This window comes from Phacochoerus africanus, chromosome 10 (assembly GCF_016906955.1).
Source record: "Phacochoerus africanus isolate WHEZ1 chromosome 10, ROS_Pafr_v1, whole genome shotgun sequence".
Classification (NCBI taxonomy): domain Eukaryota; kingdom Metazoa; phylum Chordata; class Mammalia; order Artiodactyla; family Suidae; genus Phacochoerus; species Phacochoerus africanus.
Genome location: NC_062553.1, coordinates 131,288,987 through 131,540,499, shown reverse-complemented (window position 1 = coordinate 131,540,499; position 251,513 = coordinate 131,288,987). Strand labels below are relative to the sequence as shown.

Genomic DNA, 251,513 nt, shown 5'->3' with positions numbered 1-251,513 from the left:
CTGCACACGTGGCATATGGAGGTTCCCAGGCTAGGGGTCTAATTGCAGCTACAGCTGCCGGCCTATACCACAGCCACAGCAACAAAGGATCCAAGCCACGTCTGTGACCTACACCACAGCTCACAGTGACGATGGATCCTTAATCCACTGAGTAAGGCCAGGGATGGAACCCAAAACCTCATGGTTCCTAGTCGGATTCGTTTCAGCTGAGCCAGGAAGGGAACTCCTCTTCAAAGATTTTTATATTTTTCTTAAGCTAGTTTTTTTAGAATTTTTCCATTACATCTACAAAACCATGACCTTTTTTTTTTTTTGGCTGAGAAATGTTGAACCTCCCAGGCCAGGGATTAAACCTGTGCAGCAGTTGTGGCCTGCACTACAGCTGCAGCAATGCCAGATCCTTAACCCCACTATGCCACAAGGGACTTCGCAAAGCCATATCTTTTTGAAGCCAAAGACCAGTTCTCTTTCCACTACATTGTGTAGTCTTTAGCTATTTGTCTTTGTTAAAAAATATCTTTGTTCTGGGAGTTCCTGTCGTGGGTCAGTGGTTAACGAATCTGACCAGGAACTCTGAGGTTTCGGGTTCAATCCCTGGCCTTGCTCAGTGGGTTAAGGATCCGGCATTGCCATGAGCTGTGATGTAGGTCATAGACGTGGCTCGGATCCCGTGTTGCTGTGGCTCTGGCGTAGGCTGGCAGCTACAGCTCCGATTCGACCCCTAGCCTGGGAACCTCCATATGCCATGGGAGCGGCCCTAGAAAAGGCAAAAATACAAAAAAAAACCACTTTGTTCTTTGTTTCTGAAGCAAACGAATTAAAGGCAACTAATTCTCATTTATTGTATTGTCCATGAGTCTATTGACATTGTTAGCCAAACTTTTTTTTTCTTGGCCGCACACATGGCATGTGGAAGTTTCTGGGCTAAGGATCAAACCCCCACCACAGCAGTGACCCAAGCTGTTGCCGGGAAGAGGTCAGATCCTTAACCCACTGTGCCACAAGAAAACTCCTAGCCAAACCTTTTTTTAATCCAAATATCTTAATTCTTTCTTTTTGGATAATTTGTATTTGGCAATTTCAAACTAACACAACTGTTCTGGGCACGTAACTCTCTTTCTAAAGCCTTCCTTCTTCATTTCTACTCTTTCACGGAATCCTCTTTTGTTTCCATTTTAATTCAATTCAGCAAGCACTTACTGAGTTTTGGGATATGCCTGTGGCTGTCCAAAGTGGCAAATGTAGAAATATTAACATTTGGAAGAAGCAAACAGTATAACAGGTGAAACATATTTGCAAAATGTCAAACGCTGAACACTGCGGAAATTACTATGGATGAGAGAGATGGTCACGGAGGCTCAAGGAAAGGAGCAGTCAGAGTTCCCGTCATGGCACAGCGGAAACGAATCCGACTAGGAACCGTGAAGTTGCGGTTTCCATCCCTGGCTTTGCTCAGTGGGTTAAATATCCGGTGTTGCTGTGAGCTGTGGTGTAGGTCGAAGATGTGGCTTGGATTATACGTTGCTGTGGCTGTGGTGTAGGCTGGTGGTTACAGCTCCCTTTCCACCCCTAGCCTGGGAATCTCCATATGCCTCAGGTGCAGCCCTAAAAGCCAAAAAAAAAAAAAAAAAATTAAAGAAATGAAGGAGCAGTCACCTCACCCTCGGCGGGTTAGGAAAGGTTGCAGGCAAGTGTAAGTAGGCATTCCTCACACTAATGTACAGGAAGAGAAGGGAGAGCATTCAGTTCATGGCACGGGTGTGCAAGGACATGGGGGTCTGACACGCATGTTCCGGGATCTGTGTAAGCTTCCAAGGGGGGGAGATGAGAGATGCGACTGAAGGGGTGGACTGAGGTCAAGTCTTGTAGGGCTTTCTATGCTTAGACTAACACATGAAATCACCCTGTGGGAGAGCAAGAGTGTTGATATATTCTAAAGAGTAGGATAACACGGTTGAATCCTTCATCCATTCCCATGGCGTATTACCACACGCCTCCCTTGTGACAATTATTATGATAGGTCTTGGGTCTAGAGGAGTCATGTGACATGGGAGCAGAAGTTAAGAGCACTGATTTTGGAATCAAATTTCCAGAGTTTGAATCCTGGCTCCATTGTTCCTAGCTTCATGACCTTGGACAAGTTACTTAATAACCTCTCTGCACCCCATTTTCCTCAACTGTAAAGTACAGAAAAGAATATAATTTAACTTTTAGAACTGGTATGAGGGTAAAACTATTAATATACACCAACACTTATAAGAGTTTGCTCTCATTATTATTGTCATAATTTTGAGTAAAACTATTCACTATCTGTCCTTGGGAATCTTACACATACACACCAATAAGGATAGTAGAAAATGAAGTAATAACCCATATAAATATATAACTACAAATTTGTTCCTCTAAAACGCAGTGAAAAAGTCAAAGGGGTGCTTTGGCAGAGAATAACAGAGAGGTGGGAGGGATACCTCCTTTATTTAGGGTGGCCAGAGCAGATAATGCTAAATCTGAAGTCTGAAGACTCTGCCAGACTCTCTTGTCTCTAGACATTTACCCTTGTCTGTAACTTTATTTCCTACCTTTCTGAGAGGGTCTTAGTCCATTCAGGATGCTATAGTAGAATACCACAGACTGGGTGGCTTATAAATAGAGAGAAACTATTTCTTACAGTTCTGGAGGCTGGGGAGTCTAAATCCAGGCACCAGCAGATTCCATGTTGGAAGGGGCCTGGCTTGCTGGATCACAGACGGCCATCTTCTCCTGTATCCTTACATGGCAGCGGGGGTCAGGCAGCTCTCTGGGATCTCTTGAATAAGGACACCGTTCATTACCTAACACCATTGCCTTGAAGGTTAGGATTTCAATATAGGAATTTTCAGAGAACACAAACATTGAGTCTACAGCATTCAACTCCTGCCCCCAACCAAATTTATGTCCTTCTCACATGCAAAACACCCCCCCCATCCATTACATTCCAACCCCCCCCAAATTTTAACTTATTTCAGCATGAACTCCAAAGTCTAAAATCCAAAGTCTCATTTATATATCATCTAAAGCAGACATGGGTGAGACTCAAGGTATAATTCATCCTTAGGCAGGTTGTTTTCCAGCTGTGAGCCTGTGAAACTGGCATGTTATGTGCTTCAAAAATACAGTGGCAGGAAAGACATAGCCCACTCCACAGGGCATAGGATAGACAGTGCCATTCGAGAAGGGAGAAGAAACAGGAGAGAAGAAAGAACAGTTTCCAGCTAAGTCTAAAACCTAACGAATCAAGCAACATCAAACATTCTTCAAGGTTCAAGAACACTCCTCATTAGCTAGACGCTCTCTCTTCCAGGCTATAGTTCTACCTCTGCATCTTTCCCTGGCTGGGGCTGGGTCGAGGTGGCTTCGCAGGTCTGGAGTCAGTGGAGTGCCCCACCCCTGCTCCATTGGATGTTGCCCTGGCAAGAGCTCTCAGGGGTGGCCCTGCCCTTCAATATCTGGGTGGAGGCAGCCATGACCCTGGGCTCTTGTACTCTGCATGCAGATCGGAAAAAAGTGCTGCACTGAGGCTGCCAAAGTTTTCTACTTGTGCCCTTTGGAAGGGCAGCCACCTGGCCACCGGGGTGGCCACAAAACGTGGCACTGAAGTGCAGGGAGTGGAACCTAAACTGTCAGGCAGTGCTGTGCAGGGCGTGCCAAGGTTCTGCAGGGTTGGGAGGCTCCTCTTTTGAAATTGCTCTGCCTTCAGAGCCTTTGTACTTGGGTCTAGGGGGCGTGGGACAGCCTCACATCTCTGAATTGCCCTTAGGGTCATTCTTCTGTTTTCTTGGAAAACAGCTTCTATCCAGGTGGCTGAGCTATACTAATCCCCTTAATAAATAATCACTTGGGCACACCCTTGACACTCTACCCCAACCCTGCTTTCTCATTTTTCACAATACACAAAGCCTGAGAATTTTCCAAATCTTAATATTCTACTTTTTGATAAAAAATTCCATCCATGAATCATTTCGCTCTTTCTGCATTTTACTGGCCAGTGAAGGTAATCAACACACAATCTATAACAGGAATAGAAAAGAATCTCAGTTGTGCCAAACTGAGAACTACAACCCCTAAGACAACCTCGCAGATAACTCTGAGGAACTTCTCTGGAGAAGCATGGTTTTCAGCACAGTTTTCATATCTTGTCAGAACAAAGCACATCAAACAAGTCAGAGATACTTTCCTTCAGGATTTCAAAAAAAACCCAGATCAGGAAATACACAGTGAGTTAGTATGGCCTTAGCACCTGGGAAGGGAGTTTTATGTAGAAGGAGTCCCAGCACTGGCATCCCAGAAAGGGAGGCATTTCATCTTTATTTTTGAATATAGGTATTCTTTTTTTTTTTTTCCTTTTTTAGGGCCAAACTTGAGGCATATGCAAGTTCCCAGGCTAGGGGTAGAATCCAAGCTACAGCTGCCAGTCACAGCCAAAGCAACGCAGGATCTGAGCCGCATTTGTGACCTACACCATAGCTCACGGCAACACCAGATCTTTAACCCACTGAGTGAGGCCAGGAATTGAACCCACATCCTGCTTGTCAGGTTTGTTAACTGCTGAGTCACAATGGGAACTCCAATTTTTTTTTGTCTTTTGTCTTTTTGTTGTTGTTGTTGTTGTTGTTGTTGTTGCTATTTCTTGGGCCGCTCCCGTGGCATATGGAGGTTCCCAGGTTAGGGGTCTAATCGGAGCTGTAGCCACCGGCCTACGCCAGAGCCACAGCAACGCGGGATCCGAGCCGAGTCTGCAACCTACACCACAGCTCACGGCAACGCCGGATCGTTAACCCACTGAGCAAGGGCAGGGACCGAACCCGCAACCTCATGGTTCCTAGTCGGATTCGTTAACCACTGCGCCACGACGGGAACTCCAACTCCAATTTTTTTTAAAGCTCATAAGACTAAAGATTGAATCAAAGAAAAGAGGATCAAATAGGTATGAGGGTTAATAATTACCAAGCATAGTTCAGCCACAGTAGCAGAAAGTTTCAGAAAACTGTCATCTATAAATCAACGACCAGTAAGAACACACTCTATGGGGAAATTATCTAAGTTTGTGCTCTGAATAAAGTATTCCAACAAATTCATGAGTGGGATTATAGAGATATTAAATCAGATATGTGTTAAACCAGTTTGTCCAGATATATAAGATTTTTTCCTGTCTCATAAATGAGTCTAGAATTTGAGCCTGGATATCTTATCTAAGAAATTCAGTATTTATAATGTTCAAACTACACTATTTTTTTTCCCAGTGTGCATTGGCTCGATGTGGGATCTCACTTCCCAGACCAGGAATTGACTCCAGGCCACAACAGTGAAAGCACTGAATCTTAACTACTAGACTACCAGGGAACTCCCAAAACTATACAATTTTTAACCTGGGATTTGAAAGAGATTGGTGTCTACGCTGTGCACTGGAACTTAAAGGTGTTTCCATCTAATCTGTGCACTGTTTCCTGTTATTCAGTGACTTGAGTAAACCTTGAACCAAGAAAAGGAGATATAGAATCTTTTCCATAATCTCTGCCTTCATTTCATGATGAGTGGTTTTCTTCTTCAGGCTCCTGTGGCTAGTCATTGTAACTTGATTCATTTTGTATGAAAATACTCCCTTGTGGAGAGACGAAGGAGTAAACGGAAGAGAGGAGAGCATGCAGGGTTATTTGTCCTTGACTTGTGACCCTAGAAATGAGAGGGAATTTACCTCACTCCGTTCTTCTTTTCTCGCATTATTTCATTGCAGGCAAAAGCACTCAACACTCCTCCATTTTTGTTGCCTTTACTGTCTGTAGCCTTCCAAGCCACAAAGTGGTTTGTATTCTTTTTTTTTTTTTTGCTTTTTGCTATTTCTTGGGCCGCTCCCACGGCATATGGAGGTTCCCAGGCTAGGAGTCGAATCAGAGCTGTAGCCACCAGCCTAAGCCAGAGCCACAGCAACGCAGGATCCGAGCCGCGTCTGCAACCTACACCACAGCTCACGGCCATGCCAGATCCTTAACCCGCTGAGCAAGGGCAGGGACCAAACCCACAACCTCATGGTTCCTAGTCAGATTCGTTAACCACTGCGCCACGACGGGAACTCCCTGGTTTGTATTCTTGATTTTCCTTGGAACTTTACAAAGCTGCCAGAACCTTCTGTCTCACGATTTTTCCTGTGTGAATTTTAAGTCTATGTTCCATGTCTTAAATCTACCTGCTGGTGATAACCTTTGAGAGTCACTGATATGTCATAGACCTTGACACCATGCCTCCCAAGAACTGCCAAATATACCACTATGGTGCAACAGTTAAAAAAAAGTTTTAAACCAGCTATAATGAAAAAAAAATCATTTTATGTATGTGTGTGTATACATATATATATATACATAAAAGTTCTATGTGGGAGACTAATGTGCAGATAAGAGACTAGAATAAGGCCAAACAATGACAGGTTGGTCTTTTCCTGGATCCCCTGTCCCCTCCTTTGCTAGGGTTGCACTCACAATCTTGATATCCCAGTAACTGCGATGCGTCCCAGCCTCGGCTTGGAGCCTCCATATTCTCAGTGCCAGCCCAGCCATCTGAATGCAGCTCTTACAGAAACTATTTGACTGGCGCCCTTCAATCAGCTGACTCTGGCACGTGCAGATGACCCAACTCAGTTTCTCCCTCCTCTCCTTACCTGCTTTGAGTCCATGCCCCTTCCCTGTAATCATCCTCCTGCGTCTCACTCCCTCCGCTGGACTCACCTGATGAAGATTCAGTCCTGTTCAGCCCTGCTTTCTTCTGCTCTGTGCTTGCCCCAAGAAGCTGAGCATTCCTGAAAATAAACACACAAACTCAACTGCGCACACTGAATTCGACAACACAAGTTCAGACGGGTGTCAAGGGCTCCCTGAAAAGAAATTTCCCTTGATGTCTCTTCTTCCACTCTGAAAGTGGCCGTGTCACATGTTCGTTCTCTTCAAACTGCCTGTACTCCCTTTCCTATGCTCACTCTTGAACGTTGACATTGTCTCAAGTGACAAAAAACAGCAGCAATTGCAAGAAAGGCCCTCATCATCCAACGGCCAAATCGACCAAATTCTCTGCACCTGATGTCAGGCTCGCAGCCTCTTCTTCTGTTTCTAGGAATGAAGCGTTCCTGCTCCTCCTTCCCCACTGGAAGCTCAATCCTATGGCCTCCTGCTCTTCCCGCCCGCCCGTCTGGGCCTTTGAAGAACTTTTGCAGTTATTCCCTCTTCATGGCAAGCAGTTCTCTGTCCTGGAAGGCAAGGTCTCCGGAGCCCTAGGGGTCAGTTCTGTGACACTCTCATTGAATCATTTTCTAGACATCAGAGAAGAAAAACTTTTTGTCTGCTCTCTTAGGTTTAGTGATTGGGATTCTCAAATTAAACAGATAAAAACCAGGTTAGCAAGAAAAATGTATTTAGTCACACAGGCATGAGTTCATGTAAAACTGTGACTCACGGAAGTGTTTAGAATTTGGGGCTTATATATCTTTTAATAGGTGAAGGGGAGGGAGGGAAGGACACCTATGAGAACATGGATGATGTATAAGAAAGATTAGTGGGCCCTCAAGAGAAAAGATGGAAGATAGGATAGTTTTCAGATGTCCGCGACACTCTTCCCTGGTTGCCAAACTCCAAAATCTCCTGGAGAGAGGATTAATGGTAACTGAATTCTAGGGAGGTTCTTGCTTCCCAAATAGATATGGGAGTTCAGGAAAAAAAGCCTATTCTCAAGCACCTTCAGTATAAAATAATTTTAATACTATAGTGGCATATTTTGGACCCTTTCACAGTCCTGTGCGGAATCATTCTCACTGGCAAACAAACAACACTCCATCTCCGATCTTTTTTTTTTTTTTTTGGCCACACCCGAGGCATGCAGAAGTTCTTGGGCCAGGGTTGGAACCTGGGTTACAGCAGTGACCTGAGTTACAGCAGTAATAACTGCTGTGGGGTCCTTAACCCTCTGAGTCATCAGGGAACTCCCTCTATCTCCTACCTCTTTTTTTTTTTTTTTGCTTTTGAGGGCCACACCTGTGGCATGTGGTAGTTCCTAAGCTAGGGGTCGAATCAGAGCTGCAGCTGCTGGCCTGCACCACAGTCACAGCAACACCAGGTCCAAGCCGTGTCTGCAACCTACACCACAGCTCATGGCAACACCAGGTCCTTAACCCACTGAGCGGGGCAGGGATCAAACCTGCATCTTCACGGATACCAGTTGGGTTCACTTCTGCTGAGCCACAACGGGAACTCCCTATCTCCTACCTTAATAACAAATTCTGCCTTCATTATACCCCTTTCCACCTACAACTCCATCTCTCAACTCTTTTTCACAATAGCTAGACTGATATTTTAAAAATGAAGATCAAGTGCTGTCATCTCCTGGTTAACTCACTGGAGGCTTCTCATTCCACTTAGAATATAATCTAGGGAGTTCCCCAGTCGATCAGCAGGTTAAGGACCTGGTGTTGTCATTACTGTGGTACACGTTCCATCCCTGGCCCAGGCACTTCCACATGCCATGGGCATGCCCTGCCCCCCAAAAAAGAATACAATCTAAACTCCTTGCTCTTGTCAGCAAAGTTCTACATGATGTGGTCTCTGCTCACCTCTCTGCTCACATTTAATTCCTCTCTCATTATCACAACTACCTTCTATAGAAACTAAACACAGAACCCAATTTCTTTGAGAATTATATGAACAGTAGACGTAACTGACATCCCTTTAGGACAAATATATAAGAAGACACAAGGAACCAACCAAAGATTTATTAATCTTACAGATTTTGGAAGGTCATTTGAAAGTTGTACCTTGAGTATATTCAGTGCTGTTTCAATGGCATGAATAGAGTTTATATAACCTTCTTGGGTCACCTGGTCCCTTGGTTGTCCATTGTCAGCTACTTGGTACTTACAAGGGCCAAGTAATACACCAGGAGCTGATTTTCAAATGGCAAGGAACTCTTTGCCATGGAAGGCACAGTCTTGCTCCAGGGCCCTTGGGGTTTTGCTGTGTGAACTCCACAGTTTCCTTATCCGCCATGGCTAAATCCTACCCAATGGACTTACAAGACAAGCAGGCAAGCTTGCAGAACAGCCTGGACCTAATTTAGAGCACTTTTTATTCTGACAACCCTCAAAACTGGCAGCATTCTGAGTTAATCAAGAAATGTACTGAAGGAGTATTTTTTTTCTTTTTAAGGCCACACCTGAGGCATATGGAAGTCCCAGGCCAGGGGTCAAACTGAAGCTGCAGCTGCCAGCCTACACCATAGGCACAGCAACGCCAGATCTGAGCCATGGCTTCGACCTACACCACAGCTCACCGCAAGGTCATATCCTTAACTCACTGAGCAGGATCAGGGATCAAACCTGTGTCCTCATGGATACTAGTCAGGTTTGTTACTGCTGAGCTACAACAGGAACTCCTGAAGGGGTATTTTCAAGTTGCATTTGTATATATGCAACCTGCTAAGCTTAAAGAAGCCACAAAGCATTGTCCCTCTTTCTTAGTGGTAAAGGGTATTAAAAAAAAAAGCATAACATTTACCTAGAATTTCATCACCACCTAGATTCAACAATTAATGTTTATTGTGTCACAACTTTTAAGCCATTTGTCCATTTATCTTTACATTCCAAAAATACACAGACATAAGAGCAGCACAAAATTACGCTCAGTATTTAAAGGTAAAATTTTAATGTTAAAAATTAAAATTATAATAAAACATAAAAATTATATGCCCACGTACTACTCGAATGTGTATTCTTCAAAGTGTGTATTCTACAATTCTATCAGTAATTTGTCTATTTTCCTAAATAAGCCAGTGTATGTGAACAGGAGGGCACTCGTGAGTGCCATCTTCCCCATACAGACTCTCCTGGAGTGAGAGGGGAGAGGGACAATGGCCAGAGTCCGGCCTCATGAATGAACCCAAGTCTCTGCTTCAGTCCACCTTTAACGAGGACAGGAGAAACTTACTGGCATGAAGAGGAATCATGCCTAGTGTTTCCTTCAGAGGGAAGAGTATTGGGGCCCTTCTCCAGAACTGGACAGATCTGGGCTCAGGGGAAGACCACACCCTGGAGTTTCCCACCCTGCTTTAGGAACACTGGCTTATTCTTCAAATACTCCTAGGTTTTATTTCCCCCTCTTTGGCCACACCCATGCTATATGGAAGTTCCTGGGCCAGGGGTCAAATCCAAGCCTTAGCTGTGACTTAAACGCTCTATCCTTCACCTGCTGTACCACATCAGGAACTCCTGTTCCTAAATTTTTCTTTTTTCTATTATTTTTTTCTTTTGTAGGGCTGCACCCATGGCATATGGAGGTTCTCAGGCTAGGGGCTGAATCTGAACTATAGCTGCCGGTCTACGCCACAGCCACAACAATGTAGGATTCGAGCTGAGTCTGCGACCTACACCACAGCTCATGGCAACATTAGATCCTTAACCCACTGAGCAGAGCCAGGGGTCAAACACACAACCTCATGGTTACTAGTTGGATTCTGCGCCGTGACAGGAACTCCCGCGTTCCAGGCTCTCAAACTCCATACATGGAGTTTGACTGTCCACGCCCTAATACGGCACTCTAACTCATTCTTCTTTGAACACTAATATTTGCTTTGCACATTAAGTTTCCTGGCGATTTTAGCTACAAAGAAACAAAAGGTATTCTAGCTCTCTCACATGATTTAAATGCTCTGCACATAAACTCAATGACCACTTCAGTGGTTGGGGACTGACTATTGAAACCTCCTTTGAGACTTGCAAGAAACTTGACCATCGAGGAGATTTATATTTTAAAAGTGCACTTTGGGAGCTTGGGGTTAGTAGATGAAAACGGTTGCCTTTGGAGTGGATGGGCAGGGAGATCTCGCTGTATGGCCCAGGGAACTATATATCTAATCACTTGTCATGGGACATGATGGAGGATAACGTGAGAAAAAGAATGTATATATATGTATGACTGGGTCACTTTGCTGTACAGCAGAAATTGACAGAACATTGTAAATCAATCATAATAATTTTAAAATTAAAAAATAAAAAATAACTTCTTTAGGGGTTCCTATTGTGGTGCAGCAGAAACGAATCTGACTAGGAACCATGAGGTTGCAGGTTTGATCCCTGGCCTTGCTCAGTGGGTTAAGGATCCGGCGTTGCTGTGAGCTGTGTGTAGGCTTAGACCCCTAGCCTGGGAACCTCCATATGCCGTGGGTATGGGCCTAAAAAGAAAAAAAAATTTTTTTGTTTAAAGTGAAGATTAAAAAAAAAAACTAAAGTGGACAGATTCCAAAAGGGGAAGAGGGGTTGCTTCAAGAGGGAAAAATGAAACTTCTTTTCATTCGCGATTTCCTCATTTAAGTAGTATTTGCCCAGTGGTAAAGGTCAAGTGGCTGAATCCAAGGACTAGCAGTCAGCCAAACCCCTTTCGCAACCTAGAGGTAAACATGGAGGAGTAGACTGTGTTCAAATCACTTTTCTGTACCAGAAAGAACATTCTTTTCTTTTTTTTTGTCTTTTTGCCATTTCTTGGGCCGCTCCCGCGGCATATGGAGGTTCCCAGGCTATGGGTTGAATTGGAGCTGTAGCCGCCGGCCCACACCACAGCCACAGCAACTCGGGATCCGAGCCACGTCTGCGACCTACACCACAGCTCACAGCAATGCTGGATTGGATCGTTAACCCACTGAGCAAGGGCAGGGATCGAACCCGCAACCTCATGGTTCTTAGTCGGAGTCATTAACCACTGCGCCACGACGGGAATGCCCAGAAAGAACATTCTTTAAGAATACTACTGTATTTAGGAATGCAGCTTTCTTGTGTGCATAGCTCTGATTACTTAACACGCCCACTCTAAAAAGTTGTACATTTTGCTTTCGTACCAGTATTCTGTGTTGAACTTTTTTCTCTCCACCTCTGTTAATTTTAGGTGAAAGTGATCTGTCTTTGTTGATAATGTTAAGACTCAGGGTAGGCTGCCCCAACGTGTGTCTCGGTGCACACTGATTATTTTGAGCTAAAGTTACTCAAGAAGCGGCCAATGCAAGAGGGACATTCTGACCCTCTGTTCTGCCTCCCTGAAAGCAGGAAATAAATCTCCCATGTGAAAGTTGCAGTCCCTGCATCTGGAGGTAGAGAGATACTTTTATCACCAGAGATAGGGAATTTAGGCCAAGAAGCCTCTATAAACAAACTTTGTACTTCTTTAATTTACTAACCCAAGCCCGAACACTGTTTAGATTTTTCAGTAATTGAGAACCCCAAACATGTTTCTATGTCCTATCAATTATTCACAATTTACTGCTTCTCTGCCTGAAAAAAAGTAAAAGCTGTCTGCTTTGGCTACTACTTAGGTCTCATTTGCATATGCATGAATTAAAAATTGGTTCTTTTTCTCCTGTTAATCTTCCTTGTTTCAATTTTACTATTATTCTAGCCACAAGAACTCAAGATGTGTAGAGAGGAAAATTTCCCACTCTCTGACAATAAATTCATGTTAACTTTTATTTTTTTGGCCATGCCCATGTCATAAAGAGGTTCCACAACCAGGGACTGAACCCAAGCCACAGCAGTGACACCAGCTCCTTAGTCCACTGAGCTACTAGGGAACTCTGATGTTAACTCTTAAAAACAAACAAACAAGCAAGCGAGGTATTGCATTCAACACAGAAGATGCCCTACTGGAACTACTAAGAACTGGAAAACATATAAACTGTAATAGGAGAAGTGAAAGGTGGGACGATTGGGACAGGAACACATACTTATGAAGTGTCTGTTAAATCCAGAGAGTTCATGTATTCCTTGCGGCAGTGCTACTGGGTGTAGTAGTTTTGACTTGACATAAACCCATGTTTCTAAGTTCTTTCTTTAGCTATAAATATTGATGAAAGGTTATTTATGGAAGCTTATGGAACTCAGCAAAAGGAAAAAAATTACTGACTTAAAATGCGGAAACAAAATGCTTGCTTTTCCACCAGCTGTTAATCAGCCAACTCTGTTTCTCCTACATAGTAACTCCATTAGAATATCCGTGAGGAATTCCCGTTGTGGCGTAGTGGTTAACAACTCTGACGTGGAACCATGAGGTTTCAGGTTCGATCCCTGGCCTTGCTTGGTGGGTTAAGGATCTGGTGTTGCCATGAACTGCGGTGTAGGTTATAGACGCGGCTTGGATGTGGCGTTGCTGGGGCTCTGGTGTAGGCCAGTGGCTCTGATTCAACCCCTAGCCTGGGAACCTCCATATGCCTTGGGAGCTGCCCTAGAAAAGGCAAAAAGACAAAAAGACAAAAAAAAAATCCATGAAAAGTTTGGAAAATACTTGTTCTCTTGTGGTGCAGTGGATTAGGAAGCTGGTGTTGTCATTGTGGCAGCTTGGATCACTGCTGGGTGTGGGTTCGATCCCTGGCCTGGGAACTTCCACATGCCGCAGCCAAGAACAAACAATTTTTTGGTGGAGGCGGGGGTGGGGTGGGGAAGAGGAAGTACTTATTCTCAACTGCACCAGAGCATTCTTTGAAATCTTTTTCATATACCACATAGTAACACTGGAAAAGATCATCCTTGAATAACTTTCTTGCCTAACAAAAAGCCAAGAGTTATCAAGACCTTCTTTTTTTAAATACATGTTCTGTTAGAGGATAATGTGTCAGGCTTTTTGAATGTCCTTGATCATGTTCACTTCCATTCTAGAATGCTGATTGCATTGAAACATTTGACTCTTTCTCCAACAGTCTAAGTGTGATTCCTGGTTTCTGCTTTGCTGATGCAAGCTTTATCACAGATTTATTTATTGTTCAGCTACAGATGGACTGTGACCGGTGAAGTCAGTTATTGATGGACTATTGCTTAAAGGGTGGCTTAGGAAGACTCTACAGAAACCAGTGCAGGGGTTCCACTGTAGTAACTGTCTCTTTGGGTTTGTTTTTTTTTGTTTGTTTTGCCTTTTCCAGGGCCTCTCCCTTGGCATATGGAGGTTTCCAGGCTAGGGGTCCAATCTGAGCTGTAGCCACCGGCCTATGCCACAGTCACAGCAACGCAGGATCTGAGCCCTGTCGTGTCTGCAACCTACACCACAGCTCACAGCAACGCCGGATCGTTAACCCACTGAGCAAGGCCAGGGATCGAACCCACAACCTCATGGTTCCTAGTCGGAGTTGTTAACCACTGCGCCACAACGGGAACTCCCTCTGTCTCTTTGAGCAGCACTGTAATTGCACTAGTAGGCTCCCTAAGGCAGAGAGGAGACAGGGACAACATTTACTGAGCACTTACCCGTGCCTGACATCTGCCGGCTGGACCGCATAGGGGTTTTTTCCTTTTACTCCATCTTATGGCTAATTGGCTCCTAGTCTTTTTCCGGATCTTATCTCAAGTGTTACTTCTTAAAAGTGGAGCTTTCCCAGACTTGACAAAATCTTTAATTTTCAGAGCACCATGAACCTCCCTTCATTACACTGGTCATAGCTGCAACCTGACATTTATTTGCATGATGACATTTTTGACATTTTACCAATATCTATCTCCCAAACCTGCCTGTACATTCATGAGAACAGTGCTCCTGAATGGTTTTCCCCATTATTTTATCCATAGTAGCCACCACTGTCCTCATACACATCAGGTGTGTAATAAATATTTATTGATCAAATGCATGGCTAAGAATTTCAGCTTATAGTCATACAGACCTAAATTTGAATCCTGGTATATTAGGTTGAATAATGTCCCCCAAGGACATCAGGTCCTGAACCCTGGAACCTGTAAATGTTATCTAATATGGAAAGGGGTCTTTGCAGATGCAATTAAGGATACTGAGACGATGGAATTAACCTAAATTATACAGGTCAGCACTAAACGAAATCACGTGTCCTTATAATATAGAGTCAAAGACGGAATTGACAGACACAGCAAAGAGAAGGCAGTGTGACCATTTGGAAGACTGCAAAGTGCTGTGACCATGAGCCATGGACTGCCAGCAACCATCAGAAACCAGAAGAGGCAAAGAATGGGTTGTCCCCAAGAGCCTCCAGGAGTGTGCTGCTGCCAACAACTGATTTTGGCACAGTGAAACTGAACTAGGACTTCTGATCTTCTCCTGTTTTACACTACTAGATCTCTGGGGACCGGTTATAGCATCTCTGGGAAACAAATACACCTGACTTTACAAATTATTAGATAGGCTATGTGATCTTGGACAAGTATTTTGCTTTCTTATGTCTGAATCATCATCTCTAAAGTAGGGACAATCTCCATCGACAGATGATTGGATTCGGAAGATGTGGTATATATACACAATGGAATACTACTCAGCCATAAAAAAGAATGACATAATGCCATTTGCAGCAACATGGATGGAGCTAGAGACTCTCATACTGAGTGAAATGAGCCAGAAAGACAAAGACAAATACCATATGATATCACATAACTGGAATCTAATATCCAGCACAAATGAACATCTCCTCAGAAAAGGAAATCATGGACTTGGAGAAGAGACTTGTGGCTGCCTGATGGGAGGGGGAGGGAGTGGGAGGGGTCGGGAGCTTGGGCTTATCAGACACAACTTAGAATAGATTTACAAGGAGATCCTGCTGAACAGCATTCAGAACTTTGTCTAGATACTCATGTTGCAACAGAAGAAAGGGTGGGGGAAAAATGTAATTGTAATGTATACATGTAAGGATAACCTGACCCCCTTGCTGTACAGTGGGAAAAAAAAAAAGAAATTAAAAAAAATAAATAAAATAAAGTAGGGACAATCACATGAGCCCTCTTGGGATACTGCCAGGAAGGGGTGTGGTAACATGTGTAACGGGCATAGCAAACAGTCAGTAGGTACCATATTTTAAATGCTCGACAAGAATAATTATTACCATTTTTGTTAGACATTTAGCAAACGTTCTCTTTTTTAATTCTCATAACTCTATGATGTTGAATACCCTATCTCCTCATTTTGTAGGTAACGAAACAGGCATAGAGAAGTTAAATAATATGCCCATATTACACGGCCAAAGTAAAAAACATTATGAGGATAATACTTGGGAAATATTGTACAAAATTAATTTTTTTCCTCCTGTTAATCTTTCTTAACAAATCAGCCAAAAAAACCCTAAAAAGGTAGAGGAAAAAATTTTCCTTCCCTACATTGACAGTAGTATACCTAGTATCTAGGGCAGTGCCTAGTAAATAGTAAGGAATCAGTTAACATTTATTGTATTATGAAATGAATGGGAAAAGGGGGAAACAGTTGGAATTCTTAATTATTTTTATTTTTAGCCTAACTATCAACTGCAGTAATTACATATACTGCTTTCCTATTTAAAAATATTTATTTCTCATGATCTTTTGCCTGTCTCACCAAACATTATGACTTAAAATGTTGGTATCTGGTTTCTAAATAAAAAAAATAAAATAAAAAGAAAAGCCCTCACTTTCTTAAGTTTGGATGACACCAATTTAATTTGAGATGTGTGCAGGGTGTGGAGAAAAGGGAACTCTCCTACACTGTTGGTGGGAATGCAAATCGGTGCAACCACTATGGAGAACAGCATGGAGGTTCCTCAAAAAAATACAGAACTACCACATTGTTGGAGGCATGACTATGCGAGGTGACAAAGAATGGAAAGAAAAGACTGGCACCAGAGAGTGGCTGTGGAGGTCAGTCTATACTTTACAACGTCTTGTGACTCTCTCATGACCCTTGAGGCAAAAGGAATGAGAACATCAAAGAATCACATCTTGAAAACAAGATTGCTGAAGCACTGGTGTTGCTGATGGAAAACCATCAGCTCTGATGTCCTCAGGACTGGAGCCTTGAGGGATTTATGGGAGAGGCCATAGATGGCTTGAAGCAAACAACAAATTACGGCCTGGGAGAGCTAAAACATTTATGATTACTTTATATGCTTAGAAATGACGTCCTAGCATATCTTGCTTCCAATAAGTTTGAAGTAAAATACTGATGTATCCCCTGCACGTACAAGGAAGTAGAAAATAGTAAATAAAAACCGTGAGTTGGCTCAGACAGTTGCTATTGCCTCTCGAAGGCTATAACCCCCTGATCCCCACTTTATTTCTGTGTCTCTTTCTTCTTACTTCTATGGCACCGCTGACTTTGGGATCAGGGTTGATGAGCAGGCCATGTCACCATATGATCCAACAATCCTACTCCTGGACACATATATGGAGAAAACCATAATTTGAAAAGATACATGCACCCCAGTGTTCACTGCAACACTATAACAGCCGACACATGGAAGCAAACTAAATGTCCATTTATAGAGGAATAGATGAAGATGTGGTACATATGTACAATAGAATATTACTCAGCCATAAAAAGAACAAAATAACACCATCTGCAGCAACATGGATAGACCTAGAGATGATCATACCAAGTGAAATAAGCCAGACAAAGACAAATGTATGATATCACTTATATGCGGAATCTAATAAAAATGATACAAAAGACCTTACTTACAAAACAGAAGCAGACTCAAAGATTTCACAATCAAACGTATGGTTACCAAAGGGGAAATATGGTGGTGGAGGATAAATTAGGGGGCTGGAATTAACACATACACACTATCACACAGATAAGTAAGAAGGACTTAGTGTATAACCTAGGAAATCTACTCAATACTCTGTAATAACCTATATGGGAAAAGAATATGAAAAAGAAGGGATGTATGTGTAACTGATTCACTTTGCTGTACACCTGAAATGAACATGAGATTATAAGTCAATTATATTCCAATAAGCAATACTGAAGAAAAAAATTGAGATGTGGGTTGACAGTCAGTAATATAAAGCAGTAAATATTTAAGATGGCTTTACCGTTCTGCCCAAGAGTGGGGTGCAGCACTAACGCACTACACTCTTGTGGACCTGGGAGTACTTGTTCCTGAGGGAGGAACCCAGGAGACACGGCTGTCTGAGTCAAATGTGGTACAGGCCCAGTGCCAAGGAGTTGGTTTTGTCCGCATCCTTGTGCGGCTAGGTCCACTCCAACCTCCCCTTAAGGAATGCAATGTTAGGAAACTGGCAGTTAATGAACTTCCTATGAGGTCTTTTCTGTTTCTCCTATTCTTTGGTCAGAGGTTTTGTGGCTCATCTTCTCCTTAATGACTAATTTGTCAGCTGAACTACTTTGCATAAGGTGAATCTTTTTAAGAGAGCCTGCCTAATACATTTCCACTGTTAAAAAAAAAGGAACGGGTCCAAAGTGGAGTCACTTATGCTAAGCCCCAGGTAAGCAGATCAAAACATTTTGGCTTGTATGGCCTCACTGTGTATTGGGCACATTGACTTGTGCTAACATTCTCCCAGAGGAAGGTGACATTGCCTGAATTCATCTTCTTTTCTTTTTGACTTCCTTGTTCCACTTTTCCTGTCTTTATTATTACCTTTTTTTCTTTTTATGGCCACAGCTGCAGCATATGGACGTTCCCAGGCTAGGGGTCAAATTGGAGCTGCATCTATGGCCTATGCAACAGCCAGGGCAACACCGGATTCTTAACACATGAGAGAGGCCAGGGATCAAATCTGCATCCTCACAGAGACAGCTCTGGGTTCTCAACCCACTGAGCCACAACAGGAACTGCCTTTCTGCCTTTGAAAACCTTCCCTTTGTACAGCTCCTTAGAGATGGGATGCTGCCTGATTTACACATCATTTAATACAGCCAATCAGATCTTCAAAACTCACTCAGTTAAGGGCCATATCCGTGGTATATGAAGTTCCCAGGCTAGGGATCAAATTGGAGCTGTAGTTGCCAGCCTACACCACAGCCACAGCAATGCAGGATCCAAGCCATGTCTGCAACCTACACGCAGTTCATGGCAACGCCAGATCATTAACCCCTGAGTGAGGCCAGGGATTGAACCTGCATCCTACTAGTCAGATTTGTTGCCACTGAGCCACAATGGGAACTCCTGAATTTTTCTAAAATACCAGTTGAAGCAGAGGTGTCTTAACATTAATGGCTGTCAACAGTATTAAGAGCAAAGTTTATCTGACTTTAGGAAGCCAAGTCCAGATATTTCATTTTTTAAAAGGCAAGCACATTTTGGAGTTCCTGTCGTGGCTCAGTGGTTAACAAATCTGACTAGGAACCATGAGGTTGTGAGTTTGATCCCTGGCCTTGCTCAGTGGGTTAAAGATCCGGTGTTGCCGTGAGCTGTGGTGTAGGTCGCAGACACGGCTGGGATCTGTCGTTGCTGTGGCTGTGGCGTAGGCCAGCAGCTGTAGCTCCAATTCGACTCCTAGCCTGGGAACCTCCATATGCAGCCAGTGCAGCCCTAGAAAAGGCAAAAAGATTAAAAAAAAAAAAAAGGCAAACGCATTTTAATAACAGTACTTTGCTGCTTGGGTGAACTGTTAAACAAACCTGTACAATAAAGTGACAAGGATATTTTTTGTTCAGTAATACTACAGTATGAAATGAGCTACACTTCCCTAAAACAGAAAGGAAGTGGGCTGGAGTGTGCTGAGGGGAAGGCACTACAGAGGGGTACGTGATCCATGTGACCAGGCCATCTGGATTTGTTAACTGGCAATCGTTAGAGGAGAAACACAAACTTCTATCTTTGTGAAGGGAGGCAGTAGTGCAGGTGGAAGAAAGGCACCCTCTGAAGTTAGGTCCTCATCCTCCCACAAGGACTAGGAGCTAGCAGTTATCTCCCTCAATATTTGCATTTTAAAGAGAGGGGCTCTCAGGTTCTTAAGGAAACAGTTCTGGGTGTGGTAGACTTATATCCACAAAGGTCAAAGATTTTATAAATGCAAGCTTTCTGAAAAAAACAAAAACAAAAGCTGCTCCATGAGAGGGGTCTAGGGTCTGTCTGCTGATCCAGTTTTGCTGGAACGAACAGTAAATTCTTCTGGCAGTGTTGAGCTTTTCTAGACAGGTATTATAAAGGGCTGGGGATGGTGCTGGGATCATCCTAGGGACAAGGCCTTAAGCTGCTAGAAGCCATAATGGGGTGGTGAAATAAAATTTATATTTTAGGGCAGGACAAGAAAAAAATTCAACATAAAAATTTCTGTTTGTCTGGGCCCCCCACCCCACCAGCAATGTGCAGTGTGCGTCTGCATTACACATTAAGGAGAACGTCTCAAAGATGGGAGTGCCTACTCAACTGTAAAGATCAATTTTTTTTTCTTCTGTTTTTCTGACGCTAGTAACTTCTTAAAAAAAACATGGGGGGGGTGGTCATAGGGACTCCACGCTCACTTATCAAGTGCTTACCTGGACTATGTATCCTTGGTGAACTTTATGTAAAGTATCAGTATGTCATTTTGATGTATAATCCTTTGACTCAAAAATGTACATGACCATGCCTTTGACTTCTAACAGAACAGTCCTCAGAGCTTTCTGAGGCTCTGCTTCCTGTGTTACAATCCGGAACTTGGCTCAAATAAAATCCCCCTTTTTCTTCTTGATAGTTAACTGAATTTTCTTGGGCAAGTTTGGTCGAGTCTTAATGCAGAGGTTCAGATGGGTCCTTCACATGCCAAGAGCTTTACAGTCTTCAGAACAGTTATTAAAGTTTGATAAATCTACCTTTTAAGATGCTCAAAAGTTTTATGTCTGTGTCAACAGTGGATTGTGTATTTAATGGTTAAATACGTGCACATTAATAAGATAATGACTATCGAACATGAAAAACATTATCAGCTGTTTTGGACACTCCTGATTTCCAGTGTCCAGTTTGCAGTGTGAATAATTCCTTCCTATCTCGGGGGTGGCCCTCTGTTCCTCCTGCAGGATATGTGCCTATTTCACAGCTGGCTTCCTCTTCGGAGGTTTGCCAGGGCCACACAGGTAAGGCCTTTTGAAATGTACCCACTGCAGTGAACAACCTGGTAAACAGGGAAGAGAAAAGCCTCACATACGGGACTGCAAGTCTCTTGCCTACTTTCTCTCCCTGTCATCACTTATAATAAATTCAGCTACGACTAAGACAAGCGGGATTCACGTCTAGGCCAGCTGCCTGGAACCCGGTCCGGCCTAAAAACCAGGGCCTCGTTGGAGGTTTACAGACACACTTCTCTCAATGCCCTTACTTTCTTCCCCCTTCCAGCTCCTCGTCTTCTTTCACTTTCCCCTTTCTCTCCCGCTTTCTCCGCCGCCGACGGGCCCCTCAGGACGCCGGAGCCCAACCCGCACGTCCAGAAGGCTCGCGTTACCAAGCCAGCCGTGTCTTTGCTTTGCGGCGGGGTCGTAAAGTGCCGTCACGCACCGCGGCCCCAGGAGCCGTTTCCCCGTGGTGGGGGCTGGGCGCAAGGGCGGCGCTTGAGGGTCTTGCGAGTCCGCCCTTCCGGTAGGGCTTCCGGGCCCTGGGTGTGGATGAGACGTAGCCACGCCCTCTCCAGAACGGGAAGGCGGCCGGGTCCTAGTGCCCGCTGGACACGGAGGGCCTGGGCTCGGGACTGAGGGGCGGGCGGAGGCTGCGGCCCAACGAAGAGCGGATCTCGCTCCGCGCTTTTTCCCGCGGGCCGCTGATGGCCGGACGCGTCCTGGGGAAGACGTTAGCCACCGTGTCTCTCTCTGTGGCCTTGGCCTCTGTGACTCTCAAGTCCTTGGGCTGTTGCAGCATCTCGACGTGCAGGTATTCGCTCTTAAGGTGCTGGCTCCTTCTTCCGAGCCCGTGGGTTGTGGGCGGGAACCAACGCTTGGTGGGGTGGTTTCAGTAGGCTTCGCCTGCGTCAGGGGTTTTTATGGCCGTATATACATTTTTAAATTTTTTAATTAATTAATTAATTTATTTATTTAGTCGTGGTGGCAGCATGTGGAAGTTCCCAGGCCAGGGATGGAACCCGAAATGACGGCTGGGACCTGAGCAGGGCGAGATCCTTAACTGTTAGACCACCAGCAAACTCCATCCACACATTTTTTAAAAGGCTCTAAAATGTCTTACCTGCCTTTTGAGAAAAACAAGCAGTGATATCTTTTCTTATGCTACAAGAAATTTGCCGTCCTCCATGAGTCACTAACACTATTTTCTCCAGAAAATTTAAATAGCTCTGGTTTGGGTGTGGTGGTGTCCCGTGGCTTTTTTTTTTTTTCCCCCAGTTAATTCTTAAAGTATTATTAAAATTAGTACATTTATGTAGTTTAAAAACGTGAACAGTATAAACGCTGTAAAGTGAAAAATATGAGTCATTTTTCTACATTTCAGTGTAGATAATAGATTTATTATATACTTCTTTAAAAATTTGCTTTAAAATTTAAAATTTGCTTTTAAAAAATTTGCTTTAAATCTAGGGATTTGTGGTATCCCACACTGCCTCCTCCTTTTATTCCTCTCTCCTTTTGGTTTCTAAACATGATGCCCTAGGTACCATGCCCATGCTAGGCACAGAGTAATAAACAGGTTTTATGAGGCTGCCTCTAGGAGTGTGTGTACTTAATTTTTTTTTGCTTGGCACAGCAGTTTTACTTTCGCACAAGGAAGTTTTCTTCTACCCCCCCCCTTCCCGCCCCCCCTTCCCCAGCAGGCCATTCTTTTGTCCTGTCCTTTTTTCCCTGAAACTCCAGTGTAGCTTTTGGATTTTCTGGATGGAGCCGCTGTTGCTCTTTCTCTCTAATTTTCCATTGGTTTGTCTTTTGCTATGATGCTCTTAGTGATTTTCTTCAAATTTATCTTCTAGGTTATTCATTTAGACTTCAGTCCTGGGCAGTTAGTCATCTCTTCTTCTGAATTGTAAATTTTGACAAGAACTTCTTTTCCCTAACTGCTCTCTTTAATAGCATCCTTTTCTTGTTTTATGGCTGTAAGAAGTCTTTTGAATCTATAAAAATGATAATGAGCATAAAAATTCATCTTCTCTTTCCTGAATTGCCTGTTTTGCGTCAGTGGTTCTGTTTCTTTTTGGTAGTTTTTCCTTCTGTTTTTTCTCAAACCTCTGGTGGATGCCAGTTATTGATATTTTGATAATTAATGGGCATATTCTCTCTAAACAGGAAGACTGAGTGAGTGTGGACTCCATGTACCAGTGGACATAGACAGGAAGGTTTCAGGTGAGCAGGTAGGTAGCAGGTGACAGGCTAAGAACCTCCCCCTTCCCCTTGCATTCGGGGCTGTATACCAGTGGGGCGCCTTCTCTGTTGAGCATGGCTGCTTTCACTTTACTTCCTCAGTGAATCGTAGAGGTGTCAAACCTGGGTTCCTGCTGTTTTCTCTAATACCAGGGTTCACAATAGAGACCGTGGTCCTTCCTTAGTCCGCTAACAACTTTTGCCGAATTTTTGTTTGGAGGGTGGGAGGGGAAGGGAGAAGAACTGATTTCCATGGTTACCGTCCTGCCGCCCACTCCGGACATTTGGGCCCACCTCCTTCAAGCTTGAAACCTCTTCCGCCTCCTCTTGTGGGAAGGGCATCCTCCCTCACCCCTTTGTGCATATTCTCAAATCTAATTGGTTCTGCTTTGCTTTTTTAGGTCAATATGATTCTGCCTACTTTTTATATTCCTGAAGTTAGTTAAACTCTCTCAGTCACTGGCAGTGTCCTAGTCTCTTCTGCTACAGATTTTGTTGCCTTCTTATACAACTTTATTTCTTTTCAGTGGGGTTTGGGAAGGGAAGCGATAAACATGTAAGCCCTCTGGAAGTCACTGATGTGATTTTTGATAGGTACCACTGGAACAGTGTAAAACTGCTTGGCAGTTTTTTTTTTTTTTTTATAATGCTGGGAACCCTAGGTGAAGTGAGGTATCTAAAACCAGTCTTAATGGCATGGAAGAAAAAGCCCAAAGTTAAGCCTGTAACAAGTCTGTATTGAGTATCTGGTATCTTAGGTGGCAAGCACCCTGGAAGAGACAAATTTATCATCCAGAATTTTACCACATTTTAATAATTTGGGCAAAACCAGGAAGTTACAGTTTTGCAGTGGGTTTTATGGTTTGACTAGAAAGTTGCAAATGCCTATTTTTTAGAAAAAAAAATGGTCAGAATATAAAAATATACTAGATTTTCCAAAACCTATCAGCAACATGTGTGGAAAATGGCATATATTTTATTTCTATGAATACATATAAACATATGTGTAAGCTAAAAATGAAGTCAGAGTAGTAGAGCATAATTGTAAGAGCCTGGGATTTGGACCCAGCTTGCCTAGGACTGGATCCTGATTCTGCTGTCAGTTGTGTGACCTTGGTAAACTTTAACCCCTGGGCCTTAGTGGTCTTTTTTTTCTTTTTTTTCTGAAATAAGGATGATAATACGTAACCTTAGAGTTGTGAGGAGCAAATGAGTTAATACATTACAGCACAAAACAGTACCTTGCATGTAGCATGCAATATTTACATTTAGCTATCTTGGGTATTATTATAAATTTATTTATTTCAAAGTAGCATATCAGATTGCATTTCTTCAAATTTGTTTTAGCAACTGGTTTTTGTTTTGTGAACTGGCAGTGGCATTTTATTAATGACCAATTCCCACTTGCTTGGTTAAATATATTTTTTGTACCTATTCAGCAATGCAATAAAAGAACCGAGGCTGGGTTTCCCGTATGGCCCAGCAGATTAAGTATCCCATGTTGTCACTGCAGTGGCTTGGATCACTGCTGTGACATAGGTTGGATCCCCGGCTTAGGAGCTTCTGCATGCTGCAGGTGCTGCCAAAAAAAAAAAAAAAAAAAAATGGAGTTCCTATTGTGCTCGGCAGGTTAAGAACCCAACGTAGTGTCCATGAGGATGCAGGTTTGCTGCCTGGCCTCACTCAGTAGGTTAAGGATCTGGTGTCATCACAAGCTGCAGTGTAGGTCATTGTGTATTCTTGCCTTTGTTATAGGTTAATTGCCCACATCAGTGTGGCATCATTTCTGGGTTCTCTTTTCTGTTCCATTTATCTTTTGTTGTTTCTAGTCTCTATTTCATTTATTTCTGCTCTGATCTTTATTATTTCTTTCCTGCTACTAACTTTGGGTTTTGTTTGTTCTTCATTTTCTGTAGTTCCTTTAGGTGTAAAGTTAGGTTGTTTATTTGAGATTTTCTTATTTCTTGAGGTAGGCTTCTATCACTGTGAACTCCCCTCTTAGAATGTGGGTCCCTTAATTGTTCTGAAGTTGAGTGAAAGTAAAGTTGTTTATTTTTAATTGTTTTTCTTTTTAGGGCCACACTTTTAGTATATGAAATTTCCTGGGCTAGGGGTCAAATTGGACCTGCGGCTGCCAGCCTACATTACAGCCACAGGAACACCAGATCTGAGCTGTGTCTGGGACCTACACCACAGCTCATGTCAACACTGCATCCTTAACCCACTGAGCGAGGCCAGGGATTGAACCCGCAACCTCATGCTTCCTGAGTCGGATTTGTTTCTGTTGAGCCACGGCAAGAGCTCCTGTTCATACATACAGTCTTCTGATGAGTCCTGTGATCACCTTTATAATCATTACCTTCAACTCTCTTTTGGATTGGTTACTTGTCTCCACTTCACTTAATTCTTCTTCTGGGGTTTTGTTCCTTCATTTGGAATATATTCCTCGGTCATCTCATTCTGTCTAATTTATTGTTTTTACTTCTATGTATTTGATAGGTAGGTTCCATTTCCTGACCTTGGAGAAGTGCCTTTTCTATGCATCCTAGTAGCGTGCTACTGTCTGGTCACTAGAGCTGTATGCTCCACGGGTGCCACCTATACAGACTGTGTGGTCCTTCTTTTGTGGCAGGCTGACTGCTGTGGGCAGTGTGATACATGTGACTGGCCTCCATCAATTAGTTGCCAGGCTTTGCCTTGTGCAGAAGCTGCCTGGGCACTGGTGGGCAGGGCTGGGTCACAGGGTAGCTGGGGAATCCCAGGACTAGTGTTGGCCCACTGGTAGGTGGACCTGGGTTCTGGGTTGGGTGATTGTGGGTCTAGTGTTCTGGCTAGTGTTGGTCTCCTGATGGATGGAGTTGGTGCCAAGGGATCCCAGGGCTGGCACCTGCCCCCTGGTGTGTGGGGCCAGATCTTGGGCCTTCTGGTGGACAGGATTGATTCGCCAGCAGCTGTGGCCTCAGCCTTAAGACTGTTGGCCTGCTGGTGGACCCAGCTATCTGTTTGGCCCGTGACCTCCCAGTGTTGTTGCTGAGAGGCTTTTGGTGGGTCCAGGTCCAGCTGCTGATAAGCTAGAGGGAAGTTCGAGTGATGCTTGCGAGCACCAATGTCCTTGTGGTGGAATGAGCTCCCCAAAGTGGTTGCCCCCGGTATCTATGCCCCAAGGGTGAGTCCCAGCTGCCTCCTGCCTCTCTAAGATGCTGTCCAGGATGAGCAGGTGGGTCTGACCCAGGCTTCTTTCAAATTACTGTTTCTGCCCTGAGTCCCAGAGTGGGTGAGAGTGGAGCTCTCCTGAAAATAAGCCACACTGGCCTTTACACCCAAGTGTTCTGTAGGCTCACCTCAGTGTAGGACCCCCGAGCTGGGGAGCCATGGTGGCGCTTGAACACCTCACTCTTTGGGGAGAACCTCTGCGGTTGTAATTATCCTCCTGTTTGTGGGTTGCCCACCCAGGGTCCGGGTCTTCACTGTACCACGTCTCTATGCCTCTTCCCCGACCTACTGTGGTTCCTTTGTCTTTAGTTGGAGGTTGTCTCTGTTAGTCTTCGGGTCTTTCGCGTCAGTGGTTGCTCTGTAGATGGCTGTAATCTTCATGTGCCTGTGGGAGGAGAGAAGCTCAGGGTCTTCCTGCTCTGCCATCTTGGTCACACCCCTACTTTCATAATTTTAAATTAAAAATTTTTTTATCTTTGGCCACCCCAAGGCATATGGAATTCCTGGGCCAGGGATTAAACCTGCATCCTGGCATTACAGAGACACTGCTAATCCCGTTGTGCCACAGTGGGAACCCATTGCCCCAGTGTTCAGAACTCCGAGATTTAGCACTATTTTAAAAACTTTTTATTTGAAAATAGTTTCTCATAGTTATTGGATCTCTGTCCTAATATGCATTAAATTTGAATTTTCTGATTCTTAAGTCTTTGAAATTGAAAAGTATATTTTGGGGTCTTTGAGTTAGGTTAATTTAATTAATTTTTTTGTACTTTTTTTTTTTCCTTCCAGAAACTCGTTTTTATCCTGTGGGTTTCATCTTTGCTCCAACACGATGTCTGGCTCTAATGGCACCAAAGAGAATTCCCACAACAAGGCTAGGACATCTCCTTACCCAGGCTCAAAAGTTCACCGCAGCCAGGTTCCTAATGAGAAGGTAGGCTGGCTTGTCGAGTGGCAAGATTATAATCCTGTGGAATACACTGCAGTCTCTGTCTTGGCTGGACCTAGATGGGCAGATCCTCAGATCAGGTGAGCAAATTAGCCAGCGTTAGCTGGGTGTACGACTTTTGGAGAAGATAATGGTTGTATTTGTGAATTGTCATTTGGCAGCTGAAAAATTTTTTATCTAGGGCTTGATTTGATTATAACTCATTTTCCGCATTGGTTTGAATTCTTGCCAGTTCATGTTAGTTTATTCTTTGGGGGGTTTTATGATGATCCTTCCGAATAGGTAAATCTATTTTGTTGTGGAGTTTTTAATCTTATGACATGACAAGTCGTGGTTTCTGTTTTCATTTGCTCTGTTGGGGTTACCACCAATACCTTTTGTTAATATTTTCCAAAATATCTAGACTTGTATTTGAAGTAGAAAATATTTTCAAAAAGCTTTTTCCAGATTACTAAGAACAGGATGATGATAAAATTATGCTAGTGTGAAAAAAAAAATAGGAAAGGGATAAAGGAGAGAGGAAAGAGGAAAACAAAAAACTCAAACAAAAATGCTTTAATTAAATGCATTGAAGTGCTATGTTAGTTCACGTTTTTATATTTATGTTCCTTTTGATATACATAATGATAGAGTTCTAAAATGTGCTATGAACTAGGCCCCGTACTAAATGTTTTATAAGCATTATTTTATTTTATTCTATTCTGGAAGGCAGACAGGGTTGTGATTTCTATTTCGTAGAAAAACAGAGAAAATGGAAGCACAGAAAGTTTGTCCTTTGTGTATGGTCGTGAAGCTAGTAGAGGGTGTAGCTTGGACTTGAACTCAATCTGACTTCAGAAATCTTGCTTTTAACTACTCTGTTAAACTCCAGTCCTGTTTATGGAACATTTTATCAGTTTGATTTAATGATCTGTTAATTGTAAATGATAGTCCTCTCAAGACATTATTTTGTCAGTTAAATAAAACATTTTGCTGGTTGGATTCATCCAGTGTTTGTTGATTAGACTGTTAAACTTTACCAAGTCACTTAGTACTGTGGCTTGAGTTTGACCCACAGTTTCCTTATTTAATCCAAAGATATGTTTGTGAAAGTACCTGGATTATTAATTAATCATGAAGCTAACTTGTGGAGCAATAATTACCTTTAACTGAGTTCCATTTCCCTCATTTTACATATTTACACATGTATCGCACATACACATTATGCACAAATTAAAATTAATGATGTTGGCAGGGGTGCTGTACAGTATAAATAGAGGAGGCTCGAGTACATTTTCTTACTGTTCAGTTTATTTTAAAGTTAAGTTTGTATCACTATGTAAGTAAACCTTTATTACTGATGTGCTTCCACCATAACTAGATTCATATGTTTTTTAATGATAAATTTCTGGACTCTCAAGAGCATCGTAACTCTGGTTTTATAACATCATGATTGTTACCATGTAATTTTTATTTGTGTGTTTGATGGAAGAGTGATTACAAGTCTTGAGAGAATAGATCATTCAAATGGGAAATTATTTCCAAAGTAGCACAAATATTTCTATGCTCACTTGTTGGAATTAAGCAAGAAAAAAAGGAAACTCATGTCAGAACTGCCTATGAACTATCCACTGTCAGTGCTGTTATGTCAGTGATTTCATAATACCGAGGAAAGTAGTTTGTTTATATATTTTTAAAAATGTTTTTATTGTGGTATGACATAAATGCAGTAAAGTGCACATTTCTTAAGTGTGCACGTGTAGCTTAGTAAGATTTTATACTTATACAACTCTGTAACCCAGAGCTATATATATTCAGATCCAGATCTAGAACATGTCTAGCATATTATATCTCTTTTTTTAGGGCCGCACCCATGGTATATGGAAGTTCCCAGGCTAGGGGTCTAACTGCAGCTGTTGCCGCTAGCCTACGCCAGAGCCACAGCAACGCCAGATCTGAACCGCGTCTGCGACCCACACCACAGCTCACGGCAAGGCCGGATGCTTAACCCACTGACCGAGGCCGGGGATCAAACCTCCATCCTCATGGTTCCTAGTTAGATTCGTTTCTGTGCCACAACGGGAACTCCATATTATATCTATTTTAATCTATATCATGATCATTATTAAGTTTGTGGGTGAATTCATGTTTTGTGGATTTACTTTGATAAAAATATTAACCAGTATACATTTGAAGAAATTAAAATTACTTTGAGACAGTAGAATTGACGAAATATCAGAAGGAATCTTATTTTTAGAACAGTGTAGGAACGAGTAATTTCTATATTGTGCCCACAGACAGTTCTCTTTACTACCATGTAGACATTTTTTGTAGCATGCGGGAGGAGCTCCAGTTATCTCTGCCATTAGTCTTTTCCCGGAGAGGTTATAACACACATCTTTGTCTTATAAGGTGTTTTGGTTAAACACTTTTTTTTTTTTCCCGGAAACTATTTTGAAGGATTAAGATGGATTTGTAAATGAAAACTAAATTTGTACCTAAAAATTAATTTCAAAGATACTGCCTATTATAAATAACTGGCATTTATTAAGCTGTTGATAGTATTGGGTCATTATTTCTTATTTTGCATTGATGTTCTCATTACAGTGAAAGCAACTTTTCTCCCAAGTTTAATGAAAAAGATGGACATATTGAGAGAAAGAGCCAAAATGGCCTATATGAGGTTGAAAATGGAAGACCTCGGTAGGTACTGGGAATGGAATATCTTATAGTAGTGGGTCTTTTAAAAGGTAGAAAATAACTGTTGATGAATATTTAATTAACAATCAAGGTAAAAAGAAAAAAGGGAATTTTATTTGAACCAAACTGAGGATTGTAACTTGGGAGACAGACTCTCAGAAAGCTCTATGAACTGTTCCACCTGTTAAAAGTGTATTTATAGACATTTTTGAGACAAAAGATTGTACATCAGAATGACATATTGATATTTTACATAAAGTTCACCAAAGATACTTAGTCCAGGTAAGCCCGTACAAAGCAAGCAGCAGGTCACCGTGACCCCTTTCAGAGTTGGGAAAGAACGCTATCCCTTAAAGAATTATATTGCTAGTATCAGAATAATGGGGAAAAAATTAATCCTTACATTTGAGCAGGCAGTCCTGTCTTTGAGGAGGTTTGGTTAATGTGTAATGTAGATGCAGTTTGCTCATTAGAGAGGATGGGAGGAGACCCAGATGGACACAGAGAGAAAATATTAAAATTTTTAATATTGTATTATTTATAATATTTAATTTAATTTCAATTTTCTTGTCCTGCCTTAAAACATAAGTTTTATATCATCAATATAATTAACATGTATTGTGTGCTTATATATGCAAGGCATTGTATGAAAGAATTTATGCATGTGATCTAATAAAATCATCACAATAATCCTGTGGGTGGATATTTTTTGTTCCATTTCCAGAAAAGGGAAGAGAATGTAAGCAGTTTACATACAATGAGTGAGGGGTGGGGACACGATTTGAATGCATCTTCTTGTAACTCCACTGTTGACCCTTGAATAGCACAGGGCTTGAACTGTACAGATTCACTTATTTTTTTTTTTTATTACTCAGTGTATTACTTTTATAGTTGTACAATGATCATCACAATCCAATTTTATAGGATTTCCATCCCACAACCCCAGCGTATCCTGCCGCACCCTGAACTGTCTCCTTTGGAAACCATAAGTTTTTCAAAGTCCGTGAGTCAGTATCTGTACTGTAAAGAAGTTCATTGTGTCCTTTTTTCAGGCTCCACATGTCAGTGAAAGCATTTGATGTTGACCTCTCATTGTCTGACTGACTTCACTTAGCATAATCATTTCTAGGTCTATCCATGTTGCTAAAAATGCCAGTATTTCCTTCCTTTTAATGGCCGAGTAATATTCCATTGTGTGTATGTACCACATCTTCTGGATCCACTCCTCTGTTGATGGACATTTAGGTTGTTTCCACATCTTGGCTACTGCAAATAGTGCTGCAATGAACATTGGAGTGCTTGTGTCTTTTCGAGTCATGGTCTTCTCTGAATAGATGCCCAGGAGTGGGATTGCTGGATCAAACGGTACTATTTTTAGTTTTCTGAGGTGTCTCCATACTGTTTTCCACAGTGGTTGCACCAATTTACAATCCCACCAACAGTGTACTAGGGTTCCTTTTTCTCCACACCCTCTCCAGCACTGACTGTTTGTAGACTTTTGATGATGGCCATTCTGGCTGCTGTAAGCTGGTATCTCATAGTGGTTTTGATGTGCATTTCTCTGATAATGAGTGGTGTTGAACATCTTTTCATGTGTTTTTTTGGCCATCCATATGTCTTCTTTGGAGAATCGTCTATTTAGATTTTTTTGTTGGGGTTGTTTGTTTTTCTGGTATTGAGCTGTAGGAGATGTTTATAAATTTCAGAGATTAATCCCTTGTCAGTGATTCATTTGCAAAGACGTTCTCCCATTCTGTGGGTTGTCTTTTTGTTTTGTTTAAGGTTTCCTTTGCTGTCCAGAAACTTTTAAGTTTAATTAAGTCCCATTTGTTTATTTTTACTATCTTTACTCTAAGAGGTGGATCTGAGAAGACGTTGCTGTCGTTTATGTCAGAGAGTGTTTGGCCTATGTTTTCCTCTAAGAGTTTTATAGTGTCTGGTTTTATGTCTAGGTCTTTAATCCATTTGGAGTTTATTTTTGTGTATGGGGTTAGGGAGTGTTCTAATTTCATTCTTTTCCATGTGGCTGTCCAGTTTTCCCAGCACTACTTTTTGAAGTGGCTGTCTTTTCTCCATTGTATATTCTTGCCTCCTTTGTTATAGATGAGTTGGCTGTAGGTGCGTGGGTTTAATTCTGGGCTTTCTATCCTGTTCCACTGATCTATGTGTCTGTCTTTGTGCCAGTACCATACGGTTTTGGCAGAATCGTCTATTTAGATTTTGGAGAATCGTCTATTTAGATTCTGCATTGTAGTATAGTCTGAAGTCAGGGAGCCAGATTCCCCCAGCTCCATTTTTCTTTTTCAGGATGGTTTTGGCTATTCTGGGTCTATTGTGCATCCAAACAAACTTTAAAATATTTTGTTTGAGTTCTGTGAAAAATGTCCTTGGTAATTTGATAGGGATTGCATTGAATCTGTAGATTGCCTTGGGTGGTACAGTCATTTTGATAATATTGCCTCTTCCAATCCAAGAGCATGGGATGTCTTTCCATCTATTTGTGTCATCTTTGATTTCTTTCATCAGTGTCTTGTAGTTTTCAGAGTACAGGTCTTTTGACTCTTTAGGTAGGTTTACTCCTAGGTATTTGATTCTTTGGGGTGTGATGGTAAACAGTACTGCTTCCCTGATTTCTCTTTCTGATCTTTCATTGTTAGTGTATAGAAATGACATCGATTTCTGTGTATTAATTTTGTATCCTGCGACTTTGCCAAATTCATGGATGAGCTCTAACAGTTTTCTGGTAGAGTCTTTAGGGTTCTCTAGGTATAGTATCATGTCATCTGCAAAGAGGGATAGTTTTACTTCTTCCTTTCCCGTTTGGATTCCTTTTATTTCTTTTACTTCTCTGATTGCCATGGCTAGGGCTTCCAAGACTATGCTGAAGAGTAGTGGCGAGAGGGGCATCCTTGTCTTGTTCCTGATCTCAGTGGGAATTCTTTCAGCTTTTCGCCATTGAGAATGATGTTATCTGTGGGTTTGTCATATATGGCCTTTATTATGTTGAGGTAGGTTCCCTCTATGCCCACTTTCTGAAGGTTTTTTTTTTTTTTGCCGTTTCTGGGGCCGCTCATGTGGCATATGTAGGTTCCCAGGCTGGGGGTCGAATCGGAGCTGTAGCCGCTGGTGTACGCCAGAGCCACAGCAACATGGGATCCGAGCCGCGTCTGCAACCTACACCACAGCTCACGGCAACGCCCAATCCTTAACCCACTGAGCAAGGGCAGGGACCGAACCGGCAACCTCAAGGTTCCTAGTCAGATTCGTTAACCACTGAGTCACTACAGGAACTCCTTTCGGAAGGGTTTTTATCAGAAATGGGTGTTGGATTTTGTCAGAGGCTTTTTCTGCATCTATGGAGAGGATCATATGGTTTTTATTCTTCAGTTTATTAATGTGGTGTATCACACTGATTTGTAGATATTGAAGAATCCTTTCATCCCTGGGATAAATCCCACTTGATCATGATGTACAATCCTTGTAATTTATTGTTGGATGCAGTTTGCTAGTATTTTGTTGAGGATTTTTGCATCTATGTTCACCAGTGAAATTGGCCTGTAGTTTTCTTTTTTGTTGGTATCTTTGTCTGGTCTGGGTATCAGGGTGACGGTGGCCTCATAGAATGAGTTTGGGAGTGTCCCTTCCTCTGCGATTTTTTGGAATAGTTTCAGAAGGATAGGAGTTAGCTCTTCTCTAAATGTTCAGACACACTTATGCATAGATTTTTTTCAGTAGTAACTATCACAGCACTATACCGTTCCAGTTTGGTCACATCCCTGGATATGGAACCGTGGATACAGAGTGCTGACTGTGAGTTTAAATGGGAGTGTTGTTCAAGGGTCAGTTCTAATTAAATCAACTAACAGAGAAGGAAGGGGTTGAACCTTCTATTTCAGTAGTAATTTATAAAATGAAATAATACCTTAGAGTAAGAATTTATCCAAATATGTAAGAGTACAAACAAAAACAACCAAACAATTTAACATCAAATTTCTTATCATACCTTTAAAAAGGATTTTTCTGTACAACTCTGAAGTTTTCCATTTTCCTTATGAAGGCATTATAAAAGGAAAAATGTAAAAATTAGCATGCCTCAAATAAAGCAAGAGAAGAATCAGAGATTTGGAAATCAGGCTTTTCTCCTAGTAAAAATGTTGCAGTTTGTATTCTTAGTTCTTCTAGAACAAAAGCATTGCTGTGTTCCTCTCACCTCCTACCTGGTCTTTAAGTTTTACTGGCATTCTTTCTTTGCTCCTAACTTACCTTTCTGTGTTATTGAATCTTATCAAGTCAAACTCTCCTTGCATTTAACTTATCCCTTAGATTCTTTTCTAGGTAAAATGTGTTAAAAGATAGGTACACATATAAAAGAATAGTCAGCAAAGGTAAGATAGCTGATTTTTTAGTCAAGATTCTCTTACTAATGGAAACCAACTCTGGATTGTCTGAGTAAAAAGTGAACTTTTCTCTAGGCTATAGGGTTATCTCCAGGAGCCCAAAGCAGAGATGCAGCTAATTTTAGGGGAGGGTGGAATGGAAATCCATTAGGACTGTCTCTCAGCCTCACATCTGTTTTTCTTTGTACGTTGCCTTCATTTTTCTTTTCTGCAAACAACTCTCTCTGCTGCTCAGGTAATAGGATAATCCATATGTCTTTTCCGCAACTTCCAGTTTATAAGTTATAGGCTTGGTCATCTGTAAAAACTAACATTTTCTCTCTTAATATTGGCTTTGATTATTTGTATTCAGGGCTGTCTGGTTACATGGAACAAAACATAGTTGCTGTCTACTCTGCGCCTCCTCCTGAATCTGAAAAGTTGAATTAGTGTCATCTGGTCAGGTGTCATGTCTTATTTTCCTGTTTTTATTTGCACGTCTTGCTGAAATGTTTCTAAGTCTAGTATAAAACAATATAAAAATTCATTCAACTGTAGTGACAGTCACAGGAAAGACCAGAATAAAAAGAGATGGTCGAAAGGGAGAATTTGACAAGTTGTTTATTTACTTTCACATACTGGGAGGACCAAAAATATAATATTAAATATAGGATTGTAGATTAGGGCATTTCATTTTCTGTAATGAACTTGAACGTTTAAGGAATATTGACTTAAGAGATAATGATTCATGTAGTCATTATCTCTAAGTCCTGCAGGCATGAGTGTTGCTGTGTTTATCTGACAGACTTTTTAACACTGGGTTGTGGCATTAGGTTAAGTAGTAGGCTGGCATTTTTATAAAATTTTTTAAATTGAATTTTGGTATATTTGAAATCTTGAAATATTAAATACTTCTACCTCATTATATGCTACGTAATATTTATTACTGATAGTAACAATCTAGACCCCACTGTGAAAAAAATGGATTTTAAAGTGTAACCCAGACCATTTGAATGGGTCAGGTTGTAGGGGAATGGAGTAGGAAAGAGGATGAGAAGAGAGTGAAGAGAAGTTTGGCTATCATGAGTGATAAAGCATCACTGTTGTAGAGATAGATGCAGTTAGGTACAAGGCATTTCATCCTTTCAGACTTGAGAGTCCAGTAAGGCTCTAGTTTGAATTCTGAAGTGTAGGTGAAAACCGAAGTTCTTATATTGTAGAACAACTTTGGAAATGAGATCCTCTTCCTGATTCAAGCCCAAAGCTTAAGAAATACACGAAAGACAAGTTAAACAACTCTCTAAGGAAGTATCTATTTTCAGTGACAAATATGTCATGGTGCTACTGGGTGCGTATGGAGATGCATTTTCCTTCAGTTACTCTTACTGCTTATTTTGGGCCAAATCAAGTTGGGTTAAAAAGGATGAGAACATTCAGTTGATTTTCATGTTTGTTTTTTTCTTTACAGAAATCCTGCAGGACGAACAGGACTGGTCGGTCGGGGGCTTTTGGGGCGATGGGGCCCCAATCATGCTGCAGATCCCATCATAACAAGGTAAGAACTAAAAACATATTTTAGTGGCAAGGAGTTAAGTAATTGGAAAAATATAGACTTTAACCATGTTTTTACATATACATGATATACATACAGATGTATGTATGTATATGTATGTGTTTATATATACAGTCATCCCACGGTATCCTGGGTCAACCCCTGTGCTCCAAGCAGATACCAAATTCTGTGGATGCTCAGGTCTTTTATATTGGGTAGTGTAGTTGGCCCTCCTTATCCATGGATTGTGCACCTGCGGGTATAGAGAGCTGACTGCATTTACACGTATATATGTGTGTATATATGTATACACACACACACACATGTGTATAAACTTTCATATGTATACATATGAAGTCTATAGTTTAAAGGGACTTTATGTAAAATTATAGTAATGCGACATAAGTATAAAGCTGTAGTTTATGTTGTGTGAATAGGTTAGGCATTATCTAAACAAAGTTAATTCACCAGATATTTATTGAGCATCTCTGTGTTCTCAAAATTGAGTAAGTGCTTTCAAGCATATAAAAAAGTATAGCAGTCCCAAATTTCAGTTTCCTTTTATTGAGGAGCCGTATTTTCATTTGCAAGATAGAAAATACGAACTAAGAAAACATGTCAAAGTAATATGAGTGGTATAGGATGCTTCAGAAAAGTGGAGAACTGGATGTGGGACACGATGATGCTTAAACCAGGGCACCCAAGGAAGGCATTATAAAGGAGGTAGACTGGAGCTGCACTTGAAGCTTGGATAGGGGGACAAGAGGAAGCCGAGGAACAAGGCTGGTAGTAATATTATTTGAGTATTGAGGGATGATGAAAAGACCATCTTGGTTGAGGTAGAAGACTCTTGTAGGAGAATAGTGGGTGATAAATTAGACAAAATTAATGTTTACACATTTCTCTTGTGGAAAATATTAAATGCCAGAGCTGAGGAGTATGAAGTGGAGCCACTGAAGATTCCAGAAGAGGGAAAAGGCATTCTCTTCCTGAGGCAGTTCTATCTGATAAGTCAAATCATATTCAGAAGGTTTCTTGGTGAGCATGAGTCACAGTAAAGGAGATGGGGGATCTGATAGTTAGATGGACTTAGCTGTCTCCATTGGAATTATCTTCCTAACACATCTGAACTATTCCATCATCTCTGTCATCCTTTCATTTATTTTTTGTTTTTAAGATTTCTTCACTGAACACCTCCCTCCTCACACATAATCGTCATTTTCCTTCTTTAAATAATGCAGATCCCCTTAATATTCTTTTTTAGTTTTGGTATTTTGAGAGCCTTCCTTTCTTCCAGGAGATTTTGTTTTTCTCTCATCTGGGGTATAGTTTAACTCTAGGAAAGCTTATTTTTAAGTTATTAAAAGAAGCACTGATATTCTCCCCGTCTTATTCTCTTGCTTGCCCTTTCACTTCTCCTGCCAAGAGGGATCATAACCCCACACCCCATCTCTTTATCTTACATCCATCCATTCACCCAACCGCCACCTACCTGCCTGCCTATCTACCTGCCTACCTACCTACTTCTATCCATTTATAATTCCTTCAGAAGCTTTATGGTTTAAATGAGATGAGTATGAGTATAATATATGAGTATGTTAACTCTTAGGAATGAGAATAATTAAACAATGTAAGTAAATATTAATGGTGGTATCACTTTCTCTTGATTTTGGTGGGGCTATCTAAAACAGGAAGATGTGAAACATTCGAAGCAGGCACGCTAGTAAGGGGACAGGAAACAGAAAAGGGAAGCCAGAGACTTGAAAGTTATTTTCTAATTAACTTCTCTTGGAGCTCCTGTCATGGCTCAGCGGTTAACGAGTGTGACTAGCATCCATGAGGACACAGGTTTGATCCCTGGCCTTGCTCAGTGGGTTAAAGATCTGGCATTGCTGTGAGCTGTGGTGTGGGTCACAGACGCGGCTCAGATCCCACATTGATGTGGCTGTGGTGTAGGCCGGCGGATACAGCTCTGATTCAACCCTTAGCCTGGGAATCTCCATATGCCATGGGTGTGGCCCTAAAAAAGCAAAACAAACAAACAAAAACAAACAAACAAACTTTATAGTAGACCAAATAGCAGCTGGGAGTAAAACATGGTGATTATATGTCAAGTTGGTTTGAAATGGTAGACTTTTTGAGCTTAACTCTCTTGTTATATAAATGAGAAAACTGAAGGCTTAAATATGGTCCACGGGAAAAAAAAAAAAAAAATCGGACTTCCCGTCGTGGCGCAGTGGTTAACAAATCCGACTAGGAACCCTGAGGTTGCGGGTTCGGTCCCTGCCCTTGCTCAGTGGGTTAACGATCCGGCGTTGCCGTGAGCTGTGGTGTAGGTTGCAGACGCGGCTCGGATCCCGCGTTGCTGTGGCTCTGGCGTAGGCTGGTGGCTACAGCTCCGATTCGACCCCTAGCCTGGGAACCTCCATATGCCGAGGGAGCGGCCCAAGAAATAGCAAAAAAAAAAAAAAAAAATTAAATATGGTCCACGGCTGTAAAAGAACCTGCAAGTGGCAGGGGCCAGCTTTCAACTGTAATCTTAGGTTGATGTTCTTTGCTATCTCAGTAATACTTGTATTAACTGATGAGTCCTTCCAAATAGATGAGGGTCAGGGGAAATGGAAGGAAGAGAAGAATGAAGGATGTTGAAGACAATGAATTGTTAAAAGTATTGCTTTAGACACTCTGCTAACGGCTGTTAATTAGTTTTTACATTTGTTAAAAATACTGCTTTAGATTAAATGAATTGTTAAAAGTATTGCTTTAGACACTCTGCTAGTTGCTATTGATTGGTTTTTGCATTTGTTAAAAATACTGCTTTAGATTAAATGAATTGTTAAAAGTGTTGCTTTAGACGCTCTGCTAGTTGCTATTGATTGGTTTTTGCATTTGTTTCTCACAAAAACTCCTCAAAGTAGGTATTAATGTATCTATTCTGTCGATCTGAAAGTGGAGCCTTACCGAGGTTGACCTGGCCTATATCTTGTAGATCTGAAATTTGAAAGAGGGGTATTTGGCTCCCAATATTGTACTTTCTCTTTTATACCATTCTTTCACTGAGTAATCATAAGAATCACACAGGCACGTTTAGAGCAAAAATTCTATCCCCTTTTCTCCCAAGTACTTCATGATGCAGAATACGTTGAATTGAGCAGAATTTCACAAGCTTTCTTGTTCAGAATCTCCAGGGAAAGTGTTGAATTTTTAGATTCCCAGCTACCTCTCCTAGAGATTTCCCACGTGTAGTGGGAAGTTACCTGAAGTTCCTTTAGGTCTTTTCAAGTCAAAATGAGATGGGAAGTGCCAACATATTATTGTGAATAGAGTCACATCAAAAGGTAATGCCAATATAATTTTCTTTCCAGTTTTGGTTAAAAACAGGAAGGTATGGACCATGGGAAGTGGGAATATTAATAGCACATAGGAATATCATAGGCTTAATAAATGTTTATGTGGTTCATTAATTAAAATGATACATTATGTCATATCAAAAAATTTTGTTTTCAATATGATAATGTCTTTGGTACTAATATAAACATAACAGGAAACTACTCTGCTTAAAAATTTTAAATGAGTCCCTTAAGGATGAAATCTGAGGGTGTAAGCATGATGCGCAAGCTTCATCGTCTGTCTGGTCCTGTCTTCTTAGCCAGCAGCGTGTCTCTCTATTCTGTTTCTCTTCCCAGTGCTCTAGCCATGACTGGCTCTCTGCTTGGCTCAACAGCTAGGGCTCTGTGTTAGTCTTTGCTTTCCCACCTCCTGGCATGTGAGATTTACTAGGTGCTAGTAAATGTTTGCGAGTGAACAGAACCATTGTTTGCTGGCTTACTTCACCTCTTAATTAGTTTTTCATTTGTTTGATTTAAGTAAAATAGTATAGTGATTAAGAGCACAGATTCTGGAACCAGATTGCCTGAGTTCAAATCTTGGTTTACACATTTTTACACTGGAAGCTTGGACAAGTGATCTTCTTTGTGCCCGATTTTCCACACCTGTTAAATAAAGACAGTAATACAACTACTGCATAGGGTGGCCTTCAGGCTTATGTGGGTAAATACATTAAAACACTACAGTATCGGGTCCATAATAAGTGCAATGTAAGTGACTTTTAAAAAGTAAAGGTGGAGTTCCCTCCTGGCTCAGTGGGTTAAGGATCCAATGTCGTCACTGCTGTGGCTCTGTTCCCTGGCCTGGGAACTTCTCCATGCCATGGGTGGGGCCAAAAAAGGGAAAGTAAAGGTAAAATTTGTCCTCTGTTCATTCTGTCTCTGCCTCAGTTCTGTCCTCATCGTCTTGTACCTGGATCATGGTAAGAATCTTCTAGCTGGTTTTCTTGCATCCTGTCTTGCTTCCCTCCAAACCAACTTCCAAACTTTTATCAAAGTGAGTGAACTTTCTAAAATCCAAATTGCTTATGGCTTTGCTCTGCTGTGAGTATTCTCTGGCTCAAAGCAGATGAATGTGATGAATTCTTTGCCTGCTTCTCCAGCCTCATCACCCATCTGGCCCTCGCAGATGCCTATGTTGCCACACCCCATGTGTACTTTCAGTTTCTTTCCTTTCCTTTCCCCTCCCTTCCTTCCTTCCTCCCTCCCTTCCTTCCTTCCTTCCTTCCTTCCTTCCTTCCTTCCTTCCTTCCTTCCTTCCTTCCTTCCTTCCTTCCTTTCTCTGCTTCATGGCGCTTGGAGTTCCTTGGCCAAGGATCATATCTGAGCTGCAGTTGCAGCAATACCAGATCCTTAACTCACTGGGCTGGACTGGGAATCGAACATGAATCCCAGCCTCTGATCCAGTTGCACCACAGTAGGAACTCCTTATAGTTTCTTGAGTACATTATTTTGTCTCTTTGTTTCCTCTCTCTGGCATCCTCAAAAACAGATGTTGTCTTCTTATACTAATTATTCTTTCATTTCTATTTACTGTACTCATCAAACTGTCACTCTTGTAGATTATTCAGTTACATGTCTAGCTCCACTGCTAGACCATGAGCCCTTTTGGGGGGAATTATGGGTTAGATACAGGATGCAGCCACAATATAAAGAAATTTGCACACTCATATCTAAACTAGTATATTTTCTTGAGTCTCATGCACAGTGATGATTAGATTATAGGCTTTCTTTTTTGGTTTATATACAAAGTTTGAAATCTTTATCTTTGCCTATGGGACTATGAGAACTATTCCTTTTTTAAATTTATTTATTTATTTATTTTTAATTTCACCTGAGGCTTGTTCTTGGCCTGTGGTCTATGAAATCATTGGGAAGAGGCATCACAGGTGTTGTTCTGTTCCTGTAATCCCACCTGTTATATTTTTTTCTCTTTTTCTTTTTTTCTTTTTAGAGCTGCACCTGCAGCATATGGAAAATTCCCAGGCTAGAGTTTGAATGGAACTGCAGCTGCTGGCCTGCACCACAGCCACAGCAACACCAGATCTGAGTTGCTTCTGCACCCTATATACCTCAGCTTGTGGCAACAAAGGATCTTTGGCCCACTGAGTGAAGTCGGGGAAGAAACTGACATCCTCATGGATACTAGCTGGATTCTTAACCTGCTGAGCCACAGTGGGAACTCCATAACTTTTCTTTTCTTTTTTTTTTTTGTCTTTTTGCCTTTTGAGGGCCTCTCCTGCGGCATATGGAGGTTCCTAGGCTAGCGGTCGAATCGGAGCTGCAGCCACTGGCCTACACCACAGCCACAACAACGCGGGATCCGAGCCGCATCTGCAAACTACACCACAGCTCATGGCAACGCCGGATCCTTAACCCACTCAGCAAGGCCAGGGATCGAACCCTCAACCTCATGGTTCCTAGTTGGATTCGTTAACCACTGAGCCACGATGGAACTCCCATAACTTTTCTTAAAATTGATCTGGAGGAGATGGATGTGGTGGGTGTAGGAGGGGAGATTTATCAGTATCTCTGGGAAGGAGGCTGTGGCTAGAAGAACCACATTCAGAAATTAACATTGCCTTGATGCTTTGAAAAAAGGTGCAGTTGAATTTGAAATACAAGGTTAAAGGACAGAGTAAGATTTCTTTTATAAAAAGAGGGGATGAAGATTGAGGAGCAGGTCTTTTGGGACCAACTGAACCTGTGTCATATAATCTGCTTTTCTGAAAACATAGGGTGAACTATTTAAAAGTGAATATTGCAGATCTTTTTCACTGTTTATAATTCTTTAAAAGGATCCTTGGATCAAAAAAAAAAAAAAACCTTAATGATCCTTTAAATTCTGTTCTTTAAATTTTTTGATAAATTTTGCTTTAAATAGTGAAAACTATACTTTGGATTTTTTATTTTGGAGACTATAATATTCTTTATGAAAGTAGACATTTGTCGTGGTTTGTAACAGTGCTAAATAAAGAATATGTTTAAAACTGTTTTTATACAACTAGCTGATTCAAGACAAATTTATATATATCCTGTTATAAAGAAACGTACATCATTATAACTTTGTCTTAAGCTTGAGATAGAACATTGGTCTTTGTTCTAAATGAGTTATACTCTTACAATCCTGTTTGTAGGTGGAAAAGGGACAGAAGTGGAAATAAAATCACCCACCCCGTTTCTGGGAAAAACATCTTACAGTTTGTTGCAATAAAAAGAAAAGACTGTGGAGAATGGGCAATCCCAGGGGTAAGCACTAAAATTAAATCAAATAAATATTTGTTAAGTTCTTTTTAGTTTCTTTGTTTACTACAAGGGTATTGTACGTGAATCTTCTCTACTCCACCTAGTCTCCAGTCCTCCCTGCTTCAGTCAGTGATTCTTCCGTCATTTTTTCACTGCAGTGGTGTGTCATTATCCGTGACAGATGTAGGGTAATCAACAGAACTGTTAGAATCCGAGTCCAATTCTAAAACCCTTGGGAAAGAATGTGGACTTTGGCGTTAGACCTAGGCTTGTATTTTGGCCTTTCCACTTTGAGCCAAGTGATACGGAATTCAGGCCTTTGTTTTTAAAAATAACCATGTCTGTTTCATAGGATTAGTAGAGATAGCGTATCAATAAAGCACCTGGTATAGTAGATATTCATTAATGTTGGGTCTCATCTTGGAACCTAACCTCTACTCCAAGTCCAAGGTTAAGATTTTTAGTATTTTTTGCTGAATTCTGATAACTTTAGACATAATAAAAAAAGATATTTTTTATTATTACTTACTGTTCCTTGTAGTTTTTTAAGTTTCCATAATATTGTCAGGAAGAGTATACTCTGAGTTCATGTCAGTAGTATATTTCAAGTGGCTTTTAAAATGTGTGTGCGTTCAGTAGAAGGTTTTCTATTTTCTGCCACATTGTGAAATGGAGATAGTTTGATGACAAGAAGACTGCTGACACATAGTGCTATCTGCAAGAATGATTTTTTTCTTTGTAAGGTAAAATGGAATGTAAATAAAGATTGCAGCTGTCTGTGATAAAAGCTTAGGCTAATTGTTACGAGCCAAATTGTCACACTTCACTCATACCGAGCGAAGAATGCAATAATGATATCATCCTTGAATATTTTTATTGTCATTTGAATTGCCATTAGACATAATATTAGGGAACTGTTGTCATAATATCATTTTGAGCATCATCCATCTACTCAAAATATTTTGAGCATCTGCCTTTTGTTGGTTAATATTTTGGACTTTAAGGATACAGCAAGAGCAACATAAGCATGGTTGTCTGCTTGGTGCTTATACACTAGTGAGGGAGGCAGATAATACAAGATGAATAAGTTAGTCTGTGTTAGAAGGTGCTAAGTATTAAGAAAAAACTAAAGCAGGGAAGAAGTGTGTGCGAGCTTGCAATTTTAGATAGGGTGGTGAGAGGAGATCCGAGAAGCTGGCATTTTGGTGAAGATCTGAAGGGGTGAACAAGTGAACCATGTGGATGTCTGGGGAAAGCATCTTGGACAGAAGGAATAGCAGGTTCAAAGGCCTTAAGGCTGCCTGCTCATCCTGGGAACATTGAGGAGGTGAGCGTGGCTGAAATTGAATGATCAGTGGGGAAAATATCAGCTTGCTGTATTCTTTCTTGCCTCCATAGCTTGAGTTTGGAAATTACCAGGAAAGGAGTCTGATTGGCTTAGTTTACCAGATGCTAACCTTAGACCAATTACTGTGGTTGAATATGTGAGATATCCTGCTGGGCTATTTCCACTAGAAACAAATGACTTATCACAGGAGGTTGTGGTCAGAACAATAGGTGTCCACTGCATCATTCAGTAAATATTTATTGATTGAACTAAAGTTTATTACTTTTTTTTTTTAACAAAAAAAATGACGCTTAGGGGATGGTGGATCCAGGAGAGAAAATTAGTGCCACGTTGAAAAGAGAATTTGTTGAGGAAGCTCTCAACTCATTACAGAAGTCCAGTGCTGAGAAGAGAGAATTAGAGAAACAGTTGCACAAACTCTTCAGCCAGGAACATCTAGTGGTAAGAAATGGTGGTTCCTAGGAAGGATTTAGTCCTGGGGATTAATGAAACTCTTAGTTTTCCTTTTGACTGAGTGTGAGCTACTGTGATGCTGAGCTCTTCCATTTAACAGAAAATCTTTCTTTGCATGAATTTAGCTTTTTCGAAAGGACCTTTATATTTTAAATTATGTTATTCAGAGTTTTTTTTTTTGGTCTTTTTGCTATTTCTTTGGGCCGCTCCCCCTGGCCTATGCCAGAGCCACAGCAACGCGGGATCCGAGCCGCTTCTGCAACCTACACCATAGCTCACGGCAACGCCGGGCCGGATTGTTAACCCACTGAGCAAGGGCAGGGACTGAACCCGCAACCTCATGGTTCCTAGTCGGATTCGTTAACCACTGCGCCACGACGGGAACTCCTTTTTTTTGTTTTTTTGTTTTTTTTTTGTTTTTGTGTTATTCAGAGTTTTTATGGCTTATAATCATTTAAATCTCATGTCTGTTTTGTCTACATACCCTTTTTGATTAAAATAAAATCACTTTATAAAGTGTGATACACTAATAATGACAAGGATAGGTTTTTCTTTTTTGTTGGTTTTTTTCAAATTGCTTTGTTTTCTTTCTATAATTAGGATTTCTTAGTTGTTTATCTGTGTTGTCTAGGTTTGGGGTAGCATTTGTGTTAGACGGCTAGATCCAAATCTTTTCATGTATTAACAGCTTAAATATTAGTCTTTACTAACCTTACTTATGGATCCTTGTTTAACTAGAAGAATCTCTCTTTGTGTATCTAAAACTATAATCGCAGAAATTATTAAAATGGAAAAATTCTTAAATTATAAAGTTTTGAAAGAAGTTATATGGCCGAAGTATGACTGCTCTCAAATTCTGAAATTAGAGTCTCGGGTGTTGAGGGTTTTGTGAATTTTAAAGCTGTCCCTAAATGTTTTTGAGAATACTATTTCCTGGGAAATTTAAAACAAGCATATGGAATGCTCCTTTAAAGGTTCTATAATATTTATATTTCTTTTTGTGTGTGGTAAAAAACATATAACGTATAATTTTCCATCTTAACCATTTTTAAGTATATAGTTATGATAATTAAATGTGCACTATTTTGTAGCAGGATATTTCTTTTTTAGTTTTTGGTCTTTTCTGGGGCTGCATGCACGACATATGGAGGTTCTCAGGCTAGGGGTCTAATCGGAGCTATAGCAGCCGGCCTACGCCAGAGCCACAGCAATGCGGGATCCGAGCCACAGCTCATGGCAATGCTGGATCCTTAACCTATTGAGCAAGGCCAAGGATCGAACCCGAAACCTCATGGTTCCTAGTCGGATTCGTTAACCACTGAGACACGATGGGAACTCCCAGCAGGATATTTCTGACTCTAATGAAGGTATCATGCTCTGCTCTACCCATTCCTACTTCACCCTATAATTTTTTTTGTCTACCTTCTTTTAAAAATAGATATATAAGGGATATGTTGATGATCCTCGAAACACTGATAACGCATGGATGGAGACAGAGGCCGTGAACTACCACGATGAAACAGGTAATTTTACTTAGGTTGATTAAGTTACCTGAATTAGAGGGTCAGTTTAAATCAAGCAGCCTACTAGGGCACAATTAAATCTGGACTATTTTAGCATTTTAAGTCAATCAGTTACTGATTATAGGATTATATTTGTATGAAACCAGATTGTTGATATTAAAGGAATATATAGAAGAAAGCTCTAAAAGTATAGCCTGTAACTGATTTCATTTAATCCATGGGTAGCATGTAAAATTGAGGCATATATATATATATATATAGCTTTTAAGGGTCATACCTTCAATATGGAAGTTCCCAGGCTTCAGGTCGAATTGGAGCTGAGGCTCCCAGCCTCCTCCACAGCCACAGCAATGCCACCTATCCAACCCATTGAGTGAGGCCAGGGGTCAAACCCACATCCTCATGGATGCTAGTCGGATTTGTTTCTGTTGTGCCACCGTGGGAACTCCGAGGTTATATTTATAGACTAAAATTGTGTGCCCTAAAGTCGTTAAACTGTTTGTATAGTATGAGTCAATTTGTATAAAACAAAAGCAACTGAAGATTTAGGTAGGAAGTATGGCTATGATAAAGGAAATGGGATTTTTATTTGTTTTAGTGTTTAAAATAATTTTATGATTAGCATGCATTATTAAAATATAAAACAGTACCAAAAAATCTGAAATACTGAAAAAGTTTAAAATGAATGCTTTTTCTGGTCCATTGATTTAAACATTTTAGGAGGTGGGTGGTAATCAAAACTGTTATAAAAAGGAGGAGAAATCTGCTATCTTAAAAATTAATTATACTCTCCAGCTTATACATTGAGTGGCTGGCTTCTCTAGAAACATATTTTATTGCTAAATTGGATGACATTTTAAATGAGGGTACCATATCAGAGAACTGAATGTTCCACTCATGGCTCCTTTCTGAGTTGTGTAACCTTTTGCAAATCAGTTTGTTTTTGTTTGTTTGTTTTGTTTTTGTTTCTTTTTAGGGCCACACCTGCGGCATATGGAAGTTCCCAGGCTAGGGGTTCTATTGGAGCTGCAGCTGCCGGCCACAGCCACAGCAACGGGGGATCCGAGCTTCGTCTCTACCTACACCACAGCTCACAGCATCACTGGAACCTTAGCCCACTGAGCACAGCCAGGGATTGAATCTGAATCCTCATGGATACTCGTCCTGTTTCTTAACCACTGAGCCACGACAGGAACTCCCACTTGTTCTGCTGGACTCTGTTTTTTCCTTATAACATGGGCTGGAACTAGAAGATCTGTCACTTTTACATTCTTGCTGAACTTGGGGAAATGCCAAGCACTGATTCCATTACTTCTATAGAACAACTCTAACCACAGTGTTAGAATTCATTCATTCTTTCTTTCTTTCTTTTTTTTCTTTTCTTTTTTTTTTTTTGCCTTTTCTAGGGCCGCTCCCTCGGCATATGGAGGTTCCCAGGCTAGGGGTCTAATCGGAGCTGTAGCCGCTGGCCTACACCACTGCCACAGCAACGCAGGATCTGAGCCGAGTCTGTGACCTACACCACAGCTCATGGTAACGCCGGATCCTTAACCCACTGAGCAAGGCCAGGAATCGAACCCGCAACCTCATGGTTCCTAGTCAGATTCGTTAACCACTGCGCCACGACGGGAACTCCTAGAATTCATTCTTGTATTGAGGATGTAGAAGAAATATTCAAAAGGAGAAATATGCAAATATAATTTAGAAGCAGATCTTTACAACTTAAGTACTGATGAATTTGTTAGGTATTTATATTTGGAATTACAAAACAGTGAGCCTCTAGAAGTTGGTTACATAGTGTCTGAGTTGTTCAACTTAGTTTTCACCCTTTCTTTCTTTCTTTTTTTGAAAATTTTTTGTCTTTTCCAGGGCCACACCCAGAGCATATAGAGGTTCCCAGGCTAGGGGTCCAATCGGAGCTACAGCTGCTGGCCTATGCAGCAGCCACAGCCATGCAGGATCCGAGCCACATCTGCGACCTACACCACAGCCACAGCAATGCTGGATCCTTAACCCACTGAGTGAGGCCAGCCATCGAACCCACAACCTCAGGGTTCCTAGTCGGATTCGTTAACCACTGAGCCACAATGGGAACTCCTGTTTTCACCCTTTCATTCTCTCTCTTAACTTAAAAAAAAATTACGGTCTGATAATTCCAGTTCTCTGCTATATCTGAGTCTGATTTGGTTGCTTGGTTGTCTCTTCCGTTACTATGAGGATATACAAAGAGCTCTTGTTTTAGCCTTGGGATTCAGAATCCTTTGTGCTAAAGTATTCAATTGATTCTTCTAACAATCAGCTTTATTATTTTATTATTATAAAGGCTACCGTTATAAAGATAAAGGATATATGTGTTATAGTGAGTTATTGAGAAAATCAGTGACATAAAGCTGAAAAAATTTAAAGGACTAGTTATTTCATTTCCCAAAGATGACCACTGTTACATTGATTTGTCTTCTTCCAGACTTTGTATAGCTGTTTTTAAAATAAAAAATAGGCTCACACTGTACATTCTGTTTCTTGAATTTTCACATAAAAGTATATTATGGACATATTTCTACATCAGTATTTATAAAAGTGCTTCATTTTTGGCAGTTCCCTTTGTGGCACAGTGGAAATGAATCCAACTAGGGACCATGAGGTTGTGGGTTCGATCTGGCATTGCCATGAGCTGTGGTGTAGGTTGCAGATGTGGGTCGGATCCTGCATTGCTGTGGCTGTGGTGTAGGCCAGCAGCTGTAGCTCCAACTGGACCCCTAGCCTGGGAACCTGTGTATGCCGAAGTGCTTCACTTTGAATGACCATATGGGAGTCTTTTCTGTAGCTATCTTATCGTTTATTTAATCTATGCCCTTTAGGCAGAAAGTTTGGTTATGTCCATTTTTTTCATTTTGGTTATGAATAATGTTGCCTTGAATACTTCAGTAAGCTTGTCTTTTTATTTCCTTAGGATAAATCCTTTGAAGTAGAATTGTATCCTCAGTACCTAGGACAGAGTCTGATGCATAAGAGGCACTCTGATATTTGTTGAATGAATGCTCATCAAAGAACATTTGCTTTTTAAAAGCTCTTGATAAATGTTGCCAAATTGTCTTACAGAAATATACCAGTTACATTGCCAACAGTGGTTGAAAGCACTTATTTTTAGTTTTGATAATTAGAAATATTTGAATAAATATATTTATATATATTTATAAATATAGCTATAAATATTTTATTTTATGGCTTCTGGTTTAGTGTCATACCTGGAAAAGTCCATTTACCGTATGACTATAAAGTAAGTCATCAGTAATTGTTTTCTTTCATTTTTTTAACATTTAAATCTCTAATTCCTCTGGAATTTTGATGTGAGTTCTTGTGTTTATTTAATGTGAACTCTTTTTTTCTAAGGATAGTATTTATTTATTTATCTTTTTTTAGCCACACCTGTAAAAAGTTTACAGGCTAGGGGTCGAATTGGAGCTGCAGCTGCTGGCCTACACCACAGCCACAGCCACAGCAGTGCCAGATCTAAACTGCATCAGTGACCTATGCTGCAGCTGGTAGGCAATGCCGGATCCTTAACCCATTGAATGAGGTCAGGGATCAAATCCGCATCCTCACAAACACTATTTTGGGTTCTTAACCTACTGAGCCACAATGGGAACTCCTACTTTTACTTTTTAAAGAGAAAAGCTTTCTTACTGGTACCTCTACTTAAAATTTAGGCACTTGGTTAAAATTTGAGCCTTTGGGAAATTTGAATAGCCTAGGTTTTAATTCACTTGGCCACCTAATATAATGATAATTTAAGATTATTTTTTAGTAAGAAAACAAATTACTTCTTGATGACTTTTTTTCCTTTGGTAACCAGGTGAGATAATGGAGAACCTTACCCTAGAAGCTGGAGATGATGCTGGAAAAGTGAAATGGATGGATATCAGTGATAAACTCAAGCTTTATGCTAGTCACTCTCAATTCATCAAACTTGTGACTGAGAAACGAGATGCGCACTGGAGTGAGAACCCCGAAACTGACTGCCAAGAGTTATAGTTCGCAAATCTCCATGTAAATCAAAGGCCAGCAAAAGAGCACGTACTGAAAAGAAGGCAGTATCACAGAACTCATATATAAGTAGGTCCCTTGGAAATTATTTTACTCACTTTCAAACTGATTTGCATTTGGAGGGTTTTGCATCAGAATAAAATTAGTAAATATGATGAAATAGAACACATAATTTTCTGCTTTCCAGCCAGAAGAGCTATAAACCATCATATTTTGTATGTATTTTATTTAAGCATGGCTTAAATCAAATTTGAAGAACGGATGCTCTTTGCAGAATCAGAATCTGAATAAAGATAAATTTTTGTTCAGCCATAACTTCTGCTTTCCATCTAGTTCTTATTTGTCAGGTTTTTTTTTCCCCATTGATCTTTGAGTCCTGAAGGAGGTTCCTGTCACATCAAGCTTCTTTTGGAGGCACACCAACCACCATTTATCTTTAAATTATTTGCTCACATTTTGCTTTATATGATCTTGTTGAAGCTGATTTCAAAAATGGAAGCCTTATTTATTCTTGACTTTAGAGTCAGTTTTAGGAGGAAATTTCGGTCACTCTTCTAGTCAATAAAGATCAAGCTCAATGATCAAGAGCACCTGTTCTCATTTCCAAAAATTCTGAGTTAAAAAAATACGTCCGGGAAATCAGTAATTTAAATTGGTATATGCATTTCACTGTACTGTAACCGTATGTGCCATAAATGAATTAAAAATAGAATGGTCAGAAAGGAACTGAAATCAGACAGACAGTCGTTGAGAGTTAACGTGTCGTTTGTTAGGAAGGGATTGTTAAGGGCTGACATGGGTTTTTGAGAGACTCACTGTTAACATTGTAATTCCCGGAGGAGAGGAAAGGCGTTCTTGGAAGCAGGGAAGAGGGAGGAAAATAACACGGCCTCTTCTCAGGGGACATGTGTGTCACATTCTGGCCAAGACATCTATTGGGACAGTCCCATGACACTAACGCCTGAGGTAGGGACTGTTATAATTCCATCTTCATTCCAGTTGGACCACACATGGAGCCTCTGAAGGAAAGGAGGTTTAAGGGATAAAGACATGGTTGCTTTCTTTTCATATATGTGAAAAAGGTATTAGACTTATTCTGTAGCTAGAGGACAGAACTAGGGCTAAGGTAGATCAATCAAAAGCTTTTTGATTTTTTTTTTTTTTTTTTTTGATTTGGTTTCAAAACTCCTTTGGTAGTAAACTTGAACTGAACTGACAGGAGGCTTTTTTCCCCATCAGTGTGGCTATAAGTTTTGCTGAGAAACGTTATAATGTTTGATTTTAGGATACTGCCTCACACCCCTCTGGAAGAGCTATAAGGTTTATTAATTTTCTGAAATCCACACAGATCCTGGCCTTTGGGCGTAAAACAAGGGATTTGTGCTTGACAAGGATGATCGGCTCAGTGGGTGAGGGGTAAGGTGACCTTGACCCAGCATGGAAGAGTCTGAGTCTACTTTTACTGTTTGGCAGGAAGGGTGCTTCTTCCTAACACTGAGTACAGTTCTCTAAAATTGAAACTGCTTACAAAAGCTTTTGAGAAAGTTTAAGCAATTGCCCAAAGAATGGCATTTACTCATGTTTTAATAGTTTTGACACATCTACACTGACATGAGTAAAGATATTAGGTTATATTAAAGTTTTATTTAAAGAATGACTAAAGCACATGATCTATAGATAATAGATTTTTTTTGTGGCATTTTGTAGTTTTCATTGGAACATTTACAAAGTATGCAAAATGATCAAACTGCTACACACTAGAGATGGGTAGAAGTGGATAATCTTCTAACTGTAAGTACCAGCACCATCTATAATAGAGAAAAACCAGGTTAAAATTTTAGTTTAAGACATTTCTGGAGGAACATCTGTTGCCACATCGCTTGGTGATATTGCCTTCATGTTTACTTTTCTTATATTTTAGATATAAGGAACATTTTTATTTTTTAAGAGACATTTAGTAAGATAAATAATGATAGCAACCATTTTTCGACTGTCTGTGTTGTGTGACTTAAGCCTCACAACAGTCCTGTGAAGTTAGGTGGTATGATTTCCATTTCACAGATGAAAATGATATTTAGGAAGGTTGCCCCAAGGCTCACTCAGTAACAGAGCTTGGATTTGAAGCTTGGTCTTCCTAGTTCCAGAACCAATTCTCTGTCTGTCGTATTCCCTACAAAGGTTATGAAGCTTTTATGATTTGTTACTTTAAGTTTGTGGTTTGGAAGGATATATATTACTTAAGCAGTCTTATCCATAGCAAGACATTTATGGCTTATGACTTGACTTTTAAGGGCCACATCTGATTTGGCTAGCATTGCTGAATTTGTTTGCCTAATTTTGGCCCAGAGATAGTTTATTGATAAGATAGATCTTAACCTAAGAATGAGTGGCTGCAATTAGTGTTTGTCTTGCCAGCAGGTGTTTTTGAGATTTGAAAGCATTTCAAACTTAAATAGAAGCAAATGGCTAAATGTAGCTAAAGAGGGCATCTAAAATTTATAACTGCTTTTAGAGGCTAAATGCTACTCTGTGTTACAGTATAAGGTCTTATCATGGTTGCTATTGTTTTTTAAAATATTTGTGGGAGTTCCCTTCGTGGCACAGTGGTTAACGAATCCAACTAGGAACCATGAGGTTGCGGGTTCCATCCCTGCCCTTGCTCAGTGGGTTAACCATCCGGCGTTGCTGTGAGCTGTGGTGTAGGTTGCAGATGCGGCTCGGATCCCTCGTTGCTGTGGCTCTGGCGTAGGCTGGTGGCTACAGCTCCGATTGGACCCCTAGCCTGGGAACCTCCACATGCCGCGGGAGTGGCCCAAGAAATGGCAGAAAGACAAAAAAAAAATTGTGAAGTTTTAATAAAGTGATTTTAAAATATCCTTTGAAGAAAGCACTTGTAATTAATTTGGTTTTGTTTACACCTGCTTTAATCATTATTAACTTAGTATGGGCACGATCAGGCTATTAAACTCTTAGGGTAAAAGCACTAAAAACACATAATAATGCTTAAAAGATATTTGGAGATTTTACTAACCGTATATAACTTTTGACATAGTAGTAAGAGAATTATTTCTGCCAAAATGAACAATACAGACTGTAGTTACTATATGAAGGTATTTTTGCCATAATTTTTTCTTTGCCTCCACCCATGTCGCCCATCTTAATGGTTATTTAATGTTGTTGGGTTAGTATTGGTACAGTCATGTGTGTTAAGAGATAGAAAATAATGTGGTTCTGTTACAGCTAAATACTGATAAATTGAACCATCAACTGTCTTCTCTGCAACATAGAGTTTCATTTCTCCCATTTCACCTTTAATGGCCTGATAGGAGCATGTAAAGTGACAAACACTAAATAAGCACTTTGGGGCAATGATACTTGTTAGAAGGGAAACTTGGGTGAAATCCAATTTCTTTCTCAAAATTAAGATTGAGAACATTTTGATTCGTCAGCTTCTCTCAGGTAGGTTAAAAATAAATGCATACTGTATGTAACTTTAATTGCCATTACTTCAGGTATTGAAAAAAGGAATTTACCTTTTTGGTTTGTGTGTCTCTCACATATATTTTAAATGAAAGCAAACTTGGATGAGAATCAAAGTAGAATTCTCAGGGTTTGTAGCCTTGCCATCAAAAGAGCTCATGCTTCTGTCTTAAGGAGATTTTTTAACCTAATACAGTTACTTATGGGAACTGAAGTTTTGTCAAATACTATGGGCAGTGTGAAAAGAATTCATTTTTAAACCTGCAGAAATTCTGATATACAAATCTTAGAGGAAATTAAGTTTATACCTCATGAGCTTTAATTTGGGTAGATCAACTGGGTTCCATTCTGGCATGTTTTTATGGTTCAGAAGGATTATTCTTACCTTTTCTGAGATTAAATATCACTTTTATCAATATAATCATAGAAAAAAGTCTTACCCCAAAGAAGCCCTAAAAATAAAAATATTAATAAGATATTATCTTCAGTCCATTAAGTAGATTTATAGTTTATAATAGCTTAAAAATTAACATGGACTTTCCCCAAGTTGGTTCAAAACAGAAATGATTAACTATGAAAGAAGAAAAAAATCAATGATAGTGACATCAGTGGGTTTACTCTTTAGCTTAGTTTTTGTGTGTGTGTGTCTTTTTTGTCCTTTTTAGGGCCGCACCCGCGCATATGGAGGTTCCCAGGCCAGGGGTCCAATCGGAGCTGTTGCTGCCAGCCTACGCCACAGCCACAGCAACGCCAGATCCGAGCTGCGTCTGCGACCTACACCACAGCTCATGGCAACGCCAGATCCTTAACCCACTGAGCGAGGCCAGGGATTGAACCCGCAGTCTCACGGTTCCTAGTCGGGTTTTGTTTCCGCTGCGCCATGACGGGAATGCCAGCTTATTTTTAACTTAGTACATACATTAGCTAAAATATTTTCAATATGAAAACCTTTGTTTTTATTGAAAAAGCAATTCCACTTTACTGCTTAGTATCTTATTTGCATGACTTTAAAATGAATATGAAATATCTAGATTTAAATTCCCTTAATACACAGGAGTATTTTCTTGTAACTGCCTGTGACGGTACTCACTATGCCTGAAATATAAAAAAATTAATGTGAATGGTTAAGAAACTCGCTGCGTACGCTTCCACCCAAGTGCTGTCTTTCATAAATTTTGCGAATTCCCTGTTTGAATGATACTTGAACCAAAATTTTAGGACAGCTCTGATTTTGTTTCGAGGGTTTGCTTGCATAAGCAGTTTCACTGGAAAAGTATTGCTTTGTAGCTTCCATGTGGTCCTATTTTTAGAGGCGGGCAGCTTGTTCAGAATATTGACCACTGTCAAAAAGATGGATCCCTCTATTTTTCGAGCAGAGTCCATCCCAGCGTATGTGCAAGAATAGGTAAGCTAAAACTCTCACTGGTCTTAGGCAAGGACATTGCCCCAAGATGGCATTTGTTCTCTTCGGATACCTTTTCCTATTTCCCGACTTGCTTTATTTTATTTCTAAATGAATTGGACTAATAGAGATGGTCATTTTTACCATGAACTAGCTCATCTTGTGATAGGGTATTGAATGTAATATTTTTATAAGCTTCATCGATTAACAAGGCAGATGTATTTACCGCTATAAGACCATTAAGTGTCAGGACCTGGAATAAAGGAAACACAATCAAATAATCAAAGAGCTGTAATTCAGCATTTTATCTATCTTTTCTATTTTATACACTTTATATTAGTTTGATTAATAAAAAGCATGCTTTTTAGAATTTTCAGCATTTATAAAATTAGGTCAGTAAGATTGACATTCACTAATACCTACCCCTTGGTACCCATCCCCTCTTCAAACCTACTATCACTGGAAACATGTAATCTACATTTTTCTTTGGTGGACTCCAAACACAGGAGCTTCTTGAAAAGATCTTTAAACTTACACGTACAGGATTGGAAAAAAGACTGTATTTGGACATCACTTCTTTTTATTTTATTTTATTTTATTGTCTTTTGTCTTTTTAGGGCCGCACCCGAGGCATATGGAGGTTCCCAGCTAGGGGTCCAGTCAGAGCTGTAGCTGCCGGCCTACGCCAGAGCCACAGCAATGCCAGATCCAAGCCTAGTCTGTGACCTACACCACAGCTCATGGCAACACCGGATCCTTAACCCACTGAGCAAGGCCAGGGATCGAACCCAAAACCTCATGGTTCCTAGTCGGATTTGTTAACCACTGCGCCATGATGGGAACTCCGGGTATCACTTCTTTATGAAAAAACTTTAATAATATCACAATCAAGGAAAGTTTCAGGTTTTAGGTAGTTCAGTTTTCAAGGATAAGTGACATTTGTACATTAAGTGATTCAAATAAGACAAAATAATTGTTCTCAAAGGAAGATAATAATTACTTTTGGTATCAAATTCCTTTCCAAATCTAAAGAATTTTCAAGTTTTTGTCTTGTATTCATTTAAATACTTTCTTACAGGAAACTTTATAATTACCTGATTTGGATTATTGGGAGTTGGAAAAGGAATAGGAATTGTAATCTACAAAAAAGGGGAAAAAGGTGAACTGTGAATAATAAGCTTTTTTTCTCATTTATTCATGCACTCAGCCATCCATTCACCCATCCATCCAGTATTTATTGAGCAATTATGTGTTCTCAGGGACTCCACTTTCTAGTTGGTGGAGATGAGATTCCAGTGGATTTCAAATAATTTTTTTCTAAGATGTATTTTTCTTATTTTGCTTAGTCAATCGTAAAGTGCAACAGTCTCATGTGTGTTGATAGTTCTTGCAAATCCGTCAGTTTCTCTGTAGTAGCTCATTCTTTTGCCTGATTTTTAGTACCATTCTGCCATCTGGTGGAAAGAGGAGAGAGCTTCTGTTTCAAATACTAGTGATTTTTTAAATTGCCGCATAGATTTACATAATTTGAAACATAAAGATGTTAATAGTGATTCTTAAATTCTACTTATAAACCAAGGCTCCAGGATTTTGCATTAATGTAAAACAAGTCTTACTGGATTTCAGCCGGAAAAAAAAAAAAGGGAACCACCTAGCCCTGACTCAGCCAAAATGTTAGGAAGTAATTATAAATGCAAGAGCGTAGAAATTTAGTGTCTAAGGGTCAGTTAGTCCATGTGAAAACATTAAAGAGAAAGACAGTTCCACTTTTGGTGGCAATTTCCAAAAGCCTACTTAAGGTTGAGAAATAAGTAGTTCAAAACTAAATATAAGCAAAGGGAAAGTGTTTGTTACATTTAGATAATAGAAATAATGCAAAATTGTGTTAACGTTTTTAAAATATTTAGGTGATAGACAAGAAGTTAAACAAGAGGATTTCTTTTTTTTAAATTTTTTGTCTTTTTGCCATTTCTTGGGCCACTCCTGCAGCATATGGAGGTTCCCGGGCTAGGGGTTGAATCGGAGCTGCAGCTGCCAGCCTACTACGCCAGAGCCACAGCAACGCAGGATCCGAGCCGCGTCTGCGACCTACACCACAGCTCATGGCAACGCCGGAACCTTGACCCACTGAGCAAGGGCAGGGATCGAACCCTCAACCTCATGGTTCCTAGTCGGATTCGTTAACCACTGCGCCACGACAGGAACTCCAAGAGGCTATTTTAAAATGTTTATGAACCTTTCAAAACACCACTGCCTAAATACTGTTTATTTAACATGTCCCAACCTGTGTTGCAGCCTGATTGCCCTGTCCTTCTCAGCCCTTGTTGTTCCCTCCGCCTGGAGTGCTCCCCCCGCACTACCTGGCTGGGACACCCTTCCTCTGTGAGTGAAGTCTTTGACACACAGCCCGAGTCAGCAGGTTTTGTATTTGCCTCTAGAAGCACTTATCAAATCACATCGTTTTTTCTTTTGTGAATCTCTCTTCCGCATCAGATTCCTAAACGTATTCATACGCTTTGGATTTCCAGCAGTCACAATAGATCCCATTACATAGTCGATACTCAGTGAATATTAACCAAATGAATTCTGTCTGTACTAATAAAGGCAACTCTATTATGTATTTAGCATTGTTCTGGCCTTCATTTTAAAGATTTATAAGAATCCAGATATTAGGAGAGATTGGAAAGAGTACAAGAAGAGCAAAATAATTATTTTGTTTGACCTGAGAAAAGTTACAGAAAGCTGGGGGGAGAAAAACATTTTAGAGAAAAGAAAGCAGCAAGGTGATTTAGAAAAAGGAGAACAGGTATTCTAGAAAAAGGTTATTCCCTATGTGAAGAATAATTAAGCTCACCATAGTTGACATAATTTAGTGTAAACCCCTTTTTGATAGCAAGCATAGAGAGATAGTGAAAGAAGTCCCTGAAGCTTTGGGAGGGAGTTTGCTATAGCTGCTTGTCACACTCCACCACAGCTATGCAGGAGGGGAGTGTGAACAGCTGGTGCCTGGTGGCCTCGCAAAGCCTCATATTTCTGTGTCCAAATTCGGAAAATGCTGTGACCATCATCCAACCAATAAATACTCTTTGCAGGTTGCGATTCCCCCAACCCGTGCTTACCAGAGGCAGTTGTGGAGGTGGGGGAAATGGGATCTGAGGAAAAAATAGTGGTCCTTGTGGTGGGTGAAAGTTAAATCTCTGTAACGAGAAACATGATATCAGTTATTCCAAACACTTGAAAACTTTAAAAATGATGACCACGTCATTTGAAAATACAACCAGAAGTTTACCTGACCCTGGAATGTCCTCCAGATCGTTCGAGCTTGTAAAACAATAACAGCAACAAGCTAAATAAAGCAACATGTGACAATAAATTACTCATTTCAAAGACATTTTACTCTCATGAGAGTAGTTGACAAGCCGTTATTGAGCGTTATGCTCATCCCTGATACAGCTTTCCCTCTGAACTAGAAAGCAGTTGAGTCTAATAGGGGAAAGTTGTATTAATTTTGTCCAGTGATTTAGAATTTGTACTTTTTACTTTTAAACTTATTTCCAAAGAATGTTTTTCTTTACATTTCTTAAGATTAATCACATATTGCATGCCTCTTTATCTTTGAATCAACAGTGTTCTCAATTTAGTTCAAAGTGGAGAGAGTATGGAAGTGTAAATTTAAATTTCGTGTATCCCCAAATACAAATTTTGAAAGCTCCCTCCCTTCTTTGAGATCTCCTTTGTTACAGAATGTACAGGGGATGGGGGTTCCTGCTGGCTAGGTACCCTAACATTTCAGACTATAATAAACACACATTGGAGGCGTAGAGCCCATTGCATAGATGAGGAAGCATGGCTGTAGTCAACATGAGGCATTTTGGGGAAGGGAATTGTAAATGAAACTCAGTTGGAACTGCTTAATTAAGACCTACGTGACTATGGAATACTTTCTCTATATTGCTAAGTTTGCTTGAATGCTTCCTATGTTCCATTAGATGCATTTTTATCATCCCTGCATAACTCTGAGGTAGTTCTTAGGACTCCTTTTACAGGCTGGGAAGCCGTGGGTTAGTTTCTTTCTCAGGGTCATGCAGATTGCAAATGGCACCGGGGGCTGGGATTTGTGTGGAAAAACTCTTCTGAGGAAGAATGGTGAATTCCTGGTTCTGCAACTCTCCTGGAATGAAGAGGTAGAGGAAATGCTTTCTAGCCCGGAAACACTGTGTCTCCAGACTGGAAAGGGAGTGGAAAGCTGAGGAGGAGTACTCACGGGGATGGGTAGGGCAGTGGCAGTGATCACAGGGCCAGCCAGGATGAGAAATTTCATTCTGAAGGAGCAGTCTGGAATTGAAGGGTTAGGAGATCATTTTTTTTTTTTTCCCCTATCCCATTATAAATAGACTTTTTAGTTGCAGGTGTTACAATTGTGGTCAGCCTGAATCCTGCCTCTAGAGCCAGGTTTTGTAAGCCTCCAACAGTGCTTTAAAAACTGCCTTTAGACAGGACATGCATTTTTTGTCTCATAACAAAGAATAGTAAGCATACGCTTACTATTCTTCCTTGTAATCTCACAGTTCAACCTATACTGTTTGGTCCCTGAGGTTATTTGAATTTGTGATCTCTACTCTCAAATCTTCAGACACCAAGGTCATAGCAACTTAGAATAAAAGATGTATGTACCACCACTGGCTTAAATGAGAGCTAGTATGTGGTATATGAATAAATCCATCGTGAGCGCCTACCCCCAAGAGATTTACCAGGTCTTCATATGGTCTGGACGCTGTTACTGACAATTAAGGTTTCTCAAAAAGGAAATGATACGGAAAAAATCTTGAAAGGCATCATGGATTGGTAGAGAATAAACACAATATGAATAAATTCAATAAAACAAATCAGTGTGGTCTTGACTGGCCTGCCGATTCTGAATGCAAACCTTTTTTAATGGTCCTTAATGACATTTAATTCAAATTAACTTACCTTAGTTTCAAACCAAGTCGCTGTACTCTGGAATTGAATTTTGGAGGAAAAAAAAATTTCATCATATTCCTATTAAGACTTGTCCTCAGCACCTGAAGCAAGTTATTTATATTTCCAACTCTTTTATACATATGTATTTGAGACTCGGCTCTGCTTTATCTTTGTGCTGTTTTACTTTGCCTAAATTTAGGCAGCTTATCTCCCTCCCTCCCCCTTCTTTTTCGTGTTTCTCCTTTGCATTCCTTTGCATTTTTTTCCCTTCTAGATTCAAACCCTTGAATTTTTTTCTTCCTTTGATAGGTGGACCTATTAGAAATCATTAAATTATCCAAAAACAACATTTTTACCTAATACAATTGATTCAGTCTAAATTACACTGTCTTTTCAATTACCTTTGCTTCAAATGGTCCTTGGGCAACAAATTCAAAGAGCAGTGTGATCTAGAATCTCTATGCCCACCTAGTATTTAAGCCGTATTACTAATGCCTTTGTGGTCATGGGCAATATGAGTCACAAAATTCAAAGCTAAATTGAATAATTATTCTAGACTAGGAACTCCAACTTCTTAAATATCTCAATTACACAGAGATAGGCTTAAAGACTGACTTCTGAGGAAATAACTTCATCTCCTTGGTTGGAGTTAGAGTCATGTCTGTATTGCAAACAACTCACCATTAAAAATTGTGACCACTAAGAATATTTAAGTGCTTTTACAGTATTTCAACAAGGGCAACTCTATATATGGGAGCCTTAAGTAATAGAAAAATTTAAGGTGCTAAAACTTTCTATTATTAAACAATATTTTTATTTCAAAATGAAAATTGTTTTCAAGTAAAAAATTTTTAGTGAATATTTAGGTAATGTCCCTAGCATTAAAGTCATCTTTCACTATTCCAAAACGTTTAAAATATTAAAAATATTAAAAATAGTCAAAGGTCTAATTAATGCCTCCAAATTCGATTTCACTGTTTTGAACAAATGTGCAACTAGGAACTTGGTTTCTACCCAGTCAGGACCTCTCATTACTTTTCTTTGCAGGTACACATAAGAATATTCTGAATTGTGGGATAATTCCTAAAATTATTTCTGTAGTTGGAAGGAATTATAAATAATGCTTAATTGCACTTTGATTAATCAAATTGAACATAATTATTTAGACATGACCTCGTGTGATGCTGTCTGGTTAAGAACAATTGACTCATTGAGCTAAGAAAAGAAATAAAAAATATAATTTTAAAATGAATCAGAGATTATTCTGATAAAAAACGAACTTCCAGGAGTTCCTGCTGTGGTTCAGTGGGTTAAGAGTCTGGCTGTGGTGGCTCAGGTTGCTACAGAGGTATGGGTTTGATCCCTGGCCCAGTGCAGTGGGTTAAAGGATCCAGCGTTACTGCAGCTGTGGCTCAGATTCAATCCCTGGCCTGGGAACTTCCATAAAAAACAAACAAACAGGAGTTCCCGTCGTGGCGCGGTGGTTAACGAATCCGACTAGGAACCATGAGGTTGCGGGTTCGATCCCTGCCCTTGCTCGGTGGGTTAACAATCCAGCGTTGCCGTGAGCTGTGGTGTGAGTTGCAGACGTGGCTCGGATCCCGAGTTGCTGTGGCTCTGGCGTAGGCCGGTGGCTACAGCTCCGATTCAACCCCTAGCCTGGGAACCTCCATATGCCGCGGGAGCGGCCCAAGAAATAGCAACAACAACAACAACAACAAAAAAGACAAAAAGACAAAAATAAACAAATAAACAAACAAAAAAAACTTCTGTAAGTGTCCTTCAGATAAAATTGCTGGGGGCAGTGACTATAAAACTCTGAACAAATTTTTGATTATTTGAATAAAGATAATCAAAGTGGTTTAAATATGTGAAACACCATTTTATTTTCTTTTAAATACTGTAAGTAGAATAAACTGGGTGACAGTTTCTGTTTTTGCCTTGCTTTAAACCTTGAAAAGCTTAATTTTGGTGTCTTTTATATTTTTGCCATCTAGTTTTTACTATATTAAAAAATTTCGAAGACACATTTTCTTGCTATCAACTTATGCTAGTGCTGTTCATCTCTGACTGCATTGGACAGGGCTCTCCACTGTCATCTGTACAGTCTCTTTATTTTGACATGAAATATGTAGAGATTTTGCTGGGCCTCCTCTCCCCAGACGCACATGTACACCTGCACAAAAACTAAAATTAGTTGTATCAAGCAGTGCAAAATCATCCATATTTTAAATTGAATTTGATGAAGAGCACTTGAATTCAGTTTTTTTCTGTTTAAACTTACATCGTGACAAAACACTTTCAAGAGCTGAATACTTGTTTCCCAGAGGAACTATCTCCCCCAACCACATTCACACTTTTTTTTTTTTTTTTTAAGCGGTAAAGTCTAGAAAGTGTGATTATAATTTTATGTGAACTATGAACCCTGGGTTGGTCTTTCACATGTAATTGTTTAAGTAAATGACTGCAAACAGGCTTGAATAAACATTTAGATTTTTATAGATTTTATTAGAATATTAAGATATTGAAAACACATCAGCAACAAGGAACATTATTTCACTTTTTTGAAGTGCACATGATATTATGGACAAAATGAATGTTTTTTTTTTTGAGTGTTATAATCTAAGTATTTTGTGAATGGGTGCAGGGAGTGAAGAGTTAAACTGTTCACAGTGTATAATATTTTGCAAATACTGACTTTACTTAATTTAAACGTTTTATTTCCAAAGTTAATGTTAAATGCCTGGTGTACATACTGTTATCAAGCAGTTACTCTCATTGTCTTCTTAGACATGCAAGCATTTTGCTAAATATAAATCTATAAGTATCACGTTGCATATGCTTGAGAAGTGATCAAAACAGGAGGATGCAGAAAAGTTTGAGTTCTTTCAAATCTTAATTCAAAACAGGAGATTTTCATCTATGTCTTCTGTAAAAAACAAAAACAAAACACCCTTTTAGAAAGTAGCCAGAATAGTAATATAAACCAACGATTTAGAACTGGGAGGTCAGAGAAGCCATCGGTAAGGCTGTGAGATGGTGGTTTTCAGTTCTGGTAGGGCATCAACATGGCCCATGACGTTTTAAAAATATGTGTATCCTTGGACCTCACTCCCGGCCTCCTGAATGAGCATCTCCAGCGGTGGCCAATGGCATGCATACATTTAGAAAGCTCTGCAGGTAGTTCGAGAACCACTGGTAGTAGTGGCTGAGGGGAGACCCAGCCAAGAAATGCCAAGTATACCACTCTATAAGGGTTGCCAAAATATAATAGAAATCAATAGAAATATAGTGCCAGTTATATCAAATTTCCAATCAAGGAATTTTAAAAGAACTTGCTGCCACACTTATGGAAGAAGACAGCGTCCTCTGGGGAATATAAGGCCACCCCTTACCAGTGTGGCCCACTGTACTCATTAATTGAACAGATACCTAAAGCAGACTAATTGGAAGCATGCTACCCTGTCTGGAACACCAGGTAATTTTCCTGCTCAATGTAAGTCTTCGTCTTATATTTCTTTTGAGTACTGGCTTCATTTGTCAAATAGGGTACTAGGCTCATTACCTATAAAGGCACTGATATTTGCACTCATTCTATGTCTTCTTTCTGATGTTCTGTTGACTATGAGGCTAATTCTTGGTTTGTGCCTAGGATCTAATCTGACCTTTTCAGAATTCTCCCCCTATGTTCCTCTTTTTTTTTTTTTTTTCTCTCACATCCACAGTCTTTCCTTTTTTACTGGGCCTTTCCCATTCATGTTTAAATACGCGGCATATCCAGTCTTGAGAACAGTGCCTGGCACTATCTAGACCACCAGAATGACTGACTGAGTGAGTGAATGCGTGAGAGCTCAAGCCTCTTTCACCCTGAGAAATTCTTCCCTCAAGTCCGTATTCCTCTCTAGCTCGTCGCTGCCTTCAAACACCCTCAACACCTTCTTTCTCAAGGTCTGGCTTTCATCTCTACCATTCCACCAAAACTGCTCTTACCAAGGCCATCTGGGGTATCCTTACTCCTGCGTCCAAAGGATATTCTTAGTCTTGTATCTTCCTTGGCATCTCAGCAGCATTGAGCTCTGTGCTTTGTTCCTGCTCTTGAAACATCTCCTTAGACATGGCACCATCCTGTTTTCTTTTTCCTTCCAGGAGCTTTTTCATTCTCCTTCCTGAACTCCTTCTTCCATTGTCGAGATGCTGTTTCTTGGTGTTCAACCCAAGACCCTTTTCCATGTAACTCAGCACATTTTCCTCAGGGAATTAATTCTCGTTCCCTGGTATCAATTACTTTTTGTTTGCTTATACTCGCCAAATATGTACTTAAATTCCCAAACTCTGTCTTGAAAAGCACATCCAGATATTCAACTATCAGCTGAACTTTATCACCTAAGTACTTCAAAATTCAATGTGTCACAAATGGAACTGATCATGTCCCCCCAAACCTGCTTCTGTTCTTGTGTTTTCTGTCTCAGTGGAAGGTCCCTCTCTTTACCTGCCTGGCCTGAGCTGGGCACCTAGGCCTTGTACTTCTGTTCCTCTCAGTCTCTGAAGTGTCTGCTGTCTGCCTCCTCACGCTTCCTATCAAACATTGTCTTATTATTTCTGTATGCTATACATCTTGAAGATGTTTATATTCTTGAATATATCTTGAATATGTTGACTGGGGGCGGGGGGCTCACCCACAGCATGCAGAAATTCCCAGGTCAGCGATTGAACCTGTGTCATAGCAGTAACCAGAGCCACAGCAGTGACAATGCTGGATCTTCAACCCACTGAGCCACGAGGGAACCCCTGTTGATATTTTTTAATATATACTTTAATGCTTTTCTTTCCCCTACTATAACCACCCTAACTCAAGTTCATATCACCTCTTGCCTGGATTTACTATAACTGTTCTCTGACTTATCCACAACGTAACCAAAAGAATCTTTCTTAAATATGCAGCAAAGCGGAAACCAATCCGACTAGAAACCATGAGGTTGCAGGTTCCATCCCTGGCCTTGCTCAGTGGGTTAAGGATCTGACATTGCCATGAGCTGTGGTGTAGGTCGCAGATGAGGCTCTGGTCCTGCATTGCTGTGGCTGTGGTGTAGGCCGGCAGCTGTAGCTCCAATTTGACCCCTAGCCTGGGATCCTCCATATGCCATGGGTGCGGCCCTAAGAAACAAACAAACAAACAAACAAAAAAATCTAGTGAAATCACTCCCTTGCTTAAAACACTTTGATGGACCTCCAAGACTCAGAGGATAATATCTTTAACTGGCTAGGTAGGACCTGCATGATGTGACTGGTTTCCCTTTTCATCTCACTTGGAAGGTTTTCCTAAAGATCAGCGTGGCTCTATGTCAATACATTGTGTGTCATAGGCATTAAATAAATGACTCCTTAATTGAATCCCATTTTTACACACAAGGAAAATGAGACTTGCTGAGGATCCGTCCTCACTCACTGGTTAATGGTGGAGCTGGAATATTTTAGCACATCTAGTTTAGAGCAAAGGAAGTTAAAAATTCAGGACAACCCTGGCTAAAATTTATCTTGTCCTGTGGGTTTCTCAGTCCTAAGGGAGTAAAGGGTATACTGACAAAAAGACTTTTTTTTTTTAGTTTTTCCTAGCAGCATCCCAAAGCAGTAACTTGTTTACATGTTCTGACTGCATATTTGATACTGCTTTACTGGCTTACTGTGTGATAATTCTTTCCCTTCTTCAAAATAGCGCAATCATGGCCAAACCACAGTGAACAAACAAGATCATTAGGAGCTTTGCTAGTCGCTGAACTTTAAGCCCTTCCTGCCCCTCCCAGACAACCACCCAGGACAGAGCCCCAGTGAGCCCACATGCTGGGGTTTCAAACTGCCAGAAGTTTCAAAGGGGACAGGAAAGTGTGACTGGTTTCCTTAAATCACCTCTGTTTAAATTTGCCTTTGGGCCACTCCTTTAAAATCACCCACCGTGTATGGGGAGCAGAGATAAATATGTCCTGCCCCAGGTAAGTTCTTCTCTTGATAATGGTTGAGGGCAGGGGCCGGGCAGCTGTTCTTAGGTACATGTTGTCTTTTTAACAGGAATTGGGAAAAACAGTGTTAGCCATTCTTAGGGAGGTATTTGAATTTGTAAGTACTGTGCTTATAGAATAGATGTTGGAAAGGAAATTGGCATTATTTGCACGAGGCTGGGTCTTAATATCCTGTTAATTTCCTATCGATGTTAATGGGGTGTAAAGCTCATGGGCTGCCAGCCTCCACCACGGTCCCCAGTGATCCCCGCCTCCTGTGGTCCCCTTCCTCACTGTGGCAGCGTTAGACTGTGTGACCAAGAGAATATGGCAGAAGTATGTAATTCCGAGATGCGATTCCAAAGGCCAGTACTGCTTCGGTCTTGGATTCTTTCTAAGTCTCTCCCTAATCACTGGCTTGGAGGAAACCAGATGCTATGTTATGAGCAGCCCCGTAGAAAGGACCGCGTGCTGAGGAACTGAAGCCCCCTGCCATAGCCATGTAGGTGAGCTTAGAGCAGATCTAAAGCAGATCCATCCAGGTAAGCTAATCCCAGACTCCTCAGAAACCGAGAGAGATTTTAAGCTTCGAAGCTTTAGGGCAACTTGTTGTGCAGGAATAGCAGCTAATGCGCAGAACTAGGTGCTTACAAACATATTCTTTACTCGTTACAGTTGTGCCTGTCTCACAAAATAATAGTGTAGCAGAAAAGAACCTTTTCTGCTTATCAGTAAATAACTAATCTCCACACTCCACCTCTTTATTTCCAATTTCAAGGCATCATACCCATGTGTAAAGAATATATATATTTGTATTTTCTAGGGCCGCACCCTCGGCATATGGAGCTTCCCACGCTAGGGGTCGAATCGGAGCTGTAGCCGCCGGCCTACGATAGAGCAACAGCAAGGCCAGATCCGAGCCGCGTCTGCGACCTACACCACAGCTCACAGCAATGCTGGATCCTTAACCCACTGAGCGAGGCCAGGGATGGAACCTGCAACCACATGGTTCCTAGTCGGATTTGTTAACCACCGAGCCACGATGGGAACTCCAAGAATATTTTTCAAGTCCACACCAGTTACCTCTTTTGGGGGAAATCCGGACCTCTGATGAACTTGCTTTTCTTTATTTCTTAGCTGCATGTTCACCCTACATGTATGTGTGCCACGAACATATATATCACATTTCTGCTTTAGAGACGTGATGTTCACCGTCGATTTACATTCTGCAAACAGTCGCGATTGCTCTTTTGGGAACATCTTTCAAATCTCAATTATTAAAAACTTGCTTGCACATCACAACTGTAACTTAGAAGTAGAGGAAGACATAACCTAGCAAAACGAATGTCTAAGTTTAAATTCCTCCACTGTGGGAAGGATTTAAATTTCTTTTCTTTCTTTCTTTCTTTCTTTTTTTTTTTGGTCACTGAAGATGCAGGAATAGGTCACTTTTAGATTAAAGAAATAACATCTGGGCACAACTGATGAAAATCTTTAGTGTGTTGGTAATAAATTCTTAGATTCTTCTGGCATCTCCCATTTTTAGAATCAGGCTTGCTGTTCTACTCTTCACATATGATTTTTTAAAGTTTGGCCCAATACTCAGGTTAAGGAAGGGTAGTCTTCTGAGATGGCTTAGCGCTCTGGATTCACATCACTTTTTTAGGGCTTGGCCAACTTCTGAGACCTCAGTGCAGTTCCATCTCTTAAATATGCACCCTCGCTGCCCTTTGAAAACTGAGAATTACGAAGGAAGTCAGAACCTTGCAGTGACAGTGGCTCTGCCTGAGACACTGCCACCTTGTGGTCTCTAGGTTCCAGTTAGAACCCACAGCAGGACCCCTCTATGAGGGCTGCAGGGCTTAGGGCTTATCCAGACAAGAGGACACCCCTCTCCCTAGGCTGATGACGAATTTACCTTCTTTAATTTCAAAGCAGCGGCCCCACTCCTTCAGGGTGATGTGCTTATCCTTGTTGGGGTCACACTCTCCAAAGAAGCGTGTTATGCAGTGTTCCATGGGCACCAGCGATGCTCGCAAAGGAGCGAGCTCAGAGTGGGTCAGGACTCTGCAATGAGATAAATGGCAGCCTGTTAACTGAGTAGCTCATTTAAGAAAAGTTGGCTCTTAGGATCACCAAGGGCATTTTTCTTCCACAAGGTCGCGAGGATGACAAATCTGTAGTACATTCCTGAGAAGCTGCAAATGAAATAAACTGCTTATGGGGGGGAAGGCAGACGCTTTGGGGATGTCAGTTCACACAAGGCTTCCTTCTTCACTAGGAAGCCCTGCGCTCTGGATTTATGAGGGTACACCCAAGCAATCGTGTGTGCACAACCTGGCTCTTCCCACCGGCCGTCCGTACTGCTTCCAGATGTAGGTGTTTGACCCAAGTGGGGCCAATCAGATTATCCTGGGAATTTAGGATCAAGAACGAGAAAAAGTTTGAGTTCCCATTGTGGCTCAGCAGATAACGGACCTGACTAGCATCCATGAGGATGCGGGTTCGATCCCTGACCTTGCTCAGTGAGTTAAGGATCTCTATTACCGTGAGCAGTGGTATAGGTTGCAGGCTCGGCTCAGATCCACGTGGCTGTGGCTGTGGCTGTGGCATAGGCCGGCACCTGCAGCTCTGATTTGACCCCTGGCCTGGGAAAGTTGAAAGAGTCTCTCCAGGCTAAGGAGGGGGGAGGCGAGGGCTGGATCTTAACATGTAAACTTAGGAGCTGGGATGTGGCCATGTTCTGTTATTTTCAAAGCGGCTTTCTGTTAAGACTGCTAACCAGATTTGTTTGGCACTTCTGCGATCTAAAATGGAACTGGGGGTGTTCCCTTGTGGTGCCGTGGGTTAAGGTCCGATGCTGTCACCGTGGGGGTCACTGCTTTGGGACGGGTTGGATCCCTAGCCTGGGATCTTCCGTGTGCCATGCATGTGGCCAAAAAAAAAAAAAAAAAATAGAACTGGGAAATTTCCTGAATCTGTTTAGAATTCTCTTAGTATAGATAGCCCTTATATCGGGGAGGTGCCCCGGTCATGGGAAAATAAAAGGCTTTTACCTGTCCCGCGGATGTTGGTCAAGCTCACTAAACTGCCAGTGCACGGGATACACATACATGTGGTAGTTTTTCTTAAAGTCCCTTAAGAGAAGGTCGATGGAATGGTCCCCAGCCAAGAGTCTCTTTTCATCCAGGTAAATTTTCTTGACCTGCGATCAGGAAGGGAGAACATCATCAGAGAATCAGACAAGTGAAATGGAATTCTCACTCGCTAAACTTCTCGGGGATAGGAACTCAACGTGACAGAGGAAACCCAGTGCAGAACGTCATTGGAGAACCCATTACGCGCCTTCTCATCAACGCTACAGCCTTTCTTCTTTCTTGTTTTTTTCCTTAAGTTGAGAATTATGTTTGTTTTTTATTTTTTTCAGTTGTGCCTGTGGCATATGAAAGTCTCTGGGCCAGAGATCGAACCCACGCTACAGCAGCAACCACAGAGAGAACGCTGAGCCTTTCTTATTACACAGAATAACAGCAGACATTAAAAAAAATAACTGTGGTTTTCAGAAGAAATTTGTCTTTTTTGATCTTTTAACCGAGTAATGTTCACCACATTTCTTCAAACTGTGAGAAGGTTTTAATGGAAAGGGCTGAACTGACCTAGACAAAATCGTTCATTCGTTAGTGAGGTGTCCAGCTCTTCCCCCCTGGTGTACTCTGTTCTTGATCCCCCCCGTATTTCCACCCCATGCCTGCTGAGTCTTGGGTTGGCCCCCTCATTGAAATCTCCTTGTTTGGTATCTCATGCTCTCGAGCCTGTCTGTGACGATGTGTTGTGAGAGAGAGAGGCTAGAAATTATTTAGGGGCAATGCATGTATGTACATATAAAACTCTCAGCTGGTGCCGTTGCCCATTATTTCACTGAGTCATTGGAAGCAATCAGAACAGAACTTCTACCCGTTCCCATGAACACAGCTACCAACATCCCTCCTTGTCACTGTGGGTGAACTTCCTATGCTCCTCATCTAAGTCCAGCCCCTCCCTGGCGCTCAGAAGCTCACCCCTTCTCATCTACTCAAGAATACGCTGTGACAGTTGGGCACCTTTCCTTCTTTGCTGGGTTATTTCCAGAAGCATACAAACATCCTCTACCATCTCCTGATGGTAGATAGGGCTCTTTTTTTTTGGTCTCTTTACAGCCTCACCCTTGGCATATGGAGGTTCCCAGGCTAGGGGTTTAATCGGAACTATAGCCACAGGCACAGCAACATGGCATCAAAGCTGGGTCTGTGACCTACACCACAGCTCACGGCAGTGCCAGATCCTTAACCTATGAGCGAGGCCAGGGATTGAACCTGCATCCTCATGGATACTAGTAAGATTGCTTTCCACTGAGCCACGATGGGAACTGCAAGAGGACACTTGAACTCACATTCCTCTCTCTCTCTGCCACCCCATTTCACTTTTCCCACACCCTTCCTCCTATTTTCTTTTGAAGGCCGTCCACGCAGGATGTTCTCCTGCTCGGCAGAAACAGCTCCTGTCAAGGTCAGCTATGACTGCCACGTGCCAAATCAGGGGCCAACTCTCAGTCCTTAACCTATAAACAGCATTTGACACAATTAATGCACAACCTCCTTTTATTTTTTTCTTTATGGCATGTTTCATCCCACCTGACTTAACTTATATGTGTATTTGCATAAATATTTTCTTGCATATATTTATATATTTGTGTGCATGTCCATATTTGCATAAATATTTATGTTACTGTATATCATCTCTTTGTGTAGGATGTAAGATTACAAAGGCAGAGATTTTTGTTTGGTTCATGGCTGTGTTTCCAACATGTAAATCCATTCCGGGTACTGCGGATATACTCAATAACTCCCTGGTGAATGAGTTTTCTTTGGGCGCTTTTAGGATCAATCTTCTGCACTTTTAAATTTTAATGTATTACTGACATCGTTAGTAGTGGGTTTCCCTTATACCACACATCTCTGTCTGGCCTATGAAAGAAAAAGAGATGTTTTGATTTAAATAATATGTCTGGGCCTGAACATGTAAATGCTGAACGGAGGTTTACTTTACTCCACAGATCTTGGCCTAGGTATGAGTTCAAGAGCCCTTGCTCAGGCCACCGCGTTTTGTGTAGGAATGAGGTTTGTTTCCCAAACCTTGTGGCCTGAACGATGACCACTGCTATATGTTAACCAAGTGTGGTTGCTGATATGCAGTGGAAGGCAGCCCTTGCCCCTGGCCCCAGCCCCTGACACCTTTTCCAGGCCCGTAGACAGATGCCCAGGCAGCTGAGCCATGGTTAACTTACTTTATTTCTCTGCTTCTCATTTAGATATCCAGCATGTTCAGGGTTAGGCTCATAAAGCTGCATGAGGATATTCTTGAGCCAGTCTCTCATCCTTAGAGGAAACTGGGTCACTTCAAAGTCCGTACAAGCAGGAATAGCTGTTCCAAGCAGAAAATAAATTGATCTTGACTTTTGGTTCTTACTCCTGCCCTAAGGATTGTCCTCATAACAGGATGCTTAATGACTTCCAGTGACTGGCAGTTTCCTCGCTGCCCCTCCATCACAGCAGTGGTCCTTAATCCTGGTGACACAGCAGAATTGCCAGGAGTGTTTTAAAAGCATCCCAAAGATGCCAGCTTCTGTTCAAAGAAATTCTGATTTGATTGGAGATGAGAATCCAATCAGGATGTTTTAAAAACCTCCACAGGTAATTCTCATGTGTGGCCAGGGCTGAGAACCACTGCTCCAGAATCAGAGAGTTGGAATTACGAGGTAGAGGTCGCAAGAGCTGTTTCTTAGGGGAAAAGAGAAAAAGGCAGAAGTTAGCTTATACTGTGGTAACAATGTTAAATCTCTGTGGCTTAAAGGAAAAAAAGTTTACTTCTTTTTTTCAGGCTCATTGAGATATAATTGACATACCACACTCTAAGTGTAAGGTGTGCAGCAAAATGACTTGACACACATCTATCGTGTAATGATTGCTGCATTCATCACCTCATAGTTATCCAATTTTTTATTTCCTCGTGGTAAGAACTTTCATGATCTACTTTCTCAGCACCTGTGAAATACAGGAGAGCTCTGCTCATCGCTGTCTCTCGGGGCTCCGGATGGTGGAGACTTCACCCTCTCAACACCATCTCAAGACGAGATGAAGGGTGAAGAGCCACGCACCAGCTCTTATATGCTTCTGCCCAGAACTCACATGATGATTTTTGCTCAGATTTCATTGGACAGAGCGACTCCTATGGCTGCATCTAACATCAAGGGGGCTGAGAAGCTGAATCCTCTCGTGTGTCCAGAAGGAGAGGAGAGGTGAGTGAGCACCGCTAATGTGGAAAATCACTTAGCAACCAGGAGATCCAGACAGAATTGAGAGTAGCCTGGGGAAGCAAGAACCTTTTAAAAAAATTCTGGAACAATAGGTTGTCATTAAAACTTATTGGCAGTTGCTTAACTGGGAAGAGGACAACTAATTTAACAAAACTCCAGTGACTCATCTCAATTATTGAATGGATAGCATAGTGGTTCTGAACCCTGGCTGCACATTAGAATTGTCTAGGTTACTTGAAAAACAAATGAAGAAACAATGCCAAGTTTCCAACTAATTAAGGTTCTAATCCAATTAAATCAGAATCTCCTGTAGTTAAAGTCTGTAGTTAAAATCTTCCCAGTTATTTTAACGTGCAGTTTGGATTCAGAGCTACGTTAGTTTTGGAGTTCCCATTGTGGCGCAGTAGAAATAAATCCGACTAGGAACCACGAGGATGCAGGTTCAATCCATGGCCTCACTCAGTGGGTTAAGGATCCAGCGTTGCCATGAGCTATGGTGTAGGTTGCAGACACAGCTTGGATCCCGAGTTGCTGTGGCTGTGGCTGTGGCTGTGGCTGTGGCTGTGGCTGTGGCTGTGGCTGGCAGCTGCTGCTCCTATTAGACCCCTAGCCTGGGAACCTCCATATGCTGCAGGTTCAGCCCTAAAAAAAAAGCAAAAGAAGAGAAGTATGTTAGTTTCTGTTGTCGTTGTTGTTGTTGTTTGCATGTATGTGAGTATGAATATGTATAATTCAGTTTCACCCCAAACCCTCTCAGCAGTGGTGGTTGGCAGTAGTGATGGACTCTTACATTTGCAGGCTCCAAAGTAATCCAGCTGCAGTTGGTGCCCCTTTTTCGTCCCCTCCAGTCTGCACTTGGTAGCAAAGAGATGACAGGAGCTGGCATAGGTCTGATTGTCAGTGCCACAAACCTAGGAAAGGCAAGCATGGGAAAAAGCTCCACTTTACAAATGTTCAGTGGAAAAACACTCTGCTCATTAAAGGCTGTCTAACAAGCTGCTGTGCCAAAGATGTAGGACTTCCCATGTGGCTCACACTAAAGATGAGGTCAGGTGGATGAGCCTATTAAAATCCCAACTGTCCCATGTAGCACAAGAAAATCAACTAAATTATACCAATGGTGATGACAACTTAGCTCTAGAAAAACTCAAAATAAAAACGGCAGATGTTCCAAGGAGAGAATGAGTTTTAAGATAAATTCTACATCAATGCCATGATTATCTTTTCAGGGCACAGTTGAAATTATTTCATTTCTTGGCATTTGTCTCTATTGACTATTACTTAAATATTAGTGATAACATGGCACTTACTTATTTCATTTTATTAATTTTTTTTTTGTCTTTTTAAGTCCACACTTGCGGCATATGGAAGTTCCTAGGCTAGGGGTCGAATCAGAGCTGTAGCTGCCAGCCTATGCCACAGTCATAGCAACGCCTTAACCCACTGAGCGAGGCCAGGGATGGAACCTGCGTCCTCCCGGATACTAGTGGGGTTCGTTACCATTGAGCCAGGATAGTAACTCCCCTCGCATTTACTTTTTTAAACAAAAGATTGCAATCGCAAATTACTTTCATTCGAATCACTGTTTGATATCCCTTAAAGACCATCTTGTGAAAACTTACTTGGTCAAGGAGTTTTGTAGGAGGACATGTCACTGTGTCTTGGCAAACACAGTGGGGTTTTCCCTGTTGATCAGCCTTGCAGATGTGTCCTCTTTTACACTGGAAGCTCATGCAAGAATCTAATAGAAAAGTTTAGACGGGAATCATGGGAAGAGCCAAGTTGAGTACATAAATTCGTCCAGACAGTTCCATTCTCATGAATAAGAGAAAGCTTGGGAAATATTAGAAGCCTTTTTAATGAATGTGTTCATTTCCAGGTGGGACCCTCTGACCCCAGACTCTTTTACACAATAGGCCGAGGTTCTGTGCAGTTTGGATTGAGGATTTAAAAAGAACAAACGACTCTTGTTGATCTGCCTGCAGGGCCATAGCCTAATGTCTGTAGCGCAGTTCTGTACAAGTTGGTCAAAAGTTAAATAAGCCATGAGAATTTTATTGGCTGAAATGCAAAATTTTGTGGTTGGGGCATGTGAATGAGAATTAGGTCTCAATTAAATATGAGATCTAAAGTCTAAGATATGGATTTGAAAGTAAATAAGGCAGAATTCCTTCTTCCTCTTCTTTGGAGCAAAAGGATTTAGAGGAAAAGAATTCTAACTTTTGCAACCAGACTCCCAGTTTGTAAACACAATTAGCATAGTTGTATATGAAATGTGCACAGGAGAATGTCAACAATTTCTGTGGGAGCATTTCCTTGGAGGAGTGGGGAGAGGAAGAGTTCTGTGCAGTATTCACAAATGCAGGGATGAGGATAGCTCGACCTGGCCCGTTCTGTCTCTTCCCTGATACTGTCGCAGACAGCCTGCTTAGCCCATACTCACCAACACTGTGCACCCTCGTGGTGCCTTCAGTTGAATTGTCATCTTCATTTGGTGAGCCCTCTGCTTTCTTGGCCTTTGTAATAACAAGAGCAGAAGTTGAAGTCTATTTTAGAAGAAAGTCATTACATAATTTATATTTCCACTGTGCGTAGCTTCTCAGATCTTTTCATACCCCCGTCATTTCAGATCTCAGATACCAGCCCCAATCATGGAAACACATGGTAACACTTTGAGAACAGGAGCCATTTTTATCTTTATCAATTGGATTCAGTGCCGTATCTCTGCAATAAAAGTTGCAGCTAACATCAGACGTCAAGTTGAGACCTCCCCTTTAGTTTGGGAAAATAGAAATGCAGTAGTACCACGTGATTCTGTAGTTAACACGTGATCACATCAGTAATCTCTATGAAGCAACTGGGAAAGATGTCTTACCAGGTTTTTAAAATGTAAGAAGACTCCTACTTTTAAAAAATTTTTTATTTATTTTATTTTATTGTTATTATTTTTTTACTTTTTGCCATTTCTAGGGCCGCTCCCGCGGCATATGGAGGTTCCCAGGCCAGGGGTCTAATCGGAGCTGTAGCCAACAGCCTATGCCAGAGCCACAGCAACACAGGATCCAAGCCACGTCCGTGACCTACACCACAGCTCACAGCCACACCAGATCCTTAACCCGCTGAACAAGGCCAGGGACCGAACCCACAACCTCACGGTTCCTAGTCAGATTTGTTAACCATTGAGCCACGACGGGAACTCCAGAAGGCTCCTACTTTAGAGTGGCAGCAGAGTTTTCAGGAATTGAAATTACTGTTCACCTTGCACAGCAAAAGTTAAGAGCTCCTGGTGGGTGGCTGTCAGGGTTTGCATGAAAGCTCCAGTTGATTAAACAACCAAACAACAATATGCTTCTTTCCTTCCACTACCCACTGCTGTTTTCGGATTATCATTTTGGTGTGTGTTTGCTTAATAAAATTGTAGCTAAAGTCTTTGTTCTTTGCTTTTATAGCTAAATCACAAACATTGCTGGATCTCCTATAACATTCAAGGCAATTTGATAAACATTGGTGATTCAACTTGACTATGATCTGGCATCTGCTCTTAAGGCATGAGAGCAGCAGTTGTCATGTCTCCCATCCCTCATGTCTGTCAGAATTTACCATTCCAGGTGGTGCCAGGGACTTTCGGCTGCCAGTTCTGCATGTGCCTGGAAAACCATGACGGTCTATCTGGCCTACTCACAGGACAGACTGGTAGTGCTAGGGAATGAACTCCTCTCCTCATAATTCTCAGCTTGTGTAAAAGCCACAGCTCCCTCACCTTCCAATAATTTAGAGGAATGTGCTTTACATGCCTTTAACAATGTACCCTTGATTAGCTTCCTTTCCTTCCCTGTGTCACTTCTCCACTCCTTTTTGTTCCCTGAACTTCCCAAACAAACTGCACTAAAATCCGGGACCTACTTCTAGGGCACCTCAAATAAATCAGGCATTTTCAGCCTGATGATGGAGATGCAGAGAAAAATAAATACTTATAATATATTTCAGTAATGTAGTAATAAACAGAAGAGATGGCAAGAGCACAGAGAAAGGTCATGGCTATTTTTTAATTAACCACCTTATCGGAGAAGCATCATTGCAAATCATCTCACCCCTTGGTTTTCTGCAGCTTCGCTGGTATCTACATTCTCACTCTCATGTGCTTTTTCTCTTTGCTCCTCATATTTGATGTGGTAGTAACTGGATGGAGCTCTTTCACGCTCCAGAAAAGCCTCACTTGGGTTGAAGGAGGCCTCACTTGCGTTGTGTTCATCATCACCATCGCCGTCACCATCGGCCCCGTGATTTCTGGGCATGATGTTATCATCATCAGTAGGCGCCACCAGCAAAGGCTTAGAAAGGGTCTTTTCATCCATCTCCTCATGGTTGCTGATAACTTCAAGGCCAGGCTTTCCTTCTGGGCTCTGCCATTCTCTTTCTTGATTGGGCTTAGTGATTTTTGAGGCAGTTTCCTCTTCCGTTTCTGCATTGGCATTTTCCTCTTCTCGTCCTTGATTACCCTGCTCAAATTCATCTTTCTGCATTGTGCTTGCTTGAGTTGGCTGGTAAGACTCTTCCAAGATGTCATCTGATCGGGTACTGTCTTCTTCCTGCTTGCTGTTAGACTGCTCCTGGAGCACTTCTCTCTCCTCTTCTTGGTTGTCATTGAGGGTATCGACTTCATGTGGCTCTTTTTCCCCTTCCTCTTTTCCAGTTGGAATATCTGGATCCTGCTCTTGGTTTCCTTGGTCACGTAGATCTGGGCTATGTTTACTGCTCCTGTTCAACTGAGGATGTGAGTCTTGGTTTTCCTCTGCTTTTGTGATACTTTCTCGTTGGTTAGAATCTACAATGGAACTGTCATCATGACCAAGGGAATCAATGTTCTCTGGGAATTTTTCCTTTTGAGGTTCAGTCATATCTTCTTTTAGGTCCAATGTACCTTCAGTTGGCATATACTCGGAGTTCTCAATTAAGTCTCTTTCACTTTTCTCTTGCTCCTGTGATCCCAGGTTTTGGCTGTAACTCTGGTCCTGGTCTGCTGACTCTTCATGGTCTTCCTCCTTTGACTTTAGTACTGAAGATTTTTCAGCCTGAAAAGGAAAGAGTTTATTCTTGAAACAAGTGATAATGTCGTGTCTACCTCATATTTACAGTGCATCAGCCAATGTTGACTATTCGTTATTCTTTGTCTTCACATAATGTCTGTAAACTTACCTATGATATTCTTGACACCCAATAGCTGCAAGTTTAACCTGAATTTGAATTTTGTGAAATAAAACAATGATGTAGCACTTCAACCCAAGGAGTAAAACCCATCAATTCTCATAATTCTTTTAGCGATTGGAGGCGGTCGATGTGATCACCATCCTAAGAAAATTAACCTTAGAGTCAGCAAGATAGTCTCTTTGACCATATGCTTTAAAATTAAGACCTCTGGAGACTTAACAATTATGTGAGTACAACTGTGTTACTCTTACCTTATGATGGGGATGCTCTTCTAGGGACACTGCTGGTTCCTTTTCATTTTCTGCATCTTCAACCCTTCCAGTGGGGGTTGCAGTCTGCTCCGCTGTTACCAACGTTTCAGCCTGCTGGAAGGAACTTAAGGAAGCAGCAGTTGGGTTGGAATGACCAGATGGGAACCTGGCTTGTGTCTGAAAAAAATGAAAAACTCATTTGTGCTATTCATATCTAGATGCTACTATTTAAAATTTCTACTTACTCTTTTCTTATCATTATTAGGGTAATATGCTTCATTCATAACATCAGTTGAAAGGTATTTTCTAGAATTTTTAAAGATAGAAGCAAGCAAATATTTGGGATATAATCTTAAGTGAAAACAAAATCCTAACCATGATTAAGAAAAAGTTATAGGCAGAGACTGGGGAAAATAGGGCAAAAATTATTTGAGTAATAGTAACCTTTGATTTTTGGAATTGCTTTCTGTGTTTTTCAAACTTTACTGAGTATTCATTCTTTATAATTTTGAAAAATGTTGTTTAGCATAAAGTTGAAGTTAACCATAAGCTACGGCACTGTACATTTTCTTAAGTTTTAAATACTCACTGACCATTAGCCCAACAAGTTATAAGCCTTTTCTTCAATGTTGGTGTACTTTTCTAACGCTGTCAGTCTTATATCCATCAAGAAGTCATATAGTAAAATAATTGAATCTAGAACTAGTGCAAAAACTGTGTGAAACAGGACACCAGGTCTAGTAGGGGAAAAACAGCTATGGAGTATTATTTCCACTAGAGGAATGGCTCTATCTCTGTCAAGATTGGGGACGTAGATGCAGAGCTGGACAGTGATGCATGATGGAGAAGCTGAACAACTGGACTTAAGAGATACGAGACCCCCTTTCAAGTCTTGATTTTGCTACTTATTCTCTGTTGGTGGTTTTACAAATTGTTCATCTCTACTCTCCTCTCTCAAGATGGAGTGAGCAGAAATATCATGATGAGGCTATTGAAAACATTTTGCGAATTTTAAGAGGTGATCCAAGTGAAAAACACAACTAGTAATAATATCAAACAGCAGTAATAAGATGAACAATCTGATATCTTAAGGAGGTATTCATCACAAATCTTTATGAGAGAGATACTATGGACACTCAGGTGTTAGACAGGTCCCGGTCTAAGTATAAAATTCAGATTCTATTTGGATTGACACTCTGCTCCATTAGCGGGTCTTGTAGTGCTGTCTGTATAATATAAAGAACGGCATGGAGTACGGATTTATTTTAGATGTGTTTTTTTCTCTTGCTTCTTATTAGCTTTTCAACTAAAAGGAATAAAATAATATTTGAAAAAATTTCCAAAGAAGCCTTTTTTTTTTTTGCTTTTTAGGGCCACACCTGTGGCATATGGAAGTTCCCACCAGGCTAGGGGTTGAATTGGAGCTGTGGATACTGGCCTACGCCACAGCCCCTGCAGGGCCAGATACGAGATGCGTCTGCAACTGCAGCCCATGGCAATGCCAGATCCTTAACCCACTGAGTGAGGCCAGAGATAGAACCCACATCCTCATGGATACTAGTCAGATTCGTTTCCACTGAGCCAGGACGGGAACTCCCCAAAGAAGCCATTTTTAAGAGGAATGTGGAGAAAGAATGGTGACCAGTTTGGCAAGTTGCCGTCCGGGGCCTGAGGGAGAACAATTGTGGAGGAGATTTTCTGCTTATTCGTGGAGACTGCTCTCGGTGCCTTTTTTCCTCCACTCCCCTCAGCAAAAAGCTGGAGGAAATGCACAGGAACCACGGCAGCTTATTCTTCAGAAAATTTCAGAAGGTGGCCTTCAGTGTCCACGTATACATTTGTAACAACATACCCTCTGGAAGGCTCTTAACCACACAGAATCCACTTAGGCCTGGAGAATTTAGACAGAGGGGACAACCACACAAGCTTTTTAATAGGTAAATCCTTTGAGAAGATACTTAGCTTTTTAGCATTTGCCTGGGTCTGTATGAAAACAAATTGTCCTGAAGGGGAAGCATCTGGAATGTGTCTATATGTAGGCGTGTCATTCAAACATTTGGTTCAAAGACACTTTTGATGCCTGTTTACAGAGTGGCAACAGCTGCAGAGGCAAACCACATTTTCAGAAGAAAACAGTGATTCTGTGGGAACTTCCCTCTGTGCTGAACGTAATTTATTCCCCTGTTGTAATTTCAGAGAACAGTATTTGGTTCCAGCTGGAGCAGCTCCTCACTACTTAGGCACGATTCTCAGAGGTGGTCATAAATTCTGTTTTCTAAGAACAACTCGTTCTGGGTGGCATGTTGTTATTTCTGCGGACCCCTCTGTCAGCCGGAAGCTAGCCACTAGCTATTGCCCAAGCAAGGAGAGACTCTTAGATGCAGTGGAGAGGGAAGGAGAGAGGGACAAGAGGTAAATCAAGAAGGGAAAAGAGGTCTATTTTAAGGAGGTGGATTTCCCCCGCCTTTGGTGAAAAGGAAAAGTTGGCGCCAATCCTTTCATGTGATTAAGGATGATATGGATGGAGCATGGTGGAGGGTAGTGTGAGAAAAAGAATGTATATATGTGTGTGTGACTGGGTCACCTTGCTATACAGTAGAAAATTGACAGAACACTGTACACCAGCTATCTTGGGACACATTAAAATCATTTTTAAAAAAGGATGACATGGATCGTTTAGGAGATACCCAAATGATCATCAAGCCATGGCTCCGTTAAACAACCAATCAAATTAGGCAGCTTCCAGGTATTTTGAGGCTGCTGACATTGTCTCAAAGGATCCAATTCGTGTGTAGCTGATTTACTGCTGTGTGAGTGGTGGGGCTGGTATATCTGACTGTGGAGAAAAGAGTGTTCCAGTCCTGTCTGCTTTGCGGGTTTGCTCGGGCAGACCCCCGAGGAGAAGTTGGAGTCCATACCATTTCCTGCCCTTCACCTCTTGGCTTCTGCTTTTATTATAGACTTGGAATTTCTCAACCAATATGCATTAATCTTAAAGAAAATGCTGCTGGAGAGTGTGGGTATTTGCTCCAAGATTTCTTATACTAATTTCTTAGATTTCTCATATAAGTGTGATAAGCTTCCATAGGAGAACTTATTTTTTCCTTTTCTCTTTGGTATTTGGGCATCCCAGGCTAATAAATTGTTAGTTAACAGCCGCATATTTAAATGTATCTTGTTGAACCTGATGGTTCTTAAAGAAGGAAAAAATTTATTTCATTTTTTTTCTAGTCATTCCCTGCTTGGGAAAAAAAATAATACGATTGAAATAAAAAAGAGAATTTCAAACCATTATATAAAAACTTAAAAAATTTTTTTTTATTTTAGTCTGTGCCCACAGCATGCTAAAATTCCCAGGCCAGGAACTAAACCCCTGCTACAGCAGCAACCCAAGCTGGAGCAGTGACAATGCCAGATCCTTAGCCTGCTGAGCCACCAAGGAATTCCCATAACATTCTCATCTAAATGATGGATTTAATCTAAACTAAATGTCAGGAGGGGGAGATGTAACAGCAGAAGAAAGGATGTTTACCGGGACTGCAGCTGCCGTTCCCAAAATGTACAGGAAAAAAAGCAGAGTCTTCATCTTTCTAGCCCTGTAAACCAAGAAGATAGTTAGCAGTGGTAGGTAAATATGTTTCCTTGTGAAAGTTAAAAGATACTCTTCTTAGCAAGTATTGAACTTGATACCGTCCTTTATATTTAAAGGCAGTTTTTGGAGTTCCCGTCGTGGCTCAGTGGTTAACGAATCCGACTAGGAACCATGAGGTTGCGGGTTTGATCCCTGGCCTTGCTTGGTGGGTTAAGGATCCGGTGTTGCCGTGAGCTGTGGTGTAGGTTGCAGATGCGGCCCGGATCCTGCGTTGCTGTGGCTCTGGTGGAGGCCAGCAGCTACAGCTCTGATTCAACCCCTAGCCTGGGAATCTCCATATGCCACAGGAGCGTCCCAAGAAATGGCAAAAAGACAAAAAAAATAAAAATAAAAAAAAAATAAACAAATAAAAATAAAGGCAGCTTTTGCCTTTGTGGACTCACATGTCTGGAAAGACAGATTAATGACAGTTTTTACCTAGCCGTGAGAATGACTCCTTGAGTTTTTGGCCCAGCTGTGTTTGACAGAACCTGTGTTGGGTGATGACTGTGCTTCCTTGGATAAAGGCTGTATGCAGATCTTGGGTCCGGAGATACGAGAATATTCATGGTGAAAATAAACGTCACACAGTGATGTAACATAGTGTGTCAGATTTGGATAAAACAGACCCTGCCTCTTCAGTGTTGGGGAAACTCACACATTCAGTTCGGATTTTTAGGACGGAGACATCGCACTGTCCTCCGGGGACCATCCACATTCACCTAATTTAGAGTCTCACTTTGGCAAATCTGTGCGTTGGCGGCCGCCTGCAGGTGGGTTGGCTTTTGCAGGCACCGTGTGTTTTAAACTAGCATTTTAAACTTGGGAGCTTTCATGTTAAACTCAAGATTTGCAGTTTTTCTTGAACCATTGATCTTCTCAGCAACAGTAGATCTTCGTGGCAAAAACCCTTGGCTGGATCTGTGAGGGATGCTGGCAATTGTACTTGGTTTGTATCATTTTTCTTAGTTGCCTTGCATTTGAGTTTTAGTTGGCTCCAAATTAACTTTTTGAGTTTAGAGATGAGCCATGTGAGGCTCAGAGATGCTAAGTAAATTGGTATCCACATGAACCCTCTGAAAATAATGGACTGTCTACACTTTCTTGCAGAGGATCTCTCAGTCTGCTAGTCTGAACCCTGACTGGGGTTGGGTGTAGTTTTTATTCTTTTCTTTTTCTTTTTACATCCACACCTGTGGCATATGGAAGTTACCAGGTGAGGGGTCGAATTGGAGCTGTAGCTGCCAGCCTACACCACAGCCACAGCAACGTGGGATCTGAGCCACATCTGGGACCTACATCACAGCTCTTGGCAACGCCGGATCCCCGACCCACTGAGCGAGGCCAGGGATCGAACCTGAGCCCCCATGGATGCTAGTCGGATTTATTTCCACTGCACCACAGTGGGAACTCCCCGGTTGTTTGTTTCTAAATAAAGAGTTCCAAACATTGTAAGGTTTAAAGTTTTCTGTACTTGGCAAAATACATTTTTTCTGTGTTGCTTGTCATAGAAGGTTGGCTGTGTTATTTGATAGAGAAAAATCCCTTTAATTAGTGCTTTTTGCAGTCTAAACAAGGAAATTCACTGAAATTAAATATCCTTTGACTCAATGTTTAAATAAAAATGTATAGTGCACCACACCCCTCCTCCATGAAAACTCTTCCCCTTGCAGTTATGTTAAAGCAAAAAAACAAACAAAAAAACAGGGTGCACTGAAAAAAACCAAACTGTCAGGAGACCTAGATCCTGGCTCCAGCACTGTCCCTAACTGTCCAGGAGACCTTAGGTAGGTCAATTACCTTTTCTTAGATAGTTTTCTTAGGTCATGAACAGTGAAGAGGGCGACCTATGCAATCCTCCAGCCTTAATAGTTCATGGTCCTAAAATGGGAAATAATTCTATGAATCTCAGACCCACTAAGTGCTGCTACCCTTAAATTACTAAACTCACTAAAAATACATATTTTATGATTTTATTGTATCAAAAATAAAATATTTTGATATGATATTTAGTGCTTCAAGTAAATAAATAGACTCAATTTTCTATCTCTATTATTGATGGTAATTTAAAATATTTTATTCTCTTAGTAAATGCTGACTGTAAAGAGTCATTAATGTCTTCTGGAATTTAACATTCATTCACTCATTCCATCAGTATTTAATCGGTGTATGGAACTCTAGTCATTTCTATTTTAGATAAGCATATTTTTACTATTCTACTGTAAAAGAAAAACCTGTTAAAATATAAAGTAGTACTTAGTGGAGGGCTTTTTTATCTTGGCACTGTTAATATTTTGGGCTGGATAGTTCTTAGTTGTGGGGACTGTCCTTTGTATTTTAAGATATTTAACAGCATCTTTCTATCCACTAGATATCAGTAGCAAACCCCCATCCCCCACCAGTGATGACATCCAAAAATGTCTCCAGACATTGCCCAGTGACCCTGGCGGGAAATTCATCCTGACTGAGAACTACGGGCTTAGTAGAAGGAGCATGGTGCTTTGGGATTAGAAACACCTGTATTTGAACTTGAACTGACACTTGCCCTTCTTGTGATCTTTGGCAAGTTGCTTAACCCTCTGAACCTCAGATTCCCCATCTGAAAATGCGGATAACATTTTGTGATGGTTAATTTTATGTGACAGCTTGACTGGGCCGTGGGATGCCCAGGTATCTGTTATATCCAGATGCAGCTGCGAGGGTGTTTCCAAAAGAGATGAGCATTTGAATCAGTAGACTGCGTGCATAAAGCTGATTGCCCTTCCAGTGTGGGTGGGCTTCATCCAGTCTGGGGAAGGCCTGTATAGAATAAACCGGTAGAATAAGGGAGAATTTGCTCTCTCAGCCTCACTCTTTGAACTGGGACATTGGTCTTCTCCTGACTTAAGACTGGATACACCACCAGTGCTCCTGGTGCTCAGGCCTTCAGACTAGGACCACAGAGTTACATGAGATCACCATGGTACTGGGTCTCCAGCTCGAAGACGGCGAATCATGGGACTTTATCAGTGTTATAATTGCTGGAGCTAATTTCTTATATCAATCAAGTTTTCTCTATATAAACATCCCCCCCCCCACCTTGGAGAACCCAATTCAACAGCTAATTCAGTTTGGTGAAGATTAGAAGAAACAGTATTTGTAAAAATGCCTGATACCTAGGAGGTGCTCAATGCATTTTTCCTCTTTTTTCATTTTCCATAAAAGTCAAATTGTGATTCTCGGATCAACAACTTAGAGCCTCAGAAAATAATATAATTTAAGTTTTGCTGTGAGGTCAGAAATAATTTTCCATGGGAACATTTAACGTCTCTTTTGGAATTCCCTCATGGGTTCACCGGGTTAAGGATCCTGTGTTGTCACTATTGTGGCTCTGGTTACAGATGTGGTATGGGTTCAGCCCCTGGACTGGGAACTTCCACATGCCACAGGCACAGCCAAAAGAAAAAAAAAAAACCAGTCTCTTTTGCCTGCCCATTTACCAAAGCTCCCTTTAATTCCAGAGGTCTTTCCTACATGCGTCACATATAACAATGGGATTAGGTTGAGACACTCAGCACAAGTCTTATAAATGGTAGCGGCAAAAGGGGAAGCAAGTCTCATCAAAAGCATTGTGTGTTTTAAGACTAATTTTCTTCTGATTTTAGCCTTTACAGCAATATGTATAGCTAATTAAATTGGGGGAAACATTGCCCTTTAATTTGATCACAGGATCTCACAAATTCCCTCCGCTTTCTTAAATCTAATGCAGCTGAAGGAGTCAAGAAGAAAGATGTGTCCAGTTGGCCAGAGCTTGCATCCCTGATGTACTCCTTTCTTCATTTATTGAGCTCTTACTAGTCACTGCCTAAACACAGGGCCACATTCTTCCTGTCTGAAGAGTTAGAAAGAAGGAGGTCACATAAATTGACGATTTTACATCAAGGGTAATGGGAATGAGTGCACTGGCAATCCAGATAGGAAGCTTTTGCAATGAGGTGGCTGATATCGCTAACCTTTACTGAGTCCTAAGTGCTTCAGTTATAGGCACTCTTCTGAGGGTTTGGATATACTAACTCTTTGAATCTTCTGAACAATTCTCCAAGGTAGCCCTTTATTTCCATCGCGTTATTAGTAAGGAGACGAAAGCGATGCGTTCAACAGAAACAGACTCACAGACTCTGAAAACAAGCTTTGGCTACCAAAGGGGACAGATGGGTGTGGAGGGTGGGAGGGATGGACGAGGGGTCTGGGATTGGCTTATGTACACTGAGGTCAATGGCATGACGGCCAGTGGGACCTGCTGTATAGAACTCCCCCCAGTATTCTTTGATAATCTATGTGGGAAAAGAATCTGAAAGAGAATGGGTGTGTGTCTATGTACAACTGAATCACTTGTGATGCAGCAGGAATTATCACAACATAGTAAGTCAACATACTTCACTAAAGCTTTAAAAAAATGAAAAAAAAAATTAGTGTGTTTAAGGTCACTCAGCTAAGCGGCAGAACTGATATTGGAGAGCTGGCTGTTTGGTTTTATGTCCGTGTCTTAACTACTATGCTCTACCTCCCTGTAGAGGAAAGGCTTTCCGAGGAGGGAGTCCTAGACCCGAGGTTTGAAAAGCGCTCAGTACTAGTTAGCTGATGAAAGATGCCGGGCAGTCGAGAGGGTGAAGCAGCATAGGTGACGGTCACGGCACATGTTTGAGTTCCTAGGGTGTTCGTGGGTGAAGTAGAGGGAGCTAAAGCTCAAGACAAGGCAATTCTTTGTGCATTAAACTAAGCGTTTTAAGTTACAGCTGAAAAGCCATGAGGACTCCATGACTGATTTTAAGTAGGGGAGTGATAGAACCAGATTTGAATGTTTGAAAGCGTCCTTGGGACTGCTTTGGGGAGGACAAAGGAGTAGAAGAAGATTTACTAGGAGGAAATTGTAATATCAAGATGGGAAGTAGTCAGACCCTCAAATTTTGCCTTTGGTCCTGAGAATGGAAAAGAGAGGGATCGTGCCAGCTGGTGCTGGCTCATAAGAACGAATTGTTGAATTTTCAGGGATTTTGTGAGCTGGTGATGAAACAAAGCCATCATTAAAAATTAAATTGTATGCACATAATTAAATTAGCTGTATTGAAAACAAAAGACATAAATGCTCAAAACTCACCACTTTATACTTATTTTACTACATTTATTGTTACTCTCTTGAGGTTATTTTTGCCTGTTGTATCTGTAGATGGAACTACTGTATAATGTGTGGTAATTCTCTTCCCAGTTCTGTCCAGCGATGTCACGGTAGTAGCTTGAAATCAGCTGTGGTGGGAGGGTTACACCGTGGAAGTCATCAAATGTTACCAATCCTCCTCTCTCCCACAAAAGCTGGTTTGTAAGCATTTGCCGGTGTACCCACTGGGCAGCTCTGAGAAATAGTTAAAGGCAAAACAGGCAAGACTTCATGACACATCGTATATTGTGCGAAGAAGAGAAGGAAGAGTCTTGGGCTGTCACTTTTTTTTTTTTGTCTTTTCTAGGGCCGCACTCGTGGCATATGGAGGTTCCCAGGCTAGGGGTCGAATCGGAGCTGTAGCTGCTGGCCGACGCCACAGCCACAGCAACGCAGGATCTGAGCTGAGTCTGCAACCTATACCACAGCTCACGGCAACACCGGATCCTTAACCCACTGAGCAAGGCCAGGGATCGAACCCGCAACCTCATGGTTCCTAGTCGGATTCACTAACCACTGAGCCACGATAGGAATTCTGGGCTATCACATTTCTAATTTGGGGAACTGAGTAAATGTTGGTGTTAATACTAAGATTAGAGAATCTGGTCCTAGAAGAAAGATGATGAGTTAGTTTTGGACTTGTTGAATTTGAGTAGAGATGTGTTTAGATAAATGAGTCTGGAGGTAGCATAGAGTTTTGGGGCTGAAGATATAGTTTGAATGCTTTTGGCATAAAAAGATATACAGTGAATAGAACAGAGGGTGCGATCCAGAACTCTGTGAGTGAATACCATTAGTTGCCATTAGAGGGATGGGGAGAACTAAAGAGAGACAGGATGCGAGAAAGGAGAGTCATATAAGGAAAAGAAAACGTTACGTGTTACAGCGAGGTCAGCATAAAGAAGGCCAGGGCTTAGCCACTGCCTTTGGAAGTGCAGAGGTTATTGGAGCATTGAGGGAGAGTAGTTTGGGTGCAGGAGTGTTAGTGGGGGCCAGTCTGTAGTGACCGGGGTGTAGACAGACAGTGATGGAGGGAAGACAGGGAGTGCAGACCTCTCTCAGGCTGGTTGGCTGTGAAAGAAAGGGGCAGGTGCAGTCACGGGAGGTTTTGATCTGTATCCTCATGTGGTCATCCAAGTATTTTCTGTGCGGAGGGGGAAGCACAAGTAGTGAAGGCGAAGACGGGGGAAACCAGGAGACGTGGTAAACAGCGAGGGCCCCCAGTGAACCTCTCATGGCCTGTGACTTTGCCTCTTGGCTTTGTGACTAGTTCTGGCCAATGGGACCTTAGCAAGTATGATCCCAGCCGAGGCCTGGGAAGCATTTGCACAGTGGGATTTGTCCTCCTGGGGAAAGCCTCTGCCAGACTGTAAAAAACCTTGGGCTAGAGGCTATTCCAGACCGTGGACTGACAGGCAGCCACGAGAAGAGAATCCTGGAGAATGAGAGACCACGTGGGATGGTTCAGCCCCAGCTGAGTGCCCAGCTTGCTGTGTCCTCACGAGTCACTCCAGACAAGAGCAACAGAAGAATGACCCATCTAAGGTCAGTTCAGGTTGCAGAATCATGTGCAAATAAAGGTGACTTTTTTGTTTTGTTTCTGGTTGCACCTGTGGCACGTGGAAGTTCCCGGGCTGCGATTGAATCTGCACCCCAGCAGCTACCCTAGCATAGCAGGGACCCCAGCCACAGCGGTGACAATGCTAGGCCTCTAACCTGCTGAGCCACAGAGGAACTCCCAAGATGGTTCGTTTTAAGTCATTTAATTTTGGCTTGGATTGTTACACAGTAATAGATAACTGAAATGGAGGAAAACGGAGAAGTTGCTGGAGTCAGTGGGAAGGCAGTATTGCACCGTGATAAAGACATAGATTGTGGAACAGGACTTCCTGAGCTCCAGTACATAATTTGCATAATATTGGATAAATTATTCAGCTCATTTCTTTATCTGTAAAGTGAGAATGGAGGTTAAATGAGATAATAGAGTCCCAGTAAGCCCTTGATAAATATTCGCTGGTCTAATATAAGCACGGGTGGAAGGTTTAACTTTGCAGAGAAGAAGGGGTTCTTTGTTCTTCCACACGAAAGGGAGGAACGCTTATCTGTCAGGGTGCGTTGAGGCAAGGGCGCTAGAATTATCAATTCATTAATTGGATTTCATTATATTTTCTGCACATTTATACAGGATTTCAAATCCTATAACATATTTTCTTGTATACCATCTCATTTTATACACTAAGGAAAAGAGGGTAGATAACATTTAACTCTAAAGAGAAGCTCAAGGAGTCTACAGTATTTGGCTAAATGTGCCGGGCTTAAGAGGTGATCCTGGACCAGAAGGCTGTGCTGTGGACTCAGAATCCAGGGCTTTCACCTGGTCTCGCAGAACAGGCTGCAGATTAGAAATCAGAAGTCTGGCTTTGGCCCCTGGCTCCGCCCAGTACTAAATGCTGCTTTGAGCAAATTACTTAATCTCTCCAAACTTCATCTGTAGAATGGGAATAACAAATCCAGGGTCAAAGGGAGCCACTCAGGCAAGGAAGTTCTTCACAAACTCTGAAATAACATATGCGTGTAAAGGATTATTATTTCCATTGCTCTGCCTGGTGCCTGTCATCAGTAGTGTCATGAGAGCCACTTAGGGCTTATATTTGGTGTGGTATGAGGGAAATGAATCTTTAGTGTTCCTTACTTTTTCTCCGTGTCTTCTTCCCCTTGGTGATTTTAAACTGCCCGAGAGTCCTAGTTCCAGAATATTTTTACGTTAGTTCACACAATAAAACAAACTCACTTGTTCTATATTCCACACATCTAAATTCTAGTTTTCTGCCTGCATCTAATCCATAGATAGGAGATAAGAAAATTCCTGAGTTAGTGCCTTTCTAGTCTTAGGTAAGAGAAATCTTCACATTGGCTTTAACCCAAAGGAGCTGAGAACCCAAGAATGCTGAGAATTTGGGCCTATCGGTGGAAAAGACATATTAAGATAGGATAAGTATAGGCACATCGTATGAACTTAGGTGGCCAGTTCTGCAGGCTTTTTGGGAGTCAACCCCAATATTTTCTGCATGGTCCCTGATTATTATTGTGTCTTTGGCTGGACCTAATTTTTAGGGGTCTAATGTTATTTTCCATCCTGAAATCAAAAATAAAACATAAAGACAGAATACGGTTACCTCATTTAGAAGGGTCCTAGGAGGAAACCACCTCAAGTTTTCCACTGCAAAGCAGATGCCTGTGTTGTATGTGTAAAGATAGGGCTTTGTGGAACCACCCAGTGTCTCGAATGCAGGAGGCCCCACGTTCCTCTGCTGTGTCCCACTCAGTCCTTCGGACCCATCACTGGGCGTTTTTGTCTCACCGAGCGAGTTGTATTTGCCACACATTGATCAAAAATAATTCCGTGGCCTTTCACTTCTTATTTTAAGAATGAAACAAATGTGCTAATTTGTGTAATAAGACAGAGTGGAGAACTCTCCTGGAGAATGAGAGGTTTTTGAAAATAACTGTGAAAATGAAGACTGCAGGAGGCTTAATTAGCGGATGCTTGCAAAGTGCTTTGAAAATGAAACCCATGATGTTCTTGCTAAGAATGATGAACACCATTTATTCTTGGATAAGTAAGAAGTCATGTATTTGGAGACATTCAAAATTTGGTGTGCACTCTCTATAAGATGCAGATTATTTTTGCAGGAAGAACAAATAAAACTATGTGAAACATGCAGAAGTGAGACATTTTTGAATATAGAATTATTATTCTCAAAGACTTAAATATTCAGTATTGATGTGCAAGTAGGTAAATATTATTTTGCCCAAATGTACAAACTTATTCCAAGGCAGCAGCATAGCTAAAGACAGGTGGTGTGTATAGAACTGGAAGTTCTAACTCCAGACTGGCACTGCTTTTCACCAGCCAAGAGACTTTGGTCAAGTCAGTGGTTTCTTCATCTACAAAACAGGAAAACAATATTAGCTTTCCTGTTTTATCTTCTAGGGTTGTTTTGAGATTCAAATGTGATCAGATAGTCATTTGACAATTTTACTAACTATAGAAATGAAATGAAAGATATCATTTCTTTGAAACATTCATCAGGCAAAAAAGGCTTCGTAACCCTAATAAATAATAATTCACAGAGACTTTTTTTTTCTCCTTTTTTTTGCTGCCCTGCAGCCTGTAGAGTTCCCGGGCCAGGAATCAGATCTGAGCTATAGCTGCAACTTAAGCCGCAGAAATGCTGGATCCTTAACCCACTCTTGCCAGGCCAGGATTGAACCTTCGTCCCAGGGCTCTCAAGATGTTGCCCATCCCATTGCACCAGAGCAGGAACTCCTCACAGAGACTTTTACTTAGAGTTCTTAAGTTAGTTTTCTCTTTCCTTTGCCCCTCTGTTCCTTCTCCTGGGTCTAGAGAGAGGTGGAGGGGAACTTTGAATGGAGCTTTCTCCTTCTCCTAGGAACAAGTTGTCTCATTACCGGACTTTCAGGAGCAGCTTATCTGGAATTTGAAAAGATGACTTCTAGACGCCATTGTATAGGTATATCCTTTCTGAGGAAGCCCAGGATTTGGAAATTTCAAGTGCCTGGAGTTCCTCCACTGGCTGGCCCATATACCATCAAAATGGATATCCAGATGAGACATTTGATACAGCAAAAACAGGTCTTCCATGAAGAACTAACTAAACCTCCATGAAGTCAACTCTATTCTAACTTACGTGAGTGGTTGTCTTGAGGGAATTTCTAACATTTTTCTTTTTTTTTTTTTTTAAGGGCCACACCTGTGGCATATGGAGGTTCCCAGGCTAGGGGTCCAATCAGAGCTGTAGCTGCCGGCCTCACCACAGCCACAGCAACACCAGATCTCAGCTGCATCTGGGACCTACACCACAGTTCATGGCAACGCTGATCCTTAACCCACTGAGCGAGGCCAGGGATCGAACCCGCATCCTCCTGGATATGAGTCGGGTTTATTTCTGCTTTGCCATATTGGGAACTCCCACGTTTTTCATTTAATATGTGTAAACAGTGTGATATAGAAAAGATGGCTCTAACTTCTTCCACTGAGAGGTGAAGTCAAAGTCTCTTCCCCTCAAATCTGGACTGGCCTTAGTGACGAACTTGACCAGATGATGGAGGTGGGAAGTGATGTGCTGTGACTTTGGAGGTTAGCTCATAAGAAGCATTGGGAGTTTGACCTTGATCCCTTGGAGCACTTGTTTTGGGAGTTCCAAGCCACTTTTTAAGAGACTGTATTGCCACAGAAGTCCCTGTTCAGTGGTTCCTGCTGATTCCCAGCTTTCCACCTGTCCTGGCAAAGGCACCATATATGTGAGTGGAGCCACCTGGGACCCTTCCGAGGGGCTCACCTGCCAGCCCAGCACCTCTGAGTGACCCGTCCAAACACCTGACCCACAAAAATCTTGAGACATTATGAAGTAATTGTTGATTAAAGCCACAATTTATAAGCAGCAATGAAGAATAAAAATGAACATTAAAGATCTTGAGTGAAATATTCGTTAGAAGTAGAATCACACGTGTTCATCAAGGTATTATTTTGCTGAAAAAGTAGGTTTTTATCATTGGCTGTTTAACGTCATAGATAATGCAATGGCTTATACTTTTTGAGATTTTACTATATGTCAGGCACTGTGGCAAGTGTATCACCCATGTGTTCCCACCTGTCACCTCACCCCCCCTCTGTGCCACTGAACCCAGTCACAAGCGAGGGTCATGGAAGCCAAAGGATGCAGGAATTTCCAAAGGGCTGGCGTGGACATTCTCCAGCTCAGGAGAAATGAGTACATTCTCCCTGTTCTCTGGTGTGTAATTGAGGGATGGCTTTAACTATATTTAGAGGATGCCCACAGGCTCACCTTTGGCAAGACTGTGCAATAGCCTTGTTTCCACACCTCCTCATCATTCCTTTTAGGGGTCCTCATCTTACTGTGTCACCCACCACTTACCAATCTCGTGGGTCTCATTTCACCCACGAGAAAAGGCAGAGCTCTGTCCTTTTCCTGAGGCTTTTGCCAGCCCTTCAAGAAAGTCTCCACCACTCCCTGCCCTGTGGTGTGGGGGAAAAATGACTTTGGCCATATTTATTTTTCTTTGCTCATATCATATTGTGATATCTGCCATTTAAGTGCCTCTTTCTCAGTGAATGCTGGATTTTTCATATTTACATTTATTTATTTCATATACTGTTGAGTATAACCAGAGGCGGATGTACCACAAAGCTAAGAAGTGTACGTTTTAGGGATCCTTACTTGTATAGGCCCCTTACAAAGCCCTATGCCTGATTTTGATTTTTTCTGTTTTTAAAAAAAGAAAGCTTTACACGCTTGTAAACTTCTGGTTCGCAAGTTCTGAATCCCCTCCTGAGTATGGCTCATCTGAAGGTCTGAGGTCTCTGTCATGTTGTAGGACTTAATAATATCTGAATGATTCGTTTCATGGTATTACTAGCACGACAGTTCACCTTTTGAAGCCTACCGATGATCAGATACGTCTGTCCTGGCCCTTTGTCTGCTTCTGGCTTGTCTCTCTAGCCCAGAATTTATTTTATTCTCAACCTCCTTGGAATTTCTTTTCTCTGAATGCCAGGTTCTTAGCTTTCTTCTCCTCTGACTGCTCTTATTTGAACTTCCCTTATTAGTTAAACTCTACCAGCCACTAGACCCACTTTGGGTTCAATGGAAATTGTCTCTCTTCTTTTGTTAATAGAGTAAGTCGGTTATTAAGTTCAGTTAGTTGGGAGAGGAATTTCAAGTGCTTTCAGCTCTGTGAATGTACCAAGAATTATTCACTGGGTTCTCTTCCAGGAGTAAGAAAAGCAGCAAAACGTACCTAAGAACAGTTCCAAGTAGCCTCATGCTCATGGTGTTGGGAGACAATGGTGGGCTTTGATGCATAATTTTTGTGTGAACTGCTAAAGAAAGCACTCTCACCAAGTAGCAGTCCCCTCAGGATTCAGTGCATGGTCGGGTTTCTCATATGCCTGGATGAAGGCTGACACACTGAATCAAGAAAACTACCGCTTGCCCCAGTGGTGCAATGTTACACATTCCCTGACTTCTGTGAAAGAAAGATTCAATAAAGCCTAATGGATTTCTTGGCTGGGGTTGGAGGAGGTCTTTGAAACTAGGGTGAAAAGCCTAGGTTTATATATGCCTTCAGAGGGGAAGCTCAAGAAGATGTATTCTGGCAGCGAGACGACACAGCTGTCTACAGCTGGGCCTTCTGCCTTTCCCACGTTGGGAAGAGATTTTTCCCCTCTGCATATCCATTTACGTCCTCAGATCCACTCCACACCCACTCTCCAGCCTTCTCCAGGCCTGGCGGCCCCAGGGCCTGTGTGACTTGCATCGTTGGTTCTTTTGCCTGATGGTTTCTCTTGGGGGTCTGCCAGTGGGGTGCCCCTGGGGGAGAGATTTGGGGAAGGAAGAGAGTCACATCAGGGTATGTGTCTTCTCAGGGCCCTCTCTGTGACTGTGTTCCACTCCTGATGGTCACAGCCCCTGTCAGTGTCTTTTCCAGCATTTTCTATCTGGGATCAAAAAGTCCTTCTTTCCTTGGCACATACAAGCGTAGCTCTTACTAGTCTATTCTCACAATCCCTTGGAACTTCTCCGGGCTCTGCCCACACCTTGGTAAATTATCCATTAATGCCACTCTCCTCAAATCCCCAAATTCGATGTTCCTGCCTGGATCTGTCATTTCCCTGCTAGGATCATACAGTCCTTGATTGAAAATTTAAGACTCCTGGGTTTTCATGTAATTCAGATCCCCTGCCAACAAAAGTCTCCCCCTCTCCAGTGTTGCCCTGTTTCAAGTCTTTCTGTAGTTGCTGTGGGAACCCACTCAGAACCCCAGAGTTGTTATAAAGGTTATTTTAAGATAAAGACATTGGAGATTCAACAGATGAAGAAGGAAGCCTTCTTGGAGCTTCCCTTGTCTGACTAACAGCAAAAACTTCTGAGAAATGAGAACTGCCATAAATTTCCTCTTTAGGGTGGCTTCTACTCCCAGGAGAGAGACCTGCTGTAAACCTCCCGTAAAATCCTCTCCAAGGGAATTTTATGACCTTGAAAAAGACAGAAGAACCACTTATACCTTTATAGGCAGACATCACAAACTCTCATCTCCAGTTTGTTCTAAAATCCCATTTATTTTCCCCGAAGAAATCTTTTTCTACGGAAGCTGTTTCTCCCCCTTCCCTTTCTCCTCCTGAGCTAGGTTTATAGGCCTTTAACAACTTAAGGAGCCAACTACTTTTGTTGGCTTCTGTACGCATATGAATACACCTTTTTCGCCTTTGAATCTGTCTTTTGTCAGTTTAATTTGCAAGCCCCATTACTGAACAAAAGAGGGTGGAGGAAGAAATTTTCCTTCCTAACACTGCCTTAGCACATGCACGTATTTCTTTTTAAATGGAATGTAGCCGCCCTCACTTTGGACCGAAACAAAAGCTACAAGGTATTAAAATGTGACTAGCACTCAATAAAGGTTATTTCACATGGGGTTTGAAGTTGTTATTGAATTAACTCTGGGAGTGTTTTGTGTCAGGCTTTGGCGTTTTTCACTTTACTCTCCCCTTTCTCTTTTCATGCAGTCTCAGGAATGTTGTGACACCAGGATTAATCTGGAGACTTGGGAAGTAAATTGTCTCTCTGTTCTTTTCCCTTCCACTGCAGTCCTTTCACCACACCAAAGGAAACCCAACTCATTACTTAGTCTGATTGACCATTTTAAACATTGTTCTAAAAATACTGTTTTTGAATGGTTAGTCCCAGAAGGTACAGAAACTTGCCTAATCAAGAGTAGCCTAATTAGCCACATTAAAACGAAATTGTATTTTGGATGAATAATACTGTACAAGGGACCGCGTTGTTGATTCTTTTTGGACAATGACTATGTGGGGTCTCATGGCACTACAGTGTACACAGCACATTGACTCTGGGCCATGGCTCTCTGGAGGGATTAACCCTGTTAACAAGATTCCGTGAGGCATGAGGTGAGTCAGCCACCTCCAGCTATAACCATAACCTCAGCCCTTACGGCGGCCACCATGTAAAACACAGGAGTTGGGAAAAATCAAACAACAAAGAACCAAATGTAGAGTAAGCATGGGCTGGGTTTTTGTGTGTTACCCTTTGGGAAAGAAAAGACGTGAATCCTATTCAGATCTCAGGCTATAGGAATTTGCAATATTCCTATCAGAGTATCTTTCAAATTATAAGAAAACATTTGCTTTTGAAATCAGTCACTTCAAACTGTTTTCATATCACAAGAAGACATCAGTCAGGTGTTTTAATAGGGAGCTGATGCTGGTCTTCCACCCCCGCACCGTACATACCTAGATGCTATTGAACGCAGGACCACCAAAAGCTTTAAGCTCCTGGTTTAAAGCAAAAGATTCTAGTAGTTTCCTCTGCCTATACTTTAGGAAACTACTGAAACGTTTTCCTAGAAAGAGCTTAATCTACCCCTCCCTCTGAGGTCCTCAAAGCTTATCATTATATGTGCGAGAACTGGGGAGCAGGGAAGAAAAAGGAAAGGGCAGGTGACACTTGGAGCTCAGCATTTTGTTTTGTTTCAGTGTTTTGTTTCTTCTGAATTTCAACAGAATGCTGTGTTGATTTAGAGTTAGTTCAAAGTTGTTTAGTCTCCAAGAAAAGATTGGGAAATTCGCTGAACAAATGGCTTGATAGTTAAAAAATGATTCCAGTGTGCTAAGACAGCATGAAGATCTGACCAATTGTGGCATCTTAAAACCAGTTTTCTTTGACCCATTATCAAGATCGGTTCTTCTGACTTTCGTAGATTTCAGGCTACCTTCCCATTGGGTCCCTCTATCATACTATTAAAATGATCGGGTAACTCAAGTCAAATTGAGTAAGGTAAAAATTCATTACTTTTGGAGTTATTTGAGGGTCACTTTGAATGGTGGATTCTTATCCTTGTTTATTTACTTTTATTAACTCTATGGGCATAGCACTGTAATTGAATTTATGGTGAATTTTATCCTATTTAAACAAACAAACAAACAAAAGCATATACCTGTCCTTACTCCATTCATATGCAATTAAAAACTTACTGGTTGCCTGGATGCTCCTTCTAAAACCTGTGCCCATTTGGAGGGAAATGCTGCAAATCTGGGTCTTGCACATATTTAGTGTTCTGCGGTGATGATGTTGCAGTGATAGAGATTTCATTAGAATGTGGTTTGTAATTTTATCGTTTTAACAATTGTGGACTTTCTCCAGGTATTTGTAAAATATTTATTTCCATAAATGACTGTTTGGAGAACTGTCTCCATTAATCTCAGTTAGGTTTTAGGGATTTGGGGTGACCCTTCTTCAGGTAGCACTGCAGTTTCTCATTTCCCTCAAGGGAATGGGTTGGCCGAAAGGGTGGCACAAGGCATTGAAGATGCCAGGAAAAGATTATAAGAGGATACTAGCTTAAATAACTCACTGCATTTTTTTTCTTATTTAACATGACATTTCAAGTTCAAAAAGAAAAGTCATCTTGCTGAATCAAAAGTGTGTATGTGGAAGATTTTGCTTTACTCAAGCAATGGATCCTTGAGAAAATCTCCAGAAGTTCCTGGCATTGGATATAAAAATATTTTTCCTTCTTATGGGCATAGGGTAGTTACAGTATGCCCATTTTTCCTAAGCAAAGCAGGTCAAGGTCACTGCAACCTTTCTTCATAGATGCCTAAGAAAGGAAGCAGAACACAAGACACATCCCAGAGTCTGAAACCACTTTGTTTAGTTTCTTTTTGTATCAAAAGGATTGGCTTTCACTGCTGGAGAGGTTGTAATTGGATTTCACCATGAAAGGGGGTTGTAATTAGATTTCTCAGCAGGTCTACCAGTTTTGTCCCTGGAAAAAAAACAGGGAAAAGGCCTTGAATATTCTTTCCTCTAGCTGGAAAGGTAGCCCAGCCAAACCTGCAGAGATTGGTTTGAAAGGCATGGGCAAAATGGGCCATGCGTATGTCAGCCAACCCCCACCCCCCCACCTCTGATGGACCAGTGAGTGCGTTGTCCTTCAGGTCGAGGGTGAATAGCCGGGCCTGTGACAGCTAAAGATGGCTTGATATTTGGTAGGAAACATAGGACATTCCTCTGAATGAAACCCTCTGCCTCTTGGTTTCATTGTCTCTTGGTGCCCTGAAATTTCGATCTCCTAGAGAAGGGGAGGCACCTAGAACATCATTCTCCATCTAGACTCAGGAGTGAACTTAACACAAACAATATATTTTCGGTCCTGTGGTTCGTTTTGAGTTCTTATTTGTATTGGTTCCATGCCAGATTCTATAATATTTTCCAGAAGTTTAAATTGGAATAAGATTAGGTCAGAGAAGGTGTGTGTATTTGATTTCTTTTCAGTTCTTAGAGGTTTTTTGTTTGTTTGTTTGTTGGCCATGCCTGTGGTATGCAGAAAGTCTCAGGCTAGGGATTAAACCCATGCCACAGCAGTAACGATACTGGATCCTTATCTGCTAGACCACCAGGGAACTTCCAGTGCTTACAGTTTTTTAAAAGAACACTATGTAATTAATTTAGAAAGATTAATTTAAATTTACATTGAAAATGTAGATTTTATTTTTGAAGTTCTGCCTCCTGCCTTGTCACGTAAATCTACACCATCTGCGTGCACTGGGCATTCCTTGTCTCCCTATAGCCCTCCTCTTTTTCCATCTTCCTGCTCTTTTGTTTCCTCCTATGTGTTAACAAGCTGTCGGACCACTGAACTAGAGTGGGAACACGGCAGTCCGTTTCTTTAAAGAGAGGAACAGGCTTGGAGTCTACTGTTTTCCAGCTCTCTCTCTCTCTCTTTTTTTTTTTCTATTTTTTTAAATTGTTATTTCCCCAATACAGCTTTTTTTGCTACTGTACAGCATGGTGACCCAGTTACATGTACATGTACACGTTCTTTTTCCTCCCATCATCAGGCTCCATCATAAGAGACTAGACGTCGTTCTCAGTGCGACACAGCAGAATCTCATTGCTAATCCATTCCGCCTCGTCTATTGGCTATGTCAGTGACTCTTAGGAAATTTTAGTGCTGGGAGTTACTGATTTCAAGTTTTTTTCAATCGAATGTCCCTCATGTTGCTGATCTCTCCCCTCCTTGCCACCCCCAGTCACTGGCTCCTTCATCGACAGCCTCAGCCAAACTTACGTCCTCTTCCTTCTCTTTGAGATCAAGAAAACTTCCTTTAGCATTGTTGGTTTTCAAGGCAGATGATGCCTACTTGTTCTGTTCATCTTACCTTGTCTAAAGTCAGAACTGAGGAGGATTTAATGTACACCCTAGGAGAAGGAGAGGTTTGCACTGACTTTTTTTACTTTCCTTTTCTTCTGACTATTAGCATCTTATTCCCTGGAGTACGTACATCCATGCTTCCAAATAAGGCCAGGTATCTTTCGTTGAGTTTGTTTATATCAGGAGGAAGATATAGGCTGCTATTTTTAGTAAGCATTGTAACTACGGAAAAATTTCCCTTCAGGGAAGTGTTGTGAACAAAATGATTATTATAGGCTCTTCATAATCAGGCTCAAACAGCACTCTCCCTCTCGCCACCCTGACTTTACATGGTAGCCAGAGGCTTTGTTATCAAAGAGCAAATCCCTTGCTCATATTTTGGCTCTCAAGTGCACGTTGTTACCTGATCCGGAGTTAACACTGATGTTTTAGGGTTTTTAAAGTATCAATGAGTCTCTGGGGAGAGCTCTGCAGCTTGGCATTAAAGTCGTCTGAAGGATTAAGAAAATGCCTTTCTATTTTGAGCTCTCTGCTGAGTCACCATTTGACGTGAAGTTGTTCCAGCCCTGTGAGTGGACACGATATCCTAAGACTCAAAGAGGCAGACTTCACTGGAGCTCTGACCTTCAACTGCCTGTCATCCTGCCTAACTGCACACCGCTAGGCTAGGGGTAGACATGGTTCATCAAAACTTTGAGTCTAACCAGAATTCAACAGAGACGTTAAAGATGCACATTAAACGTGAATGGGGGGGGGGGGGATAAATACATTTAGTGCTCAGGGAAGAGGGCGTCGTGGGGAATTGCTTAGGCTTCACATCTCTCCCTGCTCTCTTCCTCGAAGGGGCCACGATCCCTTCTGCTGCAGGTTTGCACAAGGTGTTCACACCCTCAGAGTTCTCTTGCCAGCACCCACTTGTCCCAGCCATCCCCCCCCACCCCAGCACACACACCTTCCACAGGCTTAGCCTCTGTCTAGCCTTCGGACCAAGGAAAGTCATCACTGACCTTGAACGGAAGTCAGGCTCCTTACATGCTCTCTTAGTACAAAGGTGCTTTGCCTTAACACTTACTTCAGCATATGACTATAAACACTACGTGCTCAATAGAATGTAAACTTTTTTACCACCCCAAATCATGCTATAAAAATGAGAGATTGGTTTTATATTCTAGTACTTCTGAGGTCTCTGGCTCAATTACTTCATTTTGAATACTGAAGTACCATTTCAGGGAAATAGCAATTTCTCAAGCAATGCCTATTTTTGTTCTTACGAAGGTCACCTTGACAGTGAAAAAGCAGTACAGATATTTAAAGTAGATTTAGTCATTTTTCTTGAGGTATGACTTCATTGTTGCCAACTGGAATTACATACTTGTAGAAAACCACACTTGACAGACTCAAGTGGTTTTAAAATAAGTCCTTTAAAGAGCCATATAGCAGGTAATTAATATGTAGAGGTCATCACCATAGCATGAGAATTTATGCTTGGAGCTCAAATTTGCAGCACCAGCAGATTTCTGAGAGGTGCCTTATAACAACTCGCAGAGGATTGATGAGGCATTACTCTCTACTAGGTAATCACAGAGTGGAGCCAGTGAACACAGACAATGATCTTAAAGATGCACAGCGAGAGTTCTCACAAAATTGTTTCATGAAATATGAGACTGGAAAAAAATTCCTTTTATAAGTATTAAATATTTAAAGTGCAATGAGATTTAAAATATGTACTCCTAGCAATAGAGTAAGTGTCCTAAGCATACATTACAATGTATCCTCCATCTGTGCATTTACGTCGCCCAAAGACTTTGGCTGAGGATCTTTCCATTAGAAAAATGAAGATGGATTTGTATTCAGGTTACCTTATGTTTGAGCAAATGCATTTTTTATTAATGTGATGATTTGATTAATAACTGTCTCCCTAGCTACACAGTGTTAGCGCCTCGAGGGCACAGCCCCCCTCTACTTTTGGTCTTGTTTCGTCTCGTCCCTGGCATTTCACACAGGGTAGAACTGAATACATTAGTTGTTTGAGGCATAAGATAAAAATATTACTTATTTACATAATTGCATGACCTGGACAACACTGGAGAAACTAAAACAGAAACTTGGATAAAAAGCATTTTAATGAAAGATAAGATGTTTTGATACCTTTCACCCTTCTGTTAATAAGATAAGAAGAATCTTTTTCTCTCTTTGTAAATGTAAAAACCCTTCATTAATTCTCTTTAGAAATTCAATGGCTCACATTTAGAAATGATAAAAATATTTAGAGTCCTATACTCATTACAGTGTACTCACGGAGAGATTCCAAGGTCAAAAAAGCCATTCTTAGCAGCATTAGACCTAATGAGAAAAGTATTAAAAGAACTACTACTTCTTGAGCACTTCCATCCATTGTTTCAGTTAATTGCACAATTATATGAATTAGCTGTTATCCCCATTTGAGAGGGAGGGTAAAGGAAGGCTTGGTGAGCTTAACAGCCAGCCTTTACAAGTGGTCACTACTGTAATAAGAGGCTTACAGATGGTATCTCATTCCATTTCCATGACAATTTTACCATTGTTTTTACCTCTGTTTTACATATGAGAAGATGAAGCAAAGAGTGGATAAGATAAGAAATTAGAGAGTATGAGTGCCAGAGAAGTCCACGCAGCCTGCTCCTGAATCTCCCTGACTCATAACTGCTTGGATAAGCATGTCATGAAGATGGGCGGAGGCAGTGGGAACTTGGAAAATAGACTTATAGTGAGTGGGGTTTGCAGCATGTGCTAGAAAGTGAGGCCTCTTCTCCTCCTTTGCCTGCCCGGTTGTTTTTCCCCTGCACTCCACCGTAAACTGGTCACTGTTTGTGCCTTTCTTGTTCGTTTTCTTAACACCTATTCAAGGACTCTATTTAAAGGAAACGTTTGGCTACTGCCATTGGTGTACAGAAGTTGGTTGCATAATAGGAAGGAAACAAGCCAGGACTGGAGACTTCATTTCTAAAGAAGGATTTTTAAAGGAGACTAAGAGTTATTTCACTGAGAGGGCGGCAAAACTCGAGTCTCTCTATACCCTTTCATTGCTATGACGACAGGCTGCTCCTGCTACATGTAGCCAGAAAAAGCAGCTGACATTTCAATGCTAGGAACATAGGGGAGAGGTTTACAAAAACAAAAAAACAAAAAAAAAACCCTTTCGTTGGAATTTCAGTTCAAGAGGGAAAAAAATACCCCCTAACGTGAGTCAAAACCCCTATTCTTGCTTTTAGAAAAGATAAGAAAGGAGAAATCTTGGGGGCCTTCTCCCCTGTCCAAGTGGGCCAATCAAACAGAACTGAGCGCAAAGCAGCATTTTGCCTCCCTCCTCTTAATGGCAATCTGAAACAGAAAATGAGCTTTAGTTTCGGTTGACTTGGCCATTAAGAAGCAACTAATTGATGAAGCAGGACTTGGTAATAAATAACTTCATGTTGAGCCTTCCCCCACCTCAGAGAAGGACAGTAGTGTCAGATTTGTTTTTCCACTTCTTTGGGTAAAAAAGAAAATTCAAAGCTTTTTTCTTTCTTTCTTTCTTTTTTTTTTTTTTTTGGTCTTTTTGTCTTTTCTAGGGCCACTCCTGTGGCATATGGAGGTTCCCAGGCTTGGGGTCTAATCAGACCTGTAGCCGCTGGCCTGCGCCAGAGCCACAGCAACAAGGGATCCGAGCCACGTCTGCGACCTACACCACAGCTCACAGCAACGCCAGATCCTTAACCCACTGAGCAAGGCCAGGGATCGAACCCAAAACCTCATGGTTCCTAGTTGGATTCGTTAACCACTTTGCCACGACCGGAACTCTGCTTTTTTCCTTCTTGACCCCCCAGTTTTCCTGCCAGAAAAATTATTCCAAAGGCGTAATCAAACACTTCCTCACTGTGTCTAATATTCTGCTGGTACGCCTGACATTTAAGAAACATTTAATTCCTACAACGACTCCATTATGGGTATGCTTATCATCACTTGCTTAAGAGATGGGTAAACTGAGTCCTGCAGGTGTGAAGTGACTGCCAAGCTCACACAGCCGGTAAGAGATGGAGTCAGGACTCAAACTCAGGCGTGTTAGATGCCGAAATCCATGCTTGATGCACTCTTCTGGGCTGACTCTGAGGCAAAGACCTGGCATTGGTGTTTTATTATACAGCAAAGTGTGTAAGTGCAAGGAAGAAACCTTGAGGGAAATCCTAGAGTAAATTCCTCTTCTATGGAGTTACATTTGGGAAAAATAGACAGATTAGTGTTTTAAAATAAGCTCTGATCATTAGATTGGTTCATGTGTATCAGACAGAGCTGTTTTCTTCACTTATCGTAACAAATCTCCATGATAGCAACTAGTTTTATAATCCGTCCCCATTTCTGCAAATGAAGGGACTGAGGCTCAAAGAGTCATTTGTCTCAAGTCACAGAGCCTGGAAACACCCAGATATAAACCAGATCTTTATGTTTCTAGAGCACATGATCTTATTCACTTTATTACATCATCTCCCTGCAGTCAGTCAAGACCACACACTCTGTTCCCCCAAATTCTGCTCATCTTTTGATGCCCGGGACAAAAACCAGACTGACCTCAGGTTGCACTACCATTGCAAGCTCAACTTTTGAGGGAAGAGGCTTGGTGGGCCCTGAATGAATCAGACCCTGGCCTAATTTGGCATCTCCTGGGCAGCCAGGCCTACTGGGGAATTCTGGATTTATGGGCCCCTTTCTCCTTGACTGAAGGTTGTTCTGGAATGACATATGAGGGAAAAGGGCATCTGAAGTCTGAAAAACAGTCACTTATGTTCTTGGTGAAAAAAGATTCCCAACACGTTCTGGACATTGTGCTAAACTTAACTAAAATAGCAGTGTTTGTGTACTGTTACATATCAACCGAACAAAAATAACAAGCAGTCAAGAGGAAATGAAATGAAGAATGTTTTGGTGTTGTCCAGAAATATCACTATTCATTTCATTTCTGTCATCACTATTTATTATTTTTACTTAGTTGATCAGTGAAACTGCACCACAGGCTATTGGGAACTAAATCTCAAATGACCTGGAAAGGAAACCCCAGTCCTCAAATTGCTAAATGGCTGGGCAAACATTCCCTGAAAGAAAAAAGGCAGGATTCATTAAAAACATACACATATTCTTTTCCAAAACGTGGAAAGCAGCATTGCCGGACTGGATGATAAAGACTACTGTGCTTTGCTGGCTCTTTTGAATGGACAGAAGTATAAACTTAAATCTTTCCTGAGAGGGATGTCCTTTTCAAAAAAGCAGTCAGGAGTTCCCGTCATGGCGCAGTGGTTAACGAATCCGACTAGGAACCATGAGGTTGCGGGTTCGGTCCCTGCCCTTGCTCAGTGGGTTAACGATCCGGCGTTGCCGTGAGCTGTGGTGTAGGCTGCAGACGCGGCTCGGATCCCGCGTTGCTGTGGTTCTGGCGTGGGCCGGTGGCTACAGCTCCGATTCGACCCCTAGCCTGGGAACCTTCAAGTGCCGAGGGAGCGGCCCAAGAAATAGCAAAAAAAGACAAAAAAAAAAGCAGTCAGAGTTAACAACAGTCATAACCATCAAGCTGTAGCTGAATAAGCTGTGAACTGAAAAAAAGCTGGTATCCATGAGAAAGAAGAGAATTAAAAAAGAAAAGGTTTCTGCTGAGTTAGACCAAGTGGACATTTCTATTCAGTGTACTTAGGCCCTGCACCAGAGGAGAGCTGAGCTATAACGCCAAGGTGACACATTTCAGATTAAAGGCAGGTCAAAAGAGATGCCCTCTGTGCACTACCTCTTGGTTATAGTATCCACAGCATCCATCTGCAGTTGAAAGCCTGGTTTTCTCCTCCGGGGTGACCTTGAATACCTGGGAGGAGTGACGGAGCCTGACTTGCATTATTGGTTTATTTTAGAAGAGAGAGCCAGAACAAAAACGCCTTGCAGTATAGGATTTATCATCATGTTTTAGCTCTTTGATTCCCACTTTTTTCCTTCCTAAATAAGAAGGCATCACTAGGAGTTAGAAATTTTGTGTATGTGTGTGCATCCTAAAAACGATAGGAGTCAAGAGACAATGAGTCATAAAACTATAAAAGGGAATCAGAAAAAAAATAGTCACAATAACTAAAAAATAATCAAAGAAAAATATAGTATATTAGGGATTTTCTTACCTTTCAGAAAAGCAAAATATTCCATTTTTACGTTCCTCTTAGGTATAGACTGGGACAGTGGTGATGATTGAATAATTCAGATAATTTAAACATGAAAAACTCTCAAATTACTTTGATTAAAAAGTTTTTTTAAAAACTGCTTTCCTTATGATGTCTTTAATATATTTGGCAAAGAATTTCTGCAAAACACATTTCAGGATCTCAGCCTTCACCAAGATCTGAATGCTAGTCTGGCCAACAGCAATTCAACATTTGCATTCCTAGTTTACACTAAACCCACCATTTATTCCTACTTACTATTTAATCTTGGATAAGAAAGTGTTAAAATTCTCTAGTAAGTTGATTTTCTGTAAATCAGGCAAAAGGGTTTTTTGTTGGTAAAGAAGATGGCTTTGTATCAGGCAAAAATATTAGACATCTTTAGCAGATCATGCAAACCGGTTAACAAATGCAATTAGATAATACAGTAAACATATTAAAATTACCTTCAGGTAGGTGGCTGGACCCAGAGCCTTGGCAGGAATTTGAAGTTGAATCTTCTCTTTGCACACAGCTAGAAAATAAAAGTTTGACAAATACCCAATACTCTATATATCTCTTTCCTCGTTAGCTCTGCTTCTTTGCCCAGAAACACATTCAGGTCTATTGGAGTTGAAATTCTGCTGCTCTGTCAACTAGTCAGGGTCTGAGGTGACAGATGAATTTGGAGGTTGGCCCTGGGACGTATTTCAGGCTGTCATCGTTTTTGTTGCAGATTCCTGCAGTTCTCCAGCGGGCTAGCCTCTTACTCCGAGGCGAGGGCGTGATGAGCTTTCCAGGCTGTGCAGACCCACAGGGAAAGAGCTCCTTCTGCCCGAGAGAATGGGGTTAACAGTTCTCTTCTCAGGCGCTTGTTCTCAGAGGCTTATAACTTGGCCAGAATATAAGGCTTGGCTCCTTATGCCTTTTTTTTTTTTTTTTCCTCCTCCTTTTTCAAACAACTCTAAAAGGTTTTACAAGCTGGATCCTTTTTTTTGAGGGGGGGGAGGATTTTTATTTTAAGACTTTGAAAAGAAACTCCATGCTGTGGTTTCTTCCTGAAGGAAACTGAGGGGTGGGGGTTAAGGAAGGGGAACAGAATAATTGCATTTTTATATTGCTTAGGTAAAAGCTGTTCTCAGGGGTAGGTCTGGATTTAGTAACGGCAGGGTACCTCAGATACCGTAGCCTTCAGAAGTTTTCCTGTATACGAAGCATCACTCCTTCACTTGCGTGATCACTTGCATGCCGCTCAGAAATGTTGCTCTTCATAGACTCTTCTTCCCCCCAGAACACTCCCTACCACAACCCCCTGTGCAATGATCGGTCTGTAAGAAGTCTTCCCATGAAATAGACTTGGTGTTCTGCTTATTTATATGTGCATCCAATCTCTTCCACTGCTATTTCTACATTTATTGCACACGTATTAAGTGTCACATGGACGGACTTTTTTTTTTTTTTGATGCATTCATTTCAGTTGATATTTGCAAGTCTACATGAAGTATTACACCCATCTGATGAGGGTGTGGTTTAGTGGGACCGTCTCCATGTTTGAGGCCACACGGCTTGGGTTTGCGTCTTGGTTCCTAATTGTATGTGACCTGGGACAAGTTATGTAATGTCTCTAAGCTCCTGAATCCTTATCTATGAGACGAGGACGCAACTGAGGGGGGGCTAGTAGTGTTTGTCTCAGGCGGTGTTCTGCCTTTTAAGCAGGTAGACACCTCCTACCATCCAGCAGACACTCAAGGTGAGCTCTTAGGATTTTCATGAGGAAAGCAGAGAGAGCTTGGTACGGCTGAGCGACTTTTCCAGGGTCTTGTAGGATTCCAACCCAGCTACCCTGGCTGATTGCTGCACTGTCGCTCAACCTCTAGGCTATAACATCTCCTTCCGAGTGAGCTGTGAGCTCCTTAAGGGTGAGGAAGGCTCTTTCTCTGTTCTCCACGTGCCTAACACAGTGCTTTGTATACTGTAAAAGCTCCGTTAAGGTTAGGTAGTTATAATTTAACTTAGATTTTTCTACATTTTTTTTTTTTGCCAAAGGCAGGTCAAAAGCAAAGCGATATTAAAAATAAAGAAAAACCCCACCTATAGTTCTAGGCAAATATGCCCTCAGATGACTGTGCCCAAGCACCTTAGAAACACTTGCCCTGTTTATTTTTCAGGACACCACAAGAGAAAGGTAATAAGAATTATCTCAGTTTTGCAGTTGGGGAAATTTGGGAGCAGAGGAAACTGGGCAGTTTGCCTAGGAACTGAAAACAAGTCACTGTGCAGCTGGGAACTGTCTCAACATCTTTAGAATCAGGATTGCTTGTTCCAAACTGCCTTTCCAGGCGCAGGGTGAAATGACGTGATGTCCATTTGCCTCAGACAATGGGATGTTTTTCCTTAGCCAAGGTCTGGGGTGTGAGCAGTCTCCTCAGAGGAAGGATCAAAGGGGTGGGCTGTGTTTGATTTTGCTTCTCCTCTTTCTCTGTGCACAGCTGGGTCTGAGAAGTGTGGGAGACACAGGCACCGTTTCTCCAGGGGCTCCCAGGGGCCCCAGGTGTGGTGTGGCTGTTGCAGGGTAGGTAGGACAAGCACTTCTGAAGCTCTTGCCTGAGGCTGGCTAAAGGAAATTTGCTTCGGGACCCAAAGTGTTAACTTCTTCTTCTAACAACATTCCCCATTTATTTGCCATAGCTTTATAATATTCATTTCAGGTAATTACATGAATTCCATGAGTACGAAGAGAAAATCTTAGCTAGAAAGCTATGGAAAAAAGGTTTGACCAACAAAAATATCTTTTCTAATACTGAAGTTGATACTTTATGTTTTTACAAAATTATCATAGTAGAATTTCTTACAGACGTCTACGTTAACATAAAAAGGTTGGTTAGAATAAACTGGATTTATCGCTCAAATGTACCCTGAAAATTCATTTATAAGTGGCAAAGCCTGAGAATTTTGACTCTCAGTTATACAGGATGTTTGCTCTAGGTCTCACTGAGCTCTAACTCGATTTAAAAGACCACTGTATTTATTATAACTAGATAACAAAGAAAAGTGTGTGTGTGTTTTAATAAAAAGACCTTGAATCCACAATGTCTTTTAAGTATGGCTTTATTTTGGGAATGTTTATGGGCAGATATCCAAACTCTTACTGTTTCTGAAGCTGCCATTTCTAAGATAGTTTACAGCTCATGGATCTGAGGAAAATAAAACTGCAACAATACTTGCCTACCAGATGGAGCTGTTGAACAGATTTAGAAACTCATCCAGTGTCTAAATGTGATGGGAGAACGCTGATAAATAAGGAGATGATTACGCTCCTGCGTATAAACCGACCCGCGCAACCTCAGCACTGGTCAGAAGCTAACATCAAAGTTGAGGGTTTTTTTGTTTTTTTGTTTTTTTTCCCAACTTTAGTGCTAGGATGTCCTTTGAGAAACTGATGTAAGTTCCTACAGTTTATCCATAAACATCCCCTCCCCTAGGGGCTCCATGAAGTTGAGAACCTCTGACTCAGGTGAAGGACCAGTGAACACATTCATCAGTCCTCAAGCACTGAATGAGCCTTTTTGCAGCACATGGCACAAGTCCCCGGGTGACCGGAGAGAAATGTCATAGCTCCTGCCCCGTAAGAGTGTAAGAAACAAGACATGCCCTCCTGGTCAGAAGGGGGCGTGATTCTCTTGGAGAAGTGAAGAGCCCCAGGTAGGAAGTGAGTACGGATGAAGGATGCTGCAGTGACAGCAGAGTACCCACAATTATGTGGGTCAGGACCTGCCTATAGGGCTCTTCTCCTTGCTCACGCCATGTATTAGATTTCTAGGGCTACCATCACACAGTGCCACAGACTGGGTGGCTTGCATAACAGAAATTTATTGTCGCATAGTTCTGGAGGCTGGAAGTCCCAAGACCAAGGTGCTGTCTGGGTTGGTTTCTCCTAAGGCTTTTCTCCTTAGCTTGCAGATGGCCATCTCCTCACTGCGTCCTCACCTGGCCTTTTTTCTGTGCTCTTACACCACTGGTGTCTCTTCTGCTGCTTAAAAGGACGCTAGACCTATTGGATTAGGGCCCCGCCCTTGTGACCTCATTTAACCTTAGTTACCTCTTCAAAGGCTCTATCTCCAAATCCAGTCACATTGGGGGTTGGGGCTTCGACATGTGAATTCTGGGGGTGGGGTGGGGAACAGCACTCAGCCCGTAACACCCCCTATATCTTTCAGACTTCGACATTTACTTCTCTGTGGGCCTTACCTCCGGGAACCACGCTCATTTCTCTGTTCTGGCTTAGGTACTGACCTCTTTCTATGCAACTCCCCCATTCTCTGCACTATCATCATATCGTGGCCCTGAACCCTTTTATATCTCAGCGTGGTCTTAGTGATCTTTCTTTCCGACCATGGATTCTTGAGGGAGTTTGCTTTAACCATCCTCCACCAGCCCAGCTCTTTAAGGGCTTAATCATACCCTCTATTAGGGCTTAAGCAGAGGCTTGACTCACAGAAGTAATTAATGAGTTGCAAATATGCATAATATTTTGGTAAATATAATGTGGTGACTATGATTAACTGCTTTTTTTTTCCCTCATTATAAGTTTCAAAGCAATAGAAATGGAAAACAAAAGGAGAAAGATTGGTTAGGGCTAGATGAATTTTGTACATCAGGCTAAGAAGTTTAGCTTTCATTTATTAGGTTAAAGGGAGCTCTGGAAGTTTAGGAAGAGTAGGAAGGAAATAATATAAATATTTTATCTCTCAGGGTAGATTATGCTGCAGTAACAAAGAACCCCAACATACCAGGGACTTACAATGAAGCTCTCTTTTTCATTCATTCTCTGTGTTTAATTGTTGTCTACTGTAGTTCTGCTATACATTGTCTTCACTCCGGGATCCAGGCTGACCAACATGTTCTCTCGGCAGAGGAAAAAGAAATATGGCAAACTCTGCTTAGTTCTTAAAAGCTTCTGCCTGGGTGTGATGCACGTCTCTTCTGCCCACATTTCATTGGTCAGAGCAGGTCATGTGGCCACAATGGAGCTCAACAGGGTAAGTACAGTTCTTCAGAGAAGAGAAAACCATAGGCAAGAGAACCAGAAAATAGATTCTAATAGGAAGGGAAGCATAGGACAGCCTGTGGGAAAAGGAAGGGGAGACAATAAAAGGGGCAGAAGCAAAGTTTAAAAATGTGGATGATAAAAAAGATAAGGGGACAGAAGAGAGAGGAAATAGGGTAAAAATAAGAGATAGCTCTATAGAAGATACAAATAAATAATGGAGAAAAATGACAACAGAAATATAAGGAGTTATGGATAAGCAACCAGGTCCTACACGGGGGGCTATATTCAATATCCTGTGATAAACTAGAATGGAAGAGAATATAGAAAAGACTGTTATAAGCATGTGGAAGTGAGTCACTTTGCTGTACAGCCAAAACTAACATAAGGTAATCAACTAGTTCATTAAGAAAGAAGGGAGGAAGGAAAGGAGGGAAGGAAGGAAGAAAGAAAGAACGAAAGAAAGGAAGAGAAAAGAAGGAAAGGAAGGAAGCAGATACGGAGTTAGGTTGGAGTAATACCAACCGAATGGTTCTCCACAGTTATAAAAGTTATGTATTAGTCTCCTAGGGCTGTCAAACAAATTGCCACAGACTGGGTGGCTCAAAACAGCACAGCTTTATTTTCTCAAAGTTCTGGAGGCTGAGAGTCTGAAGTCAAGGTGTCAGCAGGCATAGGCTCCTTAAGAAGGCTTTAGGGAAGAATCCTTCCTTGCTTCCTCCTAGCTTCCGGCGGCTTCCCAGGAATTCTTGACATGCCTTGATTTGTAGTAGCATCACATCAAATTCGGTATCTGTCATCACATGACCTTCTTCCCCCGTGTGCCTCCTCTGGGTTTCTGTGTGTCCTCTCCTCTTCTTGTGAGGTCTCTGGTTATTGAATGTAAGGTGTGCTCTAATCCAGTATGATCTCATCTTAACTTGGTTGTATCTGCAAAGACTGCGTGCCAACTGAAAATTTAAATGGAGCAAGCTCTTTAATCAAATCTCTTGAAAATCCAGGGCATAAGCAGCCTTGTTTGTTTGCACACCCGTGTCACGGAGTGTCATGAAAAGCATAGCGGACTTTGGTGTATGGGTGACCCCAGAGCACCCAGAGCTACTCTGGCACCTCGGTGGTCCCGGCCGCAGGCAGCAGCGCGCAGTGCAGACCCTTGGGGTGGTGGCAATAGGGGTGTTGACTGACAGGGACAGTGCTCAGCAGAGGCACAGTACCCGATGAGGTTGGTGGCATTTGCCGTAACAGCAGAGGTGGTGGTGTCTCGCAAACGCAGTGGGACTCAACAGGAGGGGGCAATGGTTAGCGAGTGGTGGTCCAGTCACGAGCGTCAGAGCAGGGCCAACCTCTTGTAGCTTCCCAGGCGGTGGCCACTCCGGACGAGCCATGGTAAGAGACTATGAAATTGCAAACATGTGATCGTAGGGAGTCTTGAAACGCGTGAGAAGTCTTGGAGGATGTCAGGAAAAAACAGATGGAGTACGGCTTTGACGTGGAGGGCGGAATTTAGAGAGCCAAGTTGGAAGTCCAAGAATGAGGAAAGAAACAGGAGATTTTAATGCGTATTTTTTTCTTCTGTAATCGCTTAAGCTTACTTTCAGTTTAGTAAAATCTATAGCTGTTTTTTTTAATGCTGCCTGGTTCATGATGATATTTCTGCACCTGTGTGTGAGCAGACTTTCCATTTTGTAGTTAAGTGTTCTGTTTCTTTGTTTGGCTTCCTGAATTCCTCCATCACAATAGCAAGAAATCTTTTCTATTTTTGTTCTCTGAGAAGTTTTTTTCAAAAAAAATTTTTAATTGTAGCTGATTTACAGTGTTCCTTCACCAGCTTCTGCTACACAGCAAAGTGACCCAGCCACACACACGCATTCTCTTTTTTTTTCATTTTCCATCATGTTCTAATCAAGAGACACAGTTCCCTGTGCTTATAGCAGGATCCCATCACCCATAGCTTCTAAATGTAATAGTCTATGAGTTCCCATCTTGGTTCAGTGGTTAACGAATCCGACTAGGAACCATGAGGTTGCGGGTTTGATCCCTGGTCTTGCTCAGTGGGTTAAGGATCCCGTGTTGCCATCAGCTGTGGTGTAGGTCGCAGACGCCGCTCGGATCCCTCGTTGCTGTGGCTGTGGTGTAGGCCAGAGGCTACAGCTCCATTAGACTCTTAGCCTGGGAACCTCCATGTGCCGAGTGCATGCGGCCCTAGAAAAAAAAAGGCAAAAAGACAATAAATAAATAAATAAATAAATAAATAAATAAATAAATAACATGATCTGCATCTACTAACCCCTGAGAAGTTTTAATCACCAATGGAAGATTCCAAAAGAACCTAGTCAGATGGTATTTGACTGTGAACATGGACAGTCAGATTCATTACTAAGGTAAGATGCATGTCTAAATCTCAGTCCAAAAAGTTACCTGTGGACACATACATCCAGTGCTTTGGTTCAGAATTGGCAAATTCTTTTTTTTTTTTTTTTGTCCTTTTTTAGGGCCGTACCTGTGGCACATGGAGGTTCCCAGGCTAGGGGTCTAAACGGAGCTGTAGCTGCTGGCCTACACCACAGCCACAGCAACATCAGATCCGAGACACGTCTGTGACCTACACCACAGCTCACGGCAATGCCGGATCCTCAACCCACCGAGCGAGGCCAGGGACCAAACCCGCAACCTCATGGTTCCTAGTCGGATTCGTTTCCGCTGCGCCACGAATGGGAATTCCCCAGAATTTGGTAAATTCTAAATAATAGGACAGTGGGAGTTGAAATCCAATGCCTGCCACTATCTTCAGGAGCCAAATTATCAAAGGCCATCAAAAAGGCCTGATAGGATATCACTAATCACTGATGCATTTGAATATTACAGGAAACAAATTCTACTACTGCTCAATCTGAATGACACCAATCTAGCCCTTAGAGGATGCAGCACATGTTCAAAATCCTTCTTTCTGGATGAAGCAGAAAAGCAATGAGTCAGACAGGCCAGAATTCAAGTCCCAGCTCCGATGCTTCCTAGCTGTGTGACCTTGAGCAAGTTATTTAATCTCTCTGGGTCTTCAAGTCCTCATCTGACAGATGAGAATGATAATAATACCTACCTCAATGGGTAATTTCAAGGAAAATAGATGATATTTACATAACACTTTGACCAGTGCACGATTGATTGGATTAAGGCTCAATAAATAATAAAAATAATAAACAATAATAATAATAACAATAAAGGTTATGGTGATGATGATGAAAAAAGCCACCAATAAGGAAGCCAGATGTTGCCGGAGATTGCCATGGAGCTTCCTGAAATAGGAATTAGACTGCCTCCTCTTTCCACATAAACTGCTAATAAGCCCTGAGAGGAATGATGTGTTTCAGGCAGAGGGATGCTGTAAACACAGTTCAAGCATCCCTCTGCAAACATAGCAGTTTTAGTTAAGCTCTGCAAACACAGCAGCTGCTCACATCAGTCCCTGGAGTGGCCTGTCGTCTTTTGGCAGACAGAACCTTCCTGAGCCTGGGGAAATGTGGGCCGGCTGCGCACCAGTCCTGTGGGCTACATAGCTGCTCTCCTTCTGACCTCACCTGGGACAGACACAGCCCAATCCATCAAATCCCTCAGTGTTTGGATCTCTTGTCCAAGTGAGGTGCAGCTGGACTTCTTTATATTTCTGTGCACTTGCCTTGCAGGATGTGTCTTATTTACCAGGATCGAAGTGTATGTGCCGGCCTTCTCACGAGTGAGGTCATTTTGCTGTTACTAGCCAAAAGCCACCCTCCTCTAAATCTGTCTGATGTTTTTTTGGCTGTAGAGCTAAGTTCCCAGAACAAGAGGTTTCAGACTAAGAAGTACTGTTTGTGTGGTGAAGCAGTCCTATTCTGGAAATGGGTTCCAGGGGTTGTTTTCTTCTTAGTCTGGCAGAAGCAAGGACACTTGTATTTTTGTCAATATTTCAGTTGTGGTAGAGCCCTGGGTTGGTTACAGAGGTTTCACGTGGGCTGGTTGTACACATGAGTGTTGGTGGTGCTACAACGGAGGCTCCGTCTCTAGCAAATGTTGAGAGCCCAGTTAGAACCGGTTGGAGTCTACACAGGCATTCATTGGATGGCAACTCAAGTGGAGACACAACAGATGATTTGAACAATACCTGTTGCCTCTAATCTAGTATTTCTCAAAATTTTCTTTTCATGATCACTCTCCTAAGGGCCCTTTGAATGTCTTTATTCCTGCGTGTTCCCCCACCACCCATGAGGTTGTAGTACCATAGCTACGCTGTATATCCATCGAGGTACTTTCTCTATAGCTGGGTTTTATATACAAAAGGAATAGGATTTTTGCCTCTGCCAAGAATCAGTTTTGCCCCGTTGACTAATGAGCCTCACCAATTGACCAAAGCACTTCTCGTGCTTAACGAGATACAATTTACTGTAGCCTCATCCACTGACTAATTTAGAGTTGGAGAAATTGAGTTATTTATGTCTTCCTATTGAACTCTATGTAATATATCTGACAGCATTCATTACTCCAACAACTTAGTTTTTTGGCTGTACCCACAGCTGTGGAAGTTCCTGGGCCAGGAACTGAGCCCAAGCCACAGCAGCAACCTGAGCCACAGCAATAGCATTGCCAGATCCTTAACTACTAGGCCTCCAGGGAACTCCTCAGACAACTTTTGTAAAGGAACAAGGCAGAAAACTTGCTGAAAGCATTGTAGTTATTTTCTGAGGAAATGGAGTCAGATTTTTCATAATTATGGCCCCCCCCCCCCCCCCCCCCCCCGTTTTGTTAGCTCTTCTCAGGTTGTTTGTTAAGAGGTATTTGAGATTCAGCCAAAGAGGCAGGACAAGTATCTCCAGCGTTGGCCCTCTTCTTCATTCCCGGGATCACGTCATGACGGCAGTTCCTGGTCACCTCACAGCCAACTGTTTCTCCCCCCGACTCGCCTTTGCAAATACGATTGCCTGAAGGGCCAGGGAGGTCACACAAGTTAGTAAAGAAGGTCAGAAGTAGGAAAGCAACACGCTCAGACAGTGCTGATTGGCAGCTGACCTTGGGCCTTGTGTGGGGAAGACAAGAGTGGGCTTGGGACTTGGGAACTGGAAGGTGCTGTCCATCCACAGGGGGCCACTGCCGCTCCACTCTTGCCTCCTTGTGGCCCCGGGGAAGTGACTGCTCTGCGTTGCTAGAGCCTGTCACCGTTTCAAAGGGAAGCCAGTCATCTGAAGCTTTATGGCCTGATTAAATGTTGACCAACATTCTTTTGGCCACATAAAATAGGTCTGTAAGCTGGATTGAGCCCCTGAACACTGACTTCTGACCTGAGTGCCAAATACTTCTTCCCTCCCCAGTGCAATCCACCTTGAACTGTATTTAAACAAATTGAATCCTCTCAAAGTGCTAACTCACACTGGGTCACTCTCCCGCTTAGCTTCTCACTGGCTGCCCGGCCACTTCTGATCGCATGAGCCAGGCCTGCCACCGTCTGCCACCGTGTGTATTGTCTTCCATTCACTGAAATGAACAACAGCATCTTCTCTTTTCCTCGCTTTGTAATTTTCTGCCTCTATGTTTTTGCTTAGGTAGCTTCCTCTACCTGGAACCTTCATGCTTAAATCCTACCAACCTTTCAAAGTCCAAATTAGACGCTTCCTTTCAGGGAGCTGTCTCTGCTCCCTCTGATAGGAAGGTATTCTTTCACTGAGCTTCCGAAGTGTATTTTTAAAAAGAATTTTGGATCATCATAGTAAAAGACAGGTGAGGTAAAAGTTACCATCTGAACCTTTTTCAGCTGTACAGTGATATTAAATACATGTATCATGTTGCGCAGCTCTGACCACCGTCCATCTCCGTAACTCTCCATTGTGTAAAACTGAAACTCTATGTCCCTGAAACACAACCCCCACCCTCTCTCATCCCTCGCAGGCCCGGGACCACCCTTCCACTTCCTGCCTCGACAGCTTTGACTACTCTAAGTAACTCGTGTGAGTGGAATTACACAGTATTTTTTTTTTCTTTTATGACTGACACATCACTTAGCATCGTGTCCTCAAGTTTCATCCATGTCAGAGCATATGTCAGAATTTCCTTCCTTTTTAAGGCTGATAATATTAATAATATTCTCTTGTATATATCGATATAGATATAGATACAGACACACACCCACACACACCACATTTTGCACATCTATGCATCTGTCAGTGGACGCTTATGTTGTTTCTACATTTTTATTATTGGAAATAATGCTGCTGTGAAGACGGGTATACAGATATCTCTTCGAGACCTTGCTTTCAATTCTCTTGGTAATATACTCGAAGTGGAATTGCTGGATGATACGGAAATTCTATTTTAATCTTTTCGAGGAATGGCCATTCTGTTTTCCACAGTTGCTATGCCATTTTAGATTCCCAAGAGTGACACACAGGGTTCCAATTTTCCCACATCCCTGTAAACATTTGTTATTTTCTTTTTTGATAATAGCCGTCCTAATGGTGTGAAGTGAATGGCATATTATTTTTGATTAGATGCTTCGAACCTCTGATGCAGAGTAAGTGATCTGCCTACATGTGTCCTGCACTGGGAGGGCTTGGTTCAGGGGCGGCCCGTTACTGTCCCCTGCACTCCCCAGTTCTGACTTCGTCCTGTGTCACAGGGGAATAGGATATTAATTTAATTTTTTTCTTTGGACTGTATCACTTTTTGTCATGTAATATAATTACATGTATACATGTCCCCATCTCCCCTACTGGGTAATATTTTAGGGCAGGGATAACTTTTTCATACAACCTTGATTCCCTGCAGTGGCTAATCCTCAATAAACATTTGTAATTCAAGCATTTGTGACTCTATTCATTGCTTCATCCGCTAGATCATGCCTTCCCACACTCCCCCAAATTCCACATCTACTGAGGTGCTACCTGAAGGGGACTAAATTGAGAAAAAGCAACTATAATTAAGAGAGGTAATGCGCAAGGAAAGATCCGACCTCTCATGTATTTGCATCAAACTCTCCCCCAGCTTTAGCGCAAATGTTGAGCTTTTAAGACATTCTTCAACATGGACCACTAAAGATTTACTACAAAGGCTACTGACCTCTGTTTTAAGTTACTGTGAAACAAGGGTGTTTAAAAAAATTTTTTTTTAAATTGATCTAGAATATGACGGGAGAAGGAGTGATTCTAAGGTTAGCTGAGTGGCATAAAGGAATCGGACCTCTCATTTGCCTTACTTACTACACTCCTGTGGTAAACTCGAAAGCCGGTCGACTTGGAAGTGGCCACAAGAGGGGAGTATGAACCAGGGTCACCCTTTCAAATGAGCCGAACCGATGAATCGTCCTCCAGCTGGATGCGGGCTCATCCTGCCAGCAGTCTGCTGGGTGATGGTGCTCCTTCCAGCGGACCGTCAAAGAGTGAGCGTGGCTTTGCCCTTTGTATGCTCACCGAGAAAATAACCTTCAGCTCTCAGCCGTCCAGTCGTACCTCAATCTCGGTTGGAAGAAATACTTGCAGGAGGAGGGCCTGCAGGACAGGCAGTCCCTCTCCCTCAATTTCACTAACCTTTGCATTAGCTGGAACCCTGGGCAAACCATTCAGGAAGCACCTTGTGCTGCCTCCTTTCGAATTATTTATATTAAACTGGGATTTGGCATGTTGCCATAGGCCTGCCTCGAATTGTACTTTAAGAGACAGTCATTTAAAACCATTATTATATCAACGCAAAGGTATGGTACACAGTACCTGTTTTTGAGGACTTAGGGAAGAACATTTGCTTAAAACTCAGAACACAGGAAAAGCTGTGCTTTGCCTGGAAACCCTGTTAGCTTTTACTCAGTCACTTTGTAGATGCTCTAACAGAGCATGCGTCTTGCTTTCCTTTGACTGGTGGGAAGCCTCTTCTATTCAGCAGATAGCTATGATGGCTCGTTCTGGCTCTGATGGGAGCACAAGCAGAGGGCTTCCGCCCTTGCGAGGCCTGCAGTTTAGTGGAGGAGACAGATACTCAGGTGAATGTGTAAACGGCAAATGAAGGGTGCTGAGAAGGACAGGGGGCTTCATGGCATGCAGTGCATGATGGGAGGACTGGCCTTAAAGGGAAGAGGTGCCCTTTGGACCCCAGACTGAGTAGGAGTGACCTGAGGGGCAGGCTGGGTCCCTGGCATTCCTGACCAGAGGGGGGCAGCACTGCACATCCTGGCAGCTGGGAAATGAATTTCGGGAGGGCGGAAGGATAGGTACAGGTCGGGGAAGGGAAGGGGCAAGGCTTGAGAGGACACAAGGTTTGGGCAACCTTACCCAGGCTTTAGTGTCACCCTCTCTCTCTGGTCTGTGTTATCTTTTGATAATTAACATACTTTTGTGGAACAAGATGGAGAATAAATTAAAAGTTATCATTCCTTTGCTTGCATTATGTGACAGACTGCCGCCAGCAGACATTACCTGGAAAATGATTTCACACATGTATCACCTCCACCACAGTTCACTCGCGACCGCTGGACCTCACTCACAGCCACAGGCGTGCAGGCCCACTCAGGGTGAGCCAGTGGACTTGAGAACACCATTTGGCTTTGCTCTGATGGCATCCAGAGGCTCATGGTATTCTTCCTTTGCAACCCATCAGGATCAAGAATTAGAGAGTTCGTCCTAGAAGATAGGTTTATATACAATTTAGAAATAATAGGAGTTCCTGTCGTGGCGCAGTGGTTAACGAATCCGACTAGGAACCATGAGGTTGTGGGTTCGGTCCCTGCCCTTGCTCAGTGGGTTAACGATCAGGTGTTGCCCTGAGCTGTGGTGTAGGTTGCAGACGCGGCTCGGATCCCGCGTTGCTGTGGCTCTGGCATGGGCCGGTGGCTATAGCTCCGATTGGACCCCTAGCCTGGAAACCTCCATGTGCCGCAAGAGCAGCCCAAGAAATAGCAAAAAGAGAAAAAAAAAAAAGAAAAAAAGAAATAATAGCCCTGCCTTCTGGTTCTGTAAAGTATTACTGTCAGTTGCCTCTTAGAAACACACAGGAATAAACAAGCCAAATGAATAAAAGGCATTATGTTGTTGTTGTTGTTCCTTTTGTTGCAAGAGTCTTTACTGTGCAGAAACAGTTTTGAATTCACTATCAGGTTTAATTATTTACAAGAAAATAGTAAGTTTGCATTGCAATTTAAAAAAGAAATGAAGGTTAAAATTTTGCAGCAGACTTTGTTATGTTTTTGACAAGCTTGGCACTTTTTATTTTTCGCTTCTATTTTTTATTGTTGGAAAATGCTTTAAAGAACCTCAGATGAAACAGAAGCCTTGTAATCAAAAAGCAACTATAAAATACTGCCTTTTAGATGTATATGGAATAAATATACATCTATATTTATACATCTGTATTTATAAATATACAATCCTTCATCCTGCCAGCTATGCCAAGGGTTCGAATGTGTTGGGAAAAGATTCCTGGAGGAAATTTCTGTGGTTCCTAGTTCTTTGCTTCATCTGTTGCCCCTGCTCTTAATATTGAGTCGAATCCGGGTATTAATGGGGTCAAAGCAAAGCAGGTACCAATACTGCTTGTTTTTCTAGGTCAGGAAAAGCCCTGTCTCTGCGCCCTTACTTACTGTAGTAAAACACGTTTCACTTAACAGAGGGTGGAACAAAGGAAGAAAGAGGAAAAAGAGGAGATACCAGTTGAGGGTGGTTCCAAATAAGACAGATGCTCATTCTGTCTCACCCAGCCTCCAGAGCTCCTTCCTGAGCTTCTGAACACACCAGACACGTTGCTGCTACAGGACTTTAGCACCGGCTGCTCCCTCTACCTAGACTGTTCTTCCTCTCTGTGACCAGAAGCCTGACTTGTTCACCTCCTTCTAGTTTTAATGGAATGTTACCTTTTCCATGAGGCTCACCTTTGATCATCCTATTTTAAATGGATGGCTCCCTCGAACTGCTGATCCTTTCACCCAATTTCAGGGGTTGACAAACGAGGACCCATTGTTTTTGCAAATAAAATTTTGTTGGAACACAACCAGATGTATTTTTTGATGTCTTGACTATGGCTGATTTCGCACTACCATGGCAGAGTGAGAGCCTGGAAAGTGCATGATAAATCTTCAGGGGTTGTTTGTCGAATGAATGAATGAATGAATGAATGGAAAGTATTCCATGAAGATGAGGCGGTTTGATCATCATTATTATTTTAATGGATCCACAACTTTTCGAAAGGAGAGGGTATCCATTGCGCCAGCATATGTTCTCAACCTAACATATAGATTGCTGTGATAGTCATGACTTTCTCACCTGCTGCAGGAAGCAGTCTCCTCCTGTAGGTTTGCTTTGAGCCTTATATACCTGCTTACTTCCGCTAGAACACCTACATGACCCGCAAATAAACACCAGAGGGAAAAGGAAACATCTCTTGCAGCTCTAAGATGTGTGGCTTTTGTTGGGGAAGTACTATTTTCATGTTCAGACAGAGGAATGTCTATTTTTACACTACAGCCAGACAAGACTTAACCATTGAGCCAAATGGGTAGGTTCGTTTTTAAACTATCTTATTTCACAAAAAGGAGAGGGGAGGGGATAAGCTCACCTTTTAACCAAGGGAATAAAAGATTCAGCCTTCCAGCTCCTTCAGCCATTGATAATTTTTTTCCATGTGGGTTACATTTCTTGATCACATCAACAAACACCAATTTATCTAAAAGAGTCTCTTTTCTAAACAAAATATCCATGTGGTCACTGCAAAGGAGTTAAGGCTGGATCCCATCTAGCAGAATTCTGAAGTTTATTTTCTTTCACTGCCAATGTTTTAGTCACTACTTCAGTTGTATTTTACAAAAGTACAGCTATATCAGCCTCCCTTATTTTTATTTTATTTTATTTTATTTTATTTTCTGTTTTTTACTTTTTAGGACCTCACCCACGGCATATGAAGGTTCCCAGTCTAGGGGTTGATTCCGAGCTACAGCTGCTGGGCTACGCCACAGCCACAACGCAGGATCCGAGCCACATTTGTGACCTACGCCAAAGCGCATGGCGTCACCGGATCCTTAACCCGCTGAGCGAGGCCAGGGATCGAACGCAAAACCTCATGGTTACTAGTCAGATTTGTTTCTGCTGCACCACAATGGCAATTCCCTCCTTCATTTTTAGATTGCTTTTTGAGGGTGAGCGTGAGATGGGAAATTATGTATGGCACAGCAGGGTCTCACCATGACAGCCAGCCTCATTGTAGGGGGAGGGCCAGGAGTGGGATTTTGCACTTAGCAAGGTGTGGAGACTTTTTTGATGTCATCGCTGGGAAGGTGCTTCTTAGCATCAACCAGGGGTACTGCTAAACATTCTGTAATGACCAGGGTAGGACCCCACCACCCTCCAATATCCCAGTAAAGAATTTTCCTGTCCAGAATGTAGGTAGTACAGAGGTTGAGAAACCCTGTCCTATGCCACAATTAGCATTTTCCTTTTTCCTTTCGAAACCATTTGCTTTCTTGCTGCCCTGGTGATGTCATCACATGCAACCCAGGGTTAATAACAGGTGCCCATTTCCTCCTTCACTGGGAGGAGATAATGACCACAAAGCACCGCGAACCATTCAAGTGCTAAAAATTATTACTGTTTATTAAGAGAGGATTACATGGTTCCAGATTGTATGGCTGTGTTGCTTTAGACCTGCATCTTTTTTGAACTTTAAACAAATGGAGTTCCTGTCGTGGCTCAGTGGTTAACCAATCCGACTAGGAACCATGAGGTTGCGGGTTCGATCCCTGGCCTTGCTCAGTAGGTTGAGGATCTGGCGTTGCTGTGAGCTGTGGTGTAGGTTGCACACGCGGCTTGGATCCTGCTTGCTGTGGGTGTAGGCCAGCGGCTACAGCGATTAGACCTCTAGCCTGGGAACCTCCATATGCCGCGGGAGCGGCCCTAGAAATGGCCAAAACTCTAAATAAATAAATAAATAAATAAGTAAATAAATAAATAAAATAATTTGGGGAAGCTTAAAACCTCTCTGCAGCTGTCCCCTTGTGGGGCCGTAGAAAAAGGGCACGGGACACGGTGCAGAAATCCACCTAAGAACTCCACAGCGGGCAGATTTGCTCTTCTTGGTCTCTCTGTGACTGTCCTGTTCCAGGGCATCTCTGTCCTTGTCCCTGGCCTCCCTGGCTTCTTTCTCTTCCCGAGGATAGCTTTGCTCCAACCTCGTGTTCCTTCTCCCTTAATTCTCTGCTTATTTCGTTAATTATCTTTTGCTACTCAAGCATTTCCTGGGGGTCTCACCCTTCACCCAAGTGCACTTGTCTACAAGGTCCAGAGGCTCTGATGGCCCTGCTCTCGCTGCTCCCTCCTCGCCAGCTCACTCTGCTCCTGGAAAACTGGCCTCCTTGCCTCTCCTCAAACCCTGACACACTCTGGCCCAGGGCCTTTATATTTGCTCTTTCTCATGCCTGGAATGTTCTTTTCTATTCCGATCCGCTTGGCTCATTCTCTGACAACCTCAAGCCCTTGCTGCGGTTTCTTCTCCCTGCTGTTTGACATTGATTTAATATCATAAACCACACCTTTGCCTTCGCCCCTTAGCTCTCTTGATTCCTTCCTCCTCCCCGGTTGACTTCTTTCCTTTTTTATATAATAGTAACGATCTTGTAACAAATTAAATAATTTACTCATTTACGATGCAAAGTGTTCATTTTCTGTCTGCCTCTGTTGGAACATAAGCTTCTCAGGGGCAGGGATTTGTGTCTGTTTGGCTCACTAACATATCTCAGGAGTCTAGATGAGTGCTGGCTCCCGGTAGCCATTCCATACACATTTGATGAATAAAACAACGGGTGGGTTAACGCAGGCAGGGGCAGAGGTGCAGTTGGGGCAGGGGCTTTAATGAGGAATTTGTGACCATCAAGAGTTGCCCCTGCTCCCTTCAAAACAAGGACAGAAGGAAGACCGAGCTGGGGGAGCGTGGTGATGGGTACCACGCTTTGTCATTTTCCCCAGGACCGACCTTGTGGACGGGCATCTGAGGGGCAGGAAACGGCTCAGATATAGGTGCTGCTAGGCACCTGTTTCCCGTGGACTTGAGGAATGTGTGTGTGTGACAGGGGAGGAGAGAAAGGGAGGAAAGTGCAGCGGGTGGCGGAGGACCCTCCCGTCACTCGACCCCTTGTACGTTCCACCCCTGTGCACGCAGCCTTCCTGCCCATACCTGCAGCATGCCATCTGGTTTTCTTTTTATAGTCAGACAAAGATGACGAACTCAAGATATCTCTGGACATAACCTTAAATACCTCTCAGGGGCACAGAGACAAAACAACTTCATCTTTACCAGACACAAGACAAAGATGACTCATCAGACAAAACAAATGCAGTGTGACAAACCCACCTGTTCCCCTTGGGAGGCTGTTTGATAGCCCAGTGTGCTCTGGCTGAATTAGAAGGCAGAATGGAAGGGTCATTAGAAGACAACACAGTCCCATTTGTAGTTGTGTTCTGTCCTAGTGTGGGGCTGCTGCCAGGGAGCACAGCTCTGAGCCCCAGCTCTGTATTAGTTTGGAGGGCAGGAATCAGACTGCTTTATTTAAGAGCTGTGTGACTTAAGGAAAGTTAACTAATTGTTTTAAAAACCCCTCAGTTTTCCCATCTGTGAATACTACTGCGGGATTATGTGAGGATAAAATGAGCTAATAAACACGGAAGGTATCTAGCACAGTGCTTTAATAAAGGCTGTCTCTTAAGCATGCTGTTAACATAGGTAGTCTGGCAGCCTTATTAAAATCCAGGCTTTATTACTTACTTGCTGTGCAACTTAGGGCAAGATGCTTCGTGTTAGTTTGGTTCCGCTTCCTTTTCAAGAAGCAAATTACTTAGGGCAAAGGAAAGTTATGAGGACTCAACAAAATGGTAAAGGCAGATAACTTAGGAGAGACCTGATGTTTAGCAAGTGTGCAGCGAAAGGCATCCTCCATTACTCTCATTTAACACTGCAGTTACTACTACCACTATTACTGCAGCCACTGCTGCTTCTGCGTCTATGACTATGTTACTAGGCAATGTGAGAGGGTTGAAAATAACTCCGTAAACTTTACACTTAAAGAGACTCCTGGGTACAGTTTTTAAAAACCCTTTCCTGCACCTTCCTATCCATATTCCTTTGTTTATCACTGAAGTGCGATCACTTACTTATCAATAGAAATCAGTGAATGTTATCAAGGTCTTAGAAGAAGAGGATGCACTTCAGGTTCTTTACTCCAGAAGCAGCATTGGAATTCCCTGGGTTATCATTCGAATAGCATCTTTGAGGGCAAAAGTCCCTGTTTTCCTCTTCGTTTCATTTGTACTTGGACTTGGTGACATACTGAAAATAATGAAAGGGAGGCAAGTTGGTTGTAACTGAGGAATAACTAGTCATTGCAAGAGGGATTGGGAGTTGTCTACCGATATCTATTTTGTCCCTCCTTCTTTACTGTTAAAGCTCCTGGGTCATGTCTGGGCACCTTGCCTTTCATCTGGAGACTCTATTTCCCAGTTTCCCTTGAAGCTAGCCATGTCCTTATGACCAAGTTCTTGACAATGGAACGGTAACAGAAGTGGTGTGTGCCCGTTACATGTTACGCCCTTAAAAGAAGTGTAATGCATATTTCTTTTCCTTTCTTTCTCCTTACTACCTGGGATGTAGTTGTGATGGAGTGTGCCAGAGCAGCCTTTTTAGACCCAGAGATAGGAAGTTCATAATGAAGATGGCAGAGATACCCTATCAACCTTGGAGGATCTATATATGAACTTTTACATGTGAAACAGCAATGCATTTCTGCCTTGCATTAGCTACTAGACTTTGGCATGTCTTAGCCTGTAACAAATACAGCTAAATTAACTCAATAAAAATGGCACTCTACTCAAGCAGTCAAACATAAAGGAAGACAATTCAAATAAGTTTGAATATAATGAAGACATTTTCAGAAAGGAAATAATCAGCCTTTGAGGTAGATAAATTTAAATTTAAGAGACGACATTAAATTTTGAACTTTAAAGCAGTTTCCAAGTCTTTTTCTCATACTTTGCGCTATGATGAAAGCCTTGCTTTAGTCATCAGAAGTAACTTACAGTTATATTTGGAATATTATCAATTATCAGAGCTCTTTTGAGTTTGCAATTAGATACTATTTTGTATGGTTAGAATTCAAACAATCTGATTATTCACGTAACTTATGTTTAGGGTTTTAATATAATCAGTTCATGGATAGAGTGATGTAGACACCAAAGCATAATAGACATTAAAATTTAGGATAAAAAAAGCTATATTAAAATGCCAGCAAAAGGTCAATACAATCATATAAGGAAATGACAAGCTCAGGATTTGCATTGAATTATTTACTATGAGCATGTACTGTTTTTATATATAAACAATCTAAAAAAACCACATGCTAAGATTGGTTATTTACAAGTTTAGAGGTAATTTATGGCTCCATGAAAGTGAGTCCAAAGCATCCTTAGAAGTCAATATATTATTTTTTTTGTCTTTTTAGGGCCATACCCGCTGCATATGGAGATTCCCAGGCTAGGGGCCCAGTCGGACCCTACACCACAGCCACAGCAACGCCAGATCCGAGCCATGTCTGCAACCTACACCACAGCTCACAGCAACGCCGGATCCTTAGCCCACTGAGCAAGGCCAGGGATCGAACCCGCAACCTCATGGTTCCTAGTTGGATTCGTTTCCTCTGCGCCACTATGGGAACTCCAGAAGTCAACATTTTGAAATAGAATTAATGAAAATTAGTTACTACACTTGGTAATTAGTATGGTAATGGAAGTTGAAACAAACAGGTTCGCGTTGCGGTCTTAAATCTGAAAGGTTAGTGACCGTGCTGAGGAAGGGGATTTCTTTAGATGGTCACGGCCAAAGGATGATTTCATCTTACAGAATGTGATTGTGATTCACTGGGGGAATATCTAAGGTGAAGGGAGCCTTTTATCAGGCTAGCATAGCTTTATAAAATACCCGTGAGAACATCTACGTCCTGCCAGAGGAAATAGGCAAAGTTTGCCTGATTTTGTTATTCTTGATATTCTAGCCTGCACGTATGTCTCTTAGGAGTTCTATGTGGCATAGCTCAATGCCTCTTTAGGTCAGTGAGTAATATAAAGTTTCTAAAGCTTTAAAGCTGGGACCAGGAAACATAATCCATTGAGCTTTGGTCTGAAATAGCTATCTTGGGTTTCCTATCATCACATGTATTTTTTCCTAATTTTATGTTTGGAAAGCACTATTCTTGATTACTTAAACAGTTCTCAATTTTAAGTTGGAGGTGCAAAGGAAGAAAACGTCATATTAAATCTTAAAAATATATTATTACCACACACCAATTAGCCTGGTGGAAAATACCGATAAAATGAAATGCTGATGAGAATGTAGAGAAATTGGATCTTTTTATATGTTGCTGATGGAAAGGCAAAAGGGGGCAATTACTCTGGAAAGCAGTTTGTTTTCCAGTTTCCTAGAAAATTAAGCATAAACTTACCACCACAAACTTGCACTCTTGGGCGTTTATCCTAGAGGAAGGAAAACTTATGTTCACACAAAAACCTGTACACAAGTTCTTTAGCAGCTTTAATTGCAGTCATCCTAAGTGGAAATAACTCAGATGTCCTTCAAAAGGTAAATGGATAAAGAAGCCGAGGTAAATCTATCCAATGGACTGCTACTACTCTGAAATCCAAAGGAATGACTTATTGGTACACACCTCACCCTGGATAGATCTCAAGGCATTACGCTAACTGGAAGAGGTTAATCTCAAAAGGTTACGTCCTATATCATTCCTGAAACAGTAAAATGATAGGAATCAGATCAGTGGAGAGCAGACCGCTGGTTGCTAGGAGTTAGTGAGGGCTGGGGATGGAGAAAGGTCGTGACTGTAATGGCTGTTGTGGGAGTTTCGTGGTGACGGAAGGTACACGTGTGAGTGAATTCTATGGAGCCATACAGAACAGTGGGTATGTGTGACTACTAGGGAAAGGTGAGGAAAGTCTATAGGCTAGTTAATAGCATTCCTGGCTTTGGAGTTCCCACTGTGGCTCAGAAGGTAAAGCATTGGACATAGTATCTGTGAGGATGTGGGTTGGATCCCTGGCCTCGCTCACTGGGTTAAGGATCTGGCCTTGCTGCAAGTTTCAGCAGGAGTCACAGATGCGGCTTCGATTGGGGTATTGTCTTGGCTGCAGCTTGGATTGGACCTCTAGCCCAGGAACTTCCATATGCCGCAGGTGTAGCCGTAAAAGGAAAAAAAAAAACAGCACTCCTGGTTTTGATAATGGGATGTAGTTACAGAAGATGTTACTTTTGGGGGAAGCCAGGTGAAAGGTCCATAGGCCCTCTCTATACTGTTTTAGCAACTTCTTGTGAAGATAAAAAGCTTAAAAATAATTACATTAACTCACCAACAATAAAGATTTGTTTTTGTTTGTTTTTTGCTTTTTAGGGCCGCACCTGAGGCATATGGAAGTTCCCGGCCTAGGGGGTGAATCAAAGCTATAGCTGCTGGCCTACACCACAGGCACAGGAATGAGGGATCCGGGCTGAGTCTGTGACCTACACCACAGCTCGCGGCAACGCCAGATCCTTAACCCACTGAGCGCTGCCGGGGATCAAACCCGAATCCTCATGGATACTAGTCGGATTTGTTTCCACTGAGCCACGATGGGAACTCCAAATATTTGTTATCTATTTATTTTATTTTGTAGGGAGTAATGCAAGGAGCGGAGAATGTACTTTAATCAGAACAGTTCTGCTTTATCCTGGGAAGTTTTTTTTTTTTTTTTTTTGTGGGAAGATTTTTTATGAGGAGAAACTTTCTAGGATAAAGTTCGGAAACCACTTCTAAAAGGTTACAGAAATTTCTTGAGACCATAAAAATCAAATTATGCAAAATTAGTTTTTAGTCAAGAAAATTAGGTGTGCTTTAGAAGGCAATTAGATGATTTTTTTATAGTAACAAAGGGCTACAACTTCCAAGGGAATTGATTACAAATAGCCCCATATTTCAGACATGGTATCAGAACCGGTTTGTTATGAAATTACAGAGGCCGATGTTAACCATAGCTGATATGCTGCTTGTTGCATTGTGGGGAAATAAAACTGTTGGCGGATTCTTCCTAGAAGTCGGTTAAAACTAGCAGTTAGCTGGTAGAGCAGTGATTTTTCTGTCTGAGGTCCAGTTAGGTAAGACAAGACCGCTGCAACACTATTTAGCTTAACCTAATGTAGGATTTGTTGCCAATATAAACTGCATCTCTAAACAGCCAAGAAATATTTGTTGGCGTCCATGAAATTTTGCCTCCCCTCGAATATGCTGGCCAGCAGAGAGCTTGAGGTGGTCGTCACCCGCTTCACGTAGATGTTTCTTGCAGCATCTGTAGGGGCAGAGCTTTCCTGGTAGGACCGGACCAGGGGCGGTTTGGACTCTTCACCCTCCAAGCCCAACACAACCCAGAACCCAATCCGTCTTTTCTTCCGGTGACCGATGCCTGATTACTGCTGTGGCACTAAGACAGGGCCTCTGAGTAATTATAGAGTGGGCCTGTGGTTGTCTTCCAGGAAATGGCAAGTACCACTTGCCCTAGTGTGGCCTGGCGGACTTCACTTGGGGACAACAGGAAACAAATGCCATGTAAGGGCATCCTGCAGCAGCCGCTGCTTTTCTGTGGACACCTGGAAGGTAGTCAAGCATGCCTCTTTCACCGTCTCCATTTCTCCTTCCTAAATCCATCTGAGGCTCAGCAATAAGAAAAACGTATGCATTCTCAGGGATCTCCAAAACGACCTTTGTGAGCTTCCCACCAGAATTTGGATACTTGCTTTTGACCTGCGTCTACTTCCAGTGACTCTGAGAATGGTTTTGCAGCTTTTTCAGCACTACCTAGTTTCATGGCCAAGTCTCCTGGAAAGTTCTTCAAAGAGTTTCTCTGTTTTCATCATTCGTTTGTGAGAACGGTGGCTGTGTTAACTCCTGGCCTCAAATGGTTGTAAAATATATAACTCAATTCCCAGAGTCAAACTTAGCAGCTGAAGAAACTCAATTCTTCTCTGAGCTGTTAAATTTAGGTCTAAAACCCGTGACATGGGAGCAGGCAGAGAGCAAGCTGTTGTTTGACGGGGGGGGGGAGGGGCTCCTGACACAGGCTCTTCTTGGGTGTCCTCACCATCTACGGCTCTTGGCTGCTTGTCCCATTTTCCTGCCACAGGAGGAATTTAATAGGGTGTTGTATTGTGAAAGGAGGCCATAGCAGGAAAAGCCTTGGAATGCAATGGAGTACTATGCAGCTGTTAAAAATAATGAATTAGAGCTATTCCAAATGATTTTCAGCAATGTCCGCAATTTATTGTTGAGTGAGGCTGAACCATCAGCAAAGTCCAAGTTAGTCTATTAATCCACAATCTATCCAATATTTGATGACATTAGATTCTTAAATTTACTAATGGATTGGGTTTAAAATTGTATCTCATTGTGGTCTTTTTATTAGGTTGTAGATGGCCCTTACATATTCTTGCTATCAATTCTTTGCCAAGATGTTGCAAATACTCTGTCTCCATTTTTTCACTTTCGTAAATATATCTTTCGATATATAGAAGTTTTTAGTTTAATGTGCAATTTTTTAATTTTTTTTTTTCTCTTTAGCGCCATACCTGCAGCATATGGAAGTTCCCAGGCCAGGGATCGAGTTGGAGCTGCAGCTGCCAGCCTGCACCACAGCCACAGCAATGTGGGATCTGAGCCACATCAGCAACCTACACCAAAGCTCATGGCAATGCCAGATCCTTAACCACTGAGCCAGGCCAGGGATGGAACCCGTCTCCTTATGGATACTAGTCAGGCTTGTTACCACTGAGGCACAACGGGAAATTCCTGTGAAATTTATTTTAATGAGAGATGTCTGCTGTCATACATGTTTGAGGGGTAGTCCTTAAAGATGGTGATAAGGGACGTCCCCTCAAGGAGGTAGAGCTTTCGGTCGTGTCCCTGCTCGCTCACTTTGCGTGAAGAGAAGTAGCCCAAGGTTAGAATATACATGGACTCATGGGCAGTGGCAACTAATCTCAGGTCATAAAATTTTAACAAAGTAATAAATAAAGTTATTGATAACATATTTAATTTGAAAAAGCCTAGCAGAACATTTGTTGGCAAATAGTAGTATTCTTAAGTGAAATACCAGGATCCTCAGTGGCTCAACTTGAGAATCGTGTCATTTTTTTTTTTTTTTTTGATGGCCACTCCTGTGGCATATGGCAGTTCCTGGGCCAGGGGTTGAATCTGAGCTGCCGCTGTGACCTACTGGATCCTTTAACCCAATGTACTGGGCCAGGGATCGAACCTATACCTCCACAGAACCCAAGCCACTGCAGTCAGATTCTTAACCCACTGTGCCATGGTGGCAACTCCTATTGTGTCCTCTTTAATCATGGCTCTGTCTCTCCTGACATTGTTTAGTTCCCGTCTACTGGGACTGGGCAAAACTTGAATTAGCATAAAAGTCCTTTTTTTTTCTTTCTGTGTTTGTATTTAAAATTAACTTTATGGAATGCGTACTACATGTCAGGAACTATTTTAAGCTTTCTGTATGGATGCGTTATTTCATTGACTCTTCACAATATCTCCATGAGTTATTTACAAACGGGGAAGCCATGGCACAAGCTTATGGAACCAATAAATCAGTGCTGGATTGTCACCAAAGCAATCTGACTCCTGAGCCCGTGGCTTTAATTCATCTGCAATGCTATCTTCAGTAAATACCAAGGCAATGAACAGTCATGTTCTAACATCACCCAACAGTAATGAAACTAGGACACAGAAAATACTTTTTCCCACAGAGACCTGTGAAAGTGCTTATTGACTCATCATTTTAAAGTTTCTTGTTAAACTGCCTAAAAAAAACCTCCCTACCTTAAATTTTCAAGGTCTTCTGAGTTTAGGATTATCAGCTCATGAACTGTTGGAACAAAAGATGATTCTTTGCTTCCCAAATGAGAAGGCATCAGTTCCTTTGGGAAAATAGTCCAGGGTGAGTTGATGACTAATTCTAAATGCCACATAGAATATATCCTTTTATTTTTAGGGGCTCCAGGAAACAAAGACATCCAGGTATAAGCACATTACAAACATGAGTGAACTTTGCCAGACAGCATAACTTAAGCATGTTATTTTGAGTGGAAAGAACTCAGTCTCTGTGCCCTGCAAATGTCCCATCGTTTGCTTTCATGCCATGTTCTTTCGTCTGCGGTTATTACGTCCTTCTCCAGGACACAGATAGAAACTTTTGCTTTTGCATGGAGGGAAACGTTTCCAAACTCCTATTTCCTTTCCCCCCCCACTTTCCATGGTAAAACAATACGTATTTTTTTAATCTCAAGTTTCCTTTCCTCTTTGGATGTCTATTTTCGTATTTCCAGGGTTTGAAAACACACACACACCACTCACAATTGCAACATCTGAGGAAAAAAATAGTTTGGGAAACTCATAATTTCTCTGTTATGTCGTGTTCCCCTCAAATTCTGTAATAAGGTCATTCTTAAGATACAAACAGGATAGGCTGTTTGCAATTAGTTAAAACACATAGATGCTGAAACTTCTAGTGACTACAGCATTAAGAATTGGGTCCCCAGGGGCAGCACAGCGGAACAGAAGCTTGACAGAAGTAATTAACCTTGTGGTCCCGGCTAACCTATTCCATCCTATTAACACAATGCTGGTTTGGACCCACTAAATTGATGTCACAACCCATAACGAATGATGCCTCACCCTTTGGAAAGCAAGTGCCCCAGATGTGGCAACACTGGCATCACGAGGGTGCCTGGGCGGAACATTGGAACTACCTCTGGGACATGTCAAAAGGACAGCTGTCCGGGTCTCCTGTAGGACCACGTCATCCATACCTAGGGAGTGAAACTTTTCACTTGACGGGCATAGGAGGCAGCTGGATTGGGAAAGCGACAAGAAAGGGCTCATTGGTTACTGAGAAGTGAAATACACAAAGCGAGGGGTGGATCTAGGTTTTCTGGAGCCTGAACCTTATACAACTTTTGAGTTCTTTTTAGGAAAAAGAACACAAAAGTAGGTAAGAAAGTAATTTTTTGTAGAATGAGAAAATTAAGCACAACGAATCACAAATTTTAAAAAGCTGACAAATCTCACAAGCATTAAAAAAAATCCATGAAAATATTTGTGTTAATTAACTGCCTTGCTTGGCTCTTTACTGCTTTCCATTTTACATTTATTAGATTCGGATTGTTTCACGTATGTTTAGCGCGAACAAGTATTTGATCTTTCCTTTAGCATAGTTGATTGACAGTTTTGTTTTGTTTTGGTTTTGGTTTTGGTTTTTTCCCCCCTGCATCCAGGCCATTTGAAAGTTCCCAGGCCAGGGGTCAAACCCATGCCACAGCAGCGACCTGGATCGCTGCAGCGACAGCGCTGGATAGTTAAGCTGACGCACTGCAAGGGAACGCTGACATTTACTTTTCGTTGATTATAGTTGAGAAATGCTTCTTCCAGCTTCACAACTTGTTCCTGGAAATGCCGTGTGAAATTTTCAAATTTCTGTTTATGTTAGTTTTCCAGGGCTGCCGTAACGAAATATCACGGAAGGGTTGGCTTACACAATGGAAATTCATTTTCTCTCAGTTCTGGAGGCTGGAGGTCCAAGATTAAGATGTGGGCAGGTTTGGTTTCTCCTGAGATGTCTCCTTGGCTCACAGATGGCTGCCTTCTTGCTGTGTCCTCACAAGGCGGCCCCTCAGTCTTCATTGTCTGTGTCCTAATCTCCTCTTCTAATTAGGGCACCAGTCAAACTGGGTTAGGGCTCACCCCAATGACCCCACTTTAACTTAATTACCTCTTTAAAGGCCCTGTCTCCAAATAGTCATATTCTGCAGTACTGGGGGTTAGGACTTCAACATGATTTTTTTTTTTTTTTTTCTTTTTAGCACTGTACCCATGGCATATGGAAGTTCCCAGGCTAGGGGTCGAATCGGAGCTACAGCTGCCGGCCTACACCACAGCTCACAGCAACAATGGATCCTTAACCCACGAAGCAGGGCCGGGGATTGAACCCGAGTCCTCATGGATACTAGTCGGGTTCTTTATCACGGAGCCACAGCAGGAACTCTCAACATGAATTTTAAAGGGACATAATTCAACCTCTAGCATTGTCAAATCTGGAAAAACATCTATTAATTTCTTTCATTTATGAACACAAAGATCAGTTCATTAAAAGTTTTCCTGTGCAGCGACTGATTGCAAATACTCTGAATGGTGACACATTAACCAGCTTGGTGTCTATGTTCTCATTACATTGATTTATTGCTATATCTTTGTAGATGTCAAGCCAGCAAAAAGAAAATCTGAAGTATTTTCTAATAATTCATCTTTCCTTATTACTTAGATTTTTAATCAATCTAAACATCTACTAATTATTTCTTCTTGAAATTTATCACTCTCTTTTAATTAATTACTGCTTTTGGTATGATCTGAAAAAGATTTTACACTTTCCTTCTCAACATTAATTTCAATTTATTTCATTCTCATTTTTACAGCTTTTTTAAAGCAGTAAGCTTTTAACTTTTTTAGTTGTTTGTTTTAAATTTCATTACTTATTTTAACTTTTCTTAGTTATGTATTAAATCAATTTAAGTTAGGAAAGAAGCTAGCTTAATATAAAAATCACATCAGCAGTTTGTAATTTCTCACTTAAACGTCTTGCCAAATTGCAGTTGAACTTTAGCATGCTGTTTCCATTTAGAAAAAAAGTATGCTACTTTTATAATTGTGTATGCTGCATCACTGAGTGTATACATAACTCTGGCAGGAGAGAACGTCTGTCTACTTTGACGAGGTAGAGATGAGATCTGAGTCCTCCGTTGCCATTTTGCTTGTCCGATGTTAGAAGCATTTTTGCAGACTGACTTCTGTCTCCATATGTTCAAACCGTGCTTCTCATTGACAACCCACATGCTTCCGGGCTGACTGCAATAGGAGAGGTCCATTTCTTAAACTGGCTGTACCCTTGCAGCCTCACCAGGCCAGCTGAGTTGGCACAGTGGGCGGTGGGGGTATGCCAGGAAGCCGTTTCTATCCTGGGAGAGCTAGCAGTAACTTCACGAGACACAGAAATGACAGTGAACCACCTACATAGGTCCCATTCCACTCAAACTGAAGGTTTCCCCATTTTGTCTTTCACATTAACTAGACTCCAAAAGTGCCTGTGGCCACATCAGTCAACATGCGGGGAGGTCAGAGAAGAAAGAGCCTGGGTCTTCACTAACTGTGGTTAAAATAGCTGACTTTTGCAGATTTCACCAAATCATATGACATGTGAATATATTTCTGGGGCTCTTCCAGGGTTCATTAGGACACTGATTAGGACACTAATGTTTCAGCTTTATTGCCACCATGGGAATCTGACCCTGGTGAAGCATCCAGGAGCTCTCCTCTCCACAAACCTTGAGTGGCAAGGAGAGCGGTCCCCAGTGCTTGTCTTCAAGTTTCGTGTTGTCCGTGACAAAGGTTTCAAAAATGTAACCTGAAATGAAAAAGAGAAAGCCAGTGTGATGTTTACATATCCTGTGACGTTGTCAACTACTCTCTCTTGAGAAAGATGGTCGTCTTTAAGTAATCTTTCCTGTTCACTTCGTGTATTCAAAATATTGTGACAATACAGAGTAGAATATAAAGTATGCCGCCTTAGGTCAGTCCTCTACTTCTGGCTCTGCTGTTGCTTTCAACACGGGTGGACAGGGGACAGAGGAAGCGGAAGACGGCGTGAGGCAGTTATGGCTGGGTTAGACGTGCACTTGTCGCCTCTGCTCACGCTGCTTTGACCAGAACTCAGTCCCATGGTTCCGCCCTTGATACATGAACAGCCGGGAACGGTGTGCGGTGTCAACGCCCAGGAAGAGAAGCCCATCCGTCAACAATGGGATTTTCTCTACCTCACCATCGTCTCTTGATTCTGATAAACTGTTCCGCAGTAGGATTAGGATATTTTCATGGTTTTGTGGCTGGAGTCTCACTATTTCCTTAACTTTTACCACCTAAGATGAAGACCTGAACACCCAATGTATTCGTTTTCCGTGATAGTTTAACAAATTATTACAACTTTAGCGGCTTATAAATTGTCTCGAAGTTCTATGAGTGTGGCTGGATTCTACACTCAGGATGTTACAAGCCTTAATCAAGATGTTGGTGGAGAGGCTTGCTTTTCTGGAGGCTCTGGGGAAAACTTCACTTCCACGCTCATTCAGGTTGTTGACAAAATTCAGTTCCTCGCAGCTGTAGGATTCTGGTTCCCATTTCCTTGATGTGTGGCTTCCTCCAACTTCAAACCAGCAATGGTACATCCAGTGCTTCTCAGGCTTCGAACCCCTCTGCCTTGCACTTCTGCTTTTAAGGGCTCAAGTGGTTACCTTGGGCCCACCCAGGTCGACTTAGATAATCTCCTGATTTTAAAGTCCACTGACTCATGACCATAATTACACCTGCAGAGTCCCTTTTGCCATGTAAGGTAACATATTCATGGCTGTACTACCAGGGCAAAGCTCCTGGGGCCACAATTTTGCTTACCACCCTTGAGGATCTCTCCTTCTCATTTTACTTGTTTTCCAAATACATGAGGTCCCACAGACCTCCAGCATCTTGCCAGCCTAGCAGAGTGAGGTACCAAATGTCATCAGATTTTCTCTTCTGCTCCATTGCAGGTGCATCGTTGGCTAGGTGGGTGGAGAGGGAATTGGAGGGGTAGGGAGGCATCGAAGGTGGTGGAACACTACTGTGCTTGATTCTTCTCCATTTTAAAGAGCAGCATGTTGCCCTATGAAGCTGATACAGTTTTAGTTCCACTCTCAACCTTAATTTATGAGATTCTGAAATGAAATAAAAGAAAATATCTGAAAATAAAAATTCTTTCGCTACTATTAGAAAAGACTAGTTCAGGAATTCTTTTTTTTAAGCACTCATGCTTCACATACATCCAGATTCCAGGAGGTCTCCAGTAACTTGCAAACCTCGAAGTCCAACGTATTGCATATCAATGGTCTTTCTCCCCAGCCCAAATCCATGAGGTACACATTTCTGGCAGGTTTTGAGGCAAGCCTATGAATGAGTTTACAGGGCTCACAGGCAAGGATAATGTTTTTTGTGGCTTTTTTTGCAGGTCTCAAGGAGTTTTCTGAGTTGCTGTGAACAAATTAACAATTCACTGACTTCTAATTGAGTAAATGAATGAGTAAATAAACGAATGAATGACTAAAACTTGACAAAGTGTAGTTCAACCCTTGCAACACTTTAAGTAAATAAATAGGAACAGACATCATGTAATGAGGCCAGTGTGTATAAGAAAAGCTATCAGTGTCCACAGAAACAACAGGTTCGTATTGTGCATTTTAACAGTGGCTGCATGTGTTATGTCTAAACTCCAGAATGACTTGTTGTAAAAGGGTCTTTTTTTGTGTTCTGTGCCACTGGTTTAGATGTTTTAGGATGGCATCATACAAACTGCTTCCTATAAAAATAGTATTTTCATAGAGAAACAGTGTTTTCATAGACAGATAATTATGATTTTTGCATTGCCTTTCAAAGCTAGACACACTATTTGACTCAAACGTAGAGGCTGATGTCAAGAGATAAACACACAAAGCTAAACCTAACCTGCCCGTTCCTTTCTGTGGCAGGGAGGTAGTGTCCTTGTACCACTGATCACTTCAGTAAAAAAACAGTTGTTAAAATAGTATGCGTGGCACTGTAACCCTCTGAGTTTTTTTGCTTTTCTTTAAATTGTCTGAAGATTCTATCAATACAGTGAAGATACTTACTTTTATTTTTTATTTATATTTATGTTTATTAAAGCAAGCCACATATGTAATTTTACGTTTCCTAGTAGTACATTAAAAAATTGGAAAAGTTAAGAGGTGAAATGCATTTTTTATTATTCACTGAATTTTATTACATTTATAATTGTGCAATGATCATCACAACCCAATTTTATAGCATTTCCATCCCAAACCACCAGCACATACCCCCAACCCCAACATGTCTCTTTTGGAAACCATGAATTTTTCAGAGTATGTGAGTCAGTATCTGTTCTGCAAAGAAGTTTATTGTGTCCTTTTTTAAGATTCCACACGTAAGTGATAGCATATGATGTTGGTGTCTCACTGTCTGACTGACTTCACTTAGCATCGTCATTTCTAGGTCCATCCATGTTGCTGCGAATGCCATTATTTCTTTCCTTTTAATGGCCGAGTAATATTCCATTGTGTATATGTACCGCATATTCTTTATCCACTGCTCTGTTGATGGGCACTTAGAGTGTTTCCATGTCTTGGCTATTGTATATAGTGCTGCAATGAACATTGGAGTGCATGTATCTTTTCGAGTCATGGTTTTCTCTGAATAGATGCCCAGGAATGAGAAGATACTTACTTTTAAAAATTTAAATAGCTTATTGTGAAATCATTCCCAACTTAAAGGAGAATTGCTGTAACAGATAAAAGAACTGCTACATCCCTTCCACCCAGGTTCCTCAAAGGTTAATATTTCACTGCAGGTGCTACATCACCCACAGTCTATTATCATTAATTTGTTTTTCAAACCTTTGGAGAATAAATTGCAGGAATGATGTCCATTACCCCCAGACATTCCAGTGAGTATTGGCATAAATCTAATGACACACATAAAAACAACTCACAGCTTTCCAAATAAACTGTTAACATTGGTACAACACACCTGTCTAAACCAAAACCCCCCTTCCAACTTTGCCAAGTCTCTCTCTCTCTTTTTGATTCAGGATTTGATCCAGGAAAATGAGTTGCATTTTGCTGTCTTGTCTGTTAAGACACTTTCAGTTCAGAACAATTTCCACTCTTTATGTGCCTTTCTTGTTCTGGACAGTTTTAAATAGCAGGAGCCTTAGATTCCCGTAGGATGATCTTCATGTGTTCCCACGACCAGACCCAGGCCACAGGTTGTCCGCGGGGGTACCACTGAAAGGACGCGGTGCCCTCCTTAGTGCCTCGTATCAGGAAGACACTATGTTCACCCATCCTACCGCTGGGGGCCTTAACCTTGACCACTTGGCGTGTTGCTCCCTACTGGATTTCTCCACCTTAAAGTCTCCATTTCCCCCTTGGCAATTGGTTCGTATTTGGGGTATAAAATAGGGAGTTATTCTGATATTGTGCCAGTATCCCATGCCTCATTCAATTTTTGCCCACTGGTTTCAGGATCCATTGATAGACTCTATCGCAATCAATCTTTTCTGTGATGGTTACAAAATGGCTAGTCTCTGTTCTTTACATTTAATTGTTGACACTTTGCAAGAAAAAACTTCTCTTCTATCCCATTTATTTACTTATTCCTTTCTTTATATTCGTATGGACTCATGGATTCCTATTTTATTATGGGTTGTAATCTGTTTTTTTTTTTTTTTTTTGATGCTGAATTTGTCTCCATTTTGACCAGTAGGAGCCCCTTCAAGCTGGCTCCTGTGCCTCTTTAATATGTCCCCTCCATTCTTTGAATATTTATATCCTTTCTGATATTAAAAGATATTTCAGACTTATCCTGTATTATACTTACCTCAGTATTTCTCCAAGAAGCTCTGATTTCTTTAGAAGAGACTGGTATTTAGAAACCAAGATCTGGGTGCTTGGTCTGTTCATTGCTACTGGGTAATCTTTGCTTCTGGGTTTTCTTAGTAGACAGAACGAGGATTTATAAGCATGAATATGAATCCACACATAGGCACCTGTAACTATTTCTATCTGAATATATTTGAATCTATTCTGTATTCCGATATTGAGTATATATGAATCTATTCTGTATTCAGATATTTTATCTGAATATTTATACATGTAATAAAACAATGAATTCACACACTGTTACCCCTGGTTCTGATTTGACATCTCAGAGTTCTTTCTAGTCTTCCCCCTTTCCATGTTAAATACATTTCCTGGCACTAAGAAACGTGGATCTTATTTTCCCCAGTATATTTACTCATTTGCTCAAAATAACCAATTCCCAACTAAATTTCCTTCTACTGCTGCCTCAGCCTCCCTACCCGCCATTGTCCCATGTCTCTTGGCCAATAAACCTGCTGCCCTGTGCCTCCCCATGGATGCCACAAACCCTGGGCTGTGGCAACCTTTCTGACTTCTCCATGCTGGGAATGACAAGGGGGAGGGGCAAGACATCACCTTTTAAATTTCTCTTAATCACATTACGTTTAGTTTTACATGGCACCAATGTGGCCAAATCTCACTCAGTTTCCATGGACTAAATTTTGATATTTTTCAACTTGAGTTCAGAATATTATGTACAAATATATATTTCATATTGTTGATAATGATTATGGTTAGTCATAGATAATATTTTGAATAAAAGTCCTAATTAGTATTTTATTTATGAGCTGCCTTGATTCAGGAGAAAGAATGGAGGGAGCATATAAAAATACATATAATCAAGATATTGGAAGTAGTTGATAAAAGAAAGAAAAAAACAAAGATAGAAAAATCAAATGGAGCCAGAAAATTAGAGAAACAAAAGTGCCTTCATAAACTTCTTTAGATCAAGCCGTGACTGAATCTCTTGGTTTTTCTGACCCATTCTTCCACTACTCACTAGATCAGGTCCTGGACAAGGCACTCACTCTCCCTGCACCTCAGTTTCCTCATTGTGAGATTGAGATAAAAATAAAAATCACCTCATGGGACTGTTAACCCATTTAGCTCATGTAAAGCTCTTAGTGCTTGGCACGTAAGTTCTGAATAAAGTCTAGCTATTATTATTAGTTGAGGTGGGATTACTTTCTCCAGTTTGTATAAGGATAAAACAACTCAGAGGCCTGGAAATTTAACATGATTGATGGACTTTCTCAATGTCACTTCCTCAACCAGACATTTAGCAGGTTCCTGGTCACATTTATTTCTAAATCAAGGCTTGTGTTTAGGGTTTGAAGTATAGCTGATGAGTATCACTGATGAAAGAACTATATCCTTTAGTAATCAAGTAAGAGGGAGCAAAGATTTAAAAAAAAAAAAGATTCTTAAGAAAATTGAGAATCTGGACAGTTTTCTTGACTGTGCTAGCAGACATAGCAAAAAGCCTCTTTTCTCAGAGGAGAGCCTGTGGGTGGGCCTAAGAGTCTGGATAAGAACTTGATGGAGCTGCAGGGTCCCGTGTACCAATGTGACAAATCCACAAGAGAGGGTCTGAAAGATAACTTCATTAGTTGTCTACCTCATCCCTGAAAGAGACAGTGGCTCAGAGTCTGGGGAGAAGAGCCTTTGAATAAAGGCCAGCTTGAATTTTTTTTTTTTTTTTTGGTGTGTGTGTGTGTGTGTGTGTGTGTGTGTGTGTGTTATTACTCAGATGAATTTATCACATATATATTTGTATAATGATCATAACAATCTAATTTCACAGGCTTTCCATCCCATAGCCCAGGCACATCCCCCCACCCCCCAAACTGTCTCCTCCGGAGACATAAGTTTTTCAACGTCTGTGAGTCAGCATCTGTTCTGCAAAGAAGTTCCATCTGTCCTTTTTTCAGATTCCACATGTCAGTGAAAGCATTGGATGTTGGTGTCTCATTGTATGGCTGACTTCACTTAGCATGATAGTTTCTAGGTCCATCCATGTTGTAAAAAATGCTGGTATTTCGTTCTTTTTAATGGCTGAGTAATATTCCATTGTGTATAGGTACCACATCTTCTGGATCCACTCCTCTGTCAGTGGACATTTAGGTTGTTTCCATGTCTTGACTATTATAAATAGTGCTGCAATGAACATTGGAGTACATGTGTCTTTTCGAGTCATAGTTTTCTCTGGATGGATGCCCAGGAGTGGGATTGCTGGATCAAACGGTAGTTTTCTGAGGCATCTCCATACTGTTTTCCACAGCGGTTGCACCCACTGACAATCCCAACAACACTGTACTAGGGTTCCTCTTTCTCCATACCCTCTCCAGCACTTATTGTTTGTAGACTTTTGGATGATGGCCATTCTGGCTGGTGTAAGGTGGTACCTCATCGTGGTTTGGATTTGCATTTCTCTAATGATGAGTGATGTTAAACATCTTTTCATGTGTTTCTCGGCCATCTGTATGTCTTTTTTGGAGAATTGTCTGTTTAGATCTTCTGCCCATTTTTTGATGGGGTTGTTTGTTTTTTTGGTATGGAGCTGCAGAAGTTGTTTATAAATTTTGGAGATTAATCCCTTGTCAGTCGATTCACTTGCAAAGATTTTCTCCCATTCTGTGGGTTGTCTTTTTGTGTTGTTTAGGGTTTCCTTTGCTGTGCAGAAACTTTGAAGTTTGAGTAGGTCCCATTTGTTTATTTTTCTTTTTATTGTCAATACTCTGATAGGTGGATCTGAGATCTTGCTGTTGTTTATGTCAGAGAGGATTTGGCCTATGTTTTCCTCTAGGAGTTTGATAGTGTCTGGTCTTATATCTAGGTCTCTAATCCATTTTGAGTTTATTTTTGTGTATGGTGTTAGGGAGTGTTCTAATTTCATTCTTTTCCATGTGGCTGTCCAGTTTTCCCAGTACCACTTATTGAACAAGCTGTCCTTTCTCCATTGTATATTCTTGCCTCCTTTGTCATAGATGAGTTGGCTGTAAGTGCATGGGTTTAATTCTGGGCTTTCTATCCTATTCCACTGATCTATATTTCTGTCTTTGTGCCAGTACCATGCAGTTTTGACGACTGTTGCTTTGTAGTATAGTCTGAAGTCCAGGAGCCTGATTCCTCCAGCTCCATTTTTCTTTTTCAGGATGTCTTTGGCTATTCTGGGTCTTTTGTACTTCCAAACATTCCAAACAAACTTTAAAATACTGTGTTTGAGTTCTGTGAAAAATGTCCTTGGTAATTTGATAGGGATTGCATTGAATCTGTAGATTGCCTTGGGTAGTATAGTCATTTTGATAATATTAACTCTTCCAATCCATGAGCATGGTATATCTTTCCATATGTTTGTGTCATCTTTGATTTCTTTCATCAGTGGCCTGTAGTTTTCAGAGTACAGGTCTTTTGTTTCTTTAGGTAGGTTTACTCCTAAGTATTTGATTCTTTTGGATGTGATGGTAAACGGGATTGCTTCCCTAATTTCCTTTTCTGCTTTTTCATGAGGCCAGCTTGAATTTTTTACAAAATGTATCTCAAGTAGCTGAATGAATTGAGCTAGGGGGTAGGGTCTCTTGGCATTGTTCACTTGTACATTGGATGATGTCTGTCAAAATTCTGTTTTAACGGTCTCATCTTGAAAGTGACTTACTTCAGTGTACTACAGAGTAGTTTTTCTTTTTAAAAATTTTTAAATTTTTTATTATTCTTTTTACATGAAGGCTGTTTTTGTCATTAAAACCTGTAATTCAAATTTAAAGTTTAAAAAATTATTTACAAAGAACATTCTCTTCTGCTCCTTTTTAGTGCCTGTTTAAAATTCTCCTTTTTTGATTTGCCAGCATCGGTGCACATCAGGATCATTTTAGAAATGTGGTTTTGTATTGTGCTGATTACGTCGAGGTTCGCACTGTGGTCTTGTGTCCTTCTACTCTTTGCCTCCTCTGACATGATTTTAGAGACTGATGAAATAGAGCCGGGCTAAAAACAGCATCAACCTTTCTGAGGAGTGAATCTGTCCTTTTTCTGATTCACAACTTGGACATGTGGGTGACATTAATGGTCATATATTTTTAACCTTTGAAGAGGACTATGGTATAGCTTCGTTCCCCGTCAAACATGGCAGCCGATTTAGACAAAATATAGACGTAATTATAGCCCTGACAAACCAGACAGGATGGTAAATGTCCCTTGTGACTGGGCACTTTGGCAGTGCTCCAAGGGAAGACTGGCCTACCAAATCTAAGCATCTTTCTCTTGTAAGGGGCTGATCCTTGCCCCTGCTCTCTCTTGCAGAGAATGCATCCTCTGACCTCAGTGAGAGGGTACTCTGGAGAAAAAAGTTTCAAGAATTAGCTTAGCTTGTGGGAAATAATACTTTCCTCGACAAAATGCATCACTGAGAAATTGATTTATGTTGTCTAACTTCAGTAGTATTTTCATTTTAGATTGAAATAGTTTACTTTGCAATGCTCTTTGGTATAACACAGTTTCTCCTGAACACTCTGCATGTGTGCATGTCAATTTGCTGTAATTTCCCTGTCCACTGATTGGGTGCCCACATTTATTCTCTCTGCCAGTCGCTCCTGTTGCCACTCCAACACCAGAGCAGAGGAGGGCAACAGTCCTAGCAGCGGTGGGCATTTCACAAATGCTCAGAAGGTGGTAGAAGAAGGAGTAGCGGCAGGAGGTGGGGGCTGCAGAAAGGAGCTTAGAGCCAGCAGATTGCAAAACCCTACCGTGGGCTTTCACTCGGCAGGACTAACACGTGACCCGTATTAGTGTTTGGTGCCAGGACATTTTATGTATAATTATCTTTTCTGTAGAGAAAGGGGGATAAACCTAATGTCAGTAATAATAACTGAAACACCTGCACTTCTTTGCTGTTTACAAAGTATTTTCAAAAATATAATCTTGCTTAACTCTTAGGGTAACTTGTGAAGAAGGCATAGAAGGCACTGTTATCATTTTCCCCACCTCACTTGTGCAAGTGTGTTGACTGAGGTTCAGAAGGTGATGCGGTTTACCCGCATTTAGAAGCTAATCGAATGGCCGTCATCACCACCATCACAGCAGCTAACATTTGTCTCATACTTCTTGTATGCTAGACACTGTACTAAGTGCCTTATATGGATAGTTCTTTTAACTTAAGATAGCCAACTGCTGAGCCGAAAGACAAAAATAACCAAAGCCATGCTCCATTTCCATTATATAAAACCGCCTTTCTTAGCAATCAGTCACAGACATTCTAAAGCAGCTCTTCAGTCTATTTGATGTGAGAAAGCCCAATAATCAGATTTACACTCCCTGACAGCAGCTCTTTCCCACAACCTCTTACCTCATAAGTCTAATTTAAACAGACTTTTGAGAAAAAAATAGATTGTTCTGTACAAATTCTCTTGTTCATCTTTCAATTAAGTTGATTAATCTTATGATTTTGTGCAGAGTTGGTAGGAAAAAATGTAACAAATACATATTCCCCTTTAAGGTTGCCTTTGTCATGTAACTTAAAGCAGTAGTTGAGGCACTCGACATAAAAAGTGTTCAATTATGCAAAGATGCCCAAAGGGTAAATTTATGGTTGATTTTATAAAGCCTTGCTCTCTCTGCTGAGAGTAGATTATCAACCTAAAAATACACTGGAACTGCTCCTGTAATTTCCTGTTGAAGGGATAATGTTTTACCCTTTCTCTGAATCTTGCTATGTTAGAACACTTATATAAACAGAGAAATTATACTCCACTAAGCACCAGCTCTAAAAGTTTAATTTAATTCACATTTGTAGCCGCCATGTCATCTATCTCTCAATCGTAAGGACGTCTCTCAGTCCTCCAACATTGCTAACTGGGAGAAACATGTGCTTCCTCTAAATCAGGACTCAAGGCAGCCCCTGAGCTTGCACTCTAGGCTTTACCAATCAACCACGTTGGCACCTATAGAGAAATCGAAACCTGAGTAAGATCCAGGGTCGTATCAAAGTCCACCTCCTGGTTGAGATACTGTGTTACAGTTTTGTAAGATATTGCCCTTGGGGAAAACTGGGTGAAGGGTGCTCCAGAGCCTTTTTTTTTTTTTTGCATAAAATATCCAACACCAAATACATGGGGCTTTTCCCTAAGCTAACCAATTCTCCTACACCAGCCGGATGTCCAGCAGCTCAATTCAGTTCTGACACATCTTCCCGAAGTAAGAATCAGATCCTGCCCACTGAGGGCTCAGCTTCATAAGATTGCCCCCCTCTTCAGAAACCAATCATAAGTCCCAGCTGGCTGACCACCTTTAAATCAGGGGTTCCCACGACGCCCTCCTCAAGTTCGAGAATTTGCTAACACTGTTCACAGAGCTTAGGAAGGCACCCTACTAACTGGTTTATTATAAAGGGTAGAACTTAGAAACAGTCAATGGAAGACACACACACGCACAGGGCCAGATATGGGAAGGAGGGGTGAAGGAATCCCTTTCTGGGAGCACCGCCCTCCCAGCACCTCCATTTTGTCACTAACCTGGAACCTCTCCAATCCCTGTCATTTAGGTATTTATGGACGTTCCATTATGCAGGAATGATGGATTAAATCATTAGCTATTGCCGATTAATTCAACCTTCGGCCCTCGCCCCTCTCTTGATGTCGGGGGCACGGCTGACGAGCCTGGGAAGCCTGCCTTTGTCTTTCGGGTGACCAGCATCTGTCCTGAAGCTGTCAGGAGCAACCAGCCCCCACCCATCTCATTAGCATGGGAAAGACATCCAAATCACGGGGGAGATTCCAAAGGTTTGAGGAGCTGTGTGCCAGGAATTGGGGACAAAGACCAGACACTGGAGTTCCCTTTGTAGCTCAGAGGTTAACGAACCCAACTAGGACCCCATAAGAATGCGGGTTCGATTCCTGGCCTCACTCAGTGGGTTAAGGATCTGGCGTTGCCGCGAAGCGTGGTGTAGTTCGAAGATGCGGCCATTGTTAACAGTGCCATTCAGTGTGGTGTAGGCTGGCAGCTACAGCTCTGATTGGACCCGCCTGGGAACTTCTATACGCCACAGGCGCGGCCCTAAAAAGCAAAAAAAAAAAAAAAAACCATATTATTTCCTTTTCTTTGTTTGGCCAGAACATGTGGAAATTCCCAGGGCCAGAGATTGAAACTGTGCCCCAGCAGTAACAACAATGGGTCCTTAACTCACTGAGCTGCCAGGGAACTCCTATGTCTTATTATCATAGGTACACAGGATTTACCTCTTTTACTCCTTACAACTGCATTTGAATCTACAGTTCCTTCAAAACAAAAAGGTTAATTAAAAAATCTATTTGTCACTTGGGGTTTGCAATAATTTCAGAGAGAATGTCTCTAATGTGATAATAGAAGGACCTTTTTAATTAAATCAGACAACTGTAGAGTAGGCAAGGCACTAGTTTATGCAGTTCAGCTCTTTTACTTCAGAATGAAGAAATGGAGACCAAGGGAAATTAAATGACTGTTGCTGTGGTGCCTGAATATATTTGTACACATACTACCTTAAATGGAAAGAGGAAGGAAACTGACATTTGTTAGGTGACTGCTGCAGACACTAAAGAAGTTTATAGACATGATCCCATTTTACTTCCCAAGAACTCTTGTAGGTATTATTCCCATTTTACAGCTGAGGAAACTGAAGCTCCAACACAAGTCATAAAATTAGCAAGTTGGTGGAGCGTGGATTCCATCTCCTGTGAATCTAGAGCAGTTAGTTTTCTGCTACACTTTAAAGTTTTAATGTTTTAAAACTTTCTGCAATATAATCCATTATAAAAAATAAATGTTTTATTGAAATTGTTGATGTAAAAAATGCACAACATGAGAGTTTTGAGTTAAGTTTTATTTGGGGCAAAATGAGGACTATAGCCCAGGAGGCAGCATTTCAGCCGGCTCCGAACAACCAGTCTGGGGAGGTGATGGGGGCGGAGAGCTAGGATACATGGGAGTTTTGCAAAAAGGGCAGGTAGTAGGAACAAAAGATTAGTGGGTTTTTTTTTTTTTTTGGTCTTTTTAGGGCCATACCTGAGGCATATGGAGGTTCCCAGGCTAGGGGTCCAATTGGCGCTGTAGCCGCTGTCCTATGCTTGAGCCACAGCAACAGCAGATCTGAGCTGCATCTGGGCCCTACACCACAGCTCATGGTAATGCTGGATCCTTAACCCACTGAGCAATGCCAGGGATCGAACCTGCGTCCTCATGGATGCTAGTCAGATTCGTTTCCACAGAAGCATGATGGGAACTCCAAGATTACCGTTAATGAAAGAAAACTAGATATCTCAAATTAAGGAATTGAGTGCTCTTCTGTATATGGAAAGATGCAAGAGTCTGGGCTCACTGAAATCATGCCTTTGATGTGCCTCTCAGCTGTCTGGGGCCAGTGTCCTGTTTTTTCACCTCCCGAGTTTCCCCAGGGCTCAGTGTCGGGAGTGGCTGCAATCTGTTGCCTTCTAGATGGCGGGTATTCTTTGCTTCCTTCCTGAGTACTCTCAGGGCTCACTAGCTCGCCCTAGGAGGTGGCTGCAATCACTGATGACTAATGATCTCCTTTGTTTGCTGATGTGGTAGGCAATATTTTATTTCTCATAACCCAAATACACATACAAACAGAAACAGTTTTTATGATTATCCTTCCTATGGACGATGCCCTGTTCTATTCTTTCATTAAAAATACACTAAAATTGATAGTATGATCCACTAATGGGGGTTGTCACCTATAGTTTGAAAAACACAGCATGCTATTTTTCCTTTCCTGTGACCATTCCATTAACGTCCTGGAAGAATCTTTCATTCCCATGCCAGGCTACAGTCCTGATGTCAGCTCTGCTCACCTCTTCCATCCCCACATTAAAGGGCAGGCTGTCTTAGCCCTTGCTCATTTAAATTCATAAAAGCTCATGCAAAACCTCACAGTACGGTTCCTCCTGTAGTTTTAGGCACTCAACATCTCCCCCCCCCCACTTCTCTCTCTCTCCTTCCTGACCACATCCCTGTGAGGGGGCAGATAGACCCATTTAAATTGAACCCTGTCATTTTCTGAACTGATGGGTGGTTTGTTGTTTGGGGAGACTCCAAGGCCATGTCTATAAGAGGCAAATGTAGGCAAGTTATCCACTGATTTCCATTTGGCTTAAAATCTTTGAGTGGGTGTGTTGGGTGGCAGTAGTGGTGGAGTTGGCTGTATCATTTACCCTGGCACTGCTCTACAGGACAGGGTGTGCTTGGGTGGCCCGGCATTCCTAACTCATTTCCTGGTGGATGCCACGGCGTCCCCATTGGGGACACCTATGTCACCCATTCACAATCCTTCCTTGGGTAATGATGTATCAAGGTCTTCAATTTCCTGCTCCCTGTGGGATTCCTTTTAGAGCCCAGGGATGCCATAGGTCTGTCAAATGGTTGTTTAGATTTTGACAATTGCTGGCATTGATTTCGCCTTCCGGGTGTCAAACACACCACACACATTATCTTGTTGAAGCCTCAGAGCAGCCCTGCGATGAGGATGTTATCACATCCTCTCATATTAGCAGAGAGGCTAGGTAGGCAGGTGGCTTTTATTTGGTAGGCGCTTAGAAGGTGTGAGCTTGGCGCTTGCCATCTGCCTCTGCATGAGTCAGGAGGTAGATGGGTCCCGGGCTGAGCAGCTGGAATCTGTCCCCTGTAGACAGATACTTCACGATGAAGATTATGGCAGGAGCAAGGAGGAACTGCGTCCTGCTTGGATAAAAAACAGAGACCACCTATTTCTCACTTTTTGATGTCAAGGAGACCTCCGGAACGACACATGGGCGGAGAGGTTCCCCAGGGGTCGGAGCAAAGAGATGCACCCTGTCAACTTCCCATAAACCCTTGTGCTGGAATCCATCCTAGGTAAAAGATGTGCACACAGAGGGAGGGGCCCTGAGTCAGGCCAAATGTGGACTCAAGGCCGACCATACAAGGTGATTGGCCAGAGGGAGCTCAGAAGGAGTGTCCCCATACAAGTGATTTAAACCACCTCCAAAGCAGGCGTTGCTCTCCTCCTCTCTTGCTCTTTCTGTCTGTCTGTCTCTCCGTCTCCATATCCCCCTCCCCCCGCCCCAGCCTGCCTAAGCTTTCTCCACACCTATCATCTCTCTCTTCTCTCTTAATAAACCCTTATTTGCCTCACTACCTTCAGTCTCTTTGCAGAATTCTTTCTCCAAAGGGACAAGTTCTGGGGACCTACATTAGGTGGTTAGGGTTCTGCATTCTCACCCCACAGCCACCCAAGACCATATGCAGATTGAATCAACAAAGGGCAGGAAAGATTGAATTAGAAAATGTAATGGGAGGGAAGTTGTAGAGATGGGATTTACACATGCACGCGAGCACACGCGCGCGCGCGCACACACACACACACACACACACATCAAAATTACTGTTTTGAGGAGTTTTGGTGTCTAAGATAAGCCTGTCCTGCTTTCTTCCTTTTCTGGCCTTGATCATCTGGGCTCTGTCATCATCTGTTTCAGCCAACATCATGACAGTTTAAATCCTAGAATTTTCTTTCCTTGGCTTTTCTCATTTAGAAAAGAAGATTGAAATTAGCTCTTAGATCTGAGCTTATTTTGTAATCACAGGCAGACTCCGCTTTCAAGTGGAAGATATTTCAGTTTTCCTGTTGGCAGTGGGTCTCAAATACTAGTGCACACAAGAATAATCTAAAAAGCGTCCAAATGCAGATTTCTGAGCTCTGCCAAGATAAATCCTGATTCAGTAGGTGGGAGGTGGTGGTCTCTAAAATCTATATTTTAAATAAATTTAGATGTAGCAGTTTGAAGCAAGGTGATTCAGATTCAAGTTATCTAGGAACCACCGTGTGAAAAATGCTCATTAAAGGGATTATAACATGTGTGTGGGGAGTAACCCACATTGTGGGGCTTGCCTCCTTCGTGGTCCCGTCTTGAAAAGTGTGAGGAGGACCTCAGATGTTTTTATCAAGATGGTACCGATGATGTTTCTTCATAGCAACTGTGGATGTAGAGTTCAGCAACGGGGCTGCCGAGCTGTCTAAAAGGGTTCCCAGCCACATCTCATCCACTAGGATTCGGGTCCCCCACACCAGTGTGAGGACCAGCACGGAGGCTGGAGCACCTTCTCTGCAGAGACCATCTGTGCACTTTCGGGTCCCAGGGCTCCTCCGCATTTCCCAGCTGTCCCCGAAGCTGGTTTGGCCCTGTGACTGGGTCCTGGCCAATGGACAGTGGACAAAAGTAAAGAACCATTTCCAGGCCTGATTCCTCAAATTCCTAGCATAGCTGTTTGTGCTCTTTTTCTTCTCCTCCCCATCTTCAGCTAGGCAATGCCAGGGTGACTTTGAAACTGCAAGATGGTAGAACAATGAGATGGACACAGCTTGAGTCACTCTCTACAGGAGAGCTACTCAGAATTGCGACAGAAGCAACAACACGTCTCTATTGCACTAAGCCCCTGCGAATTGGGGCTGATTTATTTTGGCAACATAGTGTTTCCTCTCCTGGCTAAGGTACTGCTATGTTATTAACAAGTAATTAGTAATCATGATGGAAAGTCTTCCTTCACTAGAGCAGAACAGGCTAATTTAAACTGCATTCTCGAGTGGACCAAAAACCCAGCAGAACAAAGCCCGGCAATGTTGCCATTGCCCCTTCATACCAATAGCCCACACAGGACTCTTCCAAACAAAGGTTTGCTGAAAAGTAGAAAAAAGTTAGTCTTGTTTAGCATGCAAGGAATAACTACCCGCTCTTTCATCTACGAAACGTTTCTGGCCCTATACCTCAAACCTGATCACAAACCAACCTTTTCTTTATTGCTTCATCAACGGAAGATTATGAATTCCCTCAAATCTCGGAAAGAAATGGTGTCCATGGTTCTTACTCTCAACAGCTGCTGCATAATCAGTGGGACAACAGAAACTAACATCCAAAAGGATGAAAAATAATAAAACCTAAGAAGATATTGCCACTTCTCTTCAAATTTCTTAAGAATACAATCATTTAAGTTGGCCTGATGTCTTTCCCATAAGCTTGAATATTGATTTTACTAATCTGAGAAAAACTGTTTTCTTCTGTGTGTGCTGGAGCAGTGTTTTCCAACTGTCCACCATGACCTATTAGCGGGATATAAATCAATTCAAGTTAAAAAAGACGGAAGATCGGAGTTCCCGTCGTGGCCCAGTGGTGACGATCCCAACTAGTATCCATGAGAACGCGGGTTCAACCCCTGGCCTCGCCCAGTGGGTTAAGGATCCGGTATTGCCATGAGCTGCGGTGCAGGTTGCACACGTGGCTCCGATCCAGTGTTTCTGCGGCTGTGGTGTAGACCAGAAGCTGCAGCTCTGATTTGACCCCTAGCCTGGAACTTCCATATGCTGCAGGTACGGCCCTAAAAGGATGATGATGATGATGATAAGGAAGACTATCCAAGGGTGTCACATGCAGGAAGGGTTAGTATTATATTTCATGAAAGGTGTTTCTAATTTAACACACACAGAATTTCTCTTATCAAGGTAGTTGTGTTCTATTAGCTGCCTGAAAGGGTCAATTAGCAAATACTGAGCCATTGCTTGTAGGGGACATATGGGGTTACATTCCTATGAGGCTCTGGTTACAACCTTTTCATCCACTGATCAATATATAACGTTGTTTTATGTTTCTGTTTAAAGACACCTTATTAATCAATATATATTGCTTATTCACTGACATTGAACTCACAGCCAGTAGCACTATTACTTGTGCCTTAATGAAGCTCATCTAGCATGTGGTTTTCTCCATATGACACTTTACAGCCTTTCTTGCACTAGGGAACACTAGGTAGCACTTCAGCACTATGCTTGGGAGCCATTTTAAACAGCAAAATCACCCAAAAAAGAGAACAAGTTATAACAGTGTGGCGCTAGATAGACCAAAAAAAGCATGTTTATGGTAAGAGAGTTGAAACAATAAGGCTGTGTTACCTTGATTGACCTCAGCTAGGAACTTGCATATAAGGCAACTCAATTTTTTTTTTTTTTTGGTCATGCCTGCAGCACGTGGAAGTTCCTGGACCAGGGATTGAACCCACTTGATCTGATCAAGGGCTACAGTGACAATGCCGCCGGATCCTTAACCCACTGTGCCACAAGAGAATTCCTAGACAGTTTTTTTTTCTGCTCTGTGCATGCACATTCTTTGATTGACCATGCAATGACTGTAAATATTGATTTGGGAGTTATAAGTACATGGTAGCAAGTTGGTGAATTAGCAAATATGGAACCTTTGAATGATCGGGATTGACTATCAAAGCTGTTAGAGACTGAGAGATTGCCTCAATTAAAAACAGAAAGATTTATAAAAATATTTATATCAATAAATATATGTACAAAGTTTATATGTAAATAATATGTAAATAAAATTAAAATATACTTTAGGTAAGACCTGTAAATTCTGCGATATAATCAGTAATTAGTAGGTATGCCACTGATGGTTCAAGGAATGGGGTTTCCTTAATGGCAAATTACCTGTGTCTTTCGTGGAATCCAACTCAATGCCTTTCTCTACAAATCTGCTGACTAAATGATTGGTAGCCAAAGGTGTACAGTTGGTCTTAGGAGAGTTCTCTTTTTTGTTGTTGTTGTTGTTGTTGTTGCTATTTCTTGGGCCGCACCCGCGGCATATGGAGGTTCCCAGGCCAGGGGTCGAATCGGAGCTGTAGCCAACGGCCTACGCCAGAGCCACAGCAACGCGGGATCCGAGCCGCGTCTGCAACCTACACCACAGCTCACGGCAACGCCGGATCGTCAACCCACTGAGCAAGGGCAGGGACCGAACCCGCAACCTCATGGTTCCTAGTCAGATTCGTTAACCACTGCGCCACGACGGGAACTCCAAGGAGAGTTCTCTTATAGCAAGATTCAGAGAAGGTTCAGTCGTGGCAGCTCTATCTAAACTCTTACAGTCTGGTCCTAGTTTGTTTTTCTCCACAGACTAGGTCTGGGAGGCAGTGGGGTGAGAAACTGGGGATCCTCTGCCGCCCACTGAGTCTAACAGGTGCTTGTACCAGAGTGTGAAACCACTGACTCCCTTTAGACAACTAATTGTCTCTCCTGCAAAGAAAAAAAAAATCACAGAATGATCACCTGGAGGGCAGCTTTATATCTGCTGATAGAATCCATTCTAGGGTCAGGCCAGGTTTGGCAAATAAAAATACAGAATGCCCAGTTAACCTTAAGTGGTTTCTAATTACCTACCTATGCTTACGTACATTAAGATAAAAGAAAAATATTGCATGGGATATACTTTATAGTAAAGTGTTTGTTGTTCATCTGGAATAAGTTATAAAAATATCTAAAGTACATACTAATTTTTAATTTTTTGCCTAGAGCTTATTTTTATTTTTTACTTTAATTTTATTGGAGTATAGGTGATTTACAAGGTTGTATTCGTTTCAGGTGTACAGCAAAGTGAATCAATCATACAGCTAATATATCCAGTCTTTTTCCCATATAGGTTGTTACAAACTATTGAGTAGATTTTCCTGTGCTCTACAGTAGGTTCTCATCAATCCCCTATTTTATACAGTAGTATGTATGTGTTACTCTCACCCTCACAATTCTTCTCTCCCTCCGAAGTACATACTTCTTTTAAAAATTATATTTCCTTTAGGTTGTTTAGAGTTATTTATTTTGCAGGATTTACTTATAAAATCTTTTCTTGCAGTTGTAGTCTATGTTTAATTTAGATCGTGACATAGCTCCTATAGTGGTCACATTAAATTTTTTGGTCTCTTTCCTTGTCCACCGGTCATTAATGGAGAAACACACTTCATATTAATATTATGGACCAGTATGTGTACTTGTTCAAACTCTAAGACTCAGTCTTCAAGTGCGGTTTATTGAAGCACGTAATACCATCTTTCAAGGCATGCTCTCCTTTTCCTTTCTTCAGGATTATATTTCACCTTGATCAGTGATTTTTTAAAATGCTATCCACGGACATAAGCACTGTTGTTGGCATTCGTTTGTTTCTTCAGCACTGCATGTGAAGATCCCTTTGTTCGCATGCTGAAAGAGTATTCGGAATTGTCTCTATAAAAAAAAAATCAAACTCTGCAGGGATGAAGTTATTTTACAAAATAATCCTGAAAATGCCATAATAAGTATCCATTTCAAGTCAGAATTTCTTTTCCTTTTTGTAAGTAATACATTATCTCTTTTAAGAATAGTCTTGACCCTTAAAGGAATAAATTTTTCTGTGATTCTTTCTTTGACACAAATTCCATGATTTTCTTTAAAGGTTGGAACACTTCAGTAACATTGCTCTTCTTTCAATTTGCATATTCCTGTTACTAAAGAGATGATTTGCTTGATTTTAAAAGTCAACCAGGAGTTCCCGTCGTGGCGCAGTGGTTAACGAATCTGACTAGGAACCATGAGGTTGCTGGTTCGGTTCCTGCCCTTGCTGAGTGGGTTAACGATCCGGCGTTGCCGTGAGCTGTGGTGTAGTTTGCAGACGTGGCTCGGATCCCGCGTTGCTGTGGCTCTGGCGTGGGCCGGTGGCTACAGCTCCGATTTGACCCCTAGCCTGGGAACCTCCATATGCCATGGGAGTGGCCCAGAGAAATAGCAAAAAGACAAAAAAAAAAAAAAAAGTCAACCAAAATTTTGGGAGCCTTTTCTTCGGAATTAAAATTTGATTTAAGTGCTTCAGATAAACTGATACTATTCTTAAATGACTGTTCAAGAGAGCCAGCGTGTTCTGGATGCAAGAAAATTGAAGACACTGAATGCCAACAATATTGCAAAAATCCTTTTAAAAAAACTTACCAAAGCTTTATTTATTTATTTATTTTTGGAGCGATGTCACATACATAATAGCCCAATACAAAATTAGGCAACATATTTGTACAATAAAAAGGAACTGCTGATATCTGCAACAGTATGGATGAATCTCAAATGCAAGCTACATGAAAGAAGTCAGACTCAAAAGACTATGTGCTGTATGATTTCATTCATATAACATTTTTTTTAAACTGATTTTATTTTATTTTATTTTAGTCTTTTTGCCTTTTCTAGGACCGCTCCTGAAGCATATGGAGGTTCCCAGGCTAGGGGTCGAATCGGAGCTGTAGCCACCGGCCTACGCCAGAGCCACAGCAACGTGGGATCCGAGCCGCGTCTGCGACCCACACCACAGCTCACGGCAACGCCGGATCCTTAACCCACTGAGCAAGGCCAGGGATCAAACTTGCAACCTCATGGTTCCTAGTCAGATTCGTTAACCACTGCGCCACGACGGGAACTCCTGGCATAGCTTTCTCCTTGAGTAAATGACAGTTATCACATCATAGAAATATATCGTTCTTCATTTATCTGGTCCCCCATTGATGGACATTTAGATTGTTTCTTTCTTTCTTTTTTTTTTTTGTCTTTTTTGCCTTTTCTAGGGCCACTGCTGTGGCATATGGAGGTTCCCAGGCCAGGGGTCGAATCAGAGCTGTAGTTGCGGCCTACACCAGAGCCACAGCAAAGCAGGATCCAAGCCATGTCTGCAACCTACACCACAGCTCACGGCAACACCGGATCCTTAACCCACTGAGCAAGGCCAGGGATCAAACCCATAACCTCATGGTTCCTAGTCAGATTCGTTAACCACTGAGCCACGACGGGAACTCCTGTTTCCTTTTTTTTTCAGCTGATACAACAAACAGCAATGAATATCATTGTGCAAATTTTTCAAAATGAAAAAAATTAAATCTATTTAAATCTATTCCCTTAGCAACTTTCAAATATGTAATATGGTGTTATTAACTATATATGCTGAACATTGCATCCCAATGACTTTATTTTATAACTAGAAGTTTGTGCCTTTTGACTCCCTTCACTGTTTTTGCCTACCTCCCACTCTTCACTCTGGCAAACCATCATTCTCTGTATCTATGAGCTCAGTTTTGTTCATTTGTTTCTGTTGTTGCTTCTTTACAATTCCACATATAAATGAGATCATATGGTATTTGTCTTTTTCTGACTTACTTCACTTAGCACAGGGCCTTCAAGGTCCACCCATGTCGTCCTAAATGACAGAATTTCTTTTTTTTTTTTTTTCTTTTCTTTTTTGGCTGCTGAGCAGCATACAGAGTTCCTGGGCCAGGGATCATATGGACCCACAGTTGTGACTTATGCTTCTGCCGTGGCAGTGCCAGATCCTTAACCCACTGTGCTGGGCCAGGGATCGAACCTGTATCCCTGTGCTCTAGAGATGCTGCCAATCCCATTATGCCACAACAGGAACTCCAAAAATTTTTTTCTTTTTTATGGCTGAAAAATATTTCAATGTGTTTGTATATATATATTAATTTAATTTCCTTTATCCATTAATCCATCAATGACGTAGGTTGCTTCTATATCTTAGATAAATAATGCTGCAATAAACATAGGAATGCTTACATTTTCCGAATTAACGTTTCTTCAAATAAATACCCAGAAATGTAATTGTTGTATCACATGATAGTTTTATTTTTAACTTTTTGAGGAACCTCCATACTGTTTTCCATAGTGGTTGTACCACTTTACATTTTCACCAATAGCACACAAGTGTTCCCTTTTCTCCACATCTTTGCCAACACTTGTTATTTCTTGTCTTTTTGATAAAACGCATTCTAACAGGTGTGAAGTGACATCTCATGTGATTTTGATTTGCAGTTTTCTGGTGATGAGCGATACTGAGCATCTTCTCATGTACTTGTTGGATATTCATGTGTCTTCTTTGGGGAAATGTCTGTTTAGATCTTCTTCCCATTTCAAAATCAGGTTTTTATTTTTACTTTTTTGCTATTGAGTTGTATGAGTTCTTTACATATTTTCAGTATTAACCCCCTAAAAGATATATGATTTGAAAACATTTTCTCCCATTTAGTAGTTGCCTTTTCAGATTGTTGCCGTATAGAAGTTTTTCAGTTTGATTTAGTTTCACTTGTTTATTTTTACTTTTCTTACCTTTATTTTTGTTGTTAGATTTAAAAAAATCATTACCAAGACTGATGTCAAGGAATTGACCACATGTGTTTTCTTCTAGGAGTTTAATGGTTTCAGGTCTTATATTCAAGTCTTCAGTCCATTTTGAGTTAATTTTTGCATATTATATAAGGCAGTGGTCCAGTTTCATTCTTTTTCATGTGTCTATTCAATTACGGTGTTCAGTTATCAGTTGAAGAGACTGTCCTTTACCCACTGTATATTTTTGGTTTCTTTGTTGTAAGTTAATTGACCTTATGTGTATGGGTTTATTTCTGGGCACTCTCTCTCTCTCTCTGTTACATTGATCTACATGTCTGTTTTTATGCCAGCAGCAGACTGTTTTGATTACTGTAGTTTTGTAGCATAGTTTGAAATCAGAAAGTGTGATGACTCTAGCTTTGTTCTTCTTTCTCAGGATTGCTTTATCTATTCAGAGATTTTTTTGTTCCATACAAATTTTATGATTGTTTGTTCAATTTCTGTGAAAAATGCTATTAGAAATTTGATAGGGGTTGCATTGAATCTATAGATTGCTCTGGGCAGTATAGACATTTTGACAATGTTAATTCTTCCAATCCATTATCAAAGAATATTATTCCATTAATTTATGTCTTTTTAAATTTCTTTAATTAATGTCTCATAGTTTTCAGGGTACAGCTCTTTCATCTCCATGCTTAAATTTATTCCGAGGTATTTTATTCTTTCTGATGCAGTTGTATGTGGGATTGTTTTCTTAATTTCACTTTCTAGTAGTTCTCAAAAATATTTTAATTACTCATTTTTTTTTGTCTTTTTGCTATTTCTTTGGGCCGCTCCCACGGCACATGGAGGTTCCCAGGCTAGGGGTTGAATCGGAGCTGTAGCCACTGGCCCACGCCAGAGCCACAGCAACGAGGGATCCGAGCCTCCTCTGCAACCGACACCACAGCTCACGGCAACGCCGGATCGTTAACCCACTGAGCAAGGGCAGGGACTGAACCCGCAACCTCATGGTTCCTAGTCGGATTCGTTAACCACTGCGCCATGACGGGAACTCCCTCATTTTTAACAATATAAATGCTGAAGTAGGAGAAAAATTTCATGACAATGACTTCAGTGTCAATAGAAAGGACATTAGATGCTGTTTGAGCAGCATTTTGCAGACTGTACCAGGAGAGCTAACACCTTCCATTCATGTTTGCTTCAGCATTGAATAAACATTGTTTGCACTTTCTTGCAAAAATCTACGAAAATTTGTATTCCTATTATTGCCACCTAAAGCAGTACAATTTTTCTCATTAACTCTTACCACAATAATAGAATCATTCTGAAGTCTCATCTGGAAGAGATTTTACTCATAATAGCTGTATAATTAACACTTTTTCACGAGAAAGGACGAGAAAGGTATTGTACAGCAAAGGGAACATGTTTTCCACATTATGGTAAGTTGCATCCATAGCTATGTTGTAAAATGATAAGGCATTAGGTCTTCCATAAGCTTTGTGACAGTGAATGGAACTATTACATTTTTTATTATTGTAGTTGATTTCATCCTAATAACTTACTTGTAATTTTGGGATCAGAAAATACTTCTGGTAGCAGCACATTCTAACAGTTATTTGAGCTGAAGGTTGATGATAATTCATAATGGAAAGCTGTTACAATTTCTGCTGTGATTATTTTATCTTTCTCATCTGAATGTCTTACAAAAATGTATTATTTTATCACATCTTTGGCAGTGGTTGAGGAAATGATGTATTTCTTATGTTTAGTTATTATTTTATGCTGATTTGTACCTGCCTTTCCATCATTTTTAAAAACATCAAATCAGCAAATGGGAACTGCACAGAGAATTTCCCAAGGATTTTTTCTTTATTTAATAAATGTTCACTGACCTGTGTTTTGGCATTCGGGAACTCAAATATACACAAATTAAAGAGCAATCACAACAAGAAATGAAAAGATTAAGTTTGATAAAATCATAGTAGTGACAATGTGTTTGTCTTTCACAAATCAGAACTCATAACTAGCTGTAAACAGAGGTTGAACTGTTGAGAGAATTGCAAATTTGTGAACAATAAATAGTACTCAATATCTGATGTAAGATTATGAACTTCCCCTTTGCTTACAAGGAAAAGCTGTATTTATAAGGCATAGTATTACTGAATTAATGTTTTGGGAACCTTGGCTTTCACGGATTGACAGTTTTTCAGAAATGAGAGTTCCATGATTGGTGGGCTTGCGCACATGCTAATAACCACTAGAATGAGGCCCTTATTGATTGGCTGTTGTCTATAAACATGTGGTTGTCACTGACTGGCCAATGTTTGGTAGCTTGGGCTGTCATTCATTTGCTAACTTTTGGAAGCACAGTTACAAGAGTGAGGCTGATTGGCTGATTTTCAGAGCATGAGAATTAATCTGTCACTAAATAAAGGTGGTTGCTTGTTCATCACTTGGATCTTTGGCCAAAGAACCGTCTTTTATGTGTGAAAAAAATATGTGTTTTAATTCTAAGCTCCCTATTTTGGTTTTCCCCTCAGCCAAACCTGCAGGAGAGAGCATCTTAGGTTATACAGCTGTGTGGAGGAAGGACTTTCAGTTAGTGCTGCCATTTAAGAGATTTAAGCACCAATTACTATGGTGGAAAAATGGCAACAGCTTTTTGTGATTGAGAAAAGCTGAATATAGGACCTTGAGATAGCCCTGACGAAGTCAATACAGGAAACAGGAAGAGGCATTTAAATACAGGACATGTCCTATGTATTCAGGCCGGCTGGCAACACGATCCCAACCACATCTTTGGCCCTGCTTCTCTGTGATCTTCCAGCGTCTCAAGGGTTCTCAAATGGGAGTGGCCCAAGGTGAAGCTGGATGGTTTGAGAAGTCTCAAACCAGATTAAAGGGCCACTGAAAAGTTTGAGTCAAATAGAGACATGACTCTGTTTGCATCAGAAAGATCATACTGGCATCTGGTGAGAGATTTGGGAGCAGGGCACAGAGACTGGAACCAGGCGTGCCTGTTAGGAGGTTCAGCATCCAGGACAAGAAAAATAAATAATTAGAGTATTACATAGCATAACTGTCAAGTTTTAAAATTTATTTTATTCATTTATTTATTATGAAAAAGACACCACTTTGTTAATAACCCTAGGAAAGTTTGGGAAGTGACAAGGGAAGGACTTGGCAAAGAACCATGAAATTCATAATAACTTCCCCTGTTAAGAGTCATGTGTATCCTGAGCGGTGAGCAGTTTTCCATATGTTACCTTCACTGTGTACTTATGAAGGAGGTGATTAATTTAGTGCAGTGGCTACGAGCTAGGTTCTGAAGTCAGAATTTGGGGGTTCAAATCTGAATTCTCTCTCTTATTGATTGTGCTACCTTAGGACCCACTTTCTTCATCCCTATGATGGAGATAAACAGTCTTATTTTGTGTGATCATTTAAAGACTACATGACATAATGGGCTTAGATGGCTCCGTATGGGGTATATCTTGCTACAAGTGCTCGATGAGTGTTAGCTATTATTATAACCTAATTTTACAGATGAAAAAACTGAATCTTAGAAAAATAAGGTAACTTTTCCATGGTCACATAGGAAAAGCCAGAGGTTTGATCCAGATATATCTGACTTCAAAGCTTCAGATCTATATCATTACTCTCTACTAGCGCTCAGTACCTGAGCACAGGTCTGGAGAAAGTGGAACTTATGCCCATGAAAGAAGAAAAATTGAAATGATTTTTTTTTAATAAGAAGAAAAGATTATGTGATCTGGAAGTTGTTGTGTCTCAGTCATATTAAGCCAGTGGAATCTCAGACTGGCCAACAGACATGTCTGCAACTTGAGGTTCAGTTATAATGTCTTCTTTCAATAAGATATTTCATAGAACATTATGCCAATCAGAGCATTGGTAGAAATGGAATAGGAATCCAGCAGCAATAGTTACCACATTTTAAAAGACTATGGTTGTTTTAAAAAAATTAATATTAGGAGTTCCCATCTTGGTGCAGCAGCAACGAATCTGACTAGGAACCATGAGGTTGCAGGTTTGATCCCTGGCCTCGCTCAGTGGGTTATGGATCCGGCGTTGCCGTGAGTGTGGTGTAGGTCACAGATGCAGCTCGGATCTGGTGTTCCTGTGGCTGTGGTGTAGGCTGGCAGCAACAGCTCTGATTCGACCCCTAGCCTGGGAACCTCCATATGCCGCGGGTGTGGCCCTGAAAAGACAAAAGACAAAAAAATAAATAAATAAAAATAAAAAATTAATATTACATCTGTTTTCTTAATTGCACTGCATTAATTCCATTGGGCAGTTGAATTGAAGATTTTTGCCAATCAAAGGTGCCCAGCAGAGACGTACATCTGCTGACACACAGAACACCTACTCATGTGCCTTCTGCTGGTTTGTGAACTAGTTTGGGTCAGCTTAAAATAATTCAAGTTGGAACATTTTCTCTGTGCCTGTACTGCTATTGCTATTCTTGCCTTAGTTTTGACATTTGGCTCAGCTACTGTTTATCCAAATTTAAGAAAACAGGAAGACAGATAGTTCAAAGTCATGGTAACAGAGTAACCTCTAGATTAATAGTTCCATCCCAAACTCTTTCCTTAGGAACAGAAGAATAATTCTAATTAAGGGTTTATAGGTAACGTGTTTAGTTAATAAATTGATGTGGACTTCTGAGTCCAGATCTTAAATTTTAGTTAATTTTTTCCACAATAAATTGAAGTTTGTGTTTCCCTTTTGGGAGCCCTTATTAAAACCATAGTTTTAACTTCTCAATTTATGGAATTTGAAATATGATCATTACTTTTTCCCCTAATAGCGTCACTGAGGTATAATTGATACTCAATAAAGTGTACATATATAAAGTGTACATTTTGATGTTTCGACATATGCACATACCCATGAGATAATCACAATTAAGACAATGAAAAGTATCTACAAAATTTCCCCATGACCGTTTAAAATCCCTTTCCTCCACCCCCTCCCCTCCCCCTAGGTTATGAAACTATTGATCTATTTCCTTTCTTTGTAGCCTAAAATGTGTGGTAGGCAGAATTTTAAGATGACCCCCCCCCCAATGACCCTCTCCTTTGTATAATCCTCTCTCCTTTGAGTGTGGAAAGAACAAGTAAGTATGATGAAATTTCATTTTCATGATTATGTCCTATTATATGGCAAAAGGGATTTGGCAGGTGTGATTGAGTTTACTAATCAGAGATAAAGAGGTTATTTGGATGAGGCTAACCTAGCCAAATGAGCCCTCTAAAAGCCAAGGTATCCTTGGCAAATTGTTAGGCAATACAGATTTTGGTACATGGAAGTGGGGTGCTGCCATAAAAAATTCTTAAAATGTTTGGAATTAGGCAGTGGGTAGAGCCTAGAAAACTGAGAATACAAAAATAGATGTTAAAGAAGCTGCTAGTGAGGTCTCAGAAGGATGTGAGAAAAGCATTGTCGGAATTTGGAGGAACAAGGACTTTTGTTATCCTCATGGCAGAAAGCTTAGCAGAATTGTGTTCTTCAGTTATGTGGAAAGCAGAACTTGTAAGCAATGAACTTGGATATATAGCCCAGGAGTTTTTGAGCCAAGTGTTGAAGATGCTGCCTGGCCTCTTCTAGCTATTTATAATAAAATGCAAGAGGAGAGAAACGCACTGCAAGAAGAACTGTGAAGGAGAAAGGAGCCAAGGCCTGATGATATTGAAAGATCTCTGCCTATCCAAATGGCAAAAGATGTTAAAATTAAGAGATTCACTGCTGGGAGAGAAAGATCTAGAAAAAAGGCTGAGGGTGTGACTCTACAACCCTTTGCTGAAATCTGGGAAAAATTAGCAAAAGATCAGAACATTCATGCTAACTGAAATGAAAGGAAACAGAAGGCAGGTTCAGTTCATAACCGCCACTAGTATGTGTGTGGGAGTGATGTGTTGTGTTGCTCCCAGGAGTGACTTAAGACTCCTTCCAATTTGGTTAGGCCCTTTAAGTCACCCACATGAACGTGCCATTTAAATAAAAATGGAGTGCTTGCTATGAAAGCGCAGCTTCCAGGCAAATCCTCTTTCCACCCCCTCCTCTGCCTGTCGGTCTCACTGCTTCCCCAATATTAGTCCTCTATATAACTTCCGGAGTTACCACTGTTGGGCAGCAGTTACTTCCATCCACACCCTGTGATGTCATGACATTAAAAAAATCGACATATTCCTGACAATTCTGAACAAGTACAGAACTTTGGACTGTCAAATTTTCTTTTTAAATTTTATCGAAGTTTAGTTGATTTACAATGTTATGTTAATTTCTGTACAGCAAAGTGACTCAGTTATACATATGTGTGTATATGTATATTCTTTCCATGACGGCTTATCACAGGGTATTGAATATAGTTCCCTGTGCTATGCAATAGGATCTTGTTGTTTATCCATCCTGTATACAATAGTCCCAAATTCCCAATCCTTCCTTCCCACACCCTACCCCCTTGGCAGCCACAAGTCTGTTCTCTATGTCCATGAGTCTGTTTCCGTTTCATAGATTGTGGTATTTGAGATTCCACCTATAAGTGATCTTGTATGTATTTGGTTTTTTTCTGATTTACTTCACTTAGTATGATCATCTTTCGGTCCACCTATGTTGCTGCAAATGTCATTATTTCATTCTTTTTATGGCAGAGTAATATTCCATTGCGTGTATGTACCACCTCTTCTTTATCCATTCCTCTGTCAGTGGACATGTAGGTTGTTTCCATGCCTTGACCATTGTAAATAGTGCTGTGATGAACATAGGGGTACCTGTATCTTTTCAAATTACGGTTTTCTCTGGATAGATGCCCAGGAGTGGCATTGCCGGATCATGTGGCAGTTCTGTTTTTAGGGTTTTGAGGAATCTCCATACTGTTTCCATGTTAGCTTCACCAAACTGTCAAGGTTTTGACCTCATGGATTGGAAAACTGGCCTAGGGATTACCTGCATTGTAGGGTGTGTCCAGTGAGTTCGGGTACCAAAACTTCTGCTGGAATTACAGTCTGGTTTTCTATTTTACCTTTCACAGCCAGCACAAATAATAGAGATGACTGAGAGCTACATCTGTTATCTGTATGCACTTTTGCACATCCAGCTACCTTACAATAAGTTTTGGTATTTTGAATATCTAGTTTAAAAATTTAGTGTGAATACGAAATCGATACATTTTTAAACTTCACATCACTGTTTATGTAGGTCAGAGAGATTTCATGGGAGTTACTATTTCTAGATTGTTAAAGACCCCTTAGCAACGTTAAGGCTGTTGCATGTGGGCAGTTTCTTGAATTATAGCACAGAAACTTTAATACCTACCTCAGGAATGATAGGGGTCCTAAGTAGGCAGCATATTTACTAGAGAAACCTAGAGTTTTCTTAGATTGCCAACCTTAGAAAGACAAGAAATGTCAGGGTGACAGAGTTTAAGTGGCTCTTTTTAGACACGTTACACTGATTCTCTATATTTAAGATGCAAAACAGCCTCTCAGGAGCTATTTAATTAAGTGAAAGTAAGTCTAGTCCCTTTGGAACCGAATGGTTCAGTGAGCAAATACATATCAGCAAGTGAAGGAAGTGGGGGACGTTATTATGTGCTTCATAGACACGGTGACACTTTATAACCCCATATCAAGGATCCTAAACAGTGATTGGTTGAGAAAATTATCAAACTGACTTTAAATTTCGGCAGGTACAAAATTGTCACGCAAAAGTCCAGGACAGGGTGCCACTCTCAGTCTTCAAAGAGAAAGATAAGAAATCCTGGATTTTCAAAGTCCCTTTGAAGGCTTTTAAGGTAAGATGAAACATTCTCTTTACTCAGAACCAACTGATTCCTTTAGAATGAAATTCACTTTCAGAGAAGAAGCCAAAGTGATTTTAAGAAATGAATAACCCTTGTGATTAGACGTTTTTCCTTCCCTTTTGACTTGTCAAATCAAGGCTGTGTATTAAAAGATAATGGAAAATTATGTGGTAAGGGATGGTAATTCCACTTAGCAAAATAGTGCATCACTGAAGAATAAAATTTGTTTTCACAGCTAGTATGTTAAAATCTCAGTTGCTAACAGTCAAAAAAAGTATATGTAAGATGAAGCACATATTTTATATCTAATCTATTAACAGCAGAATGAGTGATTAGAATATTTTATGCAAAATTCTCTAAAGCTCCATTACCGTTATTTTTTTATCCAGAAAAACCATCTTTAAGGACCTTGAATCTAGTTAAAGCCATTTTTTTTTTTAGCCTAACCTTTGCAATGCAAGATTTGATAGGATTTAATGAAAAAGGAAAGAAACAGTCTCTTTCTCTTTCAAATAGTAACATGTAAACACTGACTCTATTAAGAAATAAACATGGGTTTGGGAGTTTGATTTACCACATTACGTTACACTTATTTCAGAGTCTGGCTAGTCTACTTATTGATAAGCTCCACAAAGGTGGGGCTCATATCTGTTCCCAGGGCTCAGTATCTGGCCCACATTAGTCCTTCAAATGTCTGTTGAATCAGAGAATGAATCTCAGTCTACATTCATTTTTGGGTCTCTGAAAAAGCAATCTTTGGCCAAAAAATATTATTATTGTTATTTTGCCAGTTGACATTAGGGGGTTAAAACTAGATTAAAATACTTCTATTTAGGATATCTGGAGACTCTGATTTCTTTCACATACCTTTTCTGTCTTATATGGCATAATGATACATTTGGAAAATAAAAGACATGTTACTAAAAACCATGTTTGATATTGGAAAACTGAAGTGAAAACGATAATTATCTGGTTGTTTTGATCAGTTTTGATAAACAATCGGGTAACTCAGATTTAAAATATTTACCTTGAGCTTTTGAAACAGGACTTTAATTTTGTTTTTCAAGGTTTTATTAACTTATTCAAATTAACTACGTAAAATCTCATTTCGTTCCAATTAACTAAGTAAAATCTCAGATGGTTTCACGGAATCATCTGAAGGGGGTTCACACATTTCTGCTTTCAGGCTGACAAAATCGAGGCCCTTTCCATAGTTGTCTTTCAAGCGTCTTCTAACCCGGGGCTACAGGGCGAGCAGCACTGTGCGTGGTGCAGCCCTTCTGAGTGGAGCTGAAGGAAGCCTATCACGGCCACATTGCTGGGTTGCAGTTTAGAAATGGGCTGCACAAAACCCTGGCCTTCACTGTAGGTACCTTTCCAGGACACCCCGTTCCCTCCAAACCAGAGTGTAGACTGGCCCTCGGCAGGGACTATCTAATAATTAGGTTGGGACGGCAAAGTACAGCCCAGCCTCTGCTCACTAAACAGCTGCACGTCGACGTGTGTGCCCCAGGACTCTGCCTTATACTGTCCTGGTGTCACCTCGGCTCTGCTTAAAATCTATGCATTTTTGAAGGCGGACTAGCTACCTTTGGCTTTCTGCTGAACAGCTATACGAGTAAGCACATTTTTTTCCTCTCAGTAGCTCTGGAACTGGATCCTCTCTCCTGTGAAAAATGCCAGTACCTCAAAGACAGTTGATATCCGCTGAGGTTTTGTGAGGCTTCCACTGTCAACATTAAATTCAATCAAGGCTGTCTTATGACATCCTGTATTATAAAGTATAAACCCAGGGGGAGTACATGAAATAAAAGTAAAATTCTCCCTTCCTTCCTGTAGTAATAGCATCATTACTGTCAAGAAATCCAACCTGTAGAAAATAGCAATTTAAAATTTTGAGTCTCATGAACTCCATGTCTGTCTATCCCGATGTATCAAAATGCGTATCCATGTCTGACTGTGCGCTCTAACAGGAATGAAGGATCATGGGTTTAAAACTCCCACATCATAATCACTGTCATGTGTTAAGAGATTGCTGAATACCCGGAAAAGCGCAACCCGTTGCTTATACTCCTAAGTATTTATTCATCAACAGCATTCCCCAAAAGTCTTTTTCTGCATCATGTTTTGAAAGGCAGGGATCATCAAGGCAGTCTGGACCTCAGGAGCTCTCAGGTGGGGTTGGTGGGGGGACATACACGTAACCAGGCTGTTTTTCAACCGTGGAAACAGGACAGTGCTACCAGCGTGACGTGCAGAAGCTGCCAGGTGTGATGAGGAGAGAGACACACCACCTGCCCTTTAACGTGGAGTCAGAAAAGCCTTCTCAGAGAAATTTCTTCTGCTAAGATAATTGAGATAACCCCAAAGTGTGGGTATTATTAATTACTCCAGACGGAGGACTCGAATGCTTAATAAAACTCCTTAAATTCTTTAAGCTCACACATCAAGTAGCGAAGGCAGAACTGGAACCCAGGAGGGCTCTGAATCCAAACCCCACATTCTTTCCACCGACCTGGGCGTCTTCATGCTGGAGATTTCCTTCCCTTACAGTCTAGTAAAGTCCGACTGTATGGATTTGGAATGGGGATGAAAAGAGCTTCATCTTTTAAGCACGATCTTAATAGAATTAGCTGATACTTGCTTAAAACTATTCCGAAGAGATATTATTGCCGTCAGCACAGTAGAAGCAGAAGGTTGTAGGTATGGCTTCTGTAAGCACCTGGCTGTACCCCTTTAATGGCAAAGGCAGCCAAGGGTCTAGGTAGCTCCATCCATGCTGAGCTTGGTGGTGCCTTGTACGTCTCTGTGAACGCTCCAGGTGTGTTCAGGAACATTGAGTCTGGGCAGCTTCTTCTCCTGCTGGATGTGTGCTCCTCACCTAGGAAAATGGCAAATGCTTACGGATCAAAGTAATACATTGTAGGGCTATCATCTTTTGCCTTCTAAGTAATTTTGTGCTATTCTTTTTTTTTTTTTCTGCCAGAACAGCCGCTGATTAATATTCCTAAAGAAAATGAAGATAATTATATATTTTTGCATTTGGGCAATAGCATGGGCCATTCCAGTAAGTATGCCTTCCTCAAAAAAACCTTCTTACTTTGCTCTCTCTTTTAAGCTAACACTATATGATATGACTTCCTGGAAGCCTTTCCGATCAGTGGAGCCTAAACTTTTAGATTTGCATGAAAGACTTGACAAGATATATTTGGGAGTCTCAACAAAACCAAATATGCACTCCAAGTCATGCTCCCATTTTTCCCATTGAAACTCTTGGCTTTGTGGAAGGATTATGACTTTTAAAGTTCATTCAGATTAATTTACATTTAATGTTCAGAAGCCATGGAGACTGTCCATCTTTCCTCAAGGCCTATGAATTTCATTCTAATAGCAATGAAGCCAGTATTGATTAAGAAGTTTTCAAGAAAGAAAAATAGGAAATAAATCACTTTTTTTTCAACAAAGGGAAAAACCAATGTTTCATTCAGAGAGTTTTTTTTCTATATGCTTCCTGTAGAAAATTAATATACAGATAAACACCAACAAAGAAAAATTAGGAAAATCAAACCATTTGTAATTGTATTAGCCAGCTGCTATGGTTAATATTTTGATGTGTTTTCATAATACCAAGCACTTGGGTATTTATTTGGTTAAGAAATCTCTCAACTGTTTCCATTGTGCTCCTGAAAAAGTAGCATAGCACTTCTATGAAGTACTTACCTTCACTTCTGTCCTGGCTCTGGTCAGACCTACTGTTCTCTTGGGTTTGGGCCAGGAATATATACTTAAGTGGGTGTGGAGCTATCGCAAGAAACACCAAGGTTCTCTCCTCGTTTTTATAAAAGACTCTTCCCTTTTTACAGTTGAGGTAAGTGGTCTGGTTAATACTTCAATAAAATTGGTAACTGTTATGAAAAATATCTGTGTGCCATGTCTAAATTCTCATAAGCACTCTAAGAAGACACTTCTCTTTTCTGCCCAAATAGATCATAGTTTGGCCTTCATGTTATATCTGTTTTTCTTCATTTAGGGAAAGGTGTGTGTGTGTGTGTGTGTGTGTGTGTGCGTGTGCACACGTGCAATAAGAATATCTTCAAATCCAGTATTTTCACCTTTGTAGGTTCCTCAAATCAAGCCATTGGAGAGGCATGCTATTGACAAAAGTGTGAACTTAAATCTTCTAGCAAAATCGAAAGCGCCAGTACAGGTATAGGATGTATAATGCGTTTCTAAGCTGTTTTTAGATTCCACGAACTTACAAGCAATTGATGCTCATCTTTTCAGTTTGCCTTCCTTTAAGCTGATGTCCACAATTTATTTTGAATTGTTTCTCTTTTCCAGGATGAGTTAAATGCCAATGACACCACCAAAGGAAGTGGCATCCCCATGCATGACCATGAAATAGGAAGGCAGCAGGATACCAAAGATGGTTACAAAGGAGAGAGAAATGGCTCTGAGTGGGCAGAAGTGGGAGGGAACAGTTCTTCTGCACGTCCCATGTTAGCAAACAAAGAAGAGAACCCGGAGGATCCGAATGGGGACGCAGGACAACCAGAACCATATGGCCACGATGGGCTCCATGGACGAGGGGACAGCAGCCCCGCAAATGGCCTCAGAGGGCAAGTCAGCATTCTTGACAACTCTGGAACAGCAAATGGGAGCAATGTTAATGGGATTACTGATAAGAATTCAAAAAATGAGGATGTTGGAAATGCAAGTCAGAGTGAGAATGCCACTGTGGTCCCAGAAGACAGATATCAAGTAGCTGGAAGCAATAACAGTATAGGTCATGAGGATGAAATAAATGGGAATTTCTGTAGAAATGGGGGAGGTATAAGTGAAACAACACCTCCAGGAGAAGGTGAGATAAATGGCAATGAGGAGACAGGGGTAACATCTGGGGGAAGTGGAGCTGGCAATAGAGAATTTGCTGGCCCGGATAATTCTGATGGCAGTCCTAGCGGGAATGGAGCAGATGAAGAGGAAGACAAGGGCTCTGGTGACGATGAAGGTGAAGACACGGGGAATGGAGAAAAGACTGCTGATACCATCAAGGGCCAGGAGAATCCGAGTCATGGAGAGGAGGAGGTGGAGGAGGAGGACGACCATAGCTTAGGTCAAAATTCAATTAGCAGTGAAGATGAGGGCCCTGGGGACAGAGAAGCTGTCCATGCCACTGACGGAGACAACACCTCCAAGAGCGAGGAAGATTCTGACAATATTCCAGGAGAAAGCGGTAGCCAAAGAATAGAGGACACCCAGACACCCAATCAGAGAGAAACCAAAGCTGTGGCAAGTGGAGTCACTGCAATATCAGAGCCCCTTGCTATTGGGCAGAGCCAAGATAAGGTTAGTTTATGAAGCTGATTTCTTTCAAAAGCGGTTTAAATTCTCCCCTTCCTTCCCTGGTGGTAGCATGAAAATAAATCATGACAAACAGTCACGTATTTGTTTTTTCTTTTTTGGCCGCCGCGCAACATGTGAAATTCCTGGGCCAGGGATCAGATCTGAACTGCAGTTTTGTGCAGCTGGATCCTTGAACCCACTGTGCCTGGCCAGGGATCAAACAGGTGTCCTGGCACTGCAGAGATAACGCCGATCCCGTTGTGCTACAATGGGAACTCCATGGTCATGTGTTTTTGCACCTAAATTACTTGAATGTTTAGTGGGGAAGCTGGAGTCCTTACTAGACTTTGACGTAGAACAATTTTAAAAAGCACACACTTCTGAAAATTTGGTTACAGTTCTTTTAGAGTCTTACATAATTAATTTACGCACCATGCACCTTTACAAAAGTTGCTACTGGGTACAAACATGAGTGGGATTGTCTATAATCTAAACACCAGAGTACTTTCAAGTATTGAATGAAGCACATTTTCACAGACAGATGTTTCTCAAGTACTGGAAGCTGAACTCCTGTTCTCTAGCCACTTTCTCCAGTCAGTCTTCCTCAGACCAATGTAGACCGATTTTGTAGCATAACATTCACTAATTAATCATCTTTTCTCCATCTTTCCATAGGGAATAGAAATTGCAGCTCCCCGCAGTGGCAACAGAAGCAATATCACCAAAGAAGCTGGGAAAGTCAGTGAAGACAGAGAGAGTAAAGGCCAACATGGAATGATTGTGGGCAAAGGAAGTGTCAAGACACAAGGCGAGGCTGACATCCTGCAAAGACCTGGCCCCAAATCAGAACCCGGAAATAAGCCTGGACCCAGCAAAACACATAGCGACAGTAACAGTGAAGGATACGACAGTTATGAGTTTGATGGTAAATCCATGCAAGGAGATGATCCCAACAGCAGTGAGGAGTCTAATGGCAGTGATGATGCCAATTCTGAAGGTGATGATGACCACAGTAGCCGAGGAGATACTTCTTACAACTCTGATGAAGCAAATGATAATGGCAACGACAGTGACTCCAAAGAAGAGGATGAGGATGATGACACATCTGATGCGAATGATAGTGACAGTGATGGCAATGGTGACAATGGGAGCGATGACAGTGGCAAATCAGGCAGCAGCAAAGCTGAATCAGAGAGCAGCCAGAGCAGTGAGAGCAGTGAGAGCGACAGCAGCGACAGCAGCGACAGCAGCGACAGCAGCGACAGCAGTGAGAGCAATGACAGTAGTGAGAGTAGTGACAGCAGTGACAGCAAATCAGATAGTGAAAGCAGTGACAGTAGTGACAGCAGTGACAGCAGCGACAGTAGTGACAGCAGTGACAGCAAATCAGACAGCAGTGACAGCAGTGACAGCAGCGACAGCAGTGACAGCAAATCAGACAGTAGTGACAGCAGTGACAGCAGCGACAGTAGTGACAGCAGTGACAGCAAATCAGACAGCAGTGACAGCAGTGACAGCAGTGACAGCAGTGACAGCAGTGATAGTGACAGCAGTGACAGCAAATCAGACAGCAGTGACAGCAGTGACAGCAGCGACAGCAGTGACAGCAGTGACAGCAGTGACAGTAGTGACAGCAGTGATAGTGATAGCAGTGACAGCAAATCAGACAGCAGTGACAGCAGTGATAGCAGTGAGAGCAAATCAGACAGCAGTGACAGCAGTGATAGCAAGTCAGACAGTAGTGACAGCAGTGAGAGCAAATCAGACAGCAGTGACAGCAGCGACAGCAGTGAGAGCAAATCAGACAGTAGTGACAGCAGTGATAGCAGCGACAGCAGTGACAGCAAATCAGACAGTAGTGACAGCAGTGATAGCAGCGACAGCAGTGACAGCAAATCAGACAGTAGTGACAGCAGTGATAGCAGCGACAGCAGTGACAGCAAATCAGACAGTAGTGACAGCAGTGACAGCAGCGACAGCAGTGACAGCAAATCAGACAGTAGTGACAGCAGTGATAGCAGCGACAGCAGTGACAGCAAATCAGACAGCAGTGACAGCAGCGACAGCAAATCAGACAGTAGTGACAGCAGTGATAGCAGCGACAGCAGTGACAGCAAATCAGACAGTAGTGACAGCAGTGATAGCAGCGACAGCAGTGACAGCAAATCAGACAGTAGTGACAGCAGTGATAGCAGCGACAGCAGTGACAGCAAATCAGACAGTAGTGACAGCAGTGATAGCAGCGACAGCAAATCAGACAGTAGTGACGGCAGTGATAGCAGTGACAGCAAATCAGACAGTAGTGACAGCAGTGATAGCAGCGACAGCAGTGACAGCAAATCAGACAGTAGTGACAGCAGTGACAGCCGCGACAGCAGTGACAGCAGTGATAGCAGCGACAGCAGTGACAGCAGCGACAGCAAATCAGACAGTAGTGACAGCAGTGATAGCAGTGACAGCAGTGACAGCAACAGCAGTGACAGCAAATCAGACAGTAGTGACAGCAGTGACAGCAAATCAGACAGTAGTGACAGCAGTGACAGCGACAGCAGTGACAGCAAATCAGACAGTGACAGTAGTGACAGCAGTGACAGCAAATCAGACAGCAGTGACAGCAGTGACAGCAGTGATAGTGACAGCAGTGATGGCAGTGACAGCAGTGACAGTAGTGACAGCAGTGACAGCGACAGTAGTGACAGCAGTGACAGTGCATCTGACAGTAGCGATGAAGGTGACAGCAAGAGCAAGGCTGGTAATGGCGACAACAATGGAGGTGATAGCGACAGCAGCAGTGACAGTGAAGGCCGTGACAGCAATCACTCAACCAGTGATGATTAGAACTAAGGAAAAACTCACAAGGCTCCTTTTGTGAAAAGTCTGGTGGGTAATTGATAGGAAATAAAGATCCAGGATGTAAAGAAAGGAGAGAAACAAAGAGAAGACACACACACAACCACACATTCACAGATACACAGGAGATAGTCAAATTGTCAGATTCAGAACCAAGTCTCAACACCCTCAGAGGGAGAATCTGAGTGTGTACGTGCATGTGAAATATATTCTAAAAGGATTTCTTTAAAAGTGTAAATGTAAACACAGAAGAACAAATAAAATATTCTTTAATACTTTACACAGAAAACCTCAAGTAATCCTCTACTAAGTAACTTCGATTTTAATGCCAAGTGCTTTAGAGAAGGTAGCAAGTAAACCTATCTTATAAACAACCTATGGCACTGCCTTAATCGTTCAGTAATTACCTATTATGGATAGACGGTCTGCTTACCTGCTGAGTAAAGGATGCTGTTACCATTATCTCCAGCTTGACTACGATTCATTTGCTTGTTCTAAGGAAGAAATACACCTCTAACAGGAAAAAAGTCACAGCAATGATGTAACTACATGGACCATGGGCATAATCCTTGTAATTAGTGAATAGAGTAATTACAAATTATGGAAATTTTGAGGCTCCCTTCTCACTATGAATCTCTTTAATAAAGCCAACAGTTGCTGGTGGGTAATGATTTACAAACTACTCTTTTTTTATTTGAGTCATATATGCAGCTAAAATCTGAACATGGGTTCTTCAGATTTTTGCCTGAATGACGGTAGTTCTTCTTTTTGAGATGAAGTCCTAACCTTAGAACGTGAGGGTCTTAAAAGTGTGTGAGCCTGGAGTGTAATATTTAATAGAATGGGGATAAAATGTATCACGCAAACTAGGATACCCTTGAGAGTGAAAGGGGTGTCATGAATAGTTCCTCAGGGACCGGAGGTGTAAATCTGACTTGTCTGGGGACTCTGGGAGATACAGTGACAGTAGCCATCAACTTCTGGGGTATTAGTCAACATTTAGCAGTGATGATTTATAATTTCTCTCTTTTTTCACTTAGGTAATTATCTTAGATTTGTTCCAATTTAAAGGTAAAATTCCTATATGGTGAAGTTTTTTGTTTGTTTGTTTGTTTTGTTTTGTTTTTGTCTTTTTAGGGCCACACCTGCAGCATATGGAGGTTCCCAGGCCAGAGGGGTCGAATCAGAGCTATAGCTGCAAGCCTACGCCACAGCCACCACAACACCAGATCTGAGCTGCGTCTGTGACCTACACCACGGCTTAGTGCAACACCGGATCCTTAACCCCCTGAGAGAGGTCAGGGATTGAACCTGCAACCTCATGGTTCCTAGTCGGATTCGTTTCCGCTGCACCACTGATGGGAACTCCCCATGAATGAAACATTTTTACTGTTTATTTTCAACCAGTCATTTATGACAATTTATGTTCTAATATTAGGCATATTTTACACAAAGAGTTTCAGTAGGCTTCTTTTTTTTGCCTCCTTCTTCCTTCATGCAAGAGACCAATATTGCAAGTAATATTTCTAAAGGCTTTAAAAATACTTCTTTTTATAAACTACTTGGTGACTCATAATAATATAAACACAATCTATATATCACAATCACATAAATGACTCCAAACTTCTTTCTTTAATCCTTTCAGTAATTATATATGCTCTAGATTTTTAACTCCTTTAGGCTTCAGGGTTTTTTGTTTTCATTTTCCCATTTGTAAACTGTGGCTTCTAGAAACTGTCCCCCTATTTCAAAAGGTTGTCGTGAGCACTATGTCAGGCAATGGATGTGAAACTCTTTGTAAATTATATGACATGTAAATTAGAGAGATAATTTTGGTGCTATAATAAACATCTGTTTACATGACTTTTTCAAGGAAGACTCCCTTCATCTTAATGATTTTGCAAGTACTTCCTTCCTCCATAATATTTTTTAAAAATTTGCTACATTTAATTGAAAAAGTAATGTGTGTATATACGCAAAATAAGAATTTCAAATGCTATGAAAAGTTATACCAAAATATGAAATCTCCATCATCCTAGACTCCCAGGCCTCTAGTTCTCTTTGCCAAAGGCAATTACTAATCCTATTACTAATATCTCATGGAACTTTCCAGAAATAGTCTATGCACATGTAAGACAGTGTTTTAAAGACACATGGAAGTTTATTATACATTGCGTACTTAATTTACTCTTTTTAACCTGAGACTAGACCTTGAATATTGGTTCATTACACACAGACTGACATTCTTTTTTCACGACTGTGCCGCATATCATTTTATGAAATGCCTTAGGTGTTTAATCTGTCCCTATTTTTGTACCACTTTCTAAGCCATTTCTAGTCCAATGAGAGTCTCCCCAGGTGTCACCTGAGTCAAGCTGGATAAATTTCCAGCCAGTTCTCATAAAGATTTCCCTTAAAGAGTGTTTCTGGGGTGGAGGAGATGTTCGGCCTCTGGGGCTGACGTCAGAAACGGTGAAGGACGAGTGTGATCTTGATTTTCCTGAGGAAGCACATCTGTGTTGACCTCTGGACCCTCAAGGCAAACATGAAGGAAACCCTCCACAAGAATATGCCTCAGGGAGTTCCCACTGTGGCGCGATGGAAACGAATCCAACTATTATTCCATGAGGATATGGGTTCGGTCCCTGGCCTCATTTAGTGGGTTGGGGATCCAGCACTGCTGTGAGCTGCTCAAATCTGGCATTGCTGTGGCTGTGGGGTAGGCCAGTGGCTACAGCTCTAGCCTGGGAACCTCCATGTGCCATGGGTATGGCCCTAAAAAGCAAAAAATAAAAAAGACTCAAGAGTAGATCCTTTGGGAATTACCATTGTGGCTCAGCAATAATGAATCCAACTAGTAGCCATGAGTATGCAGGTTCGATCCCTGGCCTTGCTCAGTGGGTTAAGGATCTGGCGACGCTGTGAGCTGTGGTGGAGGTTGGAGATGTGGCTCCGATCCCCTGTTGCTGTGGCTGTGGAGTAGGCTGGCAGCTATAGCTCCGATTTGACCCCTGGGAACTTCCATGTGGCCCTAAAAATCTCCCCCCCCCCCAAAGAGTAGAGCCTTTGTACATAAAAAGTCTGACATTAGAGAACAAAATTGCTTTTAGCTAATATTTTGGAATAAAGGTTAGTGAACTATCTGCTAAGACTGACCATGAAAGCATTATTTTTTTGCCACTCTATCGTAGGTCATGATATCAGTGCAGTGACTCACGACCAGCATTTTGTAAAATGAAAGATAAAAGAGAAGAATCCTGAGTGCGTTGAGTGTAACGTTTTGTGAAACTTGATGCTATTTATCTGTATATTCCTACGTACACCAATACGTCTAAGACTGTGTATACCACTGGTTGCAGTAAAAAAAGATGCAAAAGCCGTTGGTTTAGAAAAGCATTATAAACATTATGGCTGTAGTAATCAGTTTATGTTGACTTTTCACATTCACTTTTCTCCTTATAGATCTCGAAGTTCCTTTCCCACTTATGAGGCGGAGGTTTAAACAAAACAAAGCAAAGAAATAGTGACACATCTCTAGACGTGTGCGGGGACAGTGATGGTGGCCATGGCTTTCTGTGCTACAGGGAAGGAGCTGAGGTAACGTTGCCATCTTTTGAACAAGAGACTGTCACGATGGTGCTGGAGAATTTGCTGGGATATCAAGGCTTCCTTTTGGTTGCCTGGGTTGCTCTACATACGACTGGATACATAACCTTAAAACTGGCTCTCACAGCTCATCTTCTCCTTCCCACCTGACCCAGGTAGTCCCTCCATACCTGCTCATATCACAAATCAGGAAATGTAGTCAGGTTCTTTTCGTCATAAACTTATTTTTAAAAATAGAATATAAAAAGATGACCTTTAGAGAGTAGAGAGATTCCATACCTCACCATGTAAATATACATTTAAAATTATTCATTGCAATGGAATTTCTCAGAAGTTGGACTTGCTTTATGGTTTGTAATGGAAGTTCTGAAAGACTTCAGACCAAAATAACCAGGAACAATTTTCCTCTCCCTAAAAGGAGCAGAAACAGACTAGAATATTCAGTCACAGATGAAAATATTATCGTGTTCTCACAGTGATCCATCCACTGCTGCTTGCAGACAAATACTCTAGAGATTGTGACGAGCCAGCAACTCAGGGTTCCCGACCTCTCCCTCTGAGCAGGGCTCTTGGGTTCATATGCTAAAAGAAAAATAAGAAAGAAAGAAAAAGGAAAAATGAGTCAATTCCTATGGGGCCCTCATGCAGCTCAGAAAATGGTATAAAGCCCTAAGATCACCCGTGTGTTGGGCTCAATGTGTTTTCCGTCGGTTTGCACGGTCCCAACTCGCGCATGAAACCTGCATGTACACGGCTGTATCATCAGGTGCTTCCCTGACTCCCAAGTCCATTATTTTGGGCTTTGCCACCAGCTATACCAGTCCTCCCTTTATTCTTTCCTTCTTTTCCTCCCTAGCATTTTCCCTTCAAGGAGATGAAGTGCCCATGGGGGAGGAAGCACTTTGTCCTTCACAGAATTTCATTCCCAGGCCATCTCCCAGGGTGAGGCCCCATCAACTCCCTAAGTCAGAGGCTGCTGCTCTTGAACTTACATCCCTGGCTCACAACCAGCGGGGTTGCAGTTCCTACCTCCCTAGTACTTTCCCCGGTTGAAGCCAATGAATCTTCCTTGCTATCCTAACTCCATCTCCCTATCTTCAGACAGCTCTGAACTCAAGGCCAAAAATTCTCAGGCTGTACCAGACCAACACTTAGGCTTGGCATCAAAGCACCTTTACTTCTTGTGTCTTACCCTCATATCATGATTTCTGTTAGTGGATTCTTACCTTGTCTCCAAGGGACAATCCCCTTTGTTCTAACTTGCTTCTGTGTAACTTCCTCATCTCATTCTAATATCTATACTGATTAGAATGGTCCCAGATGCAAACTATTGCATTCGGAGTGGGTAATCAATGAGATCCTGCTGTATAGCACAGGGAACAATATCCAGTCACTTGTGATGGAACATGATGGAGGATAATGTGAGAAAAAGATAAAATACACACACACATCTGTATATCTGGGTTACTCTGCTGTACAGTAGAAATTGACAGAACACTGTAAATCAACTATAATGGAAAAAATAAAAATCATAAAATAAAAAAAAAGAGAAGACTAGGAGCAAACCTATTGTCTGATACTATCAAGCTTCCCAACCCATTTTAAGGAAGGAGACCACTCACCAGAGCAATCTCAGGAATCTTAGCCAAGGAAAATGTAGAACTATTATAGGATTTGGGGAAAGGGTAATATTTAAATGAAGCAGCATTTGAAAGTCTCAAAGCCAAGCTGGACTGTGGCTGAAGGGGTTGACATCAGGCTTGGACTATGAAGTAGACCCAGGCTCCTGTGTCCTTGGAAAGTGCGAAGTTAAGATTGATGTGCACTATTGTATTACAACCCTGCACCTGGGTTGTAAATTGAGACTGACTCTCTGTATCAAAATGCCTTAGACCCTCCAGACAAGTGTGGGGGTGTTCTCTGACTCACAAAGCTATAAAGGTAGGCATGCATAGCAACACTCCTTCATCAAATGGCAGTGGTGTTTACAAGATTGGGTTTGATCCCAGAAGGCACAAGTAAGTTGCATGAAGAAGTGGCCCAAAAGCCCATGGTCCTTGCTCATGCTACACCACCTCCTCCTTCCCAGCCTGTGCATATGACCTCAGGGGACATTCCCTATGACCAGCTGACGGAGGAGGAGAAGACACAGGCCTGGTTTACTGATGGTTCTATGGAACATTCAGGCACCACCCCAAAGCGAACAGTTGCAGCACTACAGCCTCTTAGTGGGATATCCCTTAAGGATAGTGGAGAAGACAAGCCCTCCCAGTGGGCAGGACTTTGGGCAGTGCCCTTGGTTGTTTTGCTTTGGAGGAGAGAAAGACAGGCATGCAACTGCATCCTGATTCCTAGGCTGTGGCCATGGCTTGGCTGGATGATCAGGGACTTGGAAGGAACATGACTGGAAAATTGAAGTATGTTGATAGATCCCTCTGAGTGGGCAAAGCCATGAAGATATTTGTGTCCTACGTGAATGCTCACCAAAGGGTGATGTCAGCAGAGGAGGCTGATAATAATCAATAGGTTAGGATGACACGTTCTGTGGATACCAGTCAGCCTCTTTTCCCAGCCCTCGGGTCATTGCCCAATGAGCTCATAAGCAAAGTGGCCATGATGGCAGGGGCGGAGGTTACAGATGGGCTCAGCAACACGGACCCCCTCGCGCCAAAGCCAACTGGCCATGGCCACCATTGAGTACCCAGTCTTCCAGCAACAGATATTAACACTGAGTCCCCATATGGCATCATTCCCCTAGGGTGACCAGCTAGCTACCCAGTGCAGGTTGATTAACTGAACTACTTCCCTCATGGAAGGGGCAGTGTTCTGCTGTTACAGGAATAGACACTCTGATTATAGTTTGCCCTCTCTGCATACAGTGCTTATGTCAAGACCACCCACAATTTACAGAGTACCTTGTTCACCAATACGATGTTCCATGTGTTCTTCTGATGAGGGAACTCAAACCACAGCAAAAGAAGTGCCACAATGGGCTCACGCTCATGGAATTTACCGATCTTACCATGTTCTCCACCGTCCTAAAGCAGCTGGCTCAATAAAACAGTAGAATGGCCTTTTGAAGACTCAGAGACAAGGCCAGCTAGGCGGCAGTACTTTTCAGGGCTCTGGTAAGGTTCTCTCAGGTGAGGCTCTAAATCAGTGTCCACTATATGGTGCTCTTCCTGTGACAGCCAGGATTCATGAATCTAGTGACCAAGGGGTGGAAATGGGAGTGGCACCACTGACTATTACCTCTAGTGACCTACTAGCAAAATTTTTGCTTCTTATTTCTGTGACTTTATGCTTTGCTGATCCATAGGTCTTAGTTCCAGAGGGAGAAATGCTTCCATCAGGAGACTCAACAAGGATTCCATTGAATTGAAAGTTAATACTGCCACCTGACTACTCGGAGCTCCTGGTGCCTCTGAAATGTCAGGTGAAAAGGAGAGTCATAGTGTCAGCTGGGGTGACCGATCGTGACTACCAAGGGGAGATTGAACTACTCTTCCGCAGTGGAGGTAAGGAGAATGTCGGGAATACAGGAAATCTGTTAGGGTGCCTCTTAGAATTATGATGCCTTGTGACTAAGGTCAGTGGAAAACTAAAACCACCCAATGCAGGCAGGACTACAAATGGCCTAGACCACACCTGTGGCATATGGAGATTCCCAGGCTAGGGGTCGAATCAGAGCTGTTGCTGCCGGCCTACACCAGAGCCACAGCCACTGCGGGATCCGAGCCGCGTCTGTGACCTACACCACAGCTCACAGCAACGCCGAATCCTTCACCCACTGAGCGAGGCCAGGGATCAAACCCGCAACCTCACGGTTCCTGGTTGGAGTCATCTGCACTGCGCCACGACGGGAACTCTGAGACATCTCTAATTGATTCATGTGGATTCTTAAACATGTAGATCAAGCCAAGGACTGAAGGCAGGAAAATTTCACATGAAACTTCATGCATAGCTGAGCGGCATGTTGCCTGTCTATGTCATAATCAGTCTTGTCACAGTGTCGATGATGATTGTCACGCTCCCGGTCATCAAATTCAGATACCCCCGAGTGGCGAGATACAGCTGAGGCAATTGGCAAGTCAGAAATCCCATTTTATCACTCTCTTATTATCCTTTAACATGTTGATGCTGCATTGGGTAATTTTTTTGTACGTAAACATTGTTCTTAGAGAAATGTAATTATCCATAATCTGGTTTGCCAAAAATGACACACCTTTTCAGCAAATGAAAGAGCCACTGGTAAAGGTAAGAATAAAGCATTAGGGAGGAAGTATGCTCCACCATGTATGTTTGCGTCCAGAAACGACAGTACCTGCCTGGCGTTTCATGGAATCCGAGATGTTTTGACACCCTCCCTCTTTTGATCTCATCAGACCTGTCCACGAAGGTTTGCACACATCTCTGTTAGGATTGCCGCTAGTCTGTCACGGACAGTAAAGGCATCTTTAAAAAAATTTGTTTTTTAAAAATTATAGTTGATTTACAGTGTTGTGCCAGTTTCTGCTGTACGAGATGCATCTTAAAAGACTTTCAGATTGTGTTACTCTTTTTCCAAACCCGTCTTTTTCCTTCCACAAATTAAGAGTTGTCTGTTTTGGAATCCTTGTGTTGGCACATGGAGGGGTGTAGAAAGGAAGTCCCAAGAAGGAAAACTTGGAGAACTGATGCCTGTAATCTATTCGAAGCATTATTTAAGGTTGGCAAAGAAAATGAGGGACATGATGCACTCAGTGTTATTCATTTTTAGTCTACTAGCAATTTTCTCCAAGATAAGAACATCCTGAAGGTTCCAGATTCGAAAGGAATCAGTTTCTGGGGCAGACTGATATAGCAACCTTTTTCGAATCACCACGTTGTGGGATTGTAAATTCCTAATTTGTCTCCAAATAGCCAGATGAAATTTTCAAATGGTCTCACAAACAGGAGAATTAAAAAAAAAATTTTAATTCATTACCAAGCCTCAAAGCAAAGGGTGTGGAGAAGAGAAAGAAATGTTCTTAAAAACTCAAAAATTCTGATATAAAAAAATTACAAGCACTTGTTTACTGAAGATTACAATGGTGAAATTACATGATGAGCTCACAGAGCTGCTCTTTTTAAAAAATTTTTTATTAAAGCATAATGGATTTGCAATGTTTTATCCATTTCTGCTGTACAGCAAAGTGGCCCAGTCATACATATATAAATATGCATTCTTTTTCTCATATTATCTTCCATTATGTTCTATCACAAGTGATTGGATATAGTTCCTTGTGCTGTGCAGTAGGACCTCATTGCTTGTCCATTCTATACAGAACTGTTCTTAATGATCCTATTGAGTATTAATTTTCTAAAAACAGTATGCATCTTAAAGACTTTTTATTATGAAATATAACACTCTCCTAGAGGCATAGAACAAATGCACAATTTTAACAAACCTTACGAAGCAAACGCGTGTGTCCCCACCATCCCAGTTAGGAAACAATGCTCTGAGCCCCCCAGGAGCCCCTCCTTGTCCTTCCCCCACCTCCAGGCCCTCCCTGCTCCTGAGGCAACTCAGCCTGATTCTGTAATCACGTCCTTGCTTTTCTTTTTTGCTTCTTTGCTTTTTGCTTTTACCGCCTAAACATGCATACTAAAATACCATCATTTAGTTTTGCTACTTTTTGAACCCTCTCTCTATATGTCATACAATATGGTATCTTTGATTTTTATATTCTTTAGCTCAACATTGTTTTTCATTATGTATGTTGCTAAAATTTTGGGTTTTTTTCATTTTCATGGGTGTACATTTTCTATTATATAAAATGTATGACAATTTGTTTACTGTTGAACATTGTTTATTTCCATTTTTTGGCTCTTGTGAAAAACGCTATCTGGAACACTTTTGTCTGTGTCTTGTGGTGCACACAAGTGTACATTTCTCATGGGTGGATACTTGGGAACAGAATTGCTGGGTTACATATTTGCGTTCACTTAGCATCCTGTCTGACCATTGATCGGCTTCTTTGGTCCTACTTTTTTCTGTGCCAGGCTGAGCTAAATGCTTCTCTTCTGTGCTCCTGTGGCATCCTGTGTATACCTAGATCAATAATGCTCTTATCACAGAGATTGAGAGAATTGCCAACTTTCACTCTAAATCTGTGCTGCCCCATATGGTAATCACTAGCTTTGTGTGGCCATTCAAGTTTAAATTAGTTACAAAATTAAACACCCAGTTCCACAGTTCCCCTAGCCACATTTGAAGACTTAGTGACAGTGGATTCTAAAATATGGCACAGATGAACCTATCTACAGAACAGAAACAGACTCACAGACATGACTCGTGGTTGTCAAGAGGGAGGGGGAGGGAGTGGGATGGACTGGGAGTTTAGGGTTAGTAGATGCAAACTATTACACTTAGAATAGATAAGCAATGAGGTCCTGCTGTAGAGCACCGGGAACTCTATCTAATCACTTATGATAGAACATGATGGAAGAAAATATGAGAAAAAGAATGTGTATATATGTATGACTGGGTCACTTGTACAGCAGAAATCGACAGAACATTGTAAATCAACTATAACCATTTTTTTAAAAAGACTCAGTGACAAAAGGTTACTGGCCACCACACTGAACCATCCAAATATAAAACATTTCCATGATCCCGGGAAGTTCTGTTGGACATGCTGCTCCGGAATGCTTGCTCCTCCAGGCGCGGGTTAGGGCTTGTACACCCTCTGTCTCCATCCATGCTCACCACCGCGCCCGACACAGCAGGCTCTTGCGTGGACTGCCCCCAGGGAGGTTTCCAGTTGAGTGGTGAGAACAGAAAATACAAGAGACTGTTAAACGAGGTGGCGAAGCCTGAAAACCTTGCAATAGGGGCCGAGGTAAGAGTCCCTAATGTCCGGGAAACGTGAGGGGAGAGGTCATGTGTGCAGGGCAGACCCGGAGACGGTGAAACGTGCTACAGCTCACCCACTCCCAGCCTTTAAAGGGAGAGAGTGGAGGAGAGGAAAGGAGACTTCCCTGGAGAGGACTGCGGTACACCTGTGTTACCGCCACTTCCTGTTCACGACGCGAAGGCACATAACGAGGGCATGGCTTCTCCCTGGCATGAGCCAAGTGAGAAGGATACTAAGGAGACCATTCCAGGAGCTTGCGTGTGTCTCCTGGAGATGGGCAACTTCAAGAGTATAAATTCTAGAATCCCTGCTCTGTCATTTGCCGGCTGTGTGGCCTTGTGCCCGTTACATAACTTCCAGTTTCTTCTTTATAATTTTGAATCAAGATGGTACCTATCCCATAGGGCTGACCTAAGCGTTAAATGAGACTATCAATGCAACGTACCAATACGAGCAATTCAGCTTTCTTTGAGCTGGATCTGCTGATTGGAGAGTTTCTTTTTCTTTAAATCTTTTTAACACGTTCCTAAGTACAGCGGCTCTAGCAGGCAAGCAGAAAATCTGGCTGACCACCAGACGTGTGTGCTCTTCATTCTACAATGTAGAGTTTTCTCTGGGACGCCCCGCCCAGCTCAGGACTGCATCTCTCCCCTTTGCGTTCAGATATGGCTGCATCACACATTATCACAATGGAATGTGAGTAGTCTTTTAATCAATGCATGTTATTGAATACTCATTATCATGTTGAGTTTGCATTTTAATGAATATAATTCATATGCAATAAAAATGAATCACTCCATCTGAATTTCATATACTTAAGTAGTATAGCCTCTACTTTTAATTCTTAAACAAAGCTTTTAATGATTATGGTTTTGCAATTTTTATAAAATTATCCTTAATTGTGAAGAACCCTGAATTCATATTGATATAATGAAATACAAATATTTTCTTTTTTTTTTTTTGTCTTTTTGCTATTTCTTTGGGCCGCTCCCACGGCATATGGAGGTTCCCAGGCTAGGGGTCGAATCGGAGCTGTAGCCACCAGCCTACGCCAGAGCCACAGCAACGCGGGATCCGAGCCGCGTCTGCAACCTACACCACAGCTCACGGCAATGCCAGATCGTTAACCCACTGAGCAGGGGCAGGGACCGAACCCGCAACCTCATGGTTCCTAGTCGGATTCGTTAACCACTGCGCCACGACGGGAACTCCGAAATACAAATATTTTCTATACAGTATAACATTTGATAATTCTATGGGTACTGAAGGCCTGATTAAGTATCAGATACAATTCTTATCCATAACTTTTCATTATGGAAAATTTTGAAATATACAAAATTAGAGAAAATAGTATAATAAACCAGTATTATTCATACCTAGCTTCAGCAGTGATCAACTTATGTCAAAACTGGTTTCATCTGTTTTCCTACCCACTTACCCTCTCTCATTTTTTGAAGCAAATTCCAGACATCATAGCATTTCAATCTCTTAAAGTTAAGGACTCTTAGATAAATACTATAATGCCATTATCATGCTAATAATAATAATTCTTAAAAAGCATTAAATTTGAAGTGAGGGTTGAACATATTCAATTGTTTCATAACTCATTTATCAACTTGTTTTGGGGGGTTAAAATACAAATAAAATTCACATACTATTAGCTGTTGCCAGGTCTACTTCAATCTATAAGTTTCTTTCTCTTCCTTGCTCTCTTACTTGCAGTTTATTTGCTGAAGGAACTAGGTTGTTTGTCCTATACATTTTCTCGGTCTGGATTCTACTGACTGAGCTTGTGTTTTGATTTTGGTTTATAAAATGATGAGGGGAGTTCCCATCATGGCACAGTGGAAACAAATCCAACTGGTAACCATGAGGTTGCCGGTTGGATCCCTGGCCTTGCTCAGTGGGTTAAGGATCTGGCATTGCTGTGAGCTGTGGTGTAGGTTGCAGACTTGGCTCAGATCCCACGTTGCTGTGGCTGTGGTGTAGGCCAGCAGCTAGAGCTTCGATTCGACCCCTAGCCTGGGAACCTCCATATGCCCCAGGTGTGGCCCTAAAAAGCAAAAAAGAAAAAAATAAAATGATGATATTCTAATTGTCATTCTTTCTACATTCATGTCATTTATTTTTAAATTTTCTTAGGGCCACACCTGCAGCATATGGAGGTTCCTAGGCTAGGGGTCGAATTGGAGCTGTAGCTGTCAGCCTACACCACAGCCACAGCTATGTGGGATCTGAGCCAAGTCTGTGACCTACACCACGCGGCAATGCTGGATTCTTAACCCACTGAGCGAGGCCAGGGGTCAGATCCACATCCTCATGGGTACTGGGCCCGCTGAGCCATGAGGGTATCTCCTATACTCATGTCTTTAAAGAGAACCCTCCTAAGCTGTTACCCAGGGGTATAATTCATAAATGAAAGACAGGACAAATGCTTAACCACTTTCCTTTATGTAAAATTTTAAAACAATGAGTTTTTTCTTCAGCATCCTTCAGTGTTGGGCATAAGGGTTTTCTAAATGTATTTTTTGCTTCGGTATCGTTGTAAATGCATGAACTTGTGGATGTAAACATATTTGATGTGTGACAGTTGAAAAAATTTAAAACTTTTATTATAACAATAACTGCAGGTATGGTAAACTCTGCAAAATGAGTCTGTAGGTTAAATGAATTATTATAAAGTGAATCCTCTTGTAAGCACTGTCCGGGTCAAGAAATAGCGTGTCTCCAGTCACCCCAGAAACCCCCCATGTGCTCTACCCCTGCTCAACACTCTTCACCTCCCAAAAAGTAATCCTGAATTTTACAAAAACCGCTTCCTTGGTTTTCATAATTTCATCAGTCAAGGGTGCAAGCCTGACACTATAATCTAGGCCTGTCTATTTAAAAAGACTGCCATGTATTTTAATTCTCAAAATCATTTAAGTTACATATCCATTTCTTCCCTTTCTTTTCCTAATAATTTATCTGTTGAAGAACCTGAGGTATTTGTAGAGCTTCCCACAATCTAAATTTTATTGATTATATACATGATGCAGTTCAAAATATATACATGATGCAGTTCAAAATATTCCTTTGTTATCTGTGTTTCCTACAAGTTGGCAGCTGGATCCCAAGGTTGGATCCCCTTGGATCTGATCCACTTGGCAGACTCTATGTGATGTTGTGTTCTTTCATCAGGAAGCACATAGGTTGACCGTTTCTCATTTTGTGAGCCATTGATATGCAATGGATAGGTTGATGAATTCATTGAGGGCTGCCAATGGGGACTTTTATCATTTCCTTTCAATTTGATAATTGGGATACTTTTATAAAGATATGCTTCTTTTCATCTGTAATTCGATTCAGTTCACATAAGGCTGAACAAATACCTCATTCTTTTCATTTATTTACAAACTTTCTGCATAATGAATTGGCTCCCTCTCACCATCCTAAGGTGACCAGTTAGTGTTTTATTTTTGGAATATTATTATAAACAGATTTAAAATTATTTGTTGCCATTACTGTCTTTTTTCTGCTGCTGCTGCTGCTGCTGCACCTGTGGCATGTGGAAGTTCCCAGGCCAGGGATCGAATCCAAGCCAAAGCTATGACCTATGCTACAGCTGTGGCAATGTCAATGGGAACTCCAATTCCTGTCCATTTTAAAAATTTCATTGTTCCATCTCTGGCTGGTGGGGGCTCCTCATCTTGGTCGCTGAGTACCTCTGACAGCATCCTAACAGTCTGGTAGTTTTCTTGTAATCTGGTATAACAAGATGTTCTAGACTCATCTTGTACGTTTCTTGCCAAAGGCTGGGAATCAACTAATTCCCCAAGAGGCCCGGGTGCTAGGCTACAATTTGGGTGTTAAGGACAATAATATTGTGTTTGTAATTGTTTTGGTGTCTATGAGGACACAGCTAAGATATACATGTAGGGTGTGTGTGTGTTTATAACTCCTGAGTAAACCTTAATGCTTTCCATTTAAATTCAGGATTACAGGATTTTTTTTTTTTTTTTTTTTGGTCTTTTTGCTAATTCTTTGGGCTGCTCCCGCGGCATATGGAGGTTCCCAGGCTAGGGGTTGAATCGGAGCTGTAGCCACCGGCCTACGCCAGAGCCACAGCAACGCGGGTTCCGAGCCTCGTCTGCAACCTACACCACAGCTCACGGCAACGCTGGATCGTCAACCCACTGAGCAAGGGCAGGGACCGAACCCGCAACCTCATGGTTCCTAGTCGGATTTGTTAACCACTGCACCATGACGGGAACTCCCAGGATTACAGGATTTCTTATCTCTCCTCTTCTAAATCAAACCTGTGTCTCTTTTCTTGCATATTGAAAATTCTGATTCTCAAGGACACATTGATAGAAAGAAACTGAACAATTTATAATTACTAATTTACTTTATCCCACATTACACCAGCCATATTTTCAGAATACTATTATTATTATCACCAGTATAATTACTATTAGCAGCACACTCTAACCAACTGAGCTAACTAGCCATGTACTAGCATAATTATTGAGGAAATTTGAAATTATCTTTGCATGTGTTCTTTAACCTCCCCACCTTTTAAAAAGTTGTACTATATCTATGCCGAGTGTGTAATCATTACATACTATATTTGCTCTTTTAGCGTTTTTAAATTTTTAATAGATTTTATTGGAATATAGTTGATTTACAATATCGTGTTAGTTTCAGGTGTACAGGAAAGTGAATCATTTGTAAATATACATATATACATTCTTTTGTATCAATTTTATTAGATTCCACATATCAGTGATTTCATATGATATTTGTTTTTGTCTGACTTACCTCACTTAGTATGATAATTTAATTTCTATAAGTAGTTATATGTTTAATGCTTGCTACCTGTTCTTATGATATCTCTCTAGTCATTTTGGTAGTCTGAAGCTCATTCTCTAGTAGATTCTCCAGAAAAAGTTTCAGGTTCTTGCATGTTGATAACGCCAGTTTGTTTGAAAACTTATACTTGAAAATCAGTTTTGCTTACTATAAAATTCTTGGTACCCATTTTCTTATATTGAGTGTCTTCTATATGTATTTCATTTTCTTCTAGCTTAAAGCATTGCTGTCAAAGGATCTTATGACAATCTATTCTTTCCCTTTGTAAGTCACTTGCTGTTTTTGCCTAGAAATCTCAAAGACTTTTCCTCTAAAGTCCTATAATTTTATTAGAATATGTCCTGGTGCTGGTCATTCTGGGCTGATATTTTTAGGTACGTGGTGTGATTTTTAAATATGGATTTTCAATCTTTTTTTAACTCAGAGAAATTTCCTTGAATTATAGACATTACTATTAGTTTATTACCATATTTTTTAGTATTTCTGCTGTTCTCTCACTTTTGATCAAGGCCTCGTCAGAGCTCCTGTTATCTGTAATTCAGATCTTCTTGCTTATCTTCAATATGTTACTTGTTACCAAATGTTTTCTTTCTTTGTTTATTTCTTTTCAATGTAAAACATTTTCCTCTTTTTTTGCCTTCTAGTTCTCTCAAGAAATTACCCATTGTGTTTATTTCCTCGTCTGTTCCTTTTAGTTTAGTCTTCATTTTCAAATTTTTTCTTTTGTTTCACTTTTTTCCCTGGCTTCTAATACTTCATATCTGAGTTATTCTAATTTTATTTACATTGTCTTTCAGCTATTGTGCCATTTTCTTAATTTATTTTCTTTATTTGCTATTTTTAAAATATTTTGGTTTTGATATATTCTCACTATGCTTTCATTGTCTATAAGTTTGTTTGTTTTCTGCTCTTATCTAAACTCCATAGCTTTTTATTTTTTTTTTATATGAAATTGATTTTCCTGAACTTCTATAAAGAAGCAGAGCTCAGGGTAGTTTTCATCTTCTTCTGTTTTTTTTTTTACATTGTGTTAAAAAATATAGCAGCTTATATTCTAAGACTTGCTGTATGCATTCTCCTCTCCCACATTTATTTATGCCTTCTCTGCTTTACCTATTTGGTGCAGTTTATATGCCAGTCCAAGTGGTTTCTCCTGTAATGCGGGTTTCTCCTGGAAGGCAGCCATGGTGGCTGCTTTGAGAATTCTTACTGGCTAGACTGCTCCAGATCCTTCAGATTTTATTATATACCATTGGCATCTACCAACAGTAATTATTGACTCTTTTGGGGTTTCCTGTTCTCGTATCCATCAGATAGCCTGTTGTTTCCTTCTGCGTGGTCCTGCACAGATGATACTGGAATTGTGGAAGTTGGTAGTTTGTCCTCAGCCACTTTGTGTGGAGTTTGCGGCTATAACCTGTCATGTAGTGACCATTTTGGTCACCCATCTCCAAAATGGCCTCAACATTTCCTCTGCTCCCTGTTCATTCATTCTGCTCCTCACAAAAGGTAGAGACTATTTCTCCTGGATCTGGGATGGCCCTGTGATTGATTTGGCCAATAGAATGGGAAGAAAGCACCATTTGGAGCAGCTCTTGGACCTCGCCACCATGTGAAAGAGTCACATCACCAGGAGAGGCCATGGAAAGGGGAGCTAAAGTGCTCAGACTAACAGTTCCAACTCCCAGACAACACCCTTCTGAGAGCGGTTTTGAATATTATGTTCCAGTTGAGTCCCTAGGTGACTGCAGCCGTAGCTACACCAGATTGTAAAATAGTTGTGTGTTTTGTTTTGTTTTGTTTTGTTTTGTTTTTTAAGATACAAAGTGTGGAAGTGGTTTTTAATGCAGACATAGGACCAAAATATTTAGTTTTGTTGTACATGTCACCCATGGTTTTCAGTTCTGTTATCTCGTTGCTCTGTCTGTTTTTATGTGGGGATTTGGAGAGATTCTAAAACAATGTCCTGTAACACCCCTTGCCAAAATCTTCCCGGAATCCGCTCTGACATAAGATTATAAGTTTCTCCTAGGGCAGACCTCAGTCAAGACCTATGAAACCACCAGGGAGTGTAATTCAGAACCAGAACAGAACATAGGGAATTTATAGCTTCCACTTGTGAACTTTGGCCTTTTAATAAACTCTCCCCTCTTCATTTTCTAGCCCCAACCTCATTGCGTGAGTTCACAATGAAAAAGTTAAAAATCCATGAAATTGGTAGTTAGATAGTTTGATAGCTTCCTGGATAACATTGTGTACCCCAATTCTCCAGAACCAGGTAGGTAGGAGCATCAACTAAAATTTCCACCAATCAGGGAGTTCCCATCACGACTCAGTGGTTAACAAACCCGACCAGTACCCATGAGGACTCAGGTTTGATCCCTGGCCTTGCTCAGTGGGTTAAGGATCTGGTGTTGCTGTGAGCTGCAGTGTAGGTCACAGATGTGGCTCAGATCCCTTGTTGCTGTGGCTGTGGCGTAGGCTGGCAGCTCCAGCTCTGATTGGACCCCTAGCCTGGGAACTTCCATATGCCATGGATATGGCCCTTAAAAAAAGAAGACAAAAAAAAATTTCCAACAATCATAATACTTTCAAAAAAAGAGTGAATCATGTGGGTACTACAGGCAAGCCAATAATTGGACCCTTTTATTTATTTATTTATTTATTTTAATTTTTTTTTAATTTTTTTGTCTTTTTGCCTTTTTCTAGGGCCGCTCTCATGGCATATGGAGGTTCCCAGGCTAGGGGTCCAACTGGAGCTGTAGCCACCGGCCTATGCCACAGCCACAGCAATGCCAGATCAGAGCCATGTCTGCGACCTACACCACAGCTCACGGCAATGCCGGATCCTCAACCCACTGAACAAGGCCAGGGATCGAACCTGCAACCTCATGGTTCCTAGTCGGATTCGTTAACCACTGAGCCACAATAGGAACTCCCCTAATTGGGCCCTTTTAAACGAGTTCAGTCAGCCATTTATAAAAGGGTCTATTGAGTGTTTATTATGATGCAGGAACCTAGATATTAGGACAATGTACACCAGTAAACAAAGCGAACATCCCCACTCTTGGGGAAGTTAAATACTCTTTAAATATTTGTTCAGTGATCTTTCTACTGTTGCTTGAGCATGCTCCTTGGGAGATGCCCACCTCATTTCCACCTCCCCACACAACCTGCAGGATACTCCTGGAAGAGTCCTGATCAATACCATTTTATTCATCTCATGAAGGTTACAGGGATGGCAGAAAGTCACTTGGGAACTAGTTTCTCTGGATGCTACCCAACCAGTCTTTCTCTTAATCCAATTCTAATTTCACTAGCATTAAAAACCAAATGTGGCAAGCACTAGCAGGGAGTAATGAAATGTTGGATTTAAATTCTTTCCTTTCCTTTCCCTTTCTTCCTTCCTTCCTTCCTTCCTTCCTTTCTTTCTTTCTTTCCTTCTTTCTTTCTTTCTTTCTTTCTTTCTTTCTTTCTTTCTTTCTTTCTTTCTTTCTTTCTTTCTTTCTTTCTTTCTTTCTTTCTTTCTCTCTTTCTTTCTTTCTTTCTTTCCTTTTCTTTCTTTCCTTCCTTCCTTTTCTTTCCTTCCTTCCTTCCTTCCTTTTGTATTTTTTTTTTTTTTGCTGCATTTGTGGCATGCAGAATTTCCTGGACCAGGGATCCAAGCCACACTGCTGCAGTGACCTGAGCCACAGCAGTGACAATGCCAGATCCTAAGCCCATGGAGCCACCAGGGAGGTCCAAGGATTTAAATTATTTTCACTGTAAAACGAAAGTTACTTAGGGTGGTGCCTTAATGTTTCCAATCACCACATAATTAATTCTGCAAGGGGATACTTTGTTAGATTAGTAAGAATTTGGGAATTCCCATTGTGGCTTAGTGGTAACAAACCTGACTAGTATCCATGAGGATGTGCGTTCGACCCCTGGCCTTGCTCAGTGGATTCAGTATCCGGCGTTGCTGTGGCTGTAGGTGTGGCCAGCAGCTACAGCTCTGATTTGACCCCTAGCCTGCAAACTTCCATATGCCATAAATGCAACCCTAAAAAAGAAGAAGAAGAATTTTGGACCCTTTGTATGTAGATGGGGGCTGGGAGATGAGAGGAAGGAAATGAGGAGTGGAGGGTGTTAAAAGATGAAAAGAGCAAAGAGTAAAAGCCCTTCTTCTCAACACCAACAACCTAGACCCATCTAGCATTTCAGTAGGTTCTTCAGGTACAACCTGGAAATGTACATTAACAGGAAACTTACTACCCACTTCCTGACTCTCCTCTCCTCATCCTTATGTCTGCTGGGATCTGCCAGTGGGTGGAAGACCTTGTCATTGTTTATAATGCTCATAGGCCTACATGGATGTGAATGACATATATTTAGAAACCAAAATAAAGCTTTAGGAAGATCTTCAATTTAATGGAAACTAGTCTAGTCATTTGGGAACCACAAGAGCTTTTTAGGGAAAATCTGCTTCTGCAAGCTGGAGGAAGTGTGGGTGTCCTGGAGTCCCGGTCACACCTTGTGATGTCAGTTACCCCCCGCTTGTAGCTGATTGGCTCTGAGGAGCTGAAGCAGAGTTTAAATTCCTGCACCATCAGAGAAGTGTTCAGAACATCCACACGAGAGTGGCTTCATTGTCACAGATTTCCTCTGTGAGAACCTCAGCCTGATTGTTGAGACTTTTGGGGGAAAGTCTTTTTGAACTGAAGAGGGTAAGACATTTTCATTGTTTAATTTTTTTTAATGACTTCTGCTGTGTGGTTTGGAAAATATTAATTGTATACATGTTGAGAGGCATTGTGCCACTCAGGGCAAGATGAGGAGAAATGTGCCTGGGGTAAAAAAATGATTCCGTTTTGTGCCTGTGGTTTATGCCACAGTCAGTAATGATATTAAAATGACATGTGACTTCAGTAGAGCCAGGTGCTCTGCTCAGTAATATGTTAATTAGATCTCTGCATGGTGCTTCTGAAAGAGAAAGTTTACTAAATAGGAGGCAGATGGAAGGTCATTTTGAAGTTTTGCTTTAATTAGCAAAACAAAAAAAATCTTTTACATTTAGGTTTTATGGATATAGTTTTTTCATGGCCTCCATGACATTATTAAAAAATCTAAACTAGAGTGGCAGGATTTTCAAAACATAGTCTTTTTTTTTTCTTTTTGGCTGCCCTGGTGGCATGCGGAAGCTCCCAGGCCAGGGATCAAACCTGTGCCACAGCAGTGACAATGCAGGATACTTAACCTGCTGCACCAGCAAGGAACTCCAAAATGTAGCCTTTTAAATTGAAAGTCATTTAATGCTATTCATCTAGACAGAATCCAGTAATATCCATTATGAACTGGTAGCTGAAAGGAGATGCTAAGACCACTGAAATAAACCAAGGGTGTGATAATTATACAGCTTTTCTGTGGTTTAGCTGGGCATCTGTGTCAGCATGATGCCCTGCATACTGTCAGAATTCAATAAATATTGACTATAACTGTCTTTTGGAAACCGTTCCTAGGGTGGCCGTCTTAGGAGTATATATGCTCCTGTCCACCTATATTTTTCTTTGCTGCATTTATTCCACTTCTTCGTCTATATCAGAAGTGTGTCTTCCACAGCAAACAGCGGGAGCTGTGGTCAGGCACTGCTTTGTGTGTGACATCTAGAAGATCCCACGTGTAATAGCAACACTTCAAGCAACTTGTCTTCTTCAGGAGCTAGAACTTAACGGCGACCAATATTTTGTGTGTAACTGGGGTCCAAGTAGACTATGCTCCTTTGGTCTGGTTGATGAAAATATGTAAACAAACCAATCATTTTCTAATAGGCGCTAGTCCACTTAGCAACCCCCAAAGTGGTGCTGTGGACCAGTGTGCTTCAGATGCTGAGAAGCCTTTCACATCTATGTTTGACTTTAGGACGCCTAGGAGTTACTTTACTACGGTTGAAAGCGTTTAACATGGGACCAATTGTAGCTGACCTCAGTAATTGGAATTACTGGAAATGTTTATTGACTCGTGTTTGCTTTTCTGAACTTCTGGTAGAATTCTTTTCCTGGTCAAATTCTACTTGATTTTCAGAAAGTCATCATGAAACAAATTCTAGCTAAAGGAAGTTGTGGTTAGTGGGCAATTTTACTTCTGTACAACCAGCTTATCATCATTATTACCTAGTGCTGTACACTCCAGCACCCACAGGTATTCATGGACTGCTATTAAATGGAGAAATTGTTCGTTAGTGTTATGAAGGATGACAACATTAAGTCCAAAATATGCAACTTAAGCATGGCAAATTGAGCCTACGATTTTTCAAGTTTTTAGTTCTTTCTTTAGGCTCTTTCATTTTAGTTTACATAAAAGAAGGTATATACTTAACAAGTGCATGTTAACTTGGAGGAAATTGCAGAACAAGTTTCCTTACTTGGGAGCACGGAGAAATTCTGGCTACACTTGAGGGTGGCCAGAGAGGCGGGAATGCAATTCCCTTCTCCAGATCTTTTCTGCTACACGAAGAAAGCACTTCCTAAAGGTTGAAAGCCTCTGATGCACACACTACCTTACAAACAGGTGGAACTCAAATTGCAGTTGTTGATTTGCTTTTGTTACGTGCTCTCACTGCAGAATGACAGCAGGTGTGGTGTAGAAATGACATTTATCAATCACTGAAGAACTAAGGGTTCTGGACTCATCTTTCAGGCTCGTAGCTACTTTGCTAATGTATTACTCAGAATAAGGCTATCTGCTTATTATTAAGCGGACATTATCTGCCTGTCTGCTTCCACTCTTTTTGGGGTGTAGGCTAAAACACTTAGCCAAAGTAGAATTATTCCCATCAAAAATGCTAATTGAAAACCTAATAATTTAAGATCTGACTTTCTTAAATGCTTAAATGTATACTACATTCTAGGGAAGGTAACGTCAGCTTTCTCAGGACCCCAGGGTGCATTTTATTTTTGTTTATCAGACTTCAATTTGGAAAATTGTGACCTTGAATCAAGGTGCTAAATGGTATTTCTAGAAGCATGAGCAGGTTATGACATCTTCCTTAGATTTTGTAATATTCCATCCCTGAGAGACTGAATATTTTCTCCATAAAACACATGACCCCTACATTGCTGTAGACTATATCCTCAAGTTTTTCTGGTCGTTTGTATTAGAGAGAAGCGAAAGAAAACATAGGAGGAGAACTCAATATCTGTTAGCTTTTTATCAAGGCTGGAATATTTGCTGGTTTACAGAGCACGTGATTATCATCGTATTCAGATTTCACTTTGAAAATTAGAGTGGTGAGCCACCTAATTATCATTTCACCTGTGAAGCCAAAACCATGGGCACACAGTTATTTTCAGAGTATCATATTTGGGCGAAACTTTCCTTAAGAAATGAACCTAAGAGCTTAGAAAAATATTTTGATTATGGAAACTAAAGGGAAGAGTAGGGAGGAAAAATTTTCCTCTACCCTCTCAGGGTCTCTGACTGGGCCTTGGAATTAAACTGACATAAGAGATTAACAAGAGAAAAAATAAAAAAAAAATAATAAGATAAAAAGTAAAGCATAACATTGTAAATCAACTATAGTTTGATAAAAAATAACAAGAGGAAAGCAGACAAAGTTTGTTAAAATGGTCGCATGTATGTGGGTGCCTTCCTAAGAGAATGAGGATTTGAAGACGTGACCAGAAAGGGAAGCTTTTACACCATTTAGACAAAGAAACCATACCTTTGTGAGGAATTGATAAGACCGGGGGTGGGGGGGGGAGAGGTCGGGTGGCTGGGGGGTGCTGGGGGGGTTGGGGGCAGTAAACGGTGGAGAAGGGACCAGGAAGGCCCAGTTTGTTTCACAAGAACCGTTAGCACAGCTGTCCTTCAGCCTTGATTCTCCGTCACTGGCAATGAGACCGTCTTCCCTTCCGGTACAGGGAGGGCGTCTTCCCACGGGGTTTATCTCCCGCTTCCAGGGAGAAAAGGGAGGCTCGGCACACCCTTCTTGCACCTGCTGTTCCTCAAAACCATTTCTACGTCAAAGGGGCATGTCTGGGGGTGAGATATTCCGGTTTCCTTCAGAAGTGATGTCGACTGAATTAGGGTGTTTTAGGGGCCGTTGAACATTTTCGTATGGTTTCTCTGTTGATAATAGGCAAAGGATTTGAAAAAGAGATGAAAATTATTTCAAAGCACAAGGGCTGATATGAAGTAGGCTGAATTAGAATAAAGAAAATAGCACGAACTAAGAACAGCTATGTCGACGAGCAGTAATGCTCAAGAGAAAGCAGGAGACTCTGTGGGGCCATTTGAGCTGCCTGAAGGTAGGAATGAGGAAGATCCTGATTCTCCTTATCTTGAGATTTATATTGTTTTCCTGCTTTCTTTTTTTTTTTTTTTTTAGGGCCACTCCCATGGCATATGGAGGTTCCCAGGCTAGGGGTCTAATCAGAGCTGCAGCTGCCAGTCTACACCACAGCCACAGCAACTTGGGATCTGAGCCGCATCTGTTACCTACACCACAGCTCAAGGCAACGCTGGATCCTTAACCCACTGAGCGAGGCCAGGGATTGAACCTGTGTCCTCATGGATGCTAGTCAGATTCGTTTCCACTGAGCCACGATGGGAACTTATGGTTTCTTAAATAAATTAAAAAAAAAATAAGACTAGATGACTTCTTGGGCCCGGTATTTCAGACATTATTCAGTGTATTCAGACATGATTGAGCAAGGTATTTTATTTCTTAGATCGCAGGTTAAAATCATTGGAATACCTTAAAGACAAACCCATGCCTGCTCCCACCCCCAGTGAACTGGTTTCTTACTCTGTGGTGGACTGCGTGCATGGCTTTAAATCTCCCCAGGTGGTGCTGATATACAGCCTAATGTACAGGGAATCTCTGACTTAGATCGTTTGTCACCAGCTTAGTGTGTATTTAACATTTATTAAAGACGCAGATCATCAAAAGTGAAGTCTGGAATCAGCCTGTAGGGCCTTCCCCACAGTGTAGGAAAGTCCATCTGACAAGTCTGTTAGGGCAACTCCAGGTCTCACAAGTGGGGGGCAAATTATATTCCTTTTAAGTCATTTCAATAACTTTTTGCATTAGAATCTAGGACATCTATTTTTAGATATAGAGCAAATTGTTGTCCAAACCACCAGCTCTTGAAGTGTGAAATGAAGCCACCCTCAAGGAAAATACAGTTTGATCTGGCAGGTTTATTTCTGTGTGATTCACAAGTGCATCCCAAACCTCTCATCTTGCCTGGCTCCCTCAGTACTGTGAATGACACTTAAAAGAATTTAGCCTGATCATGCATAATGTATGACCAAGAGTAGCAGAGTAGATATTAAGTGCTTTCTGGAGCTGTAATATGAAGCCTGCCATGATGCATCTCCTGCAGATAAAGAAAAAAAAAGCAAAAGCAATCTATTTTCTCTAGACATTATTATGAGGTTTTAAACGTGATTGAGAAGCTGTTGTGTGTACGTCTGTGTGTGTCTGTGTGAACGTCTGTGTGCATCTGCGTGAAAACAGATGTGCACCACCTGTCAATTGTATCAATAAACGTAGTTTTTTGGTGGAAAGATATTTGCCAGTTTGTTCTGCCACCCCAGGCTGCATAATTATTATAAAAGTCAGGAGTCCCCATTGTGGCTCAGCAGGTTAAGGAGCTGACACTGTCTCTGTGAGGATGTGGGTTTGACCCTGCCCTTGCTCAGTGGGTTAAGAATCCAGTGTTGCCTCAAGCTGCAGAGTAGGTTGCAGACACGGCTCGGATCCCACTTTGCTGTGGCTGTGGCGTAGGCCTGCGGTTGTGGTGTAGACCTTCAGCTGTGGCTCCAATTCGACTCCTAAACTGGGAACTTCCATATGCCACTGGTGTGGCCCTAAAAAAAAAAAAAGTGAATGGTCAGAAATTTCTCTATTCAGTTTTCTTTACTTTTCCTCCATTTACCAGTTTATGCGTAGTAAAGAAATGTTTATACAGTTCATCATTGAAAAGTTTTCAATTTACCTGTTAGGAGTAAGGTTTCTTAAAAACAGCTTTATTGAGGTATAACTCACAAGTATACGTCACCCTTTTGACGTATAGCACCCAGTGGTTTTCAGTACATTCACAGCTGTACAACCTTCACCAAAATTAATTTTAGAATATTTTCATTACCTCCAAAATTCACCCCTTAGCTGTCACCCCAGCCCCTCATCTCTGCCAGCCTTTATAGATTTGCCTATTTTGGACTTTTCAAATAAGTGAATCATGCAATATGTGGTCTTTTGTATCTTGCTTCTCTCACCCGCTATAATGTTTTCCAAGTTACTCTACTTTGCAGCATGTGTCAGTACTCCACTCTTTTTTATGGCTGAATAATATTCCATTGTATGGATACAGTATAGTTTATTTATCCATTCATCGGTTGACGGACTTTTGGATGAGTTTATTTTTTTAGTAGAAAAGAAGGGTTAAAAAGTTGAAGCTCCTGTGTTTCTTTAGCATGGAAAGCATCTCTGCCTTTCCCCACAGGTAGAGGTGACGTATCCAGCTATGAAGACCAGCATCCTGCTCATGCTCCTGTGGGGGTTGTCCTGTGCTCTCCCAGTAAGTATCAGGATGGGGAGAGATGAAAAGAACTATTCCTACCTAACCCGCCACGGTTTTCATTGGCTATGAGCCAAAGTGGCTGTGAATATTCCAGTCAGATGAAAATAGTAGCCTCTTAGGACATGCTTTTCTTGAAAATATCATCCTAGTTATTTCTTATTCTGTTCAGTTGCCATTCATAGAGCTTTAACGCTCATTTTTCTTCCTCATGAGTAGTTGTCCCTTCATCCCCAGACCAGTAGCATCGGCATCAACTAAGAGCTTGTTAGAAATATAAATTCTTGGGTCCCACCTCAGACCTACAGAACCAGACTCTCCAGGGATGGGGCACAGCAAACAGTGGTTTATCAAGGCCTCCGGGTGATTCTGACGAGTGCTAAACCTGATGGCTACCACTTCTAAGGATGTTAAGTGTTAATAGCTGCTGCCTTGGAAATTTCTGTGGGCTAACCATGTGTACTAAATTTTCTAGGTAGCCAGGTATCAAAATACTGAATCCAAGAGCTCTGAAGAACGGAAGGTAAGTAGAAATAAGATTTTTTGAAATATTTGTATTTTCATATGCTATTACTATAACTACATTGGCTTCACTGCAAATGTTGAAACTACTAATGATTTCATGTACACATCAGTAACCTTAGCTGCAGGTAGTAAGGGGATATGATGTCCAGTTCCTACAAGAAAATGGAGTTCATGTACTGCTTCAATGCCAACTTAATAGTATGATTTGGTGAGGAAGCATTTTTTCCTTTGTTTTTCCTTTATTTTTCTTTATTTTTGTGATGAGTCCATATAATAGCACAAGGGGAAAGATGACAGTGAACCAAGATTGCCCTTGAAAGATTAGGACTAGATGTCACTTATATGTGATACCTAAAATATGGCGGAATGAATGAACCTATCTGCAAAACAGAAATGGACTCACAGACATGGAGGACAGACTTGCGGCTGCCATTGCGGAGGGGGGGGGGGAGTGGGAGGGATGGGGAGTTTGGGGCTAGTCGATGCAAACTATTCCGTTTAGAATGGGTAGACAATAAGATCCTACTGTATAGCCCAGGGAACTGTATCCAGTCTGGAGTAGGGTCTGCCATGGTGCCTGCTGAAGTGCCGCAGGGCAAAGACCTAAAGTGACACTAGCTCCTTCCTCTAGGAGACATCCCAGCCCAGCATTGCTGAGAGGCTTGTTGACAACCTGCTGCCAGCAGCTCCTCTCTGTTCTACTTTGTACCGTGGGTCTTCATGCCCACCCCTCAGTGGCTTTGATCCATGGGACTAGGGGATTTTGTCATGCTCAAGCGGCAGGGAGAGAGTAAATGGGGAGAGGGCACCAGAGGTGGTGCAGCAATTCTTAGAGTTCTTATAAAATTGAAGAAATCTTATAAGATTCAATAAATCAGAACAAGGACTAGTTAAGCTTCTGATTTAGCATTCGTTATTTTGGTGATCCTCTGTGACTCAGGAAAGGTTTAATGGCTTTTGCAATTCAGTTTTGTCTACTACTGAATTTTATTAAGTAGGTGTTCTCAAAATTGGTCATTTATTTAGCTTATATCCTATTGAATTGTTCTCAAGATTCTTCTGTAGGCATTAGCCAGTTTCATCCTCACAGCAGCCATGTGAAATAAGCACAGTGATTGCCAATATTCTTTTTTTAAATACAAAAAAGACATTTAATTATCTCACTTAATTAAGAAATCATAGGTAGGTGGAGTTCCCGTTGTGGCGCAGGGGTTAACGAACCCGACTAGGAACCATGAGGTTTCGGGTTCGATCCCTGGCCTTGCTCAGTGGGTCAAGGATCCTGCGTTGTCATGAGCTGTGGTGTAGGTCACAGATGCGGCTCAGATCCCGCGTTGCTGTGGCTGTGGCGTATGCTGGTGGCTACAGCTCCGATTGGACCCCTAGCCTGGCAACCTCCACATGCCTCGGGAGCAGCCCTAGAAAAGACAAAAAAAAAAAAAGGAAAAAAGAAATTATAGATAGGTGATTCTAGTGGTTCATTTGTCTTTTGGAACTAGGCTTGTTTGTTAAATTTTATTTGAGTATAGTAGACTTATAATGTTGTGTTAGTTTCAGGGGCAAAGTGAGTCAGTTGTACATATGTACATATCCATTTCTTTCTAGATTCTCTTTCCATATAGGTTATTACAGAGTGTTGAGTAGATTTCCCTGTGCTCTACAGCAGGTCCTTGTTACTTACCTATTTTATGCGTAGTAGTGTGTATATGTTAATCCCAATCTCCTAATTTATCCCCCCAGCCCCCATGTTTCCCCTTTGGTAACCAGAAGTCTGGTTTCAAAATTTTTGCATCTGTTTCTCTTTTGTGAGTAAGTTCTTTTGTATCTTTTTAAAATTAGATTCCAAGTATTAATAATCTCATATGGTATTTGTCTTTCTCTGTCTGACTTACTTCACTTAGTATGATAACCTCTAGGTCCATCCATGTGCTGCAAATTGGTTGCCAATATTCTTAATGTATGAATAGGAAAACTGACATCAGATAGGTGAAGTGAATTGTCTGAATTCACAGAGTGACCAACCATCACAGTTTCCTAGACTTAAGGGTTTCCTGGAACACATGAATTTCAGAGCTAACATCAAGACAGTTTTTAGGGCTAAAACCCAATCCAAGTGGCCAAGTGAGACTTAAACCTGGGTTTTATGAATTCTAATGCTGTTTTTCCTATTATACATTTCCTCCAGATTGTATATTTTTCTTCAAAGAAAGTATTTTTTTCTCTAGGTATTGGAAATACAAAAATCTTCTAGGTTTTTTAATATCACAAGATCTTTACAGGCGATTGGTCATCTCACCTTCATTTTTTTAGCTGTTTATTATAAAATACCATTATCTGTGGACTTATTAATGATGGCCATTCTGACTGGTGTGAGATGGTATCTCATGGTAGTTTTGATTTGCATTTCTCTAATAATCAGTGATGTTGAGCATTGTTTCAAGTGTTTGTTGGCCATCTGTATATCGTCCTTGGAGTAATGTCTCTTCAGGTCCTTTGCCCATTTTTCAGTTGGGTTGTTGGCTTTTTTGCTGTTGAGTTGTATAAGTTGTTTGCATATTTTAGAGATTTGGGTCACCATGCTGTACAGTAGAAAAAATATATATATATAAATAAATGATAAAAAATACCATCATCGCTCATGTAAATATAAAACATATCAATAAACTAAAAAACAAACAATCAAAAAAAAACCCTAAACTTATTCTAAATATTTGCGATGACATGATCCATCCATGAAGGAGTAACTTCTTTTTCCTTCCTTTTCACAGGGTCAGTTGGCTCAGACACCAGCACCACCTTTGGTAACTACCTTATTTATATGTTGTCATAAACATGTCATGAAATAACTTTGACACACTTCTCAGCATCTTAGGCCATTTAGAAAGTAGTACATCCAAACCACAAGTGATTGATATATGTCACATTTTTTTTCCCTTTCCTCAGGAATTACTAACATTAAAATAAACAGTGTTTTTTTTTTTTTCTTTTTAGGAGAGCAGTGAGTCATCAGAAGAAAGTAAACTTAGCTCAGAGGAACAGGTAATTAAGCCAACCTTTCGGAACTCTCCAGGCTACTGAGGAATGGAAGGAAGTGATGTTAGATTAGATTCCCTGGCAACAGGTCTAAGTATAACATTTTCTAACCTTTGCTTATGCTGGCTAAATAGTCTTGTACAATAAGAAGGGAAACATGAGTGGGAGAATTTAGATGGACATGCTGTTCATTCCATATTTACCTCTGGGGCCAGACTATAGACATCGTGGCCCTAAATGTTCCTCTAGTTAAAAAGAACACACACACACACCACACACACACACACACACACACACAGAGTCATAGACGCTGTTAGACAGGTAATAGCTCACTCATAAACCTCAAATGTTGCTTTGACAATGGAGCAGTGCAGACCAGGCAGAGCGAAGTGTCCTAGTTAATGTGAAATACCTGCTGGGCTTGGAGACCTGGTCCCTGCCCAAGATCCTTTTGGAGGAGAGAATAGGTGAGCCCTGGGGAACCTTTATTCATTTATTTTTAGTAGAGAATAGTTGATTTACAGTGTCGTGTCAATTTCTGCTGTACACCGTGGTGACCCCGTCATCATATATGTATATTCTTTTTCTCACGCTCTCTTCCATCGTATTCCACCCCAAGAGATGGGGTGTAGTCCCCTGTGCTGTGCAGTAGGACCTCACTGCTTTAACGCGACAGTTGCTTTAGTAATGACTTCTTTCAAATAGTCTCACCCGTGGCCCTGGGAGACAGCCAACCTGACAGCTTATATCCTTTTAATGAGAAACTGGGCTGGCTTCCGTCTTGTCTTTCCTCTCTTCATCCTCCCCGTCCCACTCTTCCCCTACTCCTCCTTTTTCTTCTTCTCCTTCCCTTCTCCTCCTCCACCTTCGTTTCATTTTTCGAAGACAAAGTGTCACTGCTTTCGTAGCTGTCCTGGCATCTGGGCCCAACTGAACCCTGTGGGGCTCCAGACGTCCCAGAAAGCAGGCTCTCCCTGAAAATCTGACCCCTGTTGCATTTTACACCTAATCGGAATCGGAAGATAGATTACTCGGTGTTTTAGCACCGTTTACTGAAGATTTGCCAGAGGAACACTTTGTCCATATTGATTACACGGAATCGGGAAATGCTGTTTCACAGGGGTGTTCTCGGAGCTCTCAGGTGAGGCAAGAGCTTGGGAAGGGTGCCATCCGTGCCTCTGGAGGTGTGGAGAGCTAACGAGACACTCAGGTCCAGAGGATCAGAGTAAACCCTAGGGATGGGAACAGGTGTCCTGACCTTGTACGCTCCATGGGAAATTCAGACAGTGGTGAGTAGGGACATGTGGGGAAAGAGTCAAAAAATGGCAACAATGTTCTGTTAAAAGGTTTGTAGCCAGAGCAGATTTTTCCAGAGTGTGATGAATGGGGTAATGAATGAGGACTCAGTGCCCTCCCTTCTCTGAGTAGAGCATCCCATTGCTTTACTTCGGGGATCAGCTCTCTGAGTTCACACTTAGAACTAAGTGTGTAGAACCGCCTTGGCGGTTACACTCAGCTGTTCTACAGGCAACACCGCCTTGCAAATGAGGTAGAAACGTGGTTTCCATGCAGTTTACACCTCATACGATGTTATACTTTCATTCTAGCTAAAGGTTTCATCCACCTGAACTCATACATTTTTTTCTCAGAGTCGATTAGAAAAAAAATATTTGAGTCATTTTGAATATTTTAAAAAGCTCAGTTTTAAGCCAAACAACTTGATGAGTGAGTATTATAAACCAATTCTTTAATTTACAAAAAGTTCTGAAAGTTTCCTTTAAGGAATCAAACTTACAAGGTGATTTGAGTTTCATAAATGTGATTTCTATAAAACTTTTTGGCGACACTTGTGGTCTGTGGAAGTTCCCGGGTCAGGGATTGAATCCAAGTCACATCTGCAGTTGTAACAACACCAGATCCTTAACCTACAGTGCCTGGCAAACCAGCAACACCACAGAGAAAACTATATCATTAAACCACAGTGGAAACTCCTGATTTCTATAAAACTTTTTGAGAAAATCAGTGGTATTGAGTGACCTATGTAAAATGGAATGACTTGACTCTCAACTTCTCGTCCTTTCTTTTAAATGTCTGCTTGATATATATATGTGTGTGTGTGAGATATATATATATACACACACACATATATGTGTATATATATATATCATGTGTGATATATATATATATATGATGTATATAATATATATTTTTCTTCTCTTAGGGCCGTACCCACAACATATGGAGGTTCCCAGGCTAGGGGTCCAGTTGGAGCTATAGTGCTGGCCTACGCCACAGCCACAGCAACGAAGGATCTGAGCCATTCTTCGACCTACACCTCAGCTCACGGCAACGCTGGACCCCCGACCCACTGAGCAAGGGCAGGGTTCGAACCCACATCCTCAGGGATACCAGTCGGACTCATTTCTGCTGTGTCACAAAAGGAACTCCTGGTTGAGATACTATTGAACCGTACATTGACCATGGCTTAGACGAGGGAGACAGGAAGAAGAAAGCAAAAAGAGCCTAGATGGGCCGTAGGTAGTGCCCTCTGCAGCTGTTTCTAGAGCGCTGACCATGTCTGTTAACCCCAAACTCCAGGCACACGAAGACCCCAGTGACAGCACCGAATCCGAAGAGCACCTGGGCCTTGATGGTCAGTATAGTCACAGACCAGCTGGTGGCCTTTCTGTGAGTGGAGGAAAAGAAGGTGAAGATAAAGATGATGATGAAGACGAGAGTGGAGATGACACCTTGGGCGATGATGACAGTGGCCCAGGACCTGAAGAGAGCAACTCCAGACTCAGAAGCGGTGAGGACTCTGCTGACACCACACAATCCAGGGAAGACAGTGCCCCCCAAGGGGAAGTCAGTGCCCAAGATACCACCAGTGAGAGCAGGGGCCTTGACAATGAGGATGAGGCGGACAGCAGGCCCGAGGGAGGTGACTCCACTGCAGCCAGCGAGAGTGAGGAGCCCTGGGTGGGGGGCGGCAGTGAGGGGGAAGGTAGCCACGGGGATGGCTCTGAGTTTGACGATGAAGGGATGCAGAATGATGACCCAGGCACCTTCAGGAGTGGGGGAGGCACCTCCAGAATAAGCACTGCCAACTTCAAGTCAAAAGAACCCAAAGGGAAAGATGAGGAGAAAGCAAGCACTCAGGATTCAGGTGAAAGCCGGTCAGTGGGGCATGCCAGTAGGAACTTCTTCAGGAAGTCTCGCATTTCTGGGGAAGGTGGCAGAGGCGAGCTTGAAGATGAAAATATGATGGAACTCAAGAGTGACTCCGCAGAAGCTCACCTCAGCCAGTCCTGGGAACACCGCAGGAGGGAGTCTCAGCAGGAGAGCGAGGAGAATGAATCCCCAGAAGAAGGTCAGCACGTTCAAGGCCTCAGCAGTGAGTCTAGCCAGGAGGTTGGCCTGCCTTCTCAAGAGAACAGCAGCGAATCTCAGGAAGAGGGAGTGGGTGAGCCCAGGGGTGACAACCCAGACATCACCAGTCACTCTAAAGAAGATCCGGAAGAGAGTGACTCCAGTGAGGAGAGCTTGGACAAGCCCTCCAATTCCGAGAGCCAGTCCAGAGAGGATCCGGCAGACGCCGAATCCGAAGAGAGCCTCCTGTCCTCGGAGGAAAGCCCAGAGTCCACGGAAGAGGAGAACAGCTCCAGCCAGGAGGAGGGCCTCCCGTCCCACAGCCCCTCAGCAGAGACCCAGAGCCAGGAAAGCCAGTCTGAGCAGGACAGCCCGTCCGAGGAGGACGATGCCAGTGATTCCCAAGACAGCAGCAAATCAAGAGAGAGCCACTCCACCGAGAGCACGTCCAGCAGCGAGGAAGAGGGCCGGGCAAAAGCCACGGAGATAGAGAGCAGAAAATTAACAGTCGATGCTCATCACAACAGACCCATGGGGGATCAGGATGACAATGACTGCCAGGACGGCTACTAGGGTCCGCTTTCCCGAGTGGCCCCCACCCACAGGCGTCTCGAGGTCGGAGAGTGGGGAGGCCGCTGTAACTGGAATTTACTGATGGCTTTACCAGAAGGAAAATCAGAGGCTACTTCTTCCTGAATAGAAATGCTGGACATCACACTTGTTTCTAGGGCGTCACCAAACCGCAGAGGTTCAATAATGGGGAATTTCACTAGAATACCCATGGTGAGACTAGAAGCCAGGCGAGCTGTGTATTATGGCTTCACAGCTGAAACAGTTCCTAAGTCCTTAACCAGCAGTTACTGAGGTTCTGTTTCGTACTAGGCACTGCTCAGTGCTGGGAATATAAGGAAGTTCAAGACTTGTTTCTTGCTCCCAAGGAGCTTATAGAGGGATAAATAAAGCTAAAGAGCTAAAGAGGGACACAGACGATGGGAACAGGATTAGTACAATCCAGGGAGGTGAATGCTACTCCACAGGTGTGACCGAAACATAGGAGGGACAGAGGAGGGACCACCTTGGCCTTGGAGGATCAGAGGGGACTTCGCAGCGGAAAAGCTACTGGAGCCGGAGCATTGCGTTGAATTTTTCCATTTAGGGCAAGACAGTCTTATTCATTCTCAGCATAAGCCATGAAAAGTCCTATATGAATAAATATATAGTTTGCGAAAGCACTTTCAATTTATGGCACAGTGAGGTGTTTTCGATTAGCAAAACTTTTTTTTCCAACTAATTTATCATTGTCAATATTTCTGTGGAACTCCCATGAACACTGACTCCCAGACCACTGGTGAGATGTGGAGGACTGGCTGGGGAAGGGTGGAAAAGGAAGTTCCTCTGTAAATAGACAACGTTCAGCCTAATTTTTTTCTAGAATCAGTCTATGTGCAATGCCAGAAAACCTATTCTCTGAGTCCTTTGCCTGTGTTGCATGTAGCAAAATTGTGTGTATAGAATTCAGTTGATTTTTGTCAAATACCCTTTGAAATGTTACCTCAACATAAAATATTTGTTTTGTAATAAAGATAATAATATCCAGAGGACATATGTGCTTATTTTTATAGTGATGTTGATTATTAGGATATATTTATATTAAACAACTCTTCCTTTAAAACATTGCAAAATAGTGTATTAACTTTCCTCCCATTAAACAGAAGATTTTCTTAAATAATTTCCTGAATTTTTTCTTTTTTTCTTTTCTTCATCTTCTTCTTCTTCTTTTTTTTTTTTTTTTTCCGCTTTTTAGGGCTGCATCTGCAGCATATGTAAGTTCCCAGGCTAGGGGTTCAATCAGAGCTACAGCTGCCAGCCTACACCACAGCCACAGCAATGCCAGATCTGAGCCACATCTGTGACCAATGCCACAGATCACAGCAATGCTGGATCCTTAACCCACTGAGCAAGGCCAGGAATCGAACCCGCATCCTCATGGATATTAGTTGGGTTCTCTGCTGCTGAGCCACGACAGGAATGCCTTGAAATTTTAATTGTATTTATAATTCAGGTAGCATTGTGATAAAATTATTTTGTATGTTACTTATGATCTTTTACTCAATAAACCTGTTACAGATAAGGTAAAAAGGGAAGCAAACTCTCAGCTTTTGTATTAAGTTGTGCCAAAATTTCCTGGTGTTTGGGTTTAACCTGAGTTCTCTGCTGGTCTCTCACACTGTCATTTGTGTAAACTCTGGGAGCTACAGGAATACACCTTCTTTGTATTTTACTGCTTTGAAGGAAACTACGGCCCCTGAGCTTTTTGAAGTGAAAAGCACTTCCACTTTTCAAATGTGTTTTCTTTCACACACTGTCGCTGGAGTAGCTCAGAATTCCCCTACAGGTTCATTTAGAGAGAGACTCAGGAGACTTCCTCACCTGCGACCTGAGCCTCTCATTCTAACATAGCTCTGTCCCCTCACAATGTCGAAGCTGTGGCCACCTGGGGAGATAAAATATATATTTTTTTCCTAATCCTCCCCCTTGAGATTTTATTCTGCAGATCTGGAATGAAATCACAAGTTCTGTCGTTTAGAAAGGATTCCAGAAGATTCTGAAGAGCCCATCTGCACATACTTCTACATGTGGGTTTTCTGACTCTCTGGATTTGTTTTCTGGCTTTATTAACCTACAGGTTCCCAGCAATTCCCAGCTGCTTCTGAGGGTAACTGCCCATGCGCAGACCTCTCGGGTGCCTGAGACTCAGGCGACGAGGTTCTAATAAGCCCTCAGGTGCCCCGCCTCGCCCCTGCATATAGTGTGGGAGGAGTGCCCGACCCCGAGGTGTCGGCCAGCAGCCTCAGAGGAGGCGTGTCACAAAGGCTCTGCTCTGCCTGAGCATGAACGGTGGTGGCTTGAGGTCCAATCTGATTTTCCCTCTCTGGAAACTGGGATGTTTCGGGAGAGAGATGTGAGAAAGTGGTCTGAGCGGAAATAGAAGGGAAAATACAAGGCGGAAATAGGGAGAGAGCTGAAGATCATTTGCAGTGGAGCAGAAAGCAGGAAATGACGGAGCTCCTGATGCTGAGGAGCAAAAGTGTACTCCTCTGGCCCACCACCTGGGTCTTGACTCTCCTCCTGTCTCTTCTTGGGCCCCTGTGACATCCTCTCTTCCTAAGTGCCACCTGTATCCTGACATATACCCACCTTTCTGAGGCTTCCTAACAGTCTTTGTTAAAAGCTTAGAGAACTCAGACTCAGGAAATTAGATGTTCAGCTAACCAGTGTTCCAAGGTTGTGTAGCCCCTTTACCAAGTTAACTCACAGGACCTCCAGAAGGGAGTAAAATGATAAGGGTTTCAGCTAAAGTCATGGTAGAAATCCAGTAGATTAGGAGAGTTTTAAGTTTCCATCCACTCATTGTGTGGGACTTGAGGTGGACACTGGCCCATCTTACAGTTGAAAGTGGTCTGGAAATACTGTTCAAAGGACAGCTGGCTGGACTTGGCCTTTAGCTTTGAAGATGTAGAAGTTTTGTCAGGGAGTTCCCCATCGAAGTCTGCCATGGATGGGTCCCCTTGGGAAGCCAAATCATAGTCAGAAACCAATGTTTAATGTATAAGGTGTAGAATAAGAAGTGAAAGGCTATAAGGTGACCATAAAAGAAAACAGAAGGAGCTGTGGGGCATGAATGCTTCACAGTATTGGGCTAAAATAAGATGATCAATCTATAACGCTCCCTGGGAAATCTTACACTTGGCACTCCAACACTAGAAAACCCGATTCCCTCTTTCCTGGAAAGTACTCAAAAGAGCCACATCAGTTCCTGCCTCAGGGACCCTTATTTTTCTAAGCTTATTATGGCTAATCTACTTTTCTACAAGTGGCTCATACTTTCTTTGCATAGAAGGGGAGCCATTCTGTCTTCTCTGGGTGATGTTTGCGTATTCGTAGACCTTAAAATTTTGTTCCTTAACAGCAATCTCATTTTACTCCTCTTAGTTCTGTGGTCCCCAGTTAAATGCAATTTGGTGGTTTCTCACTCTTACTTATCTATTGACTCCTTCAAACATTTATGGAGCACATCTTTAGGATCCGGGCATCAGGGATATAGAAGGATGAATGCGATGTGATTTCTGCCCTTAAAAAGCTCATCATTTATGGCAGAATCAAAAGTGGGCTCACGGGGATAGACGGTTAGAGCAGTGATAGGCTTCTAATGAGAGTTCTGTGGGCTCACAGGGGAGGGAGCAAGCAATGTGTTTAGGGAGAGGAGGAAGGACTGGGACAACCTCGTCGACCTTGGAGAGCGAATAAGAAACCAAATCGCTAGAATAGAGAAAAATAGAAATCTAAAAAAAAGAAAGCAGGGGAGAAGCCCATCCCAAGCAGAGGGAACAGAGAAGTAAATGCATAGGCTCGTTTGTGGCATGTTGAGCTATGATTTAAAAAACCTGGTATCACCAAAGCATTTGGAAGAGAAGAGGGAAGGGCCACCATATGATAAAAGATTGGGAAGGTGGGTTGGATGTAAGGTGAAGGCCTCTGGGTTGCCAGATAAGGAGAATAAACTTCATTTTTATGGAGTGCCTTCCTAGCATCAGGATTTCCTATATTCTATATCAGACTTATCACAAATATCTTTAAGATAGATATTACAAACTCTCTACCCCTTTAAAAGTACATAAAACATAAAGGAGAGGAAATGAAGCACAGAAAATTTGATTATTTTAGTTTAAAATAAAAAAAAATGACAGAGCCTGATTCCATATCAGTTTGATGATGAGCCACTGAAAGCTTTAGGCAGTGGAATAGCATTCATGAATGTATGAATATGGCCTTATCGGCTTGAAATATATTAAGCACAGGAAATGCTATATTCTCTGCTTGTTCTCCATGTGTAAAGAATCCAGGAGCCTCTGTCATTTTTTTTTAATGGCTTCTTTTCCCAGATTTTTTGTTTTGAAAGAGCCCCTTTTAGTGGAGAAATTCGTTCTTACTTCCCTCAAAGTTCCCCATGGAGAAGTATAACACAGTGAAGATTGCTATTGAGGGTTTTGTAAGAAGAGATACCACAGTGATGTTGGAGAAGCTAGCAATATTGGTGCCCAAGCAGGGGAAGCTTATGCTGAAGTCTTTAGTAAGCATGGCTTGATGCAGAGCAGAACTCATTCAGCCTGCAAGCCACTGATTCAGCCACAAAGCACTAGACACTGTGGCTCGTACTGCTGATCCCACTGGTAATAACTCCAGATGATGCCAGTAACACTGGTATTACAATAGCACTGGTACTGCTGATCCCACTGGTAATAACTCTAGATGATGCCAGTAACACTGGTATTACAATAGCACTGGTACTGCTGATTCCAGCTGGCACTGCTGCCAAAGACCATTCTCCACGGCCCTGCTTCACTGTATCACCAGTTCTCATTCAAAGTTTGTGGTAGATGCATAAAGCTGTCAGGGCCTACACTAAGCACCCATGCACTAGTTACAAGGGGCCCTAGAAAGAAAATATCTTGCATTTTCATCTTCTATATCACAAGGTGAATTGTGTCCCTCACCTAAACATATAAGGAAGTGATATATGTACCACATGTAAGAAGGAGGTTCCGATACCGGGGGAGCAAAAACATTGAAAGACGTCCCATTGATAGGAAGAATCCATGTCCATGCCAAAAGCAGGAGCAGCACCAATGTCACAGGAATGACCAATGATCTGGCTGTGATCCATGATGGTGAAGATGGGAAGAGTAGCACTAAGAGCAAGGGGAAGGCATCGGGCACCAAGCGCCTCTTACAGAGGGCGGGGGGGCCTTGAAAACAAGGGAACTCACACTAGTGAGCATTGCCATGCTCTAGGCCCTAGGCTAGGTGTTGTCCTCGGGCCCAAACTCCAGGAATTCCACTGGTGGCTCCCAGAGAGAGGGATTAGTGATTTTATTCTTTCTCAGGCTTCTGTGGGAGATGGAGGGATAAATCAAGACATTGATGCTTCATGGGGGAAGGTATCTATAAGCCCCATAAAATTATTTGCTAATTCATTGATATAATATTTGTATATATATTTTATATATGTATATACACACACGTACATATATATATGCACACACACACACACACACACATATATATATTTAATGAGAACATGTGAAAGTTTCCAGACCAGGGATCAAACCCATGCCACAGCAGTGACCTGAGCCACAGCATTAACAATGCCTGGATCTTTTTTTTTTTTTTTTTTTTTAAAGGCTGCACCCGCAGCATATGGAAGTTCCCTGGTCTAGGGGTCAAATCAGAGCTACAGCTGCCGGCCTTCGCCACAGCCACAGCCACAGAAATGCCAGATCTGAGCCGCGCTGTGACCTACACCACACCTTAAGGCAACACTGGATCCTTTAACACACTGAGTGAGGCCAGGGATCAAACCCGTGTCCTCGTGGATACTAGTCAGGTTCTTAAACTGCTGAGCCACAACAGGAATGCCTAGTAAATTTCTTCATCAAGGTTTAAAATTATTGGTCAGAATTTGAGCTGACACATCGATTATTCGAGTGCAGTTTGCAAATCTGGTTATGAATGAATATAGTGAAATGAGGTAAAGCTGTAAACTTGCGTTTATTCCACTGTAAACCATCTAACAGCACTGGTTCTCAGCCATGGCCCACATCAACTGGGGAGTTTTTTTCATGTTTTTTTTTTTAAATCTTTGCCCAGCCTCCATCCCAGAGAATCTGATTTAATTGGTCTGCACTTAGGATTCAGCACCGGTATTTTTTTTTTTAAGTCCTAGATAATTCCATTGAGAACTACTGCTATGATAGCATAGTTAGTTCTGAAAACTTTTGGCCATTCTTGGGTCCCAAACATAGATAGGTCTAATGTTGGAAGTAAAACACTAACCAATTTAATACAATGCATTGAATTCTGGTGTCAGTTACACAGCTTTGTCTGCTCCCTCTGCCAACACACAGCAAAGCCCAACATTTGAGGGACTGCAGCATTTAGCTCTCATCATCCCCCGGACAGTGACTAGTTAAGGCATAATCGCTCATCAGAAAAAAAGTCAGGCTATTTTTGCTCTTTGGTAGATGGCCTACCCCCAAGGTCAGAATATATTATTTGTGAGTTTTACTCTCATTGGCTTTCTATCAGCGTCTGAATTGTCATCAAAACACATCTCACTTAAGCTCATGAATGGTTTCCCTCTGTCCTTACACCATAACACAACAAATGGGAGCGATTACAGCAGAAGAAACATCTACAGACTGTAGGTCTCGTGGGCAGACCCACAAAACAGCCTGGCCTTCCGTTTCTGGGATAGATCATAGCTATTATTTTAAGCAACTGAATATAAATATAGTGTTTGGTTAGAGACCTTATTGTGTAACTGATACGAAAGAGGCCGTTCCCATCCTTTGATGTAGCACAAGCCATTCTTTATGAATTGTACGTCTAGCAGATTGTCTGGAAGTCCCCCATGGGGAAGAAGGGACCCAGCAGAAAGGGACGGTGCAGGAAGTCTGTCTGGAACATTTTTGTTGGGCCCACATCCACCCCCACCCCAAGCAGAATTTCAAAGCTGTCTCATCTGCTTCCTGGGGTGGGTATTTCCACACCCTCTTCTTGTCTCCCCTCCGCAGTCAGTACCAAGCTATGGCAATAAACAGGGAGTTTACAGAGGTGGAAAAAAGGCACACTTTGCTTTGCTTTAAAATGGGAAAAATATTAATTAAGAGAATGCTCTGTTTGTCCAATAGATGTTCCACTCTGAGGATGGACCTCAAAGGGCACTGTCCTTTAACTTGCCTTATTCAAGACTTGGTGGATAGGAATTACTTGCTCCACTCTTCTCTCTTCCAGCTTTGTTCAGGGGAAAACTTGAAGAAGTCAAGTGACCCCAAGGGATGAGAAAGGATTGAAATAATGGAGAGGGTAAAAGGAGAGGAGAAAGACAGAGCATGGAGACCAGAGAGAAGAGTCCCCCGTGTGCCCATGGGAGTCGGATTCCATACAGGTTGATAAATGTCTTGAGCAGCCAAGTAAAGAAGTGTTTGCACTGTCCTTTAGAAATTGTGTGTGTGTTGGAGTTCCCGTCGTGGCGCAGTGGTTAACGAATCCGACTAGGAACCATGAGGTTGCGGGTTCAGTCCCTGCCCTTGCTCAGTGGGTTAATGATCCGGCGTTGCCGTGAGCTGTGGTGTAGGTCGCAGACGCGGCTCGGATCCCGCGTTGCTGTGGCTCTGGCGTAGGCCGGCAGCTACAGCTCCGATTCGACCCCTAGCCTGGGAACCTCCATATGCCTCGGGAGCGGCCCAAGAAATACCAAAAAGACAAAAAAAGAAGAAAAAAAAAAGAAATTGTGTGTGTGCTTGAAGGGGTAATGTTAATATTTTCTTTCTGGGAGGGGACCATACCTTCCTGACTTTTCAGACAGGAAGGAAAGGGAGAGGGGTCACAAGTCTATTATGGCAAAAAGTGAAATCTGGTCCACACAAGGTCAGAGACCCAGGGAAAGTCCTATACAGGAGAATGAGACAGGATGCTTTGAACTCTGACCAAAACTAGGGTCATGAGGGTCAGAGCCTGATACAGAGCAGGGGATCTACAGAGAAAATGTAAATGTTGCCCACACTCGAGAAGGTCACCTCAACATGATTTAACATGAAGTTTCATCAGCGACATAGAGCTGGACTCTCTGGCCACCACTCTGTAAGCACACGTATCTTTTCCATAGTTGCAATTACAGTGAATTTCATTTTGTCACTTAATGTGTATTTGTTATGTTTTACAATTATCTTTCTTCTTTTTTCCTTTTACTATTTGAAATAAAGCAAGGAATGCCTTTATGCAAATATCTTTTGCTACTTAGTAACCTTAGATTGATGATCTACTCTAAATTCAGTCAAGAAAAGACTACTCATTAACAAGAGCAGGAATGAAAAATGTTTCCCTCTGGCAGGAGGCTTTCTAATTTAACTACATGTACTGTTCATTCAGTCTGAATGGAGAATTATGTATCTTTTTAACCTCCCTCTACTGCAACACACTTTCAACTAAGCTGTAATTGCTTGATTTCACGTTGATAATTTAATGGCACCAACTAGAGTAAAAATGCAAATTACCCAAAGAGAAGAGCAACTCCTCTACTTTACAGAGTTCAACTCTGAGTTATAATTTAATAGCCTTATGATTTAAAAGATAAGAATTATCATTTATGTATTTTTTTTCCTGGACCAGGGATCAAACTCACACCACAGCCACAACTCAAGCCACTGCAGTGATGCCAGATCCTTAACCCACTGTGCCACCAAGGATCTCCTACTTTTTTTTTTTTTTAAGAACAAGCTTCTTTAATACATCTTCAAGTCCTGACATTGAAGAATATTTGGGTAATCCAGCCTTGTACCTTCTCTAACTCCCAGCAGGTGGCAGTGTTGCTCGCTGTTGTGGTCCCAGAGAAGCTGGAAGAGTCTGGAATGCAGAGCACAGGTGGATGGATTAACCTTGGACTGACATGCAGGCAGCTCAGGCATCAGAGAGATGCAGTCCCCTGCTCAGCACTCATAACTGTCCAGACTATTTTTATACTGCAATTAGCTTTGAAAAAACTTAACTCTCCCCCATGTCATCTCTTCTGCAACTGCACATGGGTTCCCTTTGATTATTGAAAAAAATCTAAATCTGAAAATTAAGAGACTTCACTTACCAATGCCCATGTAGCATCTGTCAGTGGCATGTGGGATAGATAAGAACAGGAAAAGACAGGAAGCAAGGAGAGCAATTAAGAGATTCCCACAATTTACATTAGGACCTTTTAAATTGTTGATGAAATCAAAAAGGAATTCACCACAAGAAAAGCAGAGAATTGGAATTCAGTAGACCTAAGGAGCAACAAAACTAGGAAGGTGGCTATGACTAGACTTTTGCCTCTGACTTTTGTCTCTGCTCCTACCTGTGTATCTGATTCTCTCTCTCCTTCTGTGAAGATGGGTGCACTCTTGTTCTTGAGCGCATGGGGGGGGCGCACAGCCTAACCCTCCATCTTCTTCCACCATAGTAATTAAGTTTTCGTCCCAGGGAAAGATTTCACAAGTGCTGTTTGGACCAATCACCTGTACCCCATGGAACAGGATGAGGCTGAATGAAGTTGATGTGCCCTAACCGTGCAGCCAGGAGAAACAGGTTAGTTTCTGGAAGATGAGGGTGTGTCTAGTGCTACATAATGAGACCCAGGCACAGGAAATGGGACAGTGTGTCAGGATAACATTGTGGGAAGAATGAATGACACGGGAGCATAGATAAGGAAGCTTTGGGGGAAATAACCCGTAGGACACAGAGATAATGAGATAGAAGGTGAAAGAAAGCATCAAACACCTCCAAATACAATAAATCAAAATGAAAACAACAGAGGAGTTGGGGCTATGGAGGAAGATGATGAGGGTGATGGGTTGACTTGATGACGTAGGTCCATTCGAATGGGCAAGGAAAGTCCACGAGGATCTTTGTGGCAGTTGAGAATACAGGTCAGGAAAGGTGGGTTTTTTTTAGCAGTTGTTTCCCCAATACAATTTTTTTTCCCCTCTGTACAGCATGGTGACCCAGTTATACGTGCATGGACACACTCTATTTTCGCACATTATCAGGCTCCATCATAAGTGACTAGGCAGTTTCCAGTGCTACACAGCAGGATCTCATTGCTAATCCATTCAAAGGCAGTAGTTTGTACCTGTTAACTCCAAGCTCCCCAACCACCCCACTCCCTCTCCCTCCCCCTTGGCACCTCCCCCTCCCCCTTGGCACAGGAAAGGTTTTAATTTAGATTTTACAACCTCAAGTTAATACCTCAGTGAATTGCTTTACATTTTGAAACTTCATTTTCCGAGAGCTAGCTCCAAACTGGCTTCCTTCTCTTGGCAGAAGCGCATAGTGAATCTCAGAACCTAAAAAAGATCCTAAGAAGCAATTTTCTTTCTAGGAGGATTGGTTCTATTTCTGACATGCAATTTTCCCTGTGCCTAAATTCGCAAACCACAACCTGAATCATAAAGATATCTGACACTCGTAGGAGATGCTAATATGGTCCCTTTAAATATTGAAAATATAATGAAGTCAGGATTCAGTCCAAACATTCTACCTTTTTCCTTGTATAAATACAGACAGTGTGCAGGACCTAACTGAGTTCTTGGTTCAAGTCCAATTTGGTTTGTATTTATTTCAATTTATTTAAGAAATATGACTTACATTACTGATACAGACAACCAATGAGAGATAGAAAAGGATCATAACAGGATTATGTGTAGACACCCCATCAGGTTCTATATATTCTCCTGAAGTTCAAAAAAACAGATGATGTTGTTCCTGCTGCACTGAGAAATCTTGTAGGTCAGCAGAGCAAAGGCAGTACGTTTTGAGGAACTTAATCCAATGCTCTATTCCACCCGAAGGGCACCGAGCTGTCTTGAGCGATTGCCTTGCCTCTCCATCACAATTTCCTATTTCACAGTCTGCAAGATCGAACAGTATGTGCCTTGTAAAATCTCGGCTGATATCTGGCAGGGGTTCCTCATTCAGCCCGTCCTTCAATAAGCACGAAGTCCCTAGCAAGTTGGGGAGGGTTCGTTCGGAGGTGAGATTACTGATTTACACCTCCCTCTGTTCCCTGGCTTTTCCTTGAATCTCTTCTCCTTTCTGCCCTACCCCAGCCCATTCTATGCAGTGTACTTATTTTGTTGTTGCCATAGTAAATACTTGGGAGGGCAGGGGTAATTTTTAGTTACTTGAAGGTGTCTCTAGATTTTAGAAGCAGAACTTTGAAATCTCTGAGTGTCTTAGTTATCCATTGTCAAGGAACCCACCACCCCCCGAATGTAGTGATTTACAATAGACTAGGTATCATCTAACAGTTTCTATGGGTCATGGCCCTTGGCTCGGCTTACCTGGGTCCTCTATCTGGGGGCTCTCACTGGCTACTTACTCTTAAAGGTGTGTCATGATCACCTCAAGTCTCAGCCAGGGAAGGATCTGTTTCAAGCGCCGTCGGTTTCATGTGGGTGTTGGTAGTTTTCAATCCCTCGCAGGTTTTTGCACTTGAAAGCCTGGGCTTCTCATTGGCTGTTGGCTGGAGGTCACCCTCAGTTCCTTGCCATGTGGGCTTCTCCAGAGGGCAGCTCACAGACTGGCAGTTGGTTTCCATCAGAGAGAGCGAGCCAGAAAGAGTGAACAAGTCACAGTCTTTATATCTTAATCTCAGCAGTCATATTCCCGTGACTTTTGCTGTCGTCTGTTTGTTGAAAGCAGGCTACTTGTTCCAGTTCACACTCCAGGGAGAGGATCACAGGAGGCCATGAATATCAGAAGGTAAGGTTCAGTGGGGCGGAATCTTAGAATTCTGCCCTACACCTAGCACACGCTACCTAACCACTAGGAATAAAGGAGGTTACACTTTTAAAAGGCTATTTGAAAAATCATGTTTAGGGAGAAAGTTGCATATTTGTATTTTTGTGCCCATAGGTGTATACATTTGTGTACTTAGGTAGGGAAAAGCAAGCTGTATTCAGCAGGCAGTAGAGAGCATGGAACAAACACTCCAAATTTTACACCTTTGTCTCTCTTTCCATCCCACACCTCTGCCCCCCCCCCTGCCCCACTCTTATGAGATGACATCTGCTTCTACTCTGCAAAGAAAATAGAAACCACCCAGCAAACCCTCCCTCATCACTCACTCATCTACAAGCACTTTTACCTGCGCCCATCTTTATTCTTTTCATCACCCCTCTGATTCAGTCTGCCCATGATTTGTCCAGGTTTCAGCCATCTGCCTGCGCCCTATCCCTTCCAGCTTCTCGGGAACCACATTCCCACATCTCTCCCCCCGCCCCCATCTTCCTTGGCTCTTTCCTCTGAGCACAGACACATGCATGTTTTAAAACATCTTACGTAGACTTTTCCTCTGCCCTGAGTAACCCCTTGGCTAGTGCCCCATTCACCCCATCCCTCTATACCCAAGCTTTTTGAAACAATCATTAGTTTCTCTGTCCTCACTTTTGTCAACTTCCATTCACTCTTCAACCCACGACAGTCTGATCCGTGTGCATCTCCCATCTTTAACAACAGCAAATTAGTCTCCTACGTCTATGCATTCTGCCAACGAATCGTTTCTTTGCTCCTCTTTGCAACAAAACTGCTCCCTATTGCAAAATTCTCTCTTAAACTCGCCCTCAACAGGGTATTGCCCCTGACACTGAAAGCTCTTGTCGAAGGCACTGGTGACATCATGAAACCCAGCCGTCAGTTCTCTTTCCTCAGCCTGCTGAACTTGAAGGTGGCGTCTGACAGGGCCCATCACCCGCTCCCTCTTGCTACATTTTCCTCACTTGATTGTAAGGATACCACACTCATTTTTTTTTTTTCCCTACCTCATGACCACTTTCTCCAGGTGCTTTTGTTGGCTCCTCCTCTTCCCCTCAGCCTCTAACATTGGAGGTCCAGGGCTCAGCCTTCTTCGCCTCCACCTCCTCACTCCCTCGCTTGATAAGCTTGTCTCATGGCTTTACATACCACGGATGTGACCATGGCTTTTGCATGTATAGCTATAGTCCCGATCTGTCCTCTGGATCTATATTTGTACACCCGACTGCCTATTCTCCACCTCCACTTGGATAGATAACTGCCTATCAGACCTAACCTGGCCCAAACTGAACTCCTGATTTCTGCCCCTCCCGAACTTTTTCTACCCACCTTCTCCCCAACTCAGTTGATGGGTTCTCCTTGGTTCCAGTTCCTCAGGCCAAAAATGTTGGCTCCTCTCTCTCTTCCAAACCGTCTTCTGATCCAACAGAAAATCCTGTTGGCATCATCTTGAGGAAATATCTAGAAGCCGCTCACTCCTCACCACTTTGCCACCAGGCTGAAGACCAGCACCCTTACCTGGATGATTGGCGTAGCTTCCTAACTAACGTCCTTCCTTCCTTCCCTCGCTCCTGCGTCTGCTCCCTCACCCTAAGTCTTTTCTCACAGCAGCCAGAGAAAACACTTAAACAAGAATCAGATCACGCCATTCCTTTTCTCGAAACCCTCCAGCAGCCCGCCGTTTTGTGTAAAGTCAAAGTCCTTACAGGAGCGTGCAAGTTCTTAGAAGACCTGAACATTTGCCTTCAACTCCCAGTGCTTTCTCTCCACTCCTGTTACTCCAGCCTTGCTGGCTTCCTCGTTACTTCTCAAGGATGCCAGGCATGTTTGGAGCCGTTCTATAAGCTATTCCTCTGGCCGAAATGCTCTTCCCCAGAGGTCTTCCTGGCTCACAACCTCATTTCTTTCAAGTGTCTTCTTAAGTGTCACCTCCTCAAGGAGACCTGACCAGGCTATCCTTTTCTGTGTCCTCCTGTCATCCCTACTTTTTTACCCTATTTTATTTTTTCCATAACACTTTTTTACCTTCTAGGTTATATCAAATTTTTCTTTTTACTAAGCTAATACATCTGTGTACAACTTAGAGTGTAAGCTTCAGATGAAAAGGACTTTGCTTTCCTCATTGCTATGCTCCTAGCTCCTAAGAGAGTATCTCAGGTGGTAAGGTGTTCATTAAATGGATTTTGAATGCATGTTATTAAACATGGTCACCAAAAATCTAATTTCCAAAGCCAATGGACCCATTGTATTTTTCATTTTATTACCTATCACTTAAAGCTACAGACCTTTTCCTCTTTTACGATATTTCCCCCTTTTAGTAACTGGTTCTCTTCTTGCCTAACCAGTCCTCACTGGTTTCTCTTATGGGTTCTTATTCCTCTAAAATATGGGTGTGCCCCAGTGTTATCCTTAATTCTGTGTACTCTTCTTTCACTGTCTTATCCACACACTTGTACTTCAACTATCATTAGATCTCTTCAGCCCTGCTATTCCTCTTGTGTCCTATAAGACACTCCATATTTCTTGGATCTTCTGCAAGCATTTCATCCACAATAAACCCAAACCTGAACACATTGATTAAGACTCACTTTTCTGGAGTTCCCTTTGTGGCTTAGTAGCTAATGAACCCAACTAGGATCCATGAGGATGAGGGTTCCATCCCTGGCCTTGCTCACTGGGTTGAGGATCCAGTGTGGCCATGAGCTGTGGTGTAGGTCACAGGCGCAGCTCGGATCCCTCGTTGCTGTGGCTGTGGCTGTGGCTGGCAGCTGTGGCTCCAATTCGACCCCTAGCCTGGGAACCTCCATATGCCACAAGCGCAGCCATAAAAAGGAAAAAAAAAAAAAGACAAGACTTGCTTTTCTTTATTTTCTCTTATCTTTGTGGATAACATCATCCTTCACACAGTAGTCCAAGCTGGAAACCTGGAGACTATTCTCAATGACATTTTTTTCCTTACCACACCCTATCAAACCTTATTGATCACATAGTCACACCAGTTTTATACTCTCAATATTATATAATATGTCACACCACCATTGCAATGATGTTCAAACTATGCAGTGGTCAACTCTTTCTTGTGCACTGGCCTCCCAGCCCCTGCCAGAGAGGTCCTTCTAAAAGCCAAGTCTGACGGCAGTGTTTTCTTACTTAAATATCTTTGAATGGCTCAACTTGCATGGCCTATAAAGCCTCTGCCTTCCACTCCCTTGTATATCGTTTTTGCTAAATTGCCTACTGTTGCCCAGATTTGCTACATGTCTCAATTTTGAGCCTTTCTATAAGCTATGCTCTGCACTCGAATCACTGTTCCTCACTTTGTGCTTTTCTGGGGGCTGTTTTCTGTACTTGATGCATGCTTCCTCCTCCTTGTCCCTCAGCAAACCCTCACCCATCTTTAAAAATTCATCTTAGTCATCTCTTCTTGTGTGAAGTGTTCCCTGAATTTCTTTTTCAAGGAGAGCTGAAGGGTTCTTTCTGTTTACTCCTATAAACTCTAGTGGAACTTCTGTCTGTCCTTCTGGGCTTTTAGTGCAATAATAATGTCTTCCTTACCATTATGTCCCCACTACTCAACACAGTGCCTGATCTATAATAGGAGCTCAATTAATGTCGGAGGAAAGAAAGAAGAAAAGAAACACCGCATACTTTGGAAACCTAATATGCCAGTTCAGTCTCTACTCAGAAGGTTTATTAAAAGGTATAAACTGGAAATAAATGGAAAAGAGCAACAGAATATTTTAGCAATTGTTTAATCACAGGATTTCTTATGTTAAATCATTGTTCTTGTAAATCCTCAGTCGAACTCTTATAAAGTAGAATGGTCAGTTGGCCAGCATGGGTCTCAGGTGGTCTCTTAACTTTCTTGGATATGGGTAAACCTATCTTCCACCATTTAATTGATGATCAAATTATATGGAGCTGTCTTTAGTTCAGCAACATTAAATCTCTACCTTCCAAGTTATTAGGTTAGATCATAAGACTATCAACTTGAATTCACCGCTAATTCTTAACAATTGGTCAGTAGTTCATAAATTTTTTCCTAAGTGTTCTACTTTTATTCTCATCTCAAGTAAGACCATACATACCCTATAAACTTTGATTAGACCGTTTGACCCTCATAGAATAACTTCTACTGAGTGCATTTAAGAAAGTTACATGAAATGGTTATCTGAGATGACACTCACTATTATATTTATTGTAGATAATGTTGTAAAGGATATAACCTCCCGTGGTCCCCTTTATGTTGATCCATAGAGAAATTGCTCGAAATTTGTATTACTAGGAAATGCAGTCTCTCTTGGGTAGCTGATTTATTTGAAACTCATCTACTCTGTGAATCCTGTAACCAATAATGTTTTTCCTCCTTTTCAGCTACCAGAAAGTTTAGAGACATACTTGTGGTCCAACTTTAATAAGTGTATAATAATTTATGATGAATTTTTTATGTGCTAACTTTTCCGTTAGCTGTATTTTATTTTCCTATCCTTATTTCCCCTTCACTCAGATTTGCTCATCTATTTAGTTTTTTCCCATTTGTGTATTTTTGTAAGCTGTTGCAATTCCTCTTACAGTAACAAGACAGGGCTAAACTAAATTAAATAAAAACACAATTATCTCACTGGTCATCATGGTTCTTTTAGGGGAAAAATAATCCCTTACAGACTTCCAGGTAAGTATACATTTTATCAGCAGCCTGCAGTTGCAAAGCTTGTGGAGTAGAAATTTGTTTGTCTGGAGTGTCAAGGACCCAAACTATTCTCAATGAATTATTCCCAGAAATTTGATATTGTACCTTCAAGAAGAATGATCATAAAATGTCTTGGTAAAGCATGTCAAGTAAGGCCGCGTTCTCTATCCACCCTCTCACAAGTCACACTGTACAGTGAAGTCACCAAGGTGTCACTGAGCTCACCCACTGTGATTTCCACCCAGCCGTGTGGATTGTAACACTGGATGGCCCTTTGCCGTCTGGTAGAAAGTTACTGTTACCATGGAGATGTACCATAGCAACCTGTTATTCAGTTACTAGACTGTTGTGATGGTTAAAGACATGAATGCTCTTCAAGCAAATGCTTTGACAAAAGTGCTGTACAGTTTGGATGCTTCCAGTATTTATATGCCTGGATAAATGCTCCTCTACTTCTACAAGTAGTGAAATAGCATTGATTGTACATGGAGTATTTTAGATGCTTTACGTGTCATTACAGTTTTAATTCAATCATCACAATTAATCAGAGAGTCATTAGTTTCTTTATAAAAGATTCAGAAGTTGAGTTTCAGTACAGCATAGGGAACTATATCCAGTCTCCTGGATTTGGGAACATGGTAGAAGATAATATGAAAAAAGTATGACTGGGTCACTTTGTGTATAGCAGAAATTGACGGAACACTGTAAATCAAGTATAATTTTAAAAACAAAATTAAAAAAGAAATGGAGGTTCAAAGGGGAAAGGAATTTACTTTCTTTTACCCATCAACCAAAGAATAATGACTTTTGTTATTACATTGCAGGTTATGTAATTACAGAGATCATGTCCTTTCCACAACAGCACACTATTTCTCTTGACTCACTCGGGTTTCTTTTCTCCTCTTGGCATAATCCTGGGATGATGGGGATAGCGTGTGTGTGTGTGTGTGTGTGTGTGTGTGTGCGTGCGCGCGCGCGCGTGTGTGTTTGCATGTATTTTTTTAAGGTTTTTTTTTTGGTCTTTTTTTAGGGCCACACCCATGGCATGTGGAGGTTCCCAGGCAAGGGGTCTAATCGGAGCTACAGCTGCCGGCCTACACCACAGCCACAGCAACATAGGCAATGCTGTATCTTTACCCCTCCAAGCGAGGCCAGGGATCGAACCTGTATCCTCATGGATGCTAGTCAGATTCATTTCTGCTAAGCCGTGATGGGAACTCCTGAGTATCTATTTTGCACAGTGAATCAGTGTGGGTTCCAGCAGGTAGCAAAGAGTTAGTTTACTCAAAAGAGTTTTAACTGAACAAAAACATAGTGCAGGGATTACCTACAGAGATATGGGCAGGGCTAACGGCCCCCTAGGAATGCTGAGGTATCCAGGGATTAGCAATAGTGGAACATATTTGTCACTCTAAGGTTTATAGTTTCCAAGGAAGAGAATTTTGTCACCAGAGCCTAGTGAGCCACCATCTGCCTGTGTAATTTCTTTGTTCTCTATGGACTTGCTTACACCTGGCCTCACACACCATTTCCAGGTAATAATAGAAAGATATTATCCAAGCCTGGCTTTGTGATTTGTGAAGCAGGCGACATCAGTTCATGATGGGAAGCTCCGTTTACAGAGTGGCTTACCGTGCCAGGCTAAGGCATTCCATCCTCTAGTTCTAGGAGCACACCAGAACCTGTTTTTCAGCAGCTGTTGTCACAAATGAATGTCTTGAGGAAGAAGGGTCCACCAGTCGCTCTGGAGGGTGGCGTTAGGGAGTGGGTGAGCAGATTAAACGTAAAAGGCTTTCCAAAGTCTCACATCCGGGAGCCTTGCTCTCCTTTCTCTATGGGGTGCCAGAATTTCTCAGCCGTATCGGCTGTAAGTTACCACGGAGTCAAGGCCTCACTTAAGGATTCGATGAATTCTTGGCACCATTTCCAAGTGCTTGAAGCAACACCTTAAGTCAAGTCACAGGGATGTGCACCCCGTTGGTTTGGCCCAATCCAACGTACAGTTCATTCTCCTTGGTATTTTTAAAAGTATAGTTGATTTGCAGTGTTATGCCAATTTTTGCTGTACAGCAAAGTGACCCAGTCACACCCCCCCACACACACCCACATCCACACCCCCCCCACACACATTCTTTTTCTCATACTGTCTTCCATCATGTTCTATTTCAAGAGTTTGGATATAGTTCCCTATGCTATACAGCAGGACCTTATTGCTCACCCATTCTAAATGTAATAGTTTGCATCTACCAACCCCAGATTCCTCGTCCATCCCACTCCACATCCATGCACAGTCTCCAGAATCATCACTACAAATTAGTAAGACCCTGCAATGTCTTCAGTGCCCATGCTGTCTCCTCCTGGAGCAGACCTCTATCCACATTAGGCTGGGATCTCCCATGGATCTGGAAGCAAAGGGGTGAGGGGTGGATCCTAAGAAGAATCAGTACCACATCTTGAAGGAAAAGAAAAGAATTTCAAAGAAGTTTTTGAAATGATTTCGTGTAGGGAAATTCTCTTCTCTCAGAGAACGTGAAGAGCTGATTTAGTTGGCAAGGAAGATTCTGAGAGAATTATGGTTTTAGCGTTCTCGGCATGGTCCGTTCCTGCCCAAATACTCCCCGTACTGTGTCAGAGTTCCATTTTCTCCCAACCAAAGCCTTGACCTTAGTGTAGCTTGATAAGACTGCTTATTTACCTGGTTTTCCAAACTCTGCCATCTATACCATCAGGTCTTGGATAAGATCCTTAGCTATGACTTTCTTTCTTTCTCTTTAAGGACATCATAGAGGCATTTTGATTTCCCCAGACCTTGATTTGGATGTTTTAGGGTTTATCTCTGTTTAAGGATTCCCAAGGCAGTTAGAAGGAGCTCTGTCATCCCCATAGATTTGCCATTACCATTGAAGCAACAGCAATAAGTGTCCAAGCCTTGATCTCTGCTTGGACTCTACCTCATGCTCCTGTAGGTGATAATGTGAATTCACAGACTGCCTTTGCATGCTACAGCTTAACCAGGGCATATTTCCACCTGGGAAGGAGATTACCTGGGGCTCATGGCAACCAACCCAGAATCTACAATGAAGGTCTGTTTCCTGGGGTCATGCTCTGTAGTGATCACTGTCAGTCAGCGTTCAAGGAGGAAAGAGATGGCACCTTAAAAAGAGGCCGCTGAAGAGGTGTGGGCAGGGAGAAAATACAACCAGAGATGGGGAGGCTGCTGCGGTTTTGCAACAATGAGAAGTTGTCAGCACCCATATATCTGAGGGGTCAAGAGGACGAAATACCGTTGCCAAGCCTGGGAAGAGACTGAGTTTGGGAGGAGAGGCTGTCTGATGGGTTTTGGCAGCCACTGTCCAAACCACAGCCGGGCAGGGCGGGAGGGGGCGGAGGAGTGCCCTGACCTCTTTGTCCTCTCACCATCTGACCTCCTGGTAGGGTCCTTCCCTTTGGCCAAATCCAGATGGTTAGTGGCAAGGATGATGTGAAGACCGTCCCTTATGGGCAACTCAGCTCTCTTCTATGTCCAGGTGGAAAGAAATGGGGACTGTGGCGGCCTGAAATGCTTTGCTAAGGCAAAAACATCCAATAAACATATTATACACGCTTTATATAGAACTATGATGTGGGTCATATTTTAGGCACACTCTCAAATTTCTAAACGTGTTTGTATTCTCAGCAATGTCTATTAAAATGTTTTGTTTTTGTTAAAAATCTGCTCTAATGGCCGATTAATATAATCAATAAAGGTGATACAGAATGCAAAGGTGGGAGAAAGGCCTGGAGCTCTAGGGAAAATATATTTTAAAATTAGATTCAATCAAGATACACCTCTAAATTAAAAAGTCCACTTACCATTGCCCTTTTTAACCTTGCATTTCCTTCAGGGGGAAGGCTCAGAAGAACATTTGCCTATAAGTCATTACTTGAAAAAAAAATTTTTTTTGACGAGCATGAATGAATATAAAGCAACTTGAAGGTTTCACATTCTCCTGTGTTTAAGGGAGTTGAGATATACTAGTTGGGGGAAAAACATGTTTTGAAGTTGATTTATGTTTGGAAAACACTTCAAGGACTCCCTCTGTAATCCAACAAAACCACTTGTAACAATAGTAGTTATAATAGCTTATTGCAACTACCTCTTTAAGTCTCTCATCTAAATACAGATCCATGCTGCTTCCCTTTAACCTTGACTGATACATTTTGATGAGGTGGAGAGGAAGATTAATTTGGAAAAGATGAAAGAAAAAATGTATGTCTGGGGTAGCCAGGAGTCTCAGACAGATGCAGAGAAGCTGAACTCCTCTTTCATATTTTTCCGCTTTGTACCTCTGTCTTAGAAAGACTGCTTTACACCTATAACCAAATGAGGTGATGGCTGTGAAAGGATAGATCAATTGGGAAATTCAAGAATTGCGTTTTGGAGTTCCCGTTGTGGCGCAGTGGTTAACGAATCTGACTAGGGACCATGAGGTGGTGGGTACAATCCCTAGCCTGGCTCAGTGGGTTAAGGATCTGGCGTTGCCGTCAGCTGTGGTGTAGGTTGCAGATCCAGCTCGGATCCTGCGTTGCTGTGACTCTGGTGGAGGCCAGCAGCTACAGCTCCAATTAGACCCCTAGCCTGGGAACCTCCATGTGCCGCGGGAAAAGACAAAAAATAAATAAATAAATAAATAAAAAGTCAGTGGCATGATTTAAAAAAAAAAAAAAAAGAATTGCTTTTTGTTTTATCATCCCATGCTTCAATATTTGTGACATTACGTAAAACACTGAAGTTATACTACCCAGGCATAATATCAAAATACTGAACATAAAACAATGTAGAATAGAAACTCTGGCAAACTTATTCTCACTTTGCTGTTGAGCTCTGTAAGTTTTATGTATGTTTTGGATATTAACCCCTTATCAGAGATATGGCTAAAATATCTCATCTCATTCTGTACGTTGCCCTTTTAATTTATTGACCTTTGCTGTTCAGAGGCTCTCTAGTTTCACATAGTCCTACTTGTTTATTTTAGCTTTTGTTGCTTTTTCTTTTGAGGTCTTATCCAGGATGTCATTGCTAAGACTGAGGTCAAGGAGACTACTCATTTCTTCCAGGAGTTTTATTGTTTCAGGTCTTACATGTAAGTTTTTAATCCATTTTGAGTTAATTTTTGTGAATAGTGTAATACAGGGGTCTAGTTTCATTCTTTTTCATGTAAATATCCAGTTTTTCCAGCACGATTTATTGAAGAGACTGTCCTTTCCCCATCATGTGTTCTTGTTGCTCTTGCCCAAAAATTACTTGCTCGTATATGCATGGGTTTATTTCTAGGCTCTTTGTTCTATTCCACTGGTCTATGTGCCTGTTTTTATCCCAAAACTGTATGGTTTTGATTGCTATATCTTTATAACACAGTTTGAAATTAGGAAGTATGATGCCTCTGGCTTTGCTTTTCTTTCTCAGGATTGCTTTGGCTATGTGGGGTCTTTTGCAGTTCCATACAAACCACAAAAGGATTCTTTGTTCTATTTTTGTGAAAAATGCCATAGGGACTTTGATAGAGATCTCCTTGAATCTGTATATTACTTTAAGTAGTATGGATATTTTAACTATTAATTCTTTCAATCCATGAGCACAGAGTATCTTTCCATTTGTGTCTGTCTTGCCTTTTCTTCCAGTGTCTTCTGGTTTTAAGTGTATAGGTCTTTCACCTCCTTGGTTAAATTTACTCCCAAGCATTTTATTATTTTGATGCAATTATAAATGGTACACTTGGTCCGATATTAATATAGCCTTTCCAGCCTTCTTATGCGTGGTGTTTCATGGTATATCTTTTTCCCATCCTTTTACTTTTAACCTATGACTTTCTATCTGAAGAAACGCTCTTGTGGACAGCATATAGTTGGATCTTGCTTCTCTGCTTTTTAACTGGTTGTCTAGTGCCTCTACATTTAATAAAACGATTTATACAGTTAGAGTTAAGTCAGCCATTTTAGTATTTGTTTGTTTTCTATTGCCTCATCTATCTTTTCTCTTTTTTTCCTCTCTTTTCCTGTCTTTTAAAAAATTTTGTTATAGTTCATTTACAATGTTATGCCAATTTCTGCTGTATAGCAAAGTAACCTCATATATATACACATTCTTTTTCTCATATTATCTTCTATCATGTTCTATCACAAGTGATTGGATATAGTTCCCTGTGCTATACAGCAAGACCCCATTGCTTCCCCATTCTAAATGTAATAGTTTGCATCTACTAACCCTGCACTCCCAGTCCATCCCACTCCCCACCTCCCCGCAACTACAAGTCTGTTCTCCATGTCCGTGAGTATGATTCTGTTCTGTAGTAGTTTCATCTGTGCCGTATTTTAGATTCCACATATAAATGATATCATATGGTTTTGTCTTCCTCTTTCTGACTTACCTCATCTAGTGCGAGAATCTAGTTGCATCCATGTTGCTGCAAATGGCATTATTTTGCTCTTTTTTATGGCTGAGTAGTATTCCATTGTGTATCTATACCACATTTTCTTAATCCATTCGTCTGTTGGTGGACATTTAGCTTGTTTCCATATCTAAGCTATTGTGAATAGTGATGCAATGAACATGGGGGTGCATGTATCTTTTTGAATGAAAGTTTTATCCAGATATATGTGTAGGAGTGGGATTGCTGGATTATATGGTAATTCTATATTTAGTTTTCTGAGGAACCTCCATACTGTTTTCTATAGTGGTTGTATTCATTTACATTCCCACCAAGAGTGAAGGAGGGTTCCCTTTTATCCACACCCTCTCTAGCATTTGTTATTTGCAGACTTATTAATGATAGCCATTCTGTCCTCCCTTCTTTTTCATCATTTCTTACTTTTTCATTATTTCTTCCACTTTTATCTCCCCTTTTGACCTGTGGTCTCACTGTTTTATTTCTTTAATGGTTCCTTTAGGGATTACAATAGACATCCTTGACCTAGGACAGTGCACCTCGAATTGACAGTATAACATTTCACATATGACATAAAAAACATATATAAATATACTTTTCCATTTCCCTCTTCTCTTCTTTGTGCTATTTGTCATATATATTGCTTCTACACGTTATAAATTCCACAACACAGTATTACTCATGTTTCAAAGAATTCATTTCTTTTTAACGAAATTAAGAAAGCAGAAAAAGTTTTAGTATTCTTTATTCACCCATGTAGACTTGAGTTTCAGTCTGGCATAATTTTCCTTTAACCTGAGTAAGTTTATTCAGCATCCTGTAGTGCAATTTATCACTTTGGTTATCTGTAAATATCTTCATTGGGTTTAAGCTTTGATGAAAATTTTTGCTTAATGTCTAAATTCCTAATTTCTTTCTTATTTTGTATTTGAAAACTGCCGTTTCCATTGTTTTCAGGCTTGTATTATTTTTCTTTTTTTTTTTGTTTGTACATGAATGTTTATTTTATTTTTTTTTACATTTTGATGTATATTTCTTTTTAGGCTTGTATTATTTCTGATGAAAAAGTATTGGTTATTCTATTGTTGCTGTCCTGTAGGTAATACATCTTTTTCTTCTGAATGTTTTGAAAATTTTATTTTTAATTTGGTTTAAAGCAATTGCAGTACAATATGCCTAGATGTGCTTTTCTTTGTGTTTATCCTGTTTGTGGTTTATTCCTCCATCATGGCCAGAATGAGAAGTTGGAGTTCTTAAAACTGTTTGAAAATATTCAGTTCTTCATGATGGAAGATAATATGAGAAAAAGAATGTATAGATATGCATGACTGGGTCGCTTTGCCACACAGCAGAAATTGAGCCAATATTGTAAATCAATCACACTTTAATAAAATGATTTTTAAACGGATCATACGTTGAAATGATATTATACTGGGTTCAATAAAATGTGATTAATTTTTTAAAAACCTTCAGTTCTTGCTGAGGACAGGAATAGATGTCCTCGGGGACATTAGTTATTTGGTGATAGACAATGTTCTCTGTGGTTTTTATTTTTTATTAAATTTGGAGATTTCTTTTACTATTATTTCTTTTAACGTTATTTTTTTCCCCCTGACAAAAGCTCTCTTCTCTTCCGGGACTTCTACTCCACAGATGTTAGACGACTTGATATTACTCCACAGGTCACTGAAGCGCCTTTCTTTTGGCGGGGGGGATGCAATCTTTGTTGTATGTGTTTCAGTTTGCATCGTTTCTATTTGCTATCTTCAAAATCTTTTCTTTTGTAGTATTCAAACTGCTGTTAAGCCAAATTCAGCAAAAATCTTTACATTTTGGTTAATTCTTGTATTGCAATTTTCCTTTGCTTTCCAGGCTCTCTTTTAGTTTCCATTATTTACTGAGATCCCACATGTGTTCACTCATTTATCTTTGTCCTTAGATTTTTGGCTATTTTTAATAATAGTTTCCTGAAGGCTTGTCTGTTAATTCCCACATGTCTCACCTCTGGGTCTGTTTCTACTGCCTTCTTTCCCTCCTACTTTTGTCATACTCTTCTGATTCTTCATATGCCTCGTAAGTTTTAAATTTTCTTGCTGGACAATGGAGTGCTATACTGTAGAGATTTTGGATGTGTCTTCCTATAAAGCATGGTGGGTGTTATTCTGGTAGAGAATTAGTTTACTGGCAGCTCAGCACATTTTTCCTGAGGGCGAAGCTGTGTTAGGGTGGAGCCAGAGCAGCCCTAACGCTAGGGCTGGAGAGGTCCTCTTCCTAAACCATGACTCTCCTGGGGTCTCAGCCATGGCTTGTTGGCATCCCCTCCCTTGTCTCCCACATCCTTCTCTGGGGTTTCCATTCTCTGGGCTTACCGTCCTTCCTAGGCCTCTCTGAGTTGGACCCCGTGTACCCACAAGCACCCAGTCAAAGACTCAAAAGGACAACCATGGAGATTTCTGGGGCCTTCTCTGCGAAGCTCCCTTATTTCTGATGCCCTGAGATGCAAATTCCAGCTGCTTTGGCAGTCCCAAACTTCAATCTCTGTGTTATATGGACAAGCAAGCCTGCTGCTCCCTGTTCAGGCTCAGTTTCCTTGGGCCCCAGTTTGGAAATTGCCCTCAGTAAATCAGAGTGAACTTGGTGTTCACCGGAGCTTCGTGTCTCTCAAAGATCTCAGCCCTGAGCTGTCTGTTAACTAAAGCCCGGGAAGAGATGCTTCGCGTGTTGTTTTTGTTTTTGTTTTTTGGTTGTTGTAGTTTTCCCCCCATGTCATAGTTGTTAATCATAGGAGATTAAGTCCAATACCTGTTCCTTCAGTCATGGCTAGTGTTGGAAGTCGGGGTTTTCAGGACTCAGTTCTGTTCTTGCTCAGTAAATGATTGACTGTCCTCTAAGACATTAGTTATTTGGTGACTGGAAAATATCCTACAATCACGAAACATGAATTTATTGAGTCGTTTCTTGTGCCACACCTTATACTAGGTGCTTTACATACATTTTCTGTCTTGCCAATAAATCAATGAAGCATGGGTATTCCTATTAACTCCACTTTAGAGATAAAATAAAATTTAGGATGTAACAAAAACTTTCCCAAGAACCATATCTGATGGTTGGTAGAGCCAGGAATCGACAAGGTGAGAACTCTGGAGCCAAACTCTTAAAGACCATGCTGGCTTGATTATTCTACTCCTAAATAAACTTATATAACCGTGGTTGTTCTTTCAATAAAAAAATGTTTATTTACTTTCCACAAAGGAAAATACAGCAATCTGTATGGGCTCACTACCTTTGAAATGCCGAACAGATGTGCATTATCGTCCAAAACTATCTTTATTATACCTGCAAATATTGGAGAATAGGGAACTGAAACTCCTGCATTTGATTTTCTTTTAAAGGAAAATAATTTGATTTCCTTAAACTGGAATAGGAAGGAAGATCAGGGCTGTTTATTATTTGTCAAAAAAGCCCACACATGCGTTTTTTAAAAATTAATAGACTTTATTTTTTAGAGCAATTTTAAGTTAATAAGAGTTCCCTTCATCCCCTCTTCCTGCCACACAAGCAGCCTCCCCACCATCAATATCCTGCATCACAGTGGCACATTTGTTACATTTGATGAACCAACACTGATACATCATTATTATAAAGTTTACATTTGGGTTTATTGTTTGTGTGGCACATCCTGTGAGTTCAACAATTGTGTAATAACATGTATCTATCATTATAGTATCCTGATTGTGCCCAAGTTCATAGATGGCTTACTTTGACCTTACCCTGAGAGCATTGTGGAAACTCAATAATTTAGCAAAATCGTGACAGTGACTGCTGTCTATGGCAGAGGCTATCTGAAAACCGAGGAAACTGCATGGAAACACTCACTGAATATTGAATAAGTTGTCAGTGACAGACCCTATTACTGTTACTACAATGTGCTGTCGCTTCCAGTAACTTTCTTCATTGGTAAGAAGGGAACCAGCAGAACATAGACGTCACTGTTGGGCCCAATGCTTCTTGTCTTGTCTTACTATTTTATGCCTCTTCTTCCTGAGCCTTACTCCTCAATTATTTTCTCAATAGACATTATCACCATTAATACCAATCTCATGTGGAAATTACCATCACATGTTCTTTCTCTTTTTTGCCCTCTGCAGATAACTGATCACCACGTCCTGTGGAGCTGGTCTTCAGTCCAGCTCTCTTCTCCCTCCCACACTGCCGTCAACTCCTCTCACTCTCACTACCGCAAGAGCCGATTAACCGTTTCCCCGCCAGTGATCTCTCCCTGTTCCAATTCCTCTTCCCGACGGGGGTTAGTAAGAATGGAGGTTCCCCTTATTCGATTAGGGTCTGAACAACCGTGGTCTACAAGACAGAAGCTTATTTCATGTAAATTCCCGGCTCGGGCGGGAACTCCATTCTGCAAAGTTGCCAGAGGTCCGGAGTCCTTCTTGTGTGTCTACAACCCTTTGGATTATCGCCGTCAGCATCATCTGAGATGTCTTCCCTGACTCTAATTTGTGGGAAGGGAAGATAACACCCCTGCCCTTTTAAAGGTGTGCTCAGGAAGCAGCACACATGCCTCAAACCCCAGAACTTAGTCAGGTGCCCACTGCAGGGCTCACCGGACTTGGTTCTGGGTGCCTGTGAACCTAGCTACACTCTGGAGTTCTATTACTCTAAGAAAAAGGAGAAGAGGAGATATTAGATACAGTTAGTAATCTCCCCCATAACACTCTTGCTGATTAAGGGCTATAAATCTTTGTCCAGAGACTCAGTATAATATTTCATTTTAGTCTTTATTTAAATTAGATGCCAAGACTCCATTTGGTTGCATTTGTGGAAAATTTGACCTCACTCATTTTTAGCATGCACTTCCCTGACGGGGTTTGTGCCAAGAGCCAAAGCTTGGGGACCCCTCCAGTTGTCAGTGATGAGACCACACAGGTTTCTGCAGAAACTGATGCTCCAGCAAGTGGGGAGCCTTCAGTCTGACGTTTTGCTGTGCTGCACCTTGCCTCTCCTGGCTCACAGTATCCAGTGAAGCTGGAGCCCCAAACCCAGAGCCCAGCATCTCAGGCGTAACACATGGCCATTTAGTCTACACTGCTTTCAAACCCTCAGCCTCATCTGGTCTCCAATCTGGGAGAGAAACTGCTTTTTAGCCTTGGAAAAATCTCTCTTCTATCTCTTTCTCTCTCCTTCTCTAAGAGGCACCCTCCTCAAACCCCATCCTCTCAATGGCTTTAAGCTTTTGAAAATAGAAGCCTCAAACCTTCCTCAAGGCAAGGAAGATGTGAACCTATGACTACCTGAATGGGGAATGAGAAAAGGGATACTTATGGGTAAAAACGTGAATTAATAATTGAAATAAAAATCCCACAGAGGAGTTCTCATTGTGGCTCAGTGGGTTAAGAACCCGACTAGTATCCATGAGGATGTGGGTTCGATTCCTGGCCTTGCTCAGTGGGTTAGGGACCCGGCCATGCTGCAAGCTGGGGTATAGACCACAGATGTGGCTCAGATCCCAAGTTGCTGTGGCTGTGGTATAGGCCAGCAGCTACAGGTCTGATTTGACCCCTAGCCTGGGAATTTCCATATGCTTCAGGTATGTCTCTAAGAAGAAGAAAAAAAATTCCTCTAGGGTTATTTTCCTAAAATCAACTCTGATCCTGTCCTTTCACTGATTATAATTCTCCACTGTCTTCTTGCTTCGCTTTCCCTCACCCCCCCCACCTCACCCCCCCAAACATCCTAATCTGCCTTCACTCACTACCATAACTCCTCAGCAGGGCACATGCCTCTTGCAATTCAGATCCAACAAATGCACTTGCAGACTCGTCTGTGCCAAGTGGACACCTCTCTCCTTGACACATTTTTGTGCCTTTCATACTTTCCATTCCTTCAGTTTGGTATCTCCTCTACAGCCTGCTTTCCAACCTTTCACCATGAGTTCTTCAAGACTAGCTAAAATGCTGTTTTCTCTAGGCAGGTTCCCTAAGCCTCCCTGGAACCTTGGGGTAATTGTTGGGTACCAAGCCTCTGTGGTGTGCTCATGGGCAGTGGAAGGCTCTCAGTAACTGAGCCCCCGACCTTTGGTCTAGACTTCACTTAGAACACATATTGTTGGAGTTGCCATCATGGTTCAGTGGTAACAAACCTGACTGGTATCCATGAGGATGCTGGATTGATCCCTGGCCTCACTCAGTAGGTTAAGGATCTGGCGTTGCCCTAAGCTGTGATGTAGGTCTGGATCCATGTGGCTGTGGCTGTGGCTGTAGCGTAGGCTGGCAGCTGCAGCTCCAATTCGACCCCTAGCCTGGGAACTTCCATAAGCCACGGGTGTGGCCCTAGAAAGGAAAAAACAAAACAAAACGAAAAAAACCCCCAAAAACCAAACCAAACCCCAAACCCCATATTGTTAAATGTCTGTTTCATGCTCCAGGTTGTGATTCCTGCAGGGAAAGATAACATCTTATTCACAGATGGATACTTGCCTAACAATATACATGGCACAAGAAATGTGCTCAGAGATGCTGTGTTAGATTCCTGCCGACAAATTACCACGAGCTGGGGACAATGACAGAAATTTATTCTCTCACTGTTTTGGAGGCTGGAACTCTGAACTCAAGGCACTGCCTCTGAAGGCTCTAGGGGAGAATCCTAGTTTGTTTCTTTGAGCTTCTAGTGGCTCCTGGGGTTCCTTGGTTTGTGTCTCCATAACCCCAATCTCTGCCTCCATCTTCACACGGCTGCTCTTCTCTGAGTGTCTCCTTTCTTCTGTCTTTTAAAAGGACCTTGTCATTGGATTTAGGACCCACCCCGGTAATCCAGGATGATCTCTTCTCAAGATCCTTAGCTTAACCACATCTGCAAAGACCTTTTTTCCAAATAAGTCTACATTCCTAAGTTCTGGGTGGACCTATCTTTTGTGGGAGGGGACACAATTCAACCCACTAAAAATGCTATTTTTTTCCCCCTTACAGTTGCACCTGCAGCATATGGAAGTTCCCGGGCTAGAACTCAAATTGGAGCTGCATCTACAGGCCTACGCCTCAGTCACAGCAACACCGGGTCTGAACAGCGTCTGCGAACCTACACTGCAGCTCGTGGCAACGCTGCATCCTTAACTCACCAAGTGAGGCCAAGGATTGAACTTGCCTCCTCATGGAGACTATATCATGTTCTTAACCTGCCGAGCCACAATGGGAACTCCTAAAAATGCTTTTTAAATGAATGCATACATGCACGAAAGGAGAAAAAAAAATGAACTCTCTGTGTTTGCATGCACAGAAGACAAAGAAAGAAATCTTGCTTTGCTTTTACATCTTCGTTACCTTCTATTTGTAGGTTCACTTTGTAGATAGTGACACATATTTAACCATACTTTATTGTATGCTTGAAAGTTTCTAAGACAATAGAGCTTTAATATTCTCACCATCCATAATTACAATAAAACAACTATGTGAAGTGGAGAATGTTTATCTAACCTAATGTGATAAACATTTTACAATGTATATGCACATGTCAAATCATCACATTGTACACCCTAAACTCACATGATGTTATGTGTCAATTATATTTCAATGAAGCTAGCAAAAAATAAGCTAGTTTCTTTTAGGGAGAAAAAGGCACAAGGAAAAAAGCTATGCAGTCCTTCAAACTATACTGCTTTCTTTTTGGACATGATTTTCTTTTCTCAAAAAGCATGTTTGAAAAATGTTTCATAGGTGGCTTAGCTTTCTCTCTCCTCCAGTAAGACAGAAGTTGGGAGGTTACCACACAAATAGAACAAAGATTTTCAAATAGGCATTTCTACATATAGTCACCTTACTCCGGGTTTCTCAAAACAAAGTCTGCTTTAAGAAACAGGGCTTATGAGACTGACAGCATGTTTCTTCTTGTGGAGAGTTATATTTGTCTATTTTCACAAACAGAACAGGTTGGGAAGTTACAGGCCTAGAAAAATGTAATAAAAAGCTCCAGATTCATCTTCTGTTTGGTTTTAATATAGTCATTTTCTCTTTCCACTTTCAATGACTGCAGGATTTAATTTGAGTAATGCCACAGGAATGTGGTTTCAAGGAGAAAAAAAAAAAATCTTCAAATACCCACCTCCCTGTTTCTCACTAGAAAAAAGAATCGTTCACTATATGTTGGCTTTTGAAATGCTTTCGTCTTTTTTGCTGGCAGTTGTGTTTTCTTATTTAAATAGATAAATATAAATATATTGAAATGTAAATATAGCTCTCAAAGAGAGCTCTTAGCAAAATACAAAATTCTTTTGATGTGTTTCAAAACAATAGCACCACCAAATTTTGTGACAAAATAATAAAAATTAGTGGTTTTAACTTCTTTTTGTCTGCCTCTATCAATGTTTTTTCAATATCATTACTTTCTGAGAGCACATATTGAAATTTTTTTTTTTTCTCTGAGAAACTCATGGATCTTTATAAACAGCAAATTGGAAACATGGGGCACCAAACTCTAAGTCTTTATTTGGCAGAAACATAGGAAGCTGGGATACTGGAACATTCCAGTCAATTCTTAAGAAAACCACAGACTGGGGAATGAATGAAGGTGCACGTAATTGCCACAGGCACATTCCCTCTGGTCAGTTCTCAGCTGGACTGATGGGTCCCAAGTCAACTTCTTTCCTTTCCTGTATCCCCTAAAGGGCCCCTTAATAATGGTCCCTCTTCTTTTTGCTTCAAGTCAGCCCTGATTCATCTATTGAACCCGAGAGTCATAACTGGTCTGTTGCTCCTTCTTCCCCTAGTGCTCATGGCAGACATCACTAATTGATCGTGACTTAGACAACCATTTGCTTGCTCAGACATTGTATGAGGAGTTCCCATTGTGGCTCAGTGGAAACGAACTCAACTAGTATACATGAGCAATCGGGTTTAATCCCTGGCCCTGCTCAGTGGGTTAAGGATCTGGTGTTGCTGTGAGCTGTGGTGTAGGCTGGCAGCTGCAGCTCTGATTGGACCCCTAGCCTGGGAACTTCCATATGCCGCAGGTTCAGCCCTAAAAATGCAAAAGAAAAGAAAAGAAAAGAAATTGTATGAAAGAAGGAAATTTTGTCATTCTTGCCCTAATTCACGATACGGTTCCTTATAGATTGCCTAACCCTTGCCAAATTCCTTCCCCAAGAAGGCTGTATAATGCTTTCTGCTGTCATGAAAGGGTTCTGCTAAGAATCACAGCGCCAACATCTGTCTGGCTTTGAGTGGTGCCTGCTGCCTGGACGTTGCTCTACGCTGTCTGCGGGACTGGAGTTCCAGGTACAGAGACCTGCCTGGATCAGATCTGACATGACCTTTAACTGCTATATCCTGGACTCCATTGTCAGGTAAGCCCTGGGATCTGCGTGCCTTTTCACTGCCTCGGAACTCCCTCTTCTGACTTCCACTGTGTTCCCAGTGACTGGCTTTCCTGAGGCCCAGACACATTTTCTTCCAAGAGGATCTCTGTGAAAAAAACCAAATATCAGTCCCCATTGTTTCTTTTACCGTACGCATTTTCATTGGGATTTAGCACAGTAATTCTTATTTGACACTTAGCGTGGTTGCTAGTACGCGATAGGCACTCGATAAAATGTTGCTGCTGTGAGTTCTCTGTCATCACAACCTCATTACCTCTAATGGGATCTTCGCCTTAATTCCAAAAAGCCTTCTTGTGGAACAATGAGTAACAGGCTTCAAGTCTCAAAGATCCTTTGTCCACAAATGGATTTAGGGACAGTCGTACGTAACAAGTACTCAAATTGGAGCCCAATTTATACAATTTTGAAAAGTCACTTTCTATTTATAGTTATTACAAAATATGGCCTATATTCCCATGTTATACAATGCATTCTTGGGCCTATCTTATACCCGATAGTTAGTACCTCCCATTCCCCACCCTGTGTTGCCCCCCACTGGTAACCACTAGTTAGTTTTCTAATCTGTGACTGCTTCTTTTTTGTTTTATTCACTAGGGGTTTTTTTTTCGTTTTTGTTTTTAGATTACACCTATACCTGATGTCCTGCAATATTTGTCTTTCTCTGTCTGACTTACTTCACTTGGCACAATGTCCTCAAGTCCATCCGAGTTATTGCAAATGGCAAAATTTCATTCTTTTTTATGGCTGAGTAGTGTTTCACTATGTGTATGTACCTCATCTTCTTTATCCATTCATTGCCTGATGGATGTTTAGGTTTCTTCCATAGCTTGGTAATTGTAAACAAGGCTGCTATGAACCTCAAAGTGCAGGCGTCTTTTCGAATTTGTGTTTTGTCTCTTTAGGGTATCTACCCAAGAGTGGAATTGCTGGGTCTTATGGTGGTTCCATCTTTAGTTTTTTGAGAAACCGCTGTACTATTTTCCACAGTGGATGCAACAATTTATATTCCCACCAACAGTGCACAAATGCTGCCTTTCTTCCACATCCTCCCCAACATATGTTACTTGTGTTCTTTTTGATGTTAGCCATTCTGACTATGTTATCTTAAAAAGCCATTCTTATGCTTTTCTTTTCTTTTTTTTTTTTTTTTGTCTTTTGTTGTTGTTGTTGTTGCTATTTCTTGGGCCGCACCCGCGGCATATGGAGGTTCCCAGGCTAGGGGTCGAATCGGAGCTGTAGCCACCGGCCCATGCCAGAGCCACAGCAACGCGGGATCCGAGCTGCATCTGCAACCTACACCACAGCTCATGGCAACGCCGGATCGTTAACCCACTGAGCAAGGGCAGGGACCGAACCCGCAACCTCATGGTTCCTAGTCGGATTCGTTAACCACTGCGCCACGACGGGAACTCCCTGCTTTTCTTTTCTTTAAGAGATTTGATTCAATCATTCCACACACTCACTTTTAATGCTATGAAAGAAGATATCAGTGGGAGAGGATGTTTTCACAAAGACACATCATCAGAACTGGCAGTTTGTCCCGGACCATCAAGTCCAGGAAAACCAATGATTCACACTTTGAGCTCCTCAGCAAATGTCTGTAGAAGTTTCCAGACATTCAAAGACCATAAAACAAACAAATCAAAAGGGCCTCTTCCCTTTTCTCCCAGGACTCTGTCCTTGGAACTAAGTACATCTTCTTGAGGCCAAAAACTAGGAGTTGAAAGAAAAGATTTGGGTGTTAGTTCCCTCCAACCAGCTTCTTTGTGGAAGGCACTTTGGTTTGAGTGGGAAGGGTCCTTTAATTCTAGATTTTGCAGAGAGGTGGATGGCGTAGAGGTCATTTACTGATCCATTGATCTTATATGTCAGCCTCCAATGGCTCTGATGAGAGGTAGAACTGGGGAAAAATGATTCCACACTGCAGAAGGGGAGGTGTGTTTATATAACATTTTCTACCTAAAGGGAAAACATGCCTTTCTTGGACTAAATTCCTTACTATTGATCAGTTGTAAAATATGCTTTGGATAAAATGGATTTCCACCCAAGTAATACTTTAAAAGTAGCAATAATTATAGAGATGTTTGAACCATTTATTTATAATCATGGAATCTTTCTTCGTGAAAACTCGGAGTTCCCTCAAAAGGGGGAGATGGGATGTTTGGATCTACCCTCGAGGCCAGCAAGATTTAGCAGGTTGTGCTATTTGCAAATACATTCTTTTTTAGGGAGGAACTATGTGTTTATTCTTAAAATGTCATCAATATGACTTGCTTCCTTTTGTTTGTCCAACTATCCCTGCTGCTTGGACAGGAGAATACTGTGTGTACAGACAGTTTTCTCTACTTGGGAAATCATTTGGTCTGCTCCTTTGGAAAAGTAATTACGCAGAGTGTCCAATACAGATATTAACATTGGCGACATTTAGTCTTGTAGCAAGGCAGGGTCAGGAGTCATTTTTTGAGCTGAATTCATTGCATAAAAGACGATTTCGGTTATTTCCTACATTCCAGGATGGACAATAGTTGCAAAGTGAGTCAGCGTCCTGCAGCATCCCACAGTGTATCAGGCTGAAACGTTATATTTTCTTTCTCATATGTGGTACTGTCTATAGTGCCTCCCTTCTTTCTAAATCTGCTCTTCCCAGACAGAGCTGGTCTAGCAGTTGTTTGCACTGAGTGGTTTTTTTGGAGGGGTTAAGAATAGTAAGTACAAGTACATTATTATTATTTTCAGCCCTGTCTTCAAGAAATGCCATGCACCGTATGCATTTGCTTTTATGAAGTAAAAATGGAAATTCCCGGTAGAAGGACACCGTGGAGGATGGGAGACAGATGCTCTGGTCAGATCCCAGGATACGACACCATGGAAATGCAAAAGAAGAAGAAAGCAATGACATAAACCTCAACTTTAAGGAGCTGATTGGCCAGATGACATGGACGCACCTTGTTTCGGCAAAGTTTCAACAGCGCTTTTTGAACATAGGTTGGCCTTGTTTCCTAAGGCTGAAAAGACTCAGGGAACATTTGAAGATAAGTGACTCATCCTGTCCATCTCTTTGACTTCACACTTTGGTGGGGAGATTGGTATCCTGAGGAAGGACCCCCTTCCTTTAGATAGAGAAAAGCAAAGTCTTGAAAGGACCACTGAATAATAACCAGTCAGATCACACATTTGTTGCAAATATGGAAAAGAATTTCTTTAAAGTTTTCATCGTGTGGGAATGGCAGGTATCTTAGGACGAGTGCCCCAGAGGCAGATCTTGAGAGAAGGATTTGAATGCAAGTAGCTTCTTGGAAGCTGACAGCAGGAAGCAGAGGTTCTTGGAAGGTGGGACATTTAGACAAGAAGGGAAGAGAGCCAGCAATAAAGGGTGTATTATGGGGCAACGTACTGATGCAGGTAACTGGGCTCAGTGGCTCTGAGAAGTCCTGAGTTGTTCGATCTCAGATCATGGAGGCCGGGGCATGGATCTGTGGACTTCCATCCTTCATTGATGGAGGCCTGCCCTCGGGAACATAAACTCCCCAGTTCTTCTGGCTCTCCCTGAGCCAGGGCAGGCTCCTGAGAACGCCCAAGAGAGCGTGGCCTTGCCTTGTATGGGAAGCAGAGGATTCCTGGGTGATGAGCAGATGGTTCTGCCGCAGAATGCTGATAACTGACATACCCCGAGAAGCCAAAAACGAAAATGAATCTATGGCTATAAATGAATAAATGAGTGCACTGAAATTTTGTGGAGGGGTGTCGTATTTCTATGGTTTCGACACACCTTCTTACAAAATGCTTATTAGCTTCCGAGGGGAATAGAGGACCTTTCCAGTGAAGAAGCCTGACACACCACCTAAACCTAGTGGTCAAAGTTAACGTGACCCGTCATGAGACAAGTTAAACCACATCCGGCCTGGTAGACCCCGTGAGAACGGAGCATCACTTCCGGGGTAGCGCTGCCAGTGAAGCATGAGCCGACACTAATGCCGAAGGAATGTCAGGCGAGCTCCACTTGAACGGCCTTCTGCAGTGTGTAACCTGCAGAACTTTTAAAAGTGTCAAGGTCGTGACAGTCAAGGAAAGACTGAAGATCTGGTCTAGACTGAAGATATCTGAAGAGCGAGACCAACCAAGGGTAAGGTGATTCTGGACTGCCTACTTTTTCCCATAAACGACATTATCGGGCTGATTGGAAAACTTGAAAGGAGTCTGGGGGGGGTAGAGGGCGTGAAATGTCACTGTTGATTTCCTCATGTTAAAGGCATGTTGGGGTTACACAGAGCATCCCTGCTGGTAGCAATCATACACCCAAGTATTTCGGGGTGGGGGAGCATTGGGGCAACTTACTATCAAATGGTTCAGGGTAAAAGTCTTTCTTGCACCATTCTTGCAACTTCTCTGCACATTGGAGAATATTTTTTTTCCAAAAGTAAATAATTAAAGAGTTGAAAAAAGACAAAAAAAAAATTTAAAGGAGGTCCCGTAGTGGCGCAGTGGTTAACAAATCCGACTAGGAACCATGAGGTTACGGGTTCGGTCCCTGCCCTTGCTCAGTGGGTTAACGATCTGGCGTTGCCGTGAGCTGTGGTGTAGGTTGCAGACGTGGCTCGGATCCTGCATTGCTGTGGCTCTGGCATAGGCCGGTGGCTACAGCTCCGATTCAACCCCTAGCCTGGGAACCTCCATATGCCGCAGGAGCGGCCCAAGAAAAGGCAAAAAGACAAAAAAAAAAGAGTTGAGGAACAATGATGTAGAATTTATCCTCTCCTCTTTCCTTTTAAAAGGTCTCTCCTTAATGGCAGGTAATCCCATAGGCAGTATCACTGCACCATCAGGTAAAAGGACCGTCGAGCCAAGCTGGGCGCTAGGTCCCAGAGCTCCAGCTGAATTCTAGTCTGATTGAGCAGCAGTTTCACTTTGAAGAGCTACATACAGGAGAATTCCTAAAGTCGCCATCTATGCTGAGAATCAGTTCCCTTAACCAAGTGTCCTTCTGTAACAGGCAAGATATTTCAAAACTATTCTGTTTTGCTTTGCTTTGTTTTGTCTTTTTAGGGCCACACCCACGGCATGTGGAAGTTCCCAGGCTAGGGGTTGAATCAGAGCTGTAGCTGCCGGCCCACACCTCAGCCACAGCAACTTGGGATCCCAGCTGCATCTGCCACCTACACCACAGCTCAGGGCAATCCTTAATCCACTGAGCCAGGCCAGGGATCAAACCTGCATTCTCACAGAGACCACGTTGGGTCTTTAACTCACTAACCCACAGTGGGAACTCCAGGTTCTTAATAGATCTTATGAAATCTATAAATTTCCTAATTTTCTTAGAGAAACAACAGCTGTGTCAGTCCTGAGCGTGATCGTCCTTTGCAGGGATGTGTTAAGATTGAGCCGGATGGAGCAAGAAGACAACAGGTACATCGCATTCCATGGATACGACAAGCAATGCCTGTGCCAGTTTCCCAACTGAATTCCCACATGTTGGCATCCAAACCAAATCTGCAGTTTCTGGGTTGAATGAAATTCTGAGCAAATTCTCACGATCCCTCCTGCGTCTGACAACTAAGTCGTTTTTTTAGTACACCTAATTAGAATGCTTTAAAATTAATTTCTGCTACTGAATTGATAGAGACCTTGACTTGTTTATTTTTCAATTCATTAAATAAATATCTGTGAGTTACCATGTCTGCCTGCTACCACTATTCTAAATACCTGTTGACAAGTTACACCACTATTGAAAGGACCACTCAAATGGAGGCGGAATCTACGTAAGATTCCTCTGCCTGTTCTCCTGACCCCGGCTACGACGTCATGGCAACAGCGCAACAACTGCTCAGCATTACTTTGTCTGCTCAGCATTTCGTTTCCAAGAATCACCTCCTACCTTCCTCTTTCCATTCACCGGGTTACCATCCCATTCCCACACTGTGATTCGTGGTCATAGCTGATTGGTTTCTTGAAGGTCGTGTGACCCTACCTGGGCCTGTCTCTTCCTCAGCAGCTGCAAAAGTAAAAGAGAGGTGATTGGACCTATAACTTGTAAAACTCAAAGCTGTCACTGGCGTGTGTGTGTGTGTGTGTGTGTGTGTGTGTGTGTGTGTGTGTGTGTAGATTGGGAAACAGAGCTGGGATGAGGGTAAGATTGATGAGGCTACCTACAGAGATGGAGAGAAAAGAGAGAGAGAGAATTTTAACAGTGAGTTCCGGGCTTCTTTGTTTCTGAAGTCCAGTTGCATTTCTGTCTGGAGTTTCATTTTGTTTTGTATTTATGGCCGCACCCACAGCATATGGAAGGTCTCGGCCAGTGATTGAATCTGAGCCCCTAAGAATTACATTCATGAGTAGGTAACAGTATTTTAAATTATTCCAATAATTTTAAAAAGATGAATATAGCTGTAAGACTTAAAGTTAGTAGATTGCCTTAAATTGCCTTATATTCAATTGCCTTTGAATTGTCATTTCTGTTACTGATGTGCTTACATACTCTATCTTCACTGTGTATTATCAAGATTAAGAATCAAGTGGTATTCAAAATTATCCTAAGGCTTTGCTCATCTTTGCTCATTGATAATCACCAATTTACTTTTTCTTGATCTCATTGGAATAAGTCAAATTTGCCATAACATTGCTTTATATCAAAAGTCAAGCTTTATATAAAAAGTCAAATAAACTTGGGAACCAATGGAATAAATAAAATTAAAAGGGCTCTTGATGGTAGGACTATTCAGGGCCTTTAGTAGGCGAATACTCACTGTGAAACTCCAAAACAGGATAGTGTAAACAGCAGTTTTAAAAATGATATGATCGTGGCCCAGAGGAAACCAATTGGACTGGGAACCATGAGGTTGGGGGTTGGATTCCTGGCCTTGCCTAGTGGGTTAAGGATCTGGCATTGCCATCAGCTGTGGTATAGGTCGCTGATGTGGCTCGGATCTGGTGTTGCTGTGGCTGTGACGTAGGCCGGCAGCTGTGGCTCTGATTTGACCCCTAACCTGGGAACCTCCATACGCTGCGGGTGCAGCTCTAAAAAGCAAATAAATAAACAAATAAATAATTTTTAAAAGGTTCACTTAAAAAATAAATATTATATGGCGAATAATAATTACTTTGTGGCCCACCTAGTAAGATCTTTCTTTTTTTTTTTTTGGCTTTTTAGGGCCACACCCACTACATATGGAAGTTCCCAGGCTAGGGGTTGAATTGGGGCTGCAGCTGCCAGCCTACACCACAGCCACAGCAGCAATGCCAGATCCAAGTTGTGTCTGTGACCTGCACCACAGCTCACGCAACACCAGATCTTTAACCCACTGAGCAAGGCCAGGGATCGAACCCACGTCCTCATGGATGCTAGTCAGATTTGATAACTGCTGAGCCACGATGGGAACTCCCACCTAGTTATGTCTTGAGGAACACCAGTGTTCTGAGGCTTCCTGGATGGGTAAACCTATTTGGAACCCCCTGGATTGTCACACAATGCAGGTCCAAGAGCAGCCCCAGCAGTTCGCTCCCTGGCAGCCATGCATAGCTGAACGGTGACAATGAATCCTTTCATTGGAAACCCTCCTTTAGGATGGCTTGAAGAACAATAATTAATTTTATTATAGCTCAGATTTTTCCTCTAAACCATTATTTTTTCAAAAAAAATAAATACTGTCTACAGGTGCTTATTTTTATAATAACCACCTCTTTCATTTCCAGGTGTTTCTGTGCTTGGCAATTATATGTTTCTCTTAGTCACAAAAGTTCGTGACAACCAGGAAGGTACTGTCTGTCTTCAGCCATGTATCTCCACGTTAATACACTGAACCTTATTTTCTTCTGTAAGAAAAAAACCCTAAACTATGCAACCTGGGGTGGTGAAGGGTGAAGGTGTTAGGAAGAATAAGTTTCCAAAGCTGGTGGAATGTTAGATTGAGGAGGCTTTTAAAGACATTGAGTCCTGAATCTCAAGAAACACCCCCTAAATCAGAAAGCCCAGGCCAGGGTCTTGGAATGTTTGTCTTTAAAAAGCTTCCCAGAGGAGTTTCCTGGTGGCTCAGCAGGAGAAGGATCTGGCATTGTCACTGCTGTGGCATGGGTTCCATCCCTGGCCCCAGAGCTTCCCCACAACCAAATTAAAAAAAAAAAAAAAAAAAAGTAAAAAAGTATAAGAAGCAAGCTTCCCAAATGGTCATGGTACAGCTGGCTGGCAGACAGACTATAGTGAGTTGTGGATATTTGTTAAAGCTTACACCTTTGTCCCGTGACCTCGTTCAAATTCAGGTTTATGTGGCTTTTGAGTCAGACTTACATAGAAGGTTTTAAGTCATTTTACTTCTTTTCTTTTTTTGACTGACCCAGAGCACATGGAATTCCCAGGCCAGGCATCAGATCCGAGCTGCAACCTACACCTCATCTGCGGCAGCGCCAGAGCCTTAACTCACTATGCGGGGTCAGAGACTGAACCCGTGGCCCAGAGCTGCAGAGACACTGCCAATCCCGTTTTGCCACAGCGGAAACTCCTGAACTGTGTTCCTTTTGAGGATGTCCTGATATTCCAAAAAGAATATTTGGGGTTTTTTTCCCTTCTCTTTATGGGTTTCCCTTACCTGACCAATGTATTACATATTGAAGTTTCCTCAGAGAATTTTGAGGAATTACATTTTTGGTGAATCACATTTTTCACACGCTGTGCTCTCTCAGGAATCTGGTCGTCTCACGGGTGACCACCCACACGCAGATGAGCTCACTCTCAAACGAGATGCCGACTTCCAAATCCAACAGGACTTCACTTGGATGTCCCGCAGTCACATCGGATGCAGCTTGCCATCCTCTTACTCCTGTGCTCATGCTCTCCCAGTGGGTAGCATTGCCAGCCACCTAAGAATCCAAGTCGGAATCATAAGGTCCACTCTTTCATCGGTTCATAAATTTCATCTCCTTCCTTAGTCCAACTTGATATTTCAAGTCCTGATCATTTTCCCTCCTAAATATTTTATTTTTCCATCTTTTTAGGGCCACACCCGAGGCATATGAAGGTTCCTAGGCTAGGGGTCAAATTGGAGCGACCACAGCCACAACCACATGGGATCGGAGCCACATCTGCAACCTACACCATACCTCATGGCAACATCAGATCCTTAACCCACTGAGCGAGGTCAGGGATCAAACCTGCAACCTCATGGTTCCTAATCAGATTTATTTCCGCTTTGACCATATGCCACAGATGTGGCCCTAAAAAGCAGAGCAAAAAAAAAAAAAAAGAAAAAGTATAGTTAAGCACATGCGTAAGGGAAGTATCTGTGGTGAAGTTACACTTCAGAGCTTGGGATTTAATTGGTTAACAATGAGAAACTAAATTAAAGAAATTGTAATTACTTATATGGGTACCTAATGAAGACATCTAAGGGAATAAGGTTAAGAGAATAATATAGGTCTTAGAATATAACCTAGCTTCTTTGGAAGCCTTTAGCTCACCAGTCAATGTTCCGATGCTAAACTTCAGTGGGTAATGCTTTGATTTCCCATGTCACTATGCGCTAGTACAGCAAAATGAATTTGCTTTATTAAAGGCGGGCACAAAATGTATACAAGACGCTCTGTACTCTTTCTTTCCAAAATAAACGAATTTTAGTATAAAGTGGATGGAAACTGATATTCTAGTATTCTATAAATTTTTTCTGAGAACTAGAAAGAGATGCTAAGTTGCACAGTACTTGTTTTCCTCTATATCTTTTTAAATTAAAGTATAGTTGATTTACAATGCTGTGCCAATTTCTGCTGTACAACAAAGTGACTCAGGTGTACCTATATATATTATTTTTTCATTATATAGGTAACATGTTCTTAATTATTTGATTTTGTGAAAGAATTCTATACCAGTGAGGACAAATTTACAAAATGTCACTAACAGTTAGTGAAAAGAAGATATTCAGATGCTTAATTAACTTAGAATTTGAATCTTTGCATTCTTATGACATTTACATTGCTCCCTTTGAATATTTTTGAGCGATTTTTCTAAAAATTTTTCCTAACATCCAAACAGCTTTTAAAAGACGGCTACTGGCCTAAGCCATAAGTCAATATAATGTCATTTCTCTAATCTAAATTAGGAAGGGACATGACACCTTAAAAATAATTAAACTGTAGTTAAAAGTTTGGACCTAGTGACTGAACTTGAAATACTACAAATTTTAAAATGACAGTACTTAGATATAAATTAATTCATTTTCTCAGCAGGATTTTTTTTTTCTTTTTCTTTTTATGGCTGCACTTGCAGCATATGGAAGTTCCTAGACTAGGAGTCAAAGCAGAGCTGCAGCTGCTGGCCTACACCACAGCCGTAGCAATGTCAGATCTGAGTCACGTTTGCAGCTTTCAGCAACACCGGATCCTTAACCCCCTGAGTGAGGCCATGGATCAAACCAATATCATCAAGGAGACTATGTCGGGTTCTTTTTTTTTTGGTCTTTTTGCCTTTTCTAGGGCTGCTCCCTCGGCACATGGAGGTTCCCAGGCTAGGAGTCTAATCGGATGTGTAGCTGCCAGCCTACACCACAGCCACAGCAACGCCAGATCCGAGCCACATCTGTGACCTACACCACGGCTCACGGCAATGCGGGATCTTTAACCCATTGAGCAAGGCCACAGATCGAACCGCAACCCCATGGTTCCTAGTCGGATTCGTTAACCACTGAGCCACGACGGGAACTCCCCTATGTCGAGTTCTTAACCTGCTGAGTCACAATAGGAACTCCTTAGTAGGAAATTTTTAACACCATTCTCTCAGTAACTGATAGAAGAAATAGAAAACAACAACAAAATATAATTGAGAATATTTGAGTAGCATGTTAAACAAACTTGGCCTAACTGACCTACACATAAAGCATTATACCCAATAATTCTAAAAGACATGAGTTTATCAAGTACACATGGATTATTTATTAAAGTCAACCAAATTTGGGACATGAAGCAGCAATTCTTAACAAATTTCAAATGATTGACATCAGAATACAATTTCTGATCATGGTAGAAATTAACTAGATATAACAACAAAAAATTTTTAAATATCGTATGTTTGAAAATTAAGCAATATACTTCTAAATAATGCATCAATCAATAAAAAATATAATAAATCAGAACAAAATGTTAACTGCAAAATAGTGAAAATACTATTTATTTAAACTTATGAGATACAGCAAAAGCTGTGCTTAGAGAGAAATGTGTAGCCTTAAGTATATATGATAGAAAACAAGAAAGGCTGAAAATCAATAATCTAATTATTCACTCAAGAAAGTGGAAAATGGGAGTTCCCTGATGGCTCAGAGAGTTAAGGATTCAGTGTTGTCACTGCTGTGGCTTGGGTTTGATCCCTGGCATAGGAACTTCCACATGCCACAGGGGCAGCCAAAAAAAAAAAAAAATGGAAAGAAAAAGGAAAATGAATATACTATTAAATCTAAAGAATACCGAAAGAAGGAAATAATAAAGAACATAAATCAATGAAATAGAAAGCAAATATAAGGTACTGCTGATTAACTACCAAAAATTTGTTTTTTATATTAAATTAGAAAGCTGGCTTTTGGTTGAGAAAATCTCTTCAATTCGACAAACATCTAGAATGCCAAATATGCTAATTCTTCAACTCAAAACTTGAATAATATGTTTGTCTTTATAATTTCTGTACTTAATATTAAATTTTCCAAGTTTTAGAATTCACGTACTAAGAAAACAATTATGACACTCCGACTAATTTGAAATGTTTTTTCCTATGAAAGCATCGGTGGGCTTCTTTCTCAGCAGGCTGATATATAGTCTGTGTTTTAAGTACCAATCAGGACGCCACTAGGTCCTTGTTTAAGACACGAAAGGGACACAGTGAACCGCTTTTTAGTTGTTTTATCAATGACTGCAAACATAAAGGAAAAGTGGGGTACAGACTTATTCTAAGATTTGCATTATTTTATTCCCCAATTTCTTTTTTAGGGCCTCACCTACAGCACATGGAAGTTCCCAGGCTAGGGGCTGAGTCAGAGCTGCAGCTGCAGGCCGATACCACAGCCACAACAACTGGGGATCCAAGCCACATCTTTGACCTACACCACAGCTCACAGCAACGCCAGATCCTTAACCCACTGAGCGAGGCCAGGGATCAAACCTGCATCCAGGATACTAGTGAGGTTCTTAACCCACTGAGCCACAATGAGAACTCCTATTCCCAATTTGCAAGCAAAGTTAGTCTGTAATCCTCGGTCAGGGGCTACGCCCTTAACTGACGTTTGTAATTACTTTGCTCTTAAGATATGTAAATGTTTTCCTATCCACTGGCTAAAAATTGTTGGCAGAATCCGTAATTCTCTCCTTTTCCCCTGATTTGTTGGCGAGCACGACCCTTAACAATACTAGAATATCTAAGTAAATTCTGCAAATCTCTGAATTTGAATCTATGTCTGAACCCGTGCACAGCATGACTGCTACCAGCCGTTGATTCGGTGTGAGGAACTGCAATTCATGTGAGCAACTGGTGTCGCACACAGCTGTATTTTACTCTTTGGAACTTGCCATATGTCCAGCACGTCGTGATCCTTCCTTTTTTGGCTCCCACTCCTCCAGGACAACAAAGACCAAAAAGAAAGAGCCCATTGGGTGGCCCCTCGAGTACTGACCTCAGACCTGGTCTCCGAAGTTGGGTGTCCGCCCCGTGAAAAATAAACACAGCACATCGTTGTTGACACGAATTGTGTCCTTCCCTTGTGTCTTCTCAGAAGAAAAGCCAAGAAAGAAATTGCCAGGAAGGGAAGGACAAGCCTCCTTCTCATTCCTGGGGTGGCCTCTGTACTACAGGGTTGAAGGCCAGCACTGCTTGCTGTGGGATAAATGCTCGTGGCCAGTGTCTGTCTGTGCCGATCACAGCATGTGCAGAAGGAAGGCAAGATCACCTCCCAGCACATACAGCTTCTATGACTCAGCAGCAAATCTCTTTGCAAAAGATAAGAGAAAGGAGAAAAAGTAAAAAAGTAAATGAGAGAAGGAGTTCCCACTATGGTGCAGTGGGTGAAGCATCTGACTGCAGGAGGCATGGATCTGAACCCCTGGCCCTGTGCAGTGTGTTAAAGGATCCGTGCTGCTGCAGCTTCTGTGTAGACCACAGCTGTGGTTCAGATTTCATCCCTGGAACTTCCATAGGCTGTGAGTGTGGCCATAAGAAAAAAAGCAGGTGAGAAAAGACTTAATGACATTACTTAGAACTTTCTTTTGTGACGCATAATTATCTATATGTCATCACTTAACGTAGTGTTATGTGCTACCAAATTTGTAAATGATGAACTTTTTGAACATTTGCAAAGTTGGACCATTGGCAGGAAAATAGGTATCAGTCATCAGTAAGGCAAGTCTGAGTCAGCAGGC

The 251,513-nt window shown here is 41.7% G+C and overlaps 4 protein-coding genes and 1 long non-coding RNA gene across 11 annotated transcripts; 4 read left to right on the top strand and 1 right to left on the bottom strand.

Annotated features, from left to right (window-relative positions):
- Positions 1-21,267: 21,267 nt before the first annotated feature.
- Positions 21,268-50,129, top strand: NUDT9 (nudix hydrolase 9). 5 transcript variants are annotated; one of them, XM_047797965.1, is made up of 9 exons: positions 21,364-21,615; positions 22,971-23,027; positions 27,048-27,287; positions 29,794-29,889; positions 35,731-35,817; positions 42,338-42,449; positions 44,089-44,235; positions 45,686-45,770; positions 49,624-50,129. In XM_047797965.1, exons 3-9 carry the CDS (start codon positions 27,091-27,093, stop codon positions 49,800-49,802), a joined length of 903 nt encoding a protein of 300 aa, XP_047653921.1. In that variant the 5' UTR covers positions 21,364-21,615; positions 22,971-23,027; positions 27,048-27,090; the 3' UTR covers positions 49,803-50,129. The 5 variants fall into 5 exon arrangements, with proteins under 5 accessions (XP_047653919.1, XP_047653918.1, XP_047653921.1 ...); XM_047797964.1 differs by having other exon boundaries at positions 22,971-23,035; XM_047797966.1 differs by lacking the exon at positions 21,364-21,615 and adding an exon at positions 22,542-22,604 and having other exon boundaries at positions 22,971-23,035.
- Positions 50,130-50,273: 144 nt separating this feature from the next.
- DSPP (dentin sialophosphoprotein) lies at positions 50,274-172,878 on the top strand. Its single transcript, XM_047797956.1, has 6 exons — positions 50,274-51,605; positions 164,107-164,211; positions 167,207-167,287; positions 168,341-168,427; positions 168,562-169,569; positions 170,242-172,878. Exons 3-6 carry the CDS (start codon positions 167,237-167,239, stop codon positions 172,402-172,404), a joined length of 3,309 nt encoding a protein of 1,102 aa, XP_047653912.1. The 5' UTR covers positions 50,274-51,605; positions 164,107-164,211; positions 167,207-167,236; the 3' UTR covers positions 172,405-172,878.
- On the bottom strand, positions 62,146-105,641 carry SPARCL1 (SPARC like 1). The gene is made up of 11 exons (XM_047797957.1): positions 105,216-105,641; positions 80,995-81,058; positions 77,463-77,639; positions 76,095-77,075; positions 74,447-74,519; positions 73,626-73,744; positions 72,794-72,914; positions 70,975-71,111; positions 68,708-68,856; positions 67,570-67,718; positions 62,146-62,587 (listed from the first exon to the last, which is right to left on the bottom strand). Exons 2-11 carry the CDS (start codon positions 81,046-81,048, stop codon positions 62,559-62,561), a joined length of 1,989 nt encoding a protein of 662 aa, XP_047653913.1. The 5' UTR covers positions 81,049-81,058; positions 105,216-105,641; the 3' UTR covers positions 62,146-62,558.
- Positions 172,879-173,006: 128 nt separating the features above from the next.
- On the top strand, positions 173,007-206,836 carry DMP1 (dentin matrix acidic phosphoprotein 1). Of its 3 annotated transcripts, XM_047797958.1 has the most exons (8): positions 173,007-173,487; positions 175,879-176,013; positions 179,342-179,540; positions 198,239-198,313; positions 198,789-198,836; positions 201,607-201,639; positions 201,830-201,877; positions 204,470-206,836. In XM_047797958.1, the coding sequence occupies exons 4-8, from the start codon at positions 198,260-198,262 to the stop codon at positions 205,811-205,813; spliced, it is 1,527 nt and encodes a 508-aa protein (XP_047653914.1). In that variant the 5' UTR covers positions 173,007-173,487; positions 175,879-176,013; positions 179,342-179,540; positions 198,239-198,259; the 3' UTR covers positions 205,814-206,836. The 3 variants fall into 3 exon arrangements, with proteins under 3 accessions (XP_047653914.1, XP_047653917.1, XP_047653915.1); XM_047797961.1 differs by lacking the exons at positions 173,007-173,487; positions 175,879-176,013; positions 179,342-179,540 and adding an exon at positions 182,580-183,596; XM_047797959.1 differs by lacking the exons at positions 173,007-173,487; positions 175,879-176,013; positions 179,342-179,540 and adding an exon at positions 192,164-192,457.
- Positions 206,837-214,648: 7,812 nt separating this feature from the next.
- Positions 214,649-243,810, top strand: LOC125137316 (uncharacterized). Its single transcript, XR_007137403.1, has 4 exons — positions 214,649-215,416; positions 237,941-238,106; positions 240,876-242,262; positions 243,501-243,810. It is a non-coding gene; the product is annotated as an uncharacterized LOC125137316 (long non-coding RNA).
- The last annotated feature ends 7,703 nt before the right edge of the window (positions 243,811-251,513 follow it).

Excerpts from the sequence above, each read along its gene's own strand:
- NUDT9 (XM_047797962.1), top strand. The coding sequence starts at position 21,509 with ATGGCCGGACGCGTCCTGGGGAAGACGTTAGCCACCGTGTCTCTCTCT. Across the intron at positions 29,890-35,730 it reads GTTGAAAATGGAAGACCTCG|AAATCCTGCAGGACGAACAG; the intron begins GTAGGTACTGGG and ends TTTTCTTTACAG. Across the intron at positions 42,450-44,088 it reads GAGAATGGGCAATCCCAGGG|GGGATGGTGGATCCAGGAGA; the intron begins GTAAGCACTAAA and ends AATGACGCTTAG.
- SPARCL1 (XM_047797957.1), bottom strand. The coding sequence starts at position 81,048 with ATGAAGACTCTGCTTTTTTTCCTGTACATTTTGGGAACGGCAGCTGCA. Across the intron at positions 74,520-76,094 it reads AAGCTGCAGAAAACCAAGGG|GCCAAGAAAGCAGAGGGCTC; the intron begins GTGAGATGATTT and ends GTTATTACAAAG. Across the intron at positions 73,745-74,446 it reads CACGAGGGTGCACAGTGTTG|ATTCTTGCATGAGCTTCCAG; the intron begins GTGAGTATGGGC and ends CTTTTCTATTAG.
- DSPP (XM_047797956.1), top strand. The coding sequence starts at position 167,237 with ATGAAGATAATTATATATTTTTGCATTTGGGCAATAGCATGGGCCATT. Across the intron at positions 167,288-168,340 it reads CAATAGCATGGGCCATTCCA|GTTCCTCAAATCAAGCCATT; the intron begins GTAAGTATGCCT and ends TCACCTTTGTAG. Across the intron at positions 168,428-168,561 it reads AATCGAAAGCGCCAGTACAG|GATGAGTTAAATGCCAATGA; the intron begins GTATAGGATGTA and ends TCTCTTTTCCAG.
- DMP1 (XM_047797958.1), top strand. The coding sequence starts at position 198,260 with ATGAAGACCAGCATCCTGCTCATGCTCCTGTGGGGGTTGTCCTGTGCT. Across the intron at positions 201,640-201,829 it reads AGACACCAGCACCACCTTTG|GAGAGCAGTGAGTCATCAGA; the intron begins GTAACTACCTTA and ends TTTTCTTTTTAG. Across the intron at positions 201,878-204,469 it reads AACTTAGCTCAGAGGAACAG|GCACACGAAGACCCCAGTGA; the intron begins GTAATTAAGCCA and ends CCCAAACTCCAG.